The sequence below is a fragment of the Lepus europaeus genome, chromosome 3, assembly GCF_033115175.1.
Source record: "Lepus europaeus isolate LE1 chromosome 3, mLepTim1.pri, whole genome shotgun sequence".
Classification (NCBI taxonomy): Eukaryota; Metazoa; Chordata; class Mammalia; order Lagomorpha; family Leporidae; genus Lepus; species Lepus europaeus.
Window position 1 is genome coordinate 24,925,457 of NC_084829.1, and position 234,975 is coordinate 25,160,431.

At 44.3% G+C, this 234,975-nt stretch overlaps 4 protein-coding genes across 6 annotated transcripts; 3 read left to right on the forward strand and 1 right to left on the reverse strand.

Moving 5' to 3' along the window:
• Positions 1 to 1,059: 1,059 nt before the first annotated feature.
• Positions 1,060 to 41,071, forward strand: DEK (DEK proto-oncogene). Of its 3 annotated transcripts, XM_062185404.1 has the most exons (11): positions 1,061 to 1,185; positions 1,536 to 1,689; positions 4,896 to 4,997; positions 5,243 to 5,352; positions 7,327 to 7,421; positions 9,583 to 9,703; positions 19,024 to 19,212; positions 32,982 to 33,117; positions 33,381 to 33,529; positions 39,062 to 39,130; positions 39,575 to 41,071. In XM_062185404.1, the coding sequence occupies exons 2-11, from the start codon at positions 1,545 to 1,547 to the stop codon at positions 39,584 to 39,586; spliced, it is 1,128 nt and encodes a 375-aa protein (XP_062041388.1). In that variant the 5' UTR covers positions 1,061 to 1,185; positions 1,536 to 1,544; the 3' UTR covers positions 39,587 to 41,071. The 3 variants fall into 3 exon arrangements, with proteins under 3 accessions (XP_062041385.1, XP_062041388.1, XP_062041390.1); XM_062185401.1 differs by lacking the exons at positions 39,062 to 39,130; positions 39,575 to 41,071 and adding an exon at positions 37,316 to 37,602 and having other exon boundaries at positions 1,060 to 1,185; XM_062185406.1 differs by lacking the exons at positions 39,062 to 39,130; positions 39,575 to 41,071 and adding an exon at positions 33,792 to 33,875.
• Positions 41,072 to 41,324: 253 nt separating this feature from the next.
• Positions 41,325 to 96,788, reverse strand: KDM1B (lysine demethylase 1B). The gene is made up of 21 exons (XM_062185394.1): positions 96,711 to 96,788; positions 91,521 to 91,620; positions 90,055 to 90,182; positions 89,511 to 89,600; positions 85,830 to 85,941; positions 82,847 to 82,963; positions 77,303 to 77,341; positions 72,016 to 72,220; positions 69,339 to 69,523; positions 66,807 to 66,983; positions 66,383 to 66,457; positions 61,691 to 61,828; positions 60,473 to 60,644; positions 56,463 to 56,590; positions 55,054 to 55,185; positions 54,088 to 54,162; positions 49,425 to 49,541; positions 48,692 to 48,817; positions 47,430 to 47,552; positions 45,593 to 45,745; positions 41,325 to 42,952 (listed from the first exon to the last, which is right to left on the reverse strand). The coding sequence occupies exons 2-21, from the start codon at positions 91,605 to 91,607 to the stop codon at positions 42,869 to 42,871; spliced, it is 2,463 nt and encodes an 820-aa protein (XP_062041378.1). The 5' UTR covers positions 91,608 to 91,620; positions 96,711 to 96,788; the 3' UTR covers positions 41,325 to 42,868.
• A 204-nt stretch (positions 96,789 to 96,992) lies between these two features.
• On the forward strand, positions 96,993 to 118,918 carry TPMT (thiopurine S-methyltransferase). The gene is made up of 9 exons (XM_062187368.1): positions 96,993 to 97,087; positions 102,187 to 102,370; positions 104,225 to 104,317; positions 108,922 to 109,054; positions 110,368 to 110,420; positions 110,984 to 111,058; positions 115,497 to 115,582; positions 116,884 to 116,928; positions 117,335 to 118,918. Exons 2-9 carry the CDS (start codon positions 102,231 to 102,233, stop codon positions 117,445 to 117,447), a joined length of 738 nt encoding a protein of 245 aa, XP_062043352.1. The 5' UTR covers positions 96,993 to 97,087; positions 102,187 to 102,230; the 3' UTR covers positions 117,448 to 118,918.
• Positions 118,919 to 125,377: 6,459 nt separating this feature from the next.
• Positions 125,378 to 128,512, forward strand: NHLRC1 (NHL repeat containing E3 ubiquitin protein ligase 1). Its single transcript, XM_062187369.1, has one exon. The coding sequence runs from the start codon at positions 125,396 to 125,398 to the stop codon at positions 126,563 to 126,565; it is 1,170 nt and encodes a 389-aa protein (XP_062043353.1). The 5' UTR covers positions 125,378 to 125,395; the 3' UTR covers positions 126,566 to 128,512.
• Positions 128,513 to 234,975: the final 106,463 nt, after the last annotated feature.

Genomic DNA, 234,975 nt, shown 5'->3' on the forward strand with positions numbered 1-234,975 from the left:
CAACGGCTGGAGCTGGGCCATTTTTGCTGGAGCAGCTGGGACTTGAGCCAGTGCAAGCACTGCAGGAGGCAGCTTTATGGGCTGTGCCACAGCGCGGGCCCCTGCTCCACTTCTGATCCAGTTCTCCGCTGTGGCCTGGGAAAGCAGAAGATGGCCCAAGTCCTTGGGCCCCTGCACCCCTGTGGGAGACCCGGTGGAGGCTCCTGGCTTTGGATCAGCTCAGCTCCAGCCGTTTCGGCCACTGGGGGTTGTAAACCAGCTAATGGAAGACCTCTCTCTCTCTCTCTCTGCCTCCCAGAAAGAACTCTTTCAACTAAATAAATAAATCTTATGAAAAAAAATGACAGGATTTCTTACGTTTTGGATAGGGGCACAAAAAGGTACAGAGAAGATCCAAAGCATATGTCTAAGAGTCCACTCCAGGCAAATGTAATTAAAATGAGAGAGGGGGGAGAGAGAATACTTGGTCTGCATTTACTGGTGTATAAATATGTGGATTTATTTACGCCCCTGGCGGTGTGAACCTTAAGAGCGTTCTCGCTCGCTGCATCTTACAAGCGATGAGGTCCCTCCGTCGCGAGTCTTCCCCAGCAGGAGCCCTGGGACACAAGTGAGGTCACCCCATTGGCAGCCCCCCTCCACCTCGGTCCCACACGTCGGCAGCGACCCCGGGGGGCCCCAAAAGTTCCCCCCCTCAGCCGCCCCCTCCCGGCCCAGGGCCGCTCCGCGTCCTTTCCGGGAACGACCCGCCGAGACAATAAACACGCAGGCCCCCTAGCGTCTCTCCGCTCCCGCCGGCTCGCCGCCCGTCGCCGCAGCCGCGGCCGCGGCGGGCCTGCCCTGCGGTGACAGGGCCCGGAGCCCGCCCTCGCCCGCCCTCGCCCGCGGCCGCAGACCCCCGCCGCCCCGCCCGGGCTTCCCGCGGAGGCGCCCGGGCCGCCCCGCCCCGCCCCGCCGCCGCGCGCCCGCCAACTCCGGCTCGCCGCCCTGATTGGCCGCCGCATTCCCGCTCTCCTTCCCGAACCGCCATTTTGAAAGTCTTGTTGATTCGGGGAAGCGGAGCGGGCGGCGCGAGCGTCACGCCAGACCGCGGCCCGCACGCCTTCGTCTCCCTGAGGGCCTCCGGAGCCTCCCGGAGCCTCCTTGTGCCTCGCGCGCCAGGCCCGCGGCGGCCGGGACCTCGCGGTGAGGGCCGCGTCGGGGGACGGGCAGGCCTCGAGCGCCCCAGCCGAGGCCGACGGGGGAGGGACGCGGCCATCGGGACGGCGGCCTGGGGCGGGGGAGGGGACGCGGGGCGGGCGGCGGGCGGCTCGGGCCGGAGGCGGCGCAGGCCGCGCGGCGGGCGGGCGGGCGGCTCGGGTTCCCGCCTCGGGGGGTTCCCGCCTCGGGGAGCCCCCGCGCACGGAGCGCCGCGGTCCCGGCCGCGAAGGGAGACCGCGCCCCCGGGCTGCGCCGGGACTGCTGGGTGGCGGCGGCCGCCCGGTCCTCGCGGCTGGAGCCAGAGGAGCGAGCGGCCGGCCTGTGCCCGCCCGCAGGTCCTCAGTATGTCTTCGTCGGCGCCCGCTGCCGAGGGAGAGGGCACCACCGCCCAGCCCGCGTCCGAGAAGGAGCCCGACATGCCCGGCCCGAGAGAGGAGAGCGAGGAGGAGGACGAAGACGACGAAGAGGAGGATGAGGAGGAGGAGAAAGGTGGGAGGAAGGCGCGTCCCATGGCTTTGGCAGACCCGAGTGCTGGTTTCCGTTTTTGGCCCCCCTCCCTGGGAAGCAGTTGCCTTTGCTCTTCTGGCGCTTGGGAACGCTAAATTGGAGTGATTTTTTTTTTTTTTTCTTTTCCCCAGCCAGGGTGCAAGCGAAGTCGGTTTTTGTGTGGAGCAGCGGCGGAGTTGGCTTTGGGACTTGGCGGGTTTTGACACGTTGGAGTCGTGTACGTGGTTTTCAGTGGTTAGGCGCGCGTTTGGGCGTGCGTAGCGCACCTCTCGGCCGCTCGGCTCCTCGCACGGTTTGACAAGTTGGCGAGGCTCCGGGTCGGTGTTCTTGCGCTCCCCTTTCTGAGGACTCTTGCAGTTTGGCTGGTGGCGTTGCACGTGTGTCTTTGGCCTGTTGCGCTTACTCCGAGGTCTCGTGCGGCCGCTCGTTTAGACTTGAGAAGCTATGCATGTTGGTCCTGGAAAGAAGATTTTAAACTCTTGTTTATTGCTGAACTTGCAGCCCGGTTCCTTTGTGGCCAGCAGCGAAAGCTGTTGCTGCTCGAGAAAGTTAAACAAGAAACGAGTGCACTCTGAAAGGAAGTTAAAAATGAACCCAGAGCTGTCTCGGTTTTGGTGCTGAGTTTGCAGCCCCGGGAGCGATGTTAACCACGGCTTCGCTGGAGGCCCAGAGGAAGGAATTGTGTCCGCTTATCCAAGGTGCTGGCTGCCGTGCCCCTTGCTGATGTTGCCAGCTGTAGAAAGCCGAGTTCTTTGCAGTTAGCCCGGTGTAGGGTTGTTTTGTTTTTTGTTTTTTGTTTTAATTTTTGTATATGGCTGCAGCTCACCCCAACTTGGGAAGAGGTTGCGTTCTCTTCCCAAAGCCAGGGTTAACTGTCAGGGTCTTTGTAAACACAGTCCGTGGAACGTTGAGTGGTAGGCCTTTTGTCTGTTTACAGTAGTGTGTGCCCTGAGAAAGGAGGATGTTCATATTTAAGTACAGCACAGCTTTAATTATAACTTAGCGTGCCCTGTTGCTTAATAGTACAAATTATAAAGGAAGTGCAAATTGGTTGCAGTATCTTGCTACTAGCTACTGTCTTAGCACTTTTAATTTTTTTCTTTTCGGATGGGGGACCAGAGCTGGGATGGTGAATTTTGTCAGGAAAAAAATTAGAGAAGGCAGATAAATAAGAGTGGCCAACACAGAGGAGCTTGAGGCACTGGGGGTAGGTAGTTCACAGAACTTTGTGTTCTGTTGTAGGTGAGTAAATTGTGCTGTGTTTAAACATGATTTTGTAGTTTATCCCGTAACCATTTTACAGTTATGTTTCATTTCATTTGAGATGTTTGTGGGACAACTAGAATTGTGAAAGTTTTATTATGTTTAGCCATGGGTGTTTAGTACTGAGGCATCTTGGAAGCAAGGCAGTGAAATTAATGAAGTCTGTTAAAGTTCAAATTGGCAGTGGTTGTGTGTGGAGTGGGAGGTTTGAGAGAAATGACTAGCAAAAGATGACTCGTGGGTTTCTTTGTCAACTTTGTGGCTGGTATTACTGTTTTCTGCAACAAAATTCTTTCAGGTGGGCAAGTCTAGAGATGATTTCTGTTTGGGATGTGTTGAATTTGGGTGCCTGTAGGACATGAGGTGGGCCTGTTCAGGTGGCCGGCAGGCATATATTAGCTGATAGGAATCTAAGAGTGAAGCTCTGCCTGGAGATAGATTAGGAAGTCGTTGGTTCCTGGATGACAATCGGAAGTGGATGGTTTAAATCCTAGAGAGGATGATGAGTGATAAATGGGGTTGCTTGTTCTTTTGTAGAGATTGCCCTTCATTCTGTACACCATTTGCAGAATACACCTGTTGGTATTCTTTCTCCTGACATTGTTTTTGTGCAAATCCTTACAACGCCAAAAATTACCTGTCCTTCAAAGCCAGCACCAGTGTTTTGATCCTATTTCCCTAGTCTACAAATAACATCAAATCAGAACTTTTATTTGTTTCTTACAGTGTTTTTTCATCTTTTACATTAGAGTATAATATCTGTCTCATTTTCCAAGTTGATGAGATCTTTCAGAAGATGTTCAGTGTCTTAATTACCCCACATAATTTCAAATGCTTCTTTGTACAGAACAGGCATTTTCTTATGAATGAGAGGATCTTCAGCAGTATGCCTATGGGAGTCTTATTTATCTAACTTTGTTTCCTTTTAAAAAACATTTTATTTGCTTGAAAAGCTGAGACAAAGATCTCCCTTCTGCTGGTTCACTCTCTAAATACCCACAACAGTCAGGGCTGTGCCAGGCCTAAGCCAGGAACCTGAAACTGCAACTGGTTCTCCCACATGGGTGACAGGGACCCAACTATTAGAAGCATCACCTGCTGCCTCTCGGAGTGTACATTAGCAGGAAACTGGACTTGGTAGTGGAGCTGGGCCTTGAATCCTTGAACTGTGATAAGAACTGCAGGCATTCCAAGCAACATCTTTATTGTCACACCAGACACCTTCCTCTGAGTTTATTTCAGTCAATAGATAAATGATTTTTGATAAATCAAGCTTAATATTTTTAATTTTACAGTTACATGTTTAAGTAGCCTGACAGTTTAATTTTTCAGGGTGATACAACGATCATTACAAAAATTACTTACTAAATCACAAAGTAATGCCATCCTATTGATCACAGTAGATGTAAACTTGCAGAATTTTGTCTTAGTAACTTTAGGCTGTTTTGCCTGGATTTCCTTGTTTTTGTCTCTTATCAGCATACTAAATTATAACTAATCTGTTTATTTTTTGAAGCTTTTATACTGCAACTGAAACTTGCTGTTTCTGATGTATAGCAAGCTGTGAAACACAATAGAATTAGGTCTAAATTTATACACTTAGTGATAATTTTTCACAGATAAAGGGATGAGACTTTGTCCCTTCTTAATCATTGTAGTTATATAAATGTTTATGTTCTGATTTTTTAAACAGAGTCCCTGTGAGTTGCCAGATAAAGTGAAATGTTATGCTAAAAAAAAAAAAAAAAAACAAAAAACTTGATTAGCTTAACAAGTGGTTTCGTTTTTATGTTAGGTTCTCGAAACTGCTCAGGAAAAGAGGAAAGTACTAGGTTTGGGGGATGTTTTTTCTACACTGTTATTCAATCAAGTTAATATGTTCTTTAAGCCTTGTGTTATTTAAGAAATATTAACTTAATTTCTAGAAAAGAGTCTCATCGTGGAAGGCAAGAGGGAAAAGAAAAAAGTAGAGAGGTTGACAATGCAAGTCTCTTCCTTACAAAGGGAGCCATTTACAATTGCACAAGGTAAGTTTATTCTGTGTTCCTTCTGTTTTATAGCAAAAATGCATAAATGTACAAGAATAATAGTTAGCAGTACTTAGTGGGTTATGTGTTTTAGTAAGTCATAATACACTTTTGGTATAATTTTACTTGCCCAGTTAGAATAAAGTTATATAAATTATGCTATGAAAGTAATTTTCATTAAATTAGGTTAGTAGATATATTAATAATTTATAATGAGTATTTGATTGCAGTATTTTTTTCCCTAGGAAAGGGGCAGAAACTTTGTGAAATTGAAAGGATACATTTCTTTCTGAGTAAGAAGAAAACAGATGAACTTAGAAATCTACACAAACTGCTTTACAATAGACCAGGCACAGTAAGACCTTTTTTTATTTATTTAGCCTACTTTTATATTTGCATATTAAAATACTTCACAATAGAAGCATAAATTAATTCTGTAACAGATGAGGAAACTGAAACATACTTGTTAAATGACTTATTATAGACATATAGCTGAATGTTAGCAATTAGGATTGCAATAGCCATGTCTGTACTGTAGTTGTTATTCCAAGTGAAAATTTTGAACTATGAAATCCAAACTGATGATTTTGAACTTTCAAGGTATGAGAAGAAATTTATGTTTTGGATATTCTGTCTATTCAGAATAAATTATTGTCTAGCTATCTTTTTTAAGATTGATTTATTTGAGAGTCACAGAGGAGAGACAGAGATCTCCATCCATGGGTTCATTCCCCAGGTGATTGTAATGGCTAGGGCTGGGTCAGGCCAAAACCAGGAGCTTCTTCCAGATCTCCCATGTAGGTAGCAGGGGCCCAAGCATTTGGGCTACCATCTGCTTTCCCAGACACATTAGCAGGGAGCTGGGTTGAAAATGGAGCATCTGGGGGGCTGGCGCTGTGGCTCAGCGGGTTAACGCCCTGGCCTGAAGCACTGGCATCACATATGGGCACTGGTTCTAGTCCTGGTTGCTCCACTTCTGATCCAGCTTTCTGCTATGGCCTGGGAAAGCAGTAGAAGATGGCCCCCGTGTGGGAGACCTGGAAGAAACTCCTGGCTCCTGACTTAGGATCAGCACAGCTCCGGCTGTTGCCGCCATCTGGGGAGGATGGAAGACCTCTCTCTCTCTCTCTCTCTCTCTCTCTCTGTCTCTGTCTCTGTCTCTCTGTCTGTCTCTCTCTCTGCCTCTCCTCTCTCTGTGTAACTCTGACTTTCAAAGAAATAAATAAATCTTAAAAAAAAAAAAAAAGAAAATGGAGCATCTGGGACTTGAACCAGTACCCATTTGCTATACTGGTGTTACAGGTGGTGGCTTTACCTGCTACACCATAACACTGGCACTTGTCTTATATTTTTGATAGCAAATCTAAAATATATTAGGTGGTTATTCTTTGCCAAAATACTGATTATGCTGTGCCCATAGTTTAATGTTCTATATAATTAAGGGAACTTTGGATTGTACAAGAGTAAAATAAAGTTTGATGTTATTAGAATTAAATATATTGGACTGGTATTGTGTTTATTTTTTAAAGATTTATTTATTTGAAAGGCAGAGAGAGAGATTTTCCTTCATTGGTTCAACTCCCCAGTTGGCCAAAACGTCTGGAGCTGTGCCAATCTGAAGGAGCTTCCTCTCGGTTTCCCATGTGGGTGCACGGGTCCAAGCACTTGGGCCATCTTCTGCTTTCCCAGCCCATAACAGAGAGCGGGATGGGAAGTGGAGTAGCCAGGACTCGAACTGGCATCCATGTGGATGCCAGCACTGTAGGCGGCAGCTTTACCTGCTATGACACAGCGCCCAGCCCGGGGCTGGTGTTAAAGCAAGTAGGGCTACTGCCTATAACACCGTCATCCCATATGGGTGCCAGGTTGAGTCCCTGCTCTTCTGCTGCCAATCCAGCTGCCTGCTAATGCATTTGGGAAGTCAGTAGAAGATGGTCCAATTATTTGGACCCCTGCACCCATGTGGGAGACTCAGAAGAAGCTCCTGGAGCCATTGTGGCCATTTGGGGAGTGAACTGGCAGATGGAAGATTTCCCTGCCCCCACAACCCTGCCTTTCAAATAAAAATAAATTAAAAAAAAAATTCACAGATAGAAATTCAGATTCAAACAGTCATTTTCTAAGAATTAAGTTTGTGGGCTATTTATAATGTTAATATATTCGCATAAAATATATTTTTCAATTTTGAACAAGAAATGTTGAAAAAATGTTGACTCAACCAATACTGTACCTTTAAAACATGAATAATGATGTTGGCTTTCAATTGGCTTAGAATATTTTCTTGTGTACATACATATTTTCTTGTGTAGATAATAATAAACTTTTGCAGGTGTCCTCATTAAAGAAGAATGTGGGTCAGTTTAGTGGTTTTCCATTTGAAAAAGGAAGTATTCAGTATAAAAAGAAGGAAGAAATGTTGAAAAAGTAAGTTATTTTTATGAATATTTTCATCAGTGTGCTTACTGTTTAAAAATGATCTATTTTCAGTAGATTGCTGGTTCTCTGCAGAGAGAGGTTTTTTTTTTTTTTTTTTTTTCCTTAGTTGTTTTCATCAACTTGAAAGGCATAGTGACAGAGATATTCCATCTGCTGGTTCACTCCCCAAATGCCCCTAGTAGCTGGGATGGATGAGGCTGAAGACAGGAGCCTGGAACTCCCATCTAGGTGTCGCACATGGGTGGCAGGACTGAAGTATTTGAGCCATCATGTGCTGCCTCCAGGATGCGTTAGCAGTCATCTGTATTGGAAGCAGAGCAGCCAGCACTCAAATAGGCACTGATATGGGAAATTGGTATCTTAACCTGCTATACCACAGTACTTACCCTTAAATGTCAAAATTTGAATTGTCTTCATAGCAGTTAACTTGAGATGTCCATTATTTCCAATAAATTTTTTTTTTTTAAATTTTTTTTTTTTTTGCCAGGCAGAGTTAGAGAGAGAGAAAGATCTTCCTACCCTAATGACCGCCACGGCTGGCGCTGTGCCATTCTGAAGCCAGGGGCCGGGTACTTCCTCCTGGTCTCCCATGCGGGTGCAGGGACCTAAGCACTTGGGCCATCCTCTGCTGCCCTCCTAGGCCACAGCAGAGAGCTTGACTGGAAGAGGTGCAAACGGGACTAGAACCTGGAGCGCCAGCGCCACAGGCAGAGGATTAGCCAAGTGAGCCATGGCGCCAGCCTCCAATAAATATTGACTCTCAAGATTATTGAAAACTTAAATTTTTATTTCTTAGAATAATAATACTAACAGGTTAATTATAGAGTCCAAAATTCAAAAAGCCTGAAAGGAATATAAAGAAAAATCTTTCCTGTCTATCCCATCAGCCAGTCTCTTCCTTTTTAAGCATTTCAATTGTTTTGATGCTCATCATTTTGATAGAAGCAATGCCCTTCACAGTATAAGCAAGATGTATTAATCTTAGAGCTGCTTGTTTATTGAATGCCTTGTTTAACTACAACAACTACAACCTGCAGGAATTACCAGGTACATGAATTTATAGTATTGGAAAGGTTTTTTTTTAAAGATTTATTTTTTATTTATTTTTTTTGAAAGCCAGAGTTAGAGAAAGAGGTCTTCCATACACTGATTCACTCCACAAGTGGCCACAATGGTCAAGGCTGGGCCCAGCTGAAGCCGGGAGCCCAGGGCTTCTTTTGGGTCTCCCGTGTGTGTGCAGGAGTTCAAGAACCTGGGCCATCCTCTGCTGCTTTCCCAGGCTTATAAGCAAGGAGCTGGAACAGAAGTGGAGCAGCTGGATCTCGAACTGGCATCCATATAGGATGCCAGCATCTCAGGTGGAGACTTACCTGCTATGCCATCATGCTGGACCCTTGAAAAGTTTTAATTTTTTTAATGAATTTAAGATTAATTTTATACTGCCTTTTTTGAAAAAAGATTTATGAATTTATTTATTTATTTGAAAGAGAGAGAGGGAGAGACAGAGATCTTGCATCTGTGGGTTCACTCCTCAGATGGCCACAAAAGCTAGGGGTGGACAAGGCTGAAGCCAGGAGCTTCTTCCAGGTCTCCCATGTGGGTAGAGGGCCCAAGGAGTTGGGTCATCTTGCTACTTTTCCCAGGCCATTAGCAGGGAGCTGGATCAAAAGTAGAGCATCCAGGACATGAACCTGCACTCAGGGGATGTTATTGCCAGATGTCACTTTTACCTGCTACACCACAATGTTGGCCCCTAATTTTATATTGCTTATTTTAAAGCTTAATGATTAAAATTTTTCCTTTGTATTTTTAACATTAGCATCCTAGCATTTCTAAATAAATACCAACAAACTAAACATTTCAAAAGGGGATTCGTATCCTGATTGTCAGACTTCAGGAAATCAGTTTGGAACAAGAGACACATGTCATTTTACATTAAACCTAAAATGCCTAGCTAAGAAATAATCCCTTTAATTAATTATTCCTAATGATCATATCTGGCTGTGCACTAGTCAGTTATTAAGAGTAGAATTCCGAGAAACATTGGCTGTTTTTAAATCATATATAATTGATCCAATTTAATAGGCTGTTGTCTTTATTGTGGAGATTGTTTATAATCTAGATAATCACTGTGGTTTCTTTGTTTCAGATTTAGAAATGCCATGTTAAAGAGCATCTGCGAGGTTCTTGATTTGGAGAGATCAGGTGTAAATAGTGAACTAGTGAAGAGGATCTTGAATTTCTTAATGCATCCGAAGCCTTCTGGCAAAGTAAGACTCTATTTTACTGTCTTTATTAACAAATAATTTATAGCCTCTACTTTCTCTTGACTACGAAATAATCGTTTAATTGGTTAAGCAGTTGATATTCAGTACTGTGACCTATCTCAAGAATAGGCCTTCCATTGACATATTTAACAGTTTTGTGACAGAAATAATATAGAAGACCCTGGGATATGTTCCCTCATATTGGATAATAAAGGATATAAGATTTTTTTAAAGTAACTTGTGCCAGCCAGATCAGAAAATAAAAAGTAGTCAACCAGGATTATGTATCTGGAAGGCACCAGGAGGAGAAAAACAGGTTGGGTTAAGGATGAGGGCTTGGGCTTAGGGAAGAGTATGGTCTATAATCAGGAAAGACAAGATGGGGTATATTAGAACTGGATAATTTCTTGGGCCTTGGACAACTAAGGTTATGAAAAAGTGACTTTATAGAAAGCTGATCCTTAACAAGTTTCCTGGATTAGGTTTCCAGTATTCTCAGCACAGCACCTGGAGATGCACAGGAAAGTAAAATGGCCTTCTAATTTCCCACTCTGACATTGCTGACTAGAAATAGCTGTTGAGGTAATACTAATAGGACCCTGTGTTTTCAGTTTGTTTTAGGCCTGTCATTGTGTTTTTATATCTTTCCTCATTTTGATAGGAGATTAAGGATGAAAAGGTCCAGCAGGCCTAACTGAGGGGAGTACCATCCCACAAGGGCAGAGAGCATAGAAAATACCTCTTGGACTGTGTTTCTACCTGCCCTTGGTCCTGATCACAGCTTATTGGATTAGGACAGAAAAGGTTGGCCAAGGTATTACTTTTCTATGCAGCAACAAACCCAAGGAGTATGATTATTTGGGGGGTTTAAGATTGACTTGAAGGGCTGGTGCTGTGGTATATGGTAGGTAAAGCTGCCGACTGCAGCTCAGGCATCCCATATGGGCACCTATTTGAATCCTTGCTGCTCCACATCTGATTCAGTTAACCTGCTGATGTGCCTGGGAGAGCAGCAGGGGACAGCCCAAGTGGTTGGGTCCCTGAACATACATGGGAGACCCTGAAAGGGCTTCTGCCTGACCCAGCCCAGCCCTGGCCATTTTGGTCATTTGGGGAGCGAGCTAGCAGATGGAGGATCCTTCCCCACTCTGTCTCTCTTTAACTCTACCTTTCAAATAAATGAATTCAAAAATAAAAGATTGACTTGAAAGACAGGAGATTACCTTTATTTTCTCACTTTTGCTTTTTTAGGATTTCATAGAGCAAGTTAATCACTATTTCCTTAGAAGCAGCTATTAAGTTCCTATGTTGTAAGGGATGTTTATGTGACCAGTCTTCAGAATATTAGTGAAAATTACATATTGTGAAAAACTGAATGATTTCAAAGATTTTTGGACCAAAATTTACCTTATAATTAATTTTCACAAACTTTTTGGCTTGTCTTGTATTCATTTTTACTCACTGACTCAGGACCCTGTTACCATTCTTTAAAAAATTAATTAGGACCATTTAATGCATTTAAAATTAAGAACAGTTTTTATTTTAAAAGGCCAACAAGTCATTTCTTATGAAATAGTACTTCAAAAAAATTAGAGGAGTAGCATTTTATATTTTTACATGTCTTTAATGTTTGGCTCAAGAGAAGACAACTTGACTCTCATTTACTTCTGCATTTAATGTATTACAGTGTATCATTTTGCTTAAAGCATCTTAAATTCAGTTTCATGCAGGTATATAGTTAGAAAAATACTTTAAAACTCTTTACAGATAATTGTGGGTTTTCTTTTGATACAACACCAAATGGTAGTTTCTTAAAGATTATTTCTAAAGTTTAATGTAGATGAGAAAGCATGTTAATGAACATGAATTTTTTTACTTATGTATGGCTTAACATATTTATTTTGGAAACTATTGTTTCCATGAATTATTCACATCTTGGCAATGTTAACACAGGTTAATACTAAGTGCCTGAAAGCTACATTCAGGGGCAGTTGTTTTACCTAGTGATTAAGACACCTTCATTCTCAGTCTTCAGAGTGCTATGGCTTAATTCTCAGCTTCAGTTTCCCAACATACCACCTTCCTGCCAGCGCAAACCCTAGATGGCAGCAGATGATGACTTAAGTAGTTGTGTACCTACCACCCACATGGGAGGCATGGATTGAGTTCCTGATTCCAGTTTCAGCCATTGCATGCTTTTGGGAAGTGAACCAGCAAATGAGAGATCTCTGGCTGTCTGCCCTGTCATATTCATTAATCTAAACATGTCATCAGAAAAATATTTAGATGACAAGCTGTTAGGTTCATGATAGCAGATAAGCATTTTCTAAAATTCTGATTTCCATGTGAAATTGTGAGATTTATCATGAGAGCATATCCGTCAAATACCTAAAGATGAATAGCCATTTTTGTCAGTGTTTAAACAAAAAATGGTGTTCCATAGAAACAGTTGCTAATTTAGCTCACAACTCATAATTGCACAGATGTTTTTCCTTGAGAAAATCAAGGTATATAGCCAAAGTGCTTTATTTATATTTCCCTGTCTGTCATATATATTGTAAAGATGTACCCAAGGGTTGAGAGTTAATACAGTTAGTATTTACTGCTTCATCAAAGGCATTCTTAAGTGAAACATGTTTTTGTTGTTACTGCCGGTGTATTGTGAATAATAAAAGACTACTGCATTTTGTTACCTTGATTAGTACTAAGGTTCCAGTGGTTTTACCCATCTTTGTTTTTGTTCAGTTAGTGCAAAAGGCAACACAGTGAAAAGAGCAAATAAATGATCTGGTATATTTACAAAAATAATTTTGACTTTATAGACTCCTCAGAAGTTCTCAGGAAACCCCAAGGTCCTTGAACCACACTTTGAGATTAACTGTTTTATCTGTTCCTATAAAATCTTAACATTCTGTTTTTCATATTTGTTAAATGAACGCAATTATCACTATTGTATTTCTTCTTTTATTATTAATTGGGTTTTGTTCCCAGAAAGAGGTGAGGCCATTAACTCTAGATTCTAAGTAATAGATTTAGCTGTTTCAGAACCTGTACGTTTTTGTTTTTGAAGTCCCTTCTTTTTTTTTTTATTTTTGACAGGCAGAGTGGACAGTAGAGGGAGACAGAGAGAAAGGTCTTCCTTTTGCCGTTGGTTCACCCTCCAATGGCCGCCGCGGTAGGCGCGCTGTGGCCGGCGCACTGTGCTGATCCGATGGCAGGAGCCAGGTGCTTATCCTGGTCTCCCATGGGGTGCAGGGCCCAAGCACTTGGGCCATCCTCCACTGCACTCCCTGGCCACAGCAGAGAGCTGGCCTGGAAGAGGGGCAACCGGGACAGGATCAGTGCCCCGACTGGGACTAGAACCCGGTGTGCTGGCGCCGCAAGGCGGAGGATTAGCCTACTGAGCCGCGGCGCCGGCGAAGTCCCTTCTTTTTTGACAGGCAGAGTTAGACAGTGAGAGAGACAGGTCTTCCTTCCGTTGGTTCAGCCCCCAAATGGCCGCTACAGCTGGCGCACTGTGCCGATCCGAAGCCAGGAGCCAGGTGCTTCCTCCTGGTCTCCCATGCGGGTGCAGGGCCCAAGCACTTGGGCCATCCTCCACAGCACTCCCGGGCCACAGCAGAGAGCTGGATTGGAAGAGGAACAACCGGGACAGAATCCAGCGCCCCAACTGGGACTAGAACCCAGGGTGCTGGCGCTGCAGGTGGAGGATTATCCTACTGAGCCACGGCACCGGCCCCTTCTTTGTTTTTTTAGGTTGCATTTTCTTGATTGGTTGCTTGAGTAATTTAACATTGTTTCACTTCCTGGTATATAAAGGTACTTCAATAAGTTCATGGAAATTTATTTAAAATTCTTTTGTTGCATAAATCTACACATAGTTTTTCTTAATGTTCATTTTCTGTGAGTCTTATGAAGGTCCATTGTATGCATGAATTTCACATTTTTTTGGCACCAGAATCAACTTACCTTTTAATTTTATTTTCCATTAACTTTTTGAAATACTGTCATAGATTTATCCAACAGCCATTCCAGTTACTATATTATTCATTGTATATATAGATTCTTTTTTTTTTTTTTTTAAGATTTTATTTATTTGAGAGGTAAGAGTTATAGACAGTGAGAGCAAGAGACAGAGAGAAAGGTCTTCCTTCCATTGGCTCACTCCCCAAATGGCCACAACTGCCAGAGCTGCATGGATCCAAAGCCAGGAGCCAGGTGCTTCTTCCTGGTCTCCCATGTGGGTACAGGGCCTAAGGACTTGGGCCATCTTCTACTGCCCTCCCAGGCCACAGCAGAGAGCTGGATTGGAAGAGGAGCAGCCGGGACTCGAACCAGTGCCCATATGGGATGCTGGCCCCACAAGCAGAGGATTAACCTGCTGTGCCATGGCGCCGGCCCCTAGATTCTGTCTTTATTAACTGCATCTGGTCCCTGAACTGAAATGGTGAAGGATTTTACTTTTTAAATACACTTGAAATTTGGAGTATAAGACTATTTTCTACAAACAATGCTATCAAAGAATTTATCTAAAATGGATTAGGGTCCTGGTAGTAGTAATAATTAACATAGATAGGGTATCTGTATATAGTCAAGGGTGTTTCTTACAGAGAAAGGCAGAGAGAGATCTCCTATCCATTTGTTGGGTCATTCTCCAGATGACTGCAATGGCCATGGCCGGGCCAGGTCAAAACCAGGAACTGGAAACACAGTCTGAGTCAGACAGGAACCCAGGTACTCGAAGCTGGAATCTGGAGCAGAGCCAGGACTTCAGCCTAGGCGTTCTGATCTTGTTAAATCGTGTGTCCAATGCCTGCCCCTGGGAAATGTCTGATTGGTCCCCTTGCTTAAAATCTCTGGAGTAACCAGAATGGCTGCTTTCTGGCATGGAAGAGTGGGTTGTCTGGGCAAGCTGAGGGTTATCCAGTGGTTGGTTTGTAGAGAGCCTGATGCATAGTACCTACTTGATGTTAATTTTGTGTCAGGGGACAGACCCCTAGAAGACTGCAAGTTCGTGAGAGAGAATGAACCTGTGGGTTCTTCTAGTTTCATGGAAACTTTCCAGAGTTACCACATACGTTATTGAAGTGAATGTAGACTGAATATGCCTTATCTAAAATGTTTGGGGAACTGGCGTTGTATAGCAGGTACTGCTTCTGATCCAGATCTTGGCCAATGGCCTAGGAAAAAGTGGAAGATTGGCCACCGCCATGGCTCAATAAGCTAATCATCTGCCTACGACGCCGGCACCCTGGATTGTAGTCCCGGTTGGGCACAGATTCTGTCCTGGTTGCTCCTCTTCCAATCCAGCTCTCTGCTGTGGCCCGGGAGTGCTGTGGAGGATGGCCCAAGTGCTTGAGCCCTGTACCCGCATGAGAGACCAGGAGAAGCACCTGGCTCCTGGCTTCGGATCAGCGCGATGTGCCGGCCACAGCGGCCATTGGAGGGTGAACCAGTGGAAAAAGGAAGACCTTTCTGTCTCTCTCTCTCTCTCTCTCACTATCCACTCTGCCTGTCCAGAAAAAAAATGTGGAAGATGGCTCAAGTATCTGGGCCCCTGCTACTCACCTGGGAGCCTCAGAAGAAACTCCTAACTCCTGGCCTCAGCCTTGCCCAGTGCTATCTGTTAGCAGTCATCTGGGGAAACAAACCAGTGGATGGAAGACCTTTTTTTTTTTTTTTTTTTCTTTTCTTAATTTGACAGGTAGAGTTATAGAGAGAGAAAGATCTTCCTTCCGTTGGTTCAGCCCCCAAATGGCTACCACAGCCGGTACTGCGCCGATCCGAAGTCAGGAGCCAGGTGCTTCTTCCTGGTCTCCCATGTGGGTGCAGGGACCCAAGCACTTGGGCCATCCTCCACTGCCCTCCCGGGGCCACAGCAGAGAGCTGGACTGGAAGAGGAGCAACCTGGACTAGAACCGGCATCCCATATGGGTGCCGTAGGCGGAGGATTAACCTACTGTGCTACAGCGCTGGCCCCTGGATGGAAGATCTTACCCTCTAACTCAGACTTTCAAAATAAATAAATCTTTAAAAAAAAATAAAGCTTAGGACCAGAAGTGCTTTCAGGTTTTGGATTTTTTTTTTGAATATTTGTGTATGCATTGATCATAGTGAAATATCTTGGAGTTGGGATGCAAGTCTAATCACAAAATTTACTTTCGTTTCATATGTATTTAAAATTTTTTTTAAAATTTATTTGAAAGAGTTACAGAGAGGGAGAAACAGATCTTTCATCTGCTAGTTCACTCTCCAAATGGTGAAAATGGCTGGGGCTTGGCCAGGCTGAACCCAGAAACCAAGAATTTCATCCAGGTCTCCCAGATGGATGCACTTGGGCCATCTAATGCTGCTTTTCCAGGTGCATTACCCAGGAGCTAGATTGGAAGTGGAGCAACCAGGACACAAATCAAGCACCCTTATGGGATGTCAGTGTTACAGGTGGCAGCTTAACCTACTCTGTCACAGCTTAGGCCCCTCATACATATTTTAGACACATAACTTGAAGGACTTGACTTACTTGAAAAGCAGAAAAAGAGGAAGAGTCCTCTGTACGTAGTTCATTCCCCAAATGTCTACAGCCAATTGCCAGGGCCAGGTTCAAGCCAGGAGCTGGAAACTCCATCCAGGTCTCCAACACGGGTGGCAGGGGCACAAGTACTTGTGCATTAACAGAGAGCTGGATCAGAAGCAGAGCAGCTGGGACTATAAAACATTTCCATGTGAGATATGGGTATCTCAAGCAGTAGTCTAACTCACAGGACTACAGTAAAGCCTGCCCCCTGAAGGTTATTTTATGCATTATTTTTTAGTGTGCCTACATGTGACCCATCATAAGAGGTCAGGTGTGGAATTTTTAAAAATATGTATGCATGTGAGAGGCAAGTTAGAGAGAGGCAGGGGGTGGGGTGGGTCTTAAATCAGCAGGTTCATTCCCCAAATGGTCCCAACAGCTGGAGCTGGGCGGCTCCAAAGCCAGGAGCTGCCTCTGGGTCTCCCAGGTGTGGAATTTTAAGATTTATTTATTTGAAAAGCAGAGTTATGGAGAAGGAGAGATGACAGACATCCACTGGTTCATTCCCCAAATGGCTGCAACTGGCTGGAGAACCTCTTCCAGATCTCCCACATAGGTGCAGGTACCCAAGCACTTAAGACATCCTCTGCTGCCTTCCCAGGCTATTAACAGGGAGCTGGATGGAAAACAGAGCACCAGGAATTGAACTGGTGCACATATGGGATGCCAGCATTTCAGGCAGCAGCTTTACCCACTATACCAGTGTTGACCCCCCCCACCCCCCAGGTGTGAAATTTTTCACGTACAGCTTCATTTGGTACTCAAAAAATTGCAGAGTGTGAAGGATTTGGGATTTCAGGTTTCTAGGTTAGGGTGCTGAACCTATACCTTCAGATTACATTATAGCATTTTATCATAATGTTTCTGTTTATTGCAGAAATTAACATAGACCAAATATAAAAGATAATCTTGGAAGTAAATAGTATTTTCTCAGTGTATGTGTGTTTAGAACATTTAAGATTACGGTTTTCATTTTGAGAATTTAGCAAATAACTCTACTAAATAAACATATATTAAGTTTGTTGGTTAATATAAAGTGATTTTCTTACATGATAAGGTTATTTTGAAGGCATGGTTTAATTGAATGTCAGTAAAAGCAATGTCCTTATTTTGTGATTCTTAGTATCAAAATCAACATGCCCAACATTTATTGTGTGTTCACAAGCTTCAGCAAGAATGTAATTATTGTTTTGTTGAAAGCAGAGGCCAGAGATAATATGAATATAAATTTACACTTATAGCTCATTCACAAATTTGGAATGTTTAATTGGTGATGATGAGGTTTTTTTTTTTAAGATTTATTTACTTTTTTATTTTAAGAGTTATTTTATTTATTTGAAAGAGGTATGGAGAGAAGTAGAGCCAGAGAGAGGTCTTCCATTCCGCTGGTTCACTCCCCAAATGACTGCAATGGCCAGAGCTGAGCTGATTCGGAGCCAGGAGCTTCTTCCAGGTCTCCCACGTGGGTGCAGGGGCCCAAGGACTTGGGCCATCTTCCACTGCTTTCCCAGGCCATAGCAGAGAGCTGGATTGGAAAAGCAGCAGCTGAGACTTGAACTGGTTGCCCATATGGGATGCTGGTGCTGCAGGATAGGGCTTTAACCTGCTGTCCCACAGTGCCAGCCCCAAGATTTATTTACTTCTTGAAAGAGTTAGAGAAGGAGTGATCTGATCTGCTCTTTCACTCCCCAAATGGCCACAATATCTAGAGCTGGGCTGAAGCCAGGAGCTTCTGAGTTTCCCACCTAGGTGGCAGGGGCCCAAGCACTTGGGCCATGTTCCTCTGCTTTCTGAGGTGCATTAGCAGGGAACTGGGTTGGAAGTAGAGCAGCCAGGACACAAACTGGGGATGCTAACATCAAAAGCAATGGCTTAACCCATTATGCCACAATGCAGGCACTCCTCCTCCTCTTTTTTTTTTAAATTTTATTTATTTATTTGAAAGACATAGAGATCTTCCATCCGCTGTGTCACTCCCCAAATGGCCACAATGGCCAGAGCTGGGTTGATCCAAAGCCAGGAGCTTCTTCCGAGTCTCCCATGTGTGTGCAAGGCCCAAGGACTTGGGCCATCTTCTAATGCTTTCTCAGGCCGTGGCAGAGAGCTGGATCAGAAGTGGAGAAGGGGCCAGCACTGTGGTGTAGTGGGTAAAGCTTGGACCCCTGCATCCATGTGGGAGACCCGGAAGAAACTCCTGGCTTCGGGTAGGCACAGTTCCAACTGTTGTGACCAGTTTGGGAGTGAACCACCTCTCTATCTTTCTGCCTCTCCTTCTCTCTCTGTGTAACTCTTTCAAATAAATAAATAAATCTTTAAAATAAAAAATGGAGCAGCCGGGACTCACCTGTGCCCATATGGGATGTGGCACTATAGATGGGCATCTTAACCCACTACACCACAGTAGCAGCTCCCCCCTCCACTATAGGGAGCCCTTTAAGGCAAGGTGCACGTCTGGCAGTGATAATTTTAATGCTTGTGTCTTGATAGCGTGTAAATAATTGGCTGAGCTTAACACAGGATCCTGGAATGTAGTTCCATATTAGAACCTAGGATTCATATTTCTGAGTATTTCTGAAGAACCTTACTAGGTGTTTAGAACACAAATGAGAGTATTGATACATTAAATGTAGGTGTAAAGGTGCTAAGCTTGTAAATGTGATTTCTTGAGAGCATTTAAATTGAAAAGTAGTTCTAAAAACTCTTAAATTTATAATATTGTTGATTCATTATTTCAAATTTTTGTACACAGCCATTGCCAAAGTCTAAAAAGACTTCTAGTAAAGGCAATAAGAAGGAACGCAACAGTTCTGGAACAACAAGGAAAGCGAAGCGAACCAAATATCCTGAAATTCTGTCAGATGAGTCTAGTAGTGATGAAGATGAAAAGAAAAACAAGGAAGAGTCTTCAGAGGATGAAGATAAAGAAAGTGAAGAGGAGGTAAATTTTTAAATCTGTGCTTAAATCATTTTCATGGAGAGAGCTGAATATTCTTGCTATAATAGGACAGCCAGAAAACAGTTCCATATTGACTTTTATTTTTTTAAACATTTTTGTTTTCTCTCTGTGTCTGTTTCTCACTAACTGCCTGTCCAAAAAAAATTTTTTTCTTTGTTATTTGAAAGAGCTACAGAGATGGAGAGGGAGAGACAGAATCTTCTATCTACTGGTTCATTCCCTTATGCCCGCAACAGCTAGGGCTGCACCAGTCCGAAGTCAGGAGCCTGGAACTCCACTGGGTCTCCCACATGGGTGACAAGGACCCAAGTACTCACATGGGACCAGAGTCAAGGTGGTTTAACCTGCTGTGCCACAACGCTGGACCCCGCATTGGCTGCTTTTAGTTGTGAAGATGCAGAAACAGTTAAATATAAACTCATCTCTTCCTTAAGGAACTTTGAGTTTCATTGCCATGCTGCAATGTAAGAGGTGGAAAAGGTGATAGTTGGTGTGGAATGGATTTTGAGTCCTTGAGCTGGATCTAGAAGTCCAGATTTTCACTAAGTGGAAGGAATTGGTATCCTGAACATAGGAACAAATTCTTTGTAGTTTATTAATATTTTATAATTTATGTGGACCATTTTATTCTTTATAGCCAAAGAAACCCCAAGAGGCTTAATGACCAGCATGTATTTTCTTTTATTTTTAAGATTTATTTTTTTTGTTTTTATTTGAAAGGCAGAGATCTTCTGTCTGCTGGTTCAATTCCCACATGCCCATCTGCAACAGCCAGGGCTAGGCCAGGCTAAAGACAGGAATCAGAACTCAGTCCAGGTCTCCCAGATGGGTGGCAGGAACCCAATTGCTTTGGCCATCAGTTTCTGTCTCTTAAGGAATGCTTTAGCAGGAAGCTGGAGTTTAGCAGAGCAGGGACTCAAACCCACATACTCTAATATTGGATGCAGCTGTCTAAAGTAGGGTCTTTTTGATTTATTTGAAAGAGTTACACAGAGAGTGGGAGAGGCAGAAAGAGAGGGCTTGCATTTGCTGGCTCACTCCCCAATTGGCCGCAACAAGCTGGAGCTGTGCCAGTCTGAAGCAAGGAGCCAGGAGTGTCTTCTGGATCTCCACATGGGTGCAGGGGCCCAAGGACTTGGGCCATCTTCCACTGCTTTCCAGGCCACAGCAGAGAGCTGGATTGGAAGTGGAGCAGCTGGGACTCAGACCAGCGCCCATATAGGATGCCGGCACTGCAGGCAGTGCTTAACCCACTGCTGCACAGCGCCAGCCCCTAAAGTAGGATCTTAACTGCTGTGCCACAAATGCCTGCTTCTCATGCTTGTTTTAATGTCAAATTTTATAAAGACTTCTGTAAAGTGAAGTGTGAAATGCTTCATAATTAAGAAAAATTGTTACAAATATAGCACATGACTATCAATGTATTTCTCACAATAAGAAATATATATATATATATATATTTTTGACAGAGTTAGTGAGAGAGACAGAGAGAAAGGTCTTCCTTCTGTTGGTTCACCCCCCAAATGGCCGCTATGGCCGGCACGCTGCACCGATCCGAAGCCGGGAGTCAGGTGCTTCCTCCTGGTCTCCCATGCAGGTGCAGGGCCCAAGCACTTGGGCCATCCTCCACTGCCTTCCTGGGCCACAGCAGAGAGCTGGACTGGAAGAGGAGCAACCGGGACAGAATCCTACGCCCCAACCGGGACTAGAACCCAGGGTGCCGGCGCCGCAGGTGGAGGATTAGCCAAGTGAGCCATGGCGCCGGCTAAGGAATATATATTTAAGATACAATGTGAGCACTAAGATTTTTATGAATTAGATGCCTGGATAAAAAACATTGTTCATGTGTACATAAATGGGGTGTTCAAAAAGTTCATGGAGAAGGAAAAACCATGAATTTAGTTTAAACTAAAACTTACCTTTTAATACCTTTTCTTTTTTTTAAGATTTATTTATTTATTTGAAAGGAGAAGTGGGGGTGGAGGGTCTTCCATTTGCTGGTTCACTCCCTAATTGGCTGCAATGGCCAGAGCTGCGCTGATCCGAAGTCAGGAGCTTCTTCCAGGTCTCCCACGTGTGGGTGCAAGGGCCCAAGGACTTAGGCCATCTTCTTCCACTTTCCCAGGCCATAACAGAGCTGGATAAGAAGTGGAGCAGCTGGGACTAGAACCAGCGTCCATATGGGATGCCAGCACTGTAGACGGCGGCTTTACCCACTGTTCCACAGTACCGGCCCCTTTAATACTGTTTTTCCATGACCCTTTTTGAAGTACCTTCTGTGTAATAGTGACAATTTTAAAGTAATAGTATTCCTCATTCAATAAATATTTGGTTATTTACTATCTGTGTTATTTACTATTTTGAAGACTTTTGTTGTTTTGTTTCCTAAGCTTTTTTTTTTTTTTAAGCATAAAAAGTTGTCACAGAATATAAATTGGTTAAGTTTTCTTTCATGGAGACATCACCATTACAACCATGGGCTTTGGAACCTGGATTTAGAGCCCACCTCTACCTTGGATTATTACTGTATGACCTTGGGCTGGTGCCCAGCATTGTGATGTAGCAGGTTAAGCTTCCAGCAATGCCAGCATCTCTTACGGGCTCCTGTCCATGTCTTGGGTGCTCCACTTCTAGTCTAGTTTCCTGTTAATGTGCCTGAGAAAGCAGTGGAAGATGGCCCAAGTGCTTGGGCCCCTGCACCCATGTGGGAGACCAAGAAGAAGCTCCTGGCCCAGCCCCAGCTGTTGCGGCCATTTGGGGAGTAAACCTGCAGATGGAAGATATCTTTCACATTGAAAGGCAGAGTTCCAGAGAGGGGGTGGGGAGAGACACACACACAGAGAGAAACAGAGACCTTCCATCCACTGGTTCATTCCCTCAATAGTTGGGCCTGGGCCAGGTTGAACCCGGGAACTTCTGCTGGTTCTCCCACATGGGTTCAGCGATCCAAGCACTTGGGCAGTCCTCTGCTGCTTTCCCAGGGAGCCAGATCAGATGTGGAGCAGCTGGGACTTGAACTGGTGTCCACATGGAATGTTGGCATTGCAGGTGGAGGCTTAACCTGCTATGCCACAATGCCGGCCCAGCTTCTTGGGCTTAGATTTTAGTTCTTAGAATAAATAACTATAGGCTGGCGCCATGGCTTAACAGGCTAATCCTCCGCCTTGCAGCACTTGCACACCGGGTTCTAGTCCCGGTTGGGGCGCCGGATTCTATCCCGGTTGCCCCTCTTCCAGGCCAGCTCTCTGCTATGGCCCGGGAAGGCAGTGGAGGATGGCCCAAGTCCTTGGGCCCTGCACCCGCATGGGAGACCAGGAGAAGCACCTGGCTCCTGGCTTCGGATCAGCGTGATGCGCCGGCCGCAGAGGCCATTGGAGGGTGAACCAACGGCAAAAAGGAAGACCTCTCTCTCTGTCTCTCTCACTATCCACTCTGCCTGTCAAAAAAAAAAAAAAAGAATAACTATAAAACTTCGGTAGATTAATTTTACTTTTTCCAGTTACTTCTATAAACTGGGGGCTTTGGACTATAATCTATAGTCCAAATATAATCTGTAATAATTGTTAGTCATAAATTTTGTGCAGAAATCCAGTTCAAATTCTGTTTTTCACTAAAGCAAAGTATATGAGTTTGAATATTATTCACTGGCCTGCTAGATTTTATAATCAACTTTAGTTGTGGGGAAGAGTAGGAACATAATTAGTAACTCAATTCATTATATTTGAAATGAAAGCTCTGAAATCCACATGGTTAACAGAATGGCAGTTCTTAAAAAGTTTCGCAAAAATTTACTATACTGATAATTCCTAAAACATTTACGGATTTTCTATCCCTGTACCTGTTTCTGTGATGCATAGTGACTAATTTATGATAATTTTGTGATTCTTTTCCTTGGATTGAACTCAACAGGATGCTCTTCCTGAAGGTGCCTTAGTAATTTCTTTATGAAAGAGCCATTCTGAATTCCCTTACTAGCTTGGCTCTTACTCACTGGCTTCTTAGAGTAGTAGAAAAGAACAATTGAGAACTAGGAAGCACCTGGCAGGTGAAATTTCTTTAAGAGAATAGGGAAATAAGTAGGTTTAGATATTTTATATTATTCTGAAAATCAGATTGTTTTCATATTGGATTAACACCTTTAGGGGAAGTGACTTAAATGAGACAGATTAAGCCATGTTTTGTCATGCTGTTCATAGGTGTTAACCTGAAGCACCGAGAAAAGACTACAGATGGTGTCCTTTAGAGAAAGTAGTTGTAATAGTCTTTTAGACCGTTAATTGGTTACTTTGTACTGTTTCTTTATCTTAACCTTATACCTCTTTTTTTTTCCTATTTTTATAGCATCTTATTTTAGAAAAGTTATAAAACCTTGGATTTTTTTTTTTTTTGAGATGCATTTATTTATTTTGAAAGTCAGAGGGAGAGACAGATCTCCCATCTACTAGTGCACAGAGGGTCACCACAGCTAGTGCTGGGCTGGGATGAAGGCAGGAGCTTTATCTACATTTCTTTCATGGGTGGTGGGGACCCAAACACTTGGATTATCTTCCACAGCTGGCTCAGAAATGGAGCAGCTGAGACATATACTGGCGCCCATATGGGATACTGGTGTCACAGGCAAAGGCTTTACCAACGATTTCACAATGCCAGCCCGAACTTTGTGAATTTTTATGAATATTTAGGATTTATCTCGGTGTTCTCATATTGAAATGTTTCCCGCCTTTTTTTCCCTGGAAAGGATACCTTTTATCAGAGATCTCCTTGTATATAACATTTACAAAAAACATTTTTAAAGATTTATTTATTTGAGAGGCAGAGTTACAGATAAAGAGGAAGAAAGAGAGGTTTTCCTTCCGCTGGTTCACTTCTCAAATGGCTACAATGGCTGGAAATGGGCTGATCCAAAGCCAGGAGCCAGGAGCCAGGAGCTACTTCCGGTTTCCCACATGGGTGCAGGAGCCTAAGCATTTGGGCTTTCATTCCATTGCTTTCCCAGACAACAAGCAGAGAGCTGGAGCGGAAGAGAAGCAGTCAGGACACAAACTAATGTCCATATGGGATGCCAGTGCTGCTGGTGGAGGCTTAGTCCACTATGCTACAGCACCAGCCCAGAGATTTTTGTTGCATGGCCATCTAGTTGCAAGGGAAGCTGTGAGAGCCACATGCTAGCTTTCTTGCCTTAATGAAAGGAAAGCAGATCAAAAGTGAGTTGTCCTACAGTGTTTACCAAATCAGGTACTTCTGTTAGAATTTTTGATAAACTATTTGAATCATTTGAGGGGTTGGTAGTGGTAGGTGTGACTATTTTGTTCTTTTTTAAAAAATCACATAACTTGAACAGAGGTATTAACAAAATCTTTCAAATTTTGTGGGAAGGCAAAGTTGAAACAACATATAGATTTTATAAAATTATGACTTGCACATTCTTTTCTCTTGGCATTCTGTGTTTCCTCAGCCAAGTTGTTAAAAGAATAGTGTATTTTAAGCTAATTTTTATTTTGTTCATCTGTTCACGCAGTACATCCTTTCTGCTGTGAGGACAGAGTTCTGGCTCTGACAGGCGTTTCTTTTTTGGAGACCCTCCTTCAAGAGCCCAGCTGCCTATAAAAGATAGGTAAGCCATACTCTCCCAAGATTTTTTTTTATTTGCCTTCCTCCATAAAAGTACTAGTGTCATTCCTGTGACCTGTACCCTTATGGTTATCAGAGACATGGAAAATCACCTTCAAACTTTTGGAAATTTATATCTTGAAATTTTGGATTATAGTACATTGTACTAGCTGAAATTAAAGTCAGCTGTCATTTTTAATCCATTCCCCTTTAGTTTATCGGAATGTCTAAAATAGATGATAGTCCTGATCGAACCACTTGCAACATATTCAGAAATAGCAAACCAAAATCTTTAAAAATAGATGCCATAACAATTTGAAAGCTAGATTTTTCTTTTTTTTTTTTTATTTCTTTTTATTAAAAGACTTAGTCTTGGCTCCTATTTGATTAAATAACAAAGATGCTCACTGTCTCTCACACCTTCAACATTTTTACTTTACAATGCCATATAATTTTTTAAAGTAAAGGTTTCTGACTATTTAAAAAGAGATTTAAAATGGGGCCAGTACTTGATTTCTAATGTAACCATTTTTTGATTGCTCAAGTCAATAGGGTGTATGCGAAGTTGGGGTTACAGATGATAACTTTCTACCCAAATGCCACTTGATACTTAATTACAGGATTTCAAAAGGAGACTGTATGTTGTGAAATGGGAGAAATAGAAGTACCACCAATTGTAGTTAACCTTAAATGGAGAGGAAAGTTGGACATATGAATAAAGAAACGTGGGGAGTGGGGAAGGCAGGGTGCTTTTGGCAAACACACTTTGCAGTTAGTATGACCAGAAGTAAAGCAAAAAGAACCAAAAGACCATAGAGCACCTCTGTGGTTGGTCTTAGTTGTGACTCATGCAACCTTTTGGGGGTTGGTGAATCATTCTCTATCATACAAATGATTCTTAGTCTATACCTGAGCATTTTGCAAAGTAAGAAAAAACAAACTAAAAAGAGACATGTACCCTGTTTTACAGGAACTGATAGTCTACCTGAGGAGGAATACCACTTATTCAGTAGTCATTTATTAGATCAGACATGGAAGAAACTATTGGGAATCTTCCATGTGCCATGCATTCCCATCTTACATCTCATTCAGTTTTGAGAGATAAGGAGTATAGCCTCCTTTTTGTGCCTGAGAATATAATAAATATATAATCTTTCAAAATAGTTTCTCTGTATTAGTCTTTCTACATATCTTAGTTCATAAAATTGTCTTCAGAGTTCTCCCAACAGAAGTAATTTAGATAAAAATCTAATTCTAAGCAATAGCTTTACAGAAGTAAATGAGTAAATCCACTTGTGTTTATCAAAACTTAAGACCAAAACTTGAGGCATTATCTTGTTGATTGCTTTATATGGTTATATCTCCAAGCATTCATAATCTGGTCTAGAAATTGATAAACTGGTCTGTACACCAGATCCAGCCTAAGGCTTGTTTTTATATTGCCTAAAAGCTGAGAATGGTTTTTCCATTTTTAAATGATTGTAAAAAAGAAAAATATCCCAAAATGAATATGCAACCAAAAATGTTGTAGCTAGCAAAGCCAAAAATATTTACTATCCAGCACTTTAAAGGAACAGCTTGGCCACAGATCTAGACTAAAAATGGATTTCTTATTTTAGATGGCATAGCTAGATGAGCCAGCTGGGGAGCCTCAAAAAATATCTTAAGTGCCCAGGCCCATTGTTCATGATTTGATATATAGTGGTCTTTGTTTTTTTTCTTCCTCTTAAATGTAAAATATATGTAGGTAAGTTGTACCAGAAGAAGGTGAAATGGAAAAAAAAAAACAAGAAATTTGGCTGCTATTAATAGAAAAATCTTTGTCTTAGCAAGTGGATTAATTTTAGTGAAAAAGAGCCTCAGTGTTATTTCAACAAATCTTTAAAGGTCATCTAGCCCCCAGGTATCTTTTCCCATCTTACTTTTTCATATAATTACAAAGAAACTAAATGCAAGTTGTTGTGCTTTGTGTTGCTAAGTGTCTACCTTTAAGCAATTCAGCTTAGTTGGTATGAGGAGAGAGGTCAAAGATTAGAAAGGAAAAAGTATAGAATACAACGGAAGCAAAAATAAGAGGTATGAACAGGTAGAAGTTCAGAGGAGGGAATATTTGCCCCTTTTTGTGGATCCTGGTACAGACACTTTAGAGACAAGGTAAAAGGTTGAGCCTTGACGGAAAAACAGAGAAGTTGGCATCACAAAAAAAAAGGGGGGGGAAATTATGGTTGTATTACACTAAGAGTCATCTTAGCTTTGTATGTATATAATAACTATTCTAAATAAAGAATTCTAGAGCCAGTGCAGTTTGGAGGATAAGGTCAGAATTGGTTTTCTTTGTTGAGGTTCTGTATTTTCTGCCAGCATTTTTATTTCCTTGTTACCATTAGTAACATTTGTATGCAATGGGAACAGATAGGCATTTAACAGTATGATAAGTAGGTTTATGGCATCACCTGGATTTTTTTTTTAAGATTATTTATTTGAAAGGCAGAATTACAGAGAGAGAGGTCTTCCATTTGCTGATTCACTCCCCAGATGGCCACAATGGCCAGAGCTGCACCAGTCTGAAGCTAGGAGCCAGGAGCCTATTCTGAGTCTCCCATGCGGGTGCAGGGGCCCAAGATCTTGGGCCATCTTCTACTGCTTTCTGAGGCCTCAGCAGAGCTGGATCAGAAGTGGAATAGCTGGGACTTGAACCAGCGCCCGTATGGGATGCCGGCACTGCAGGCAGCAGCTTTCCCTGCTACGCCACAGTGCTGGCCCTAGATTATTAATTATTAATTGAATGGTTTCAACATAGACACACTGGACCTAATCAAAGGTTTTGCTTCTTGTTAGCTGTAAGGTTTTGGCTCACTTAAAACTGTGCCCTATTTGTAATGAGATAAACAATTTGATTTTTGTCTGAGGTCACATCATTTTTTCCGTTTTTGAATTTTATATATTTGAAAGAGACATAGATTTCCCATCTGCTGGTCCAACTGCCAGCAATAGCCAGTGCTGGGCTGGGCTAAAGCCTGGAGCCAGAACTCAATTCAAATCTCCCACAAGGGTGACAGAGACCCAACCACCCATGCTGCTTGGGTACACGTTAGCAGGAAGCTGGAATGGAGATTGGAGCTTGGACACGATCCCAGGCAATGTGATATAAGTGTCCCCAATGTCAGTCAAACACTTGCTTCGGTTTTGTTTTTTTAGCTCACGAGATCATGTGTGTACAGTGCTATACAATTGCATTTTCCTCTTAATTACTTTTTTAATACAACCTGGGTTGAGTATAGGTCAGCTAGGTCCTATAAATAATATAGAGGTGAACATGATAAATATTAAAGTGGCTACTGTAAGGCAAACACTCCTAGTAGTTGGAGTTAGATAGAACTAAATAGGTAATTCGTGATGTCACAGAGATTGTCAGATTGCCCTTAGGCTTGCAGTGTAGTTGGAAAACAGACTTGTAAATAACTTGTTTAATAGATGCATGTGTATTAAATGCCTGTTTTCTTTGCTGTTTTCTCTGAATTGACTCATTTATCCTCACAGCAACTCTACAGAGGTGGTGGCCAAAATTCATCAAACCTCCGGTGCCTGTAAAAGCACCATGTTTGTGTAAAATAATACCCCAATGTCGGAGATACAAAATTGATGGGAAAGTCAGTAAAGTGATCGTAACATTACTCCTCCATGTTTACAGACGAGGAAACAGGCAGAGGAGGGTCTGTGACTTGCCTGAGAATGCACAGGTAGTGGTGCAGTCAGGAGTTGAACCAGGAAGTTTGGCTTTTTTTTTTTGAAGAAAGGTAAAGTTGGAGATGTTCTATTTGCTGGTTCACTCCACAAATGGCTGCAATGGCCTGGGCTGAACCAGGCTTAAGTCAGGAGCCTGGAACTGTCCAGATCTCCTAACTTTGGGTGGCAGGAGCCCAAATACTTGGGCCCAAATACTGGATGAGAAATAGAGCAGCTGGGACTTGAACCAGTACATATATGGGATGCTGGCACCCTTAAGTAGCAGCTTAACCCATTGTGCCACATCCAACTCTAGGAAGTTTAACTTCAAAGTCTTCAGAATTCAGTTTCAGGGGCCAGTGCTGTGGTGTAGTGGGTAAAGCCACTGTCTGCAGTGCCCGCCTTCTGTTGGTTCACTCTCCAGATGGCAGCAACGGCTGGAGCTGTGCCAATCCAAAGCCAGGAGCCAGGTACTTCTTCCTGGTCTCCCATGTGGGTGCAGGGGCCCAGGCACTTGGGCCATCTTTTACTGCTCTCCCAGGCCATAGCAGAGAGCTGGATTGGAAGTGGAGCAGCCAGGACCAGAACTGGCACCCATATGGTATGCCGGTGCTACAGGCCGGGACTTTAACCCACTGCGCTACAGTGCCGGCCCTGGGATTTATTTGAGAGGCAGAGTTCTTCCCACCCACTGGATCACTCCCAAAATGGCTGCAATGGCCTGAGCTGGGCCGATCTGAAGCCAGGAGCTAGGAACTACTTCCAGGTTTCCCACGCTGGTGCAGGGACCCAAGCACTTGGGCCATCCTCCACTGCTTTTCCAGGCCCCTGGCAGAGAGCTGGATTGGAAGAGAAGCAGCCAGAACTCAAAACGGCGCTCATATGGAATGTTGACGATGCAGGTGGAGGCTTAACCTATTACACCACAGTGCCTGCCCTAAAGTAGGGATTAATGGATTACAAACCAGGTATTGTGGGAATATGAATTAATCAAATTGATATTGTGAAAGATTTACAGGAGGTTATTGTTAAGCTGTGTTAAGGGTCATGAGAGAGATTTTCTTCAGTAGAGGAGGGGGTCGGAAGTAGTGAAGCTATGAAATTTGGCATGACATAAAATGGACATGGTTTAACTTGCTTTCTCCACTTTCTGGGTTTCCCTTTTCCATTACCTCTAAGTACTGATTACCTGTTTGCCTTAGTTTGTTCAGCTTTATCTCGTAACCCAGGTCAGCACTAATCAGGCTAAAAGGCCTAGTTTACTGAATTCCTACCTAAAGTTTGTCACAGACAAATTCACAGCTGCTTACTAAAGATAAGTGAAATCCGAATAAATAATATAACTTGTTATTACAGGGATTTGGATATTAGTGGGTTATCTACCATAATATAATAAGCATGATGTATCATGGTTAGTTAATATTAACATCACTGATTTTGTCGTGATAGTTTTATAATTTCTGTGCTTCATATCTTCTTTGCTTTTTATTTTTATTTTTTTATTTATTGGAGAGGCAGACATACAGAGAACTCCAACAACTGGTGTACTCTTCTGATACCTCCAGTAGCTCGGGCTGGACCAGGCCAAAGCTGGGAGCTGGTAATTCAATCAGCATATCCTAAAAGTAGAAGGATCTGATTACTTGAGCCATCACTTGCTGCCTCCCAGGTACACATTAGCAGCGAGATGAAATTAGCAGCAAAGCTGGGACTAAATCCCAGGTACTTTTATGGGATGTGGACATCTCAAGCTGTATCTTAACTGCTAGACCAGAAGCCCACCTCCTGCCCTGCTTTTCAGAAACACTTAGGAACTTCTAGTGTCAGAGGAAGCTGCCTTTATATAATAAAAGAACTTCCCACTTAACAAAAGGAAACACTCATAGTAATACTATGAGTATTAGTATGAGTAATACTATGAGTATTAACTCATAGTAATACTAGGTAATATTTATTATTTCCTGTGTGCTAGGCACCATTAATTCTGGCTGTATCTTCAGCCTGGCCCAGCCTTGGCTATTGTAGGCAAATGGGACTGCCTCTCAAATACATTATCTTTTTTTAAAAAAATTATATATTAATGCATTCATTCCCATATAACCATAGGTAACTATTGTTTTCTTTATATTGTAGATGAGGGAACTAGGTTGCAAGACATCTTGGGCTGGAATTTGAAACTAGGTTAACTTGCCTCAAGACCCAACACCTGTACTATCACGTGTCATCTTCCTTTCTTTTCTTAATTACTTTTTTAAAATTTACATATTTAAAATCACAATTAGAGACATAGCTCCAGCTGCTGGTCCACTCTCCAGATGACCGCATTAGCCTGGGCTGGGCTAGGAGCTCCATCCAGGCCTCCCCCTTGGGCAGCAGAGGCCCAATCACCTGAGCCATCCACCGTTGCTTTTCGAAGATCATTAACAGGAAACTGGAATGAAAGTGGAGCTGCTGGGACACGAAACAGCACCCATAAATGATGCCAGCCCTGCAGGTGGCGGCTTTACCCACTATACCATAACATCAACCTGAAGCATATCTTTTTGTAGTGCTTAGGTAATATGGTTTCATTTCTTAGGAATTTTGTTACTAGATAACAGAAAGGCTAGTTGTCCATTTAGAAAAACTGTAGAACATATGCCTTTTAAAAGATGATGTTACAAATAGAAATTAATTACCTATTTTAAAATGAAATTTCATGGAGTTTACTTGATCTGTATTTATCACTGCAAAAGTTTTTGCTCTGTCAAACTATTAAAGCTCTCAATTTACAGGTCTAAAATTGGTGCCATATTGTGTATACCTTTTAAAATTTTAATGACAGGCCAGTGCTGTGGCGAAGCGGGTGAAATGTGCTGCCTGCCAGCATCCCATATGGGTACCAGTTCAAGTCCTAGCTGCTGAATTTCTGATCCATCCAGCTCTCTGCTATGGCCTAGGAAAGCAGTAGAGGGATAGCCCAGGTCCTTTGGCCTCTGCACCTGTGTGGGAGTCTAGGAAGAAGCTCCTAGCTCTTGTCTTCAGATTGGCCCAGCTGCAGCTATTGCAGCCATTTAGGGAATGAACCACTGGATGGAAGACTGACTCTCTCTCTCTTTCTTTCTGCCTCTGGTTCTCTAATTCTCTGCTTTTCAAATCAATAAATCTTAAAATAATTTTTTGATGACAGGGTTTAAAAGACTCGATAATTTTAATTATTGAATGTGAATGGGGACCAAATAATGCTTATAATATCATTGTCTCTTTTGCGCTCAAACCTTTCAGTACTTAGTTCTTTTTACATTGAAATCCAGATTTTATTAGCCTTTGACTTAAGAGATACATATAGTAGGGATTACTCTTTATATTAAATACATCAAAACTTAGGAATTTTTAGTATTTCCTTCAGAGTCTAATGTATCCAGGTAAGTTAGTTATAACAAACTGATGAACCATTGTTGACTTTTCACAACTCCCACTGTCTAGAATATCTCATAGCATTAGGAAATAAGCAGAAAGCCTAGGGAGTAGATGATGTCTCAAATACTTGGGTTCTTGTCCACCCACATAGGAGACCTAGATTGAGTTCCATGGTCCTGACTTTCGCCTGATCCTCCTTGAGTTTTGGCATGCATTTGGGGAGTAAACAGCAGATAGGAGCCTGGTCTCTGTCTTTAAAATAAATGTTAAATTACTTAATTAAAAAAACTGGATTGTGATAACTCAGATTCAAGAATAAAACACAGGGAGAAACATTCAGTTACTTTCACTAGTTTTGGTGTATAAAGTTAATAATTTAAATTATGTTGATGTTTAGATTTTTGCCTTTGAGAATGTTAATTAAATGAATGAATGCTTCCTAGTTTGAAAGACACTGATTTGGACAAAGTGTAGTATAAATTTCTCATTTTAATCTATTATGTGCATGTGTGTATTTTGCTTTTCTTTAATCAGCAACAGGTTACTGTTTAAGGTACAAGTTCTAGAGTCAGATCTATATTAATGTGACTGGACAAAACATCACTGAGCATTGGTTTCTTCATATGTTCATAAATGGTTATTGAGCAACTGCTGGGTATCAGGTACTATTTTATAAGTCAGGGACACATCAGTGAACATAAGAGGTGGAAAAAAATTCTTGTTCTCATGGAACTTAGATTCTAGTTGGGCGAGATAATAAGTAAGAGGATAATAGCATCTAGTTAAAAAGTTTCCTGTCCATATTGCAGAACAAATTTAAGGTACATATTATTTTTTTCTGATTGTTTCTTAGGCTTAAATTTATATTGGGATACAATTTGTTGAGTATTTGTAATTATCAAAAATTGGTAATTTTCAGTTAGTGATAACATGTTGATTTTCTCTAATATTAAGGGATCTAGGGGAACTAGAGGGAAGACAATCTCATCAATATATGTACTTTGCATTTCTAACAGCCACCAAAAAAGACTTCAAAAAGAGAAAAACCTAAGCAGAAAGCTGCTGCGAAAAATAAGAAGTCTGTAAAAAGTGCTAATGTTAAGAAAGCAGACAGCAGCACCACCAAGAAGAATCAGAACAGTTCCAAGAAAGGTATGAATCCGAAGTCTGAAAGCTGTGTATCATGTGCATAACAAAAAAACATGCAAACTGAAGAACATCAGGAGAAAAAAGCAGGATGCATGTGTACCTATATGCATCTAAATGATGATTTACAGTTTTTCTATTTTTAGATCCAGGACTCTGAGAATCTGATGAAAGTTTACAAAAGTCTTCCCGACTTGTCTTAAAAGTTAACTTATTTTGCTATGTAAGAAAAGGTTTTATTCATGTTTGATAAAATGTCTTATTTTTAGAAAGTGAATCTGAAGATAGTTCAGATGATGAACCTTTAATTAAAAAATTGAAGAAACCACCTACAGATGAAGAGTTAAAGGAAACAGTAAAGAAATTACTGGCCAATGCTAACTTGGAGGAAGTCACAATGAAGCAGATTTGTAAAGAGGTAATTAAGACAACTTCATTTTTGCTCTTGAAAAATTTTATCGGCCCTTAATTTGAAGCTAGAACCTTTTGAGCATTCATTTACTGAATGTATATTTCTTGTATATATTTATATGCCAGGTACTCTTAAGGTGCCAGGATACCTCATTAAATAAAATAGAGTCTTTGTCCTAATCTAGTTGTTTTATAAATAATATTGAAATGAACAGAATTAGAGTAAATAAAAGTAAATGATACATTCTTTTTTTTTTTTTTTTTGACAGGCAGAGTGGATAGTAAGAGAGAGAAACAGAGAGAAAGGTCTTCCTTTTTGCCGTTGGTTCACCCTCTAATGGCCGCTGCGGCCGGCGCATCGCGCTGATCTGAAGCCAGGAGCCAGGTGCTTCTGGTCTCCCATGTGGGTGCAGGGCCCAAGGACTTGGGCCATCCTCCACTGCCTTCCCGGGCCATAGCAGAGAGCTGGCCTGGAAGAGGGGCAACCAGGATAGAATCCGGCGCCCCAACCGGGACTAGAACCCGGTGTGCAGGCGCTGCAAGGCGGAGGATTAGCCTGTTAAGCCACGGCGCCGGCCAAGTAAATGATACATTCTAAACCAGAAGCAAAATCAACTTGGTGTAGAAACTCTTTACTAATGATGCATTCTTGGACTGTAACCTTATTTGTTTGTTGGTATGGTAAATGAACTGCTAAAGATTAGCTTCTTAACTCAAATGGCTATGAAATTCTTCCAGTACTTCTCAGGAAATAAAATGTTATGGTCTTGAGTATGACTCCAGAATTTAGAATACATAATTTGTTACAGTAAAATCTAATTAAAGTTCAAAATGTACGAAGTTGAAACAGTCCACACTGTTTTTTAGGACACTGATTATTGCTTTGTTTATTCAACAATTATAGAGCCTCTGCTGCATATCAGGCAAAGGGCTAGATGTTACAGGTAGAGCCAGAGAAACCATTACTTGGTTTAAAGGGTGCTTATGGTCTAGTGCAGGGATGGGGAATCTTTTTTACTGCCAAGGGCCATTTGGATATTTATAGCATCAGTCATGAGCCATACAAAATTACCAACTAAAAATTACTCTACCATAGATTTATTGAGTTTCTAGTCCCGTCTGTAGTTGCCTTGGCAAGGCCAAACCAAATGATTTCATGGATATGGCCTGTGGGCCAGATGTTCCCCACCCCAGTAGTGAGACAGAGATAGACAATTCAGTAACTAGAGTACACTGTATGTGGGGCTGTGTTGAAAGACTGTCGGCTTAGGGAAAATGCTAGGGGGGATTTGGAGGGGTTTTTAACTGAGGTGTTGGGCAGAGCATCAGCAGTTCCATATAGTTGAAGAACAAGGACACATCAAAATACTCACTGAATAGTAACTAGTATGTCTCAAGACTAGGATTGGGAAGAAGTTAGTGAATACTAAAGAGTTTTGTAGATCTTATTTATGCTTTACTATAGAGTTTGGTTTTCTTCCTGAAACTAATGGAGAATTGGGAGACTGGGTAGATCACTGAGATTCTGGAGACAAAATGCATTCGTATTTTAACTTTTTAAAGTCATCCTAGAAACATACAGAAGGGTGGACTGCTAAGAAGATGAGATGAGGAGGCAGGAAATCTAATTTATATCATAAAGCAATCAGGTTGCCAAATCCAAGTCTGAAAACAAGAGAGCTGATCAAATGCTGTTTCATTGTGGAAATGAGAACTTCAGGGGTATTAATCACAATAGAGAACAGAACAGAGAGAATGCTTTTTAAAGAAAAGGTAAGGGTTTTGGGTAGACATTTTGAGATGGAGTGTTTGGAATATCCAAGTTTGCAACATTATGCACATCATATTTTTCTGGTTTAGGATGGAAATTGAGGCTAAGATACTACTGTGAGTTAAAACCAGGAATATAAATTAGGTGGCCCAGGGAGAAAGATTTAGGGTGATGAGATCCTTAAGACTGTTGACACCACAGTTGAGAAGTATTTTCTATAAAGTATAAGAAATTGTAGAGTCAGTAGTAGAAGGACCAGAGGGAGCGGTGCTATGGAAAAACAAGAGGATAGTACTGATAAAGAAGAAGCATTAACTTAGAAGTCAATGAGAAGTGGAAATAAAAGGCACTTCACAGAAAAAATACACACTCAACCTTCTCTAGTAATCAGGGAGGTAGAAATTAAAAGGGGGTAGTAGTAGTAGGTTGGCAAAAAATTATAGATTGACAGCTTTCATTATTGGCAAGTATACAGGGAAGCAGGTACTCATTTTGTAATAGCTTTTTTAGAGGACATGAAGGTAGTAGTAAAATTTTAATTGCAAATGCCCTTTAACCTAGCAATTCCATTTCTAGGTCTCTGAAAGACATAGTGACATCTGCATAAAATAATTACAGTAGTGTTCAGCATGTCTGTAACAACCTAAGTGGCCATCAGTAGGGAAATGGTTAAACTATTACATTGATAGTTTTGGAATACTGTGTAGCAGTTCCAAAGAACATGGAAAAACCTTCCAGGTATTGTTAAATCTTAAAAACATAGAGAATATTACTCTATTTATGTAAATATAGGAAAATGATACTGCTATTTTATGTGTATGTGTATAAATTAACTTTTATTAAGGTCTGGAAGATTATACACCAAACTGACCACTGATTTCCTCTGGGGGAAAAGAGGGACAAGGGAATGTGGATGGGAAATTGGAGATTATTTCTGTACATTGGAAGAGTTTTTGTGAACACACTTAAGTTTTAAAAAGAGATTATTAGTAACATGGCTCAGTGATGTGAGGACATGTTTGGACTCCACAGGGTGGTCTGTAATGGCAGTGGTCATAGCAGGCGGTGGTAAGCAGCAGTTCCCTTAGATACAGAATTTGTGAGTAGTGAGGAAGATGGATGAATTCACATTTCAGCAGCTTGCTTTAGAAGGAAAATAGTAGGTAGTTGGAAGTATAGATGTAGATTAAGAAAGTATTTTTTAAAAAGCCAAGGGAGAGAGACAAAGCCTGTTTGGGGCTAAGCAGTAAGTATCAGAAAATTTTTTGTTTTTGTTTTTCTTTCTCTTTCTTTTTCCTCCCCTCCCTCCCTTCCTCCCTTCCTTTTTATTTGAAAGAGAGAGAGGGGAAGAGAGAGAGAAAAAACTTTCATCTGCTCATTGACTCCCCAGATGGCTGCAATGGACAGGGCTAGGCCAGGCCAAAGTCAGGAGCCAGGTGCTTCATCTGGGTCTTCCATGTGGTTGCAGGGGCGCAAACACTTGGGCCACCTGCTGCTGCTCTTCCTAGGCCATCAGCAGAGAGCTTGATGGGAAGTGGAGCAGCTGGGACTCTTTAATTGATGCCCATATCAGATGCTAGCATTGGAGGCAGTGGCTTAATCCACTATGCCACAGTGCCAGCCCCCAGGAAATTTCTTAAACTTGAGATTACTGGAGAGTTGAAGGATCAGTCCCCATAGAGGCAAAAATGATGGGTGAATTCAGATACTGCCAGAGAAGGAAGTCTGAAACTTGAAGGACTTCATAATAATGACTTCTCGGCTGAGCAGATATGTGGGACACTTGAGTAAGGAGATGAAACTGCCATTGACAGGAGTGCGTGGAGAATCTGACCACAGACCAGGGGGCCGCTGGGGAGGCTCTGAAATGTGACTGGTCCTTCTTTCACACTGCAACCTGTAGGCTTAACTGTACAATAATGGGTAGTTAGACCAACTCAGGGTTGGGGGTTTGCAGGGGAAAAACAAAGGAGCAAACAAATTGAGGAATTAAATGATCTTTTTTTTTTTTTTTTTTGACAGGCAGAGTTAGTGGGAAAGGTCTTCCTTTCCATTGGTTCACCCCCCAAGTGGTCGTTACTGCCGGCGTGCTGTAGCCGGTGCCCTGAGCCGATCTGAAGCCAGGAGCCAGGTGCTTCCTCCCAGTCTCCCATGCGGTTGCAGGGCCCAAACACTTGGGCCATCCTCCACTTCCTTCCCGGGCCGCAGCAGAGAGCTGGACTGAAAGAGGAGCAACTGGGACAGAATCTGGTGCCCCAACCAGGACTAGAACCCAGGGTGCCATCGCCGCAGGCGGAGGATTAGCTGAGCCAGCCATGGTGCTAGCCTAAATGATCGATATTTTTTGCGAGAGTTGGCGAACAACAGCTGGTGGGCCAAATTCATTCCTTTTTTTTTTTTTTTTTTTTAAGATTGATTTATCTGAGAGGGAGAAGGAGAGACAGAGAGATCCTCCTTCTGCTGGTTCACTCCCCAGATGGCTGCAATGGCCGGGGTGGGTAAGGCCAAAACCAAGAGCCAGGAGTTTCTGGGTCTCCCTTGTGCATGGCAGGGGCCCAAGCACCCTGGCCATTTCCACTGCTTTCCCAAGGCCATTAGCAGGGAGATAGATGGGAAGTGGAGCAGCTGGGTCTGGAACAGGGCCCAATATGGGGTTCTGGTGCTGCAAGCTGTGGCTTTAACCAGTTGTGTTACAACTCCAGCTGCAGGCCAAATCCATTCTACTACCTGGTTTGGTAAATAAAGTTTCATTGTAATACAACCACACCTACTGCTTTAAGTACTGTCTGTGGTGGCTTTTAACATTACAACCGCATAGTTGAGGACTGTGAAGGAAACTGTGGCATAGCTGAAACTATGTACTGTCTGGTCCTTAACAGAAAAAGTTGGTAACTGTGGGAATAAAGCCAGCTGGTTCTTACAGGATTTCAGCATATGGGGTCAGCACTTGACATCAAGCAGCAGGTGTCTTGGGGCGGAGAAAGTTAACAAAAGAGGAAAATTCAGAGTCTTGGGAGTAGAGAACTCATAAGACTACTTGTATCTTAGTGATTTCACTTTGAGGAGGGGATTGAGTAGAAGCTGAAGTTCATTGAAGTGCATGGTGTGGGATCATTTGTAGAAAGTGTTAGATGATGCAACCGACACGAATCTGGGAGGTAACCTGCTGTTGTAAAGAACTTAGTTCACTTAACAAAGGTCTGTCTAGATGTTTTCCTCACCATGTTTATTGGTAATTTAGCTCAGGTTCAGCTTCTAAAGCAATGAGCATGTTTACATACTAGTTTTCTGCTTTGTGCACCATATTAAAGCTTTACATTTGCAGCAGAACTTGGTAAAGCAGATTGGTATCAGAACGTTAAGTGCAGGGGCCGGTGCTGTGGTGCAGTAGATTAATCTTCTGCCTGCAGCGCTGGCATCCCCACTGCTCCTCTCTGACCCAACTCTCTGCAATGGCCTGGGAAAGCAGTAGAAGATAGTCCAAGTCCTTGGGTCCCTGCACCCACGTGGGAGACCTAGAAGAAGCTCCTGGCTTCAGATCGGCTCAGCTCTGGCCGTTGCGGCCATTTGGGGAGTGAACCAGCAGATGGAAGACCTCTCTCTCTCTCTCTTTCTCTCTTCACTATCTGTAACTCTGCCTCTCAAATACATAAATAAAATCTTTTTTAAGAAAAAGAATGTAAGTGCAGCTGTTTGTATGTAGCATACATTTCTAATTCAAAGGATGTCATTAAATTTTAAGATCTTTTTTTTTCCTTTTCACTCCAGGTATATGAAAATTATCCTGCTTATGATTTAACTGAAAGAAAAGATTTCATAAAAACAACTGTTAAAGAAGTAAGTATTTCTGTTTTCCAAGTTTGGTTATTTTGAATCTATCAAGTTAGCTGTATCAAATATTGCATGTTTTCCAAAATACTCAAGTCACTGAATTACCATATGTGATCCTCAGATTATATAGCTCATTTTGTTTCCATTTTAGAGAGCCTTAAAGTTTGGACAGTTAGTGCAAAACCCAAAGTTGGGTGAAGATACGTTCTCCTAGTGTGTGTAGGTAGTGAGGCACTTTAGTATTGCATGCCCAACTACTCTAGCATAGCTTTCTGTCCGTGGTCAAAGTCAGGGGAGATCAACAATAGCTGTAGTTCTATGCTGATCCCAGTGGATTTCCCAGAGTCACAGTAATAAGACAGATGTGAGTTCAAAATGGAATGGTTTTATGATTTATGTATACATAGTATATGGTGGATATGGTAAAATAATGTTTATCTTTTGTTACAGCTAATTTCTTGAGACTGAGATGACTTGTTCCCATAGATTCGAAGATCTGATTTATACCATTATACCAGCAAAGAGAATGTATTTCCTTTTCTAAATCCTTGTTAAGCATTGTGGTAGAACTAAAGTGCTGACCCTTTATTATCTTCAGTGTTAACGTAAAATTGAGTTTGCTGTTTTAAATTGCATTTCTATGCAGTTTTTAGTTAAAATTCTTGCATGGCAGTAATTGTTACTTGCTTTTATAGTTGTATTTTGTACATTTTTGATTTCTTTATATATGGATATAGATCCTTGAATTGTGGTTTTTAGTGCACTTAATATTAGCTTGCTTAAGACATTCTTTTAATCAGGTAGAACAAAAGTTATTATAACCGGCATTTATACATAGACTATTGTGGCATTTAGTACATGAACTATTTTGAATACACATCTCTTCTGTCAGAGTGAAAGCTCCAGTGATGGTGTGTTCATCATGTAACAGTACACACGCTACAGTTGTCCAGAGGACTAGAATGGAACTTCTCTCCTGCATGTGTATATATGTCAAATTGTCAGCATGACAGAAGTGACAGATGTTATTTTTGTATTTTTAAAAACCAATTTGTTGTATATAAGGTTTTTTATTTCTTTTGTGCAGATCAGTTTTTAAACTCACATAGGTAGGTGTCTTTCCACTTGTAAACGATAAAATGTCAGTGTTGAGCAGTGTGACAGCAGCGAAAGTCAGAATTCAGTGACAGGACAGACAGTTCCCCTGCTTTGCCTTTAAAGTGTCATCAATTTGTAGTTTTAGTGTTAACTCTGCAAAAATGTTTGTTGATACATTTTATATTAAGGACAGACCAAAATCAATATGTCAAAGCTTCAAAAACTTTGGGGAGAGGGGTTACATACAAGCACATTTGGCTTATTAGTAAATGAAACGATTCTTATTAACTGCTTTGCCCATATAAATTGCTCATATTTACAGGAAACTTGATCACCCTCATAATGATGATAAAGGAACCAGATAATGGTGCCAGAAATGTTAGGCAGTAGCGGCTATCTCTGACAAGGTATTTCTCAGAAGTGATAATATGCTTATTTTTACCTTTAAAGAAATTCATTGTATTTGTGTAATTAGGGCTGTTGGGCTTGAAATTTTGGCCAATCAGGATTCTAGGTGATCAGCATATGGACCACTCTTGAATGAGACCGATTTTATCTTTTGTCTTAATAAAGTTAGTTAAATAATCTCTAAATCTTAAACTAAAACATGCTGCTATAAAAATTATTTGATATACCAATTGAGTGTTTAAAAATGCATCATAGAACAGAAATATGTAAAACTGATGTTGAATGTGAACAGGTGTTTTCATAGGCTTGACTTGTTTCTTAAGACTTTAGGGAAAGTACGTTTAATGAATGGAATAAGTAACTAACGGAAACCTAAGAATTGGCCTTTGATTTTAAATATTCTTACAAACCTTGTCAATAAAAATTATAAATCTAAATCAGTGGCGCTTTAAGTCTGTGTTTGATGTCTTAACTTACACAGGTTTGGATAGCATTTCTCCATGGGGTAAGGATTTCAGAGCCAGGATTTTTAGAAGGAAATAGCCCCACAGCTTACGATTTTAAAGGGATTTTGTTAAACTGCCAATTTAATAATTGTTTGTGATCACTTGCTACAAGAAGGTAAGTAGTAATGCCTGTGACATAAAGTATACAGATGGAGATAATGTAATGTTCATCACTGCAACACACAGGGTATGTTTGAAAAAACGAGTCTAGTTTTTATTAAGCAGTTTGACACAACCAGCTATTCATGATCTGCAGTTCAATTACAAAATCTTCAGACAACACTGAGAAACATTCAGAGTAACTTAGGAAAATGTACCATAGTTCCTTAACAACAAGATGTCAAATGAAGCACGTGACTGGAAGCAGGAAGCTACACATTCACCATACTTTCAGTGGGACTCCTCCCTGCTTGCAGTGCAGCACAGCAACTAATAATTTACTGTGAGCCTCTTCGGACTTAACATAAACACATGCTGTTTAAACATTGTAGTACATAAAATCAAAGCAGAATACTTTCCAGTCAAAACCAGTGAGTCAGCCTAAATATCAATGTTGACTTTGAAATATACAGCTGTTGGCTTGCTTTTGTCATATCATGGGTGGAGGGTGTGTGTCAACTCTAAACTCACTGCACATTCTTTGCCTAAGATACTTTTTCTACTTTTTTTTAAAGTGGCTACAGTCATTCTTGCCTCCTCCCATCTGAAAGAATTAAAACCTGTAAATTGAATTAGTTTCTGGGAGAACAGGCATTTTGAAGACCCTGAAACCAATGGTTTTGTCATGAGTGGAAGTAGTTTGCCCTGTTCTTAGGCTTTCAAGCTATGGCTTATAGAATGTGCAGAATGTACCTGGAGAGCTCACATTTTTCTTTAGTTTTCCAATGGACCTGCCTATGGAATACTGTAAACATAATTAGGTAAAAAATATTCCTAGAGACTGAATCAACTGCTTTTAAAAAGATACCTGGGGAGGAGTTACTACGTTACTGTGGCAAGATCGTTTTGTTAATAATTTCCAAAAATTCGGGCATTTAAAGGTTGCTACCATTCAGATTTGGCTGTAAGAAAAGTATGAAGACTACACTACCCATTTTCCAGTAATGTAACTCTTCTGTTGAAGGGACAGGAAAACTTGCTATTTTGCCAATGTGTGCACAAAAGTAAAAGATTTCATCACAAAAGATATCTGAATTTAAATTTCTTTAGAACATCTAATGGGAAGCAATATGTACAATATTTATAAATAGCCTTGAAAATTGGTTTTACCCTCGACTGGAAATTTGTGCTGTATCAAAAAAAAATTCTATCTAAATTTTTAAGTAAAGGCTCAAAAGTGGAGCTATATAAAAATATTAAGGCCCAATGGTAAAGATGCTAAATCACAGAAGAAAAACTCATGGCTTTTTCTGGTTAATGATTCCTGCTTGGTGGACTTGGTTTCTTAAGTGTATGAAAACTAATCAGCCAACCATGCAAGAATCATTCCAAGGTCTCAATTTAAGGTATTCTGCCTTATAATGAAATCCAGAAGACTTACAGCACGAGTTAGAATTTTGAAATATGCAAATAAATGTAAGTGCATATAAGGAATTGTGGGGTTGGTGCTTTACCACCTTAGTAACATTGCAATTTTGGTCTCTAGAGTTTTTCTCCCTTGTGAAAATGAGGTTTAACATGTTTCAAACTTTACCATTTGTGGTATAGAAGGTTGGGTCCAGAGAAATTCTATTTAAAATGCTGCAATCTTGCTTGCTTCTCGAACACCACTCAAATATGCCCCTGTAACAGTTTGTGGGAAATGCCGGTTTGTTGCCTGTAAAAAATAATTGCATAATTTGAGATCATAAAGAATTCAAGTGGTATTAAACAGTAGTGTAAGCTCATGTTTCTTTAGTTAGACGACTTGTACCACTCCTGTGTACTCATGTCAACACCATTCATCTCTGATATTTTATTTTTCTGGTTTTCTTGCCAGACTTTGCCACATTGATTTCATTCTACAATATATTCAGCAGTCTGCAAAGTATTATGTGGCACTTATCCAATTAAATACTTACAATCTGGACCAGTCTACACACACACATTTCTTAATATAATGAACAAGACACAAGTCTCTCCAATCATAAGTAATGAAGCTGGTACAGTCAGTGACAGCTGCAAAAAAATGAATTGTGGTTCACCCAGAGATGGAGATTTGCTGTCTGGGTAGAGCAAAATGATAAAGGTTAAGAGTTACTCAAGGGGACCTTAAGCTCAATAAGGCAAGACATGAGGGCTGCTGAATTAGGAGGAGGTAAAGACTGTCGATAAGAAAACCTCAGGGGCCTGCACTGTGGTGCAGTGGGTTAAAGCCCTGGCATGCAGTGGCAGCTCCCCCTATGGATGCCAGTTTGGGTCTTGGCTGCACCACTTCTGATCCAGCTCTCTGCTAATGCGCCTGGGAAAGCAGTGGAAGATGGCCCAAGTTTTTGGTCTCTTACACCCCTGTGGGAGACCCAGATGAAGTTCTTGGCTTTAGATTGGCTCAGATCCAGCTGTCATGGCCATTTGGCGAGCGAATCAGTGATGGAAATCTCTCTTCCTCGCCACCTCTCTGTAACTCTTCCAAATAAATAAATATTTTTTTAAAAAAAAACTCACTTTCCAGGAATGGTTGTAGTGGACCTAGAATAAGCAAGCCAGGAGAATAAAGCAGACAGCCTGAATTAGTGATTTGTTATTGCTGATCTGGGACAGAGGAAAGGGTAGCTGAAGTGGAGGTCAACAGCAGGATGTGGACAAGCAGAAACAGGTGCAGTTCCATGTGGAATTGAAGTTGTCTAAATTGAGGCTGGGTTCTGGCACAGCAGGTTAAGCCAGTGCCTGTGATGCCAGCATGACGTATGAGTGCCAGGGGCCTGGTTACTCCACTTCCAATCCAATCCAGCTCTCTGCTAATGCACCTGGGGAAGCAGCAGATGTCTCAGGTACTTGGGCCCCTGCCACCTATGTGGGAGACCCAGACAGTTCCTGGCTTAGGCTTGGCCCAACCTCAGGTGTTCTAAACATCTGGGGAGTGAATCTTCAAACAAATACATCTTTTAAAAGTCACATAAATGGATGGCTGCGTAGGAAAGGAAAACATAAAATGTCAATGAATGGTGGGGTCAGTAGGAATCCAAACTACTAGTGGGGGATAAATGTGGCAGTAGCAGAAACCTTAGAGAAACAGGCTTTTACAAGGAGGTGAGGTAGTAATTGTATTAAAGAGAAATGGCCATCTCGTGGAAGCAGCTGACAGTTGCTGCCAGGCACGCAGCCATTATGCTCTTCCTGCAGAGCTGACTTCACAGGCCAAGGCATGATCGAAGTCATCTGATTGTAAGAGGGCGTTCTTTTAGAAATCACAGCTGGAGTGGGCACTGCCAGCAGAGCATCTGAAGTCACGGCCTCGGGACACATTTCTGGTGGGGATTTAGGTCATGTTTCCTAACCCAGTTATCCGCATGCAAGGAGCTTCCAACACACAGAGAAAGTAAACACTCCCACAGTGGTCTGGGGATCCAGCCACCAGTTGCTGGCGCTTTCCAGTAGCTTTTCAAAAATACGGAAGTTCACATGTTAGTAAGGAATTTTAATTTTTTAAAGCAGCTGGCTCTTTTAAATGCATGGCCCAAAGCTGCCATTCAAGGATTGGGCATTTGGACATGTAGCAGGCAGAGACAATCATAATAGGAACCCTGAGGGAACCAGGCAGGGAGGGAGTAGAAAACAGCCAAAAGCCCCAATAACTTTAGTTACGAAACAAGTTATGAAGCAAGAAGAGGGTATTACCAAAGAACATGAGAAAAACTGCTTGGAAGATAAAGCCAAAAATAAATTTATCACTTTTGGGGGGCCCAGTATCTAGTAGTTAAGATACTACTTGGGACACCTGCATTCCATATTGGAGTACCTGGATTCAAGCCTCAGCTCTGCTTGGATTCTAGGTTCCTATTAATGCATACCCTGGGAGGCAGTAGGTGATGGCTCAAGTTGTTGGGTCCCTTGCAACTGGCAAGGGAGATGTAAATTGAGCTCCTGGCTCCAACTCTGACAGCCTAGCCTTGTAGGCATCTGAGGAGTACAGCAGCAGATGGGAGCCTGTGATCATGCCCATGCTGTTTGTGCCTCAAAAATAAGTGTCTTGGCACAAAAATTCCTTTTCAAAATATGCAGTATTAACAAACCATGTGTGGCTTTCAAACCTTTGCACCAATGTGAATTCATGCTTCAAGTTGGACTTTACCATGAACTTTTTAAGGTGCCCCATATGATACACACACACAAAATACAAATAGAAAATCTGGAATAGCTGGAAGAGTAAAGAATGCTGCCTTCAGGAGTAGAGGATGTTGAGAAGGCTGCTGCTTTGAGTTCAACACTATTTCACCTGGCTTTTTAACTGGGCATAATTAAAAGTAAAAATCCATACCTCACCAGCAAAAAAGATGGTTCCTTGTATTTCTTCAGCAATGATGTCATAGGCCTCGCCACTTCCACATGTCTTCACAAAGCTATACGCCATGTGTATCCACGGCTCTGTGCTCCACCGGGTGACAAAATACTTTATGGGATCTGGGACCTCCTGAGTCCAGCAGAAAGAGATCATAAGACAAGAGATTTAGACACATGGTGCCACCCAAATCAGGCAGGCATTTGAACCTCCCTCCATGACCAGAGTTCACTCTGCAGCACTCCCTGTGCTCCCCACCCTCACACAACACCCACACACCTGGACTTCACCCTTTGCCACAGGCACAAGCTCCCTGCCCTGGGCCAACTGCAGAGACTGGCAGGAGAGGAGTCACTGGGCCAGATAGAAACAGGGAGGGAGGAAGAGTGGAAGCTGAGGGCACTGAGCCAGGATCCCTAACAGGCTTCTCCATGGAACAGGACAAGGATGGGTTTCACATTCACCACATTAAAACAGTTTTGTCAGTTGGCCTCGGACAAGCATGCCTGTGAAAAACCTCTTTGGAAACTGCTCAGTTCCAAACACTAATTTAGGGCAAGTTTTTAGACATAAGCCCCAGCTAGGGACCAATGTGACACAATCACATCACTAGCTTGAGCTTCTGCTATGGAATCAGTACCCCAGCTGGATGTCCCCTAGAATCTCTACGTGACTTCATCATTCCACAGTGACTTCTGCTCTTTTTTTTTTTTTTTTTTTTTTTTTTTTTGACAGAGTGGACAGTGAGAGAGAGACAGAGAGAAAGGTCTTTCTTTTGCTATTGGTTCACCCTCCAATGGCCGCCGCAGTAGCGTGCTGCAGCCGGCGCACCGCGCTGATCCGATGGCAGGAGCCAGGTGCTTCTCCTGGTCTCCCATGGGGTGCAGGGCCCAAGCACTTGGGCCATCCTCCACTGCACTCCCTGGCCACAGCAGAGAGCTGGCCTGGAAGAGGGGCAACCGGGACAGGATCGGTGCCCCGACCGGGACTAGAACCCGGTGTGCCGGCGCCGCAAGGCGGAGGATTAGCCTGTTGAGCCACGGCGCCGGCCTGCTCCTTTATTTGGGGAAGACAGAGGCTATGGCTTTATAAAGATGCCAGGCTGTGCCACTTGGTCAGCTGGGATCTGGCACGCACTGAAGACGACAGAAAAGAGCAAGTCTGTATATGCAGAGCACAAGACGATTCAGGACAGCAGTAGTCAAAGCTTCTAGGGTTTGAGCAGACAGAATCCACAGGAACTAGGAGCTTTTTACATCCCTAGGAGAGAAGGGAGCAGGTGCGTGCTGTGAGGAGGAGAAAGGAAGACAGCTGTGTAAAAGGACATGGCAGGCACTCTTCCAGGGTGAGCTGAGCTGTGCTCCCCCACCCCAGCCGCCACCCAATGCTCATGTTGAAGCTTAACCCCCAGCGCCTCACAGTGTGACTCCTATTTGGAGACAGGGTCTTCACTGGGTAATTAAATTAAACTAGGTAAGGGTGGGCCTGATCCAGTCTGACTGGTGTCTTAGAAGAGATAAGGACACAGACATGCAGAGGCCAAGGTCATGTGAAAACGGAGGGAGGAGACAGCAAGCCAAGGAGAGGCCTCAGGAAACTGGCCCTGCCGGCACCTTGATTCTAGATTTCTAGCCTCTAGAACTGCAAGACGATTTTGGTTGCCCGAGCCATTCAGGCTGTGGCCCAGCTCAAGCAGCCCAAGGACGCTCAGGTGGGTCGTGAGTACAGGGAGGTAACCCCGTCCCGCTCAGTGGCTGCTTCGCTGCAGTCATCGAAGTGAACAGCAGGCACCGCCTTCTCGTCCGAGGCCTCTGACCTGCTCCTTGAACAGCTCCCGGAGGGTGGCCATGCACTGCTGCAGCACCTGCTTGTCCTCCAGGGTCCTCAGGGACGCCACCGCCTCCCCTGCGATCACGGACATGAGCACGCTCTGCTGCTTCTGGAGACACGGCAGGGACAGGAGGTCACTGAAGTCTTCCAAATGCTCAGTTCCCAAGAGGCAAGGGGCTTGTCGCACAAAGCCAATCACACCGCTTCCCACTGCCCCTTATCCTCACCTCAGTGCCACAGACTCATTCCCCTCACACACCCACCCACTCTGCCGCCCCCTGCTGGCCCAACACTTGAGAGGCCCCTGCTGCTCACTTAGCAAACCTTGTTTAAGAAGTAGAGATTGAGAATGGGGATCTATGGGAAAAATAATGGGAAGAAACCCTTAACATGATAAAGAAATTCTGTCCTTGGCTTCTATGGAAAAACTACTTTTTAAAAATAGTCTTGTATCATTTTTCTTTAATTATTCAAGAGGCAGACACAGACACAGATAGGGCTCCTATCCACTGGTTTACTTCCCAAATGTCTGACAGCCAGGGCTATGGCAGGCTAAACCTGTGAGCCAGAAACTCAATCAAGGTCTCCCACAGGGGTGGTCAGAGACCCACGTACTTGTGCCATCACCTGCCACCTTGCCGGGGTTTGCACTGGCAGGAAGCCAGAATTGGAAGCAGAGGCAAGACTTGAACCCAGGCGCTTAGATGTGGTACCCAGGCATCCCAAGCAGCATCTAATCTGCTGCAGCAGACGCCTGCCCTGTCATGTGAAACCGCTGAGTCTCCTGAAAGTGAAAGCAGAAGACCACAGCTCTCTTTCACGTGCTAGCAATTCAACAACAGGGGGTGTCACGTGGCTCTCAAGTTGCAGGTCCGTCCTTTCTCCCCTACCTCTCCACTCTACTGACACCACGACCCCCTCCCCTGGACCACCACGTCCCACCCTTCACAGCTCACTGGGGAACCCTCAGGAAGTCCCTGGGTTTGTGGTGCTGGCACAGGCTCTCCCTAAGAACGCCCTGTCAACCTGAAGTAACTACTTCTACAAGCACCAGTGCCTGTCTCGGAAGCCACAGTAGTGCCTTAAAAAGTACGGCAAATATTGGGGTCTGTAGGCAAGTGTCCCAGTGCTCCCCTCCTGCCCAATTATGAACACACATCAAGCAGTCCCACAGTATTCAGCTGGATGCCTGTGTGACTGCCGAGCTCTGAGCAGTGAGTGCACACCACATCGCCCACATATCTGTACCTGGGGATCCATGTCGTAGAACACAGCAAAAAGCCCCCGCTGGCTGGCACTAGGAGGGACGTGCCCAAAAAAGTCAGCCCCTTGTACTTTACTGTCCCAGAATCTGTAAGGGAACTGCAAGGCAATCTGGAAGGCAAACGAGAGGGAGACGGTTAAGTGTCTCTTGCTATCAAAACCTCAGGCAATCGAGCAGTTTCTGAGAAGCAAGAGGTGGCTCTACTCCAAAACCATGTCCCAAACAGCAGCACACCGAATCCCTCCCACCAGTCCCCCACCGTCTCTGGTCTCTGAGAGCCTCCATTCCATCCTCCCACAAAGGTGGAACTCACTGACAACCTGCAGGCTAATCGGAAGCAAAACGTCTGCCACGCACGGCCAGTCCTGCTAAAGGAGACTAAAAGCAGGGGAGGTGAACCCCTGTCCCCACCGAGGCCAATGGCTGGAAGGCAGGCGAGGAAAGCAGGGGAAAGAATTGAGAATTGCTTTAAAGCAAATTCAAATTCCGAGTAACAAGATTTATTCTGAAGTCAGAAGTCACAGAGTTCAACCAGCTCTCCTCCTTTTGCTTGCAATTAGCCTTTTGTATTCTTCAGAAACCATGACTCCCAACAAAGAAGAAATCTTTGAATTTTACCTGGCTCCAAAGACAACCCACCCCTTCCCCCCAATCAGAAGTTAACTCTCTGTGTCTGATTTTAACCCCTTTTGTGCTGAGGCCACTGTCATTTGTCACCTTTTCAATGATGCCTGCGCCTAAGCTGTTGATGGCCTTCATCTTCTTCTCTGACAATGGCGGATTAAACTGGATGGCACCTTTCTGTAGTATGGCCAGCGGTACAGTGACTAATACCTGGGGGAAACAACACAGTTAACACACAGCAAAAGGCTCTAACTCCACAGTTGCTCTGTGGGCTCATTTCCAGGAAAACCTCAGCACTGTTGCCAGCCATGAGATTGTCAACATTCCATGTTGTTACACTGACTGGTAAGAACAAGGGCTGCCATGGGCAATTGTACAGGTTGTTCACTGCACAAGAAAGCCTGGGTTGAACAGAAGTGGCATCCACACAGAGAAATTTGCATTAAGATCCTTATAGCTGGGGACAGTGTTGTGGTGCAGTGGGTTAAGCCACCAGGCACCAAGATGACATCCCATATTAGAGTGCTAGTTGGAGTCCCAGTTGCTCCACTTCCAATCCAGCTCCCTGCTTCTGTCCCTCGGAAAGCTTCTGTCCCTCGGAAAGCAGCAGAAGATGGTCTAAGTGCTTAGGCCCCTGTCACTCATATAGGAGACCCAGAAGGTATTTCTGGCGTCTAGCTCCTGGCTTCAGCCTGGCCCAGTCCTGGCCACTGTGGCCATTTGGGGAGTCAACCAGTGGATGGAAGACCTTTTCTGTCCTCTGTCACTCTGCCTTTCAAATAAATAAAATACATCTTATGGTTCATAAGTCATATGGTCAGAAGAGTCAGCAGGTCCCAGTCGTGAAAACCAGTACCACATATGGAATCAGAAAAACTTTGTATATCACTCTTAAGACACACTAATGTGCAGCCAAGCCCCACCACTTACCTCTGCCCCCCCCCCAAAAAAAATCTATAAAATGGAGACAATATTTATCCCACTAACCTTAAAGGACTAGGGTAATACTTAAAACCAAAACTTCCAAGATTTGTCAATTTGCTTCCTTAGTGATACAACACCATTGCAAACACTGGCAATTCATATAATCGGGTAAAGCAATATGATTTTTTTTTTAAGGAGAAAGTGATCTATTGTAGAGTCTCAAGTGGGTAGATTTAGGATTCCTGATAGGGCTGAAGAACCAGATGCCAAGCTGAGCCTTCATGACTGATTCCGAAAGTAAAAAAACTGCTCCCTCACCACACAGGTAGGAAGTGTCTGGCTCCACAGCTGAGGCACCTCTTCAGAATCAACCTCCACAGAACAACCTGCACCAGGCCACATGCCCTGCCTCTTGGCTCCCTTGTCCCGAAGCGCTGGACTCAGGGGCCTCTACTAACTCTGTACCAGAACCCAACACCTAGGCCACCGTCTTTTGGCAGCACAGGTGGCGGCAGGGAAGCGAAAGCCATATAATCCCTTCCGAGTCCCAGGCGAGTGGGCTGGCCAGCTGCTGACAACCACCGCTGCAAGGGAGTCTGGCCAGCACCTGCAGTGCCGGGTACCACAGCAGGATGACCGAACCCTGGCAGAACCCTGGGCTCACCCACATCTACTCTGGCCCTCATCCGAGATTTCCTACTTGGCTTAATCCCCATGTCCAGGATCATAGGAAGCTCTGAGTTCTTCATAGTTTCTGTCACATGAAAACTTTATCAAGTATAAAACATTTCTTCTATGTTCAAGAAGTTTATAGTGTATTTACAGCTGTTAGCTATCATACAACAACAACAAAACCCAAGCCAAAACACCAGTATCATACACACAAAAACAACTACCCAGTTTGATTATATACAAAGGGACTTCAAAAAGTCTGTGGAAAATAGAGTACATTTTGGTACCAATAAATTTTGAAATCCGTGCATATAAGGGGGTCTTCAAAGAGTTCATGGAGAATGCATATTATGAAAAACTATGCATGGATTTCATTTTTTTTTTTGCACCGAAATAAACATCTTCTAATTCCATTCTCTTCCTAACTTTCTGAAGTAGCTGCATGTAAGAACTGTGAGAAAAATAAGTAAAATCTAGATGTTTTCTAAAGCTTTCAAAAGTGTAAGAACTAGGGTAAGCAGGCAAACAGTGGCCACACACTCTAGTCAGGAACTCGAGCTGGCTGGCAGTGGAGGCAGCCAAGGAGGCCTGGCACAGCTTTGTGGGTTGGAAAGCCTCCACTCACAAGTGTGGGTACACGTCCAGGACAAACGGTGACATGTGCAGGCTACAGAAAAGTCAACATATTTGCTTTAAACATTTCAAAGCATGGCCTGCAGCTGTGGCCTGATTTCTCTAGAAGGGGCACATGTGCCCACTGCACGGGGGCCGTGCAGGGGAAGGGGGCGCGTGCGCCCACGGCAGGGGCCATGCAGGGGAAGAAGGCGCGTGCGCCCATGGCAGGGGCTGTGCAGGGGAGAGTAACCAGTATCCTGGACACTAAAAGGCAGAGCCACAGAACCGAGACCAGACCATCAGATGACCTATAATTTAGTTAATTAATTAAACTTAAATTTGACAAGCAAAGAGACAATTCCTATCCATTGGTTCACCACCCGACCCACACCCAAATGACCACGAGTTGGGGACTCAATCCAGGTCTCACATGGTGGCAAGAACACAATCACTTGAGTCATTACCTGTTGCCTCCCAGGCTGAGCACAAGCAGGAAGCTGGAGTCAGTAGCAAGAGGCAGGCATGGAACCCAGGCACTCTGCTGTGGCCACAGGCATCTTAACCAGTGTCTCAATCGCTAGCCAAACATCTGCCCCAGCCCACAATTTAACTTCCTTCATTTTTTTTTAGACTCATTTATTAGGGCCAGCACTGTGGTGTATTAGGTTAAGCCTCTGCCTGCAGCACTGGCATCTCATATGGGAACTGGTTTGAGACCCATCTGCTCCACTTCTGAACCAGCTTCCAGCTACTGGCCTGGGAAGGCAGTGGAAGAGGGCCTAAGTTCTTGGTGCCTTGCACCCAGATGGGAGACCCTAGCTTTATTTATTTGAGAGGCAGAGCTAGAGAGAGAGAGAGAAGACAGTGAGAAAGAGAGATCTTCTAACCACTGGTTCACTCCCCAGATGGCCATAATGGCCAGGGCTAAGCCAGGAGCTCCATCCAGGTCTTCCACGTGGGTGTGGGGATCAAGGCACTGAGCCATCTTCTGCTGCTTTCCCAGGTGCATTAGCAAGGAGCTGGATAGGAAGTGGAGCACCCAGGACTGGAACCGGTGCCCATATGGGATGCTGGTGTTGTAGGTGGTAGGTAGCTTATCCCACTAAGCCACAACACCAGCCCCCCAGCCCACAATTTTAAAAGGTGGTATTTAAAAAGACGGAATGACCACCAATAAGGACCTTAGATATCAGGGGCTCGTGAGATACCGCACGAATCAGTGGTTCCCAACCTTGGATGCATGCTGCAATCATCAGGGTAAAGCAATATGAGTTTTTTTCAGGTGAGAACAATCTGTTGTAGGGCCTCAAGTGAGTGGACTTAAGATCCCTTAGCAGGGCTGAAGAACCAGATGCTGAGTTGAGAGCCTTCACAAACGCTTCAAACACATGACCAGACCGATTCAATGAGAGTCTCTGCGGAGGGTTTTGCAACCTCTCTGTGAGCACCTCCCCGTGACTGAGCAGCCAAGACTGGCTAATGGCAGGGGTATCAGGATACCACCCAGCTCATGCCCGAGACCTGCCGTCTCCATGTACACAACCCAAGTACTGCAAACGTCAGGGAGCATGACACGAGTTTTAGACAACTGAAGAGTGGATAGTACAGCCAGTCTAGGAACCAGTGATGGTTCAGCAGTGATATTTTTTGATAATTACTTCAGACATAACTAAAATTGAAATCGATGTTCACAGCTTATTAACTCTCTTCTACCCCAATTACGTGTTTTTGTTCTCTAACACATTACAAATCCAGGTGTGATTTCAGGTACTGGATTCAGCTGTACCTGTACTGTCCACTACTCAAGTTTGTACAGCAAGTTCAGGTCATATGAAAGAACTTCTTAAAATTTAAAGATGAAAACACAGAACTGCTTGATCTGAGAAGGATTTGACAGTAAACCACAAACTTGGGGAGTACAGAATTAAAGTAAAATAATTTCTCTAGTGTAGGACTTCAGGGTGGAGTACAGCTTATAATCCTTAACAAACTTACTTGGCAAAGGAACTTTTCTTTTTTTAAAGGTCATGTAATTATTTATACATTTTTGAATTTTGAGAAGAGAGAGAGAGAGGGACAGACACATAAACAAAACAGATCTCCCATTTGCTGGTTCACTCCCCAAATGCCTGCAACAGGTAGAGCTAGACTACGCCAAAACTAGGCGCTCTGAACTCCATTTGGGTGTCCCACATGGGTAGCAGAAACCCTCCCAGGATAGACTTTCAGTAAGAAGCTAGAATGGAAAGTGGAGCCAGGACTTGAACCCAGGCACTCCAACATGAGATGTGAGCGTCCCAAGTGACATCTTAACCATTGGGTCAAATGCCCACCCTGCAAGCAGCATCTTAACCACCACACCAGATGTCCATTCCAAATGTCTTTTTCTCTTCAACCCTGAGGTACACCATTCAGAACTCCAGCTGCCATGAGTCTCTACAAGTATAGTGTTAGAAAGGAGGTGGGCCCATCTATACAGTGGAGACACGCAACTCATCAGTTCGACAAGCCCCCTCGCCCCCTCCAGCAGGATCCTAGCACTTGCCTTCTGTGCAGAAAACCCGGTGCCATCAGTAGTTGTGACTTGCACTTCCTCTCCAGTGTAATCAATGCTCTGCACCTGCTCAAGAAAAGCAATTATGAAAGACAATGAGGGATGGAACCATGTGATCCAGGATCCTTTCTGATTCTCCTATGATGTGCGTTTACACTTCCAAGGCTTTGGGGAACCATTACTTGGCATTTAAATATCTGAACAATAGCTAGAGCGGAACTCAGGGACTTAAAATGTATAAGCAATGTTAAATTTGGAAAATATAGGGCCTAGCATTGTAGTGCAATGGGTAGCTGCCACTTGTGATGCTGACACCCCACATGAGAGTACCAGTTAAATTTCTAGCTGTTCCATTTCTGATCCTGTTTCCTGCTAATTTGCCTAGGAATGCAGCAGGTGATGGCTCAAGTACCAGCAATTCCTGGCTCCTAGCTTTGGCCTGACCCAGCCCCAGCCAGTGTGGCCATGTAGCCATTGTGGCCAGTGCATGGAAGAGAGCTCTCTTTCTCTCCCTATCTGTTGTTCTCCCTTTCAAATACATAAACATAATAAGAAATTATTTTAAAAAGAACTTGGAAAATTATTTTAAACTGAAATGTATATGAAGATAATCACCTCTAGGATTACAGTAATGTATACTACAAAGGCACTGGAACAGAGTTAAAGGGAAAATGTCAAAGTGAAAATACCTGCATTGGGTTAGGGAGGTTGACAGCAACTTGACCACTCTGTGATTAAGGACAATGCACCTGGGCCAGTACTATTTCCAAACATCAGTGACCCTAACTGACATGGCCCAACGCTATGATCAAGGGCTGTGACCACAGCACAAAAGTAGCTGAAGACACTGGCTGATGTCAAAACCTCCAGTGGTCTCCTGAGTATGCCACAGGCCCTGGACTTCACCTCCCTCCAGAACAAGGCTAGCCAGAGCCTCCCACTGCCATCCATACTCACTGGAGATCTGAGCCGTATATCTAGCCCTTCAGCCAACTTTTCAATGATTACGGAGTAGCCAGGTGTTAGCAGGGTGTGGTCACCAGCAAACTGGGCAAAGAATTCATTGTGGTCCCAGGAGCGAGCAGACACCTGGGAAATGATGGGAAAGGTTGGGAACTCAGAAGTGAAAACCCTTGAGCCTGAGTCTGATGGCCACCCAAGGCAGGGAGGACAGGGCTGCCAACCCTGGGGCCAGAAGCCCAGGTAGTTTCCGGTGTCCACGAGAAGAAAATCTCCCAGTAATGCACCGAAAAGTTTCATTTAGAACAAGAGGTCTATGTGATCTGAGTGTGGGTACCAACCCTTGGTGAAAACAAAAGCTGACTTTATACACTGACAACTCTGGTAAACCGGAATTCCATGACGGTAAGGCTGCATTTGGTCAGCTCCATTTATAAATATGCCAACTATCTGTCTTCAGCATGGAAACTCTACAGAGGTGGATACCCAGCTGGGTTTGAGAAAAATGCAGTGTGATTTCACTCAGTACTTGGAATCAAATGGAATTGAAAAGGTACCAAAGAGGACAAACTAACTCCTCTGTGGAGTGTCCACTGAAGATGGAGAGGGGGCGGCGTTGGCTTAATGAGTTACACAAGCTTATGTTTATTTTAGTGAGATTAATAGACCAGAACGGCGAGGACGCGGTACTGTGGTTTCTTGACAGCAGTTTCACACTCCACAGCTACCCAGAATGCCTGCAAGACCCATGCACAGGGCCGGCGCCGCGGCTCACTAGGCTAATCCTCCGCCTTGCGGCGCCGGCACACCGGGTTCTAGTCCTGGTCGGGGCACCGATTCTGTCCCGGTTGCCCCTCTTCCAGGCCAGCTCTCTGCTGTGGCCAGGGAGTGCAGTGGAGGATGGCCCAAGTGCTTGGGCCCTGCACCCCATGGGAGACCAGGAGAAGCACCTGGCTCCTGCCATCGGATCAGCGCGGTGCGCCGGCCGCAGACGCGCCGGCCGCGGTGGCCATTGGAGGGTGAACCAATGGCAAAAGGAAGACCTTTCTCTCTGTCTCTCTCTCACTGTCCACTCTGCCTGTCAAAAAAAAAAAAAAAGACCCATGCACAGGGCAGGAAACCGGGCAGTCCAAGGGCAAGGCCCTGGCCACCCAGGTTCGCCCAAGAGCAATGCTTCCTCTGGTTCTTCCTTTGCTTTAAAGGCACAGTAAGGGTTTCTCTTGCTCTTTAAAAAATATATTTACAAAAGAAACCACTGCAGGTTTCACATGCTCTCACACTCGCAGGCAGCAGACCATTCTTCCGTTTTCCCAAACCATCCAAGTTCAACGTTCAGACATGCAAAACACACAGGATGTGCAGCACACACCTTGGCGAAGGGCATGCTGCACGGCGCTCAACCTCACCTGATGGAGGTTGCTGCCACAGGCGTACTCCAGGTTGCTGAGGTGGAACTGAAGCACCTGTCCTTCCAGCTCACTGAACTGGATGCCCGATTCCTGAATGAAAGCTTTGTAGATCTCCTCTATCTTTTCTATAAGGGGAACGGGTCAGAGCAGGAGAAACAGTTTTAACAGGATTCCCCATTCCGCCTACTTTGCTTCCAACCTCCCGCACTTGGCAAAACCCAGAACTTCCCACATCTCTTCCCCAGGAAACGGGAGGAAGAGCATCTCTTCTTAGGGCTGATTTCTCTCAGGAAGTGAAACTTCACATGGGAACAAAGCTTGTGGGTTCTGTATCTTCAACAATGTTTCATTTCTGCTTACAAACTGTCTCTTATTTTGCTTAAGATACAGAAAAGGTATCCCTGCACATATACATCCTCCTGACTTACAGAGAAAGGACTGCCATCCCTGTCCGGTCCCTCTGCCATCACCTGGAAGTCAGGTTCTTATACCACCTCATGTCAGCTAAGAGGCCTGTATAGAATAACTGCTGGCTGTCACCTTTCCCAACCAGAATACTCCATTACAGACTCACCACACCAGCTGTCAGCCTCAATGTCTTTAGTTCCCTCCAAAAACCACGGGGAGGCAAGGCTAGCACATGGTAACCTTTCAGAAGTGACAACCACCTGCCCATTTACAGGCTCTGCTGCCAGATCTTTCCTTGGTAAATTCTAACCCTGTAGGATTGCTGCTCCCACTCTCCCCCTGCCACCCCACACCCCCAGATCTATCTTGTATGGTCCAGTATGCCCCAGTACACTGCAAGTCTCTAGCTTCTCTTTGTCTTATCAATATAAACACACTCTGGAACTTTTTATTTTTTGAAAGGCAGAGAGATACCAAGACAGACCATGCTCCTTCACTCCCCAAATGCCCACGATGGCCCAGGTTGGGCTGGACTGAAGCCAGGAGCTGGGCACTCAATCCAGGTGTAGGGATGCAACTATTTAAGCCTCCCAGGGTCGCCATTAGCAGGAAGTTGGAATCTAAGAGCTGCAAATCAAATCCAGGTACTCCAATGTGGTACTTGGGCACCTTCACCAGTCTGTGAACACCCACCCCTAGAATTTTTAATTATATAACTTCTGTGAAGTCATTCTAATCACTGTCTCGCATTCCCTTTTGGGTGGCTGCGGGAGAGTTCTGGCTTCACATCTGAAGCATCTTAGTGTACTACTTTTAACTTTTCCAGTGATGACAACCATCTAACACAAATGTTACAGAATCCAAATGTGACTATAAACACACCTGAGTATTGGTTAACATTTATTCTTTTTTACAACTCCAAGTTCTCATTAAAATTTTTAATTATTGGGGAAGGCATTTGTCATGGCTGTTAATACACTGCTTAGGATGATTGCATCCCATACTGGAATGCCTGATATGAACGCTTGCTGGGTTTCTGATCCTGTACACCCAGAAGGCAGCAAATTATGGCTCATGGTACCTCTGCCACCCAAGTGGGAGGCCTGGATTAAATTTCCTGGCTTCTGGCTTTGGCCTGGCCCAGCTTTGGCTACTGTAGGCATTTAGGGAGTAAACCAGCAGATGAAAGCTCTCTCTCAAACAAAAATGAAAATAAATATTTACAACAAAATTTCCAGTTCTTACACTAAATTCTAACATGGAAGACGTCTATGGGACCTCTGAATTTGTGTTGGGCTTTTGTTCCCAGACCCCCAGGCTTTTTACCACTTCCAGTGTTTCAGGAACAATCCTATTCCTACCAGTCTTGTGGAAGGGGAAGAACCAAGATGGTTAAAACAAAATATAAAAGTTTAAACAGATTGAGAAAGGCTTTGATGTAATTTTTATGTAATTATATTTATTTATTTTTTAAAGATTTATTTTATTTATTTGAAAGACAGAGTTACAAAGAGAGGTCGAGACAGAGAAAGAGGTCTTCTATCCACTGGTTCACTTCCCAGATGGCTGCAATGGCCAGAGCTGCACCGATCTGAAGCCAGGAGCTTCTTCCAGGCCTCCCACGTGGGTGCAGAGGCTCAATGACTTGAGCCATCTTCTATTGCTTTCCCAGGCCATAGCAGAAAGCTGGATCAGAAGAGCAGCAGCCGGGACTCGAACTGGCGCCCATATGGGATGCCAGCGCTTCAGGCCAGGGCTTTAACCCACTGCGCCATAGCACCGACCCCTATATAATTCTATTTAATTATATTTAAAAGCTTTAGCACACATGCTGTATGAAATGGAATCTAGCTTCTTAAATATTTGTCTTTTTTCACCAATGTGTGAATAAGGTGAGATTTCACACAGCTGAGAGACTGATTAGCAGGATGTAGATATAACCTCTGTAGAAATGTGTGCACTATTATTAAGGCTTTTAAGAATACATTAATATTTTACTAATAAGATAAAACAATTACTGAAAACAGTAAGTATTGCTAAGCCCTCCTTAATAGCTTTTTTAAAGTAAGGCCAAGGCAAAGCAATACCACTAACTTTTTTATTTGGTGACTCTGAATGAAATGTAAAGAAAATGCCAGTCAGTGATGATCACGAAGGTGCAAAATACTAACAAAATTCTGGAAATAGCCTTCAAGTCAGCCTGACAACTGATCTCAGTGCCAGGAAATTTAACAACCTACCACATTGTTTGGGAAGTGAATTTAATTAAATATTCCCTGCTGTTTGGAATATATGTAGGCACTTCAAAAAGTTCACAGAAAATGGAATTTAAAAATGTTTACTTTGGTGCAAAAACTTTTTGAAATCCGTGTATATAGAAGGAGGTCTTCAAAAAAGTTCATAGAAAATGTGTATTATGAACAGTCTATACATGGATTGTAAACATTTTTTGCACCAAAATAAATTTATCTTTTAATTTGTGTTTTCCATTAACTTTGTGAACATCCCAGTGTTTCTGATAAAGTTCTGTTTTATGGTTTGCCAGCCAGCACTCACTAAGGGTAAGAGGAGGTGGGTTAATTAGGGGAAGCGGGAGGATAAAAATAAGACAGTGGCTGCCACTAAGTTTATCTGCAATAGTGATGAAATGTCTATCAGTCTGAGAACCCTTGCAAAGAGACACAGAGTTGAAGCAAATTAACATTTTCCAAATTGAGTTCACACTTTAAGGAATTCCAACAAGTCTCCAAAAACTACAACTGAATAAGTTCAAGTCACAAAATGACAGGTTAAATAAATATTAATTTATGAAGAAAAAGAGGGCTAGTGCTGTGGCTGCTCTCCTTCTGATCTGGCTCCCTGCTAATACACCTGGGAAAGCAGAAGATAACTGCCCAAGTGCTTGGGCCCCTACACCCACGTGGGAGACCCAAAGGAAGCTCCTGGCTCCTGGCTTTGGTCTGGTCCAGTCCTGCCCATTGCTATTTGAGAAGGGAACCTCTCTCTCTCTCTGCAACTCTGCCTTTTAAATAAATAAATATTTAATAATAAAAACAAGGAACTAGCAAAAGAGTAAAATCTCAGCTGGCACTTGTATGAAATAAGTCAGTGTAGGCAGTCCCATTCCTAAAGAGCTCTGGTTTAAGTACCAAAGATGAAAGATTTTGAATTAAAATTCTTAAATTATAATATACATTCTTGAATCCTTAAGCAAAATGCATTGAAAAAACCTAAAAAAAGAAGACTGAAGACATCCTGGCACACAGAGTTTTAGTTAGAAAAGACTTTACAGAGTGGCAGTTTACTCACACAGGGCTTACCTCACGTCTTCTTAAAGTAAGTTCCTCTGGGAAATTTAAAATTATACAAAGAATTGTGTAAGGCTCATGTGTGTTCTCTCACACACATGTAAAGGGTGCCTGGGGAACTTCTGTTCCCCTCTGAGGAGCAGACTGGAGAATTCATCAGAACGACAGGACTGCTCAGAGACCTTCCCCACTGCAGACATCCAACCTCAGGAACCAACGACGCTACTGCTGATCAACCTTAGGTTAGCATGAAACTAGGATGGCGCCATCAGAACACCATTCTCCCCATACCTCCTAAAGGGACATCTTGGAGCTGAGTCTTATCCTTCCTCCACTCAGAGACAACATCCAAGAGAGCATTAAAATGAAAATCCATGCGCTTGTCAATAGTGGGGTCAGTTATTCTTCCACCTTCCTGAATTAAGTCACATCTTTCTCCAAATTTATGCATGCTGATGCCAAGCTTCAAAATAATAAGAATAAGAAGGTGAAAATTTTTCCTGGAAAAAATATTTACAGATTCTAAACTGAAATTAGAGCTCTCATGGAGAAGAGGGCCTGGGAGCTGAAAACCGAGGCTGAAAGTGCATGGTGGTGAATGGCGAGCAGTGAGGAAAGCCGCATGAAATCTGCAGGACAGCACTTCCACAGGAGTGTAAGGGTGACAGCAACAGCGCTGAGGCCATGCACTCTGTGCCTTCCGGGCTAACACTTCAGAGGCATGCACGACCTGGCCTTCTTACTCTCAACATTGTACTTCCTCTTGTAAGTGAACACACACACACGCAAACACTCACACTGAAGCCAACACTGAATTTATCATCAATGAATCTTTCAGAAAAAACCTTGGGCCTACCAGGTCTTTAAAGAAACCACATGAGGTTGCCAGATGAAAGACAAGATGCCCAGTTAAATACGACTTTCAGATAAATAATGCATATTTTTAAAGTATAAGTATGTACCAAATACCGCACACAAAATATTTCATGTCATATTTGGGACGTACTTGTACTAAAAAATTACTTGTTTATCTGAATGTCAAATATAATTATGAAGCCTGTAGTTTTATCTGGTAAATCTGACAACCATGAAATTGTGAAGTAATCAAGTGATCTACAAATACTACACAAATAAAATAAAAGCTCTTGAAAAAAAGAAGGAAAAAAAATCATCTATGCCTTCTAGTTCTACCTTCTTGAAAAGGCAGAGCATAACTGTTTTTACTTCCTCTGCAAAGGGACAAAGGGACTGTTGTATGTTATCACGTTAGAGCATGTTAACACTACACACAAACAATTTTGCTTTTCTTTATCTACAAAAAAATATTTTTTTCAATTTTTTTAAAGTAAAAAGAACCTTGTTTGGCAGTAATACAGGCAAGGGCTATAAACAATAATCAAATGAAAAGATGACTATTTCACCCATATACAGTAAATTTTAAAACAATCACAGATCATTAAACTATGGTAGTCCAACATTCTTAAGCACACAATAAAATCTTAAACTCACTTGCTCACACATTAGTGCTACTGGGTTGTTGATACAGCCATTGACAATCTGGGGTCCTCTTCCCACTGTGATACCTTGGAAAGATTTATCATCCCACACTCGGCCTCCAATTCTGTCTTTGGCTTCCAGGACAGTCACCTAAAAAGAAAACCAGGGCAGCTAAATCGTACAGTCAGTCATAGCAGACACATTGATATAAAAAGGTAGAAGGACACTGTCCAATAACCTCCAGATTTAGTGGATTTATTCCATTTCTACAGAAACCATGTTAAAAAGAAGGCAGTGGGAACAGAAGCCAAAGCAAATGTCCCAAACGAACAACCAGAGAAGACAAGTAGAGTGCAACAGCTAAGATGCTGATCAGGATACACCACGTTGGTGGACCCAGTTGGGAGTTCTGGCCCCCTTGTTTCTGATGCAACTTCCTGCTGGTGCGTGCAGTGGGAGGCAGAAGATGATGCCTCAAGTGCTTGGGTTCCTGCCACCCACAAGGGAGACCTGCATTGGGTTCAGGGCTCCTGGCTTAAGATGCCTCAGCCTGCCTCAGCCCGCCTCAGCCCTGGCTGTTGTAGGCAGCAGAAGGAAGATTCTCTCTCTCTCTATCTCGATCTCTCTCTTTCACTTGCTCACTCTGCCTTTCAGATAAAATGAAAATGAAATTTTTAACAGTGTTAACAATCAATCAATCCAGAATCTAGCAAAGAGAAGTGAGCAGTCCACTGAGGAAACCCTCAAATTGGCTCCTCTCAGATAATATCTGATGAACTAACACGTAAAGCACACCTTGAAAGCTTTTACTACATAGTATTCCAAAAATTAAGAGACACAATTAAAAACTAGGTTAAGGAGGCGATTTCTTCGATGAAATACCTACGAATATGGCAAAATTCCATTAGCACTGCAAATAGGCCTAACTTCCATAAGACACAACTATTGTTTTAAAAAAGAGCATGTGCCACTCTCTGCAGGCCTGACCAAGTTGGTCCCACACTTAGGGTCTTTTGTCTCCAAAAATTTAAAGCCAGTGGCAGGACAGCTGCTCTCCAGTGGACAGGCAGGTCTTGCCGGCAGTCCCAGGATTCAAAGTGCCACACTGCCCTGGGCTGCCTTGGACGTATGAGAGTGCTACTCACTGCAAGGTCAGTCCTTTCATTTCTGAATCCCTCAAAACACTACTTCACACTGTTGACGGCGTTCAGAGTTGGCATCCCTCACATTCCCCAGAGGAATTTATTTCCCACCCATGTGCCGGGTGGGGCTGGTCTGCTGGGGATCTGCCTCATCAGAGGCAGAGGCCAAGAGGAGAATCAGAGGGGTCCTGGACATTCTTTCTCAGGCTAATTCTGCACCTTGTCAAACCAAAAATGTTACGATTTATAGTTCTACCCTCTGTCTCTGACTGCAATTTTACACAAAATCATCTATTCCTAGCTTGTTTTGGAAGACTGATTAAAAAAACATCTTCCCTAGACTTTAGGTAACTATTAATAACCTTCCTGTAATATTATCTGTAGGATTCTCAAGTAAAACACAAAAAACAAACCGTGGCCCTAATATCTAAAGCTGAAATATCATGCAGAAAATATTTCAAAATGTAAGCACATTTCCTATAAATCCAACTGTTTCTTTTGTAGGCTATATAGGTAACCCAAGACAAGGCTACCATTCCACAACAGGAAACCTCTTGCACAAACTCTTTTCAATTTTTATAGTGTCTAAAAAATCATCTTGCACAGAAGATAGTGTGGAAAAAAAAGTGTCAGGGCAAACATTTGGCTCAGTAGTTAAACTGCCTCTTGGGACACTGGCATCTCACACGGGAGTGCCTGGCTCAAGTGAGCAATCTAGCTTCCTGGCTATTACAACTCTGGGAGGCAGGAGGTGATGTCTCAAGTAGCTGGATCTCTGACACCTGGTTCTCAGACCAGTTCTGGGCTCCCGGCTTTGGCCTGGGCCAGACCCAAAATGTTGCAGGTATTTAGGGAGTGACCCAGTGCACAGAAAGAAGATCTCTCTGTCTCTCTCATTGTCTCTCCGCCTTTCACATAAAAAATGAAAATAAATTTTAAAAAATAGTGTCATGTATTTTAGCCAGATAGAAAATAATGAAAAGACTAATTCTACTTAATTTATACTTTTTTTTTTTTGACAGGCAGAGTGGACAGTGATAGAGACAGAGAGAAAGGTCTTCCTTTGCTGTTGGTTCACCCTCCAATGGCCGCTGCGGCTGGCGCGCTGCAGCCGGCGCACCGCGCTGATCCGATGGCAGGAGCCAGGTGCTTATCCTGGTCTCCCATGGGGTGGAGGGCCCAAGCACTTGGGCCATCCTCCACTGCACTCCCGGGCCACAGCAGAGAGCTGGCCTGGAAGAGGGGCAACCAGGACAGAACCGGCGCCCCGACTGGGACTAGAACCCGGTGTGCCAGCGCCGCAAGGCGGAGGATTAGCCTAGTGAGCCGCGGCGCCGGCTTTAATTTATACTTTGGGTTTCAGTGACAACCAACGTCCTAATAAAGTAAGTATTTTTTGCAAAAGGAGAAAGATGTTAAGACCTAGCAAATCACAGGAGTCTAAATTTGAATGAATTTAGTGATAGACCCTGAATCACTAAAATTGTGTTGATACTGTCTACTCTAATTTTGAACTGAAACAAGGGAACAGTATGTTATTCTATCCCATCTTGGGGAAATAAGTTACCTTAAAAAGGTATAGCACTTTAAAACTCAAAAAAATTCAGGGGCTGCGAGTGTGGTGTAGCAGGTTAGGATGCTTGTGATAATGGCATCCCATATTAGACTGCCAGTTCTAGAACCAGCTACTCTGCTTCCAGCCCAGTTGCCTGCTAATGTGCCTGTGAAGGCAGCAGATGATGGCCCAAGCACATAGGCCCCTGCACCCATGTGGGAGACCAGGATGGAGTTCTTGGCTTCTGGCTTTGGCCTACCACAGCCCTGGCTATTGCAGACATTTGGGGAGTGAACAAGTGGATGAAGATATCTCTGTCTCTCTTTCTTCTGCAACTCTGCCTTTCCAATAAATAAATCTTAAAAAAAAAAAAAAAAAAAAAAAAAAGGAAAGTTATTCTTTCTCTCAAGCAAAGGGTCTCCTTTTATAGAGTAAGATTCAAGGGGTGTCCTAGATTTGCCCAAGTGGATCAAACAGGCTATTTCAGAAACTTTTACACAAGAGATGGTGAATTTATAGGGCTTCCCCAGTCATTTCTGTTTGTTAGTAACAACAGTGAAGAGCTTCTGGCTCTAGTTAGGATTTCCTCTGACTTGCTCATTAGAGTCTAAAACTGGGTCTTCAAAAAGTTTATGGGAAATGCATACTGTTTTTTGTTTTTTTCACATTTAATTTTTTAAAAGATTTTTATTTATTTGAAAGGTATAGATACAGAAAGAGAGCAAAAGGGACATAGAGATATCTATCTTCCAACCACTGGTTCACTCTCCAAATGGCTACACTGCTGGGGATAGCCAAGGCCAAAGTCAGGATCCAAGTTTCATTCGGTTCTCCCAAGTAGGTGCAGGGGCCCAAGGACTTGGGCCATCTTCCATATTTTCCCAAGTGCACTAGCAGGGAGCTGGACTGGAAGTGGAGCAGCCAGTGCCCATATGGGGGAATGCTGGCTTTGCAGGTGGTGGCTTAACTTGTTATGCCACAACACTGACCCAGAAAATGCATATTATGAAAAAACTGTATGGGTTTCAAACCTTTTTTCTTTTAAATATTTATTTAACTTGTATAGGCAGAGTTAGAGACAGAGACAGAGAAAAGAGACAGAGAGAGATCTCCCATCCCCTGGTTTACTCACCAAATGGCCACAACGGCTGGGGCTGGGCCAGGCCAAAGCCAGGAGCCAGGAGCTTCTTACAGGTCTCCCACGTGGGTGCAGAGGCCCAAGCACTTGGGCCATCTTCCGCTGCTTTCTCAGGTGCATTAGCAGGGGGCTGCATTGGAAGTGGAGCAGCCAGGACGCGAACCGGCACCCACATGGTATGTCGGCACCGCGGGTGATGGCTTAACTCACTACGTGACAATGTTGGCCCTGGGTTTCAAACTTTTTGCAGCCAAATAAACTTATCCTTTCATTCCATTTTTCGTGACCTTTTTGAAGTATTCTTGTATTTTTCCTCTATTTTTCCTTATTAAATCAATTTCAAAGGATCTAGTGTAAAGACATTTTTCTTTTTTTATTCTTTTTTTATTTTTATTTTTTTAAATTTTTTATTTTTGACAGGCAGAGTTAGACAGTGAGAGAGAGAGACAGAGAGAGAGAGAGTTATAGACAGAGACAGAGAGACAAGTCTTCCTTCCGTTGGTTAACTCCCCTAATGGCCGCCATGGCCAGCGCTGTGCCGATCCGAAGCCAGGAGCCGGGTACTTCCTGCCGGTCTCCCATGCGGGTGCAGGGCCCAAGCACTTGGGCCATCCTCCACTGCTCTCCCGGGCCACAGCAGAGCGCTGGACTGGAAGAGGAGCAACCGGGAATAGTACCTGGTGCCCCAACCGGGACTAGAACCCGGGGTGCCGGCGCCATAGGTGGAGGATTAGCCAAATGAGCCAAGGCACCGGCCAGTGTAAAGACATTTTTCACTAAAATCAGAACTACTTTCTAAGTCTTAGAAAATTTAGATCCACCAAGCAGTTAACCATCTGATTCCACCTACATGTTCCAAAAAATCTTACCTTAATTCCAAAGTTATGCAGTTGCCTAGCAGCTGCTAATCCTGCTGGACCAGCCCCGATTATGATGACAGATTTCTTTAAAAAAAAAAAAGAAAGAAAAAACTCCTAAGGACAGCAATGATAACAATGCTCTGTTTCAGTTGTTCTAGAAGATACTAACTGCCAAGCAGCAAGAGTTTGTATTTTCCTCATGTCCCTAGAAAGGAATGTTCCTAAAGAATATGGCGGTACTCGTCTTTTGTAATCTCTTCTCTTTTTTCTACAGTCTGGAGAAGCAGGGCTTGGGAAAAACACACATTCTACAGAACTCTTGCTTCTGAAGTCTTAGAATGCTAACGTGACTTTCACCCATGTTAGTAACAGGAATGTACTGGCACTTATCACGAGTGGTGGCAGGGTTACTGCTAAAACTACAATCACCTACACTGTGGTAGTCTTTAGGAAGAAGACACTGGTCGGCTCCCACGCTGAGAACGCCTGTGTTGATGAGACCTTTTCTCGTCATAAAATAAAGTATCCTTTCCACTTCCTGAACGCATCGGATGCGCACGAGACCCCGGACAATGATGTGAGGGATGCATTTCTGAGGAGTAAGAGCTTCCTGTGTTTGGAAATGAAACCAAGCTGTTAAAAAACATCTCAAGGAACTCAAACAATTTAATGGCAAGGAAACAAATAACTCAATTAAAAAATGCACAAAGGACTTAAGTACACATCTCTCAAAAGACATACAGATGTCCTACACATATATGAAAAAATGCTCAATATCACTGATCACTAGGAAAACGCAAATCAAACCGCAATGAGATATCATCTCACTGGTTAGACTGGCTAGTATCAAAAATATGAAGTGTTAACAAGTGCTGGAGAGAATGTGAAGCAAAGGGAACTCTTGCACAGTTGGTCAAAATATAAATCAGTAAACCACATGGAAGACAGTGGAGACACCTCAAAAATTTTTAAATAGCTGCCAAATGACCCAGGAATCCCACGTTTGAGTATACTCCTATAACCAAAGGAAATGATATCAGAATGTCAAAGAGACTTGCACCTGCACGTTCATTGTAGCACTTGTCACAATAGCCAAGACATAGCATCAACCCAAGTGTCAGATGAATGGATAAAGTGTGCTATACACACACAACAGAATAGTATTCAGCCTGAATAAAAAAGTAAATCTTGACATCTGTGACAACATGGATGAACCTGAGGACCAATAAGCCACTCACAGGAAGACAAATATTGCATTATGTCACTTATATGTGGAATCTAAAAAATTGAACTTATAAAAGCACAGAGTAGGGGCCAGCACTGTGGCATAGCAAGCAAAGCCACCACCTGCAGTGCTGGCATCCCATATAGGCACTGGTTTGAGTCCTGGCTGCTCTGCTTCTAATCCAGCTCTCTGCTATGGCCTGGGAAAGCAGTAGAAGATGGCCTAAGTCCTTGGGTCTCTGCACCTGCATGGGAGGCCCAGAGGAGGCTCCTGGCTCCTGGCTCCTGGCTTTGGATCAGCTCAGCTCTGGCCATTGTAGCCAGTTGAGGAATGAACCAGTGGATGGAAGACCTCTCTCTCTCTCTTCCTCTCCTCCTTTCTCTGTATAACTCTTTCAAATAAATAAAATCTTAAAAAAAAAAAAGCAGCACAGAGTAGAAGGGGTTTCTAGGAGGTTGGAAGAGAGGCAGTGTGGGGGAGATGTTGGTCAAAGGATCAAAATATGTTACAGGCAGACATTTGGGCAATCTGTTGTATAAGAGGGTGACTATAGTTAATAACAGTATATTCTACCCTTGAAAATCACTGAGAGTAGATTTTAAGTGTTTTCATCATAAAAAATGAAGTAATACATGTATTGTGTGATTTAGACAGTTCACAATGTATACATATTTCAAAACATTGTACACAATAAACATAAAATTTTTATTTGTGAATTTAAAAATTAATTTTAAGAAATACGGCATTTGGCACAGTGACTGTGAAGCCCTTGGGACACTCATATCCCACATCAGAATTCCTGGGTTCAAGTACTGCCTTCAGTTCTGATTCCAGCTTCCTGCAGTGCACACCCTGGGAGGAAGCAATGGTTGGTTCCTCAAGTAGTTTGGTTCCCAACACCTGTGAGCGAGACCCAGCTGGAGTTCCTGGATCCTGGCTATTGTAGGTATTTGGGGAGTGAGCCAGAGAATGGAAAAAAAATCTGCCTCTTTATGTCTGTGTCACTCTAATAACTACATTTTAAAAACTTTTAAAAATTGACATTCCTACTCTGCTCTCCCATCTCCGTCTACCTTCACCCCTTCCCAGTGAGTGCTGTGTGATGCCTGTAACATTCACTCAGCCCCAACAGAGAGAACATCACAGGTCTCGGCTGACTGAGGGAGCACAGGTGAATAAAGCTGAACCCCTGCTGTCAGGGGTTTCTAATCCGATCTTTGGTGTTCTGTTCTCCCCTCTAGCATATCACTGGACCCCTGTGGACTGAACCTTGCACCTAACCCTTACTCACTAGACACTTGCATTCCAACTAAATATGGTCTGAAGTGGTGGCCTTCCTCATATAGGTCGAGCATCCCTAATACAAAAATCCACAATCTAAACAGATTTGGGGGATCCTCAACCAGTAAAGTCTATGCAATATTCCAAAATCTGAAAACAAACAAACAAAAACCCCAAAATAGCCCAAATCCAAAACACTCCTGGTCCCAAGTACTTCAGGTAAGGGATAATCAACCTGCACGAAGTTGTCACACTTGGAAAGTGCTACTATCAGGTAGTGGAAAGAACCAGGGATGACGCTGGACACTGTGCCTTGCGTGGGACAGCCCTCACCACCTCAAGAATGTCCCACCCTAGATACTGACAGTGCTGAGGCTAAGGAGTCCCATCCCCAGGTCAGGCAGCTCCTCTCCATCAGCAAGGCACCTGATCTGTGTGCACAGCTGACACCCAACTTACTTTACAGTTCGTGTACCACAGCGCAAGGATGAGGTTTCTCAAAGCCAGGTACATGGTGGGGTCTCGGGAATACTCTGGAAACTCATAGAGCTCGTCTAGTTCCATCACATCTGGCCGCACACACAGGGCTTTGCCACATTCATTGGGCTGGTAGAAAGGCTGGAAGTACCGGTTCATGCCTGGAACTGATAAGTGACACAAACAGGCAGCTCCTGCAAGCAGAACTTCCAAACCCCAGAGAATTAAAACAGCAAAAACAAGCTCAAAATGATAGGCTGGCCTGCATCACTATCCTACACCAGCATTTCTGCTTCTTCCAGCCAGATGGACAAAATACACATGAATTAAACATTTTCCCCATTCTTTCTTCACAAATTATTCATAATTTTAACTGGCATAAAACAGACATTTTCTGAAATTCTTAGCTTTGCTAAATAAGACATCAAACTTATCACTTTAACCATTTTTGAGTATATTTACAGTGTTGCACCACCAATCTCCAAAACTCAATCTTAAAATTACGGACATTCTACACTTACTGAACACCCACCCCTTGTGGCAATATCTTTTAAAAGTAACTTTTGTTGGCATTTTCTGATTAAAAAATGGATAGCTTCACACATAAACCCAACCCCTGATGACGTCCAAATGGTGGGATGACATTTAAGGTATACTCTATTCTTACATCAGCTTCTATGAATACAGAATATTCATGTAAAAAGTGGGAAATGTTAAAAAGTACAGCTTTCTGTTCTTTTTAAAAGTTACAATCTTATGAACATTTTCCCATGTCATTAAACATGACTTCAATACTGTATAATAATTTCTTATTTACCCATTCCATTATCATTAGTGCATTTGCATTGCAATCGAGTATTTCATTATTTTAAAACATAAATTTGCGAAAACAAAAGTTCTTTGCACAGAAATCTTTGCACTTACTCTTGATAATTAATTTAGGATAAATTTCTGGAAACAGCACCACTGGGTCAAAAGTTATTTATTTGCAAGCTTTTGCTACTCACTGCCAAACTGTCCTTCCTCAGTGTACATGCCCTCCAGTAACATCTGAGTGCTTGTTTCATGATGCCTTCATTAGCATTGAGAATTACCATTTGGATTTTCATTTTTGCCACAAGTACATTTTATGAGGGCCTAATATTATTAGTGAAAAACCTTAAGATAACACAACAACGTAAAAATCTATTTGCATCATCAAAAATGCAGTTTGTTCATGAACAAGCAGAATTTCCAGAATTCTTGCTTCTACACCAAGAGTTTTGATGACAAATCTTAAAGATTCCCTTAAAGTCAATAGTCAGCAACATGCCCACTCCCACCGGAAGCTCTGAATTTTTTTGAGTAGAACATTTTGCTGGGATGACCAATGACACTTCATTAGAAAAGAAAGGCAAAAGAAATAAAGAAAAAAGATGGCTGACAGAGTTCAAAAAGTTCTTTTGGGAAGACAGAAGGCTTCCCTCCCTCTCTCCCTCTCCCTCTCTCTCTCTCCCTGCAACTCTTCTGTAACCTGCCTTTCAAGTCAGTAAGTTCATGTTATCATTAAATTACATGGCTATTTAACTTTCACTAAACTTACTCATTAAACCCTGTAGAGAATCCATGGCTTTCCCAAACTATGGAGGGAAAATGAATTGCACAGGATGCACCAGTGATGTGACTGACCCACAGCACAGTCATCCCTCAGTGTCTAAAAGACACCAAAACGCACAGTGTGCACACATCACCCACATACAGTAATCATCTCTGTATTAATGATAACACCTACCACGTGTAAATACTATATAAACAGTTGTTGTACTTTATTATTTAGGACATAATGACAACAAAAAAGTCTGGGGGCCAGCGCTGTGGCTCAGCAAGTTAAGCCACTGCTTGCAATGCCAGCAATTCTTATCAATGCCAATTTGAGCCTTAGTTACTCTGATTCCCATCCAGTTCCCTGCTAATGTACCTGGGAAGGCTGCAGATGATGGCCAAAGTGAAAAAGAGGATGGAAGATTTCCCTCTCTCCCTCTCTCCCTGCAACTCTTTCTGTAACCTGCCTTTCAAGTCAATAAATAAATTTTTTAAAAAGATTTATATATTTGAAATGCAGAGAAAGAGAGAAGGAGAGAGCGAGCAAGCCAGAGATCTTCCATCTGCTGATTCACTCCCCAAATGGCCACAATGGCCAGACTGGGCCAGGCCAAAGCCAGGAGCTTCTTCCACGTCTCCCACGTGGGTGCAGGGGCCCAAACACTTGGGCCATCTTTTGCTGCTTTCCCAGGTGCATTAGCAGGGAGCTGGATTAGAAGCGGAGCAGCCAGGACTCAAACCAGCACCCATGAGACACTGGCACTGCAGGAGGAGGCTTAACCTTCTACACCACAGTGCCGGTCCCAGTAAATATATCTTTAAAAATAGAAAAAAAGCTGCACATGTTCAATACAGATATAATTTTCCTCCCTTAGTATTTCCGATACTTGGTTGAGTCTCCTGATGGAAACTGCACAGAGGGCTGACTGTACGACCAAATACATGAAACAAGGAGGTACTTTACATCATGTGTCACATACCCTGGAAGAAAACTTAGGCCTTTTGCTCCTCATACATATCAGGTAGTGGGCACAGCAGGGAATGGATGGAAAGCGAGGGCACTGGGCAGGGCTCTCACCAAGTGCAGAGGGGGCCACCTTGGCGTGCTCCAGCTTCCCAGGGCTGGTGGCAGCGGCGGCACGGTTGGTGCTGGTACAGGAGGGGCTCATGCCAACGCAGTCAGGGTAGTAGGCAGAAAGCAGGGGTGCTGCCACGCTGTCTTTCAGCAAAGGAGGTAGGATGAGCATGGAGTACCACCAATGGTTGGAGACTTCCGACACTCTCTGAAATGGGCCGAGCAGAAGAGGGCAGTGGCAGATGAGAACTGTACATGAAGTCTTGCCAGGCACAGATGATTTGCTTCATTTCCTCCATCGTTAATCCTTCTCCCCTGCCTCTCTCCCCACTCTTCCTTAACAATTCTTAACCAGGGTTCTGTACACAGACTTAGGAATAGAAATGGTTGAGGATACCTGGGGCAAATGGTTGCTATGCAGAATTCTTTTCTACATAGACCAGGCGCCTCCACCTCCTCCCCCAGAGCCCACCAACACTAGGTCAGTCTTAAGGCAGAGCCCACTTATTACACTAAAAGCTTAGACTTAAGTCTGACATGGAAAATTTCTTTCTGCAATGGTAATCATGTTTATCTAGCCCCCTCTTTTTACTTAGAAGATCAAGATAGCTGCAATTGAAAAAATAATAATTCTAAGTAGTAGTCAAGCATTACTGCTTTTGGCCAAAGCCCACTAAAAGGGAAAAGTAGTCTACAATCAGCAAAATAAGATGCCAAGAGGCCAGCACTATGGCACAGTGGGTTAAGCCACTTCTTGAGACACTAGCATCCCTTATCAGAGCACGGTTCAAGTCCAGGATACTCCATTTCCAATCCAGCTTCACACTGAAGCACCTGGGAAGGCAGCAAAAATATGCCTAAGTACTTGGGCCTGGACTACCCATGTAGGAGACCCAAATGGAGTTCCTGGCTCCTGGCCTCAGCCTGACCTGGTGCTGGCTATTGCAGCTAAGTGGGAGTGAACCAGTTGTTGGAAAATTTCTCTCTGTCTCTCCCTCTGATGCTCTCTCTGCCTTTCAAATACATTAAAAAAAAAAAAAAAGATGCCAAATGTAGGGGACTGCACAAAATCAGCTGCTATGGGCCTTCAAATGTGCAATTACATGCCAGAGTTGATGGAACGCGTGGAGTCACTGAATCAGCACAACCCCACAAAGACTGACCACTGCAATGAAAATGAAACTGACACAGCTGGTAAGGCAACACTGCCAACAAGTCCTACGTCCTACAGCTTTCCAAACACAACTTTAAACTTATGCTCCATGAACTCTGTGAATTTGACTCAAGAGGATCTACTGCTCTTGGGTCCTCTATTGCTAGATCTCTAGGTTCCAAGAAAATTCCATTTGTCATCAAGCAGCAGTTTGGACCTTGAAGCCTACAGTGTGGATCCAGCTTAGAGACACATTCTGTTTGGCCTTCAGAATGTCCAGTACAGATCTGGAGCAGGCGCAGTTCAGTTTAGTAGAGGTCTGTACACTCCTCAGCTACTTCCCACTCACTTGGCCTGCCCAGTCTCTGAGGGCATTCAGTCTGGCAGCGTTGCTCTCAAGGTCTGTTTTGGGTTTGCCTATTCTTGAACAGCCACAAAGAAAGGGGAGCTCCAGCTCCTTCCCCAACACATCAGGTCTGCCTCTACCAACCCCTTCCCAGCTCAGTACTAGGAAGTATTCAAGTCATGACACTCCAGCTGGACTGTGCAGAGGGCAGAATGCTGGTGCCTTAAAAATGAAAACCAGGGGCCAGCATTGTAAGTAAGTAATAAATAAAAGTAAATAAATAATATAAGTAGATAGATTAAAAAAAAATCACAAACACAAGCTTTCCTATTCTCTTCTATTTCCTAGGTCATGCAGATAGGTGTACAAATGAAGAGGTCCAGCCACCTCTCCATGTCTCCCCAGTCTTTCTTCCCCCTAGAAGCCCATCTGAGGGTACTGCACCCCAGCCTCTGCACTGGCTGTGACTAGTAACCACACTTGCTCTTGTTGGTCTCTATTCCTGGACACCTGGCTGCAATTCTGTCAATACACCATCAGAAATGTCAGCCTCGTCTCTAACACATATACCACAGAAAAAATGGTAATTTATACAATCACTGGGCTTAAACAGCATGTCCCCAAAATTCATCTCCACCTGGAACTTCAGAACATGACCTAGAGACTGCAGTGACGAGTCCACAAGCCAATGCTAATGACTAACAACTGCTGGCAACCCCTAGAAGCTGGAGGGAGCACGGGAGGAGCCTCTCCTCAAGGCTCTGTCAACACCCTGATTCCAGAACGATGACAGAGCATAGTTCTGCTGGTCAAGCTATCCAGTTTGTGGTAACTTGTTATAGCAATTTCAGGAAACTAACACACCCAAATTTTTATAAATTGCTTTAGGGGCCAGCTGTGTCACACAACAGGTTAAGCTGCTGCTTATAACTCTGGCATCCCATATTGGTGTGCCTGTTTTAAGTCCTGGCTACTCCACTTCTGATCCAGCTCCCTGCTAATGTGCTGGGAAGGCAGGGGATGACAACCCAGTACTTGGGCCCCTGCCACCCATGTGGTAGACCAAGATCGAGTTCCCAGCTCCGGGATTTAGTCTGGCCCAGCCCAGGCTGTTGTGGCCATTTGGGAAGTGAACCAGCAGATGGAAGATTTCTCTCTCTGCCTCTCCCTCTCTCTTGGTTACTCTGCCTTTCAAATAATAAACAAACAAATAAATCTTTAAAAAAAAAAGAAAAAGAAACTTTAAAAGTGACACTAGAATCCATAGAAATAAAAAAGGGTAAGGTAGGCCGGCGCTGCGGCTCACTAGGCTAATCCTCCGCCTTGCGGCGCTGGCACACCGGGTTCTAGTCCCGGTCAGGGCGCCGATCCTGTCCCAGTTGCCCTTCTTCCAGGCCAGCTCTCTGCTGTGGCCAGGGAGTGCAGTGGAGGATGGCCCAAGTGCTTGGGCCCTGCACCCCATGGGAGACCAGGAGAAGCCCCTGGCTCCTGCCATCGGATCAGCGCAGTGCGCCGGCCGCAGCGCACCTACCGCGGCGGCCATTGGAGGGTGAACCAATGGCAAAAGGAAGACCTTTCTCTCTGTCTCTCTCTATCACTGTCCACTCTGCCTGTCAAAAAAAAAAAAAAAAAAAAAAGGTAAGGTAGACAATTAGGGTTATAAATCTGCATCTGACAACTATTTTTTAACTGAATGCAAAAAAAAAAAATTATCTGGCAGATCGAATTCAGGGATGCCGGTAAATATTTTTCAGTTCTTGCATCCCATAAATATGGCCTCTGTCCAAAAGCTCAGATTCTTCAGGGTTCAAAATGGTCTCAACATTGAAGGACAGATAGGTAAGGTGCTTATAACTGCATTTTAAGTTATATTTCCTTTCTTGCTATACTCCCATATCTATACAAAATTCAGAAATTATTTTGGCCATTGCATTATTATGGGAATGTTTGAGGGCATAAACTTATTTAAAATCTCTCTCTCTCCCTCTAAATCAATCAATTACATATATAAAGCACACCTATTTCATACCTCTTTGTAACTGAATGGATTTAAAATTAATTTGCATATTAGTTCTTCCTCTGCCTGAAAATCCACTGTAGTCCCCAAGTTTTAGAAATCTAGAACCTCAAATTAACAATCCCAAATAACTGAAATCAGAATGACTCAGAATTCTTAGAATTTTAGAAACCCAGAATTTTAAAAATTATTTTTTAAAAGATTATGTTTGTTTATTTGAAAGGCAGAGTGAAAAAGAGAAGAGGGAGAGAGGGAGACAGAGATCCTCCATCCACTGGTTCATTCCCCAAATGTCCACAACAGCTGGGGCTATGCCAAGCTGAAGCCAGGAGTCTGGAGCTTCTTCCAGGTCTCCCACGTGGGTTCAAGAACCCAAGCACTTGGGCCATCTTCTGCTGCTTTCTGAGGCACATTAGCAGGGAGCTGGATTGGAAGTGGAGCAGCCAGGACTTGAATCAGCACCCTACGGTGCTGGCATAGAAGGTAGCTCCACCAGCTATGCCACAACACTGGTCCCCAAAAATTGTTTCTCAGACAGCCAATGGATCTGGTTCCATGTCATACTTGGATATCACTGTTTCACGAAGACATGAAATGAGACACACATAGCTCTTTCAGCTGGAGACGCTGCCTGCCCAACCATATCTGGGTGTGGATAGGACACAGCAGTTACACTAAGGTCAGAAGGCACAGGAACACACCTGCAGCTGAATCCAAGCCAAGACAATAAAATTATGGCCCTTTTGTTCTTTTCCTCGAAGAGTCAAATGGAGAAACAGTCACAAAATCACCCTTGAAATACAAGTGTGGCAAGTGTGATCCCAGCAGCAGTATCTTCCTTATTTCATTTTAATACGAAGCCAATGAACTTCGTCTTTTTGTAAGGTTTGGGATGAGATCACCTATAATATCACTATTCTAGTATTTTCCTAATACAGTTACTGCTATGGATTAAACAGAACTTGGGTCCCCAAACTCTTGCAGATATTTAAACTGTGAAGTCTTATGTTAATGACTGACAGATTCAGAATGCAGACTCGAACTAACTGGGACCTTTGAGAGGTGGGCCTGGTTGGGAGTCTTTAAGGTCATCAGGGCTTGCCTTCAGAAGACAGTTCTCAAAGTGGGCTGGTTATTTAGGCCGAGTTTGGACTCACTTCTCTCTGCTTCCTGGCTCACTATTAAATCTGCTGCTCTGTACCTACTCCACCAGGGCCAGCCTTCCCTAGATAGCAAGCTAAATGGGGCCACCCAATTCCGAACTGTGAACCTCCAAACTACAAACTCAAATAAACCTTCTCCTTCCCAAGAAGCCCCTCAGGAACTTCAATTAAAGTAACAAAGAGCTAACAGTTACCATTTTATATTATAAAGTTTTTGACTAGCAACCAAATGAAGAGAGACTCATAAAACTCATAAAATTTGCTGTGGAGGCCCGCGCTGTGGCACAGCAGGTTAAAGCCCTGGCCTGAGGTGCCAGCATCCCATATGGGCGCCAGTTCTAGTCCCGGCTGCTCCTCTTTCAATCCAGCTCTCTGCTATGGCCTGGGAAAGCAGTAGAGGATGGCCCAAGTCCTTGGGCCCCTGTACCCATGCGGAAGACCCAGAGGAAGCTCCTGGCTCCCGGCTTCGGATTGGCTTAGCTCTGGCCATTGCGGCCATCTGTGGAGTGAACCATCGGATGGAAGGCCTCTCTCTCTGTCTCTACCTCTCTCTGTAACTCTGTCTTTCAAATAAATCTTTAAAAAAAAAAAAAAACTGCGAGAGTACTCACTAGATCCTCAGGAAGGGAACAATGGTCTGAGGCCTCTGGCTGCAAGAGAAAACAAACTGTTAATCAGGTTTACTTATAAAATAATCATAAATGTCAATTTACCTTTAAGAAATTTTCCTTTTTCACCTCTTAAATTGGCAAAGACAAAAGTCCAATGAGGGGACAGCACTGTGGTGCAGCAGGATGTCAGTACCCCATGTGTGCACTGCAGTCCTGCAGTCCCAATTGCTCCACTTCCAATCCAGCTCCCTGCTAATGCACTTGGGAAAGTAGCAGCAGATGGCCCAAGTGCTTGGGCCCCTCTCACCCACATGGGAGACCTGGATGAAGCTCCTGGCTTTGGCCACTGCAGCCATTTGGGGAGAGAACCAGTGGATAGAAGCTCTCTCTCTCCCTCCCTCCCTCCAACTCTAACTTTCAAATAAATACTTTAAAAAAGTCCAATGAAACACTGTATAAGTGAGGATATGAAACAGATACTGAAATATAAATAACAACTGTGGAGAGCAAGTTGGCAAAGTATAAATATTTTAAATGCATATAATTTGGGATTATCTTGCATCATGGAAGATGTGCATAAAATATGTCCAGCAATTCTAACCTTGATATTATTTTCTGGGAAGTCCCTTGTACACCTGTACCAACAGAAGTACACACCCAAAAGTCCATCAACACCCATCATATCATATTTAGATAATGGCAATGAGAATAAACTATAGCCACACACTGCCACATACACTACAGCTCACAAACACACTGCTGAGCAAAAACAGTCCTACCATCCTGCAAGGGCTCCACTTACAGAGAGTTCAAAAGCAAGCAGGGGAATCCATAGGCCTGGATGACCCGAGTAAGCAGTCCCTTTAGGGGAGCAAGGATGGAGATTGTGATTGACAGCGGATACAAGAGGGCTTCTGGGGGCTGGTCAGTGTTCCATTCCTTGGGAGCCAGCCAAATAGGTGCTGTGTGAAAATTTATTGAGCAATGCATTTTGACTTATGTATTTTCTGTTTGAATGCTATGTTTCATTTCCTGTTTAATGTTGTTTAAATAACTAAAGATTGCTCTACTTTATGGCCTAGTAAGTCTGTTCTTTGGAATACTCACAAGAGTACTCACAAAAGTACTGTATGTAACAGCCAAAAACTAGAAACATCCCACATCCATGAATATGAGAATATATACAAGTGTACTTTAAAAAGTTCATGGGAAATGGAATTAAAAGAGAATTTTGATACAAAAGATATGTTTGAAACTCATGCACAGTTTTTTCATAATATGCATTACACAAAGTTTTTGAAGATTCCACCTACACTGAGGTAGATTCACACAATATACATAAATCGGAGCTTCAGGCATCAGCACGGATGCATATCCACAAACTCAATAATGGGTTGGGTATTTGCCCAGTGCCATGTTTCTATATCGGAGTGCCTTGGATTGAGAGTCCCAGTTCCGCTCCTTAACCTAGTTTCTTGCTAAAACAGACCTGGGGAGTCAGCAGATAATGGTTCACCTAATTGGGTCCCTGCCTCCTACAAGGGAGACCTGAACCGAATTCCTGGCTCTTAGCTTTGACCTGGATCAGTCCCAACCATTACAGGTATTTGGAGAGTAAACCAGAGGATGGGAGCTCTGTCTGTCTTAATCTCTCTCTGCTCCTCAATAAAACCTTAAACCTCAATATTGAGTAAAAAGTAAAGTTACAAAGGAACACAAAAAATATGGTATAATTTATAACCAGCCCCAAAAGATGCAAAACCTAACATGCTTGACCTTTCAGAAATACATGTTAACTTTGGAACAAAAGGCAAAGAAAAATATGAGATGCAGAGCTTGCAGGGGACAGAGTGGAAGATGACCACTGAGGAACACTGGGAAGCACAAAACCACAGCAATGCTAGCTCCTCAGTCTGGGAAATGAAGCCCTGCACCAGAGGTAGGCCCCTCCCATTTTTTCCTCTTCTCCCATTCAGAGAGCCCTCTACCCTGAAAGGTGAGTTTCAGAATCAATTGAATGAGTTTAGATCAGGTCTTACCAATTCCAAGACAATGGTCCCAGGCTCAAATCTGTGGTTTCCACTCCTCTGTCCCAAATCACCAACAGCAAAAATAAAAGAGGGGATACCACCACAGAGCCCAGGGACATTTTTAAAAGGAAGACAAGGGAACAATGTGAACAATCTAAATTTACAAAGTAGATAAAAATGACAAGTTCCTTGAAGAACACAACCTTCCAAAATGGAAAGAAGTCACAAACCACCTAAATAGCCAAATATCTATTTTTTTAAATTTTTTTTTAAATTTTTTTTTTACAGGCAGAGTGGACAGTGAGAGAGAGAGACAGAGAGAAAGGTCTTCCTTTTGCCGTTGGTTCACCCTCCAATGGCCGCCGCGGTTGGCGCGCTGCGGCCAGCACACCACGCTGATCCGATGGCAGGAGCCAGGGGCTTCTCCTGGTCTCCCATGGGGTGCAGGGCCCAAGCACTTGGGCCATCCTCCACTGCACTCCCTGGCCACAGCAGAGAGCTGGCCTGGAAGAGGGGCAACCGGGACAGAATCCGGTGCCCCGACCGGGACTAGAACCCGGAGTGCCAGCGCCGCAAGGCGGAGGATTAGCCTAGTGAGCCGCGGCGCCGGCTAAATAGCCAAATATCTATTAAATAAATTCAATCTATCATTTTCCTCTCAATATTTATTTGTTTGAGAGAGACAGAGATCTCCTATGTGCTGGTTCACTCCCTAAAATGAGCACAAAAGTCAAGACAGAGCCAGAAGTCAGGGACTCAATCCAGGTCCCTCATGTAGGTGGCAGGGACCCAACTACTTGAGCCATCACCTCTACTCCCAGGGAATGCACAGGCAGGAAGCTGCAGTCAGGATACAGACATGAGAAACAAATCTAGGCACTCCCATGTGGGAAGTGGGAACCTTAATTGTTAAGCTAAACACTAGCTCCTGAATCTACAATTTTTACATTTCTTACAAAGAAAACTACTGACCCAAATTGCTTAACTAGTGGAGTTGAACAAACACTAAAAAAGAACTAATACCAACCTCGAACAACAAACTTTACCTAAACAGAAAGGACTGTATACTTCACTCATTTTTATGCAGCTAGCAGAACCTGACAAGGATATTAGAAAAGGAGAAAGTGAGAGACAGCATCCACCGTGAGTACAGACGCCAAAGTCCTGAGCAGACGGAAGCACCTCCAGTGGCGGAGAGAAAGTATACATGCCAAGGACATGTGGGATTGTTTCCAGGCACACAACATTGTTTTAATACTCCAAAATCAGTACATATCACCAGAATAGCAGATTAAAGGAGAAAAACTACATGATCACCACCAAAGATGCAGAAAAAAGAATTTGACAAAATTCAACATCCATTCACAATTCACAAAGTTCTCAACCAACATGGAAAAGCATGGAACTTCAGTAGGATAAAGGGTGCCTACAAAAAACCACAGGTACACTACACTTGAAGAATACTGAAGCCCTTCCTCTGTGGTCAGGAGTAGGTAAGGGTGTCTGTTTCCACCACGGCTTCCCAACACTTTCACTGTGGTCCTGCCCAAGGTCACAGGACAAGAAAGTGCAAAGAGAAAAAAAATAAAATTCTTCTTTAAAAATACTGATTTATTTGAAAGGCAGAGTTACAGAGAAGGAGATACAGACACAGGGAGATAAAGAGAGGATCTTCAATCCACTGGTTCACTCCCCAGTGGAGGCAACAGCTGGAACTGGGACAAGCCAAAGCCAGGAGCCTGGAACTCCCATCAGATCTCCCAAGTGAGTACAGGGGCCCAATTACTTGGGCCAGTTTCTGCTGCTTTCCCAGGTGCATTAGCAGGAAGACAGATTGGAAGTGGAGTAGCAGGAACTCAAACCAGTGCTTATATGGGATGCCTCAGGTATGGTTTTGATATAAAGATCACTCTGAATCACAGGTCTGTAAACCTTTAAAACATGCCTTCCATAAGCATGTAATAAAATGCATTTTTTGAAGCTCTAATAGGATAAATGAATCATTAAGAGAGATTACTGTGGGGCTGGTGCTGTGGCATAGCAGGTGAAGCCGCTGCCTGCACTGCTGGCATCCCATGTGGGTGCCAGTTCAAGTCCTGGCTGCTCCAATTCCAATCCAGCGCGCTGCTATGGTCTAGGAAAACAGTAAAAGATGGCCCAAGTCCCTGGACCCCTGCACCCACGAGAGACCCAGAAGCAGCTCCTGGCTTCGGATCAGTGCAGCTCTGGCCATTGTGGCCAGGCCATAGCAGAGAGCTGGATTGGAAGAAGAGCAGCTGGGATTCAAACCGGCACCCATATGGGATGCTGGTGGGGCAGGTGGAGGCTTAGCCCATTACACCACAGCATCAGCTCCTCCAATCATTCTTTAAAAGGGAAATACTTGACCTAAAAAAGTATGTTACTGGTAATGATTATATATCTTTGTCAACATACTACAAACCACTGAAATGTATATATTAAAAAAGTAAATTTTACAATGATTCCTAATGTAACATATTCCACAGAGAAGCAACACTTGTGTACATCAATAGCTTTAACACATTAAAGTCATTACATGTTTTTATTTTTATTTAGTTTTAAAAGATTTATTTATTTGAAAGAGTTACAGAGACAGAGTCGGGGTGGGGGGGAGCTATCTTCCATCCATTGGTTTACTCCCCAGATAGCCACAATGGCCAAGACTAGGCCAGGCAGAAGCCGATCCAGGAGCTTCATCTGGGTCTCCCCTGTGGGCAGCAGGGGCCCAAGTATTTGGGCCATACCCCACTGCTTTTTTCCAGACCCTTAGCAGGGAGCTGGATTGAAAGTGGAGCAGCTCTAGGACACAAACTAGAGCCCAAATGGGATGCCTGCGCCCATGCAGAATTCCCGTGTCACATACCGACCCCCAGTTACACATTTTTAAACACTGAGTAATTGCCCAATTTCAGAAAAGACACATTATACCACCTATGGTTGATTCTGAACCACCAGACATGTCCATGTGCCCTTCTCCCTTACTAACAGCATCCTGCTTTGGTGTTGCAAGAGGCTCAGTTGGAAAACAACTTCGTTCTCACTGCAGTTCACTGCAGCTATATGATCCCATTCTTCTCAGTGAGACATAAATAGAAATCTACCCTTGGAACTCCAGGAAAGTGTCCCCAGTAAAACAGGGACAGACTTGGCTGACATAACCCTTGAGCCCTTTGCCCTTCCCTTCTTTTCTGCATAGAACTTGGACACAATGGATGACAGTACAGCAACTACACCGTGGCTTTAAGGATGCGGAACAAAACTAAAGGTAGCTTGACTAGAAACCAGAAGGAGATTCCTTGGGCAGATAAGCTGATCTATTTCCAAACTGCTAAGAATAAAAGAAAAGTGAAATTCCTAATTGGTTAAGCCACTGACTTAGGATTCTGTTACATGCACACCAATACAGCCCTGATTAATACAGTAAGCGAAAAGTACACACCAATATTATTTTCCGAAAAATTGCTAATTCAAAAGAAAAATCAGCAGATCATACCTTGACAGCAGTATTTGGCTTCATACCACATCGGTAAGTCTTCGCTATCTGTGGTGTAAGCTGGATTTCCTTGGTAAGTTGCCTCCATTTTCTACACTCAGGTTTTGTACACTGAACCTAGATGAGAAGGAGTAAGTCAAGACCAATAAACTGTCGAAGGGTAGGTGTTGTGGCACAGCAGGTTAAGCCGCTGCTTGGGATGACCACATTCAATATCAGAGTGCTTGTCTGAATCCTGGTTACCCCACTTCAAAGACAGCTTCTTGCTAATACATCCTGGGAGGCAGCAGATGATGGCTCAAGTACCTAGGCCCCTTCTAACAATGTGGGAAACCGCCTTGGAAGTTCCAAGTTCCTGGCTTTGGCCCGGTCCAGTCCTGGCCATTGCAGGCATTTGGGGAGTGAACTAGTGGATAGATGCGCTCTCACTTCTCTCACCCCTTTTCCCTCTCCCTCTGTCACTTTGGCTTTGCAGTAAGTAAAAACATTAAAAAAAAAATTGGCTAATTCTCAGTTGCCATTTCTATTCTCCACCACTATACTCTACTGTGTGATTTAACCAAACTTTGGGCAATCTTGAATATTCTTTCCTCTCTCCTGCATTATGACTACCTATACAACCCACTTAGAAGAAAACAGCATAGGTAAATCTTTATTACCCCTCCTTTGCAAATGGATTCTGAGCTACTACACTAAAAGTACAAGGATGGGAAAAATATAGATAAACTGATCATCATCAAAATTTAAAACTTTTCTACATCAAAGGATGCCATTGAAGTAGAAAGATAACATATAGAACATACTTACAAATCACAGATAAGAAAAGGGTTTAGTGTCTAGAACATACAAAGAACTCTTATAATTCAATAAGAGGAAGACAATACAATTTAAAAGAGGGTAAAGGACTTGAACAGACACTTCCCCAAAGAAGATACCCAATGGCCAACAGACACATGAAAAGATGTGTTAGCCACTGGGGAAATGCAAATCAAAACCACAATGAGTTACCATTTCACACCCACTAGGGTGGCTAGCATCAAAAAACAAATCAAGAGTTGGGTAAGGATGTGCAGAAACCTGAACTTTCACATCCTGCCGTTGGGGATGAAAAATGGTGCAGCAGCCACAGAAGTTTGGAGGTCCCTCAAAAAGTTCAACATTGAATTCTCATGACCCACAGCAATTCTGTTCCTAGATACATAGTCAAAGAATTGCTAACAGATATTCAAACACACAGATGAATATGAATGTTCAAATTAGCACTCTTCAACTATTCACAACTGCTGAAAGATGGAAATGATCCAAATGTCTATCAAACAATGAATGGATGAACAAATTGTGGCATATCCACAAAATGGAGTATTACTCCAAGAAAGAATAAAGTTCTGGGGCCAGCACTGTGGTGTAGCGGGTAAAGCCGCCGCTTTCAGTGCCGGCATCCCATATGGGCACCAGTTCAAGTCCCAGCTGCTCCACTTCCAATCTAGCTCTCTGCTGTGGCCTGAGAAAGCAGTAGAAGATGGACCAAGTTCTTGGGCTCCTGCTCTCGCGTGGGAGACCCGGAAGAGGCTCCTGGATTCGGATCGGCTCAGCTCTGGCCGCTGCAGCCAACTGGGGAGTGAACCAGCAGATGGAAGACCTGTCATTCCCTTTCTGCCTCTCCTTCTCTCTCTGTGTAACTCTGACTTTCAAATAAATAAATAAATCTTAAAAAAAAAAAAAAAAGAATAAAGTGCCGACACATGGGACAGCATAGAGAAGCCTCAACACCATTACACTAAATGAAGAGGTCACACGCTGCCTGACTCCACTGATGTGAAACATTCAAAAGAGGTAAATCTACACAGACAGAAAGGAGATGCGCAGCTGCAACGGATGAGGGGAGGGAGGACTTGGAGTGACTGCTTAATGGGCTAAAGACTTCCTTTGTGGATGATGCAACAGGAATCAGAGGGTGTAATTGCAAAATGCATGATTATACTAAATTCTATAAAACTGTACACTTTAAAATGGTTAATTCTATGTTTTATGAATTTCACTTCAACCAAAAACATTTTAAGTGTCTACAGAGCAGCTCAGAATAACCTATACTTTTAAAAATCAAATCACTATTAAATTGTGCTAATTTATACAGTATGTGCAATCATTAAAATATATTTTCAAAGAACAGTTAAAGGGAAAAATAGATAATATAAAGTTAAAATAATTTTAAATGCCTAAAAGTTATAAAAATTTGTATCCAAAGCATGATTTTAAACGTAAGATCTATACATAAAACAGAAAATTATGCTTAAAGAAATTTAAAAAAATGAACAAAGAATGAAAAACAGCTAAACCATACTTAGCCACGGCTATCACCAGCAGGTGAATCTTTAGTTTCTTTACAACAGAGAACTTGTAAAAAGTTCATGGAAAATGTATGTTATGAAAATTAGGCACAGATCTAAACACTTTTTATAACAAAATACATTTTTAAAGACTTATTTATTTGAGAGGCAGAGTCATAGACAAGAGAGGGAGAGACAAAGAAAAGGGTCTTCCATCTGCTGGTTCACTCCCCAAACGGCCCCAATGGCTGGAGCTGGGCCAATCCAAAGCCATGAGCTTCTTCCTGGTCTCCCAGGTGGGTACCCAAGCACTTGGGCCATCTTCCACTGCTTTCCTAGACCAACAGCAGGGAGTTGGATCAGAAGTAGAGCCCCTGTGGGATGCCAGCACTGCAGAAAGAGGCTTAACCTTCTACGCCACAGCGCTGGCCCCTACACTTATCTGTCAATTGCATTTTTCCATGACTATTTTAAAGTATTCTCATATTGAGTTATTTAAGCATCCTATAAATACAAAAATAGCATTTCCTTTAAGAGTCATAGAAATAACAATAAATATAATGAAAGAATGGCTTCCCAAAGCAGTTTTTTTCAATTGCTCCTTTTAACTGCAGAGGCACAGGGGCATCACAGAAACAGAGCACCATCCTTCTTACCCAGTAGGGGAGTTGCTGATCGGCCATGAAAGCTTTGGGGCTAGGTTCTGTTTTGCCATTGCTAGTCCATATTTTTTTCCATGCAGTATATTTGTCATATCCATCCTTATGGCTGAAAAACACCAAAAATAAATATATCAAGTAATAAGTTAATCAGGTTTTCAGAACAGGAGGCAGATTAGTACTTCTGTATAAAGGACTGAACTACCCTAGTTATAGCAGAGGGGCAGTGATTATGGTACCCATGAAACAGGCTGTCAGAAGAATAGTTTTATCAGTTCTAGTATCTAAATCCTAAGGCAGCCTCCTTTAGAAAAGTTACACCAGTATATGAAATTAAGTACAATCACAAAATGCTCAACTGCAAGCAGAGAAGACAGAAAAAGAAGAGAAAAAGAGAAAAATGTATCATATAAAGAACAGTTACCAAAGTGATATATTTTAATCCAATGATACCAATGAGCACTTAAAACATGAATAGGGCAAACATTTGGCACAGTGGTTAAGGCACCACTTGGAATGCAAACACTCCATACGGGAGTGCCTTGGTTGGAGTTCCAGCTCTGCATCTGAATCTGGCTTCCTGCCAATGCAGCACCTTGGGAGGCAGCAAGGTGATGGCTCAAGAGGTAGGATCCCTACAACCCACATGGAAGAACCAACACTGAGTTCCTAGCTCCTCACCTTGGCCTGCTGCTGTATTGCAGACATCTGAGGACTGAACCAGTGAATACAAGATCTCTTTCAGTCACTCTCTGTTTTTCAAGTTAAAATTAAAAACAAACAAACAAACAAACAAAAAAAACCATGAATAGTGGAGGTGGCATCATGGCACAACAGGTTAAGCTGCTGCCTGAAATGCTGGCATCCCATTGGTGCTGGTTTGAGTACCAGTTTTTCCACTTCCAATTTAGTCTCTTGCTAATGCATCTGGGAAAGCAAAAGATGACCCAACTGCATGAAACCCCACCACCCAAGTGGGAGGGGCTAGAATTCCAGGCTCCTGGCTTAGGCCTGGTCCAGTCCTGGCCATTGCAACACATAGGCAATAAACCAGCGGATGGAAGATCTCTGTCTAACTCTGCCTTTCCAATAAATAAATAATCTTCTTAAAAAAATAAATAGTATAGGGGCCAGCGCTGTGATGTAGCGGGTAAAGCTGCCGCCTACAGTGCCAGCATCTCATATGGTAGCCGGTTCAAGACCTGGCTGCTCCACTTCCAATCTGCTGTGGCCTGGGAAAGCAGTGGAAGATGGCCCAAGTCTTTGGGCCCCTCCGCCCACATGGGAGTCTTGGAGGAAGCTCCTGGTTCCTGGCTTCACATAGGCCCAGCTCCAGCCATTGCAGCCATTTGGGGAGTGAACCACCGGATGGAAGCTCTCTCTCTCTCTCTGCCTCTCCCTCTCAGTAACTCCACCTTTCAAATAAATAAATAAATCTTAAAAAAATGGATAGTATAAAGACATAAATCAGACTGTCAGCTGGATTTTAAAAACCGTATGTTGTATACAAGGAAACAATTCTAAATACAAAGGTTCAAATTTAAAAGTAAAGAAATGGAAAAGATATACCATGCTAACACTAATAAAAAGATAGTTGTAGCAGCCATATTAATTTGAACCACAGGCATTATCAGGATATAACAAGGACAAGGCATATTATATATTACATAAAGGGATCAATTTTCAGAGATATAATAATAATGCTAGATGTGTAATGCAATTAACAGATTTAAAATACAGGAGTTAAAAACTTATAGAACAGAAAGGAAAATACATATATAGTACAGTTCAGTACAATTGGAGACTTTGAGAGACAATTAAATGGCATATTTAAGACACTTTCTTTAGTAACTGAAAGATCAAGTAGGAAACGAAAGAATATATTAAGACCCAAACAGCACTATCAATCAGCTTGATATAGCTGACATTTATAGACCACTCCATCTGACAACAGCAGAACACACATTTTTCTCCACTTCAGATGGGAATACCAAGATAAACTACATTATAGATCATGAAGCAACCTCGACAAATTTTTTTTAAAAGATTTATTTATTTATTTGACAGGCAGAGTAACAGAGATGCAGAGGCAGAGAGAGAGAGAGAGGTCTTCCATCTACCAGCTCACTCCCCAAATGGCCTCAATGGCCAGAGCTGGGCCAATCTGAAACCAGGAGCCTCCTCTGGGTCTCCCACGTGGGTGCAAGGGCCCAAGCATTTGGGCCATCTTCCACTGCTTTCCCATGCACACAAGCAGGGAGCTGGATCAAAAGTGGAGCAGCCAGGACTAGAACTGGCATCCATATGGGATGCCAGCACTGCAGACAGAGGCTTTACCCACTATGCCAGCCCTGATTCCAACAAATTTAAAACATAGCAATCATACATAGTATATTCTCAACCATTACAGAATTAAACTACAAATAAATAACAGGAAACTTACTGGAGATGTCTCAGATATTTAGGAATTAAACAATTTACTTCTAAATAGGTCTAAGAGGGAGATTCAAAGGAAATTTAAAAATATTTTTAATTGCATATAAGTGAAAATAAACATTATCAAAATTTGTGGAATAGAGCAAAACCTGTGCTTGGATGGAAATTTATAGCATTAAATGTACTTATTGGGAAAGAAGAAAGATCTATGATTAATAGCATCAGCTTCCCATTTGGGGAACTAGAGAAGAGAAATTTAAGCATAAACAGAAGAAACTCATTAATCAAAATTAGAGAATAAATTAATGAAATTAAAACTATCGGGGGCCGGCACTGTGGCACAGAGGCACAGAGGGTTAACGTCCTGGCCTGAAGTGCCGGCATCCCATTTGGGCACCAGTTCTAGTCCCAGCTGCTCCTCTTCTGATCCAGCTCTCTTCTACAGGCTGGGAAAGCAGTAGAAGATGGCCCAAGACTTTGGGCCCCTGCACCCACGTGGGAGACCTGGAAGAAGCTCCTGGATCAGCACAGCTCCAGCCGTTGCAGCCAACTGGGGAGTGAACCAGTGGATGGAAGTCCTCTCTCTCTCTCTCTCTGCCTTTCCTCTCTCTGTGTAACTCTTTAAAATAAATAAATCAACCTTAAAAAAATTGAAACTATTAAAACAGAAGCAGTGGGGCCAGCGCTATGGCATAGTGGGCTATGCCTCTGCCTGCAGCACTACATCCCATATGGGCGCTGGTACAAGTCCTGGCTGCTCCTCTTCTGATCCAGCTCTCTGCTGGCCTGGGAAATCAGTGGAAGATGGCCCAAATGCTTGGGTCCCTGCACTCACACAGGAGACTCAGAAGAGGGTACTGGTTTCGGATTGGCCTAGCCCTGGGGAGGAAGAACTTTCTCTCTGTCTCTCCCTCTGTCTGTGACTCTATCCCTCAAATAAATAAATAAATTAAAAACCAAACAACAACAAAACAAACAGAAGCAACAGCTCCAAGATTTTCTAGAACTTGCATGCACAGAATTACTGTCTCATGGTAGACATTTTTCGATCCCTAAGTTTAACTAGGCACACCTACCAAGAATAGCATCAAAGTTCTGGTCAACGACATACTCATCACAGGCTCATTGAAAGAGTCTGATAATCCAGTAAGCCTGGAGGCCAAGCCTTAACCCTCCGGTCCACTCCACTGCCCCACCACTATTCCCTCCACCATGGAAACCACAAACAATTAATGAACAAACCTTCTGTAGTAATGGTCAAAGCATTCATTACAGAAATGTTCCCCACATGAGAGGTGATACCATCGGGACGTGTAGCCATTTTTTGCACATCTGAAAATAGCAAAACATGTAGCTTTGGTAAAGAATAAACATTTCTATCATTTCCACTTAAGACTTCTGATGACCACGAGCTAACAGGGGAATCTGGAATGCACAACTGGTAGATAATACAGGCTGAATACCCTCATTCAGTATGCTTGGGACCAGAAGTATCTCAGTATTGGATTTTTTAAGATTTTTGAATATTCATTTTATACACAATGAGATATACTGAGGATAGGACCCAGGTCTCAACCCAAATGAGTGTGATCTTTCCCATTAGACTAGGTGTTTTGGGGGAGCACTGAGCACGGCGTGGTATGTACAGAACATCCTGGCAGTAGCTCTATTAGATGACTTACAGTATTTTTATCTATCTTTGGAAAAAATCACCTCCAAGAATGATGTTCCCAGAGAATGGTCTCCTGGGGAGAAATACGAGGCCTACACACACTCTCTCACCAACCTTTCAGAAGCACTTGCAAAGCACACAGGACACGCTGCTGTGCAGCCGGCCTTTTCACATTTCCTGTACTTCTTCTCTGACCCACCATCTTCATCCTCTTCTGCTGTCTCTGTTGCTTTCTTCTTTGCCTATAGGAGAACCAGCTAATACTAAAATTTTGCCAGAATGACCAGGGGTAAACGCAGTGGAAGGTTTATAATTGAAATCATGTCCACGTTGTAAGTACTAAATGAGAAGGTCCATCCTGTAGACAGAGACAGGCAATACACCAATCTTTTGCTGTGCAAATAATTCACTAACTTAGTAGAGACACAGATATAGCACTTTAAGAGTAGGTATCTGAGGGGCTGGTGCAGTGGCATAGTGGGTTAAGCCACCACCTGCAGTGCCAGCATCCCATATGGGCACTGGTTCAAACCTTGGTTGCTCCACTTCTGATCCAGCTCTCTGCTGTGGCCTGGGAAAGCAGTAAAAGATGGCCCAAGTCCTTGGGCCCCTTCACCCATGTGGGAGACCTCTCTCTCTGCCTCTCCTTCTCTCTCTGTGTAACTCTCTGTGTAACTCTTTCAGGTAAATAAATAAACCATAAAGGGGGGGGGGGGGGGCAGTGCTGTGGCTCACTTGGTTAATCCTCCATCTGCGGTGCCGGCATCCCATATGGGTGCCGGGTTCTGGTCCCGGTTGCTCCTCTTCCAGTCCAGCTCTCCGCTGTGGCCCAGAAGGCAGTGGAGGATGGCCCAAGTGCTTGGGCTCCTGAACCCACATGGGAGACCAGGAAGAAGCACCTGACTCCTGGCTTCGGATCGGCGCAGCGCCAGCCGATTTGGCCATTTCGGAAGGAAGACCTTTCTCTCTGTCTCTTTCTCTCTCACTGTCTATAACTCTACCTGTCAAATATTTTTTAAAAATTTTTTTTAAAAAGTAGGTATCTGACAACTAAGATTTGTGTGAGCCTTTCTCTGGAAAAAGTGTCATCAGTCAAAATGAACAAAGTCATTCTCAAATCAAAAAAATTTTTTTCTCCACTGAGAGTAGTTACACCCTCTCAGTATCACAGATTTAAAAAATTTCATCATTCAATTTTTTTTTTTAAATAAGACCTACCAAGACCCTCCAATGCCCAACCAACTACAAGCTGACAACCAAAGTCCTACAAACAGCTCCCAAGCCAAGCACATCTGGCCCAGTCTGATATCCTGGATGCAACCTCAGAGATTCTCTGAACATCCTATGCTAATGCATACTCTGTGCCTGTATATTTGCAGGTCTCTTTACCAGATAGGCCACGATTTCTTACATTCTACCACTTATTATATTGTAGTATCAATGTATTGTGGAATTTCTCCACTTGACTACAAGTAACTTGAGGATTGGAATTGTGTTTGTTCACCCCCAATTCTCCAGTCCTGATCATAATAATTCTGTGTGTTCAAAAAAAGTACATGGAACAAACAAAGGAGTAATACCTGCCTCCCGGAGCTTCTCAAAGGAAGACTATCTGGAGAATGATCAAAAGATGATCTTTTCTTTGTCCTCCCTCGTGGGGTTGCCATTGTATCAGAAAGTCTGCAAAAAACAACAAAAAATTAACATTAAATATTAGCATCTGTAGTGTTTTCAGAATTATCGATCAATCTAGCAGGTATGAGCACATAGTCTCTGAGCATTCAAATTATAAAGTTGGTATGGGAGGAGTATCCTTTAGACAGAGCAGGAAAATTAAACAACACGACCTATTCAAAGCACCACAACCAGCACGTTCTATTAGATGAACATTGTCTATTAACACTGACACATTTAAATATGAGAAACACAACACACAAATAACCAAAAAAAAAAAAAATTTACACAGCTTTCTGTAAAATTCAATAAGGAAAACCACCTAGTTTTTGTCTTTTATGTTCCTTTCCATCTTACCATCTTCTTAGGAGTTTCTGAATTTCAATCTCTTGCTATACTTTCAAAGAAAATCATATCTGATTTTAGTGAAACTCAATAAATAAATACCAAAATCTAGATTAAAGCACTGATATCTTGAAAGATAGAATGGTAGAATGTTACGAGGTCTCAAAGCACTCTAATGACAGTATGGTGAAACAAGCATTAAGGACTAAAGTGCACTCTGGCCTCAGAATCAGCCCTTAAGGTATTCGGATCCAGCTAAAAAGCCCATGAGAGTTTCTAAGGCATGGAAAGCCAAGACATTGTGGCAAAAAAAAAAAAAAAAAAAAAAAAAAAAAAAAAAAAAAAAAAAAAAAAAAAAAACCCTAAATGAAAGATCTCTGTGAGTGAGATCCCAGTGGAAAGAACGAGCCATCAAAGAAAGAAGTACCTCTCTCTGAAGGGAAGAAAGAACTTCCACTTTGATAAAGTCGGAGTTTGTGAACTCAAGAGGCTTCCATAGCCTTAGCAGCTCATGACAAGAGCCTCAGGTGATAACTGACATCATAAATAAGAGTGTCAATTGTTAAATCAAAAACAGGGGTCACTGTGCACTTACTCCCCATGTAGGATCTTTGTCCTTAATGTGTTGTACTATGCAAATTAATGGTAAAACTACTACTCAAACAGTACTTTATACTTTGTGTATCTGTGTGGGTGCAAACTGTTGAAATCTTAGTATATACCAAGTTGATCTTCTGTATATAAAGATAATTGAAAATGAATCTTGATGAAGAATGGGATGGGAGAGAGAGTGAAAGATGGGATGGTTGGGGGAGGGAGGGAGGTTATGGGGGGAAAAGTTGCTATAATCCAAAATTTGTACTTTCGAAATTTATGTTTATTAAATAAAAGTTTAAAAAAACAAAAAAGAACTAGAGTGCAGGGACCAGCACTGTGACATAGCAGGTAAAGCTGCCGCCTGCAGTGTCAGCATTCCATACGAGCACCTGGCTGCTCCACTTCCCATCCAGCTCCCTGCTAATGCACCTGGGAAAGCAATGGAAAATGGCCCAAGTTCTTGGGCACTTCACCTATGTGGGAGACCTGGAAGAAGCTCCTGGCTCCTGACTTCAGATCGACCCAGTTCTGGCTGTTGCAGCCATTTGAGGAGTGAATCAGCGGATGGAAGATCAATCTCTCTCTACCTCTGCCTTTCAAATAAATAAATAAATCTTAAAAAAAAAAAAAAAGAAAAAGAAAGAACTAGCACGTAAGGGGCCAGCACTGTGGCTTAACGTGTTAAGCTGTTGCTGTTACACATTTTCTCCTTCCCAGTATAAAAGGCAAGCTATTCCCAACATAAGTTCGGTCTTTTTTTCTTTTTTTTAAAGCTTGCTTTATTTATTTATTTAAGAGGCAGAGTTACATATGGAGAAAGGGAGAGCCAGAGAGAGATCTTCCATCTGCTGGTTCACTCCCCAAATGGCTGCAACAGCTACAGCTGGGCCAGATGGAAGCCAGTAGCCTCTTCTGGGTCTCCCACACAGGTGCAGGGGCCCAACCACTTGGCATTCTCTGCAGCTTTCCCAGGCCAACAGCATGGAGCTGGATCAGAAGTAGAGCAGCCAGGACTCGAACTGGCACTCATATGGGATGCTGGAACTGCATTAACCTATTATGACCCAGCACCAGCCCCTATGGGTCAGGAATTCAAAAATGGAAAAGTATAATAAAATGAAAATTCCACATAAATATTCTTAATCTCCAGGAAAAGATCTGAGGAGCTTGTAATCCTGTTGTTTCACATTTCTTGGTTCTAACATAACATTTTTTTGGGACATCACATGGAAAAATTTTCAATTCACCACATATACTGACTCTGCGAAATCTTGAGATAAATGTTTATGTATAGGGCCCGGTGCTGTGGCACACCAGGTAAAGCTGCCGCCTGCAGCACTGGCATTCCATATGGACACTAATTCAAGTCCCAGCTGCTCCACTTCTGATCCTGCACTCTACCATGGCCTGGGAATGCAGTGGAAGATGGTCCAAGTCCTTGGGCCCCTGCACCTGCGTGGGAGACCTGGAAGAAGCTCCTGGCTCCTGGGATTGGAATGGCACAGCTCCAGCTGTTGCGGCCACCTGGGGAGTAAACCAGAGATGGAAGACCTCCTTTTCTCTCTACCTCTGCTTCTCTGTAACTCTGCCTTTCAAATAAACAATTAAATCTTAAAAAAATGTTATGTGTTATCTTCCTTTGACTTAGTATTCACTTTCTCAGAAACAATACTGTGCTAGCTATGAACACAGAAGCCCTGCACATTCTGAACTGCATTCTAGTAAGCATTAAATTGCCATTTGGCTCTACAGCACACATTATTCTGCGAGGTAAAGCTCTCATAGCATTAAAATTACCATCTACCTATTAGTATAACTGCACTTAAAGGTGGTTTTCTGCATTTTCAAAAACCTATTCAACCCAACAAACCTCTTCACATATAAATGAGTATACTAATCATTTTATAAATCTTTTTATATGAAATGTATATCCAGTATTATTTTAAAAAACCCACAAATACAGTATATCTGGATGCACACATATGTGTAAATATATAAAGATCACAGAAAACGCACATTATGAAAAAAAACTAGCATGGATTTCAAACAGTTTATGCACCAAAATAAATTTACTGTTTTAACTCCACTCAATTTTCATGAACTTTTTGAAACCACTTTGTCAATAAAATCATCCTAGATCCATGCTGGTTTGACCCTGTCACTTGAAATGCATGTGTTCAGCTGGCACTGTAGTACAGTAGGTTAAGATGACTATGATGTAGGGATCACATGGCTGCTGGTTCGAGTCCCAGCTGCTCCACTTCCAATCCCGCTCTCTGCGCCTGGGAAAGCAGCAGAACAGGGACCAACTGCTTAGACCCTTGCCACCCACACAGAAGATTCTGACAGAGTTCCAGGTTCCTGGCTTCCAGCTGACCCAGCCATTTGGCCCACCCAGCTGTTGCAGCCATTTGGGAAATGAACCAATGGATGGAAGATCTCTCTTTCTCCCTCTGCTTTTAAAATAAATTAAGTCTTTTAAAAAAGCACCAAAAAAAGAAATGCATATATTCCTGAAAACGATTATATAATTTCATCAAATAGTTTATATACTGGAAAACAGGTATTTAATATAACACATAATATAGGAAGTGGATATGAAAAATCAGCTATAAAAGCCTTCATTTTTCCATCTTTAATTATACAAATGAAGGTCACGTGCCTCTGTCCTTTCTGAGCACTTAATGTTATTCTTATATCTCCACTGTTGCTGGGTCCTTGGTCTAAAATCAAAGATAAAAACGAAGTTAAAAGCATGAAAATTATTGTGTGTTAAACACAATCTTAGAAATCGTGCTCAAAGTATCACTAAAACCAACTAGTGTACTGAAAGTGTTTTCATGTTCAACATTATTTGATGAGCATATTTATTCTTAATTTTAAATTCACCACTTAGGTTGTAATGTGATAAAAAAGAAAAAGGTGAATGTTTTTGTGGTAAATGCAGAGGTAAATGTTATCAATGCCTAGATTTCTATCTTAATTATCTTCAGCTTTTTTGGAAGCAGTTTATTCAAAATTATTTTTTAAAAAGCACTCATTGAATTCATGAAAATATGAATGAAAAGATCTGCAGGTTGGAATAAAAATTTACAGTGGCGTCAGCAGAATTCCTAAAAATAGGGTAAACTACTAGAAACTTCTTCAGAGAACAGACGCAGGTATCTGGGCCACTTAAAATCAGGCAGGATTAGCGCTTTCTTATTCCCACACTGACTAGGTTTTCCGCAATACTGAATTATTCAATATTCAATATCCAGTTCAATAACTGAACCCCTCCCCCCTTGCTGGGAACCTTTTGTTGACTACTTTCTCCGCCTTGATATATTAATTATTAATGATAATTTTCTCACGTGCCTCTCAGGGAAAGCTTCCACTTGTCTTTCCGCCCCCAAAATAGATTAAAACACAGAACAGGACCAGCAAAAGCCTTGGGTCGCGCGCGTGTCTCTGCAGGGCTCGGGGAGGCCCCCGGCTGCGGCGGCCTGGGGCGGGGGGAGTCCCGCACGCGGCTCAGGGAACGCGGGGCCTCTAATCCGCTGGCTTCCGACCAGCGAACCCCGATTTCCCCCGGCGGGGCCTTGCACCTGCCAGCTGCCGGCTGCACCCAGCAGCTGCTCCAGGCGAGCGGCCGCCTCGGGGCCAGGCGGCACGGCGGCAGCCGGGCAGCGCCGACCAAGCCCACGCGCGGCCGCCGCGCCGAGGTTCCCACCACACCTGCGAGGCCGCCGCCCGGGCGGACGTGGGGCGCAGCGAGGGGCCGCCGCGGCAGGCGCCCCCCACCCCGACACGAGGGGCGGAGACGGGGCTCCGAAACCCCCCGGGGCCGCAGCCCACAGCTCCCGGGGCAGCGGAGGCCACCGCGCCGGCCACAGGCTGTCCACGTCCCTTCGGAAGTCGGTGCCGGGCTCACCTCAGAAGAGGTGTGAGGGGCCTGGGGAGACGGCGCTGCTGCGAGAAAGCAAACAGCGTGCAGGGGACCCCGTCGCCCCAACATCACCCTGCACCCCCTTTCAATCGGGGGCGCCCAGGACCAGAGCCCGGTGCACCCGTCCACCTCCCGCCCCGGCGACCCGCGCTGCACCCCGGCCCAGCCGCATCGTGAGGCGCTGTCACCCGCTCCCCGCCGCCGCCCCCGCGTCGCAATCCCCCACCTCGGAGCGCCTGCGAGGCCGTGCGCGCCTCGCGCTCGGCGAACAGGACCCGCGCCGCGAGCCGCAGCCCAGCTCGGCCGCCGCCACCGCTTCCGCCCCTCTGGCGGCGTGACCCGGAGTGGGAGGAGCCGGCAAGCCCAGGAGGAGGCCGGCCCTCGCCTTCGCCGGCGCCGCGGCGCTCGCCCCGCCCCCGCCATTTCCGCCGCTGCGCAAAACCCGGAGAGCTGGGCGAGTGGGCGGGGCCCGGCTCCGGGGGCGGGGCCCGGGCTCCGGGGGCGGGGCCATGCCGCCTGGGCCGGTGCGGCAGAGGTCAGCGCTGGGCAGTGGGCAGAAGCCGGCGACTGTGCGGGCGGTCTCCTGGGACCCTCGTGTGAGCGGTGAGGAGGGGCGGCTCGCGAGGCGTGGGCAGGCCCGGGACGCCATCCCCGGAGTGGGATGGTCTCCCTGACGTCGGGTTCAGGGAGCAGAAGCCGGGACTGGGAGTAAGGGGGTTGGGCAGAGAGTGACGTTCCTGGGACCCCAAAGCCTTGCTGTGATGGTTAAGAAAAGAGGGGCTCTCGGGAATAGTGAGCCGTGCCCTGGGGCGGGGGCAGAGCGCGCGCGGCCAGTAGGGGTGTGCAGGTGCAGAAAGCGCGCTCTCCAGGGAAAGTCACTGTTCCGCCCCAGGAAAGTTACCACCGAGGCTGGAGCCGAAACTGTTTCTTTGGAAAGGGGAGGGGAGGAGGCCAGACCAGCCTGTGGACTTGGGCGACGTAAGGTGCACATCTGAAATTAACATGTATGAGTGGGCATTATTGCGAAATGTACCTGTTATGATTCTTGTCATTGGCACTTTTATTGTATTATAAAAAAAAAAAAACTGTTCTTTCTCCAGAAATGATGTAGGCAGTTGTCAGTGGAGTGCACATAGAGAAGCGGTGACAACAGCTGAGAAGGGAAAAGGTTCTGTTCGTGATATTGATGAGGACAGGCAGCAGTCAGATCTGCTGTTATGTTTACATGTTTTTTCCTCAGTTCCCTTTGTGTGCATTTTCACATGCAAAAATGAAGTTATGAGAAAACTATTTGGAAACATAAGCTTATGGTATAAAAAGAGATACTGAATTCACATATCTACTTTTGCTTCCTTCTGAAATGTCATCGATAATAGAGTTTTTTAAGGCATACACCACTAAGATAAGGGGGATGGGCGAGGAGATGCAAGCAATAAGATTTTTGAATCTGGAAAGCAGATGAACAACTCTAAAAGATTTTGCAAACTTAAGAAAGCTGAATGCTGGCCGGCGCCGCGGCTCAGTAGGCTAATCCTCCGCCTTGCGGCGCCGGCACACCGGGTTCTAGTCCCGGTCGGGGCACCGATCCTGTCCCGGTTGCCCCTCTTCCAGGCCAGCTCTCTGCTGTGGCCAGGGAGTGCAGTGGAGGATGGCCCAAGTGCTTGGGCCCTGCACCCCATGGGAGACCAGGAGAAGCACCTGGCTCCTGCCATCGGAACAGCGCGGTGCGCTGGCCGCAGCGCGCCTACCGCGGCGGCCATTGGAGGGTGAACCAACGGCAAAAGGAAGACCTTTCTCTCTGTCTCTCTCTCTCACTGTCCACTCTGCCTGTCAAAAATAAAAATAAAAATAAAATAAAATAAAAAGAAAGCTGAATGCTAAACCAGCAATCTGAAAAGCCAGTGAGCAACCCTATTTACAGTATATAATGCCCAAGTACTCAGGAATTAACAGTACCAGGTAACTCCCATAGGTGGAAGGGTGAGGTTGAAACCAAGAGGATTGCTTGAAATTATGGTTCAGAAAAGGCTTAATCTCCAGGTGTTTGTCAGCTTCTTGCAACCAGGCGGCTGTCCCTTGCTACAGCAGTAGGCTTTGGGGGAATGCTTCCCTGGAGAGAGTAAAACAAAGTCTCTGAACTGGAAAGATGCACTATACAATGTGGACAGGAAGCACCATACTGAAAATATGGGGATTCATTGAACATCGACTGGATGTGACCCTCCCCCACTCCTGTCCCTTTCTCATGTGGGTGTAGAACCATGGCCCCAAAGACATAATCCTTGGAACAAGAATTGTAAGAACTCTCTATGCAAAGCCTGACCAGCCCAAAGAAAATAAAGGGAATGACATCTGGTTTTCCAAATGAAATCCATTCACATCATCCTGTAGTGACCCTTATAGGCAGTAAACCCCACCTGCATTCTTGAGCATTTAATCAGCTTTTGTTCCAACCTGCTCTCAAGGATGACAGGCAACAAAAGTTGCTGAGCCTGTGCAGAGTGCCTCTACTTTGAAAGAGAGAGACCAGAACAAGCCAACAGAAAAGGCGGCTTGTATTAGATCATACAGACAAATCAGAGAATATTAAATCCACGAAGTAAGAGAATGCTATTTAAATAGAGCACCTGAGAACAAAAAGGAGCTCCTGAAAATTAAGGTTAAAAACTAAGGTAATCTGTCAGAAAGTAGGGCAAAAAGATGAAGAGTTGGAAAATAGAAAAGGTGAGAAATTTACAATAACCAGTCAAGAGGTTCTACAGACAAGTAATGAAGCTCCCATGAAGAGAAACAGAAACAAAACAAACATGGAGGGACTTACATTATTGGCTGAATGAGTCAAGAATTTTTTCAGAATTATCCATATTTTTTAAAAAAAGATTTATCAGGCCGGCGCCGTGGCTTAACAGGCTAATCCTCCGCCTTGCGGCGCCGGCACACCAGGTTCTAGTCCCGGTCGGGGCGCCGGATTCTATCCCGGTTGCCCCTCTTCCAGGCCAGCCCTCTGCTGTGGCCCGGGAAGGCAGTGGAGGATGGCCCAAGTCTTTGGGCCCTGCACCCGCATGGGAGACCAGGAGAAGCACCTGGCTCCTGCCTTCGGATCAGCGCGTTGCGCCAGCCGCGGCGGCCATTGGAGGGTGAACCAACGGCAAAAAGGAAGACCTTTCTCTCTATCTCTCTCCCTCACTATCCACTCTGCCTGGCAAAAAAAAAAAAAAAAAATTATCTATTTAAAAGGCAGAGTTACAGAGAGGCAGAGGCAGAGAAAGAGAGAGATCTTCCATCCTCTGGTTCACTCCCCAAATGGCTGCAGCAGCCAGAACTGGGCCGATCCAAAGCCAGGAGCCAGGAGCTTCTTCCAGGTCTCCCATGTGGTGCAGGGGCCCAAGGACTTAGACTATCTTCTACTGCTTTCCCAGGCCATAGCAGAGAGCTGGATCAGAAGTGGAGCAGTCGGGACTTGAACTGGCGCCCATATGGGATGCTGGTACTGCAGGTGGCAGCTTAACCTGCTACGCCACAGCACCGACCCCTGGAATTATCCAGATTTAAAAGGCTTGACCAAGTGGATGAAAACAGACTATAGAATTGTGAAATTACAAACAGTAGAAGCAAAGAAAAGCCACGTGGAAAATATTAGGATCAGCACGTCTGAACTTAAACAGTAACTCTGGAAGCTAGAAGACAATGGAGAAATTCCTTCAAAATTACAAGGGAAAATGATTTCTAATCAAGAATTCTATACTAAGCAAAGCTATCAATCAAGGATGGGAGGATTTTTGTTTTGTTTAAAGATTTTTATTTATGTGGCTGGCACAATAAGAGAGTATCTTCACAGGGATTGGGCCCATTGGTGGAGGTAAGAGTTGAATTAGCAACAAGTTTATGAAAAATTTATAAATGAGAAAGCAAGAAGGTTATTAATTACAGAATTTAAAAGTTGCATGGAGAAGGAAAACTAATCGTAGAATACCATGTGGCTTAGCTATGAATAGCATTTTTTTTTTTTTTGACAGGCAGAGTGGACAGTGAGAGAGAGAGTCAGAGAGAAAGGTCTTCCTTTGCCGTTGGTTCACCCTCCAATGGCCGCCGCGGCCGGCCCACCGTGCTGATCTGAAGGCAGGAGCCAGGTGCTTATCCTGGTCTCCCACGCGGGGGCAGGGCCCAAGCACTTGGGCCATCCTCCACTGCCTTCCCGGGCCACAGCAGAGAGCTGGCCTGGAAGAGGGGCAACCAGGACAGAATCCGGCGCCCCAACTGGGACTAGAACCCGGTGTGCCGGCACCACTAGGCAGAGGATTAGCCTGTTAAGCCACAGCGCTGGCTATGAATAGCATTTATCTCACCATAATAATGTGTACTCCAGGAGTCAGTGCTGTGGCATTAAAGGTTAAGCCACTGCCTGCAATGCCAACATCCCGTATGAGTGCTGGTTCAAGTCCCAACTGCTCCACTTCTGATCCAGCTCCCTGCTAATGCAGCTGGGAAAGCAGCAGAGGATGACCTAAGTGCCTGGGCCCCTGAACCCTTGCGGGAAACCTGGATGAAGCCTTTGGCTCCTGGTTTCGGCCTGCAGCCATCTGGGGAGTGAACCAGCTGATGGAGGATCTCTCTCTTTTGTCTCTACCTCCCTCTCTGTAACTTTGCCTTTCAAAGAAATAAATCTTTAAAAAAATAATATGTACCCTAAATATTTAATAAAAGTATGGTATGACTATATTGGAGGCTACAAAATCTGAGATGTATGTGTGCGTGTGTATGTGTGCGTGTGTGTGGGTGTGTATTTAGAAGTTAAAAGAGTACATGCTTATTTTCTATAGATATTATCTAGAAATGAAAAACCAAGAAGATGCAAAATAAGTATGCTAATTTGACATTTAGAGGTACATTTCAAGACTTAGCTGAAAGAGTTAAAGGTGGTTGCCTATTGTTGAGAATGGGGATTAGTATTTTATAACAGATCTGTTGAACTGTTTAAATTATATACATTACAACAAATAAAAATAAAAAGGAAATTTTTAAAACATTTTAAAGTAACACACTAGAGCTGGCGCCGTGGCTCACTAGGCTAATCCTCCGCCTTGCGGCGTCGGCACACCGGGTTCTAGTCCCGGTCGGGGCACCGATCCTGTCCTGGTTGCCCCTCTTCCAGGCCAGCTCTCTGCTATGGCCAGGGAGTGCAGTGGAGGATGGCCCAAGTCCTTGGGCACTGCACCCCATGGGAGACCAGGAGAAGCACCTGGCTCCTGCCATCGGATCAGCACGGTGCACCGGCCGCAGCGCGCTACTGTGGCGGCCATTGGAGGGTGAACCAACGGCAAAAAGGAAGACCTTTCTCTCTGTCTCTCTCTCACTGTCCACTCTGCCTGTCTAAAAAAAAAAAAAAAGTAACACACTAGAAACAATTATAAGCTTACAGAAGTTACACAATGTGAAATACTTGTTTATTTTTAGTCCCCTGCTCTCTAAATCAAGCCCTTTTACACAAATGTTTTAATTTGATTTATTTGAAGATCTTTCCTAATGTGTAAGAAAAGATATACTTTTAACACCAGACTCAGTGAAAAATAACTTTTGTAGAGCCTTTTATTGGGTGTTGAAATTTTTTAAAGCCATAATGCTAGGATAATAAGTTTTCATTTAGTTGATAGATAGAATTGCAGTGTCTTTAAGTGACCACATTGCAAATATTTTCCTTTAAGGCATTGGAGACATCTGCCTGTGAGATAAAAGTGTCTACAGAACTATGGATGATGCAAGGACTGTACTTGATATTAAAGAGTACCCTGACACCGAGGTACAAAAAAACCGAGTACTAACTCTGGAAGAATGGCAAGACAAGTGGGTGAGCCGCAAAATTGGCTTTCATCAAGAGCAAGGACACAAGTAAGAATGTTTGGTAAATTCCAGAGAAATGCTCCATCAGAAACTGACTGAAATAGAAGTAACAATGTCGGTACACATTACCTGACTGATTTCAAGATATACATTCTTATCTTTTCGTGTCATAGCATCTCTAAAATCAAAATGCATCAATGACATGTCATAATTTACTGGAAGTGTTTTTGTTTTCTCTTCCCACCATGTATAAATGATGGTATGACTTAAAATTGATGGCCTATTAAATTTATGATTTATATGTTTTCTAATTCCCTGTAGCATCTATGTATTGGTCATGCATGTTATGTTATTCACACAGCCGGCTGAAGCAGTGTGTATGCTTACAGCTCTTTATATTCAGAGTGGTGGTGTTCTGACTTCGATGTGTTCAGCTGTTAAAGTAACATCCATATATGGAGAAGAGAAGCTGAGAGGAATTAATCAGGGAGCTAGGACGGTGAGCAACGTATTAGTGATAGGGGGCCTGGTAGCAGCATAAAGCATGGGGCCAGTGCTGCACAATGTGCTTACTCCACATGTTCCCGGTTCCAGGCAAACATCCCAGCTCCCTGGGAGGTGGCAACTCCTTTTAATCATCATCTTTACATTTGCCCAGTGCTGAGCGGTAGCTGGGGCATCATCGCCTAAGTGTTGTATGGGTTTTTGCCGTCCTGTGGATGGCCTTAGAAATGCCACATTTCTTCAGAGTGAATTAACTCTGAGATCTAAGCTTTTCAAAACTATTTCTGAGATCTGAGTACATTTAGAGAATTTTCCATTAAAAGAACATTAAAAAGTTTTTGGGTCCTTAGGCTTCCACACCACATCACCAAAAATAAAATAAAAAATAAAATAGCAAGAAAGAGGTAGGTAGGTAGGTAGATAGATAGATAGATAAAATTAATATTTTCTGGAGTAAAATATTTTCTGTTGTGGTGTAGTGGGTAAAGCCACCACCTGTGACAGTGGCATCTCATATGGGGTGCCAATTCATGTCTCAGCTGTTCTACTTCTGATCCAGCTCCATGCAAATGGCCTAGGAAAACCAGTGGAAGATGGCCTAAGTGCTTAGGCTCCTGCTACCCATCAGGGAGACCCAGATGAAACTTCCGGTTTAGCCCTGCCCATTGCAGCCACTTGGGAAGTGAACCAGTGGATGGAAGGTCTCTCTGTTTCTCCCTCTCTCTCTGTAACTCTGACTTTGAAATAAATAAATAAATCTTTTAAAAAAGAAAGAGAAATTAATATTTTCCAGTCTCATAAGGAAAAAGCTTATTATTTATTTGAGAGTTGAGTTGCAGAGAGAGGGAGAAACAGAGAGAAAGGTCTTCCATCTGCTGGTTCACTCCCCAAATGTCCACAACAGCTGGAGCAAGCCATTCCGAAACCAGAAGCCAAGAGCTTCTTCTGGGTCTCCCACGCGGGTGCAGGGGCCCAAGGACTTGGGCCATCTTCCACTGCCTTTCCAGGCCATTAGCAAAGAGCTGGATTGGAAGAGGAGCAGCCAAAACAGGAACCAGTGCCCATGTAGGATACCGGCACCATGGGCAGAGGCTTAGCCTACTGTGCCACAGCACTGGCCCCTATTTTTTTTTTTTTTCATTACTAATCAGGAAAGCCCCAGGTGTAAGTCAGATTCACCACTAACTAGCTGTGTGACTGAGCAAGTTACTTCACGTTGGTATTTTTCGTATTGAAATTGGTGATTTTAATAATTGAGGCGCCTACTTTTGTTAAGGTCTTGGAGAATATTAAGTAAAATATTGCATGAAAAATACTTAGTATCATATAATTGTATTCCTGGCCTGTTTGCATTGGGCCAATTCGAAAAACAAGCAAAATCTTTTTTTTTCTTCCCAGGCTATTAAAGAAGCATCTGGATGCTTTTCTGAAAGGCGAGAGTGGACTGAGGGTGTTTTTTCCTCTTTGTGGAAAAGCAGTCGAGATGAAATGGTATGAGCAGATAAGCATTAACACACTCTATTGCTTGATGACTCCTTGAATGAATATTTATCTGAATGTAGATTTAACAATTCCATTCACAGAAAATGTGAATTTCTTTATATATATATATATATATATATATCAGTGATGGTTCTAATAATTATAAATAATATTTTCAAATAGTAAGCAACCAAGTAGAAACAGACAAGACTCATCTTACTAAGTAGCATTTCAAAGAAAAAGACTTAGTTTGGAATCAAAGAGGGAGAAAAACCAGCCTTCCCTCTTACATCTACCTCTTTGTGCATGGTTTAGCTCCTGGAGGTGGTTTGGGAATTTAGCTAAAGTAACTTTTCAGGGGTGGGGAATGTATGGCTCACGAAATCATTCAGTCTGGCCCTGCCAAGGCAACCACAGGCAGGACTAGAAATTCAATACATCTATATAGCAGGCTAATATTTAAGTTGATTATTTTGTGTAGCCCACAAGAGATGTTATTAATATCCAAGTGTCCCTTGTCAAAAAAAAGGTTCCCCAAGCCTGCTAGAACATTTGGAACGCAGGCAGACAGAAAAGTTCACACACAGTTCTACTCTGTCTTCTCCTCCCACTTTGAGAACATGGGAGTTTTTGTTGCCATGAATCACTGTTACAAAACAAGCGATGAAGCAAGTATTCCTTGTAATTCTCTACAAAGAGAATTCACGTCAATCAACAAGCCACTGTTACTATGGGTTACCCAAAAGGCACAAACCTGGAAATCCTTTTCTATCAGAATTCTATTACAATCATAAAATGTAGTCATAGTCATACCTGCCAAGACATGCATTCATTTGTAAACGTTGAATGTTGACAACTTTGGCCATTAAGCTAGAAAAAAAGGACATATAGAAAAGGTTAATAGGCCGGCGCCGTGGCTCAACAGGCTAATCCTCCGCCTTGCGGCGCCGGCACACCGGGTTCTAGTCCCGGTCGGGGCACCGATCCTGTCCCGGTTGCCCCTCTTCCAGGCCAGCTCTCTGCTGTGGCCAGGGAGTGCAGTGGAGGATGGCCCAAGTGTTTGGGCTCTGCACCCCATGGGAGACCAGGAGAAGCACCTGGCTCCTGCCATCGGAACAGCGCGGTGCGCCGGCCGCAGCGCGCTACTGTGGCGGCCATTGGAGGGTGAACCAACGGCAAAGGAAGACCTTTCTCTCTGTCTCTCTCTCTCTCTCACTGTCCACTCTGCCTGTCAAAAAAATAAATAAATAAATAAAATAAATAAAAATTAAAAAAAAGAAAAGGTTAATAAATGCAAGATATAGTAACATAAAAATACTCTGTTGCCTATATGAATATTTTAATCAGAGATGGAATTTTTGCAACCCATGCTCCCTCAATTTGTAGCCGAGAGAATTTGCTGAATGACTAGTATGGCTTAAGATGCATATATGGCCATAAAATTGGGAACGTTTAAATACTATTAGACCTATGTCTTCACCAACTCACTGAACTAAGAAAGAGGGTTACTTTGGAAATCACCTACAAGAAAATTATTAACTCTGTAAACAGATTGTGTTATGGAACCATCATAAATGGTAGCAGTTCAATTCCAGCAGAGATTTCAGTGACATTACGAAAATGATAGGATGAAATGGCCAGTTAAGTGCAATTGTTGAATATTTTACATCTAAAGCCATTTGTAATAAAAATCTTAGAACTGAGCAACTGTAATTGCTTATAAGTTGTTAAAGCAGAGGATTTTTTATTTATGTAACTAACCTATGCATTGACTTCTGTACAAATATCAGATGTGAATAAATATTCTGATCAAAAGAGGTTACAATGAGAGGCCGGCGCTGAGGAGCAGCGGGTTAATGTCCTGACCTGAAGTGCTGGCATCCCATATGGGCGCCAGTTCGAGACCCGGCTGCTCCACTTCTGATCCAGCTCTCTGCTAAGGCCTGGGAAAGCAGAAGATGGCTCAAGCCATCTCTCTCTGTCTCTATCTCTCTGTGTAACTCTGTCTTTCAAATAAACAAAAATAATAATAAACTTTAAAAAAAAAAAGAGGTTACAATGAAATGGTTTAAGATATTTATGTTTTCTTGGTTGTTTTGTTTTCATGCCAGGCTATAGTAGATTATGCTTTGTCTTTCCATTTGTTGACTGGGAAACAAAAACATATTGCAGCCAATCTGGATAACTTTTTTGTGAACATTTTGTAACTTCAAACAGTGGAGAATAAAAAAAAAATTCGTTCTATGTAAGCTCACAGATTTCTAGGTAATGCAAAAGGCAAGTTAGTTATTAATACGTTCCACTTTAGAGCCACTGATCTTTCATAATGTGCTCACCAAGAGTATGTATTCTTAAATAGATAATAGGTACAGTCAGTCCTACTCTGGTTTTGAAAATGTGATTTTTGGCCAGCGCCGTGGCTCAACAGGCTAATCCTCCGCCTTGTGGCACCGGCACACCGGGTTCTAGTCCCAGTTGGGGTGCCGGATTCTATCCCAGTTGCCCCTCTTCCAGGCCAGCTCTCTGCTGTGGCCCGGGAAGGCAGTGGAGGATGGCCCAAGTGCTTGGGCCCTGCACCCCATGGGAGACCAGGAGAAGCACCTGGCTCCTGCCTTCGGATCAGCGCGGTGCACCGGCCGCAGCAGCCATTGGAGGGTGAACCAACGGCAAAAAGGAAGACCTTTCTCTCTGTCTCTATCTCTCTCACTATCCACTCTGCCTGTCAAAAAAAAAAAAAAAAAGAAAGAAAAGAAAAGAAAAGAAAATGTGATTTTTGTTCTAACTGGGTTCATAGGGAACAATGTGAGCATGATTTGAATTTCATATTTTCTTATGCATGATTTTATCTGCAAGAAATGTCATGAAAGCAGAAAACTACACTCTGCTGAGCTGTGTACAGATAGAATGCACACACTTCAGACAGCTCCCAGCTGCCTCAGTTTACCTGGTACTGTGGGGCACTCCTGTTCACGGCTGGTGTTAAAACCCCCATTTGATTCCCTCCTTCCATCACTTCGGAAATTGCAGCCCTTTCAACACCCACTTCTACAAGCAAACTTCAGGTTTTTTTCAAGTTAAAGTACCGCATCTGTAATATTTATATTTCTCATCCATTTAACAGATGTAAACTTATTATAGTTAGGTTTCTGTCATTTTTTCTTTTTAATATGGCACTGACAGAGAATTTTCATGTTGTGCCCTAACCTCCATTCTCCTTACTGGCCTTGTATTTTTATTGCGTAAGCCTTTCATGCACTGTGGTGATTTTTAGGAAGGCGTGTATTGCATTATAGCAGAAGTAGCCAGCCTTTTATGTGATTTGACATCAGATCATCACTGTGCTTAGGTGCTTGTGGGACTGACACTGACTTCTCTTCAGCCTAGATCCAGTGGCTGAATTCTGTAATTACAAAGCGTATTGGGGGAAAATATTACTTATTTGCCTAAGGTAATAAAAAATAGGTGAAATAGGTGTCTGGCTGTGGCTACTTAAAGATAAACCAAATAAAATGTAAAATTCAGATCCTCAGTCAGTTGTCCATATCTCGGGTTCTCAGTAAGCAGCGTAGTTAATGGTTGCTGTACTGGACAGCAAAGTTTTAGAGGGAAATTGAAAAGCATTTCTTCTAGTCCAATTCATTTGTATTAAATCACTGTTTTAAGGTATAATTTTACAAATTTTTAGTTTCTTGTTGAGGTCATAAAAATAAATTTTCTGGCCAGCACCACAGTTCACTAGGCTAATCCTCCGCCTGTGGTGCCTGCTCCCTGGGTTCTAGTCCCAGTTGGGGCGCTGGTTCTGTCCTGGTTGCTCCTCTTCCAGTCCAGCTCTCTGCTGTGGCCCGGGAGTGCAGTGGAGGATGGCCCAAGTCCTTCGGCCCTGCACCCCATGGGAGACCAGGAGAAGCACCTGGCTCCTGCCTTTGGATCATCGCGGTGCGCTGGCCGCAGTGTGCCGGCCGCGGCAGCCATTGGAGGGTGAACCAACGGCAAAGGAAGACCTTTCTCTCTGTCTCTCTCTCTCTCACTGTCCACTCTGCCTGTCAAAAAAAAAAAAAATCAATTTCCCAGAGTTCCATCTAACATGAGATTTGAGAGCATATAGATTGGAGCTGGCATTGCAGTACAGTAGGTTAAGCTGCCACTTATGATGCCATCATCCCATATTATAATGCAGATTCAAGTCCTGGCTGCTCTGCTTCAGATGCAGCTCCCTGCTTACGTGCTTAGGAAGGTGGCAGAAAATGGCTCAAGTACTTGGGCCCTTGCAACCCCGTGTGAGACCCAAATAGAGTTTCAGGCCCCTGGCTTGAGTCTGGCCCAGCCCCAGCTGTTGCAGCCATTCGGGAAGTGAACTAACAGATGGGAAGTACCTCTTTCACTCTCTCCACCTAGCCACCCCTGCCACCCATCTCTCTGCTATTCAAATAAAGAAATAAATCTTTGAAAAAGAAAAAAAAGAGATCCATTTTCTTACATGTCCTATGAAACTTGTGAACCTGAATTTATAAAAATTCCTTAAAATTCAGGAAAATAATGTTTACTAGATTATTCTCCTTTATTTAGGACTGTATTTGAAATAAAATTTAAGTGTAAAATGTGGTTTTATGCAGGTTTGCAGACCGAGGACACAGCGTAGTTGGTGTAGAAATCAGTGAACTTGGGATACTGGAATTTTTCTCGGAGCAGAATCTTTCTTACTCGGAAGAACCAATCACTGAAGTTCCTGGAGCCAAAGTGTTTAAGGTCTGTTTTGGTTTGAGTTAATCGTTGTTTCCATACTCCCACAAAATAGGTTTCCTCGGCCTACGTAATGGAGTTTGCAATATAAGTTTCAGTTGACTTCTCCTGATCATACAAATTGACCTGAACATTTTATGTATCAGTAGGTTGAACTTAAAATATAGATGATATGTGTTAGCTAGCTAGCTAAAGAGATGTGTACATACAAGTACTTTCAAAAGTTCATGGAAAATGGAATTAATTAGTGTTTTTAACTTTATGCAAAAGCATTTGGAAATTCATGCATAGTTTTTTAATGATATGCATTTCTATGAACTTGATGATGACTCCTGTATACATGGGTTTCAAAAAGAAAATTTGCAGTTCATTTCCCATGAACGTTTAGAGGGGAACCCAGCATCAGTGCACAGTGGTTGCAGTCAGCGGCCACAGTGGAGCTTCACAGGCGTTTTCCCTGCCTCCAGCCCTTTCCGCCCTGGGCTCACCCTCATAGTACTTCAGTGACCTTCTCTCATCTGCTTATAAACCTGCGCTGGCAACACATGTTAGGGCAAAATCCAGCAGTCTCCTGTCTCGATGCACCTCCCCATCCTGCCTGCCGCTATCAGCCCCAGCTCCCAGACTGCTCAAGTCCATGTTGTGTTAATCCCTCTACAGCGTGCCCCCTTTCCCCCACTATAATGTCAGTCGCCTCTTGTTCAGGCTTCGCTGATGTTCCCAGGCAGGTTCAGACACAGAAACAGAACAGGCCGTTCCCTGTTGGGATGTTTCTCTGTGCCCTCCAGGCTGTCCCCACTGTGGTCAGAGACTGTGTGCAATTCACATCCATTATCTAGAGGTCAGGGTCAGTGTCCTGTACACTAGGTGCTCAGTAAATCAATGCTTGAATGGTTGAGAGAAAAGGAGGAAGTCAGCGTAACTGCATTTTTCCTATCTTAAAATACTGGACCATTCTGTCCACCTACCTGGTAATTGATTGACTTGCAGATTTATCTTCAGCAGAATGAGTATGGCAGGATTCTTGCTCAAGTAAGCACTGCCAGAATTTTAATGAGCTCTGAAATGAGTAATAGCTCAGTGATCCTCAAGGTTTCCCTTTTGGTTTTCTTTTTAGAGTTGACCCAAAAGAATCCCAAACAGGTTTAAAAAAAAAAAAGTACCATTAACATGCAATAAAATGTTTTATTTTTAATTATATTCAATTTGCATTTTCTCCTGCCACCCTTGTTTTGCTTGGACTTTCTTTTCTTTCCTTGACCATTCATGTACCTCCCAATTAGGCAGAAAGCAATTTTTTTTTCGTGGTTTCATTCCAGAGTTCTGCGGGGAATATCTCATTGTACTGTTGCAGCATTTTTGATCTTCCCAGGTAGGACTGTGTACTATGTTTGCACTTTTACAGGCACGAATGTTTGCTACTCAGTGCTGGGGCTTGGGGGGGGGGGAGGGGGGCGGGGGGGCTCACCACTCCCATCCATTTGTGCAGCATCCACAAGGACGTGATTTGAGTCTTGGTTCTGCAGTTATTTTTATCACAGCCCAGACAGCTGCACACTTAGTAAGTTTGTCCTTGGACGGCTCCCAAACTGCAGAAAACATTATTATGACCCAAGGCAGGTAACACAAATGAATGACAAGGTGCGAAGGAAGGCACGATCGCACCTCCCATAGGTTGTCACACACTGTTCCTTGTTCTTCCTTCTTGAGCCCCAGTTGTAACTGAATGAAAAGACTGCGGCCACAGGCTCCTAAACATCTCAGGAGCTGGGGGGCCCCCAACCTTGTAGACTCCAAACAGAGAAACAGACATGAGACTCCCATTCCTTACCATTTGGTGAAATACTTGCATGTGCCACGGAAAACACTGTGCATTTTGTTAAAAATTTCGAATTTTCATACATAAAATGCTTCATTTCTTTTTCCTTGTGGTAGACTAAATATCGGGAAATTTGACAGAATTTGGGATAGAGGAGCATTAGTGGCTGTTAATCCAAGCGATCGAAAACGGTAAGTGACTTGGTTTCATTATATTGGTTTTTCTTTTCTTTTTAAGCCTTCATAATTTAGTATGTGTTCTTTTTCTGGGTTTCAGAAAATTAGCTAGGCTGTGGCTAGATTTTGTTGTTTGAGATTTACCGGTTCTAAGTTCCAATAGCTTATTGCATCTGGAATTAAAAGACTAAGACCAGATTTGTCTGAAAAGTGTAGGATTTATCTATCAACAGGCTCGTGGCTCTGTCACTTCCAAGCTGTGTTACTTGTTCAAGGCTCTCAACTTCTCTAAACCTCCATTTCCTCTTCTGCACAACGGGAATATTTCTACTGACGCCATCATCACAACCTTTACTAACGTGACCAGCTAACACTTCCATTTGTCAGGCATTGTTTACTATGTTTCAGACAGAATTAACACGCTTGATCAACTCACGATCCTGTGAGGTGGATGCTATGAGGATGCGACGATCAGATTAAGCGTTAGTGCCTGGCAGAGCTGAGATCCAAACCTCAGAGTTTGGCTTCACAGTCCATGCTCCTGGTCGCTGCATTAGGCTGCCTCAAAGCATTGTGGGAATCAAAAGAAATGGTATACACAGGTACTTCAGAAAGTTCATGGAAAAGTGGAACTTTAAAAATGTAAGTTTATTTTGGTGCAAAAAAGTTTGGAAATTCATGCAGAATCTTTTTGTGGTACATGTTTCATGGACTTTGTGAAGAACCCCTTCAAGTGCAGAGATATAAAATGTTTACACCAAAATAACCAAATCTGTTCATTCCGTTTCCATGAACTTGTGAGGTACGCTTCTGTATGCAGATCAGCTTGTTAACTGTGGAGAACCCTGTAAATACCAGCTATGACTGTCAGAACACGTGCTGTTGACATCTTTGGTAACCATCCTTATCATCCCTAGTCTTATTACAAAATGAATTGAAACGATCAGAACACATACTGAGAAAAATGTGATCATAGCTACGTACATCCCCACTCAAGTTATACCCCTGACGTCCCTGCTCAGCTATAGTGTATGAGTATCAACATTGTTATACGGACTAACACCTGCTCAAAAAGATCACAATGCACATTAGTGAAGTGGAATTTTTATTTTTTAAAAAATTATTCCATGAGGAATGCTTGTTACCAAACCTAATCTTAAATTAGACCATGCCACATCTTCTTACCCTGTGTGTTCCTTTGATGGTAGTTCATGCTCCTGTCTGTCCTCTTTCTGTCTCCACTCTTCCTTTATCCCTTTTCTTGAACCTTCTTCTTCCTCATATGCTTAAAGTCATCATTCCCACAGAGACCAACTGTCTTCTGTTATATACTGGCCCCTTTAATGATCACTTCAGTCCTATTATACTTTCATTCAATTATTCAACAAGTAGTTACGATGCTTCTGTGATGTTCTGGATATGTCCTGTGTCAGTTGTGGAAGAAATAACTGAACACACCATCCCTGGCATTTGCCTTTGTCATTTTCATATTTCCACTGACTGCATGGCACTTCTCAGGGAGCATCAGTGTCCTGCATCAATTCTGTGCACATTTGTGCACTAAATCCAGTTGTCTAAGTCTGTAGGTGTTCATCCACCTCTTTGAGGCTAATCTCATTGGAGGCTTTGGCCTGAGTGGTAAAATCCACAAGGCAGCAGGGTGAGCCTGGACATCACCAGGTGCAGATGGTGTTGATGGTGTTTAGCTGTTTGCCTAACATCTAATGTGGAGTACGTTTAGCATAAAGTTGAGCATGGTACGTATTTATCGAATAAGTGCATGGAAACAGATCAGCCTTGGAGCAAGGAAATACATTATTTCTTGCCAAGCCACACCACTTCCCCTCCCATTAGATTTTTTTTTAAAGATATATTTTATTTGAAAGGCAGAGTTAGAGGGAGGAGGAGAGGGGGAGAGGGAGAGAAGAGGAGGAGGAGGAGAGAGAGATCTTCCATCTGCTGGTTCATTCCCCAAGTGGCTGCAACTGCCTGGGGTGCACTAGACCAAAGCCAGGAGCCAGGAACTTCAGCTGGGTCTCCCATGTGGATAGCAGGAGCCCAAGCACTTGGGCCATCTTCTGCTGCTTTCCCAGGCCATTAGCAGGGAGCTGGATCAGAAGTGGAACCAGCTGGGACTTGAACCTGTGCTCATATGGGATGCCAGTGTCACAAGCAGTAGCTTAACCTGGTGTTCCACAATGCTGGCCCCTTAGATTTTTTAAAAATATATTTATTTATTATTTGAAAGGCAGAGTGACAGAAAGAGATAGAGAAAGTGAAAGAGAGACAGACAGAGATCTTCCATCCACTGGTTCACTCCCCAAATGACTGCAACAGCCAGGTCTAGGCCCACCCAAAGCCAGGAGCTTGGAACTCCATCTGGACCTCCCACATGGGTGGTGGGGTCCCAAGAATTTGGGCCATCCTCACTGCCTTCTCAGGCCATTAGCAGAGTAGCAGCACTCAGATATGGGATGTGAGCACCACAAGCTGCAGTTAAACTCGCTGTGCCAAAACACATGCTCCTGCCTTAGGTACAAAGACAAGCTAAGTGGCCATTTCTCTCCTGGTTAACCAAAAGTAGTAAGGCCCCTTCTGGAACTTGTATTCAGGGAATGGCTTGGCCCTAGACTCTGTGCCTTCCCTAGTTGCTCTCTCTCTCTCTCTCTCTCTCTCTCTCTCTCGGCCGTGTGTGTGTGTGTGTGTGTGTGTGTGACAGAGAGAGAGAGAGATCACAGCCCTGAGCAGAGAGAGAGAGAGAGAGAGAGAGAGAGAGAGAGAGAGAGATCACAGCCCCGAGCACACCTTTGTTACAGGATAGCTACTTATTCTGAACCAACAGAAGTGAGGAGCTTTATCTCTGTCCTGGTGCCCAGCATCTATCCCTGAAAGGGCGCCTTGTCTCGCTGCCAGCTTTTCTTTAGATTGCGCATTGTCAAGGACTGGTGTGTTTTCTACTGTGACTCTTGCATGACAAATCAGCGGCTTCGCCTTTCTCATTTTTCTGAATTTTTTGAGACTGGTGGACGCAGAAGGTCCACACTCCAAGAAGAGCAAATCTGTGGGTCCTAGGAAACATGGCCAAACCAGCCAGACAGCAAATGTCTTCCTCCCTCTTTGTCAGACTGAGTTGAAAGGGAAAGGTTTGTGCTCAGAAGTTTGCTGTGCTTGGCTGGTCCACTCACCCAAAGAGAGAGTTCTCTTAGCTGGGAGATTTGTGTTACAAAGCAAAAGGGCATCGCAGCGGCCAACCCTGAGTGCTGACCACGTAGCCGGCAGCATTCTAGGCACTGCGTTCGTGTTCGCTGAGCAAGTTCTCTCAGCTGCCTGCGACGTGGGTCCCGGTCTCATCCCCATTTCACAGATGAGGGAACAGAGACAGAGAGGTTAAGAATTTGTAGAGCTCACGTAGTGGTAAGTGCAGGATCTGGGGTTTGAACTCAGCGGCACTGTTCAGCCCTCCCCTCATTTTCACAGAACCCTGCACAACCAGGCTCTGTGGAAACTGGGGAGCCAGGGGCCAGGCCTGCTGCCTTGGCGGGGGGCTGTGAGCCTTCTCCGTCTGTCTCTCATGGCCTCACTCCCACCCTCAGGTTCCTACTCCTACTCCACCTCCATTCACACATATCTGCCTTGCTCCCCCCCTCAGCCTTCGCAGCCCCAGCCACCCCACAGCGCACAAGCTAACCCCACAGCGCACAAGCTAACCCCACAGTGCACAAGCTAACCGGCGACCACTCCGTGCTCTCTTAATTACATTTCCAAGTGGAGTCATTTGCTTAGTGTGACTCCTCGTCCAGATCCAGGCCCAGCCTCGACTCTTGGCCTCTCTGCTAACAGGTCCCGTTAGGGTCAGGCAGTCACTAGGAAGCAGATGTGGCTGGGAAGTGGTGCCACCTGTTCTCCAAGGCAACTCTCATGGGATGCTCCCACCAGCTCCAGTGGCTTCTACCACACTTGTAGAACTTCCAACTTCCTACTATGTTAGACTGTCTCCTACCACATAGAGGAAAGGGACTGTGATGTGCCTTTCCTCCAGGTGCCTCTGGAGAGGTCCCAGCCACCCAGGCCCCACAGCAAACCTGCCCGGTCCATGTGCGGGGCCAGAGCCCTGACAGCTTCGCCTTCAGCAGGTGCCTGGGAGGGTGGGAGCCCTGTCCTTGAGCACACAGAAGTGGCCCAGTCATTCAGGAACTTCATGGCCAAGGTCTCCAGGCGCTGACTGCCACAGCAGGCTGAAGGGGCCTTTCTCCACCTTGTGTGATGTTTTATGGTCTGAACGCCTCTCCCCATCCATGCCATTTCGCAGCGTAGTTCATGTGGTTGTTAGAATCAAACTCAGTAAGGTCAATGCAAGTAAATACGAGCTTGCTGCCTGTGTCTGCTCCCCTCCAGCCCCTGCCTGCGTAGAGCAGTGTAACACACAGCCTCGTGTGTTCTGGGTTTTTTCCAGCTATGCAGATGTCATGTTGTCCCTGCTGAAGGAAGGGTTCCACTACCTCCTGGCTGTGCTTTCTTACGACCCAACTAAACACGCAGGTAAAGTTCTGCTTTTGTCTGTTTCTCTTTCTAGTTGCCTGGTTTCCCGATTTAATTCTATGACACAGATAACTGTTCTTTTCTAATGTATCTCATAGGAAGCCTAGTGTTTGTACACATGGAGAGAATTGTACTCTTGGCTAATGAGAACCTTGTACATGTTTTTAATGTTCTTTTCAGTTTTGTTTGTCATTCATAACTGTAGAAGAGGGGAAAGCATGGTTCGAATAGAAAAATCTCATGAGTGCTCGACCCTGGGTAGAACTCTGGCTGCAGTTTTTATACAGGCACAGCACCAGGGGCAGTGCTAATGCACACGCACAATTTCACCCTCAAGAGATCGGGGGAAGTAACATGGGTGACAGGGTGTTAGCAGGAAATCTTTAAGGTACTCTGAATTTTATAATTTCTGAAACCTTGTAACATTTCTGTTATAACTCCTTGGAATCTATAAAAAGGATGGTTTCATTTGGATCCAAAGATTGATTGATTGATTTGAAAGGCAGAGTGGCAGAGAGAGACAGACAGAGAAGAGAAAGATCTTCTAGTCACTGGTTCTTGATGCCCTTGAACACTGAAACTAAACCTTGCTCATTCACTTTCTGGACAATGACACTTCTTTTCAGGGAGCAATGAAAGCCAAATACGTAGACTTTTAGTTTGTAAGAATCTCCCTTAAAATATTTTTAATTGAGCTTATTTTAAAGTGCGCTGTTTGATAAATATTTACTCATGCTGGTACATTTTTCTATTTGAATACATCAGGTCTTAAAAACCCATTAAAAGGCAAAACCTGGTGTCCCTAATTAGGTCTGAGACAATCGGATGGAACCAGAAATTAATGGAGGCAGCAGTGGGCTCACTGATCTCATTTACATTCCATTCATGAACCGGAGGCCTGTGGGAAGCAAACAGCCGCCCTGTGTGGGGGAGGAGTGTTGCTCTGCTATGTGCTGCCAGGCAGAGGCAAGGATCCCATGGTCAGAATCTGGGTGAGGGCGGGGGGCCCAGAAAGGAAGACCCCAGAACATGAAGAAAACCTCAAAGGCGTTTGCCCTTCTCTGATTCCATGTCCCTAGCATTGCCTTCCCCTCGGTAAGCAGTTTACTTCCTCGGGATGAGATGCACAAAAGAAGAGTCAGAACGTGCCACCTCTTCCTCTGTTTGCATCATTCGATTGTTCACAGAATGAGGACGCTTAGGGCATTGGAAATAAGCCAGGAGGCGGGCCCTGAGAATTTCTTTCTCTTTAGAATGGAAAGATCTACAGAAATAATTTTTCACATTTCTCTTCTCCCTAGGCCCACCATTTTATGTTCCTGATGCCGAAATTAAAATGTTGTTTGGTGAGTTATGGACTTGTGCTTGACTCTTCAAATCAAGCTGACAGCTAACTGCTTTGAGCTGTTAGTGAACTATTAGTGTCTAGAAGTGTAGAGAATTCAGATCTAAAAGTATATGTAGAAGACTCTTATGCAAGACTGTTTTATCCTAGAAGAGGATGCAGTCTCTATTACTTTTTTAATTCTATTTTTTATGTTAAAGACACTGAAATGTCTAGAAAGATGGTATATGTACGTTTGCTCTTAGGGATTATACAATTTAGAATTCAGGAAATTTTCCCTTAGCATTTCCTTATTTTTAGTAAAAATATGAGCCAAGTCTTCAGGACACACTGGAAGTGTTTCTAGCAGAACCTGTGCCGTCACTCTCCATCGTGCCTGGTTTTGATATACTTTCTTCTTCTTTCAGATACAAAATGCAAGATTCATTGTCTTGAGAAGGTTGATGCATTTGAAGAGCGACATAAAAGTTGGGGAATTGACTACATTTTCGAAAAGCTATATCTACTTACTGAAAAGTAAATCAGACATAAATAAAATTGAGTAACTTCAAAATAGTTTTTTAGCAATTGAAAACTATGCCAGGACCCAAAAATATAATGGATGAATTTCTAAAAAAAAAAATCATAAAATCATATCACAGCTTTTTGTTCAGAAATGCACCTAGCTTTTTGGAAGAAAACATATACTAAGATGTCAGATTAGCGCTTCTGGAGAGGAGAGTATGATTGAGGGCAAGAGATTATACCTGTGTATGTCTTACAGATGGCAAGAATTTATTACAATCAGCATGTATTACTTATTATAGTAAAATTACTTTGAAAAGAAAAGAAAAATGCAGTTATATACAAATTAACAAAATATAATAGCTACAGAAACACATTCTTTATGGAATTTAGAATGGCTAAAGAAATGTACTATTTCAATAGAGTTTAAAGTAGCCCAATAAATAATATAAAAATTAGCTTTTACTGTAAACCCTCATCTTATGCTCAAATCCTAGCACCACTTTTGACCTGGTTTTTTCCATGCATAATTTTGTATGTAACAGAATCAAGAATCGGAAATTTTTTAATTGAATAAACCAAACTGTGTAGAGCAAAATCTTTTTCTGAAACTGTAAGAATTTCTAAAGATATTTTTCTGAGTTTGGCAATTGTTTGTTTCTTCTTTGTTTACATGATCAGGCCTTAGGAAGTATAACACATTTAGGGCTAGATTCATGTCTGAAAACTTAGATTCAAATCTCTGGGTTTTTCATTAATAATCACGTTTTAGTAAGTCACATATTCCTCTCAAATCCTGTATTAGCATTTTTTAGATCAGCTCATGTTGATAAGATGGCGTGTGTTACAAAATATAAGTTACAGGGGCAGGTGTGGTAGCATAGCAGTTAAAGCCTGGTATGAGTCCCAGCTGCTCTACTTCTGATCCAGCTCCCTATTAATGTACCTGGGAAAGCAGCAGCAGATGACCCAAGTCTTTGGTTCCCTGCCACCCACTTGGGAGACCCAGAAGCTCTTGGCTCCTGGGTTTGAATTGGTCTAGCTCCGGCCATTGTGGCCATTTGGGGAGTGAACCAGCAGTTGGAAGATCTCACTCTGTCTCTCTCTCTCTCTTTAACTCTGTCTTTCAAATAAATAAGTCTTTAGAAAAGCAAAATATAAGTTACAGTAAGTCCCCATTTATCTGTGGTTTTACTTCCCACAATTTCATTACCCTCCATCTACTGTGGTCTCAAAATATTAAAAATTCCAGAAATAAATGAATTGTGTATTTTGAGTAGAATGATGAAATCTATTGCTATCCTGCCTTTTCTCACTTGGGACATGAATCATGCCTCTGTCCAGCTGTGTACACTCTCCACCCTCTGGTCACTTAGCAGCCACCTGGGTTATCAGATCTATCATGACAGTATCACAGGGCTTGTGCTTAAGTAAGCCTTAGATAGTGAATAATGGCCCCAAAGTGGAGGAGTAGTAGTGTTGGCCATTTGGATATGCTGAAGAGAATGTGTACGGTACTTCCTGTAAATGCAGAGGTAAAAGTGTAATGAGATATTTTGAGAGAGCATATTCAAATAACTTTTATTACAATATATTAATTGTTCTATTTTATTATTTACACTTAGTTACTGTTTTAATATCTCATTGTGCCTAATCTATGAATTCATCATTGGTGTACATTTGTAGGAAAAAATATAGTGTATATAGAGTTCAATGGTGCCCATGGTTTCAGACATCCACTGGTGGGGCTAGGTCTTAGAACATACCCCTAGGAATAAGAGGGTATTATGTATGTGTGTTCTGGATTAAAGTTTGTTGATGGGGAGGTTCTTGAATTCCTTTTTTTTTTTTAAAGACTTATTACATTTATTTGAAAGGCACAGTTACAGAGAGGGAGGGAGATACAGAGAAAAATGGAAATCTTTCATCTGCTGGTTCATTTCCAGGATGGCTGCAATGGCTGGGGCAAAAGCCAGGATCCAGGAGCTTCATCAGGGTCTGCCACATGGGTGTAAGGGCCCAAGGACTTGAGCCATCTGCTGCTGCTTTCCTAATTAGTAAGGAGCTGGATCAGAAGTGGAGCAGCTGGGACTTGAACCAGTGTCCATATGGGATGCTGGCCCTTCAAGCAGCGGCTTTACCTGTTACACCACAGTGCCATCCCTGAACCCTTTTAATATTGATGAATTTGGAGGGTCTCCCTTGCTCACAATGATTCTAAGACTTGTCCCCATCCTATGGTGGGGGCTTCCAGTAGCCATGACCACCAGACTTCACACTGACCTAAGCTGGGCCAATCCGATTCTCTTCAGAAAGACAAGTTGGCTGCTTAGAGGGTGACCCTGTAACATGTACTCCCAGGAGTGGGGCAGCCACGTGCTACCACGTAGGACTGAGGAATGCAAGAATGCGGATCTACAGAGAGAAGCAGTGGTGAGCATGGGAGAGAATCATCGTTTGTGTAACTTGTGTATGCTTGAGGGAACACTGACTTTTTTTATTTGGTTTTTAAAGTTTCAGCGTGAAAGGTATGTTACAAATTATTTTAAAGCCATTGAATTATTTTCAGAAATTTCCAAAAATACCCTTTATTTAACATTTAATTTAAATAACAGGGGCTGGCCCCATGGCATAGTGGGTAAAGCCACTGCCTGCAGTACTGCCATCCCATATAGTCACCGGTTCGAGTCCCAGCTGCTCCACTTCTGATCCAGCTCCCTGCTGTGGCCTGGGAACACAGTGGAAGATGGCCCAGGTCCTTGAGTTGCTGCACCTGTGTGGGAGACCCAGCAGAAACTCCAGGCTCCTGGCTTCAGATCGGCGCAGCTCCGGCCTTTGCCATCATTTAGGGAGTAAACCAGCGGATGGAAGACCCCCCCCCCCCCGCTGCCTTTGTAACTCTGCCTTTCTTTTTGTATTCTTTCTTATTTGAAAGTCAGAGTCACAGAGAGGCAGAGGCAGAGACAGAGAGAGAGGTCTTCCTTCCACTGGTTCACTCCCCAAATGGCCACAATGGCCATCTGAATCCAGGAGCCAGGAGTTTCTAATGGGACTCAATCAGCACCCATAAGGGATGCCAGCACCACAGGCGGCGGCTTCACCTGCTACACCACAGTGCCGGCCCCTCTGCCTTTCAAAAAATAAATATTTTCTTAAAGAAATAAAAAATAAAACTAAACAAATAAATAAATAACAGGGTCCCTGAACCCCTGTAGGCTGTTCTCGGTGGTCTCAGTGCCCCCGATGCCCACTCGGCAGGCATGAACGCACCAGCACAGACACTTGCTGTTCAGTAGGACACGGAACAGAACCAGAAGTTGAAGTGATGATTGCGGCTGTGGGAGAATGGGGCATGAAAACCACAGGGATACAGCCAGAACATTAATGCCTGCCTTCCGGCAAGCCGGGGTGTCCTGAACGACGGGTCTGGAGGGAGCTCCCAGCTACAAGGGGACTTCTGGGCAGAGTGAAGTGACTCACAGAAGCCCAGCCCACCATGATAGAGTACAGGCAATTCACTCCTGCACACCTGTGCTGGGCACCTGGCATTATTGTATGGAAAGGAAGCAAGGTAAGATGAGTGTTTGTGCATCCATGTATATGTCTATGGGACACATCTTTAAAATCTCTCCAACAGAGATTTCTACTGAACACTTTTTTTTTTTTTTTTTTTTTTTTTTGGACAGGCAGAGTTAGACAGTGAGAGAGAGAGAGAGAGAGACAGAGAGAAAGATCTTCCTTTTTCCGTTGGTTCAACCCACAAGTGGCCACTACGGCCGGTGCGTTGCGGCCGGCGCACCGCGCTGATCCAAAGCCAGGAGCCAGGTGCTTCCTCCTGGTCTCCCATGCGAGTGCACTCCTGGGCCACAGCAGAGAGCTGGACTGGAAGAGGAGCAACCAGGACAGAATCTGGCACCCTGACCAGGACTAGAACCCGGGGTGCCGGCGCCGCAAGCGGAGGATTAGCCTAGTGAGCCGCGGCACCGGCCTCTACTGAACACTTTTTAAAAATCAAAATTGCAGAGCTGATGTTGAGGCACAGCAGGTTAAGACACCACTTGTGATGCCAGCATCTCATACTGGAGTGCCAGTTTGGTTCCTGGCTGCTCTGCTCTGATCCAGCTCCCTGCTAACGTGCCAGGGAAGGCAGCAGAAGATGGCCCAAGTGCTTTGGCCCTTGCCACCCCCATGGGGCCAGGCTTCAGCCTGGCCCAGCTCCGGTTGTTATGGCCATTTGGAGAGTGAACCAATGAATAGAAGTGTGTGCGCACGCTCTCTTATACTCTGCCTTTCAAATAACTAAATCTTTAAAAATAGTACTAAAAAAAAAAAAAATCAGAATTGCCTGTAGTGCTTAAGCTCATGGGATAACAGAGAATCCCATATCGGGGTCATAAGCATAGTCACTCTGCTGGTTGCAGCAAGTAATCACATCCCAGATTTATTCATTATGCATGGCTTTCACATATGACCTGAAAATTTATGTCTGAAGATCTGTGACCCCTAATCCATGGCTATTAACAGAAATCCGTTCCACTATTGGTGTTAACTCTCAACAGCAATTAGAGGGGGATAATCCAGGGAAGTGGTAGTTCTAAATCTGAATATTGATTTGCATTTAAATCATTGAACACACAGCTTTCTTGTCAAAAATTTGGGAGTACAGGAAAGTCTTGAAAAGCTGGTAAACCCCAGCCACAGAGAGCCTTCCTGCTAAGGCGGTGCTGTCTCTGCCTTCATCAGCTGATGCAGGTGCATGGTTTTATACAGTTGCAGGCATATTAAGGAAACTGAATTGTATCTCCACTGTCTTCCCCACTATTTCATCAACCCTTTCCTGGGTCACTAAATGTTTTTCCAAGCCAAAATTTTTTCATGGCTTTGTAATTTCTGTCGCTCTGGCTGGCATTCATTCAGCGACTGAGCACTCCTGTCACCTAGGGCTTAGTTTTCAGAAATAAGAACTAAAGAAAGAGGGAATACAATAAATGAGAGATTTTAAGAGTGGGTAAAGAGGTCACTTGGGTTTCACATCCTTGGTAAAGGGGAGGAAGGGCCAGTGGGACGAGGTGGAGTGCTGGCTTGTTTTGATGGGATGGCCGGAGCAGACTCTGGCTAATTCCATGGGAAGCAGTGAACGATGCAGAAAATGATCCCAAGGATGGCTCTGCTAGGGCGTGGGGACCCCAAACTGGAGAAGACTCAAATGTGTTTTAGTTCTGAAGTTTTGCATAATTAAGAAAAATCTTAATTCCCAATCAAATGCCACCAAGTTGTAGTTCCTTACTTCAAATTTACCACTAGATTCATTTTTTAAAATGCTATTCCTTTAATAATTTTTATTTTTATCTATTTGAAAGGCAAAGAGACAGAGAGAGATGTTCCACCCCTTTTCACAACAGTCAGGGCTGGACAGACTGAAGCCAGGATTTCAAGTATGGGTCTTCCACATGGGTGCTAGAGACTCCAGGTCTTGAGCCAAGTAATTGTCCAACTGCCTGTGGCCTCCTAGGGTGCTCGTTAGCAGGAAGCTGAAGTCAGAAGCAGAGTAGGGACTCCAGTGCAGGCACTACGACATGGGACGTGGAATGCAGGGTGTCCCAAAAGACGTCTAAATCACTGCACCAAAGGCCCGCCCTCCATTAGATTCCTTTTTTTTTTTTTTTTTGACAGGCAGAGTGGACAGTGAGAGGGAGAGACAGAGAGAGAAAGGTCTTCCTTTTCTGTTGGTTCACCCTCCAATGGCCACTGCGGCTGGCGTGCTTCGGCCGGCGCACTGCGCTGATCCGAAGCCAGAAGCCAGAAGCCAGAAGCCAGAAGCCAGGTGCTTCTCCTGGTCTCCCATGTGGGTGCAGGGCCCAAGCACCTGGGCCATCCTCCACTGCCTTCCTGGGCCACAGCAGAGAGCTGGCCTGGAAGAGGGGCAACCGGGACAGAATCTGACAACCCGACCGGGACTAGAACCTGATGTGCCGGCGTCGCAGGTGGAGGATTAGCCTAGTGAGCCACAGCGCCGGTTCCATTAGATTCTTGACACTTGATTATTAGGGTAGGTTGTGTATGTGCCACAGGCTTTCCAGCACCACTGCACTAATAACCAAGCAGTAAGGCAACTACCGTGAACAGGCTCTGATTTTGCTGCAGCTGTTTCCGGTTAACTTCCTGTTGATTGGACTGGAGTCCGGGAGCTCGCAAGCTGGTGCTGCAGTACTGCCGGATACCCCCAAGGGGGCAGCAAAGGATCAGGGAGGAGAGGGTAGGATTAGCAGAGAAAAAAAGGGAGATCTCAGCCCCTCCCTCCTGGGGCCCCTGCAGGATGGACGTTTAGCCAGAAGTAGCAATGCATTGAGGACTTTAAATAGTTTTAAAACAATGCCGGAGCAGAGACAAGTTAGAAGCAAGTCAGGGACCCAGGAAGTCAGCCTGGGAGCATTTTGAGAAGGTAACACCTTTGTCACAACCTGGACTAGGTGCAGATCTGTGCTGTTCCACGCCATGGCCACCAGCCATGCTGTCACTGATGATGTGAAATTGGGCTCCTCTGAATTTGGATGTGCTGTGTCAAATATACATTGGGCTTTACTTAGTATAGAGCAACAAAAAGGAAAAATATATTAATATTTTTATAGTGATTATGTGTTAAAGTGATAATATTTGGGTTAAGTAAAATGTACAACTAAGTCAATTTCATCTTTTTCTTTTTACTCTTTACTATTCACATTCAATATATATATAATTTACTTTACTTTAAAAAAAATTTATTCATTTGAAAAGTAGAGAGACAGAGTCCTTCCATCTGTTGGTTCACTCTCTAAATGCCCATAATAATCAGGGCCAGGCCAGGCTTAAGCCAGGAGCCAAGAACCCAATCTGGGTCTCCCATGTGGGAGGCAGACACCCATTTTCAGCCAACTTGAGCCATCATCTACTGCTTCATAGTTTTTAGATCACACTACTTTTCAAAATATTACATTTTTAGTGCCCTGAATATATATATATATATATATATATATATATATATATAAAGATTTGGAAATTTATTTATTTGAAAGGCAGTGGTGAGGGTGGGGAATCTTCCATCCGCTGGTACACTCCCCAAATGCCCGCAACAGCTTCGGCAGCTTTTACAAACCAATGCTTGCTTAGACTACACCCAGACCAATTAAACCCCTACCATTTGTAATCAAGTTTGAAATCCACGGTGGGTTCTGTATGCTACCTGGCTTCATATTGCAGCCCAGCCACTTCCTAGCCATGGCAGCCTGGACAAGATATTTAATGTCTCTGAACTCCAGCATAGAGGATGATGACGAGATTTAAGTAAGATGATCTACTGAAGCCACTTCCAGGAGGGCAGGCATGGAACAAGTCCTACAGCAAGCATCGCTGATGACAGCAGCCTTCTGGTTTCACATTAACTCCCCTGGAAGACGTTCTCCCAACTGACATCATTCACCCAGTGGGGTTGTTGTATTACCCTAGAACATCCCATAGGCACACACCCACACAAAGGGAGTATGCACACCTGCCTGACCCTCCTCACCCCCTGGGCAACTTCTGTTGTGTGTCTGTTTCCCTACTCAGATCACAAAGCTGTCTTGAGCGGATCAGACAAGAGACAGACTAACGTGACTCAGCCCGGCCAGCCCCAGCACCCAGCACCCAGAGCCGCGGGTTGGAAACACTGCTGGGCACCAGCGTTGAAACCCTGGGTGCTGGTCTTTGCTTTGCCACTTATTAAAGGCTTCGCAATAGGGAGCAACCCGCTCGTCCTGCAGTGCGTGTCCTGCCGCACCGGGCCAGGCAGTCAGGAAACAGGGCCGAGGGCGCCCACCAGGGGGCAGCAGGCCGCGGCCTACGGCGCCGCCGCGCGCGACGTCAGGGCGGAGGCCCCGCCCCGTGGCCGTGACCGTGGGCGGCGCGGGGACAGCGTCCGGCGCGGCGGGAACGCGTCGAGCCGCGCCATGGGGGCCGAGGCCGCGGAGGCCCGGCCGGCGCTGCGGGAGTTGGTGCGCGAAGCCGAGACCAGCCTGCTGGAGTGCAAGGTGTGCTTTGAGAGGTTCGGCCACCGTCAGCAGCGGCGGCCGCGCAACCTGCCCTGTGGCCACGTGGTCTGCCTGGCCTGCGTGGCCGCGCTGGCGCACCCGCGGACGCTGGCTCTCGAGTGCCCCTTCTGCCGGCGAGCCTGCCGCGGCTGCGACACGAGCGACTGCCTGCCGGTGCTGCACCTGCTGGAGCTGCTGGGCTCCGCGCTGCGCCCGTCGCCAGCTGCCCAGCGCGCCGGCCCCAGTGCGCCCGGGGCCCTCAGCTGCCACCAAGCCTTCGGCGGCTGGGGGACGCTGGTCAACCCCACCGGGCTGGCGCTGTGCCCCAAGACGGGGCGGGTGGTGGTGGTGCACGACGGCAAGAGGCGGGTCAAGATCTTTGACTCCGCGGGAGTGTGCGCGCATCAGTTTGGGGAGAAGGGGGACGCAGCCCAGGATGTCAAGTACCCCCTGGATGTCACCGTCACCAACGACTGCTACGTGGTTGTCACCGACGCCGGCGACCGCGCCATCAAAGTGTTCGACTTTTTTGGCCAGATCAAGCTGGTGCTCGGGGGCCAGTTCTCCTTGCCCTGGGGCGTGGAGACCACCCCGCAGAACGGCGTCCTGGTCACTGACGCCGAGGCAGGGTCCCTGCACCTCCTGCAAGTCGACTTTGCCGAGGGGCTCCTCCGGGGAACGCAGCTCTTGCAGGCGTCTCTGTGCAGCCCTCGCGGGGTGGCCGTGTCCTGGCTCACCGGGGCCGTGGCCGTGCTGGAGCGGCTGGCCGGCAGCGCCAGGGTGAAGGTGTTCAGTTCCAGGATGCAGCTCCTCAGCCAGGTGGACACCTTTGGGCTGAGCCTCTTCCACCCTTCCCGGGTAGTCGCCTCGGCCGTGACCTTTGATCACCAGGGGAACGTGGTCGTCACAGAGACCTCTGGTCCCGCTGTCCTGTGCCTAGGAAAACCCGAGGAGTTCCCAGCTGTGAAGCCCATGATCAGTCACGGGCTTTGCCACCCCGTGGCGCTGGCCTTCACCAAGGAGAATTCTCTTCTCGTGCTGGACTCTGCATCCCACTCTGTCAACGTTTATAAAGCTGACTGGGGCTGAGGGGGTGTCGGGATCCCGGAGCAGCCGCGAGTGATCTGCCTAACCCTGCATAAGTCAACTCTTCTCATCCAGGCAGGCAGGGAAAATTGTAACTGCCTGGTAGGCTCAGAAAAGTTGGGGGCAGTTACTAAGGAGTAATTAAATCTACCATTTATTGAATGCCTACCCCCCAGTGCTGAGAAATTTGTGACTATTGGATCATTTAATCCGGGATGCCCGGTGAGGTTAATGTCTAAAACTAATCCCATCTCAGAGATGAGAAAACTGAGACCCAGAGAGCTTAAATGACTTCCCCAAGGTCACAGTCACCTAGGGGACAGTCACAGATTGGCCCCAGTCCTGGCTTCAAAACCCCTTGCTCTTAAATAATAGATGTGAGTAGATATGGTTGCTAAGTGTGTTTACAAGTAGCTAAGTAGTTAGATGCACAAAGAAAGGAGACTTTGTAGAGTACAGGAGAAAAAGGATTTTGTGATGGGCATCAGCGTGTCAACTTGCAATCCCTCTGACGGAATAGAGGTATGTGAATAGGAAAAACAGCAGACCGTGGCTTTTAGTGCCTGTCTCTCCCCTGTAGGCACTCAGGAAACGCCACTGTTGTCTGGTTGAGAAGGGCTTGTGTTGGTGGAGACCGTGCCAGAGGGTGGGCCGAAACTCCCGTTCTCTCCATCACCACAATAGGTTCATGGCAGAAGTGATTTGCTGGCCATTTTATCATCAGTGGGCATCGGAAGCACGTTGCAATGGGGGCTTTTCTCTGTGCAATTTAAATTTCATCTCTGCCTTGGAAACACTGTGTACTCAATGAACAGTTCCCCTAATCCTTTTAGGCCCCTGGTAAACACTTAAATACTTCTTCAGTTGAAGTGTAGCCTTGACCAAGGTAATACCAGCTTAATGTTGAGACTGAGTAAATGAATGGGTGGAAATCGCAAGGGAAGTGGCGGGTTCTTTCTAAGGTGTGTGTTTTTAGCTGGCGCAAACATCTTAGAGTTTAGGGCTACACGAACAGTAGCAAAGAACCAGCACCTCAACAGCAGCAGAAGTAGTTGCTCAGGGAGGAAACAATTTCTCAGTGAGAGTTTGCTCTAGGTAATAGCTGATGATTATCAACAAAGCAATATTCTGTTTATGCAGAGTTTTAATAGGTAAGTACATGCTAGAGACAGTTTCCAAATTATGAGTCATGTATGTTCCAAAGACTGTAATTCTGTCTTTTGGAGCTAAAAGTGAGAGCATGCCCCCATGCCAGTCCCAAGAGCCCGTTTGCCCTCAGTGTTCCTGTCACGTATTACTAATGATGAGACGTCAGCCACGGTGGCCCACCATTTGTGACTGTATTCCAAGCAGGAGTTTCAGGGGCAGATCAATCCTACACACCCCTGGGAAGTTACCCTTAGGTTGATGACATCACAGATAGTCCGAGGAAAAGCTGGAGAGGTAAGTTCAGATTTGATAGGACAACCAAGAATTGAGCTTAAAACATTTTCCCTAGGGACACTGATATTACAGAGTCTCAGGGTCAGTTGAGCCAGTTCAAGAGATGTTCTCTTTGAAATTAGCAATGACAGCATCTGTAACTAGTTAGTTGGCCCTCCATACCTAGGGGTGGGTTCCACGTCCATGGCTTCAACCAACCCACATAGAAAATAAGTGAAAGGGCCTGTGTTGTGTTTTTAACAAGTTAAGCAATCGCCTGCTATGCTGGCATCCCATATGGGCACCGGTTCGAGTCCTAGCTGCTCCATTTCTGATCCAGTTCCCTGCTAATGTGCCTGGGAAAGCAGCGGAAGATGGCCAAGTGCATGAGCCCTTACACCCACGCGGGAGACCTGGAAGAAGCTCCTGGCTTCAGCCTGACACAGTGCCAGCTGTTGCGGCCCCTTGGGGAGTCAACCAACGGATTGAAGAACTCTCTCTCTGTTTCTCCCTCTCTTTCTCTGTAACTCTGCCTTCCAATAATAAATAAATATTAAAAAAAGTAATCTAGAGATGATTTGCAGTTTGCAGGAGGATGTTCACATTGTGAATTTTATATCTATGGGTGTGTTTGTGTGTGTGTGTCCCAGAACCAATTTTTTGAGGGTGCCAGGGAACAAGTGTGAAGCTGTGCCTACACCATGTCCAGACAGCACTCACCGTAAAGCAGTGGCAAATGCAACACACACGGAGAGATGTGAGCAAGGGGTTGCTGGTTACTGGGTAGATCACCCCACCAGAAAGATTGAGCACGAAGGGAGATGATGTGGGAGTGTATCAGAGATGTGACAACAAGCGACCTTGTTAACCGCTACCTCTCCTCCCTAGGTTATCAGGCTTGGCAGTGAGGTGGACAGGATATGCCTTGCAAGGTACATAGCAGCTCTCCCCAGGAATGCATTCGTGATGCAGGAGCTGAGTGTCCCTGGGCAGGGCACAAAGCTCATTATTCTAGCTCTCCAAGCACACACACACTAGGGGGTGGTTTCACACATGTAAGGCAGGTATGAAGTTCTGAACTGTGTTCTTTGCTGCAAGCTTGCTAGAGGCCTTGAGACTTGTCACCCTGAAGTACAGGTTATTGAAGAAATCGGGGGGTCCTGAGATAAGCAGGAAGAAACTATCCCAGTAAAAAGCAAAAGGTTCCCAGGTGATGGAGGAGAGCTGGAATGACTCTCAGCAACTGAGGGAAAAGAATGCGACCAGAAACAGAAGAAGAAGGAAAAGAAACAGCTCTTCCCGAACATCTACCGCGCACTACCTGCTGAGTCCATAAATGCAAACACAGCCTTTTGGCCACTGCCTCAGCAGTTCTTACATCACCCTCCATCTGTTCCACTTTTGCTCAGTCCCCGATCTTTGGGTTGCCGCCTGTCTTTGACCTTGTTCTGCCCTATAGACTTGCCACGTAGACTTGGCTTTCCCCGTCTCTCTCCTTGGCATTTTCTAAAGACCTTGGTTCAGAATCATTAATCTCCACTCCAGCAACTTTAGCTCTGGATCCCATGACCCAAATCATCACCACCTGGCTACTGCCTTATCTAAGTTTTTCCCGACACCTCCGCTAAGTGGGGTGCAGACCCCTCAGAAGTGAATTATGCACCTTTTGAGGAAGAGGCATTATGACATGCACCTCAGGGAAAAAGAGGAAGAACCACTGTTGATAGCAAATTTAACAATCTCTACACCTGCCGCAGACAGAGGAAACCCTCTGGAGGTGAATGTCCCGCTGATAGAAGCTATGCAGGGGAGGCGTATCATGGTGTAGCAGGAGATGACTATTGTCTTGAAGAAATGATAGAAAACGTAATAGAGAGGTTGCCCACACAGCCACTGTCCTGGATAATCAGGTCTGCTGTGCTCACAGCTCCTTACAGGGAAAACCACCCGTCCCAGGAGTCCTCCCCAGGAGCCAGTCCTCAGCAACCAAACTCAACCGCAGTAGCCCCTCCAGCAATAGCTGCCTGGCCAGGTGTGTGCATCTGACCCCAAAACAGCCCCGCTCTGAGTGATGCCCCATTAAGTGTACTAATTAGACCAGGAAACCGGCTATGCATTGGCATGGGGTGAATAAGCTTTCCTAAAAAAGGGCAAGGAGATCCCGTTGGGTTCTTGGGACTTTTTAGAAACATGGGGCACATCAGGAAGATGGCGGCCTGAAGGGTGCTGCTAACAGGCTCCGTGAGAGGGGCACAGAGGGTCCCTGTGAGCAAGCCAAACCATGAATAAGAGGAGGCTGTGAGGCAGGGGACAGACCCAACGGCAGGAGTCCAGGTCAGAATGGGAGAGCAAAATGCATCCAGACAAGCTGTAGCTTAGGGTTGTGTTACTGCCAGGGGCCAGCTCAAGGATCCCTCCTGCTGAGGTCACTGGAGCTGCACTGACTTCTCTTGGCCTCTCAGCAAGGCCCAGGTGCACTTTGCTTTCTCTCCTTGACGTCCCAAGAACGCTCTCCAACATTGTATGAGCCCTGGTACAGATGATTCTCCACATAGGATAGGGTGATATCCTGACAAACCCACGATAAGTTGAAAACATTGTAAGTGGGAAATGCACTGGATGTACCTGACCTCCCATGCATCCTGGCTCAGCAACACAGCACACTGCTCCCTCGTGACCGTGGGGGCTGCCTGGGGGCTATGCTCCTCTGCCACTGCCCGGGTATTACCAGAGAGGATGGGATCTCACAGTGCTAGCCTGGGGAAAGACCCAAGTTCCACCCTCCAAGTACAGTTCCTACCGCCTGCATATCATTCTTGCACCATTGTGAAGTAAAAAGAAATTTTAAGTGAAACCATCCTATGTTGAGACCAGTTGTACTAAATAATCCCTTGCTTCAGCTAACCTAAATGATTTTTTTTTTTTTGGCAACAGAAAGGGCCTAACAAAAGTTATAGTACTTTTGCTAATCTATTTGGAGAAAATTGGACTTAAGTATATTGATCTTGATATCATGAGTTAAGAATCTTGGGGCTAGCATCGTTGTGTAGCTTGTTGAGCCACTGCTTGCATATGGGAGGCAGTTCATGTTCTGGCTGTTCCACTTCTGATCCAGCTCTCTTCTATTGCACCTGGGAAAGCAATGGAAGATGGCCTGGGCCTGGACCAGCTCCAAATGTTGAAGCTATTTGGGGGAGTGAACCAGTAGATAGAAGATCTCTCTGTAACTCTGCCTTTCAAATAAATAAATAAATATTTTCTAAAAATCCTAATTCTACGGAAAGAAACACTCTCCCATCAATACATCCCTCACTAATACTTGTGGGACAAGATAGAGTACAATTCAAGGCTCACAAATCACAGATCTAAATATTTATGAATTACAAATCAAGTCAACAAGCTGTTCAATAAAATTCATTCAATTATCCTACCTTGGCCAAGGCAAATACAAATATTAAGGTGTACTTTTGGGGTGGGCATTGGAGCAGAGGTTAAGATGTTTCTTAGGATGCCCACAATCCCATCCTGGAGCGCCTTGATTCAAATCCCAGCTGCTTCCAATTCCAACTTTCTGCTGATGCTCACCTTGGGGGCAGAAGGTGATAGCACAATGATTTAGGTTCCTGCCACTCATGTGGGAGACCCAGCTGGAGCTTTGGGCTCCTGGCTTTGACCTGTTGTTGTGGGTATTTGGGGAATAAACCAGTGGATGGAGGATCCCTCTGTCTCTGTCCCTCTTTCTTTCTGTCTCTGTGTCTTTCAATTAAAATGAAAATAAACAAAATTTTTAAGAAATAAAGTGCATTTTTGTTATAATCTGGAAGGCCAACTTCCATTTTAGAATACTGGGATAAAGTATTTGCTCATTTTTGAGATGCCAGATTTTAAGCAAGAGCATAAAAAGCCAGAGTGTGTTTAAAAGATATGAAGAAGAATCTAGAAAGTGTATTGTTTGGCCGGCGCCGTGGCTCACTAGGCTAATCCTCCACCTGTGGCACCGGCACCCTGGGTTCTAGTCCTGGTCGGGGCGCTGGATTCTGTCCTGGTTGCTCCTCGTCCAGTCCAGCTCTCTGCTGTGGCCCAGGAGTGCAGTGGAGGATGGCCCAAGTCCTTGGGCCCTGCACCCACATGGGAGACCAGGAGGAAGCACCTGGCTCCTGGCTTTGGATCGGCACAGCACGCCGGCCGCAGCGGCCATTTGGGGGGTGAACCAATGGAAAGAAGACCTTTCTCTCTGTCTCTCTCTCTGTCACTGTCTAACTCTGCCCGTAAAAAAAAAAAATGTATATTGTTTTTATCAAGAGCCTTGGATAATCACTGACGTCATACATAAGAATGTTAATTGTTAAATCAACAACAGGAGTCACTGTGCACTTACTTCCCATGCAGGACCTCTGTCCTCAAAGAGTTGTTTTATAAGAATTAGCTGTAAAACTTGTTCTCAAAGAGTTTGTGTGTATGTGCGTATGTGTGTGTGTGTGTGTGCGTGTGAAAATTGTGATACTAATCAAATGTGATACTAATCAAAATACAAAGGACATTCTTCTCCTATACAGGAAAAATGATGCTGAAATTCATATGGAAGCGCAGGAGACCCCGAATAGCTCAAACAATCTTATACAACAAAAACAAATCCAGAGGCATCACAACACCAGATTTTAAGACATACTACTGGAAAGTTATAATCAAAACAGCCTGGTACTGGTACAAAAACAGATGGCTAGATTAATGGAACAGAACAGAAACTCCAGAAGTCAATCCAAGCTTCTGCATTCAACTTATATTTGACCAAGGAGCTAAAACCAATCCCCGCAGCAAGGACGGTCTCCTCAACAAATGATCCTGGGAAAACTGGATCTCCACATGCAAAAGTATGAAGCGAGACCTGTACCTTACACCTTACACAAAAATCCACTCAAAATGAATCAAGAATCTAAATCTATGACCCCATGCTATCAAATTGCTAGAGAACATTGGGGAAACCCTGCAAGACATTGGCACAGGCCAAGAGTTCTTGGAAAAGTCCCCAGAGGGACAGCAATCAAAGCCAAAATTAACAAATGGGATTACATAAAATTGAGAAGCTTCTGTACTGCAAAATAAACTCTCAGGAAAGTGAAGGGCAACTGACTGAGTGGGAGAAATTACTTGTAAACTATGCAACTGATAAAGGATTAATAACCAGAATATATAAAGAGATCAAGAAACTCTACAACAACAAAACAAACAACCCAGTTAAGAAACAGGCCAAGGACCTACACAGACATTTTTCAAAAGAGGAAATCCAAATGGCAAACAGACAGATGAAAAAATGCTCAGGATCACTAGCCATCAGGGAAATGCAAATCAAAACCACAATGAGGTTTCACCTCACCCCAGTTCCAATGGCTTTCATACAGAAATCAACAAAAAATAAATGCTGCTGAGGATGTGGGGGAAAAGGTACCCTAATCCACTGTTGGTGGGAATGTAAACTGGTAAAGTCACTATGAAAGACAGTATGGAGATACCTCAGGAATCTGAGTATATATCTACCATACGACCCAGCCATCCTACTTCTGGGAATTTACCCAGGGGAAATGAAATTAGCATATTAAAGAGCTATCTGCATCCCCATGTTATTGCAGCTCAATTCAGAATAGCTAACATGTGGAATCAACCCAAATGCCTGTCAGCTGAAGACTGAATAAAGAAATTGTGGGATATGTACACCATGGAATACTATACAGTGGTAAAAAAAGAAATCGGTCATTTGCAACAAAATGAATGACTCTGGAAAGCATTATATTTAGTGAAATAATCCGGTCCCAAAGGGACAAATACCATATGTTCTCCCTGAACTGAGATAACTAATAGAGCACCTAAAAGGTAATGTATAGAAGTAAAATTGATACTTTGAAATGCAGTGACTTTGAACAGCCCATGTCTTGACTATTGGGGAACAGTTTTTTTTTTCAAACTATTTGTTGAACTCTTTACTTATAGTGTTAATCATATGTATATGAAGTTAACTTAAAATAGATCTTAGTAAAAAATGAGAATGGGAATATGAGAGGGAGGAGGACAGTGTGGATGGGAGGGCGGTTATGCTGGGAAGAATCACTACGTCCCTATAGTTGTACTCATGAAATGCATAAAGTTTGTATTCCTTAAATAAAAGGTTTCTGAGGAGGCAAAAAAAGAAAAATGAGACGTGCTTGTTGTTTTCAGAAATCAGTGCACGTGGCTGGCATTTTTGCATAGTGGGTGAAACCATCAGCTTCCCATTAGGGCACTGGTTCATGTGCTGGCTGTTCCACTTCTGATCCAGCTCCCTGCTAATGGCCTGGAAAAAGCAGCAGAAGATGGCCCCAGTGTTTGGACCCCTGCCACATGGGCCTCAGAGGTGTGGGCATTGAGGCACAGCAGTTAAAGCACTGCTTGGGCTGCCTGCATCCCATATCAAAATGCTCGTTTTCGAATCCTGGCTCTGCTTCCAATTCCAGCCTCTTGCTGGTGCACACCCTGAGAGGTAGCAGGTGACAGTGCAAGTGCTTGGGTCCCTTCAACTCATGAGGAAGACCCAGGTTGAGTTTGCAGCTCCTGACTTCAGCCTGGCCCAGCCCTAGCTGTTGTGAGCAGTTGAGGAGTTAGTTAGAAAATAGAAGATCTCTGTCTGTCTCTTTCTCTCTCTTTCTCTCTCTCTCTTTTTGCATTCCTTCCTGCCCCCAGTTTTTAAAAGGTCAGAAACATTGAAATATGGAGACTTAGAATAACTTTTAATCTGAGCACTTATCATTTGGTTAGGAAATACAAACTACCTGCTCCAATTCCAGTGGAAAGCAACCTCAACGTGTTAATTGAGTGGGTGTTCAAAATTCAGTTAAGATGTACTTTTTGCCAGAGTGTGGGCTCAATTTTCTATAATATCCTATCTTTGTTGTGAAATCGTCTAAATAATTTATGAATCATGCCTAGTGCCATCTCCTCGTAGAATCGCCATCCATGGAAGGCTTCCTGTCAGGCTGTGACCTTCTCGCAGGTTCCATGCTCTCCCTTCCAGCCAAATTCAGTCATCACCCTCTCCCTCATGGGGTGAAGGGCGGCTGCCTGCAGCTCTCCTGCTGCCACTCTGAGAAGTGGCTCCTGCCCTGGCAGAAGCAGGATAGGAGGCTTCCTGTCTCGTGTTTGGGACTGGCCATCCAGTGCACAGGCTTTGTTATGCTCCCATCAGGGATGACAGCCTTGACTTTGTCCTTACTCCCAGCTCCATCTTTCCAATGTGGATCAGACATCTTGGTTCCAGCTTTGTCCTAGCTTTGCTGCTTTGAGCTCTCTTCTCTCTACCTACAGCTGTGATCCATTATAAAATTTATCTAATACTACTCTGGCTTTTTTTTTTTAAATTTATTTACTTGAAAGGTGGAGTTACAGAGAGGGAGAGGCAGAGGCAGATAGAGCAAAATTTTCCATCTACTGGTTCACCCCCTCAAACGGCAATAATGGCCAGGGCTGGAGCCAGGATCTTCATCTGAGTCTCCCACATGGGTAATAGGGGACCAAGCACTTGGATCATCTTCCAATGCTTTCCCAAGCACATCAGCAGGGGGTTGTATCAGAAGTGGAGCAGCCAGGATTTGAATAGGCATCCATATGGGATGCTGGCGCTGCAGGCCAAGGCTTAACCAGCTATGCCACAGTGCCGACCCCTATCTAATGCTACTCTAGATTAAACATCCCTAGAAATCCAAAGTGTCCAAAATGTAAAAACTTGTGAGCGCTGACATGACATCACAAGTGGGAAATTCCACACCTGACCCCACGTGATGGGTCATAGTCAAAATGCACAGAATTCTTTAAAATCTTGTTAAATTATATTCAGGCTATTGATATAAGGTATATATGAAACATAAATAAATTTTGCAGCTAGATTTGGGTCCTATCCCTCAAATTTCTTGTTACATAACATGCAAATATTCACAAATTAGAAAAAAATCCAAAATCTAAAATTTAGTTCTGGTCCCCAAAATTTCAGATAAGGGATACTCAACCTGAGAGGTCATGGAAGTCATAAAGCTGATTTTTTTATTTTTACAGGCAGAGTGGATAGTGAGAGAGCGAGAGACAGAGAGAAAGGTCTTCCTTTGCCTTTGGTTCACCCTCCAATGGCCGCCGCAGCTGGCGTGCTGCGGCAGGCGCATCACGCTGATCCGATGGCAGGAGTCAGGTGCTTCTCCTGGTCTCCCATGGGGTGCAGGGCCCAAGCACTTGGGCCATCCTCCACTGCACTCCCTGGCCACAGCAGAGAGCTGGCCTGGAAGAGGGACAACCGGGACAGAATCCGGTGCCCCGACCAGGACTAGAACCCGGTGTGCCGGCGTCGCAGGCTGATTTTTTTTTTTTTTTACCATTACAGGGAAATAGGGAATAAGAGAATGTCAGATGGAAATGGAATAAAAGATTATTACTGGGGTTGGCAGTGTGGCGTAGTGGGTTAAACTGCCACATGTGATACTAGCATCCCACATCAGTGCCCGTTAGATTCCTGGCTGCTCCACTTCCAATCCAGCTCCCTGCTAATGCACCTGGGAAAGCAGTGGAAGATGGCCCAGGTCCTTGGGTCCCTGTTTCCACATGGGAGACCTGGAGGAGGTTCCTGGTTCTTGGCTTCCATCTGGCCCAGCCCTGGCCATTGTAACCATTTGGGAGGTGAACCAGTGGATGGAAGATCTCTCTCTCTCTCTCTCTCTCTCCCTCCCTCCCTTCCTCCTTCCATCTCTCTCTCTCTAAATCTGGCTTTCAACAAAAATGTATAAATCTTTTAAAAAAAGGTTATTACCTTCTAGCAGTATGCGATGAGTGCATGTTGGCTATGACCCTCTAGCTCTTGCACATCCTCATCCAATCCTCACAACTGCTTAAATAGCTGCTGTTGGAGTTTTTACAGATATGGAAACTGAGGCACTGAGGGATAAGTAATTTGCCCAAGGTTACACACACTGAAAAGAGGCAGCTGTTTAATCTCCCTGAACCTTAGTTTCTTGTCTGTAGGATGGAAATTGACAGCACCTATTTTTCTGGGTGTAGGGAACAGCTAAGTGCATAAGCGCATACATATGCATTTTTAGGGCAGTATCTGAAAACTCTTAGTAATTATGGCTTTTCCTGGAATATTTAGAGTAAGGCACTATTCTTTTTTTAAAAATGATTTATTTATTTAAAAGCAGAGTCATGGAGAGAGAGAGAGATCTTCCACCTGCTGGTTCCATCCCCAGACGGCTACAATGGCTGGTGCTGGGCTAGGCTGAGGCCAGAAGCCAGACGTTTCATCCCAGTTCAGGAGCCCAAGCACTTGGGCCACCCTCCACTGCTCTTCCAAGTGCATTAGTAGTGCGCTTGATCAGAAATGGAGCTGTGACGTGAACCAACACCCATAAGAGAGGCTGGCTTTGCAAGCTGCAGCTTAACATGTTATGCCACAATGCTGGCCTCGGCCCTATCTCTTTTTCAAAACATCTCTGCTAAAGACTGTGATGCAGGAAGCCCTCTTTGTATGTACAGAGAGCCTGCCTAATAGCAAAGTCTACAGAGAAGAGCTGAGAGATCAAGGAAGGTAAGGGTCCATGCAACATCGTTTGGGCTTCCAAACCTTTCGGTTCCTAAAGTCACATGCAGCCTCGGATGTCCTGGTTATCTGAGCCAATAAATTCTTTGTTCTCCTTAAGTAAGCAGGAATTCAGTGTCTCTTTCACTTAAAAGAGCCTTAAGAGAGAGACACACCTAGAAAACACCATGCACTTCAAGGGCTTTGCTTTACATTTCAAGGCAGTAGGAAGCTGGTTCTCCAAGTCCACAATAGGAGAACACAATTTGGCTCACTTGCATGTCCTGAGGGAAATAAAGCTACCAATACGTGGTTTGACTTCTTTTCTTGACAAATGGGAGGAGAGTTGCCTGGTGCCAATTGAAAGTTGTTTTTTTTTTTTAAATTTGTTTGTATCATTTAGATTATCAGAACTCCTTTGATAGACTTCACTTTTTACCCCAACTCATACAAGTCTTTTATTGGATTATTTGAATTCCTTAACAAATTCTTCCTCCTAACTTTCTGGTCTCTTGTGGTCTTGCAGTTTACAAGAAGGAAGATTAAGGGCTAACAGCAATGTTTCAAGGAAGCCTATGGTGGGGGAGATGGTGAGAGACTATGAATCTCCATTTGGGAGACTAGGAGAAAATGTGGGTTCTACTAGATCCTTGGAGGGTGAGATAAGGAAAGTTATAGATAATAAATCACATTGTAGGATGATACCTTCCCATATACATAGTCAAGGAAAAAAACCTCAAGTTCATGTATCTGCTTCCTCAGGGAGATCCTTTTTGAAGGAAAAAAAGACCCAAAAGATGTAATCAATTCCCATCCTGGATCCTGCAAGGCATTATCCCCATGCGTGCTGAGCCTGTTGGCCCCCCTGTGTGCTGAGTCTCTGTATTGGCCCATCTGCCTGTTGCCTTTTCCAGGTCTACCTCTCAATAGTGCCTCACTGAGGGGACGTTTTCCACACCCCACACCACGGCGCTGAAGGCAAATCTCTCCAGGTTGTCAGGCCCATCCTGCTACCTGTCTCTGTTGCATTTCCTGGGACTTCCCCTCTAGCTCTGTGCCAAGCCTGGTCAGTTGATTCAGGCTGGCTTCTCAAGTTCAAGTCAAACATGCAGTCTTCTGGCCACAGCAAGTTCAGGTCATTCTCTTCACTCAACACGCAGAATATTCTTCTATTTTCAGATTCAATCATCCTTTAAAAATTTTGCTTCTCAGGGCCGGCGTTGTGGTGCAGCAAATTAAGCTGCTGCCTGTGACGCCGTCCCATGTGAGCACTTGTTCAAGTCCAAGCTTCTCTGCTTCTGATCCAGCTCCTGCTGATGTGTCCGGGAAAACAGCAGAAAATGGTCCAAGTGCTTGAGCTCCTGCCATTCAGGTAGGAAACCAAGATGGAGTTCCAGGTTCCTGGCTTCAGTCTGGCCCAGCCCTAGCCATTGTAGCCATTTGGGGCATGAACCAGCAAATGGAAGATTGCTCTTTCTTTCTCTTCATCTATAACTCTGCCTTTCAAATAAATAAATAAATGTTTAAAAAAATTTTTGTGGTTGGGCTGGTGCCGTGGCTCAACAGGCTAATCCTCCGCCTAGCGGCGCCGGCACACCAGGTTCTAGTCCCAGTCGGGGCACCAGATTCTGTCCCGGTTGCCCCTCTTCCAGGCCAGCTCTCTGCTGTGGCCCAGGAGTGCAGTTAAGGATGGTCCAAGTGTTTGGGCCCTGCACCCCATGGGAGACCAGGAGAAGCACCTGGCTCCTGCCTTCGAATCAGCGCGGTGCACCGGCCGCAGCGCGCCGGCCTCGGCGGCTATTGGAGGGTGAACCAACGGCAAAGGAAGACCTTTCTCTCTGTCTCTCTCTCTCACTGTCCACTCTGCCTGTCAAAAATTTAAAAAAAAATTTTTTTTTGTGGCCAGTGCCGCGGCTCAATAGTTTAATCCTCCACCTGCGGCGCCGGCACACCGGGTTCTAGTCCCAGTCGGGGCGCCGGATTCTGTCCTGGTTGCCCCTCTTCCAGGCCAGCTCTCTGCTGTGGCCCGGGAGTGCAGTGGAGGATGGCCCAAGTGCTTGGGCCCTGCACCCCATGGGAGACCAGGAGGAAGCACCTGGCTCCTGGCTTCGGATCAGCGCAGTGTGCCAGCCTCAGCAGCCATTGGGGGTGGTGAACCAACGGCAAAGGAAGACCTTTCTCTCTGTCTCTCTCTCTCACTGTCCACTCTGCCTGTCAAAAAAAGGTTTTTTTGCTTGTCTTCCTGAATCATTGCCATTCTTCCTTGCTCACCAGCCAACATGCTTCCAGCGATGTCAATTTCTCCCTCCACATGTTTAATGTTCCCTGGAATAGCTTCCTATAATTCTTGCCACATACACCACGTGATGTTTGTGCTGCTGGGACTGGAAGCATTTGCTGCAGAGTGTGATTTGGTCATCATCACAGAACAGTGTGGATGCTCTAGCTCTTCCAATAGGCATGCGGTGTTGTGCTGTACTTGGGTGCTGAGCCTTTGCACATCCTGGGTGCTGTTCCTAAGTGACGATTAGACTCTGTCTGATGTGAAACACTCCCCTGCACTCTGAGAAGGAAAAGACTGAAAAGTGTGGGTCAGATGTTATGGCCCAGAGAGGGGTAAGCTGCCACCTGAAACTCCAGCATCCCATATCAGAGTGCTGGTTCAAGTCCCAGCTGCTCCCCTTCAGATCCAGCTTCCTGATAATGTACCTGGAAAAGCAGTTGAAGATGGCACAAGGATTGTGTCCCTGCCACCCATGTGAGGGATCAGGAAGGAATTCCTGGCTCCTCAGCCTGGCCTTGTCCTGGCTATTGTGGCCATTTGGGAATTGAACCAGCAGATGGAAGGTCTCTCACTGTCACTCCCTCTCTCTATGTTGCTGCTCTGCCTTTCAAATAAATAAATCTTTAAAGGCCTCCTTTGTATTCTGAGCAGGTACATTTAGCAACCTCAGGTGCACAAACATCAAAGATACAAAGAAATACTGCACACAGACAGAGCAGGTCAGCCCATCCTGCACTCCTCAAGTCCAACAAACCTTTGGCTGCCACATGCAACCAAGTTTCCCAGAGTTCTGACCAGCAGCTGACATAGCTGACTCTTTCCCTTCCTCCTGGAACATGTTCTCATCTTCGCTGTTAAAAGGCTACAGCTGACAGTCCTCTTAGCTTAGAGTGGTTCTCAACATGTTGTTTCAACTCCACATCCCCTAGACCCTCTAAATCTTGGGGTACCGCAAGGCTCAGTTCTGGGCTCTCCTATCCTGCAGTCTCTCCCTGTATTCATTTCCCTGACCTTAAAGTTCAGCAGAACCATAGAGACCCTGATGTCTGATTCCCTTGCTTTACAAATGAGTAAATTGGAGCATGGAGGGGCTCAGTAACTTGGAAAAGCTGATTATTTGGTGGTGGTGGTGGTGGGGAACAGAACTGCAAACCTTACTTTTTTTTTTTTTTTTTTGACAGGCAGAGTGGACAGTGAGAGAGAGAGAGACAGAGAGAAAGGTCTTCCTTTACTGTTGGTTCACCCTCCAATGGCCGCCGCGGCCGGCGCACCGCGCTGATCCGAAGGCAGGAGCCAGGTGCTTCTCCTGGTCTCCCATGCGGGTGCAGGGCCCAAGCACTTGGGCCATCCTCCACTGCCTTCCCGGGCCACAGCAGAGAGCTGGACTGGAAGAGGGGCAACCGGGACAGAATCCGGTGCCCTGACTGGAACTAGAACCTGGTGTGCTGGCGCCGCAAGGCGGAAGATTAGCCTATTGAGCCACGGCGCCGGCCTCAAACCTTACTTTCATTTTAACTCTCTCCAACTATGGATTTTCAGCAGTGTAATCTGCATGAAATATTTTTCTACATAGATATGCAGAACTGGAGTCTTAGCAGCTGATGTCGGCTCGCTTGACCCCTTGTGCGATTTGGTATTTTCAGATGAATCAAGATTCATCTGATAACCAGACATCTTTTGTGTGGCCAGCATATTTACTTGATACACTAGAAGAGCCTATGGGGTCATGTAGAAAAGATCCCTATTTAAGTAAATGTATGTATGAGTTGATTTGGTTTCTGTACTATAGTACTTCTCAGGGCCATCAACGAACTACTTTGCGTTGTAAATTTTGCCATGGGGTGGGCTTAGACACAGGATACAGGGATTTTCCAGCCTATCTTAGCACAGATTTGGTGTTCCGGGAAATGCTGTGTTCGGTGGATGAGTTTTCACATCTCTCCCAAGGCTGAACAGTCACCCTTCCTGATCCAGCTCTGCCCTCATCTTTGGTGTTCTTTCTGGATCTCTATTTCTAAAACCTTCAATATGCATACTCCCTTCCCCTTCTCTTTCTCTAAATTTCTGTATGTGATTGTCTTTAAAAAAAAAAAAAGATTTATTTATTTATTTGCAAGACAGAGTTACAGAGAGAAAGAGAGAGAAGAGATCTTCCATCTGCTGATCCATTCCCTAGATGGCTACAATGGTTAGAGGCTGGGCCAGGCTAAAGCCAGGAGCCTGGAACTCCATTCAGTCTAAACATGGAGAACAGGGGCCCAAGGATTTGGGCCATCTTCTGCTGCTTTACCACGTGCATTAGCAGGGAGCTTGATAAGAAAGGTAACATCAGGGGGCTGGCACTGTGGTGTAGTGGGTTAAACCTCTGCCTGCAGTGCCAGCATCCCACATAGGCATTTGTTTGAGTTCCAGCTGCTCTATTTCTGATCCAGCTCCCTGCTAATGACTTGGGAAAGCAGCAGAGCATGGCTCAAGTGCTTGGGCCGCTGCACCCATGCGGGAGACTGGGAAAATGCTCCTGGTTGCAGCCATTTGGGGAGTGAACCAGTGGACGGAAGACCTCTCTTCTCTGTCTCTTCCCCACCCTCACCTCATGTAACTGAATTTCAAATAAATAAATAAATCTTTAAAAACAAACAAACAAACAAACAAACAAAGAGATGGAACATCAGGGACCTGAATCATTGCTCATATGTGATGCTGGCCTCACAGGCAGCAGCTTAATCTGCCGTGCCACAACACTGGCCCCATATGATTGCTTTTGTGGTTGTGGTTCTCTTTTCCAGCAGGACTTTGTGTGAGAGTTTCAAAAGACCCATGGGAAGGGACGAGTGTTGAGCCGAGCAGTTAGGGTATCAAGGTCCCTCAGCTTGGAGTACCTGGGTTTGATTCCCACCTCTGGCTCCTGACTCCAGCTTCCTGCTCATGCAGACCCTGGGAGGCAGCAGTGATGGCTCAAGTCATTGGATTCGGGCCACCCATGTGGGAGACCTGGACTGAGATCCTGCCCCCCAGCTGGCCTCAAGTCCAACCATGGCTGTTGCGGGCATTTGGGGAGTGAATCAGTAGTTGGGGGCTATGTCTCTTTCTCTTTCAATGTCTCTCAAATAAAAAATTTTTAAGAAATAAGTTTATTTTGATACAAAAACTTGAAAATCCATGCATGATTTTTTCATAATATGAATTTTCCATGAATTAAAAATATTTTTATACCAAAGCAACTTATATCTTTAAAAATTATTTTATTTTCATCTATTTGCAAGACAGAGTGAGAGCAAGAGAGAGAGAGACCCTCTATCTACTGGTTCACTCTCCAAATGGTTACAACAGCCAGGGCTAGGTCAGGCTGAAGCCATGAGCCACAAATTCCACCTGGACCTCCCATGTGGGTGGCAGAAGTCCAGGCGTTTGAGCCATTGTCTGCTGCCTCCCAGGTGCACCAATAGGAAGCCTGACAGGAAGTGGGACAGCCGGGACTTGAACTGGCACTCTGACATCAGGTGCAAGGCATCCTAAGCAGTGGCTTAGTCCACTGCACCACAAAACCCACCCCCAAACTCATATTTTCAATTCCATTCTTTCTATGGACTTTAAAAAATTAGAGAGGCAGAGAGAGAAGAGAGACAGGCAGACATAAAATCAATCTCCTATCTACTGGTTCATTCCAAGATACCTGTAGCTCTGGCTTGGGGTCAAAGCCAGGTGCTGGGACCTCAACCCACATGGGTGGCAGGAACCCAAATGACTTGAGACTTCATGGCTGCCTCCCAGGATGTACATTATTAGGAAGCTGGAATCAGTAGTCAGAGCCAAGACTCACACTCAGGTTCTTCTAAACACCGTGTGGCAACTTAACCTACATCTTTATTATTAGGCAAAATACTCGCGCATCTTCACTGAGCCCTTTGAAGTTCCTTCACATATGGTATTTGTCAGCCCTGAATGTATGATCCACTTGCACATGGGAAGAGACCTGCGCCCTGCCAGCAGGCTAGCCCAGCGCTCCCTCACCCAGCCTCACCCTCAGCCCTCGCTGACTGGTGATATCCACTGCCTGCTGGCCTCCCGGAACCACTGAGGGAAACTGTAGTAGAGATGAGCTTTATCTGATAATGCCTAGATCTCTTCCAAAGAAGGTTACTCCTGCTATAAACCTGAGAATCCTGTAACCTGATAAGCACTGCCTGGCTGGCCATTAGTTTAAATAAGTTACTTGTTGGGGGCTCAGGTATCACACAGCAAAGTGTTAAATTTGATCTCTCAAGAAGTGGGAGGCTAGCCTCAGAATGTTCTTGTGCACTCAACTTCTTTCCTTTATCATGTTTCATTCAAATGCTATAACTGACCTGGATTTGGGGACTTGGCTTAGTCCACAGAGACTGCATTTAAGTTCTGAATGCCGCCTGCCTTCTGTTTAAGCTCAGGACCCTTCCAGTTTATGTCCGCTGTAGATTGTACACCTTAACTTGTTTGGCTTCCTGTTTCTCCTGGCTTCTGAGGCAAGCCGAAAACCTGGGACAGTGCAGCTTCAGACACTCAGAGGAGGATCCAGGGGGTAAGTCTGATCAAGGCAATGTCTTGGTTCTTTTCTATCCTAACAGATGGGCTATGAGGACTGCCCCGTGTCTTCCTGAAACCCCCAGCATAGCGGAAGTATATTGTTGGGGTACTTTCAGCTGCAAGGAATAGAAAACTCAACTCAAAGCAGCTTACATAAGAAAGACACTTATTAGGGGCCAGCATTGTGGCACAAGTTAAGCTACCACCATCAGCATCCCATCATGTCTTGGCTGTTCCACCTCTGATATAACCCCCTCACTAATGTACCTTGGAAGAGCAGCAGAAGATGGCCCAAGTACTTGGACCCCTGCCACCCACATGAGAGACCCAGATGGAGTTCCAGGCTTCTGGTTTTGGCTTTGGCTTTGTCTAGCCCCAGCCACTAGAGCAATTTGGGAAGTGAACCAGTAGATAGAAGATCCATTTCTCTCTCTTCCTGTCCATCACCCTCTGTGTCCATCTGCCCTCCAAATAAATGAAATATTTTTTTAAAAATACATTTATTACCTTATATAAGAGTTACATCAGAGGTAAGGTGGCTCCAAGGTGTGTCAAGTTAGCAGCTCATTGACATCACCAGCCTCTGGGTTCTGTTACATCTCCCTGCTCTGATGCCCTCAAACTAGCAACTCTTACAGTTACAGAGGACTCAATGAGTCAGACTCAGTGGAGAAAGGGAAACCATTTCATCCCATATCTGCTCCATATCTCATGTCAGGAAGAAGTAGCTCTTTCCTAGAAGCCACCGTGTCACACTGACTAGGATAAAGTCACATGTCCAGTCCTGGCTCAATCACTGTCAGGAAGAATGAGCCTAGCATGGTTGGGTTAGATCCATGGTTTATAATCCTGGCAATACATTTGAATTCCTGGGATGAGTGAGAAACGTCTAGAAACACCAATGCCCGGGACAGTCTCATTTAATTGAGTTGGGGAGGAGGCCCAGACATGCGTATATTTTAAAACTACCATTGATGACTCTAGGAGCTGTCTTCATTAAGAACCACTGACTGCCTGCACTGCGGCTCACTAGGCTAATGCTCCACCTTGCGGCACCGGCACACCGGGTTCTAGTCCCGGTTGGGGTGCCGGGTTCTATCCCAGTTGCCCCTCTTCCAGGCCAGCTCTCTGCTGTGGCCCGGGAGTGCAGTGGAGGATGGCCCAAGTCCTTGGGCCCTGCAGCCACATGGGAGACCAGGAGAGGTACCTGGCTCCTGGCTTCGTTCAGCGCGGTGTGCCGGCCGCAGCGCGCCGGCCTCAGCAGCCACTGGAGGGTGAACCAATGGCAAAGGAAGACCTTTGTCTCTCTCTCTCACTGTCCACTCTGCCTGTCAATAAATAAATAAATAAATAAGAACCACTGACTTAGTCGATGAAGAATTACCACTGGATCATGTCATGGAGAGATGAAAATACACCTTAGCCAAGATGACGAGAGGAAATAGCTATTGGATTTGCAACCCATTGATGATCCCAAAAATGGTCCTTTAATTTTCCAAATATATAAGGGCACTTCAAAAGTTTGTGGGGGAAAATGGAATTAAAAGATGTTTATTTTGGTGTTAAAATTTTGAAATTTATGCACAGTCTTTTCATGACATGCATTTCCCATGAACTTTTTGAAGACCCCTTATACACAAATGCCAACTAAGCACAAGAAAAAGATGTTCAACATCACTAATCAATATGGAAATTCAAATGAAAAGCACAGTGAGATGCCATCTCACCACCAATGGGATGGCTGCTATTGAAAAGACAGAAAGCAGCCGGCGCCGTGGCTTAACAGGCTAATCTTCCACCTTGCGGAGCCGGCACACCGGGTTCTAGTCCCGGTTGGGGCGCCGGATTCTATCCCGGTTGTCCCTCTTCCAGGCCAGCTCTCTGCTGTGGCCCGGGAAGGCAGTGGAGGATGGCCCAAGTCTTTGGGCCCTGAACCTGCATGGGAGACCAGGAGGAAGCACCTGGCTCCTGGCTTTGGATCAGCACGATGCACCCGCCGCAGTGGCCATTGGAGGGTGAACCAATGGCAAAAAGGAAGAACCTTCTCTCTGTCTCTCTCTCTCTCACTATCCACTCTGCCTGTAAAAAAAAAAAAAAAAAAAAAAAAAAAAAAAAAAAAAAAGACAGAAAGCAGAAATGTTGGTGGGAACATGGAGAAACTGGAACTCCTGAGCTCTGCTGGTAGGGATGTGTCATGGTGCCACCCCTCTACAATACAGTGGTTCCTTTCAAACTTAAAGACAGGGGATTGCGCTGTGGTGTGGCTGTGGTGTAGCCACATGTAGTCAATGCCTACAATGTCTACACTCCATATGAGCACTGGTTCAAGTCCTGGCTGCTCAATTTCCAATACATCTCCCTGCTAATGTGCCTGGGAAAGCAGCAGGAGATGCCTGGGCCCCTACTACCCATGTGGGACACCTGGATAAAGCTTCAGGCTCCTGGCTTTGGCCTAGCTCAGCCTCAGCCATTGCAGCAATTTGAGGAGTGAACCAGAGGATGGAAGATCTCTCTTACTGTCTCTCCCTCTCTCTATATATAGCTCTGCCATTCAAATAAATGAATCTTAAAAGAAAAACCCTTAAAAATAGAATTACCATATGGTCTAGCAACTCTATTTCTTGGTATATATCTTAAGTAATTAAAAACAATTTCTCAGAGATGTTTGTACACCCATGTTGACACCAGCATTTTTCACAACAGCTAAGAGGTAGAAGCACAACAGTATCCACTGATGTATAAATGGATGAAGGAAATGTGGTCCACACACTCAACGGAATTTTATTCTTCCTTAAAGGGAAAGCAATTCTGCTATCTACTCAATAAGGATGAAACTTAAAAATATTATGTTGAGTAAGCAGTCACAAAAAGACAAATACTCTAGGATTCCTCTCTATATGGTACTTATAGTACTCAAAATCCCAAAGAAAGAAGGAACGGTGGTTGCCAGGGGATGGAGGAAGTGGAGAATGGGGAAATTGTTTAATGGGTACAGAGTTCCTGTTTTACAAGATAAAAAGATTTCTGGAGATTGGTTACACAACAAGGAGTGTACTTACTTCTTAAAAATGATTCAGACTGGGCCTGGGCATTATGGCACAGCTGGTTAAGCCACTGTCTATGACACTGGCATTCCATATCAGAGCTCTGGCTGAGTCCTGGCTGCTCTGCTTCCTGTCCTGCTCCCTGCTAAGCTGCCTGGGAAGGCAGCAGAAGATGACCCAGGTACCTGGGTTCCTGCCACCCACATGGGAGACCTGGATGGAGTTCCAGGCCCATGGCTTCTGCCTGGTTCAGCTCTGGCTGTTGCGGCCATTTGGGGAATGAACCAACAGATGGAAGATCCTTGTCTCTACTTCCTTCCCTGTCACTCTGCTTTTCTTTTCTTTTTTTTTTTTTTTTAAGATTTTATTTATTTATTTGAGAGGTAGAGTTACAGACAGTGAGAGGGAGACAGAGAGAAAGGTCTTTGTTCCTTTGGTTCACTCCCCAAATGGCTGCAACGGCTGGAGCTGTGCAGATCCGAAGCCAGGAGCCTGGAAGCTTCTTCTCTGTCTTCCCATGCGGGTGCAGGGGCCCAAGGACTTGGGCCATCTTCTACTGCTTTCCCAGGGCATAGCAGAGAGCTGGATTGGAAGTGGAGCAGCCGGGACTAGAACTGGCACCCATATGGGATGCCGGTGTTGCAGGCGGAGGATTAACCTACAGCACCATGCGCCGGCCCCTCACTCTGCTTTTCACATAAACAAATCTTTTTACAAAAATGGTTCAGATTGTAAATTTTATGTGATATATATTTTACCATAATTTTTGAGGCTGTACCATGTGCCCTCTATCCCAGTGGCTGGGGGTGACAGGGCAGAGGTGGGGAAGCTCCATGGGGCACAAGCACCCTGGCAGCAGCAGAGCACACCCCTTCAAAGAGCAATAATTCTGAATTCCAGCGATGTTGACAAAGAGGACAAGGAGTAGAAAATAAGAATTAGGGAAAACAGGAAGAGGAACCCACACTCCTTTAGTTACTACTTTTTGGGGAGCCCCTGACAGGTATTTTCTTGGCAAAATTCCCCACTGAGAGGCTGGTTAGGCAACCCAGCATGAGGCCCCATCTGCTGAGGGCTTCAGTGGGAGCTTTAGCAAGAATTGGGTTGACCAGATGTCTACTCACCTCTCACTTGCCCATGCTAATGAGGGCAACAGGGACTGAGTAGTCCAAAAACCACTGACAATAGCAAAACCTCTTAGAGTTGGCTCAGATACATATGAGTACAGATGCTTAAATTTCAATGAGTCTGAAGGAAAGGAAATTTACAGCCCTTAAAGATAAGAAAGCGGTACATCAAACCGCTGACTCGCAGTACGCTGCACGCTCTCTAGTCACAGGGCCGCTCCTTTCTGCAGACTCTCTACCAGCACAGGCCATCTGCTCCTGCGGAAATGAGAGTCAAGATGGCTGCTGTGTGGGCAAGAGGCAGAGCAAACTTCTCCGGGTGCCTCAGAGACTGCATCTGACAGGCCGGAGTCACTCTCCTAGCCACAGGTCTCTCAATCTTTAACTTCCACGTTGAGAGTGTTGCTTAGCATGTGCTCACAGGACCCCAGATTGTGACCATTTCCAATCCTAGGCTCCTTCTGATTTGCTGATCACCAAAAAAGTCTTACTGTGGGGCTGATGCTGTGACACAGCAGGTTAAAGCTCCAGCCTGGGGCACCAGTATCCCATATGAGTGCCAGTTCGAGTTCCGGCTGCTCCACTTCTGATACAGCTCCCTGCTGATGCACCTGGGAAAGCAGCAGAGGATGACTCAATTCCTTGGGCCCCTGCACCCTTGTGGGAGAGCTGGGAAAAGATCCTGGCTCCTGACTTCGGACTGGCTCAGCTCTGGCCACTGTGGCCATATGAGGAGTGAACCAGTGGATGGAAGGCGTCTCTCTCTGTCTCTACCTCTCTCTCTGTAACTCTGTCTTTCAAATAAATAAAATAAATTTTTTCAAAAGATCTTACTATTTATTGGTAATCCTGCATGGACATTAGTTCCCCAGAAAGTAATAGTATATAGCTGGGCCAGCACCGTGGCTCACTTGGTTAATCCTCCGCCTGCGGCGCTGGCATCCCATATGGGATCCGGGTTCTAGTCCCGGTTGGGGCGCCGGATTCTGTCCCGGTTGCTCCTCTTCCAGTCCAGCTCTCTGCTGTGGCCCAGGAAGGCAGTGGAGGATGACCCAAGTGCTTGGGCTCCTGCACCTGCATGGGAGACCAGGAGGAAGCACCTGGCTCCTGGCTTCAGATCGGTGCAGTGCGCTGGCTGTAGTGGCCATTTGAGTAGTGAACCAACGGAAGGAAAACCTTTCTATCTCTCTCTCTCTCACTGTCTAACTCTGCCTGTCAAATAAAAAAAATAGTATATAGCTAACGTTTGGTCAGGCCATCAACACCAGTTTGAATTCATGCAGAACAACCTGTACAATTAAGAAGGCAACAAAAAATTGTTCAAAGCAAGTTACTTCTCACCCCGTTGTCTCCCTTTTACTGTTTTTTTGTTTTGTTTTGTTTTAAAGCAGCCCTTCCTTCCCTTGATACAACACTTGTTTGGTTTCTAATGACACTGTGTCTCCCAATATGCAAGTCTATTCTGCAAAAGACTGTTTTTGCTTTCATTTTATTTCATTTTGACTTTTTTAAAATGAAGTTTTGATTTACACTCCATTTCTCCCCGCTCCACATTGTTCAAGGGGCATGGACCACACACGGGCTCTGCAGACCCAGGAAAGTCTCCAGGTTTCCCCAGCCTCCACCACCTCCTTCCTCAGTTCCCCTGGTTTTTGTCACACGTTCCTGGGACAGAGCATATATTAAAATATTTAACTTAAAAGAGCCTTTCTCCAGGCAATCTCTGATGAAAGGAAAATGGTCCTTATGCTTCTTTTTCATTTCATTTTATTTTTTTTGACAGGCAGAGTGGACAGTGAGAGAGACAGAGAGAAAGGTCTTCCTTTTCCATTGGTTCACCCCCCAATGGCACTCCAGCCTGTGCGCAGCAGCCGGCGCAGCGCACTGATCCAAAGCCAGGAGCCAGGTGCTTCTCCTGGTCTCCCCTGCGGGTGCAGGGCCCAAGGACTTGGGCCATCCTCCACTGCACTCCTAGGCCACAGCAGAAAGCTGGACTGGAAGAGGAGCAACCGGGACAGAATCTGGCGCACCGACCGGGACTAGAACCCGGTGTGCCGGTGCCGCAGGCGGAGGATTAGCCTATTGAGCCACGGCACCTGCCCCTTATGCTTCTAAAGAGGGACTTCACTGTTTGAAAATCACGTGTCCAGAAGTGTGGACGGTAGCCTACCAGCCTCAGAGTTACCTGGGACAGTTGCTAGAAAGGAAGCCTCCCAGGCTAGCACCAGACCCACTGTACCCAATCTCTAGGGGTGGGGCCAGAAAGGGACTTTTGACAAGGATCCCAGAGGATTGATTGGTTTATTCTTTTTTCAAAAAAGATTTTATTTATTGTAAAGGTAGAGTTACATAGAGGGAGAGACAGAGAGAAAGAGAGGTCTTCCACCCACTGGTTCACTCCTCAAATGGCTGCAACAGCCTGAACTGGGCCAAACTGAAGCCAGAAGCTTGGATGCAGGAGCCCAAGGACTTGTGCCATCCTCCAGTGCTTTCCCAGGCTCATTAGCATGAGTGGCCCTGTGACTAGAGAGCGTGCAGCGCACTGCGAGTCAGCAGTTTGATGTACGGCTTTCTTATCTTTAAGGGCTGTAAATTTCCTTTCTATCAGACTCATGAGCTGGATCAGAAGTGGAGCAGCCAGGACTTGAACTGGAGCTGGCATAGCAGGTGGCCGCTTATCGCACTATGCCACAACCTGGGCCCCCAGGGGATTCTTTAGCCTATGAGGATGAAGAATCAGTCTTCAAAGAGGCACTACCAGGGAATGATTTGGAGCTAAATGAGTTTAGAAGTGAAGGAGGAAATTTATTTATTGATAGTCTTCCTTGGTTAACCTCTATATAAACTATGTTACTTAAACTTGACAACAATAGTACCAAACTAAGTACATTGTAATATCTAATTTAAAATCAGTCAGTGGGAGATTGAGGAAGGTTAAGTGATTTGAGCAAGAATTCCAAGAACCTGGGCCTTGAGCCACTGCTAACTGAAAGCCCATCACTACATCAGCACCTTCAATTGTCCACTTTTGCATCCATCAGTCAAGCCTTGCAGGTGAGGAGCTGATGGAAGCCAAGTGGCCATCTCGGATTTTTCCTAGGCCTGTATTCATTTGAGCCCATTATACCAAGTGATTTATAATGAAAGCCCTTTGCTCATATGAGGTCCAAGGATCCTCAGGGCACCTCCTTCTTCCTTCATTTAAAATAGAAACCAATAGCACCTCCCTGACGGGGAGTGACATGACAGACTGTCATGAGAGAAATGGATCCTCCAGCCCCAGTCTGGCTTGCAGACATTTGGCTGAAACTTAACAGGAGACCCTCAGTCTGAACCACCCAGTTAAGCTGCAGCTGGATTCCTAACCCTCACCAGATCAGCCTCACAACACTGCCAGTGGTGCCGGCTTCCCACAGGGCAAGTAATCCAAGAGAACAGTGAGTGTGTGGCCAGGATGGAAGCCAACGTCTTATTACAGCCTAATCTCACAGCGACATCCCATTACTTCTGCTGTATTTTATTCCTTAGAGGCAAACTGACGAGGGACCGATGTTGTCACGCCACAGGTTAAGCCACCCGTTGCGATGTCCGCATCCCATTCCAGAGCACCAGTTGGAGTCCTGACTGCTCTGCTTCCCATCCAGCTCCTTGTTAATGTGCCTGGGAAGGCAGCAGCAGATGGCCTTGGTGCTCGGGCTCCTGCCCGCCATGTCGGAAACACAGATGGAGTTTCTGACTCCTGGTTTTAGCCTGGCACAGACTTAGCTGCTGTAGGTGTTTGAAGAGTGAACCAATGGATGCACAATCTTTCTCTGTCTCTCCTCGTCTCTGTATTTCTCTGCCTTTCAAATAGATAAATGAGTGAATATATAAATAAATATTATAAAACAAGATAGAAATGAGTCAACAAATCCCGCTCACCCATGGGTGTGAACCAGGGGACAGACTTGATCAGCAGTCATCATGAAGACTCCCACAACTTCTCAGTGGTTAGGTAATCACACTGAAGGATACGACTATGATCATCTCAGAATCCCCCAATCTTAATTTATTTCTACTACAAACAATGAGCCTAAGATTACACAAGCTAACTTCAAAAAATCCATGAAAAAATGAGAATAAAATGTAACTTTAGGGGCGGATTTGCAGCTGTCACTGTGGCGCTCTATCAGAGTGCCAGTCCAGTTCCAATCCTGGCTCCTCTGCTTCTAATCCAACTTCCTGCTAATCTGCCTGCGAATGCAGCAAATGATGGCCAATTACTTGGGTCCCTGCCACCCACGTGGAAGAACCAGATGGAGTTCTGGGCTCCTGGCTTTGGCCTGGCTTAGCTCTGGTTGTTGTGACTATTCCTGAGGGTTTGGGGAGTTCTCTCTCATTGTCACTCTGCCTTTCAAATAAATAAATAAACCCATCTTTCAAAAGTATAAATAAATCTTTCAAAATAAGTGTTTATTTTGATGTAAACAATTTTGGGGGACCAGTGCTGTGGCATAGCAGGCTAAGCCTCTGCCCACAGTGCCAGCAAACCATATGGGCGCTGGTTCATGTCCTGGCATCTTCCATGTGGGTGGCAGGGGCCCGAGCACCTGGGCCATCTTCTGCTGCTTCTCCCAAGCTATTAGCAGGACGCTGTATCAAAAGTGGAGCATCTGGGACTGCAAGTGATGCCTTTTCCTGCTGTGCCATAACACTGGCCCCAAACCATACACATTTTAGCTTAATAACACTTCTACATATTATATATCATTTCATTCTTCAAAATGACACCATATAATAAGCCTGTGATATGGTTGGGACAGGTGATTATTTCCATTGTAGAAGTAAGAAAAGAATTAGAGACTTTCCCCAAATCACAGAACTTGTAAAGCACAAACTCAAAACATGAACCTAACTCAAGCATTTTCCAGCCCTCAGTGCCATCCCATTCATGCCAGCAATTACGGAGCCAACCACCAATTAGTGACACAGCCCCTGACCTTGTTGAAGTCATGCCCTGTGGCAAACTCAGTGCACAGCATAGAACCACCACTTGGCAAAAACAATCCTCTAAAAAACTATTCAAGCAGACTTTTGGCTTTGTTTTTTAAAGAAATGAGATTCAAATTTTCCCTAATGCTACAAAACACTAAGGGGTTTTTGTCCTGAAACCAGACCCCTTCTGGGTAAGCACCCGCTCTCTCTTCAGTCCCAGAAGCTCCCACTTGGAAATGCTTTCTGTGGTTTCTCATGCACCTCGGAGTATGATGTGTTTTCCCTAAAAAAATCATGTTCCCAGAGAAAAGGAAGGGAAAATCAAAAGGTCTTAGGATGCCTATTTTCCATCCAATAAGTATTCACCTTAAGGAGAACAGGAAGGGGGTTAGTGTGTGACACCAGCATCCAATAGAATCATCACCTGGTTCAAATCCTGGCTACTGCACTTCCGATCCAGCTCCCTACTAACGCACCAGGAGGGCAGCAGAAATGGCCAAGTGCTTGAGCTCCTGCCACCCAAGTGGGAAACCTGGATAAAGCTCCAGGCTCCTGGCTTTGTCCTGACCCAGCTCTGGCCATGGTAGTCATTCAGGGAATAAACCAGTGAATGGAAGCTCTCACTCTCTAACTCTGCCTTTCAAATAAATGTCTAAAAATAATAAGAAAAGGAAAGGAACCTAAACAGCTTCACTGTGACTTGTTAAGAAAGTGAAGTTTAGGCCAGCGCCACAGCTCACTAGGCTAATCCTCTGCCTGTGGCGCTGGTACCCGGGTTCTAGTCCCGGTTGGGGCGCCGGATTCTGTCCTGGTTTCTCCTCTTTCCAGTCCAGCTCTCTGCTATGGTCCGGGAGGGCAGTGGAGGATGGCCCAAGTCCTTGGGCCCTGCACCCACAATGGGAGACCAGGAGAAGCACCTGGCTCTTGGCTTTGGATCCGCGCAGCGCGCCGGCCGTGGCGGCCATTTGGGGAGTGAACCAATGGAAGGAAGACCTTTCTCTCTGTTTCTCTCTCTCACTGTCAAACTCTGCTTGTCACACAAAAAAAGAGAAGAAGTGAAGTTTAGAGCCTGGCATTGTGGCATAGCAGGTGAAGCTGCCACCTGCGAAGCTGGCATCCTGTATAGGCACCAGTTCCTGTCTTAGTTTTACTACTTCCAGTCCAGTTCCCTGAAACAGCCTGGGAAAGCAGTGGAGGCCTAGGTGTTTAGGCCCCTGCCATTGATTATTCCAGAAGGGTCTCTGGGGGTCACATCTAGGAAGATTTTGATTATCAGGTTAATGATATGATTAGAGAAATTAACTAGGAAGCCATGAACTCTATTGGCAAGGAAGTGACCCGCGGTGGGTGCAGTCCTCAGCATTTACCGCAGTGTCAAGTGTTTAGGTTCTGCAGACATGCGTTTGCTTTTCCATCACTCATCTTGTCTGTGACAATTCTATTCTCTCTGGGGCTTTAGAAACATGGAGAATGTTGAAGGAGAAGATATTATGGACCATCCAGAGGGCAGTGGATGCAGTCTGGATGACGGTAAGTCTGGATGAGTTTTGCAATGGTAGATTCCAGAGCTGGTGTCAGGGCTAGAGTAAACGTTAGGCTCAAGGGTGTAGAGCCATGAGCACCCTAAGGAGTCCCAAGTGAAGCAATGACAACAGAGCAAAGTCATAAGCAGCCAGGTTGGTTGTGGTCCTTCTAAACTAGTTCCTGTTGGTGCCTGCTACAAGCCACCTCATTACTCTCTGTGCTGTCATTGGATAAACAGAGACTGTCTCCACCCCGGCGAGCGCTCTTTGTATTTTGGAAGCTGACGTGTTTTTCATTTCCTTTTATTAGGAGCTCTACTGGCTTTCTATTGCCCTACAACAGGTTACCGTGAATGTAGTGGCTTAAAATAGCATCATTTATGACCTCTCGGTTCTGTAGGGCTAAAGTCCAGGCACCATCTGCTTGAGTCCTCTGCTGAGGTCTTCTCAAGGCTGGAATGAAGGTAGTCTCTAGGCTGAGTCTTGCCTAAGGAAGAATCTCCTTCTAAGCTCTTTCAGTTCATTGCCTGAAGTTGGTTCCTTGTCATTGTAGGCCTGAGGTCCCTGTCGTGGTGCTGTTGCCTGGGGGTTCCTGTGTGCTCCAAGGGGGTCACTTGAAGGTCCCTCCCTATGGCTCCCTTACCTTCAAAGTTAGCACAGGAGAAACTTTCTGGCATCAAATCCATTTCATACTTCTCTTTTTTAGGGAAAATCTAGTCCCTTATAAATCTGATTAGACAGGTCCACCCAGTAATCTTTCTTAAAGGCAACTTTGCCCTATAAGGTCAAGGGAGTGGTTTTTACATCATATTCAAGGTCTTGAGGGTTATGTAGTTTGCATATACCGACCGAGGGGCAAGGGTCACAGGGGCTACCTTAGAATTCTGCCTACCACACATTCTAAGTCCCCTAAAGTTTGAATTCTATGGGGAATACTTAGGAATCTAGCCCAGTGTTTTGCCCAAAGACACAACTCAACAAATACTATTTTGCTAGAGAAGTATGTCACTGCCATCCTATTTTAAGAAACTTTCACTTCTGGAGCTAGCACTGTGGCACAGTGGGTAAAGCCACCGCCTGCAGTTCCAGCATCCCACATGGGCACTGGTTCGAGTCCCGGCTGCTCCACTTCCGATCCAGCTTTCTGCTATGGCCTGGGAAAGCAGTGGGGGATGGCCCAAGTCCTTGGGCCCCTGCACCCGCATGGGAGACCGAAGAAGCTACTGGCTCCTGGCTTCGTATTGGCACAGCTCCCACCATTGCAGGCAGTTGGGGAGCAAACCAGCAGATAGAAAACCTCTCTCTCTCTCTCTCTCTCTCTCTGCCTCTCCTTCTCTCTCTGTGTAACTCTGACTTTCAAACAAATAAATAAATCTTAAAAAAAACAACTCCTCATTTCTGCCATTTACTGTCCTCTCAACTTCTTTATTTTCTTAGTTCTTCTCAAACCTGATGTGATATATAAGTAGATGTTTATACATGTGCTACATGTGTGCATACATACATATATATACTTATGTATATTTGCATATTATTTGTTCATTGTCTGTTCTCGCACCTCTTAAAGGGAGGCCTTGCTGGGGTGTGGACTTTTTTCTACCTTATCCCCTCGCCACTATGTTTCCAGTGCTTGAGATAGTGCTTGGCACACTGTAGACAGCCAATAATAAATACTTGTTACATGATGGATGGCCAAGTGTTCTCAACCTGTCCAGATGTTGAAGAAGGTAGCATTCCAGGGCCATGGAATGATGTGGGGCTATGTTCCAAATTTTAGTCCCCAGATAACGTGTAGGTATTTGTAACACACTAGTGTGCCCAGCATGATACTCAGTGTTTTATTTCATGCTCTCAACCGAGCAGCCAGAGAAAACGTTAAGACCTCAGTCACAGCTTCCTCCATGCAAAGCTTCCAGTGGTGTCCATGTCACTCTGTGAAATGGCGACGCTCAACACAATGGCCTGCACATCTGCCTGTGATCTTCCCCCTCCATGCCGTCCTCCTACTCTCCCTGTTTCTCTGCCCTCTGGCCTCTTGGCCCTTCCTGGTTGTTCATATCAGCCTTACCTGCAGCTCAGGGCCATTGCCCTTGCTGTCCCGCTACTCGGCCTGCTCATTCCTGCAGATCCTGGCACTATTTGCTTGTTACTCACTTTCCACATTCCATATGAAGCCTTCCAAGACCATGCTATCTAAAATCACAGCCAGGGGCTGGCGCTGTGGTGCAGCAGGCGAAGACGCCATCTACAGCCCCAGCATCTCATATTAGCATCTATTTGAGTCCCTGCTGTTCCACTGCTGATCCAGCTCCCTGCTAGTGGTCTGGGAAAGCAGTGGAAAATGACTCAAGTACTTGGGCCCCTGCACCCTAGTGGGAGAACTACATGAAGTTCCTGGTTCCTAGCTTTGGCCTGGCCCAGTCCTAGCTGTTGAAACCATCTGGGGAGTGAACCAGTGGATGGAAAATTCTCTCTCTCTCTCTCTCTGTCTTTCAAATAAGTAAATAAATCTTACATAAAATCAGAGCCAAGGGGCAGGCATTGTAGCAAGGGATTTTTGTCTGTTTTATTCATTGCTATACTTCTAGACCTAAAACAGGCCTGGCACATAGTAGGTCCTCAGTAGTTATTATATTGTGGAGATCTGATGTGGATACAACAACAACTCAAATGCATTTTAGTCCAATGCTCCCCTCCATCACCTTAATTTCTTTCTTTCTTTCTTTTTTTTTTTTTTTTTTAATTTTTTGACAGGCAGAGTGGACAGTGAGAGAGAGAGACAGAGAGAAAGGTCTTCCTTTTGCCGTTGGTTCACCCTCCAATGGCCGCCGCGGTTGGCGCGCTGCGACCTGCGCACCGCGCTGATCCAATGGCAGGAGCCAGGTGCTAATCCTGGTCTCCCATGGGGTGCAGGGCCCAAGGACTTGGCCATCCTCCACTGCACTCCCTGGCCACAGCAGAGAGCTGGCCTGGAAGAGGGGCAACCGGGACAGGATCGGTGCCCCGACCGGGACTAGAACCCGGAGTGCCGGCGCCGCAAGGCGGAGGATTAGCCTAGTGAGCCGCGGCGCCGGCCTATCACCTTAATTTCAAACAAATCAAATTTCCAGGCCTTCTGCTCCTTACTCCAACCAAAAATATCACCCTTTGAACAATTTACAAAACCTCAGGAAACGAGGTTTTGGAGTATTCTTAGAAACCTTCTGACTAGGAAGGTGCTCAGCGGCTTCTAGTGAAATCTGAGCCTGTTCTTGCCTCCGTAGTTGGCAGCGAGAAATAGACCTGAATAACTGAGCTTCTCACTTGAGCTCATGAAAGCACTTTGTGCTATGGTTAGCCATGGCTCAGCCCTCCTTGAAAGAACTATTGAACAAAAATATAGGGTAGATCAGCAAATGCCAGAAGGAGAGGGAGTAGTGCAGGGAACTGTGTGGTTATTATAAGGCTTGGACCATACTTCCAGAGCTTGAGTTTGGTGGGCAGGTGTTCATTGCAGCAGTTAAGACACTACTTGGGACGCCTGTATCTTACTTCAGAGTGCCTGGGTTCGACTCCTGGATCCACTCCAATTCCAGCTTCCTGCTAATGCACATCTGGGAAGCCACAGGCGGGACTCAAGTCACTGGGCCCCTGCCACCTGTGTGGGAGCCCGGGCTCGAATTCCTAAGCTCCTGGCTTCAGGCTGACCCAGCCTCAGTTGGTGAAGGTATCTGGGGAACAAACCAGTATATAGGAGCATTTTCTTTTTTTCTCTATCTTTCTAATTAATTAGTTAATTAAAAGCTTTAGGTTTGGACTGAGAGGGTCTGAGTGATGGAAGCTTGGTCACCCGTGAAGTGGTGTTGAGGTGGTGGAACCTATAAGAAGTGGGGTGAGTAAGGTGAGTAAGTCATGGGTCTCACCAGTGAGTGAGCTCTCACAAGAATGCGTAGTTATATGGGGCCGGCGCCGTGGCTCACTTGGTTAATCCTCTGCCTGCGGCACTGGCATCCCATATGGGTGCCTGGTTCTAGTCCAGGTTGCTCCTCTTCCAGGCCAGCTCTCTGCTGTGGCCCGGGAGGGCAGTGGAGGATGGCCCAAGTGCTTGGGCCCTGCACCCGCATGGGAGACCAGGAAGAAGCACCTGGCTGCTGGCTTCGGATCAGCGCGGCACTGGCTGTTGCAGCCATTTGGGTAGTGAACCAACGGAAGGAAGACCTTTCTCTCTCTCTCTCTGTCTCTCTCTCTCTCACTGTCTATAACTCTACCTGTCAAAAAAAAAAAAAAAAAAAGAATGGTAGTTATAAAGCAGGGCCACTCCACATACTTGGCCCCTTCTGCACACAGCCGGTTCCCATTCCCTTTCTCTGCCAGGTTGTGAAGCACTCACTGGGGTTTGAACAAATGCAACTGCCCAACTTTGGATTTTCAGCTTAACAGTGAGTTGTTCTTTTTTTTTTAAACCAAGTGAGCCACGGCGCCAGCCCCAGCTGTGAGCTTTTTTATTTATAAGATACCCAGGCCCAAGAATTTTGTTATAGTCACAGAAAATGGACTGACACACCTTTGCAACCTCACATTTCACACATGTTTCTTCACCTTACTCATGGTCTGCCTGTATGCTAATGAGCTAACTACAAATAGCAGATTCTAATGGATTCTAAAAGTGGCTGCACGACGTCTCTAACTTTGGACTTTCAATACTATACACAGGCATCACATCCTTAGTCCCATGAGTCTCTTTCTCCGCCATAGTTCTATCCAACACAAGCTCTGCACATGGGGGCCTCAGATACCTGCAGATGTTCTCACCAGAAAACTCTTCCTCTGACATAAGATACGCCAAGATAGTCTCATTTAGTAATAAGTTGAGGAGCCAGCGCTGTGGCATAGTGGGTAAATCTTCTGCCTGCTCCCATATGGGTGCCGGTTTGAGTTCTGGCTGCTCCACTTCCGATCCAGCTCCCTGCTATGGCCTGGGAAAGCAATAGAAGATGGCCCAAGTCCTTGGGCCCCTGCAAACATTTGGGAAACCTGGAAGAAACTCCTAGCTCCTGGCTTTGGAGCAGCACAGCTCCAGCCATCAGGGTCATCTGGGGAGTGAACCACTAGATGGAAGACCTCTCTTTGCCTCTGCCTCTCTGTAACTGTCCCTTTCAAATAAACAAATACATCTTTTTTTTTTTTTAAGTAACTAGTTGATGCTGTAATAGAGGAGTGCATTTGGATAGTTCAGAATCTATTCAATCTATGATGTATTTGTGTCCTAGGGAAGAAAGAAAAGGAATGGTTCAGATGGGATATTGTTTATAAATACACTTTATATAAATGTAAGTACCCATTCATGTGACATGGCATAACTACAGAGACACAGAACACATCAAAATTTGCCTGGGATTGTAGGGGTGAGAACAGTGACAAAGTGCAAACATATACAAGGAATGGGAATGCAAATATTCTAAAACTGATTGTAGGAGAGTAAAACAATGGTGCAACCTAACTAAAACTCACCAAACTTCACACTTAAACAGGGTGAATTTTAACAATTCTATTTACACAATAGCATCAGAAGGAATAAAATACTTAGGAATAAATTTAATCAAGGAGATATACGACTTTTTACTGAAAACGATCAGACATTGCTGAAATAGATGAAAGAAGCTATAAATAAATGGAAGGAAATCTGTGCTCATGCACTGGAAGACTTAATATCACAAAGATGTCAATATTCCCCAAATCAAGAGTCCACATAATCCCCATCAAAATGCCGATGGACTTTTTGACAGAATTGAAAAATCAATCATCAAATTCATATAGAAGTCCAAGGGCCTTCAAATAGCTAAAAAGATATTGAAAAGAACAATAAGTTGGGCCGGCGCCGCGGCTTAACAGGCTGATCCTCTGCCTTGAGGCACCGGCACACGGGGTTCTAGTCCTGGTTGGGGCACCAGATTCTATCCCGGTTGCCCCTCTTCTCTGCTATGGCCCAGGAGTGCAGTGGAGGATGGCCCAGGTGCTTGGGCCCTGCACCGGCATGGGAGACCAGGAGAAGCACCTGGCTCCTGGCGTCAGATCAGCGCGATGAGCCAGCCGCAGCAGCCATTGGAGGGTGAACCAATGGCAAAGGAAGACCTTTCTCTCTGTCTCTCTCTCTCTCACTATCCACTCTGCCTCTCAAAAAAAAAAAAGAAAAGAAAAAAAGAACAATAAGTTGGAGGATATACACTGCCTAATTTCAAAACTCACTAGAAAGCTACAGATTCAAACTGTGGTAATGACATTAGAAGAGGCTTATAGACCAGTGGGATAAAATTCAGAGTCCAGAAACAAACCCATACATCTATGGTCAGTTGATTTTTGACAAGGATGCCAAGATCACTCAGAGAAAAGCACAGTCTCTTTCCTCAACAAATGGTATTGGGACAATGAGAGATCCACATGCAGAATAATGAATTTGGACTCTTACTTCATACCAAATGCAAAAATCAACTCAAAATGGGTGAATGGCCTGAATATAAGAACTATAACTTGAAATTTTTACCCAAAATGTGGGGTAAATCTTCACAAGCTTGGACTCAGCAAAGGATTCTTAGATCTGACACCAAAAGCTCAAACAATAAAAGGGAAAAGCTGATAAATTACACTTCCTCAAAATTTAAAAGTTTGTATATCAAAGGAAAGTATCAAGAAAATGAAAAGACAACACAGAGAATTAAAAAAAATTTGCAAATCATGTAACTGGTAGAGGTCTAATATCCAGAATATATGAAGAATCCTTATAATTCAACAATAAAAAAGCACTTAACTAAATAATGAATATATATATACATATACATGCATATTATATATATATTTCCAAGGATGATACAGGGGAATTCAGTCATGGAAAAAATGTAATTGACAAAAATATAGAAATTCTATTATTCGCCATCAGCTCCATCTAGCTCAAGTGATGACAGCAGACATTTGGTCCAGCTCTAAAGAACTGAGGGTCCTGGGAATTTAGCCAGGTTAATGCAGTCTTTTTTACACTATTAGCTGAAGAAAAATGCATGCCTTTTGAAGATGTTTTAAGTTCAGGAAACAAACATAAGGCAGAAAATGCTAAATGAGTATTTTAAAGTATAAGTCTACTGATTTCCCATAAAAATTCTCAGAGTTGCCCTTGTTTGACGGGAGGAATGAGCAGAAGCACTGTTATGATGGAGAAGGAATCTCTGGTGAAGCCTTCCCAGATGTTTTTCTGCTAAAACTTTGCTTAACTTTCCCAAGACACTCTCATAATAAACACATGGCAATCATTCTTTGAGTGCCCTGAAAGTTAACAAGTGAATGCTTTGTGCAGCACAAAAAAGTTGGTGCAATGACCCTTGGTTTTGACTGGTCTGCTTCTGCCTCTTGGTAGCCATTGCTTTGATTGTTTTTTGTCTTCAGGATTTTTGAAAAAATTCTTCAGAATCTTGATCCCAGTTATTCAGAATTTCCACTGAAAGCTCTGCTGTAGTTGGCAGCTGTTTTGGGCACAACAGTTTTGATACATCAGCAGAAAGTTTGCTCAACTTTAGTTTTTCAGACTTGTGTTAGCTGAACCAATTGAGATGTCTATGAAGTTGGCTATGGCTTCCACTGTGAATTGTTGAGTCCTCATCAATTAGAGCACAAAGATGATTAACTTTTTCTCACAAATTGACCCAGATTCTTTGCAGCTGAGGGCTTCACCGCCAACACTGTCGTGACTCTTTAAAGGAATTCTCTTTGGGGGCACTGCCCCTGTAAATTTTTCATGCGACATCAGTGATTTCACCATTCTTCCACTCAAGCTTCACCATAACCTTAATGTTTGTTCTTGCTCCAATTTTAGCAGAGGTCACGCTGCTCTGATAGTGACTCTTTTCAAAGTGATATTTTGTCCTTCTCAGTGCCTCAAAGTAGGTCTTGTTCAGACCTGCTATAATAAGTTTGCATGAATTTCCATAAAGTTTTTGGAGACTCCTTTACATATAAGTGGCTCATAAGCTCATGAAAATCATTAGCCATTAGGGAAATAGCAAGCAAAACAATAACACAGCACTTCACACCCTCTAGGATGGCTATAACACCAAGCCAAACAAAACAAAAAGCCAAAAAGTAAGTGCAGGCAATGATGTCCAAATATTAGGCTCCTAATATCTAATTGGTGAGGTGTAAAATGGTGTAGTTATTATGGAAAACAGTTTGGTGATTTCTCAAAAAGCTCAAGGAATTCCACTTCTAAGTATATACCCCAGATAATTAAATACAGAGACTCAAACAGATGCTTGCACACCAATGTTCACGACAATATTATTCCCAGTAACCAAGAACTATAAAGAACCCAAAAATGTTTGTCAATAGGTAATGGGGGCCAGTGATCCAAGATGGTGGAATAGTGATAGGATGGTCCAACTCATGTGAGGGCAAAATTAATATTTTAAAAGTAGAGAAAGTACATGCCTAAGCTAAAGCCATGGAAAATCCCCAGCAGAAGACCCAGTGAAAACAATAGAGACAGTCTAGGCCCATGACAAAAAGAGCAAATATGAAAGAAAAAATAATAAAACTTGGGCCTGGGGAGGATGCCTGCCCTAGCTGACCAGGTGAGCGAGGAATCCTTGGGCCCACGGTGCTGCTGTTAACAGTGGGAGGAAGAGCTTGGTGAACTGCTTTTGAAGTTCCACGTGAGCCCTCTGGGACAGCAGAGGTGGGAAGAGAGAAAAATAAATAAATAAGGAGGTGATGTGTCTCTCCCTGCCCCCTTCCCACCCCTTTACAGCAGAGACCTGCAGTCAGCCAGGAGAAAGGTCACGCTTTTTTTTTTAATGCAGGCAGGTGGCTACTGCCCCAGCCTCCCATGCATACCCCCATCAATAATGGGGGTTCCCCCACCCAAACAGCAAGGGCCACAGTAACTCAGAAGAATTGTTTCCCCCTCTATGCAAGGTGTACCTCGCCAAGTTGCCAGGTAATGGGATGGGGAGGAGAAGCCCCACCTACGGGACTCTCCTACTCCCCCAGCACCATTAAGAAAGGAGCAGGGCTGCAGTGGGCAGGGGCTCTGTGTGCCTGAGATCCACAGACCTAACCAGGGAAATCCCCCTCCCCGACACTGAAGCTGGTTGGGAGGACCACACAGCGGCTCTGGGAACACCTCAGTTTCATTATAGGCAGGTCTGGCTAGCGAGGTAGAGAGGACCCAGTGACAATTCACAGTCTGGAGAGGCCTGGGAGCTGAATCTGAGAAAACATAAGAGGAGACAGAGTGTGGCTAGGCCCCGGGCAACTATACAGCACTTCTCTGCACGCCCTGAGCTCCTCATAACAGAGGGAACCACGCTCACAGGAAAGACTCCACAGATCAAATGTGCAGTCTATTAAGCAGTGCTGATGAGTGCTGAGCAACTGGGGACTAACACCAGGGCATCCTGCAGCTGTAGAAGGGAGGGTCACACCAACAGACGTGACCATTCCTCTCCATCCAGTTAACCAGAGGAGCCAATGGCGTTCTTACCTTGGATACTTGCCCCACCCTGGAATACTGAACAAAGCATCTGGGCCACATCCAGCACACACCTCTTGGTATTCACTGAATGTATAGACATCTCACTAAGCCACAGAGACACAGACCAAAGATAAGACACCAGAGAATAAAAAAATACACAAATGCCAAAAAACAAAGAAAAAAATTTAAGAAATAAGAATAAGGAAGACACTACAGGCCTCCCAAAGGAACACTACAACATTTCACTATTGGAGGGTGAAGATGAAAAGATTGAGGAAATCTCAGAAATGGAATTCAGAAAACTAATCATCAGTTAACTTAGAAACAATCAGAAGCAAATTCACGAGCTAAAGAAAACTATACATGATATAAATGAAAGTTTTTCCCCAAAATTGAGATATTAAAGAGAAATCAAAATTAAATACTAGAAATGGAGAATTCAATAGATCAAATAAAAAATGTAGTGGAAACTCTTAACAACATAGTAGGTTAGGCAGAAGAAAGAGTACCTGAATTAGAAGACAAATCCCTGGAAATTTTACAGTCAGATCAAAAACAAGAAGAAGAAATTAGAAAATTAAAAAACACTGTTGGAGATCTACAAATTACTATCAAATGACCCAACATTCGGGTATTAGGAGTTCCTGAAGGCATGGAAAAAGAGAAAGGATTAGAAGGCCTTTTCAGTGAAATAGTAACAGAAAACTCCCCCAATTTGGAGAAAGAAAGGGACATCCAAGTACAGGAACCACGTTGAACTTCCAATAGACATGATCAGAAAAGATCCTCACCATGACACAGTGTAGTAAAACTTTCCATAGTAAAAAATAAAGATTCTAAAATATGCAGGAGAAAAATGCCAGATTACATTCAGAGGAACAGCAATTAGACTCACAGCAGACTTCTAATCAGAAACTCTACAGGCTAGGAGAGAATGGTGAGATATATTCCAAGTCCTAAGAAAAAAAGCCTGTCAACCCAGAATCAACATCATCAAAATGTCCATACTACCAAAAGCAACTTACAAATTCAATGCAACACCAATCAAAATACCAAAGACCTTCTTCACAGATATAGAAAATATGATGTTGAAATTCAAATGGAAACACAGGAGACTTGAATAGCTAAAGCAATCTTATACAACAACAACAAAAAAACAAAGCCAGAGCCAGCATAATACCAGATTTCAAGACATACCACAGGGCAGTTATTATCAAAACAGCCTGGTACTGATAAAAAAAAAAAAAGATGGACAAATGGAACAGAATAGAAATGCCATAAATTAATCCAAGCATCTGCAACTGTTATTTTTTTTAAAAAAATATTTATTTATTTATTTATTTATTTGAAAGTCAGAATTACACAGAAAGAGGATAGGCAGAGAGAGAGGAAGAGAGAGAGAGAGAGAGGTCTTCCATCCGATGGTTCATGCCCCAATTTGCTGCAACAGTCGGAGCTGGGCCGATCTGAAGCCAGGAGCCAGGAGCTTCTTCCAGGTCTCCCGTGTGGGTGCAGGGGCCCAAGGACTTGGGCCATCTTCTACTGCTTTTGCAGGCCATAACAGATAGCTGGATTGGAAGTGGAGCATCCGGTTCTTGAACTGGCGCCCATATGGTATGCCAGCGCTTCAGTCCTGGGCATTAACCTGGTACAGAGCCGGCCCCTCAACTTATCTTTGACAAAGGTGCTAAAATGAATCCCTGGAGCAAGGACAGTATCTTCAACAAATGATGCTGGGAAAGCTGGATCGCCACATGCAGAGGAATGAAGCAAGACCCCTGCCTTGCACCTTTCACTAAAATCCACTCAGAAGCAGCTCCTGGCTCCTGGCTTCCGCCTGGTGCAGCCCTGGCCATTGCAGCCATGTGGGGAGTGAACCAGCAGATGAAAGATCAATCTGTGTGTGTGTGTGTGTTCCTCTATCTTTGTAACTCTGACTTTCAAAATAAATGATGTCTCTACATAGGACGTGGAGCACAGATGGAAGACACAGGGAGAATTCCGCTACCTATGAGTGGAGCAGAGGTGCTGCAAAGAAACCAATCCTGCCAACACCTTCATCTTGGATTTCTAGGCTCCAGAACTGTGAAGAAATAAACTTATGGTTTTTTTAGTGTTTATTTACTTATAGTTATTTGAAAAACAAAGCAACAGAGAGAGGGAGAACGAGCAAGCGAGAGCTTCCATCCACTAGTTTATTCCCAAGGCAGGAGTTGGGAACTCTATTTGGGTCACCCATGAGGATGGCAAGGGCGTAAGCACTTGAACCATCTGCTGCCTCCAGGGTACTCATTAGCAGGAAACTGGACCAGAAGCAGAGGCAGGGCCTGCCCCGTGGCGCAGGTTAATCCTCCACCTGTGGCACTGGCATCCCGTACAGGTGCCGGTTCTAGTCCTGGCTGCCCCTCTTCCAACCTGGCTCTCTGCTGTGGCCTGGGAAAGCAGTAGAAGATAGCCCATGTGTTTGGGCCCCTGCACCCACTTGGGAGACTGGGGGGAAGCACCTGGCTCCTGGCTTCGGATCAGCGCAGCACCAGCCATTGTGGCCATTTGGGGAGTGAACCAACAGAAGGAAGATCTTTCTCTTTGTCTCTCCCTCTCACTGTCTAACTTTACCTCTCAAATAAATAAACAAAATCTTAAAAAAAAAAAAAAAAGCAGAGGCAGGTCACAAAGCAAGGCATTCTGATGTGGAATGTGGGCATCCCAAGTGGTACCTTAACCTGCAGTACCACAATACCCGCCTTAAATTTCTGTTGTTGGGCCAGTCTGTGATATTTTGCTATAGCAGCCAGAGCAGACTAATAAAACTGGCAAGTGGTATATTGGGAAAAATACTGATATAGGCAGGCAGACAGTAATAAATTGATTAGATTTGTGAGCCCTCTTTCGTTTTCTCATGACCCTACCTGACCTCACATGTATGCCCACCTGCCAATCAGAGTACCTGACCACTCCCCTTTGGAAGTGAATAAAATGCCTGGAGCACATTGGGCTTGCCCTTGTTGTCCTGTGCCTCTAGGCACACGGCCTTGTGGCTGCCACTCTGCTTTCCTGCCCGTGCTGCTCCTAACTGCACGTTTGCTTCACGTGGCTCCTGGCCTGCTCTCTGTCTGGTATGGACCCAACTTAGTTTCTAGACTTCTTTCTCCCCTAAAGAAAGCCCATACTTTCTTGCATATTTCTCTCACTGATGCTAAAAACCATACCATTTTGCCTGTTTCATTTATAAGCAGCCGATATTTAGAATTCTTATCTAAATACATGGCAAGAACCCTCAAACTTTTGAGTACAGGTCCCCGATTTCAGTATTATGGAAGGTAAAAGGAGAAAGGACACAAGAGAAGATAGAGTCTCTGATCACAATGCAGGTTTTTTTTTTTTTTTAATTGACAGAGAGAGAGCGAGAGAGAAAGGTCTTCTTTCCATTGGTTCACTCCCTAAATGATCGCTATGGCCAGAGCTACGCGGATCGAAAGCCAGGAGCCAGGTGCTTCCTCCTGGTCTTCCATGCGGGTGCAGGGACCCAAGCACTTGGGCCATCCTCCACTGCCTTCCCGGGCCACAGCAGAGAGCTGGACTGGAAGAGGAGCAACCGGGACTAGAACCAGGCACTCATATGGGGTGCCAGTGCCGCAGGTGGAGGATTAACCCAGTGAGCCACGGCGCTGGCCCCGCAATGCAGGTTTGACATCTGTGCAGTGGCAGAAAGGGAAGGAAGACTCTGTTAGAAGAGCCTCAGCTTGCAGGAGCATCTGAATTGCCCCTGCCTGTCACCCCCACCATGCTTATTTACCCGCTGGAAGTAGCTCCAGGGAGTACAGCCAAGGCTTGAAAATTGTGACAGACCTTGGGCTGAGGCCATCAGCTACCTCCACTCCCCACAGTGTGTCCTCCTGGCGGGAGGCTTGAGTGGCACATAACTATGGTTGCCTTGATGGGTGAAAGACATTGGCCTGGGGGGCTAAACCTCTGCCCGCAGCGCTAGCATCCCATATGTGTGCCTGTTCAAGTCCCAGCTGCTCTACTTCCAATTCAGCTCCCTGCTGATGTGCCTGGGAAAGCAGTGGAAGATGACCCAAGTGCTTGGGTCCCTGCGCCCATGTGGGAGACCCAGAAGCTTCTGACTCCTGGCTTCAGATCTGTCCAGCCTTAGCCATTTCAGCCATTTGGGAAGTGAATGAGTAGATGGAAGACCTCTCTCTCTCTCTGTAACTCTGCCTCTCAAATATATAAATAAGTTAAAAAAAAAAGACACTGGCCTTGTCCCTGAGCTTTTCTTCCTCTTCTTCCCTTAGCTCTTCTGTGGGCACTCATGAGAAACAGCAGAAAACCAGAGCTGACTTCCAACAGTGGGAGAAAGGCCGACTTTCTGAACAGGAGCAATGGATGCTTCAACGTGCACCAGTTCCAGGAGTCGACATTCCAGCCCACGACTTCCCTTTCTAGGCTACACCACAAGGTGTTTCCAAAATGCCATCCGGATCGTGCCATTCCTCCACTCAAAATCCTTCCCCTGTTCCTGGTTCTCACTGTAGCAGGTTCAACTCCCCCACAGAATGATTCTTGAGCTGTCCCCCCACTCAGTCACTGCATACAAAAATGCATGTACGTTTTAAAACTGAACATGGGAAATGAGAAAGGATGCCATACACATAGAATTTTGAGTATTTCTTCTGCACTCCACTTGAACTTCACTGTCTTACTGGATAAAGCATTGCTGGGCACCAATCTCAGGTTCCAGCCCTCTCCTCGGCCTGCCCCCGCCCCTGCTTTTAGCTCCACCCCATCCTCTGCTAACACCAGGATCACTCCGGTCTTTGCACAGACTTTGCCTCCTCCCGAAAGGCCCACCCCTGATGCGTTCTCATTCATTCCTCCTAGCCTACCCATCATTCATTGCAGCTCAATCTCCTGTCGGGGCTATTGTTCAGAATGTCTCTTATCAGCTCCCATAGCCTCCCTGGGCCAATGGCCTTCAGAGCACTTCTTCCACAAATTGTAATTTTTTGGTTTACCTAAGTATGTTCCCTATTTGAAAGCAGGAATATTTGCCAAACCCATGATTGTCACCCCAGTAATTATCACAGAAATGTTGTTCTTGGCGCTCACTAGGCATTCAATCAACTTTTAATTAATGCTTCAAGGACTCTATTTTTATGAAGCCTCTTGAACATTTCCAATGTGGCATTTGTTCTGAATGCAATAAACAATTACTATGCACTGTTACTCTGCTAGCTTTGTATATGCCTCATTTAGAAATTATGTACATTGAATTATTTTCCAGCAGAAGTTATTTTCTAAATCTGTGATATTTTAAATTGACTAATAGTTTGATTACATTACAATCACTTGGGATGCTTAATAAAGCATAGGCTCTCCTGTGGCAAGACTGGAGCAGAGACTGTGTGTGTGTGTGTGCATGCACGCATGTGCTATGTGTACCCCCCCAACATGTGTAAATGCACACCCAGTCAGGGGATCACTCCACCCACAGTTTCTCAGGGGGACCTGTGTTTGCAGCACTAATGGCTGAGGTTAGGATATAGTCTGTAATACTTCATTTTGTGCTATTAAAACAGAATACCCAAGCCTGGGTAATTTCAAAAGGACAGAGATTTACTTCTTCCAGTTCTGAAGGCTGGGAAGTTCAAGATGTAGGGGCCTGCATCTGGCAAAGGCTTTTACTGCATCATCCTGTGGTGGAAGGCAGAAGGGCAAGACAGCTCATATGCATGTGTGCAAACGGGAGCCCAGCTTACGACAAACCCACTCTTGTATTATCTACCAACTCCCACAATAGGGAGGAAGAAGTCTTGTTATATCCTACAACGTGGTAAACTTTATTATGGCATTACTCCTTGAGTGTCCCTGCAGCCCAGTGGAGATACTTTCTAGATGTGTGATGTTGATAATGGAAGAGAGAAGGAGCAACAGGTGGAAGAGAAAAAGAAGCAGGCCAAAAAGAACAAGGAAGGAGATACATATTACTTGTTTAGGACCTGATTATGAAATACGTACCTGAAATCCAGGGATAATGTGGGGGATGAATAAGAAACAGAACTGACTTTCCACTGCCATGAGAATTAAACCCGAACTTCTTCTTCTTTTTTTTTTTTCTTTGACAGGCAGAGTGGATAGTGAGAGAGAGAGAGACAGGGAGAAAGGTCTTCCTTTTTGCCGTTGGTTCACCCTCCAATGGCCACTGCAGCCGGCGCATCACGCTGATCCGAAGCCAGGAGCCAGGTGCTTCTCCTGGTCTCCCATGCGGGTGCAGGGCCCAAGGACCTGGGCCATCCTCCACTGCCTTCCCGGGCCATAGCAGAGAGCTGGCCTGGAAGAGGGGCAACCGGGATAGAATCCGGTGCCCCAACCGGGACTAGAACCCGGTGTGCTGGCGCCACAAGGCGGAGGATTAGCCTGTTAAGCCACGGCGCCGGCCAAAACCCGAACTTCTAACAATGGCGGGTGGCCCTGCATTGGCTCCTGGCCACATAGCTGGCCTCACTCCTCCCCACCCTGACTCCCATTTGCACCCACACTGGCTTCCTTCTGCCCCTCTGTCTTTCCTCACCTTGTCAGAAAGGACATTCTTGACATGCACTTTTTTTATTTATTAAATTATTTTTCTTTCTAGTTGAAAGTCTGGGAGACAGATACAGACACAGGAAGAGCTTCCATCCACTGGTTCACTCCCCTAAATTGCCTACAACAGCAAGAACTGGACCAGGCCAAAGCCAGGAACCAGGAAGTCCATCTGGATTTCTCACGTGGGTGGCAGGGATCCAAGTATTTCAGCCTTCACTTGCTGCCTCCTCGGTTGCATATCAGCAGCAAACTGGGTCAGAAGTGGAGCTGGGACATGAACCCAGATACTCCAACAAGGAATGCAGGCATCCCAAGTGGTGCCCTAACCGCTGGATCAGATATTGCCCTCCACACATTTTAAAATAAGACTCCTCCACCCCAATCACCCTGTGTGGGTAGTCAGTTTTCTAGCCTCCTTAGCATTCATCACCCACTGAAAGTCTTTCTTATGTGAGAGTGCTGTCGATCTCCCAGCTCATGGCAGCTCCATGAGAACTGGGGCTTTACCTTGCTCATGGCTGCATCCCCAGCACCCACAACAGGACCCATAGTGTGTGGAGCATAAAAAGACTTGTTAACTATTTGTTGCAGTGTATGTATTCTTCTATACACTATTAAAGATGGGAAAACAAGGCTTACAAAGGCAAAGTAACTTAGTTGAAGTCAGATAACTTGATGGAGGTGAGATTCCACCCAGGATCACTTAGTGCTGGAGCCTGACCTTCCTAACCGTCTCACTAAGCTGCACTGCACCTGCTGTGATCAATCATTTGGTTTGTGTGTAGCAGGGGAAGGCTCCTGCGTGCAGCTGTAACATTAGTGTCTCTCTCTGGCAAAGTAGCTGACGAGACCTCAAGCTTCAATGATGTGGGCAGATTTCCATGGCAACAAGTAGACTAAGTCATGTAGGTTTATTTAAAAAGTACTTCTCAAAGGTTAGCTGGCCTCAGAGTTTGCTTCAAAAGCGTATTGGAGTCACTCTCCCTGCTTTCCACCAACACCTCCAAACCTCTCTGCCAATTTTGCACTCAGTAGGTTTAGGGCAAGATGCAAGAATCTGCATTCATAATGTTGAACTACCCTGTGAGGGGTGAAGGGTAAGACTGAATTAGGGATGAATAAATGCATAGTTTAAAAAATGTTTGGGATGTATAGATGGTTGTGTCAAAGCAGGTACCCTAAAATGTTAATAGTAGAACTTAGAGGAGAGGGATTTGGAGATCCACTGTAAACTATTTCAATTTGCCCATATATTTGAAACTTTTCACAATCAAACGTTAGGGGAGAGGCTTAATTAAAGATTGGGAACCGTAATGGAATGTAGGTTACACATTAGCAGGAATGTGTTACCACAACATTAAAGCAACCTGCAAGGTAACGTGAAAATTAATTACATGTGTAGACTAATAAGTCTGTTTACACATCACAGTCATCTTCAGACTTAATTGAGTGCTTATCCACTGTGATCTTTGCTTTAGTTTGTGACAGGAAATGATTAGAGTGTGCCAACAAAAAAACATAAATCAACTGCTTAGCATAGGTTAAATCTTGCTTCAAGTAGACAAAGAAGGACTTGTTTGCAAAGTTGCTTTTTGTTTTTTTGCCCCAAGCCCAAAATAAACACTCACCAAAAAATAATTTGGATTATAAACAATTAGAAATCATTCAGTCATCTTACACTGTAGGTGCCTTCTGTGGTCACTGATTGAATTAATTGGACAAATATTTGTTGAAGTGTGCTATATGCTGGCACTACACAAAGTATGGAGGATTACAAAAAAACAAAAGGGAATAAAATGTAACATATAGGTGTTGGCGCTGTGGCATAGCAGGTGAAGCTGCTGCCTGCAGTGCCGGCATCCCATATGGGTGCTGGTTCAAGTCCTGGCTGCTCCACTTCCAATCCAGCTCTCTGCTATGGCTTGGGAAAGCAGTAGAAGATGGCTCAGGTCCTTGGGCCCCTGCATTCTCGAGAGAGACCTGGTAGAAGCTCCTGCGGCTTTGGACTGGTCCAGCTTTGGCCATCACAGCCACTTGGGGAGTGAAACAGCGGATGGACGACCTCTCTCTTTCTCTCTGCCTTTGCTTCTAAGTAACTCTGCCTTTCAAATAAGTAAATAAATCTTTAAAAAAATGTAACACACTTTCCCCTAAGAGACAAAAACCAACTACATAAATAAAATGTATTTACAGTAGGTGGTATGTGCACTGGGGAAATACAAAGGTGGGACGAGAGGCAAGGAGGGCTGGGAAGGAGCTGGGACTGGGCTGTGATTCTGAACAGGGTGATAGGAAAGGGAGCTTCTGGAAGGTAACTAAGAACAAGACCTGACCTGAGAAACGAGAGGAGTGTGTCCTGGGGTGGGCGCTTGGTCTTGTGGTTAAGTCACTGCTGGGGTTGCTCTCATCCCATATCAGAGGTGCTGGGTTCAAGTCCTGGCTCTGTGCCCCATTCAAGATTCCCACTGGCTGGCACTGTGGCTCACTAGGCTAATCCTCCACCTGCGGCACCGGCACCCCGGATTCTAGTCCCTGTCAGGGCGCCGGATTCTGTCCCGGTTGCTCCTCTTCCAGTCCAGCTCTCTGCTGTGGCCCAGGAAGGCAGTGGAGGATGGCCCAAGGGCTTGGGCCCTGCATCCACATGGGAGACCAGGAGGAAGCACCTGGCTTCTGGCTTCGGATCAGCGTGATGCGCCGGCTGTAGCAGCCATTTGGGGGATGAACCAACTGAAGGAAGACCTTTCTCTCTGTCTCTCTTTCTCTCACTGTCTAACTCTACCTGTCAAAAAAAAAAAAAAAAAAAAAAGATTCCCACTAATGTACACCAATGAGGGCAGCAGGTGATGGCTCAAGGGGCTGGGTCCCTACCACCCACTTAAAAGACCCTGGTAGATCTCCTGGCTTCTCAGCTGTTATGAGCATCTGAGGCATGAACCAGCAGATGGGAGCTCTTTCTCTGCCCCTTAAATGAATGAAAACAATTCAAGTACATATTACATTGTTACAAGGCATCTTCAGCAGTTTTCATCTCCCAAAACTAATATTGTGTACCTACTGAACAGCAAATGTTCACTTCCCCTCCCCCAAGTCCTTGAAAACCACCATTCTGTATTCTTCATCAATGAGTTTGAGTGCTCCAGGTACTCATACAAGTGAAATCATGCATTTGTTGTCTGTAAGTCACTTATTTCAATGAGCATACGGTCCTGAAGTTTCACCTGTGTTGTAGCATGTGACACAATTTCCTTCCTTTTCAAGGCTGAATACTATTCCGTTGGATGTATATGCCGTATTTTGTTTATTTGTTCATCTATCAGTGAACACTCGAGTTACAATCTGCCTCCTGGCTACTGTGAATATTGCTGGTACGGAAATGGGCGTGTGATTATCGTTTTGAGATCCTGCCTCCCTTTCTTTTTACTATGCACCCAAAACGAGGAGTGGTAACAGGTTATTTGCTAATTCTATTTCTAGTTTTTTGAGGGAGCTTCATATGGTTTCCATGGTGATTGCAGCATTTTACCAACAATGTATGGGATTCTGATTTCTCTAGCTCCTCACCGATACTTTTGTGAAAATGAAAGGAAAATTACAATGAGAGTGACATTTAAAGAGATTTTCAAAATGGACCTCTTGTTTATAGACATTTCCATTCTATCTGCACAAGTTTATGGAAATTGCATGCTATCAAAAAACGGCATGGATTTCAACATTTCCTGCATTAAAAAAACATACCTTTTGATTTCATTTTTTCCACAAAGTTTTGAAGTCCCTTCATGCAGGTGTATTGTATATCGGTCTCTTCCCTGTGTTCCTTCTCTACATTCCATAGCCCACATCACTGCTCACTTTTCCTCCCTTGCTGGGCACACCAACTCACAGCCATCCGAGCCTGTGTCTCCTGAGTGCAATTCCTAAGACCTCAGATAAAATCTTTCTTGCTTTTCTGTGTCTGGGTTTACATTGATCCATGTCTCTCATTTACTTTTTAACTTATTTTTATTTTATTTGAAAGAAAGAGAGTTAAAATGAAGACAGACCTTCCACCCTCTGGTTCACTCCCCAGATGCCTGCAACAGCCAGGACAGGGTCAGCCAGAAATCAGGAACCTGAAACCCAATCCAGATGTCCTAGGTGGGTGATAGGGATCCACATACTTGAGCCATCACCTGCTGTCTCTCAGGGTGTGCATAGCAGGAAGCTGGATTGGAAGCAGAGCAGCCAGAACTCAGACCAAGCACTCCAATGTGGGTTGCAGGGGTCCCAAACGGCAGCTTAACAGCTCCTGAAATGCTCACCTCCCTACAAACCTGGTATTTTAAGGTTTTTTCTTTCAGTAGCCAAACTAGGGAGCAAGAGTTTTTCTTTTGTGGTTTTAAATTGAAGTAGTACCCTCCAATTCCCTTCAACCCTCCTCCTCGTATCAGCCATCATAATCTCTACACCAAGCCAAATTGGGCTAACCTCTATTTCTTCTCTTCTGAACCCAGCCATAATATTAAAGAATCCAAGCCAGGGACATTGGGAGAAAGTCGAGGGCCCTTCATTCCCCTCCCTGTCCCCACACTGCACTCTCTTTGACCTGCCAATTCCAATCAGGGTGACTGAGCGAGAACTCTGCTTCCTTGACCTGGGAACTTGATGTAATTTCTAGCATTTTCACCACATGTAACCACAAAACACTTCTGAAATCCAGGGGAGAAGGCACCTTACTTATCATTCCCTTAGAAGTGAAAGCAGAGTCCCCAGCCCTCTGGAGCCAACCTCCAGGCTGCTCAGACTGTTGCTTTTGGCCTCTGTTAGGATCCTTCCAGGCATCTCCTTTTTAGTGTTTGACTGTTAAGATGAGTGGGTCTCCTTGATTAGATAAGGAATGCTAAGCCAGGCCGTGCAAGGCAGGAGAAGGAAAACGATAGCATTAAAGGCTTTCCCTTGGTGCCTGCTCTCTGAGCTCTCCTTCAGCCTCCAAATTGCCCTCACTCAGAGCCACTTAGTAACCACATCCTTGGCAAGCATCAACCCTTGCTTGAAAGTGCTCTGTTTTGGATAAAGCTTTTGATTTTTTTAAAATTGCTGTAGTTTAGTGCCCTGGGCCAAATTCTGCCCTTAGTTACTATTTCTATGGCATTTGTGTTGTGCACATAAGCAAACCCTGAGGTTGATTCTGTTGTGGACTTTTAATAATAACAACTTACATCTGTGTGTCATTTCATATGGCAGGAGATGACGGCATGTGCCATTGCTCATTTGATCTACACATACAGAAAGACTGTGAGATAGGTAAGACAGAAATTTTTCATCCCATTTTGCACACAAAGCCACTGAGAATGAGAGAGGTGAAATAGCTGATCCAAGGCCACACAGGCACATATGACTCAGGTCCAGATCTGATTTTTTTTTCCTTAAAGGCTTATTTATTTATTTGAAAGGCAGAGTGAGAGTGAGAGAGCAATTCTGTCTTCTGGTTCATTCCCCAATGTCCTCAATAGCCAAATATGGGCCAAGCTGAAGCCAGGAGCCAAGAACCTTATCCGAGTCTCACAAATGGATGGCAGGGACCCAAGTACTTGGGCTATGTTCTGTTGTCTTCCCAGGCACATTAACAAGAAGCAGGATTAGAAATGGAATAGCCAGGACTCAAATTGGCAGTCTGACGGGGGATCACAAAGAGGTGGTTAACCCGCTGTGCCACGATGCTGGCTCTAGATCTAATTCTTTTTAAAAAAGATTTATTTATTTATTTGAAAGTCAAAGTTACATAGAGAGAGAAGGAGAGGCAGAGAGAGACATCTTCCATCTGTTGGTTCACTCCCCAATTGGCTACATGAGCCAGAGCTGCATGGATCCGAAGCCAGGGGCCAGGAGCTTCTTCCAGGTCTCCCACATGGGTGCAGGGGCCCAAGGACTTGGTCCATCTTCTACTGCTTTCCCAGGCCATAGCAAGGAGCTGGATTGGAAATGGAGCATCTGGGACTTGAACTGGTGCCCATATGGGATGCCAGAACTGCAGGTGGTGGCTTTACCCACTACACCATAGCGCTGGCCCCAGATCTCATTCTTAAATCTGTGCTAAGGAGGTTTTGTTTTGACCTGGTGGTTATATTATGGAATCACAAAGGCACACACACAGGTAGATAATTACAATAATCCCACACCATGTACAGTGTTTCCAAATGATATAAAAAGTGGGGGGAAACACAATTCAGTGAAAGGAATCAAGTTTGTGCAATGCAGGACACACAGATAAGAATCTTGTGGGAACTGTTGGGAAGCAGTATGGGAGGTTGCCGACTACTGGAGGGTGGGGCTGTGGCTTATGCATCTGGTACTTCAGAGAATCCTCAAAGCAACGTCTTGCACACAGTGAGCACCGAGCTCATCCCTTCCCGAGGAAGGGATGCACGGGTACAGATACTTGGGGTCCTAGAAGAAGTTTGAGCTAGGGTTCCTCAGGGCTGGAGTAACTTGCAAGTTCCTTCAGGAGTATAAATGGCCTCCACCCACATGGTTAACTGGAGCCTGCAGGGGGAGTGAGGAAGAAGGGACTTGACTGATGGGCTTGATTTCCAGTGATTCACTCCAGGGCCCTGAGGATCATATGGTTGAGAATAGGTTCAAGAGTAGGCAGACGATGTTTGCTGGGGACGTCCAACGTCGACCAGGACTAGAACCCGGGGTGCCTGTGCTGCAGGCGGAGGATTGGCCTAGTGAGCCGTGGCGCCGGCCAAGGTTTTTTTTTTTTTTGTTTGTTTGTTTGTTTGTTTTTGTTTTTTTTTTAAACTCAAACAGGGGCTAGCATTGTGGCATAGCTTGTTAAGCTGCCACCTGCGACACTGGCATCCCATATGGGCTCTGATTCATGACCTAGCTGCTCCACTTCCAATCCAGCTCCCTGTTGATGGCTTGGGAAAAGCAGCAGAAGGTGGCCCAATGAAGCTCTGGGCTCCTGGCGTTGACCTGGCCCAGCCCTAGCTGTTGTGGCCATTTGGGGAGTGAACCAGAAGGTGGAAGATATCTCCTTCTTTCTCTTTCCCTCCCTCCCTCCCTCCCTCTCTCTCTCTCTCTCTCTCTCTCTTTTAAACAAAGTAAATAAATCTTTTAAACAACACACACATTATCTCAAAACTAAGAAGTTTAAAAAAAAAAAAAAAAGAATGCATGTCAGGAGTTAACAAGCAGCCGACAGCGCCACCTGGGCCAGCAGAGGGCCTTGTAGAAGGAGCTGTCTTGTGCACCCACTTCCCTAACTGCCACTGAAAAGAGTGGCAGTGCTCAGCCTTCAGATTTAGGGAGGAAAAAGCCACAAATGACAAGATGAGCCACCTGAGCTTCCTATCAGATGATCTGTTGGCCCCATCGCTAGGGATTCTGGAATTGACTTTTCCCAATATCCTTGGAGGTTCATGACGATCTATATCACAACTCAACTTCCGGCAAGGAAAAGCACACATTTTAAATGAATTCATAGGAAATCTATATATTTTTTTATTTTTATTTTTTTTTAATTTTTTTTTTAATTTTTTTTTTTTGACAGGCAGAGTGGACAGTGAGAGAGAGAGACAGAGAGAAAGGTCTTCCTTTTGCCGTTGGTTCACCCTCCAATGGCCGCCGCAGTAGCGCGCTGCGGCCGGCGCACCGCGCTGTTCCGATGGCAGGAGCCAGGTGCTTCTCCTGGTCTCCCATGGGGTGCAGAGCCCAAGCACTTGGGCCATCCTCCACTGCACTCCCTGGCCACAGCAGAGAGCTGGCCTGGAAGAGGGGCAACCGGGACAGGATCGGTGCCCCGACCGGGACTAGAACCCGGTGTGCCGGCGCCGCGAGGCGGAGGATTAGCCTGTTGAGCCACGGCGCCGGCTTTTTTAATTTTTGACAGGCAGAGTGGACAGTGAGAGAGAGAGAGACAGAGAGAAAGGTCTTCCTTTGCCGTTGGTTCACCCTCTAATGGCCGCCGCGGTAGCGCGCTGCGGCCGGCGCACCGCGCTGTTCCGATGGCAGGAGCCAGGTGCTTCTCCTGGTCTCCCATGGGGTGCAGGACCCAAGGACTTGGGCCATCCTCCACTGCACTCCCTGGCCACAGCAGAGAGCTGGCCTGGAAGAGGGGCAACCGGGACAGGATCGGTGCCCCGACCGGGACTAGAACCCGGTGTGCCGGCGCCGCAAGGCGGAGGATTAGCCTGTTGAGCCACGGCGCCGGCCGGAAATCTATATTTTAAAAAAACTTACATAAAATAATAATGTACTTCAGTAAATTGAAGAATATTTTTTAAAAAATAAACATTTATTTACTTATTTATTTTGAAAGTCAGAGAGTGAGAGTGAGTGAGAGAGAGCAAGATCTTCCAACCTGTTGGTTCACTATGGCAACAACAGTCAGCTCTGGGCCAGGCCAAATCCAGGAGCCTCTTCCAGTCTCCCACGTGGGTGGCAGTGAACACTTGGGCCGTCCTTCCCTAGTTTTCCCAGGCCATTAGCAGGGAACTGGAGCAGAGGTGGAGCAGCCAGGACACAAACTGCTGCCCGTATGGGATGTTGGCATTGGCAATGGCTGCGGGCATTGACTTTACCCGCTGTATCACAACACTGGCCCTGAAGAGAATTCTTTTACATAATGAATAGTCATACCTAAACTTACTGGTTTCTCATGTGTTTTTTGTATTTTCAATTTTGTTTAAAATTAGTGTAACCTCTATTCTGTCATTAGGTCTGGCTGATTGATGGTGTTGTTCTTGCTGGTTTTCTGTTGAATGGATCTACTAATTGCTGCGATATTGGATCCATCTCATTCTCCTTATAGTTCTTTCAGATTTTGCTTCATGTGTCTCTGTTGTTAGGCATAGACATCAAGGATTTTTATGCCTTCTTTGTAATTGACCCCTTTATCATTTTTTTAAAGATTTATTTATTTATTTGAAAGGCAGAGTTACACAGAGAGAGGAGAGGCAGAGAGAGAGAGAGAGGTCTTCCATCCACTGGTTCACTCCCCAATTGACCACAATGGCCAGCGCTCTGCTGATCCGAAGCCAGGAGCGGAGCCTCCTCCAGGTCTCCCACGTGGGTGCAGGGGCCCAAGCGTTTGGGCCATTCTGTACTGCTTTCCCAGGCCATAGCAGAGAGCCGGATCAGAAGTGGAGCAGCCAAGCCTCGAACCAGCGCCCATATGGGATGTCGGCACTTCAGGCCAGGGCATTAACCCACTGTGCTACAGCGCCAGCCCCACCCCTTTATCATTATATAACACCCTTCTTTATCCACAATAGCATTCCTTAATCTGAAGTCCATTTTGCCTGAAATTAAAATAGCAATTTCAGATTCCTTAACCTAGTATATATTTCTGTTTACTTTTAACCTCTTTATATTTAAAATTGGTTTCTTATGGATAATGTGAGTCATATTTTTTTAATCCATCCTGACAATCTCTTTTAATTGGTGTTATTTTGACTATTTGTTTACCAAATTTCTTTGTTTTCTATCTTTTTTTTCCGCCTTCTTTGGTTATAAGTGCGCATTTTCTATGATTCCATTTTCTCTTCTCTCTTAGGCTATCAATTATGCTTCTTTGGACAACAAAGTAAGGCCCTACATTGTGGTGCCTCCAGGGCCACAGCAGAGAGCTGGACTGGAAGAGGAGCAACCAGGACTAGAACCCGGTGCCCATATGGGATGCCAGCGCCACAGGCGGAGGATTAACCAAGTGAGCCACAGCGCCGGCCCCTTAAAACAATTTTAAAAATTGTTCTAAAGAGATTTGTTTATTTGAAAGGTGAAGAGAGACAGAGAAAGAGAATGATTGATTAATCTTCCAGCCGCTGGTTCGCTCCCCAGATCTCTGCAACAGCGAGGGCTGGGTCAGGCCAGTCAGGAGCCCGGAACTCCGTCCAGTTCTCCCACGTGGGTACAGGGCCGACGCACCTTGGCGATCTTCCGCAGCTTTCCTACACACATTAGCAGGAAGCTGGTTGGAAACGGAGCAGTCAGGACTCAAATTTGTGCTCACATGGGATGCCAGCCTTGCACACCTGCTGTACCACAACTCCAGTCCCATATCTTTGGATTAAGAACCAGGTGGGGGGACAGTGCCGTGGTGCAGTGGGTTAATCCTCCGCCTGTGACACCAGCATCCCATATGGACACCGGTTCTAGTTCCGGCTGCTCTTCTTCCAATCCAGCTCTCTGCTGTGGCCTGGGAGGGCAGTGAGGGATGGCCTAAGTCCTTGCGCCCCTGCACCCACGTGGGAAACCTGGAAGAATCTCCTGGCTCCTGGCTTCGGCTTGCAGCCATTTGGGGAGTGAACCAATGGACGGAAGACCTTTCTCTCTGTCTCTCCCTTTCACTGTCTGTAACTCTCTCAAATAAATAAATAAAATCTTAAAAAAAAAAAAAAAAGAACCAGGTGGGTTACCTGGGAGTAAAAACCCACAAAAGTTTTTCTAGTAATTTGCCAAAATAGCCATTTAAGTATTCCTACCTCTGTGGCTCCAGCAGCTGGGGCCCAGGGAAGCTGATCTCAGAGGCTATTCTCTATATTCACCCATCTTTCTAGACTTCAGCATGATAATTTGCCCTGTGCCCTCATTTTGCCATGGGGTCTAAGAAGAGTTTTTGGTTTTCCATTTATTCCACTTTTTCCTTGGAAGGATAGAGTAATGATTTCCAATCATTTTTACATGTTGTGGCTGAAACAAGACCTACCCAGTATGTTCAAAAATCTCGACAGATCTACTCTGCTTACCTCTAGCAGAGCTGCTGAGAACATGAAGACCATAAGTCATCAGGAAGGTGGCAAGTTTTAGAATTCAAATCACATCGTTCTTCGTTCCTAGCTCTTTATGCTGTAAACTGGGTACTTGTCAGTTACCTTCCTCCTTTGCATCAACTGTGTTATGATGGAAAAAAAAATATTACCAGGAAAAGAGATTTGGAACAAGCTTCTCTAGTCTGCCAAGGGCTTTCTTTAAGCATGAACAAACAAGTTGCACAACCCAAGGGCTTCCAAGCCCTTCACAGGAGGGAGGAGCAGTTGGCTTGTTGAAAGACAGCCATTCATGAAGCACATAGGAGTAGAGAAGAGGGAGGAGGAGTCACTTGGCTCCATTTCAAGATCTAAGCCACCCCACTTCAAATGATACCATTCCACTGCTTTCACACAGAGAGAAGACGCCATTCAGCAATTACCCCAGGGGCCAAGTCAGCCAAGGTTTGAAGAGGACACAAAAGGAGAAGCCAGAGCATTTTATCTTTGGTGCCTTCACACCAAAGAACTTCTCTGTTATTCAGCCTGCCTTCTTCCATCCTGATTGCACCTGCTTCTCTACTGTCTCCCCCAAACAGTCAGCACCCAACGTGTACAAGTCCAGCTCTCAGATAACAATCTACTCATGAAATCTCAATACTCAGGCTCCCATCACCCACAGCTCTTAGAAGATGCCGAAGCACGACCTTTCCAGAGAACACTAAATGTTCACCAAGGGGACCTTGGAGCCAAGAAGCTGCTGAGATAATAACCCAGGAGATAGAGAGATGTTTTCCAGGGAGAAGGTTCTACCCATTGTCCCTCATACCACGTCACCTAACTGCCTGACCATTGCCCTTTTTGTAAGAATAATGTACCATTTTATTAAGGGGTGGGAGGATGATCACTATTAATGTCTTTAAAATTAAAAAAAAAAATGCATTTTTGGGAACACAGGTAAAATGCCAAAGGGCTACTCCTCTGTTAACAGAAAACACTGGGAAAAAAAAAAACATCAGTAGCCACCCTGCATCTCTGAGACAACTGCCAAAGGCAGGGATTCAGAACACACAACTCTGCGTTTTTTTTAAATGATGGAGAAGACGCTTACAGAAAAGAGAAACTTGTGAGAGAATCACTTAAAAGCCGAGTTAGAAGAAGTTCTGGTTTTCCTCCCTCTTTTGTATTCTATTCTTTTCAAAGCTAAGCTCTTCTGAAGCTTAGGGGAAAATATTAGAATCCAGTTTATTTTCCTCCCTCTGACTTTATTCTCACCCTAACCTTCAGAATGACCTTGAAGTGAGGCTTCTCTGAATGTCCATCCTAGACACAAGCGAATATTGTAAAACAAAAAAGAAATCTGTACTTTTAACCTAAAGAGAGAATTCCCAGAAGTTTTCATCATTGAGCGGAGAAAAACATTGAATACCAGGGAGAAAAAATATACAATGGGCCATTTAATCCCAGGCTTTTTTCCCTTGAAATCTAGCTAGAAAACATAGGGATAATTCACCAGAGAGAGACAAATCTAATACAATTTCAGAGTCAAAGGAAAATATGAAAAGAGATTTTAGACACCAAGGGTTTGTTTTGGCTACTTAACTGCTTTATTAGTTGTTTTGTTGGCATCACGATTACATTTTTAAATGTCCACAAATCCTGAGATGTGTACAGATGGATGTGAGGCTGAAATGCCAAGGGAGGGAGGGTGGAGAAAAAGAACAGATAAAGCAGATGTGACAACATAGTGATCTTCGGTCCGGATGATGATGTGTATTTGTTGCTGTTTTTTAAAAGATTTACTTATTTTAAAAGGCAGTTATAGGGGGGAGAAGGAGAAAGAAAGAGAAAGAGGGGGAGAGATATCCTTCATCCACTGGTTCACTCCACAAATGGCTGCAACAGCCAGGACTGAGCCAGGCTCTTCATCTGGGTCTCCCACATGTGTGCGGGGGCCTAAGCACCTGAGTCATTCCTGCTGCTTTTCCCGGGCACATTAGCACAGAGTTGGATCAGAAGTAGAGCAGCTGAGACTTGAAACAGTGCCCATATGGGATGCTGGTGCTGCCGCCCTGGATCTAACCCACTGAGCCACAGCACCAGCCCCTGGATGATGATGTTTTAACTTCCTGTAGTTCCTATAACAAATAACCCCAGATTCCCAGAGAGCCAAGATGGCTGAATAGGGAAAAGACATGCTGCTTCTGGCCACAGAAGATAACAAAAGGGAGGAACAGCATCCCGGGGGACTGTTAGAGAGAAGTCTGCAGTGGACATCCTATGGAAAGAAGACAGACGCCATGAAAGAGCGGGGACAGTACAATCATCCAGCAGCGAGCAGGACACTGCCAGCCATTTCTGCAGCCGGCAGCTGGAAAGGACACATCTTCGAGCAAGGCACCTGCCAACCAGCGGGGAGGAAACACCACACTAATCAGGTGAGCAGAGGTTACTGAGCCCCCACACAACGGGGGATTTTATTGGAGGGATAAATCCATGGTCCCCACTGACCATGAGTCTGGTCTAGAGGGTTGGCAAGGGGCAAGGTTCCCACTTAGGTCCATGAAGCACTCCCCGCTCCTCAACCTATTAAAGCAGTCAATTGCCAAGGCAGAGCACTAACCAATCTCTACCAGTTAGGCAGAGAATGCCACAGAGCTGTCCATGGATGGGGGAGGCTTGTAGGGCTGAGAGTGGAGCCCCTGCTCCTGTGACTATAGGAGAACTGTGCCCTTTGCCTACCCTTTTAGAGATTTATGGGATACTATCAAACAGCCTAACATCCATGTTTTAGGAATTCCTGAAGGTGTTGGAAGAGAATGGATTAGAACACCTATTTTGTGAAATAATAGCAGTAAACTTCTCTAATTTGGAGAAAGAAAGAAACATATAATTAAAGAAACACATAGAACTCCTAATAGACATGATCCGAAAAGACCTCCACCATGACACGTTGTAGTCAAACTTGCAAAAGAAAACAAAGAAAAGATTCTAAAATGTGCATGAGAGAAATACCAGATTACCTTCAAAGGATCTCCAATTAGACTGAGAGCTGATTTCTCATCAGAAACCCTACAGGCTAGGAGAGAATAGAGACACATAGTCCAAGTTCTAAAAGAAAATGAAGTCAACCCAGAATACTGTACTCAGCAAAGCTCTCATTTATAAATTAGGGTGAAATAAAGACCTTTCAAAGCAAACAGAAAGCAAAAGAATTTGACATCACTCATCTCACTCATCCAGCCTTACAAATGATACTTAAGGATGTGCTACACAGAGAAGCAGAAAAAGACAGTCATCAGCATGAAAGAATGTGAAGACAGAAAATTTTCTAGTAAAAATACAAAGGAAATCCAAAATAAACAATAGAAATGTTTATGGGAAAATGGCAGCACCAAGTCATTATTTATCATTAATAACCTTGAATGTAAATGGTTTAAATTCTCCAATTAAAAGATACAGACTGGGGGCTGGTGCTGTGGCACAGTAGGTTATCCTCTACCTGTGGCGACAGCATCTCATATGGGCGCTAGTTCTAGTCCTGGCTGCTCCTCTTCCAATCCAGCTCTCTGCTGTGGTCTGGGAAAGCAGTAGAAGATGGCCCAAGTCCTTGGGTCCCTGAACCCACATGGGAGACCCGGTAAAAACTCCTGGCTCCTGGCTTCGGAACAGCGTAGCTCTGGCCGTTGCGGCTATTTGGGGAGTGAACCAATGGAAAGAAGACCTTTCTCTCTCTCTCCCTCTCATAGTCTGTAACTCTATCTCTCAAATAAATAAACAATCTTTTTTTTTAAAAAGATACAGACTGATTGAATGGATTAAAAAACAAGACCCATCTATTTGCTGTCTACAAAAAATACACCAATAAAGGTACAGGCAGACTGAAAAGTGAAAGGACAGAAAAAGTTATTCCTTGCTATTAGAAAGCAAAAATGAGTAGGTGTAGCATCCTAATAGCAAACAAAATAGACTTTAACACAAAAATTGTTAAAAGACAAAGAAGGGCATTATGCAATGATAAATAGATCCCTTCAACAGGAAGATGTTACTACAGTAAATTAATATGCACCAAAGCCAGAGCACCCAGCTATTTACATCAAATGTTTAGGGATCTAAAGGGAGACACAGACTCCAATACAATAGTAATGACACTTTAACACCCCACTTTCATCCATGGACAGATTAACTAAACAAAAAAATCAATAAAGAAACACAGAGTTAATCTACACTGTGGGCCAAATAGACCTAATTGATATCTATAGAATATTTCATTTCACAGCTGCAGAATAAACATTCTTTTCATTAGTTCATGGAAGTATCTCTAGGATAGATCATATGTTAGACCATAAATCAAGTCTCAACAAATTAAAAAAAAATCAAAATTATACCATGCATCTTCTCTGACCACAATGGAATGAAGCTAGAAATAAATAACCCAATAATCTCGAGAACACAAGCAAACACATAGAAACTGAACAACATGCTCCTGAATGAACAGTGGATAACAGAAGAAATTAAAAGGGAAATTAAAACATTTCTAAAAATGAACAAATATGGAGCTGGTGTTGTGGCATAGTGAGCTAAGCCTCCACCTGTGGTACCAGCAATCCCATATGGATGCTAGTTCATGTCCCAGCTTCTCCTCTTCCAATTCAGCTCTTTTCTATGGCCTGGGAAAACAGTGGAAGATGGCCTGGGTGCTTGGGTTCCTTCACCTTCATGGGAGACCAGGGGAGGATCCTGGCTCAGTTCCATCCGCCCAGTTCCAGCCATTGCTGTCATTTGGGGATTGAACCAGAAGATGGAAGACCTTTCTCTCTCTCTCTCTCTCTCTCTCTCTCTCTCTCTCTCTCTCTCTCTGCCTCTGTCTCTCTAACTTTGTGCTTCAAGTAAATAAATAAACCTTTTTTAAAAAAGAAATGAATGAATATGACAACACAACATATCAAAACTTACGGGATATAGCAAAAGCAGTATTGAGGGAAGTTTGTAGCAATTAGTGCCTACATCAAGAAATTGGAAAGGTATCAAATAAATGAGCTACCAATTCATCTCAAGGACTTAGAAAAACAAAAACAAACAAGCCACAGATTTATAAGTGGGATGAAATAATTAGGGAAGAAATAAAGTAAATGAAACAAAAAATACTAAAGATCAGTGAAATGAAGAGTAGTTTTTTGAAAAAATAAACAAAACTGATACACTATTGGCTCAACTAACCAAAAAAGGTAAAAAGTCAAAATTAATAAAATTAGAGTTGAAAAAGGAGATGTTACAAAGGCAAGCACAGAAATAAAAATAATCATTAAGAATTACTATAAATAGATATATGCCAACAAATTGGAAAATGTAGAAGAAATGGATAGGCTCCTGGACATATAAAATCTGCCAAAATTGAGTCATGAAGGCATAAAAAACCTAAATAGACCAATAACCAAGACAGAGACTGATTCAGTAATAAAGACCCTCCCAGAAGGTGGTTCTCTGGAATAGGGTGGGAGCTTTACTACTTTAGTTTAGAGAAAGATGGTTTAAAAAAAGTACAGAGTGAAAACAGAGGGAAGAGTTAGGGAGAAAACCGCAGCAGAAACACCACTCCAATTAGAGGGACACTGTGTACCAATGTGGAGGGTGTGGACACTCATAAAACAGGACCCCAGCAGCTGAGAGCATCAGCACCAGCTTTGAAGAGTCAGGTGAGACCAGACTGCAGCAGCCCAAGCCACTGGCAATAAAGCTGTGGGAAGAGCCTGGCATGAGTCCGGCTTGGAGCCCTCTGGGGGACAGTGTACCTGTCAACCTAGAGGGAAAAAAAGGAGTCACATTTCTCTCTCCCCAACCACCCAGCACATCCATCCTGTAACTAGCTGAGAGGGAGGGTGCCATTTTGGACATAAAAAACAGCTGTGCCAGCTTATGTCTATGCACCCATCATTCAGCCAAGAGGAGGTGCCTGAATCTGGCTGGGAGAATTGACAGGGGGCTAGATGCTCATGACTGTGGGAGCCTTGTGTGTCAGGACTATGAAATCACTGTGGTTGCATGGGAAGGCTCAGGTTGTGCATGTGACTTTGGGCACTCACTGTGGGTGGTTCTACTCATCCAGCCTTACCAAAGATGCTTAGGGATGTGCTACACACAGAAACACAGAAACGTGGTCATCACTACGAAAAGAAAGTGAAAGCAGAAAATTCCCCAGTAAAAGCACAAAGGAAATCCAAAGTAAGCAAAAGGAATATTTATGGGGAAATGGCAGGGCCAAGTGGTTACTTACCAGTGGTCACCTTGAATTTAAATGGCCTCAACTCTCCAGCTAAAAGATACAGACCAGGTAAATGGATTAAAAAACAAAACTCATCTATTTGCTGCCTACAAGAAACACATCTCACCAACAAAGATGCATGCAGACAAAGTGAAAGGATGGAAGAAGATATTCCATGCTATCAGAAACCAAAACAGAGCTGGTGTAGCCATCCTAATATTAGACAAAATAGACTAAAGTCTATTTTAGAAACAGTAAAAGAGACACAGGGCACTATGTAATGACCAAGGGATTAATTCGGTGGGAAGATCTGACTGTTATAAACGTCTATGCACCTAATTATAGGGCACCTGGCTATTTAAAAGAAATGTTAGTGGATCTAAAGGGAGTCATTGACTCCCATACAATAGTAATGGGGGACCTCAATACTCTTTCAGCAATGGACAGATCAACCAGACAGAAAATTAGCAAGGAAACAACAGACTTAATTGACAATATAGACCAAAAGGACCTAATGATATCTACAGAACTTTTCATCTTCAAGTGGCAGAATACACACTCTTTTCACCAGTGCATGGAACTTTCTCTAGAATGGATCACATGCTAGGCCATAAAATAAGTCTCAGCAAATTCAAAACATAAAAATCATACTGTGTGTCTTTTCTGACCATTATGCATGAAGCTGGATATCAAAAACTCAAGAACCTCTAGAACATATGTAAACACAGGGAGACTTAACAACATGAACAATGAACACTGGGTCACTGAAGACATCAAAAGAGAAATAAGAAAAATTTCTGAAAACTAATGGAGACAAGAATACAACATATCAAAACTTATAGTGGCCGGCGCCGTGGCTCAACAGGCTAATCCTCCGCCTTGCAGCGCCGGCACACCGGGTTCTAGTCCTGGTCGGGGCACCGATCCTGTCCCGGTTGCCCCTCTTCCAGGCCAGCTCTCTGCTGTGGCCAGGGAGTGCAGTGGAGGATGGCCCAAGTCCTTGGGCCCTGCACCCCATGGGAGACCAGGATAAGCACCTGGCTCCTGCCATCGGAACAGCGCGGTGCGCCGGCCGCAGCACGCCTACCGCGGCGGCCATTGGAGGGTGAACCAACGGCAAAAAGGAAGACCTTTCTCTCTGTCTCCCTCTACTGTCCACTCTGCCTGTCAAAAAAAAAAAAAAAAAAAACTTATAGTAACAAATGAGCTACCAATGCATTGCAAGGATCTGGAAAAACAACAGCAAACCCAAACCAAAACTAGTAGGAAAAAAGAAATAATTAAAATAGAGAATAAACAAAATTGAAATTAAAAAAAAAAACACTACAAAAGAACAGCAAAAAGAAAAGCTGTTTGTTTTGAAAAAAAAAAAAAAATGTTGACACACCATTGGCCCAAATAACCCAAAAAAGAGACAGAAGACCAAATAAACAAAAGTAGAAATGAAAAAGGAAATGTAACAGACACCACAAAAATAAAAAAGAATTATCAGAAATCACTATAAAAAGCTGTATACCAACAAATCAAGAAATCTAGAAGAAATGGATAGATTCCTAGACACATACAACTTACTAAAGTGAGTCATGAAGACAGGGAAAACATAAACAACCAATAGTCAGGACAGAAATTGAATCAGTAATAAAGACACTCCCAGCTAAGAAAAGCCCAGAACCAAATGGCTTCACTGCTGAATTCTACCAGACATTTAAAGAACTAACTCCAATTCTTCTCAAACTATTCAAATAATGGAAAGGGGAAATTCTCCCAAATTCTTTATGAAACCAGAGTCACCTTGATTCCTAAACCTGAAAAAGATGCAACTGAGAGAGCTACAGACCAATTTCCCTGATGAACACAGATGCAAAAATACTCAACGAAACACTAGCCAATCAAATCCAACAACACATCAGAAAGATCATTCACCATTTTAACTGGAATTTATCCCAGGTATACAGGGATGGTTCAACATTTGCAAATCATTCAATGTGATACATCACAGTAACAAACTGCTGAACAAAAACCATATGATTATCTCAATAGATGCTGAGAAAGCATTTGATAAATTACAACACCCTTTCATGATGAAAACATTAAGCAAATTGGGTATAGAGGTAACATTCCTCAACACAATAAAGGTAATTTATAAAAAACACATGGCCAGTGTCCTATTGAGTGGGGAAAAGTTGGAAGCATTCCCACTGAGATCTGGAACCAGTCAAGGAAGCCCACTCTCACCATCACTATTCAATACAGTCCTGGAAGTTTTAGCCAGAGACATTAAGCAAGAAAAAGAAATCAAAGAGATACAAATTGGGAGAAAAAAGTCAAACTATCCCTATTTGCAAATGAAATTATTCTATATTTAGGGGATCCAAAAGATCCCAGTAAGAGACTACTGAAACTCAGAAAAGTTTGGTAAAGTGGCAGGATATAAAATTATTACACACACACACAAAAAAGCAATAGCCTTTGTATACACAGACAATGCTACAGCTGAGAAAAAAACTTTTAAGATCAATCTCATTCTCAATAGCTACAAAAAAAAAATCAAATACCTTGGAATAAATTTAACCAAGCACGTCAAAGATCTCCAAGATGAGAATTAGAAACCATTAAAGAAAGAAATAGAAGAAACCAAAAATGGAAAAATCTTTCATGTTTGTAGATTGGAAGAATTAATATAATCAAAATATCCAAACTACCAAAAGCAATATATTCAATACAATACTAATAAAATTCCAAGGACATTCTTCTCAGATATTGAAAAATTGATGCTGAAATTCATATGGAAACACAGGATATCCCAAAGAGCTAAAGCAATATTGTACGACAGAAACAAAGCTGGAGCCAGAACAATACCAAATTTCAAGACATACTACAGGGCAGTTATAATCAAAATAGCCTGGTACTGATACAAAAACAGATGGAGGGGCCGGCGCTATGGCACAGCTGGTAAAGATGCTGTCTGCAGTACCAGTATTCCATACGTTGTGCCAGTTTGAGTCCCAGCTGCTCCAGTTCTGATCCAGCTCTCTGCTATGGCCTGGGAAAGCAGTAGAGGATGGCCCAGGTCCTTGGGCCCCTGCACTCACATGGGAGACCGGGAAGAAGCTCCTGTATCCTGGCTTTGGATCGGCACAACTCCAGGTGTTGTGGCCAACTGGGGAGTTAACCATCAGGTGGAAGATCTCTCTCTCTCTCTCTCCTTGCCTCTCCTCTCTCTCTGCGTAACTCTGACTTTCAAATAAGTAAATCAATTTTTAAAATAAAAAGAGTTCTTGGAAGCAACCCCAGAGGGACAAGCAATCAAAGTGACAAATGGTATTACATCAAATTGAGAAGCTTCTGCCCTGCAAAAGAAACAATCAGCAAAGGGAAGTGACAACCAATAGAATGGGAGAAATTATTTTCAAACTATTCAACTGATAAAGGATTAATAACCAGAATATATCAAGAGATCAAGAAACTCCACAAAAACAAAACAAGCAACCCAGTTAAGAAATGCGCAAAGGAACGGAACATTTTTCAAAAGAGGAAATCCAAATGGCCAACAGACACATGAAAAAATGCTCACGATCACTTGCCATCAGTGAAATGCAAATTAAAACCACAATGAGGCTTCCTCACCCCAGAAATCAACAAAAAATAAATGCTGGCAAGGATGTGGTGGAAAAGGTACTCTAATCCACTGTTACTGTGAATATAAAGTGTTCCAACCACTGTGGAAGACAGTATGGAGATCAAATTACTAGAGAGCATTGGAGAAAACCCTGCAAGACACTGGCACAGGTAGACTTCCTGGAAAAGACTCCAGAGGCTCAGGCAATAAAAGCCAAAATTAACAAATGGGACTACATCAGATTGAGAAGCTTCTGTACTGCAAAAGAAATAATCAGGAAATTGAAGAGGCAACTGAAAGATTGGAAGAAATTATTTGAAAACCATGAAACTGATAAAGGATTAATAACCAGAATATAGAAAGTGATAAAAAAATTCAACAACAACAAAGCAAACAACCCAATCAAGAAATGGGCAAAGGACTTAAACAGACATTTCTCAAAAGAGGAAATCCAAATGGCAAACAGATACATGAAAAAGTGCTCAGGATCACTAGCCATCAGGGAAATGCAAATCAAAACCACAATGAGGTTTCACCTCACCCCAGGTAGAATGGCTTTTATACAGAAATCAATGAACAGCAAATGCTGGCAAGGATGTGGGGAAAAGGGTGCCCTAATCCACTGTTGGTGGGAATTCAAACTGGTAAAATCATTACTGAAGACAGTTTGGAGATACCTCAGAAATCTGACTATAGTCCAACAATATGACCCAGGCATCCCACTCCTGGGAATTTACCCAAGGGAAATGAAATCAGTAAATAAGAGTTATCCGCACCCACATATTTATTGCAGCTCTATTCATAATAGCTAAGACATGGAATCAACCTAAATGCTTGTCAACAGAAGACTGGATAAAGAAAGTATGGGATATGTACTCTGTGGAATACTACACAGTGGTTAAAAAAATGAAATCTAGTCATTTGCAACAAAATGGATGAATCTGGAAAACTTCATGCTTAGTGGAATAAATACCATATGTTTTCCCTGATCTGTGATAAATAACAGAGCATCTAAAAGGAAACCTGTAGAAGTGAAATTCACACTATGAGAAACAATGTCTTGAATAGCCCTTGTCTTGACTGTTGGGGAACAGTTTATTATTTTTTTATAATTTTTATTTTTTTCTACTTTCTACTGCAAAACTTGTTCTCAAACAGTACTTTATACTTTGTATGTGTGTCTGTGTGTATGGATGCAAATTGTTGAAATCTTTACTTAGTATAGAGTTGGTCTTCAGTATATAAAGTTAATCAAAAATGAATCTTAATAAAGAATGGGATGGAAGAGGGAGTAGGAGGTGGGGCAGCAGTTGGGGTGGGAAGTTGGGTATGGAGGGAAGAACCACTATATTCCTAAAGTTGTATCTATGAAATTTACATTCATTAAATAAAAGCTGTAAAAAATACTCAGAAATCTGAATATATACCTACTATATGACCCAGCCATTGTACTCCTGGGATTTTATCCAAGGGAAATGAATTCAGCATATGAAAGAGTTATCTGTTTATTTCAACACTGTGTTTATTACAGCTCAATTCACAATAGCTAAGATTGGAATCAACCCAAATGTCCATCAACTGAAGACTCATAAAGAAATTAGGAGATATGTACACCATGGAATAGTACACAGCAATAAAAAAAAAAAAAACCAAAATCCTGTCATTTTCAACAAAATGAATGAAACTGGAAAACATCATACTTATTTAAATAAGCCAGTCCTAAAGGACAAATACCACATGTTCTCTCGGATCTGTGATAACTAATAGAGCACTTAAAAGGTAATCTATAGAAGTGTACCTGACACTGAGATGCAATGACTTTGAACAGCCCTTGTCTCAACTGTTGAGGAACAGGTTTTTTTTTTTAATACTATTTGTTGAACTCTTTCTTAGTATAGAGTTAATTGCATGTGTATAAAGTTAGTAAGAAATAGGTCTTAGTAAAAAATAAGAAGGGGGATAGGAAAAGGAAGAGGAAGAAGGCTGGAGGTATGTGTGGTGGGGCAGGGTGGGGGGTGTATACAGTGGGAAGAATCACTATGTTCCCAAAGTTGTATTTAAAAAATGCATGAAGTTTGTATTCCTTAAATAAAAGTTTTCTGGGGAAAAAAAATACCCTACCAACAAAGTAAAGCCTGGGACCAGTTGGCTTCATTGCTGAATTCTACCAAACTTTTGTAGAAGAGCTAATTCCAATTCTTCTCTCAAGCTATTCAAAACAATTGAAAGGGAGGGAATCCCCCTAAACTCCTTCTATGAGGCCAGTATCACCTTAATCCCTAAACCAAAAAAAGATACAACAAAGAAAGACTGTCTATATTACTAATGAACATAGATGCAAAAATCCTCAAAAAAGTTCTGGACAACAACACATTAGATAGATCATTCACCCATATCAAGTAGGAATCAGCACTGATATGCAGGGATGTTTCAATAGATGCAAATCAATAAATGTGATACATCACATAAACAAACTGAAAAATAAAAACCATATGATTATCTCAAGAGATGCAGAGAAAGCATTTGTTAAAATGCCACAACTTTCATGATAAAATGCTTAAGCAAATTGGGTATAGAAGGAACACTCCTCAAGACAATCAAAGCAATTTATGACAAACCCACAGCCAGCATCATATTGAATGGAGGAAACTGGGACACATTTCCACTAAGATCTGAAACCTAAGATGCTTACTTTCACCATTGCTATTCAATATAGTTCTGGAAATTTTAGCCAGAGCCATAAGGTAAGAAAAAGAAATCAAAGGAATACAAATTGGAAAGGAGGAAGTCAAATTATTCCTGTTTGCAGATAACATGATCCTACATTTGGGGAACCAAAAGAGTCCACTAAGAGAGTATTGGAACTCATAAGAGAATTTGGTAAAGTTGCAGGATATAAAATCAACACACAAACAATGCAATGGCCAAGAAAGAACTTGAAAGATCAGTCCCAGTCACAATAGCTACAAAAAACTTAAATAGCTTAGAGTAAATTTAAACCAGGGTGTCAAAGATTCCTGCAATGAAAGTTATAAAACATTAAAGAAAGAAATAGAAGAAGACACAAAAAATGGGGAAAAAATCTTCAATGTTCATTGATTGGAAAAGTTAACATCATCAAAACATCTATAATATCAAAAGTAATTTATGGATTCAGTGTGATCCCTAACAAAACACCAAGGACATTCTTTTCAGATCTAGAAAAAATGATGCTAAAATTCATATTGAAATATAAGAGACCTCAAATAGCTAAAACAATGTTAAAAAACAAAACAAAGGCAGAGGCACCCCAATACCAGATTTCAAGACATACTACGGGGCAGTTATAATCAAAACAGCCTGGTACTGGCACAAAGACAGACATGTAAACCAATGTAATAGAATAGAATCCCCATAAATTAATCAATCCATGCAGATACAACCAATCTTTTGCAAATGAAATAACATCAATCCCTGGAGAAAAGACAGTCCCTTCAACAAATGGTGCTGGGAAAATTGAATCTATCATGCAGAATTATTAAACAAGACCTATTCCTTACACATGCTACAATAAGCAACTCACAATTAATCAAGAATCTACATCTAATTCCTGATACCATCAATTACTAGGGGAAAACATCAGGGAAACTCTGCAGGAGTTTGGCATAGGCAAAGCCTTCTCGGAAAAGACCCCAGAAGCACAGGCAATCAAATCAAAAATAGAAAAATGGGATTACATCAAGCTGGGAAGCTTCCACACTACAAAGGAAACACTCAATGAAGATGAAACTGACAAAATGGGAGAAAATATTTACAAACTATGCAACTGATGAAGGATTTTTTTAAAACTTTATTTAACAAATATAAATTTCCAAAGTACTGTTTATGGATTACAGTGGCTTTTTCCCCCCCATAACTTCCCTCCCACCCGCAACCCTCCCATCTCCTGCTCCCTCTCCCATTCCATTCACATCAAGATTCATTTTCAATTAACTTTATGTACAGAAGATCAATTTAGTATATATTAAGTAAAGACTTCAACCTTTTGCACCCACACCAAAACACAAAGTGTAAAGTACTGTTTGAGTACTAGTTATAGCATTAATTCACATTGAACAACACATTAAGGACAGAGATCCTACATGAGGAGTAAGTGCACAGAGACTCCTGTTGTTGACTTAACAAATTGACACTCTTGTTTATGGCGTCAATAATCACCCGATGCTCTTGTCATGAGCTGCCAAGGCTAGGGAAACCTCTTGAGTTTGCCAACTTCGATCTTATTTAGATAAGGTCATAGTCAAAGTGGAAGTTCTCTCCTCCCTTCAGAGAAAGGTACCTCCTTCTTTGATGGCCTGTTCTTTCCACTGGGATCTCACTCACAGATCACTCACAGAGATCTTTCATTTAGGTTTGTTTGTTTGTTTGGTTGTTTGTTTTTTTGCCAGGGTGTCTTGGCTTTCCATGCCTAAAATACTTTCATGGGCTCTTCAGCCAGATTCAAATGCCTTAAAGGCTGATTCTGAGGCCAGAGTGCTGTTTAGGACATCTACCATTCTATGAGTGTACTGTGTATCCTGCTTCCCATGTTGGATCATTCTTTCCCTTTTTTATTCTATCAGTTAGTATTAGCAGACACTAGTCTTGTTTATGTGATCTCTTTGACTCTTAATCCTATCAGTGTGATCAGTTATGAACTGAAATTGATCACTTTGACTAGTGACATGGCATTGGTACATGACACCTTGATGGGATTGAATTGGAATCCCCTGGCATATTTCTAACGCTACCGTTTGGGGCAAGTCCGATTGGGCATGTCCCAAATTGTTTTTTTTTTTTTAACTTTTATTTAATGAATATAAATTTCCAGTATACAGCTTATGGATTACAATGGCTTCCCCTTCCCATAATTTCCCTCCCACCCACAACCCTCCCCTCTCCCGCTCCCTCTCCTCTTCCATTCACATTAAGATTCATTTTCAATTCTCTATATATACAGAAGATCAATTTAGTATACATTAAGTAAAGATTTCAACAGTTTGCACCCACATAGAAACACAAAGTGAAACATACTGTTTGAGTACTAGTTATAGCATTAAATCAAAATGTACAGTACATTAAGGACAGAGATCCCACATCAGGAGCAAGCGCACAGTGGCTCCTGTTGTTGACCCAACAAATTGACACTCTAGTTTATGGCACCAGTAACCACCCTAGGCTGTCATCATGAGTTGCCAAGGCTATGGAAGCCTTCCAAGTTCCCCGACTCTGATCATATTTAGACAAGGTCATAAAAGACAGAGTGAGGATAGTAACCAATGATCCTAAGAGTGGCATTTACCAGGTCTGAACAATTAAACAGCATTAAGTGGGGAAGAGGACCATCAGTACACACAGGTTGGGAGTAGAGCCATTGGTGGTAGAGTAGAGGTTATGATTACAAAGGAATGAGGCCCAAGTGCACTAGACAGGGCCTAGAACAAAGGACAGAGTCATTATTAGAGGAGCTAAGAAAGGTGCTGTCTAAGCTACAATTAAGTTTTCTGATTGAGAGGCAAATAGAACCTGATAGAAGGGGCTTGATAATAATCTGGTGGGCTTTAGGCCTTGTAAGTTAAGAGGCCCAGACCTATCTATCTCTTCACATGGGGTATATCCTAAGGGAGGTGTGAACCTCCTAGGGGAAGGCACTCTGTTGACTTTCATTACTTGGCTGGGCTGGGAGGAGAGCTGGCCAGGTAAAGGCAGGTGACATCTCTAACAAGAAATTTACAGTTCTGCCTGCAATGTTGCTGACCCTACTTGACCATCCCCTCAGCTGCAGTGGTCACTTTGGAAGTTGGGCTGAGTGAAGGGCTTTTCAGCTTGGAGCCAATAAGATCTGTGGCTCTGACCTGGGCATCCTTCGACTCCAGGGCAGGTCCATTTCCAGTGACCCAACTCTTGGCAGAGCTGCCAGGGCTCTTCACAAGCTGACTTCTGCTGAAGCCCAGACTTACCACATTGAAAGCCACTGCAGTGGACTGGCCTGTTGGGTCTCCTTGAGGGCAGATCACCGTACAGATCAGCCATTAATAGGCCTGCCACCCATTGCTTCTGATGCCTAGCTTTCTTTTCCTCCTGGTTTGTGTTAAAGCAGACCAGAGGATGCAAGTCAAGGGAGTGCCCATGTCCCATCTCTAATCTTCGGTGGCCTGAACTACAAGTCTCTAGTCACAGGCATGTTCTGTAGTAGTTTTTCTAAGGTAGACAATGCCCATGAGGAAAATGATATTCTCACTTAGAAACTTTCTTTCCCTTTGGTCTGCAAGGAAGGTTTTTTTTTTTTTTTCTACTTACTGTATACTTCGCTGATGGCGATGTGAATCTAGCTATGAGATTATTATTTAAGCTCTTATTTTGGCTATGCTATTCCAGAAAAATGTTAGCCATCTCTTATAAGGTCTAAAGATTAAATTGTGCGTCCTACAGATTCCTTCATAATAGAATTAGTTCCCTACCTTGAAGAGAATAGAGAAATGAAAGAACAAGTTGGGCTTAGAATAGAGAAATGAGGGAGCAAGTCCTAGATTGCTTGCTGACAATAGCAATATTACATGAATACTTAGCAAACAGTTTCAACCATTAGATAACAACTTAAGAAAACATTTACCAGAAGGTCCAATGCCTTCTATAAATTTTAAGAATCATGTATTTGAAAACACCTCTTAAATATCTAAGATGGTGTAGTTTGTTTAACCAGTAAACTTAAGCACAACCATATAAAATGTTCTTAGTTTCTTTCTACCAACAAGTTTAAAACATATGATACACAGATTCAGGTCCCACAAATTAAAATGTATCTTTGATTGATTTTAGCAGCTTAAATTTATGGACAATCTTATCAATAAGCCATTTAAAATAAAATTCTTAATAAAATTTCCCCATGTGGACATACAATATGTACGCACGTATAACATAGCATAATAGACCAATATCAAAATCCAAAATATCTGGTTGAACTAAGATTCCTTAAAATCATGACATAACATAGACCAAATTTGATCGTTGTTACAAGGTGATTATTCAAGTCTTTGAAAATAAGCACATAGTTAAATAACCCATAGCTCTTAATAAAAATTCAGCTGTTTTTGAACAATTAGAATTTAACAGACATCAAGAGAACATAATAGATTACTTTAACACATTGCTCTAACAGTGCATCAGAGTTTAATTCTATGTCAAAGAGAAATTGAGCTTCCTGTGATCTTTTGCTGTGAGGTTTCCTTCCTTTACCTTCTTTCATATTGGTGACCATGTTTCTGTGTTTCTGTGTGTAACACATCTTTAAGCATCTTTTGCAGGGCAGGATGAGTGGCAACAAATTCTTTCAGTTTCTGTTTGCTATGAAAAGTCTTAATTTCACCTTCATTCGCAAATGAGAGCTTTGCAGGATATAATATTCTGGGCTGGCAGTTTTTCTCTCTTAGTACCTGGGCTATGTCTCGCCATTCCCTTCTAGCTTGTAGGGTTTCTGATGAGAAGTCTGCTGTGAGTCTAATTGGAGATCCTCTAAGAGTAATCTGACGATTCTCTCTTGCACCTTTTAGAATCTTTTCTTTATGTTTCACTGTGGTGAGTTTGATTATGACGTGTCGTGGTGAGGATCTCTTTTGGTCATGTTTATTAGGGGTTCTATAAGCTTCCTGTACTAAGATGCCTCTGTCCTCCAAACCTGGGAAATTTTCTGCTAGTATCTCACTGAAAATGCCTTCTAATCCTTTCTCCCTCTCCATGCCTTCAGGAACTCCTAGAACCCGAATGTTAGATTTTTTAATAGTATCCTGTAGATTCCCGACAATATTTTTTAGATTTCTAATTTCTTCTTCTTTTCTTTGGTTTGCCTGTTTCCTTTCCTGTTCTCTGTCTTCTAAGTCTGATATTCTCTCTTCTGCTTCGCCCATTCTGTTTTTAAGGCTCTCTAATGTGTTTGTCATTTGATCTATTGAATTCTTCATTTCATTATGATTTCTCATCACAATCACCATTTCTTGTTCCACTAGTTGTTTCATTTCATTTTGATTCCTCCTTAATATTTCACTTTCACGAGAGAGATTTTCTATCTTGTCCTTTAAGGATTTCTGTAGTTCAAGAATTTGTTTTTGAGAACTTCTTAATGTTCTTATCAATTTTTTGAGATCCGCTTCTTGCATTTCTTCTATCTCATCATCTTCATAATCTTGAGTTGGGGTGTCTTTTTCATTTGGGGGCATCATAGTGTCTTCCTTGTTCTTGTTACCTCAGTTTTTGCGTTTGTTGTATGGCATGTTGGAGATATTTGGTTTCTTCACTGTGGTGTTTTTTTTTTTCTTGTTATACTATGACTCTAGATTAAGTGGACTGTCTGCTTTTGGTGGAGCCTTAGAGGCTTGAGATGGGTGTGGACTGAGAGCTGTGTTTGGTTCCTCAGGGTTGAGGGTGTGTCAAAGATGACACTCCCAGGTTAGGTGTGGTAAATGTCTCTTTCTTTTGTTGATTTGAAAGGGAAGTAATTCCGCACAGCTGAATGTAATTGGAGGTAGTTAGCAGGCAAATGATATACCCACAGGAGCCAGAGATTGGAAGCTCTTTCCCAAGGACCACACAGGGAATCTGTGCTGCCCTCGGTGTGGGCTCCAATTCTCCTGCAGTCTCCCACTGGGTTGCCAAGTTAGATGCTAATCTCCTGTTATTTCACCCCTCCCCCCAGAGTCAGGTTTTTCTGCTAGGCTCAGGGCCGGTGCAGACCTGAGGTCGCCCTGCTTATGACGTATGTCCAAAATGGCGCCTGCTCTTTGTCTTGCTCGCCCTTGAGGGGTGAGCGGAGAGAGAGAAACTCGTGTCCATTTCGGTCACTTTTTTTTTTTTTCCCTCTCTCTCTTCTAGTTAGCCTGGTGAGCTTTTCCCCACGTAGTTTCAAGCCTCGTTCCCTCTAGTCTCCTCTTTCTGCTTGCCCGCTGGTGTCTCGGGCTATGGAGGTTCGGCTCACCTCGCGTTCCAGCGCTGGTGCGTTGAGTCTGCGCTGGTGTCCCGAACTTGGGCTCCCACGCTCTCCACGCAGGTCCACTGTGAATCACTAGTTCCGGAAGAGTTTCCTCTGCTGTTTCTTCCCTTACTCTTCCTTGACCCTGCAGTATCTCCACTTTTATTAACCTGTGTGTCTTGCTGAACTATCAATGTGCTCCCTTCCTATTCCGCCATCTTGCCCGAGGGATTGTCTTATTTTTCCGCATGTCCCAAATTGTACGTCTCCTCTCTCTCTCCCTCTCTTATTCACACTCTTATATTTAACAGGGATCACTTTTCAGTTAAATTTCAACACCTAAGAATAATTGTGTGTTAATTAAAGAGTTCAACCAATAGTATTAAATAGAACAAAAATATACTAAAAGGGATAAAGTATTAAGTTATTCATCAACAGTCAGGACAAGGGCTGGTCAAGTCACTGTTTCTCATAGTGTCCATTTCACTTCAACATCTTTCCTTTTTGGTGCTCGGTTAGTTGTCACTGATCAGGGAGAACATATGATATTTGTCCCTTTGGGACTGGCTTATTTCACTCAGCATGATGTTTTCCAGATTCCTCCATTTTGTTGCAAATGACTGGATTTCATTGTTTTTTTTTACTGCTGTATAGTATTCAATAGAGTACATGTCCCATAATTTCTTTATCTAGTCTACTGTTGATGGGCATTTAGGTTGATTCCATGTCTTAGCTATTGTGAATTGAGCTGCAATAAACATTAAGGTGCAAACAGCCTTTTTATTTGCCAATTTAATTTCCTTTGGGTAAATTCCAAGGAGTAGGATGGCTGGGTTGTATGGTAGGGTTATATTCAGGTTTCTGAGGAATCTCCAAACTGACTTCCATAATAGCTTTACCAGTTTGCATTCCCACCAACGGTGGGTTAGTGTCCCTTTTTCCCCACATCCTCTCCAGCATCTGTTGTTGGTAGATTTCTGTATGTGAGCCATTCTCACTGGGGTGAGGTAAAACCTCATTGTGGTTTTGATTTGCATTTCCCTGATTGCTAGTGATCTTGAACATTTTTTCATGTGTCCGTTGGCCATTTGGATTTCCTCTTTTGAAAAATGTCTATTGAGGTCCTTGGCCCATGTCTATTCCTAGAAGTCTTTTCCTGTGCCTATATCTTGCAGGGTTTCTCCAATGTTCTCTAATAATTTGATGGTGTCAGGTCATAGATTTAGATCTTTCATCCATGTTGAGTGGAGTTTTGTGTAAGCTGCAAGGTAGGGGTCTTGCTTCATGCTTCTGCGTGGAAATCCAGTTTTCCCAGCACCATTTATTGAATAGACTGTCCTTGCTCCAGGAGTTGGTTTTAGATCCTTGATCAAATATAAGTTGGCTGTAGATGTTTGGATTGATTTCTGGTGTTTCTATTCTGTTCTATTGGTCTATCCATCTGTTTCTGTACCAGTACCATGCTGTTTTGATAACAACTGCCCTGTAGTATGTCCTGAAATCTGGTATTGTGATGCCTCCGGCTTTGTTTTTGTTGTACAAGATTGTTTTAGCTATTCGAGGTCTCCTGTGTCTCCATTTGAATTTCAGCATCATTTTTTCCAGATCTGAGAAGAATGTCTTTGGTATTTGATTGGTATTGCATTGAATCTATAAATTGCTTTTGGGAGAATGGACATTTTGATGATATTGATTCTTCCAATCCATGAGCATGGAAGATGTTTCCATTTTTTGGTATCCTCTTCTATTTCTTTCTTTATGATTTTGTAATTCTCATTGTAGAGATCTTTAACACCCTTGGTTAAGTTTATTCCAAGGTATTTGATTGTTTTTGTAGCTATTGTGAATGGGATTGATCTTAGAAGTTCTTTCTCAGCCATGGCATTGCCTGTGTATACAAAGGCTGTTGATTTTTGTGCACTTTTTTTTTAACTTTTATTTAATGAATATAAATTTCCAGTGTACAGCTTATGGATTACAATGGCTTCCCCCTCCCATAACTTCCCTCCCACCCGCAACCCTCCCCTCTCCTGCTCCCTCTCCCCTTCCATTTGCATCAAGATTCATTTTCAATTCTCTTTATATACAGAAGATCAATTTAGTATAAAGATACCTTGAAGAGAATAGAGAAATGAAAGAACAAGTTGGGCTTAGAATAGAGAAATGAGGGAGCAAGTCCTAGATTGCTTGCTGACAATAGCAATATTACATGAATACTTAGCAAACAGTTTCAACCATTAGATAACAACTTAAGAAAACATTTACCAGAAGGTCCAATGCCTTCTATAAATTTTAAGAATCATGTATTTGAAAACACCTCTTAAATATCTAAGATGGTGTAGTTTGTTTAACCAGTAAACTTAAGCACAACCATACAAAATGTTCTTAGTTTCTTTCTACCAACAAGTTTAAAACATATGATACACAGATTCAGGTCCCACAAATTAAAATGTATCTTTGATTGATTTTAGCAGCTTAAATTCATGGACAATCTTATCAATAAGCCATTTAAAATAAAATTCTTAATAAAATTTCCCCATGTGGACATACAATTTGATTGTTTTTGTGGCTATTGTGAATGGGATTGATCTTAGAAGTTCTTTCTCAGCCATGGCATTGCCTGTGTATACAAAGGCTGTTGATTTTTGTGCATTTATTTTATATCCTGCTACTTTGCCAAACTCTTCTGATGAAGGATTAATACCGAGGATCTATAAAGAGCTTAAGAAACTCAACAACAACAAAATAAACAATCCAGTTAAGAAATGGGCAAAGGGTATGAGTGAGGATTTTTCAAAGGATGAAATACAAATGGCCAACAGACGCATGAAAAATGATCAGGATCACTAGCCATTAGGGAAGTGCAAATAAAAAAAACACAACAAAGTTTAACCTCAACCCAGTTAGAATAGCCATCAACCAGAAATAAAAAAATAATAAATGCTGTGGCCAGTGCTGTGGTATATAGCAGGTTGAGCTTCCGCCTGAGGCACCCGCATCCCATAGGGGTGCCAGTTCATGTCCCAGCAGCTCCTCTTCCGATCCAGCACTCTGCTATCATCTGGGAAAGCAATGGAGGATGGCCCAATTGCTTGGGCCCCTGAAACCCATGTGCAGACCCAGAAGAAGCTCCTGGCTCCTGGCTTCAGATTGGCCCAGCTCCGGCTATGGCGACCATTTGGAGAGTGAACTGGCAATGGAAGACCTTTCTCTCTGTCTCTTGCACTTCCTGTGTGTAGCTCTGCCTCTCAAATAAATAAATTCCTTAAAAAATAATAAGTGTTGGTGAGAATGTTGGGAGAAAAGAACCCTAACGCATTGTTGGTGGGAATGTAAACTAGTGCAACCATTACAGAAGACAGTATGGACATTCCTCAGAAATCTGAAAATCAATCTACCATATCAGCCAGCCATCCCACTCCTGGGAATCTACACAAAGTAAACAAATACAAGATATGAAGGAATTGTTTGTACCCCCATGTATTTTTGCAGCTCAATTCACAATAGATAGGATATGGAATTTGGGGTCAGCGTTGTGGCATAGTGGGTTAAGCCGCCTCCTGCAGTGCAGGCATCCCATAAGGGTGCAAGCTCAAGTTCCAGATGCTGCACTTCTGATCCAGCTCCCTGCTAATGTACCTGGGAAAGCAGCAGAGGAAGGCTCAAATGCTGGGGTCCTTGCCACCCACATGGGAGACCCAGAAGCAGCTCCTTGCTTCAGCCTGACCTAGTCCTGGCTGTTGCGGACATTTGTGGAGTGAACCACCAGGTGGAAGATCGAATTCTCTTTCTCTCCCTCTTACTCTCTCTCCCTATCTCTCTGTAACTCTGCCTTTCAAATAAATAAAATAAACCTTTAAATCTTTTTTTAAAAATATAGAATTAACCCAGATGACCATCAACTGTTGATTGGATGAAGAAAATGTGGTATATTTACACTACCATTTTAAAAAATGAAGACCTGTCTTTTGCAGCAAAATGTATACAACTGAAAACCATTATGCTTACTAAAGAAGCTATCTCAAAGACAAATATGTTTTCTCTGATATATGGTAGCTATTATAGAACACAAGAAATGTCTAGAAATAAAATGGACATCTTGTCATATGGTTGTCAGTTTTAGCCCTTGTATATAACCCTGTGGAACTGTGGTCTTTCTATTATTTACTTGCTGCAATTTCTGCTTAGAGGTGCATTAAGCCTGTCATTATAGAGTGAATTGAAATAATGTTTTTGAAAAAATTAAAGGAAAAAAGGAAGGAGGAGGAGGGTTGAGGGAGGGTATTATGGTTATCTTCTTAGAATTGTACCTATGAAATACATGAAGCGTATTTTCTTTATATTAATAACATTTTTTTTAAATAACCCTAAACTTGGAGTACTTAAAACAACAGAAATTTAGTATGTCACTGTTCTGGAGGCCAGAGAGCAGAGGTTAGGACAGGTCATGCCCCACTAGAGGCTCTAGGGGAGAAGGCTTCCTTGCCTCTTCCCACTTCTGGGGGCTCCAGGTATTCCTGTGGCCACTGGAACATTTTTTTTTTCTGTGGGCCCATGACACACACAGGGCACATGCAATGGGCCATCATGGGTGCATGTACTGGGAGGAGGACGTATTGATGGGAAGAATAAGGGGAAGACCTGGAATTCTCTTTTTCTGCCCATGATCTCTCTACTGTCTGACTAGGGAGGTACAAATGGCTTGGGGGTCAAAGGTGAAGCTGGGGAAAGATGATGTGAAAAATATACTCCCCGGAGTTGTGCTGTGCGTGTGGCTGCATGTGGAGGCCATGCTGACCCCACAGGAAGGACCAAATAAAGATTTAGGGCCACTGCAGCATTAGAGTGCATATTCACTTAGTGTTCCCAGGCTAGTGATCCCTCAGAGCAGTCTGCTGAGCTGCCTCAGTTTCCCCAGTCTACAAGGCTAACATTGGAGCAAAGAGAAATTTTTGGCCATTTTCACTGTGACATTCCCACAGGATGACTCATCCTAACCTGGAATTGCTGTGGATTGGTTAGGGCTTTCCAAGGAGAGAGAACCAGTGGATGCATGACACTGGCTCACACACAATCACGGAGGAGGAAAAATCCCACCGTGGCTGCCTGGAGAGCCCAGGAACATGGCAGCAGCTGAGTCCAGGAAGCTGGAGGCATCAGAGTGAGAGAGATGCAGCCCCTAGTCTGAGGCCAAAGGCCTGAGAGCCCCTTGGAGGGCTGCGGATGCAAGTCTCAAGTCCAAAGGACAAAGAACCTAAGGAGAGCAGCAGGAGAAACACATAGGCCCCAGAGAGACAGAGAGAGACTCCTTCCTGTCCCATCGTGGTGCAGGCGCTGCCTGCCAAAAGTTCAGGGCAGGGCTCCGCCACTCAGTTCACTGCCCATGTTTCTCTGGAAACAGCCTCATGGACACACCCAGAAGTGATGCTCTGCCAGTTCTCTAAGCACCCTTCACTCCAGTCAAGTTAACCATCATGCACCAGTGGTGTTGTCAAAGCCTTGACTATAGCAGTCACCTCCAGCAACAGGAGCTGTGCTGTGCAGGTCCCATGGGCAGCCCACTGATGTCAATTGTCATGTTTTCTAGCAGCCTCTTCTGGACATGGCTGATGGGACCAGAAAGGGGCCCTTAACCCCAGCAGCTACAGACTTGACATGGGCTGGCCATGATTAGACCCTGGCCTGGAAGCTTCTCTTGCCAGCAATGTGAACTGCAATGTAAGAAAAATCAGACTCACCAGCAGGAATGGAAGAAAATGAAAAGGTTTAGAGAGTGATGCCCAAGGAAGGGCTATGGCCATAAGGGCCACACTACAGTTAACAAGGAGTAGAAAAAAAGAAAATCCATGAGGAGAGAAGAGGCTGCAAGGGGAAGTGTAGAGGCACCGAGTGCCACTAGAGAGACCACATGGAGAGACAGGAGGTCCTGAATCAGCCCTGGTTCCTGCCTCCTTTCAGGTTCAGGGCTGGTGCCCAGGTGTTGTTACCATAAATCCCATATTTTTGGAATTCCAAGATGGCTGAATAGAGCAAAGATGCAGGAGGGAGGAATAGCGGAAGAAAAGTGGAGGAAGTGCATTCCCAGGGGAGATTTGGGGAGAAATTTGCAGTAGAAATTCTACAGAAGGGACTCTCTGGGACAGCATGGAAGGTGCAGACGCACAACAAGGAGAGAAGAAACCATGCGCAACCCTCGCAGGCAGGAACTGGAGGAGCCGCCAGCGCTGGAGAGCGAGGTGAGAGCAGACTGCGGCAGCCCGGGTCCCTGGTGATAGTGCCTGAGGGAGGCCTTGCGGAACACACTTTGAGTCCAGTTTGGAACCCCAATGGGGAGCAGGGTAGCCACCTAATCCAGCAAAAGCAAAACCCTTTTCCTTCCCCCCATCCCTTCCAAGGGCACCTGGCAGCTGGCAGGAAGAAGGTGCCATTTTGACACAAATAGAGACAGGGGTGGCTCTTGTGCATGGGTGTGATCAGGTGACTTTACCAGAGGAAAAAATTCATGTTCTGCACTGAGTCTGAGTCTGGCTAGGAGGATGGACCAGGGGCGGGGCACCCACGTTGGACTGTGAGATGCCTGCAGCCTCTTAACGTATTACAGGCACCACAGCTCACACTGCTAAGGCCAAGCACCCACAGGCAGCTGGCTCTGGGAGCGCTGGTGCTTCCTTCATGTATTGGACATGGTAGCAAGGCAGAGCAGGTGCTCTACACCCTGTGACTGTGGAAGCCGTGCACGCTGTAGCTGTGGGAACTCTGTGACTGCTGATGTGCCGTAGTGTGTAGCTGGGGCTCTGGGCAATCACTGTGTCTGGTGCCAGAGGCTCAGAACTCCCTGACTGCCCGGAGTGGGTCATTGCAGAGGGATCCATGCTCACACTAAAGACTACACAGATCCTTTATGCAATTCATGCAGCAGCATGGGTGAGTGTTGCACCCACTGTGGGCTAACAGTCAGGCACTGGTTACCTTTGGAAGAGAGGAGGTGAGAGTGTGATTATGCCAACAGAGGTGGTCATGCTCTCCCCGCTGCTGACAACAGAGATCTACCATGCCAACGTGGGTGTCACCCTGGATAGTCGCCCCATCCAGAGGTCCCTGGCTACAGCCCAAACACACCTCTGGGGTATTCACTGAAAGAGCAGACACTCCACTAAGCCACAGAGGCATAGTTCAAAGATAAAAGCCATCAGAAGAGAAAATCAACAAGTACTTCCATAAATGCCCAAACATAAATGCAGAAATCCAAGAAATAATAATAATAAGACAACATGACTCTCCCAAAGGAACACAGCAGCACCTCAAAATTAGAATGCAAATATTGATGGAATGCCTGAAAAAGAATTCAAAAGAATGATCATAAGATCACTCAGAAGCAATGAGGAGCAAATTCATGAGTTAAAAAGAAATCCATACATGAAATGGATGAAAAATTTTCCCATGAGACTGAGATTTTGAAGATAAATCAACCTGAATTATTAGAAATAAAGAATTCAATATGTCAAATAAAAAAATACAGTGGAGGCGCTAGAGCTGTGGTGTAGTGAGTAAAGCCACCCCCTGCTGTGCCGGCATTCCCATATGGGTGCTGATTCGAGTACCAGCAGCTCCACTTCCGATCCAGCTCTCTGCTGTGGCCTGGGAAAGCAAAAGATGACCCAAGTCCTTGGGCCCCTGCACCCATGTGGAGACCTAGAAGAAGCTCCTGGCTCCCGGCTCCCAGATTCAGAATGGCCCAGCTCCGGCCATTGCGGCCATTGGAGAATAAACCAGCAGATAAAAAACTCTCTCTCTCTCTCTCTCTCTCTCTCTCGGCCTCTGCCTCTCTGTAACTCTTCCTTTCAAATAAATAAATAAATCTTAAAACAAAAAATACAGTGGAAAGCCTTAACAACAGACTTGGTGAGGCAGAAGAAAGAGTATCAGAACTAGAAGAAAAATATTTGGAAATACCTCAGACCAAAAAAACAGAAATTATTTTTATTTTTTTACAGGTAGAGTGGACAGTGAGAGAGAGAGAGAGAGACTAAGAGAAAGGTCTTCCTTTGTCGTTGGTTCACCCTCCAATGGCCGCCGCAGCGGCGCATTGCGCTGATCCAAAGCCAGGAGCCAGGTGCTTCTCCTGGTCGCCCATGCGAGTGCAGGGCCCAAGCACTTGGGCCATCCTCCACTGCCTTCCCGGGCCATAGCAGAGAGCTGGCCTGGAAGAGGGGCAACCGGGACAGAATCCGGTGCCCTGACTGGGACTAGAACCTGGTGCGCTGGCACCGCTAGGCAGAGGATTAGCCTGTTAAGCCACGGTGCCTGCCAAGAAATTAAAAATATTAAAAACAGTGTTGGAGGTCTATGGGATACTATCAAATGACCCAACATATGGGGCTTAGGAGTTCCTGAAGGAAAGAGAGAATAGGTTAAAGGACTTATTCAGTGAAATAATTACAGAAAAATTCTCTAATTTGAATAAAGGGACTTATAAGTACATAAGCCACATAGAATTCCTAACAGAAATCTTCACAAGAAAAGAGCTTCACCACACACAGTGTAGTCAAACTTTCAAAAGAAAACATAAAGATTCTAAAATGTGCACAAGAGAAACGCCAAATTAGTTTCAGAAATGCCACATTATATCCTTTTCAGAGGATCTCCAGTTAGAATTATGGCTGATTTCTCATCAGAAATCCTAAAACTAGGAAAGAATAGAGAGACATAGTCCAAGCCTTTAAAAAACTATCAGGTAGGCCGGCGCCACGGCTCTCTAGGCTAATCCTCTGCCTGAGGCGCTGGCACCCCGGGTTCTAGTCCCAGTCAGGGTGCCGGATTCTGTCCCAGTTGCTCCTCTTCCAGTCCAGCTCTCTGCTGTGGCCCGGGAAGGCAGTGGAGGATGGCCCAAGTCCTTGGGCCCTGCACCTGCATGGGAGACCAGGAGGAAGCATCTGGCTCCTGGCTTCGGATCGGCGCAGCACACCAGCTGTAGAAGCCATTTGGGGGGTGAACCAACAGCAAAGGAAGACCTATCTCTCTCTCTCTCACTGTCTAACTCTGCCTGTCAAAAAACAAAAAACTATCAGGTAAAGCCACAACCTACAGTGCCAACAAACCACACGGGCACTGGTTCAAGTCTGGCTGCTCTACTTCTGACCCAACTTCTGCCATGGCCTGGGAAAGCAGTAGAAGATGGCCCAACTCCTTGGGCTCCTGCACCCACATGGGGGACCCAGGAGAAGCTCCTGGCTCCTGGCTTTGGATCAGTCCAGGTGTGGCCATTGTGGCCATTTGGGGAGTGAGCCAGCAGATGGAAGACCTCTCTCTCTCTCTCTCTCTCTCTGCCTCTCTATAACTCTGCCTTTCCAATAAATAAATAAATAAATCTTTAGAAAAAAGGAAAAAAAATTGTCAGGGCCAGTGCTATGGCGCAGCACCTTAAAAAAAAAGAAATAATCATAAATAAATAAATCCCATTTTTTCTCAGGATAGTTTTACAGGGTCTCCCACAAGCCAGAGTAATCTCCCTTGGTTCTCCAGAGAACTTTCTTTTTCCACCCTAATTTCTAGTCTCATTTCAGTAAAATGCCATTGAGTCTCACCGGAGAACAGGCACAGAAAGAGTCTCAGAAAGCTGACCCTTCTGGAAAAATCCTGGGTTTACCAACCTATGAAGAACTCCTGTCCTAAATCCCAACCCTGGAGATGGCAGGGTGCAGGGCAGAACTGGCCAGGGCTCAGGTCTGGTGGGAGTGCAGAAGGAGGAAGATCTCACCCACCTGCAACCCCATCTCCCCGTCATTTCCGATTGGAATAAGCCATGTCTCTGTCATCTTCCCCTGTAGATTCTCTCTGGAAGGCTGTGCCCTGCTCCAAGTGTGAGCGGTGAGTGACACTGAATGGCCCCTCCTCTGCTATAGTTACATTGAGGTGAATGACAGTTCCTTCAATCCTGATTTTCAGGTAGGAAAGAGAGGGAGGAAGGAAAAAGAAAAAGACATGTCCTCCTTGTTATGGGGCCAAAGCAGCGGAGGTCATCTGAAAGGCTACTAAATATCACAACACAAACATAGATGGGAACATTTGCAAGTAAATGCAAAGTACCCTCTCTGAAGCTGAATGAATCTTGCCTGGTGGCAAAGCACTAAAAATGAAACGACCTTAGGCTGTCTAAGTCAGAATCAGTGCCTGGAGAACAGAGCAGGTGGGAAATTGAAGTGTAATTTTATCCAAGAGAGCAGAGGTTTAAAAACATGGAGAATCTGGGGCAGGTAGTGTCGTGTGCTGTGGATTAAACTGCTGCCTGGGATGTCTGCCTGCCCTATTGGAGTGCTGGCTTGGGTCCTGCCGACTGTTTCTGATACAGCTTCCTGCAGATGCACCTGGGAGGCAGCAGGTGATGGCCCAAGTACTTGGGTCCCTGCCACCCACATGGGAGCCCTGGATGGGATTTCCAGTTTCCGGCTTCAGCCTAGCCTAGCCCTGGCTGTTGTGGTCATTTTGGGAGTGAACCAGAGGATGGACACTATCTCCCTCCCCACCCCCATCCCATCAGTCTTTCAAATAAATAAACCTTTTAAAAAATTGAGAAATTCCACCATAACCTAAAGAGATATCACTTAGGGGCACAAGTTCAGCTGTTAAGAGTGCCAGACAGATAGCACTGGGCAGGGTCTCCCTGGCCATTCTGACTGCCCACATCATGGCTGCTGGTCTTGGGTTCTTCAGTATGAAGCTTGCCCTGTACCTCCCTTGTGTCTTTTTTCTCCATTCTTTGAACCCTAACCCTCATTGTTCCTGGAGGATGCCCTTTTGTTGGCTATTATGTGGGGTTGCCTTGAAATCTTTCTTCTATGTAAGCACAGTACTTAGCCTCAGAATGAAATACTTTTCCAAAGTTGCATATGAAAGTGACTAACAGAAGCCAGCCACCCCAAGCCAAGGAAAGCATTTAGTGCTAGGAGCAAACAATTTCATCTGTCAAAGACAAAACTGTCTCTAACCCACTGAACTGTGGATTTGTCCTCTAAATTTTTACACTTGGTGATTGGAAATGTCATATATCAGGACAAGGTAATTCTATTGTTTTCTCACATATGCATGCTAAAACAATTTATTTCTTCACATAGTGAAAAGTTCAAATTAGCAACCAGGTTACAAACTTATGTACATACATTTTACCTTATATGAGTGTTATCTTCTATGAAGCTTATGCCTGCCCCTGTTATCTTTTTAAATGTAAATTCCTAAGGCCTACATTTGATGCAGCAGTTAAGATGCCTCTTGGGATGCCCACATCCCATATCAAGTGCCTAGGTTCAAGTTCTGGCTCTACTTCATACTCCAGCTTCCTTTCAATGCACATGCTGAGAGACAGCAGTGGTGGCTCAAGTAGTTGGATCCCTGCCATCCACATGGGAGACACAGATTGAATTCCAGGCTCCTGGCTTTGACCTGGCCCGGCTTTGGCTCCTGCGGGTATTTGGGGAGTGAACCAGTAGATGGAAGACCTCTCTGTTTGTCTCTCTCTGTCTCTCTGCCTTTCAAAAAATTAAAAATAGATACATGTAAAATAGCACTGATGAGTTCTATATATAAATAACTAAATGTAAATTCCCGAAGTGATGTGCCTACCTCAGGTGTATTAAAGAGAACACAGAAACAGATTGCCCAATGGAAAGCACATGAACTTCAGAATTAGGTCAGGCTCCAGGCCCAACTTCCTACTCCCTGCTAATGGTTTGATTTGGGAACATTAATTTAACAACATTTGATCTTTGATTTCTTCATTGATCAAATATTTAGAGTACGCCTTATGCATAGGGCTTTGGTGGGACAAAAATAGACCTTCTCTAGGAAGTAGATGTTACTGCCAACTAGTCAGTTGCCAAACAAGAAACTCTCAAGTCATTCCTAACACCTCTGTCACTCTCCACTTTTAATCCAAAAATAAACCCAGTAGGTTCAACCTTCAACATATCTGTCTGCTTTTTTCAGTTGTTCCTGCTGCTACAGCTGTTGCCAGTCTCAGACATCTTCTTAGTTTGACCCTTGCTCAAATATTTCAACTGGTGTTCTCCACATCAACACTGCCCCTGCCCCGACCCCCATGCCTCAGTTTCCTACGATGGCTTTCTTGGCCTTTTCCTAATGACTAATGATACTAAGCATCTTTTCATGTATTTCTTAGTCCTTTATATACTGCTCTGAAAATTCAGATAGTTCGCCGACTTAAAAAATTGGCCCACTTGTCTCCTCAGAGTTGAGTAGAAAGAGTTCTTTATATACTAGATACAATTTGCTTATCAAATGTGAGCAAATGTTTTATTCTACCATGTTATCTTTTTTAGTTAAATATTTTTAAAATTTATTTGAAAAGCGAAGTTATGGAGAGAGAGGGAGAGAAGAGAGAAGAGAGACGAGAGAGAGAAAGTGAGCAAGATCTTCCATCTGCTGGTTCACTCCTCAAATGGCTACAATGACCAGAGCTAGGCCAATCTGAAGCCAGGAACTTCCTCTGGGTCTCCCACATGGGTGCAGGGGCCTAAGTACTTGGGCTGTCTTCTGCTGCATTCCTAGGCACATAAGCAGGGAGCTACATTGGAAGTAGAGCAGCCGGGAATGGAACCAGCACCCACATGGGATGCTAGCGCCATAGGCTGTGGCTTTACCTACTACTCCACCAGCCCCTGTCTTTCTACTTTCTTACTGATAGAGCTGGTTTTACCTCCTTCCTTTCCAATCTGACTTATTTATTTTGTTTGCCTAATTTCCTTGGCTGGAACCTCCAGTACAGTGTTGAATAATGTAAGGGTACCGGGGTTAGTGTTGTGGTGGAGCTGTTTAAGCCACCACTTGCAATACCAGCATCCTATACAAGCACCAGTTCAAATCTCAGCTGCTCTAGTTCCAAATCAGCTCCCTGCCAACGTGCCTGGGAAAGCAGTGGAAGACAGACCAAGCGCTTAGACCCCCGCTATCAATGTGGGAAACCTGGACACAGTTCCAGGATCCTTGCTTTGGCCTGATCCAGCCCTGATAATTGTGGCCATTTGGAGAGTGAACCAGTGGATGAAGATCTGTCACTCTCTCTATAACTCTGTCTTTAAATAAATAAGTAGATAAATCTTTTCTAAAAAATAAGAATAAGCAGCCCTATGTTGTGCTTTCTCCACAAAGTAACATGTTAGCTGTGAATGGAATCTATTTCATGAATGAAATCTATTAAGTTGAGAAAATTCTCTTCTATTTCTAGTTTTTGAAAGTTTTTTTTATATTATGAATGGATGGTGAACTTTGTCAAATGCTTTTTCTGTATCTATTAGGATGATCACCTGGTTATTGTTCTTTATCCTATTGATAAGCTGTGCCCAATCAACTGATTTTCATATTAAACCAACCTTGTGTATCTGACATAAATCCCCCTGGGTCATTGTGTGTAATCCTTTTTCTATGTTGCTGTATTTAGTGTGCTAGTATTTTGTTGGGGATTTTTGTATTTCTATTCATAAGAGATATTGGTCTGTAGTTTTTTTTTCTGTCATGCTTTTGTTTGATTTTGGTATTGGGGTAATAAGGCTCTCGAAGAATCAGTTGGGAAGTGTTCCTTCCTCTACTGTTTTTTGAAAGAGTTTGTGAAAGATTGATGTTAATTCATCTTTAAGTATTTGAGGAGAATTTTCAACCTCTTTCTCTGCTATAGGTCTGTTCATATTTTCTACATCTTCTTTTGAGTCCATTTTGATCGTGTTTGCTACAAATCTATCCATTTCATCCTAGTTACAGAATCTGTTAGCATACAGTTTGTCATAGCATTCCCTATTAATAATGCTCTTATCTTCCTAAACTTGGTAGGGATCACTCGTCTTCCGTTTCTGATTTTAGAATTTGAATCTTTTCTCTATTCTTGTTCAGTCTATCTAATAGTCAATTTTGCTGATCTTTCTCCCACTGCATTTTGAGTAAAATCCAAACTCCTCATTTGGGTCTGTTAGGCCATGTGAAGGACCTGTATCTGCTCTCCAGAATCAACTTGGTCACTCTCTCACTCCTCAGTCAGCTGCAGCACACTGGCCCTGTGGCCTCCTAGAGGCACCAGCTTCCTTGCCACCCCCTTCCTACATGCACGACTTCCCCTGCTGGGACAGCCCTTTCCACCCTGTGTTGCCTAACCAGCCCTTCCTCATGCTCAGAGCTCAGGAGTAGGAGCCCACCTGTCAAACTTAGAATAAGCCCATGTTCTCCCCTCCATGCTCTTACCCTGCTCGTATTCTCAGCTTACATTTTCTGGATCACTGTACCCCCAGCATTTAACACAGTGCCTGGTGCTGTATAGTAGTTCAACAAAGTTTTATTGCATGGAACTAAAAAGAACAAAACCAGAAGTCAGAAATGTATAAAATATAGAGAGGCTGGCACTGTGGCACAGTAGGTGAAGCCACCACCTGCAGTGCCGGCATCCCATATGGGCGCCGGTTCAAGTCCCAGCTACTCCACTTCTGATCCAGCTCCCTAATAATGTGCCTGGGAAAGCAGCAGAAGATGGCCCAAGTTGTTGGGCCTTCCACCCACGTGGGAGAGCCAGATGAAGCTCCTGGCTCTTGGCTTTGGCCTGGCCCAGGCTTGACTGTTGCGGCCATTTGGAGAGTGAACCAGCAGACAGAAATCTCTCTCTGTAACTCTGCCCCTCAAATAAATAAATAAATAAATAATAAATAAAATGTTTTAAAACAAAAAATTATAAAAATATAAGACATTGTTGCTGTTATTCATTGCACAATATCATTTATGGGTTTGCTTGCATTAGGTATCAGATGATGTCACTGTTTCTGAAACTTTGGATACTTTTGTTTAAATATTTATTTTATTTATTTGGAAAGCAGAGTTACAGAGACAGAGGGAGAGCGAGAAAGAGAGGTCTTCCATCCACTGGTTGACTCCCCAAATGGCTGCCAATGACTGGGGCTGGGCTAGACCTAAGCCAGGAGCCAGGAACTTCTTTTGGGTCTCCTGTCACATGGGTACAGGGGCCCAAGGACTTGGGCTATCTTTCACTGCTTTCCCAGGCTCATTAGCAGGGAGCTGGATTGGAAATGGAACAACCAGGACTCGAACCAGCACCCACATGGGATGCTGGCACTGCAGGCAGCGGATTAACCTGCTGCACCACAATGCTAGCCCCTGGCTACCTTTTTTAACACAGGCAAAAGTGATGATGATAGATATATACTCTCAGACAAAAAGTGGGGTCTAGTCTAATGCATCACATTTTCATTTGGCTGTTTTTAAATATCTCGGAATTATCTGGAGGACCTTCAAATTTCAAAGGATTTCTTTCTTAGAGAGTATGGAACCCTAGCTTAGTGTTTGTTGTACAAGTGCATCCATGAAACAAACAGCTGAATGTGTGCTTGTTCATTCACTTGTTACTTTATACTGTTTGAATACCTAGCATGCACTAGACATTTATGAAGTCCTCAGGATTTATAGTCAAGTACAATGCTCTTAGGAGGGGAGAGAAGACCCCAGTTCTCCCTGGAGAGATTAATGAGGTTGGGGCTGAGGTGTGCAGCAGGTGCTGGGGTAGGAAGAGGAGGACATGTGAGGGGTGACAATAATCTACATCAAAAGCCACTCAAGAGCCAGGTGGGCGTGGTGTGACACATTACACAGTGGTGGAGTCTGTGGCTGGGGAGACAGTATGTTCTGCTTGACAACATTTATATCCAAGCAAACTACTTTCTCAGGATGGATACAGCTCATGCGCTATCAGTCTGAGCCTAAGTAAAGCCAACAGTAGAGGGAGAAGAAAAGAATCAAGAGTTGCTGCTGTGCTGAGCAGGCTGGTGCCAGGTCAAGAGAAGAGACAGTTGACTGTGTGCATCTCCCTGCTATCTCACGTTCAGTGACCTCAGGCTAGGAACAGGAGGGCTACCATGGTGGCCAACATCAGGTAAATTAGCAACCATCATCCAATCAGGTCTTCTCCCATTCCCTCTGGAGTGGGGCAAAGAGGGTAAGAGAAAGAGAAATCAAAACTCACTCCTAGGAGTCTATAGAATTTGAGTTTATCCAGTTTTTCTTACTCCTGTTAACATTCCTAACTCTTAGAAACATAAATTATATCAATAGTTAGCTTTAATTCCTTAACTTTCATTCGTTTATGGTTAGCTAACACTAAAAACAGATTATTGAAATGTTAAAAACACACCAAAACAACTAGAGACGTGTTCCAATTTGAAGAATGAATAATGTTTTCACTTAGGCTCCAGAAACTTCTCACTTTTTCCTTTAAAAATATCATATTGGGGCCAGCATTGTGGTGCACCACCTGCAGTGCCGGCATCCCATATGGGCATTGATTCAAGTCCTGGCCACTCCACTTCTGGTCCAGCTTCCTGCTAACATGCCTGAGAAAGCAGCAGAAGGTGGTCCAGGTGCTTGGGCTTCTGCATCCACATGGGAAACACAGATGGAGCTCCAGGCTTCTAGTTTTTGTCTGGCCCAGCCTGGGTCACTGCAACCATTTGGGCTGTGAACCAGAGATGGAAGACTCCTCTCTCTCTATGTCTCTTTCCTTCTCCTCTTCTCTCTCACCCTATAAATCTGCCTTTGAAATAAAGATCTAAACCTTTAAAAACATATTCTATCATAGGAACAAGCAGTTGCCCATATCCTATATCAGAGTCAAGGAGTTTGAGTCCTGGCTCCACTTTGATTCCAGCATCCTGCAGATGTGCACACTCTGAGGCAGCAGTAATGGCTCGGTTAGTCCCTGCCACTCATGTGGGAGACCTGATTTGGATTTCCAGCAGCTGGGTTTGGCTTGGAGCAGCCCCTGCTCTTATAGATATCTGGGGAGTGATCCAGTAGATAGAAGATCTCTCTTTCTGCCTGTGTGTGTCTCTCTGCATTTCCCATTTGGTTTTATTTGCACTTGGTTACATTTAAATAGATAAATGTATCCTGTTTTACAAAAAAAGTAAATAACTATGGCAATTATACTTAGGTCAAGAGAAGGGCTCTAAGTTTATTTCTGTTTTTAAAAAGATTTTATTTATTTGTTCAAAAGGCAGAGTTACAGAGAGAGTCCTCCTGGCTGTATGGTCGGAACTGAGTCAAGCCGAAGCCAGGAGCAGGAGCTTCTTCTGGGTCTTCCACGTGTGTACAGGAGCCCAAGTTCTTGGGACATCTTCCACTGCTTTTCCCAGGCACATCAGCAGGGAGCAGGACCGAAAGTAGAGCAGCTGGGATTTGAACTGGCACTCATATGGGATACTGTTGCTGCAGGCTCACTTAACCCGCTGAGTCACGGTGCTGGACCCTGTAAGTTATTTCTCTACATATATTTTGGACGTTAAATTCTTTGGAGAATATGGTTCTGAAAGTGATGGGAACTATGAAACTATTATAATTACAGGGACTTGACTGTCGTTTTGATTATCCAGTAATGATTACTATTTACCTTCTGACTATGAGAAATTTCTCTCATTAAAATCAAATTCCCCAGATGTGGAGACAGACTCACATTATTTCAAGCATAGTACTCCTAACAGATTCTTCTTTAACAATAGTTGTTCTAGTTCTACTTCCTCCTTGAAGAATGACATGATGTAAATTGTAATCATACCTTCAGAGCTGGGAATAAACCTGGGGCTCACCAAATCCAGGGCAAGCAGGTAGATTTCAACTCTTCCCAATCCCCTCAGTGGTGGTTGCTGCCTGGGATGCTGTCCTATTCTGTAAGCAACATTAGCCCTTGACATAGGAGGGAAAAGTGACATCATGAGTCCAATACACTCCTCACCTAGTCCAATCTCTTTGTTTTACAGATTAGAAATCATAAAAGACTTGACAGATGGCATACAAGGATTGCAAATCCCACAGAAAGTTGTCTTGGAATAAAACTTCTCCCTTTCTCTCACAGCACCCAGGCGAGCTAACGCCTTGTTCTCAAATACTTCTAAACAATTTCCTCTACCCCAATTCTAGTACTCCTGCTGATCTCTCAGATGTCTCTTGTTTTTTCCACCTGTCCCTAATATAGGTCTCCTTTCCATTTGCAGTCCTTCCCCATCCAACTAGAGCATTGCCAGAAAATTCTAAAACCACAGATAGGATAGTGTCACTTTAATTTTAAAGATTGAATTATTTGTGGGAGAGAGAGGCAGAGTGTTGCTGTGGATTCATTCTGAGAGGAGGAGCACAGTGGGGGCAAGAGGCGCGGAGTCACCACACAGACCCCAGCAGCCAGGTAAAAGCAGGCCAGATGTGAGCAGCCTGAAGACTCATTTATTTCAGTTGCTACAGCAGCTTATATAGCCAAGGCAGCCAATCCAGTCAAGGGGCGGTCTATGCCCTAACCAATCACAGCCTGTTGCCAGGCAGTTTCTGAAGCCATCCAATCACATCCTATTGCCAGGCAGGCTCTGTTGCCAAGTGGTTTTCCAAAGCCATCCAATCACAGCCTGTTGCCAGTCATTTTCCGTTGCCAGCAGCCATCTTGGCATGGCCTTCTCATTCCACCACAGCAGAGGGAGAGGGGAGGAAGGAGAGGGAAAGGGAGAGGAAGAGGGGGAGAGAGGGAGGGAGGGGGAGAGAGAGAGAGAGAGAGGTCTTTTTCTATTTGCTGGTTCACTCCCCAAATGGCTGCAACAGAGCAATAGCCAGGGCTGGGTCAGGCCCAAGTCAGGAGCTCAGAACTCCATCTGGGTCTCTCTTGTGGGTGGCCCTGGTACTTGGGCCGTCTTCTGCTGCTTTCCCAGGCACATTAGCAGAGAGCTGGATTGGAAGCTAAGCAGCCAGGACCCAAACCAATGCTCTGATACGGGATGCTGGCATCATCTTCATCCACTTCCCCTCAATGCCAGCACCTTTAATTTGTGGGGATTTTTTTTATGGGTGTCACTTTAATGCCTAATAATCCCATCACCTGTAATGCTGTGCTTCTGCAGCTCATTCCTACTGCTTCCTTCCTGTCCAGCAATGCCCTGCTCATCCTGATGTGGGTATGAGCATTTAATTTTTACTGTAGGTTCTTGCCTTACACAAAGGTAAGACCTCTAAGCAAAGACTAGTAACGTGGGTAAACAGGAACAGGAGTTATTTAACAGTGAGAGAATAAGCATACATTCAGATAACAAGTGTAGGCTGCCCTACCTAGAGAAATACCCATGATGAGTGGGCCAAAGGGCTGCTTGTAAAGCGAAGGGAGGAGGGGAAGAAGGGAGAGAGGGAGCCGGGGAGGGAGAGAATGAGAGCAGTACCTCTAAACATGGCCCATGGCAAAAAAGAAACTTCTGCCCTGCTCTTGGCCTTTTCTTATGAGGTGGGGTGTGGGGTGTGTGTGGAACCTTATTGGGATATACAAACAGGGTGGGGTCTGAGCATGAGCCCTGGTACTGGAGGAGGCAGGTTCATCCTGGGAAGGTGGGCGTATCAAGCTGACAATTAAAGAGATAACAATACTTTGCAATGTTGTAAGAAGTCCAGCTCACCTGAACTTTTACTAACTGATTAGTTACCATATCAGTCCTTTGGGCCAGATAAAACCTCACCTCTTCTGTGAAGCTCTCCTTAATTCTTCCCTATTCCTTTCACAGTGAGTCCACAAGAGCAGGGCTGGTGCTGTCCGCCCCCCGCCCCATACCCCCAGTCTGTCTCATGCCTCTCCCAGGCTTCTGGCAAGTATGATGGCCCCAAAACACTCGTTGATAAAGGTTAAATCAGCCAGGGATGCCACCTCCATAGCAGGATGTCAGGGCACTGTGCCACTGAGCAGAGACTGCCATTGTAGGATTTCACTGCCATTTTTCTACTCTTTTATTTTTCAAATGACAACTGACTGATGTCTAGGAATGTTACTGAGAGGAATACTCTAAAATGCAGAAAATAAGAACTCTAGGTACCTAGCTTTTTTCTGAGCACTGTTGATAGCAGTGAAAAAAATGAAAACACAGAAGGTCCAACATTAAGGGGATGATAAATAATTGACAGCAGATGTGCATGGTGAACTATGACTCAGCCATTTGAAATGATTGATGTGAAGTTTCCACTGTCATTAGAAAGTGCTTATGATGTGATGATAAGAAGGAAAAGCAAAATAAAGTTCGTGCAATAATATTTCATCCACACAAAACGTGCATTGAAACTAAGACTGGTGGAAATTTTAATGATTGACCACATTAGGGGCAATTGTTTCTGCTTTTTTTATACTTTCAATTTTTTTTAAAAATGATTTACTTTTTAATGTTAAAGGGAGAGAGAGAGAGAGGTAAAGAGAGGGAAGTGTTCCATCTGCTGGTTCACTCCCCAAATGATTACATGGCCAGCACCCCACCCTGTGGGGTGCCAGCACTGCAGGTGGTGGCTTAACAGATTAAAACACAGTGCCAGCCCCTATACTCATTCTCTCTCTCTCACTCTCACTCGACTTTTCAAGTAGATTAAATATATATTAGTACATTATCAGTGCTTTATTCAGGTACTTGCACATAATATTTATAGGTAATAAAATGCATAAATATTAAAGTGAACTTTTACATTAAAAAAACTGATGAATTTGTATATGTACCCTTTAGATAAGGATGTAACATATTTCCATTATCCTCCAAATTTCCCTGCTTCTTCTATCATATATACTAATTTCTTTGTATTCTTGAACTTGATATAAATGGAGTAATACAGATATATTCTTATTGGTATCTGGCTTCTTTCACTCAAACAAATGTTTCTGAAAGTCTTCCTTCTTGTTGTTTTTATCAATGGTTTGTTCTTTTTCACTGCCGACTAGCACTCTGTTGCATTATTGTACCACTATTTGTTTATCCATTCTTCTACTGATGGACATTTTAATTGTTTCCAGTTTGAGGAAATTATAAATTAGGCTTCTATGAACAGTCATATGCAAATGAACCTTAGTGTGTACACATACATTCATGGGGATGTACCAGAAGTGGAATTGTTGAGTGGTAAGATAGATACATATTGATGCTTTCAATTTCAGTTTTGCATAGTGGTTGCATCATTTCACGCTTACCGAGCAATGGGTGAGTGTTCCAGTTCCTCACATGCTTGCTACCACATGTTATTATTCTTTTTAAAAATTGATTCTACCATATCTATAGTGGTATCTCATTTTTGGGTTTTAATTTGAATTCCTCTGATAGATAATAATGATAATTTTTAGGACCCATTCATATGCCTTAAAGTCTTTCTATTAACTTCTTTTGTGACATACTGGTTCAAGTATTTTGCTCATATTTAAATGTAATTGCTTGTGTTTTATTACTGGTATGTAGGAATATTTTTAAAATACTCCTAATTTTTGGACCAGCATTGTGGCACAGCAGGTTAAACAGGCTGAAACACAAGCACCCCCATATGGGTACCAGTTCAAATCTGACTGCTCCACTTCTAATCCAGCTCCCTGCTAATGTGGTAGGGAAGACAGCAGAAGATGGCAAGTACCTGAGTCCCTGCCACCCATGTGAGCAACCAGATGGAGTTCTTGGCACTTAGCTCTTGGCTTTGTCTTGGCTCAGCTCTGGCCATTGCTGCCATTTGGAGAATGAAGCAATGGATCTCTCCCTCTCTCCCTGTAACTCTGCCTTTTAAACAAATACAATAAATCTTTTTTTAAAACCTGATGTAATTATTTAAAAATAAAATAAAATATTTTTGGATGTAAATCTTTTGTCAAATATATATTACAAATATCCTCTCCAAGTCTGAATCTTTTCATTTTATTAATAGCACCTTTGGATGGGCAGAGGTTTTTACTTTTTTATTTTTATTTTTAATTATTTGAAAGAGTTACAGAGAGAGGTAGAGACAGAGAGAGAGAGTGAGAGAGAGCGAGAAAGAGATCTTCTATACACTGGTTCACTCCCCAAATGGCCACAATGGCTGGAGCTGAGCTGAGCTGATCCAAAATCAGGAGCCAGGAGATTCTTTGGGGTCTCCCACATGGGTGCAGGAGCCCAAGCACTGCTTTCCCAGGCACATTGACAGGGAGCTGGATTGGAAGTGAAGCAGTTGGGACTTGAACCAGAGCCCATATGGGATGCCTGCACTGCAGGTCAGGGCTTTAACCCACTTTGCCACAGTGCTGGCCCCAAGGTTTTTAGATTTTTATAAAGGCGAATTTTCAATCTTGTCTTCTATGCTCTTTCTGACTTGTATATGAATTGTCTTTCTAACCCAAAGTCATGAGAATCTTTTTTTCTGTGAAGAAGAAGAGAGAGTTGGGTCTATGATCATTTCTTGTTTTAATCATAAAGGACATGGAACTTCATCTTTAGTAAAGAAACATAAATGGCACACTGCTGGTGAATTCTTTGCTTCTGCAGGTGGGGAGCATGGAAGATTTGGCACTGACACAGTGTGGCTTCACCAGGGTGGGAGCATGAGCACCTCAGTTGTTCTGGCTCTGTAGAACATTTGGATGCAAGTCTGGCTCCACAGAGGAGCTAAGCCTGGGCTTTCTTACAGTTAAGGGTCTGGAAGAAGATTTGAGCAATTTGTAGGTATTGGGAATATATAGACTTGTCCAATAACCCCTCTCCAGGGCTCTGATTCACTCCTACACTGACTACTTCTGCAGTCACAGTATAGATACAGGTGGGGGCCGACTCCCTGATACCTTTCCATGTAGATACCCCTAGAGCTAGGAGGTGTGAGGGGTGGTGGTGGTGGTAAACGAAGCTGAATCATATCATTAGTTATGACAAGCAAGCGTTACACCGATGTTAGCCACGTCTCTAGTGTGGAAAGACATTGAGAGCAACAACCAGAACTCAGAACTCCAAATTCTTACATTTCTCCAGGTGCTGATGAAGAAGGTGTCAGTCCACGTGAATTTTCTAAGGGAGGTGTATGCACAGCACACAAGGCCAGGTGCAGGGATATTTTATGGCAGCAAAACCTTTTGTCCTGGCCTCATTATTTTGTCCCAGTGACCTGGACTGGACCTCATATGTTGCATGGTCTTTTCTTGCTCCCCTGGCCTAAGGCTTATATTAAAAGCATCTGTGTTACTTCTTCCAGCCGTTTCTAGGCCAGAAATGGTAAACATCTGGCACAGCATAGCCGCCCCCATTTCTGGGCTGCGGTGGAGACTGTGGTAGGCTACCAGATCTCCCTTCCTGCACCCCGGCATGCATTCTCCAGCTGCCAGGAGTACTGGCCACTGATGGCCTCAGAAACAGGCTTAGCCGTAGGCAGCTGCCTTGTCCAAGAGTACAACTCTCCGTGATCAGTGTCGGAGGAAGGCTTTAGTGCTACAGCCTGGAGCCTCTACCTCGTTTGGGATCCCTATGACATTGGCTGAGGTCTTCGTTGCCATGGCATTGCCGCGTCTCTCTTCCCTCATTTCTTCACAAGGGTTGTGCCTGAGCACACTCCTTATGAAACCCCCCACAAGCAATCCTCTGAGTCTCAGAGTGTTTCCGGAGAGCCCTGCTAAAACAGTGGCTATAACAGAATACATCACTTGTTCCTTGTATTATTTTTTGTTCAGACCCAGGATAGATCTGAAGGAATCTTCTCAAAACAGCCAAGTAATTACAAAATAAAAACAGAAACAAAAGTGAAAACCATCAAGTTGAAACCAATTTGTTATCCCTGCTCCAAGTCCTTGTTTTAATATCAGTCCTCCAGTACTTTTTATTTTCATTTATTTGGGAGTGGGGAGGGGGGGAGAAAGAGAGAGGATTGAGAAAGAGAGAGGCCGGCGCCGTGGCTCAACAGGCTAATCCTCCACCTTGCGGCACCAGCACACTGGGTTCTAGTCCCGGTCGGGGCACCGGATTCTGTCCTGGTTGCCCCTCTTCCAGGCCGGCCAGCTCTCTGCTGTGGCCAGGGAGTGCAGTGGAGGATGGCCCAAGACCTTGGGCCCTGCACCTGCATGGGAGACCAGGAGAAGCACCTGGCTCCTGCCTTCAGATCAGCGCAGCATGCCAGCCGCGGCGGCCATTGGAGGGTGAACCAAAGGCAAAGGAAGACCTTTCTCTCTGTGTCTCTCTCTCACTGTCCACTCTGCTTGTCAAAAAAAAAAAAAAAAAGAGAGAGAGAGAGAGAGAGAGGTGCCACGGCTCAGTAGGCTAATCCTCTGCCTGCAGTGCTGGCACCCCAGGTTCTAGTCCTGGTCTGGGTGCCGGATTCTGTCCCAGTTGCTCCTCTTCCAGTCCAGCTCTCTGCTGTGACCCGGGAGTGCAGTGGAGGATGGCCCAAGTGCTTGGGCCCTGCACCCGCATGGGAGACCAGGAGGAGGCACCTGGCTCCTGGCTTCGGATCGGCACAGTGCGCCGGCCACAACGCGCCAGCCGCAACGCGCAGGCCATAGCGGCTACTTGGGGGGTGAACCAATGGAAAAAGGAAGACCTTTCTCTCTGTCTCTCTCTCTCTCTCACTGTCTAACTCTGCCTGTCTAAAAAAATAAATAAATAAAATAAGAGAGAGAGAAACACTCCCATCTACTTGTTCATTCCCAAACGCTTACAATGGCCAGGATGGGCTGGGGGTGGGCTCGAAACTGAAGCCAGGTGCTGGAAACTCAGTTTAGGTCTCCCACGTGGGTGGCAGGAACCCAATCACTTGAGCCATCACTTGCTGCTTCCCAGGGTTAATGTTAGTAGGAAGCTGGAGTCCGGAATCAGAGCTGGAACTCAAATCCAGGTACTCTGATGTGGTTCATGGGCACTTTAACTGGCATCTTGACCACTGCACCAAATGCTTGCCCCCTTCCAGTTCTTAGCATTCTAGTGGCAAGAAGAGACAAGGAGAGAAAGTGCACCAAAGAAAGGAGAGGGCTGCTTGAACTCCATGACCTGAGCAAAGCTAAGCTAATTACTCCCAACTGTTCAAAGTATCCCTAAGTAGAGGGCAGCTTTGGGCCTCCAGGTACCCAAATAAAACAGTCAACCCAAGAAAAGAAGCTGCCACTTACTCTCAACAGATTTACTGTCTGCACACTAAATTTCTACTCCCTCACACCAAGGTCACAAAACATCCTTGGCCATGACCACTCCTACCAGGATCCTCCGGCTTTCCCTTGAGGCTAACATGGACTGAAAATCAGGGAGCCTGTGGTCTAGTTACACACATCCATGAAAACCTCTCTTAGTTTAAGACACTCACTGGGCTCTAACTTGCTCTTCGCAAAATGAAGGAAATAAGGTTTCCAAGACTCATTCTTGGTTTGCTATGCAATGCAAAAAAGTAGACTGAATATAGATAAATTTGCTCTTGGGTGGCAGTGGCATTATTTTATGAGAGTTGGCCTCTGCCTAATCTCTGTGGCTTGGACAAATGCAGAGAGAAACAACAGAGTAGAAGGGGACAAAACGGAGACAAGATGGGGGAGTGATTATAGCCAAGTGACAGGGGCAAGGCTGGTGGGCAGGGCGGGCAAACCTCACAGTTTTCATACGCCACACATTTCTGGCCCTTGGCTAGATAATAGGAACCCAATACTTGCCTCTTTGTAGGATCTTGACCAAATGCTTCATCCTCTCTGACCGCTGGTTCTGAATCTATAGAGTAGAATGTACATGTTTGTAAGAACTCTTGGGTTGTGATGTCAGAAACACAACAGATGCAGCCACTCCAGGCTCCCATGGAGCTTAGAGTTATTAAGGAGTGGGACACACTGAAGTCTGAAGGAGAGACTCAGTAGTGTGTCTGGGGTGACATGCCCGTCCCTGCGACCATCACTGTGGCTGGCTGGGGTCCATCCCTTTTAGACTCAGAGAGCAGGAGACGCCACTTCAGACAGATTGACATTCGCAACTGGCATTAGAGAGTGGAGTGCGGTGGTTTTCTTCAGGGCAGGATGAAGGTAAATAAAAACACAGGTGCTGTGTAGATGTAACTTCCTTCCCTACCTCTGAAACCATACTTACTAGTTGTCTATTGCTGCCTAAAAATTACCACCACTTTAATGACTTAAACGAAGACAAACCCATTGATCTCACAGTCTGGGTATAGACAGCTGAGTCCTCTACTCAGAGTGTTTCCAGGCTGACACTAAGTTGTCGCCGAAGCTGCAATATCGCCTGAGACTCAGGGGCCTCATCCTCGGTCATTCAGGTTATTGGCAAAATTCAGCTGCCTGGGCTGGCGCCGTGGCTCACTTGGCTAATCCTCCACCTGTGGCGCTAGCACCCCAGGTTCTAGTTCCGGTTGGGGCGCTGGGTACTACTTCTGGTTGCTCCTCTTCCAGTCCAGCTCTCTGCTGTGGCCTGGGAGGGCAGCGGGGGATGGCCCAAGTGCTTGGGCCCTGCACCTGCATGGGAGACCTGGAGGAAGCACCTGGCTCCTGGCTTCGGATCGGCACAGTGCCAGCCGTAGCGGCCATTAGGGGAGTGAACCAATGGAAGGAAGACCTTTCTCCCTGTCTCTCTCTCTCACTGTCTGTAACTCTACCTGTCAAATAAATACAATATTTTAAAAAGATAAATTGGAAGGATGAGATCCCCATTTCCTTGCTGGCCATTGGCTCGTGCCTGTCGTCAGCTTCTAGAGCCACCCCAGATGCCAACCATGTGACCCCAGTCCCCAGGCTGTTCACCAGTTGCTCTCTTCCAGGCCAGGCCAGCACGAGTCTCTCTCTGGTGCTTCATTTCCTTTTAAAATGCTTACCTAATTAAGTCAGGTTTACCCAGGATAATCTTTCTGGTGAACTGGTAAACTGTAGGTGAAGCCTAACTCAGAGCGCTGATATCCCACCATGTTCAATGATCCTTCCCACATCCTTGGGGAGGGAACTCTTGTCTTCCACAACAACCAATTGAATGCAATGGGGGAAAGGAGGAGACAAATCTTCAAATAGAAAGACAATGGAAGAGATGACAGTGGGTGAGAGATTTCAACAGATCTGTGTGTCTACCAAGGACGAGCAGAGTTCTGCAGGATCTCAGGCAACCTCAGAGTGCAGGGGGCAAGGTATTGCAGAAGGCAAGGCTGACGCCAGGGCTGCAAATCAGCATGATCATTGAGAATCTGTGTAAAAACACAGAGGCACCTTTGGCCCCTCATTGTCCTCTCCTCACTGTCCCCCTGAAACTCAGTCTCTGGAGAATTCTGACTGGAGCGTCTCTAGACGAGAACATCAGGCACATCCCAGGGGTGTTGTTAACGAATGTCTACATGTTGCCTGGTGGTGCCCTTGAACCTTTGTGGTCTCTCCAGAAAACCGGCAGTCACTCTTGCATTCTTTAGGAAGAAAACGAGATTGCTCTTCTTGACAGAACATGATCCCTGGAAATAAGACTTCTACAAATTGATATTTGTGAGTAATTTTGATGCGAAAACTGGCTTGGCACACGATCATACTGCTCTGATGGACAGACAGACAGACACACACACACATACACACACACACACTTAATTGCTTCCTATCAGCTCTTTTTTTTTTTAAAGATTTATTTATTTATTTGAAAGTCAAAGTTACACAGAGAGAGGAGGAGAGGCAGAGAGAGAGAGAGAGAGAGAGAGAGAGGGGTCTTCCATTCACTGGTTCACTACCCAACTGGCCACAATGGCTGGAGCTGCACCTATCCAAGGCCAGGAGCTTCTTCCAAGTCTCCCACGTGGGTGCAGAGGCCCAAGGTCTTGGACCATCTTCTACTGCTTTCCCAGGCCATAGCAGAGAGCTGGATCAGAAGTGGAGCAGCTGGGTCTCAAACTGGTGCCCATATAGGATGCCAGCACTGCAGGCAGCGGCTTAACCCACTACACCACAGCACTGGTCCCCCATAAGCTCTTTACTGCTCTATCATCCATCAGATGGAAAGGTGTAGACAAGATTGGCCTTGGGAAGATCAAAGAGCAGCTGCAATTTGCATGATTTCCTTACCCCTTATTCCCATGGCATTGCTGGCTTCCATCAATCCATGCTTCACTGGAGTAATACGTAGTGGACTGAGTGAGAAAAATTCAAGTACATCAGGGAGATTGTGTCACGCAATGTGCTGGCACCAGCTGGAGGACTGAAGCATTCATACTGACATGGAAGCAGTCACAGAGGAGTGCAAGGAGGAGTCAGGCTGCTGGTGGGCAGGGCCTCAACCAGGATATCCTGTTTATTTGGCGGGAAAGAGATTTTCAGTGGGAAGAACCTCTTTCTACCCAAGGATAATGGCTAATGGCTTGGCCACAAGAAAGTCCAAAGAAAACAAACAAAATAACCCTAAGCAAACAAAAACAATGGAAAGAACAGAATATATTTATTTTAAAAAAATTATTTATTTGAGAGGAGGAGTTACAGAGAGAAAGAGAGACAGAGAGAAAGGTCTGCAATGGCCAGGACTGAGCCAATCCGAAGCCGGGAAACAGAAGCTTCTTCTGGCTCTCCCACGTGGGTGCAGGGGCTCAAGCACTTGAGCCATCTTCTGCTGCCTTCCCAGGCACATTAGCAGGGGGCTGGATTCGAAGTAGAGTTGTTGGGACTTGAACCACGTCCTGTATGGGATGCCTGTACTTCAGGAGGCAGTTTTACCCAACATGCAACAATGCTGGCCCCAGAAGAATTTTTTAAAAAATATCTGTAAAAACTGGAATGAACACTCTCAAAGCTATATGAGAAAAGAACAGGATTTTAAGAAAAAGAAGAAGAGGCTGGCGCCACGGCTCACTAGGCTAATCCTCCGCCTGCGGCGCCGGCATCCCGGGTTCTAGTCCCGGTTATTCCTCTTCTAGTTCAGCTCTCTGCTGTGGCCCAAGAAGGCAGTGGAAGATGGCCTAGGTCCTTGGACCCTGTACCCACATGGGAGACTAGGAAGAAGCACCTGGCTCCTGGCTTCGGAAGGGCGCAACGCGCTGGCAGTAGTAGCCACTTGGGGGGGGGGGGGTGAACCAATGGAAAAAGGAAGACTTTTCTCTCTGTCTCTCTCTCTCTCTGTCTGTCTGTCAATAAATAAATAAATAAATAAATAAATAAATAAAAAATAACAAAATAGAAAAAGAAGAAAATTCAACAGAGAGCTCCTGGAAATAAAAAATAAATAGCTAATCAGACTCCTCCCCTGATCAATTAAAATGTTGGATTCTAATGTTGATAGAAATCTCTCCAAATGAAGACTAAGAATAAAATATAAGAAAAGTAGGGAATCATTTCAGGAGGCTCAAAATCTAGCTAACAGAATATTAGAGAAACAGGATGGAGAAAATGGAAAGGAGAAAACTATCAGTGAAATCATGAATATTTTGCAGAACCTCAAAATAGAAATTTGCAGATTTAAAGGGACTGCAAAAGCCCAACACATTAGTGAAGAAGATGATGATGATAAAAATTAGGCCCACACTAAGGCACATCGTTAGGAATTTTCCAGAAATGAGTTGGTTTTGAACAATCATCTTCAAAGATGTTCTCTGGGGTATGTGTTGTCGTGTAGCAGGTCAAGCTGGGACATTGAATCCTTTACCAGAGTCCTTGGTTCTGATCTCAGCTACTCTGTGCTTCCAATTCAGTGCTCCAATAATGCACCTTGGAGGCAGCATATAATGACCCAAGTGACTGGAACCTGTCACCCAAGTGGGAAATCCAGATGGAGTTCCTGCTTCTGGCTTCCGCCGGGCCTAGCCTTGGCTTTGTAGGCATTTGGGGAGAGAACCAGTGGATCAAAGACCCCCTCCTTTCAGCGTGTGTGTGTGTGTGTTTCTTCCTGTTTCTCTGCTTTTCAAATAAATAAATAAAAATTCAAAAAATATTCCTGCTGAGGTATGAGATAAGCCTGAGCAAATTTTCTGCAAATGCTCTCTTTTTTCACCCAAAGCCATTTTTTTTTTTGTTTGTGTCCTTTTGCCCCTTGAATTCTTCTCAGCATAGAATAAACCAAATCCTTTTTAAAAAAATTGGGGGCAGCACAAGAAAGCCAGATCCAGAAAATTCATGAACAGAGCAAGGTTCTTAAAGGAAAGGTTTGGAGGCCTGCAGCCTTTTAGGCTTGACTGGGGCAGACAAGAAATCTCAGCCCAGGCATGCCTTTAAATTCATAACTCAACCGGAATATAAAGGTGTCTTTCTTTTGAGAGGCTATTTTTCAAACCCTCTAATGAAAAAGCTAGGGAATATTGCTATCAATTCTTCCTTTCCTCCCCAAGCAAATAGCATTCCTCTGCCTGGAACAGATGGGGCTCTGTGTGATAAATGGCCCAGTGTTTCAGCACGCCACGGATGGCACTGAGTTCTTGTCGCCAGTGTGGATAAGCTGGGCTGCCCCTCTGCTTGCTCGCACCGCCTTCAAGTTGAAGCTGTGTTTAAGACGCAGACAATGAAACGGCAGGGGTTAGTTCCAGTCGTTCTGCATTCCAGCCATTCTTTGTGATGGCGATGAGGAGCCGCTTAAGTGCCTTAGAGGAAGAATTCTGGAAAAGGTAGGAGGTGGAGGACAAGGGCCTGGCAGAGCCGCTCATGCCTGGTGCTGCCTTCCTGCTCGCTATTAATAGCTCAGGCACTGACTGCTGTGGTTAATTACCATTCCCAGGGGATCCCGCTGGGTTTTCTTTTTTTTTTTTTTCCCATCTACAGAGGCAGCTATAACAAAGAGTGTACAAGCCAGCACACACACACAGACACATGACTTTCCCTACTCCACCTGCCCACTGATTGGCTTCCTTGGGAGTCCTCATCTTCCCCATCATTATCATAAAGGACAGCAGTCATCACTGGATGAGAAAATCTTATCAGTTAAGAAACATCAGATAGATTATTTGCTGTTCTCTTGATGGCACCTGCACTGTTCAGAGCCTAGAAAATGATTAACGTTGCAGCCATGTCCCTTTTGTCATGCTCTTGCAAATAAGGGCAGACGACCACAGCTGATTTCCAGAAGAGAACGCTCCACAATATTAAACTGTGAAGAAAGCACATTGGTTTCAAAGCCAGAGGACCAGTTTACATGGCTAAACCTGCAACTTGTTCCTGTGCTCCGGAACATTATTCACAGGCGTTGTAGGTTCAAAACCAGCCCTATCTGCATATTTTGCATCTAAACATCTTTGGGTGCACTTTTCCTTTCTGCTTCTGATTCCTCATTCACAAAAATTCCATCTGATGAGGACTATTTGACAAACGCTTCATGTACGTTATAGGACAACCCCCAAAAGTTACTATAGAACCCCCCAAATTAGGTCTGCTTCCTTGGCATACAGAAAACCAATCACTGACAGCAGAGTATGGAAGAAAAGAGGCATTTATTGTAAAGCACAGAGCAAGGAGCTGGGCAAGTGTGGCCTAGTTCTGGAGCTTCCTGGAGTCATTAATGGTGAAGGTTCTTATTGGCTGAAGTTGGGATAAGAATCTGGTGTTCAGTGCGTGTCCAGGTTCCTGGTTGGTCAGTGGGGCTTGCAGCCTTCCTTTGATTGGTTGGTGATGCAATGCTCTTTGTGGAATTTTTATGATGGCCAAGTGGGCTTCAGTCAGCCTGGGAGCTACGTGCAGGTAGTAGTTGCTTTCTGCCCAGATCCGAAGTTTTCCTAAACAAACCCCTCAAGACTGTGCTGACCATCAAAATGTTATGTGCTGGAGAAGCAGATGACTTCCTGAGCCTGATAATAAGAACCTGGTAGGGCCGGCTGAACCAGTCTCCCAGTTCACTTTTTTCATTTTAGTAAGTGGTTGATTTGCCATCAAAAAGGCAGGTCAGGGGCCAGCATTGTGGTGCAGTGGATTAACTGGCTGCTCATGAAGCTCCTATCCCATATCAGAGAGCTGAATCAGGGCCTGGCTGCTCCAGTTCTGATCCAATTCCCTGCTAATGTACCAGGGAAAACAACATAAGATGGCCCAAGTGCTTGGGCCCCTGTACCCATTTGGGAGACCCAGATGGAGTTCCAGGCTCCTGGCTTAGGCCTGGACTAGCACAGGTGGTTATGGACATTTTTTTGTGGTCTAAATTAGGGCAAAATTAATATTTCAGGTTCTTGCCTTTTATTTATAGAAGAATGCTAAGCACCGGCTCAAACAGAGCACACAGCATGGTAAAATTTAGAATTTATTTAGAAGTGAGATGAATACCCAAGAACATGAGGACTTTTTTAAGGGAAAGTGGACCAGAAAGGGTAAATGGGGAATTCCAAACCAGTCGTTCCCGGGGTCTACCAGGAGAGAGGCAACAGGCCACAGGCTGCAAGCGAAAGGACTGGTGGGGAGCGAGCAAGTAGGCAAGAGATGGGGTGGACCCAGCACTCTCCAGGCCTTTTATTCACTTCCCAAAGCAGAGTGGTTCCATAGTCTAATTGACAGGTGGGTGGATACAGGTGAGATTACATGGGGACAAGCAGGGTGTGGCCTCCAGCTCATGAAACTAGTCTATCTCCCCGACCAGTCCCATAGGAATTTGAAGAGTTAACTACCAGATGCAAGATCTCTTTCTCTGTTGCTGTGCTTTTCAAATAAATAAAATAAATCTTTTTTGGGGGTGTTTTTTTGTTTGTTTTTTTTGTTTTTGTTTTTGGACAGGCAGAGTTAGACAGTGAGAGAGGAAGTTCAAATAAATAAAATAAATCTTAAAAAGAAAAAAGGGCAAGACTATGACACACAAGCTAAGGAGGGAGGCTAGGACACTGGGATCTCAGGTTATCTAGCATTTATTCAAGGCACTGGGTAGAGGCTTTAAAAACCCAATTTTCTGGGGCCAATAGTGGGTAGCATAGTGGGTAAAGCCACCACCTGCAGTGCTGGCATTCCACATAGGTGCCAGTTTGAGACCCGGCTGCTCTCCTTCCGATTCAGCTCTCTGCTATAGTCTGCAAAAGCAATAGAAGATGGCCCAAGACCTTGGGCCCCTGAACCTGCGTGGGAGACCTGGAAGAAGCTCCTGACTCCTGGCTTCGGATCGGCACAGCTCCGGCTGTTGCGGCCAACTGGGAAGTGAAACGGCGGATGGAAGGCCTCTCTCTTCCTCTGCATCTGCCTTTCTGTAACTCTGCCTTTCACATAAATAATCTTTAAAAAAGAAAAAAAAAACCAATTTTCTACAAATGTTTACTGTGCTCCTGTCATGTGTTAGCCAGATTTTGAATGCTGGGTGTGGAGGATTCTTGCCCTCATGATGCTTCCAGTCTGGTCATTTACCATGGCTAATGAGTGTAAGAGCCACAGCACATGGGGCCTGAAGTTATACAATTAGGGGAGCTGTCAACAAAGAGAATATAAATTTGCCAAGGATTTATTAAAAAATAACACAGAGAGGCTGCCGGCATTGTGGCAAAACTGGTTAAGCCACTTGCCATGACAGCATCCCATACAGGAGCACTGGTTTGATTCCTGATGCTCCACTTCTGATCCAGCTCCCTGCTAATGCACCTGGGAAAGCAGTAGAAGATGGCCCAAGAGCTTGGGCCCCTGCACCCACATAGGAGACCCAGAAGAAGCTCCTGGCTCCTGTACTCCAGCTATGTGGGCCATCTCAGCAGTTACCTGAGCCCAGGTAACTGGGCTTCCCCACCCCCGCCTTCTGCCAATCAAATCAACTACTCCCAGATGCAACCCAGGCCCATTAGGCCCATCTGGGGAGCCATCCTGTCTATGTGAGCTTCAAGCTGACTGGATAGGCATATTGGCGCCAGTGCCATTTCTGCCCTATGGTCAGCATTCCCCAGAATTGGTTACACCCTTTTACCTGCCCTTTATAATGTACGTGCCTGTGAATACACATGGACATGTTTACATAAGTCTGTCCTCGGTGTCTCTGTGGAGGGAAAGGCACTGCCGCCCTGCTCACTCTTGGCAGTGTGGCTTAGCAGGACTAAACAGCACAGCTTTTGTGACCATTTTGGGGTGAACCAGAGGATGGTTCACTCTCTCTTTCCCTCTCCCTCTGTCTCTCTGCTTGTCAAATCAATAAATAAATCCTTTTTTTTAAAAAAAAGCATGGAAATTACCAAAAAAAAAAAAAAAAACCTGTCAAAGAGGTCCCTCATTAAAGTGAAGGATGTGGGGCCGGTACAGCGGCACAGTGGGTTAATATCCTGGCTTGACGTGCTGGCATCCCATATGGGTACCAGTTTGAGACCCAGCTGCTCCACTTCCGATCTGACTCTCTGCTATAGCCTGGGAAAGCAGTACAGGATGGCCCAAGTGCTTGGGCCTCTGCACCCAAGTGGGAGATCCAGAAGAAGCTCCTGGCTCCTGGCTTCAGATTGGCGCAGCTCCGGCTGTAGCAGCCAATTGGGGAGTGAACCATCAGATGAAAGACCTCTCTCTCTCTCTCTCTTTCTCTCTCTCTCCTTTCTCTG

Coding starts and splice junctions, on each gene's coding strand:
- DEK (XM_062185401.1), top strand. CDS start 1,545: ATGTCTTCGTCGGCGCCCGCTGCCGAGGGAGAGGGCACCACCGCCCAG. Junction 1,690..4,895: donor GGATGAGGAGGAGGAGAAAG/GTGGGAGGAAGG, acceptor CTTAATTTCTAG/AAAAGAGTCTCATCGTGGAA. Junction 9,704..19,023: donor ATCCGAAGCCTTCTGGCAAA/GTAAGACTCTAT, acceptor TTTTGTACACAG/CCATTGCCAAAGTCTAAAAA.
- KDM1B (XM_062185394.1), bottom strand. CDS start 91,607: ATGGCAACCCCACGAGGGAGGACAAAGAAAAGATCATCTTTTGATCAT. Junction 82,964..85,829: donor ATCAGCAACTCCCCTACTGG/GTAAGAAGGATG, acceptor CTTCTCATCTAG/GTTCAGTGTACAAAACCTGA. Junction 47,553..48,691: donor TCTACGACATGGATCCCCAG/GTACAGATATGT, acceptor CCGTGTCTCCAG/AAGCAGCAGAGCGTGCTCAT.
- TPMT (XM_062187368.1), top strand. CDS start 102,231: ATGGATGATGCAAGGACTGTACTTGATATTAAAGAGTACCCTGACACC. Junction 104,318..108,921: donor AAAGCAGTCGAGATGAAATG/GTATGAGCAGAT, acceptor GGTTTTATGCAG/GTTTGCAGACCGAGGACACA. Junction 109,055..110,367: donor CTGGAGCCAAAGTGTTTAAG/GTCTGTTTTGGT, acceptor GTTTCATTCCAG/AGTTCTGCGGGGAATATCTC.
- NHLRC1 (XM_062187369.1), top strand. CDS start 125,396: ATGGGGGCCGAGGCCGCGGAGGCCCGGCCGGCGCTGCGGGAGTTGGTG.